This window comes from Schistocerca americana, chromosome 10 (genome assembly GCF_021461395.2).
Source record: "Schistocerca americana isolate TAMUIC-IGC-003095 chromosome 10, iqSchAmer2.1, whole genome shotgun sequence".
Taxonomy (NCBI): domain Eukaryota; kingdom Metazoa; phylum Arthropoda; class Insecta; order Orthoptera; family Acrididae; genus Schistocerca; species Schistocerca americana.
Window position 1 is genome coordinate 124,723,513 of NC_060128.1, and position 288,358 is coordinate 125,011,870.

The 288,358-nt window shown below is 41.1% G+C and overlaps 1 non-coding gene across 1 annotated transcript; it reads left to right on the forward strand.

Moving 5' to 3' along the window:
* The first annotated feature begins 155,847 nt into the window (after window positions 1-155,847).
* Window positions 155,848-155,922, forward strand: Trnat-cgu. The gene has a single exon. It is a non-coding gene; the product is annotated as a tRNA-Thr (tRNA).
* The last annotated feature ends 132,436 nt before the right edge of the window (window positions 155,923-288,358 follow it).

Consider the following 288,358-nt stretch of genomic DNA (forward strand, 5'->3'; position numbering starts at 1 on the left):
TGCGTTTCACGAGAAACCACATATGAACCATTTAAGGTAATGGTTTTTCTTTGTCCTGCATTTTATTGATCGCACAATAAATGTAACCCCATGTAAATATTACTTTGGCCTCTAGACGAGTGATAAAATAAGTCATATGATCATACTGAGTAGCTGATCAAAAATATATTTTCGGCCTTTCTTGAATGTGAAAATATTTTAAATAATAGAGTATTTTGCTTTTAATTTGAGACCATGTTGCCTTCTTTAGGTGAAAGAGCTGAAGTTTATTTGCCGCAGTTCCCCATGTCTGTCACTTGCCAGCATAACTGCCGATCACACGTTAACTATGATCTGCCTTATTTGCACTCACATCTACGTCTGACCTTGAGATTCTCTCCCTCAGCTTCTCCTTCAACTAATGTTTTCCGCAAAGACGCTTGATGTGATGTGCGTCCAACCATTCGTTGTCTTCTACTTATTACGTTCTTTATTAAACATATTTCTTTTCCGATACTCGCAGCACGATGGTTTCTGTCTTGACTCGATCTATGTGTCTGATAAGGTCTACTGTAATACCATTTTTTTAAAATCTTTTCATGTCTACCTTCTCCATGGTCCACCACTGAAATAGGTTTGTTGCTGGAGAATGTACTTTCCGAAAATGATAATGGAATCGTGCAAAGCTTCCTAAGTTCTAAGCTCAAATGGCCATGCATTTACACTTTACATGGCGTTTACCGGTGAACGTAAACCTCAGTGACATACAATGTAGATGTCCAAAGCGTAGTATGAGATACCATCCACCCATGTGCATCAAATAGACCACACCTGTACTGAAGGCAATAAGTAAGCTGTCCTTAATTTCAAGTAGTCAGCTTCGAGGTTTGGGGCACCGCTACACACAGCTCCTTGTCAGTGACAGTCCAAGACCGCTGAAGCTGGAAATTGTTTGACATTGTCGATCATAATTGCGTCCTTCACTGTGGATTGGGAGAGACCAGGTAAGTGCAATCCAATTTTATTTCAATTAATACCTTTGAAAAGGCATTAGATGGGGAACACGAGGGTACAATAGTCTGAAAAAATTAGAGTTTTGGACTGCTGTTTTTGAGCGAGTGAACCAACTGAGCAGTGTCCATAATACTCGCCCTAACAAGCACCCATTACAACTTGGGGATATTCAAGTAGCGGATTCTGGTCCTTTCGTCAAATTTCATCAGTTTATCACATCATCATAAATTTTAAGTAGGAGATACTTTTAAGATCCTGATGACAAAAAGAAAAAGTAGATGAGATCCTTAGCAAGTGCAATTATAAATAAAGAAATAAGAATGCTTAAAGCTCAGGAAACGTTTAGAGGACCATAGTCATTTTTTATTTATTTATTTGTTTATTTATTTTACACGTCTAGTTCCGTAGGACCAAATTGAGGAGCAAATCTCCTAGGTCATGAAAAGTGTCAGTACATGAATTTATAACGTAAAAGTAATAACAGATAAAGTGAAATGTTTATAAACTCAAAAAAGACAAGCTATAAGTTTATGTAAACGCAATCAACAATATTTAATTTTTCAAGAAATTCCGCGCAGAATAGAAGGGATGACCTACGAGGAAACTCTTAAGTTTGGATCTGAAAACGCGTGGATTACCGCTCAGATTTTTGAATTCTTGTGGTAGTTTATTGAAAATGGATGCAGCAGTATGCTGCACACCTTTCTGCACAAGAGTTAAGGAAGTCCGATCCAAATGCAGCTTGGATTTCTGCCGAGTATTAACTGAGAGAAAGCTGCTTATTCATGGTAAAAAGCTGATATTTTTAACAAGGAACAACAGTAAAGAATATGTATTTTGATAGGCTAATATCAAAATACCCAGACAAGTCAACAGGGGTGAAGAGGTTCGCGAACCACTAATTACCCAAACCGCCCGTTTCTGAGCCAGAAATATCCTTTTAGAAAGGGAAGAGTTACCCCAAATATAATACCATACGACATAAGCGAATGAAAATAAGCAAAGTAGACTAATTTTCGTGTCGAACGATCACTTATTTCAGATACCGTTCGAACAGTAAAAATGACAGCATTAAGTCTTTGAACAAGATCCTGAACGTGGGCTTTCCACGACTGTTTACTATCTATCTGAACACCTAGAAATTTGAACTGTTCAGTTTCTCTAATAATAAGCCCATTCTGTGAAATTAAATGGTCGTGTTTTGTTGAACTGTGTGTTAGAAACTTTAAAAACCGAGTTTTACTCTGATTTAGTGTTAATTTATTTTCTACAAGCGATGAACTTAAGTCATGAGCTGCACTATTTGAAACAGTACCAATGTTACACGCAATATCCTTTACTACCAAGCTGGTGGTATCAGCAAATACAAATATTTTAGAATCAGCTGCAATACTAAAGAGCATATCACGTATAGAAATAAGGAAACTGTGCTAGAAAAAGTAACGAAGAGGAAAATAAAACAACTGCTGTAGAAACACAGAAGATCGGAGAAAATCAGTGTTACTGAAGATTTAGAAACGGTACTTTTTATTGCTGTATTGATATTTGAGAGAAATTTTTCGGCCTTATCCAGCCCGCAGAAAGGAGGTATCTTTCGATCTAGTTATAACGAACACTCATATTCATCCGTTTTTAAAAGCAAATGACAATCTCTGTAGAAAGCGTTTGGCTTTTGTTTTGCAGAGGGAACCAACATTGCCAGTCAGAAATCCCATGATTTTTTTCGAGAGCTAAGTTCTAATGATTCGTTATACCGAAGGTGTTTTTATTTTCTCGAACATTAAAAATGAATTCGAAAAAAAAATTAGTTACAGTTGAACCATACTGGTTTTCAGTTTTGAAGTAAATTATTAAAGTATCTCTATGTAGGTCCTTAAATGTAATTCACACAAGACGATTAGCGACTGGTACGTCTGCCGAATTGTTTTCTCTTACAAATCATTGTCCTATTTCGACGGATACGTGGCATCTACAGCAAGGTTTTATGTGATTAGTGGGTTCCCCCATTTAGTTTTTTCAAACATAACTTAATGTTTTCCCCTACGAAAGAGTAAGATTCCTGGCAATCAGTACAGGATACTTATAAGATTTATTGAGTTTACGGGATCACTCTAGGGAGAAATTAAAAAAAAAACAGCTTTCGTATGCGATATTTCGGACAATCACTGCCACAAACACGCACTTAGGTTTTGGATCACTGTTGTTTACTGTTCAGAATGGAATTTCTTAATTTGTTGTTTATCCATTATCTCCCAGTCCACCACAGGCTCTGAAATAAGTAACAAAAATGTCTGCTCTAAATTACTCCGATGCACTTATTAGCACTATAAATTCTTGTTAGTATTACAGGGAGGACTGTCTACTAATGACCGCTGTCAACTGCAGTATAAAGAAGGATAAATGTGACTGAAATGAACATTATACCCCAGATTATGGGCGTAACGTTACAGCTAATGGGCAATGATTAGTTGTTAGCCTTGTGCGTGTGGCGTTCAAGTAGTGTAACATAGCTTCGTAGGGGATGGGCCAGTACTTGGAGTCACGTAGAGCGCCAGATTCACTAGCAAGGAGCACGCAAGACCAACTCCAAAACTTTGCTTACATTCTTGGGTTGCATGGCGAGGTGTAAATTTTGATTAACTTTATCATTCATAATCGTTATGTTCAGAATTTCATATATACCAAATTTAGCGACAATTCGTCCAGTGGCTTTTATGTCAATAAATGAAAACTAAATTATGAAATACTCAGACAGATTCGAGACAGAAAATTCAGACTCGGCTAAAATATGTAAGTATGAAAGCTAGTGGAAATTTAGTATTCAAGTTCATTTTCAACACGACTACTGCATTTTCTGAGAATTTCGTAAGAACTTCCACATTGTGCGTCATGTCGAGGTCACAGTAGCTGGAGAATCACCGTTGATATGTTTGTTTTACTCAGAAACACACAATAAATTTAAAAATTCTTACTAAAATGTTTCGGGGGAAATGTAGGAATACGCAAGTGTATAGTGACCTTATGTCTTATCTAGGAAGACAGGTTAAAGAAATGCAACCCTACAATTATATCATTTATAGATTTGACATTATTGACTGGACTACAAACTTTGAAATTCTGAAGCAAGCAGAGGTAAAATACATCGACGAAATATAACTACCAACTCGTTCAGAAAAAGTCGAAGGGCATGAAAGGCAGCGGTTACTGTGAAGAGCGTGAGGCGGCAGCCTATCCCTGATTATATTTAATCTGTGCATAGAGCAGCCTGTGAAGAAACGAAGGAGAAATTCGGTAGGGTTACTAAAGTTTGGAAGGAGAAAATATTTGATGTTTTTAGTGACATTATACTGCATATCTCCCACAGACGGCAAAGGACTTGGAAGAGTAGTTGAACGGAACGATTCTATCTTGAAAAGAGGTTATAAGGCGAACATCAGCAAAATTGAAACAAGAGTAAGAGAATGCAGTCGAATTAAATCCGACGATGCTGAGGAAATAAGGTTAGGAAATAACACCACAAGTAGTTGATGAGTTTTGGTGTTTAGGCAACAAACTAACTGGTCATTGCCGAAGTAGAGAGGGTATAAAATGCCGGCTGGCAATAAAAAGATAACAACTGCCGAAAAATAGAAATTTGTTAACACAAAATATAAATTTGAATGTTAGAAGAGATTTTCGAAAGGTATCTGTCTGAAGTGCAGCCACGTACGGAAGTGAAGCGTGGAGCATAAACAGTAAAGAGAATAGAAGCTTTAGAAATGTGGTGCTACAGAAGAATGCTGAAGGTTAGATGCGTTTATCTATTAACTGACAAGGAATTAATCGAATTGGGGAAGATGTGGTACGTGTTGACTCAAAGAAGGGCTCTGTTGAAAGAGCACAATGTGGCGGACAACTTGCCAAACTGACTTATCTCATACACGTTCGATAGGTGAAATGCCACACGAAGATAAGGACAGGGGATCAGTGGCACTCGTCGCTCATCGAAGAACACTTGCCCTCTCCGTCCACATGTGGCTGGACATTGTCCTGCTGAAATATGGCTTGTGAAGCTTCTTGAAAGAGGGCCACTATCTCAGCACTTACCTAACGCTGTAAACTGTTGTTTACTGTCTCCATAATGTGCGACCAGTTTCGGTCGCAGAGGAATATCTAATTTTTGTTAACAGCAAGGGTAATTACATGTATACCTCTGCATATCTAAACTTCACTTACAATTATTGTATTTTTGACACTGTGTTCTTTTATGACGCATATATGTAATTCTAGCTGTTATCAATGAACTCTTCTGGATAATACTCTTTGACCGAAACACGTCACATAATAAAGAGTAAATAAAACAGCAGCTTAACGTGTTATTCGATGTCATTTCTTCAGTTTATCAAAGCTATGGAACACAATAAATAAAATATATTTAAATATCAATTATGTTCAAATCACCTCAGTCTCTGAAGGATCGTGATCCTCGTTGTTATGATCTTCGCTCTAAAGCCTAATCTGATGCAACTCCACACGCTACTCTATCCTGTATAAGCATCTTCAATAGAATAACTATTGCAACTTACATCCATCTGAACCTGCACGTAGTGTATTCATCCCTTTATCTCTCTCTCTTTACAACTCCCGACGTTGCTTAACTTCCGTAATCTAACGAGAACCAGTCTATTCAACGAGGCAAGGCCGTTGGAGTTTACAGCTATGTTACTATATTTCGATTTATTTCATTATTCGTTTATTTTTAGGTAACAACGATTTGGAGCGTAAGTTTCGTAAGGTGAGCTAAACTACTGTTTAGTTGTTTTTACAGTTTTTTGATGTCTTATTATCACATATGTGTCGTCTTGGAAATTTACCTCGAAATATGAATCACCTTCGTTAGCGATTTCTTCTAGTTGTTTTAGTCTTAGCATTATTGAAGAGTAAAAGACCAGTAGTATATTTCCTGCTGCGAAGTATTCTACATCAAAGGAACAAGAGGTAAGGCTCTAATTAATTCCCGATTGCTTTCATAAGGAATAAGAATCCAGAGGCCCCAGAATTATGAGATTAGTCCTCCTAGAGGTAGTGTCTCCTTTTTCTTCATCCGACCCAGCTAAACAGCTACTTATGAGGTTATCTAATGTTCAAAGCGAAGTCTTACCCAGGTTGGAAACTGCTGTACATTGATTGACAAGAGATGAAGGACAGTGGTAGCCTTACTCAGGAACTCATTTTATTAGTTTTATGATCCTGAGCCATGTGCTTACGCTGTAACAAGTAGTATAAAGATCGATCAATCACGTGGCAGTGGATGAGAAGTTTACTACAGGCCTGTGGCGACGCTCCCACACAGCCAGACGGCGGAGGATAAGTAGCAAAGTTTTGTATAGGTGAAAAGAGCGAATGAAGATACGTTCTTAGTTTCTTCTCCAGTATATTGGTCTTACATCGGGTATCAAGTGCTCGTTCTTCAGTTTCCTCCGTCCGGTGCCCCTTCATTAATCTGCTGCAGCCTTGCTTAATTTTTAATGTCATCAAACATTTATAGCGTCTTCCTGCTATCACTCGTTTCTCTGCAATCTTTTCTTCGATGACCCTTCGTTGATGACAATCGCTTTGCAATGTATGCCCCACCAGAGACATTTACCTGATTACTCTCTTTTCCGTTAAATAGCTTCACTCTCCTATTCTTATGTTTGATTCTTCAATTCGTCAGTGCATTTCATTTTAGACATTCTTCTTCACAGACGTATATCGGAACTATCCAAGTCGATTTTCCTCTTTCTTTTTTACTATCCATGATTCTTTGACATATTTACACCACACATTAAACGTTTGGAGAATATCTTCCTTAAGTATATCGGAATTATTCTTGCTGTCAGCAAATATTACTTTTCAAAAGCAGGGTAGTCTGTATCGTATTTCATACACATAGCTCCCATTTTCTGTCACTTATATTCTTATGTATCTAAAAGATTATGCTTGTTTGATGATCTTTCCTTCCAACGACATTTTAACGAAACTTTGATTATTACTTCATTTGCTCTCATTCAAGTCACTTTAATTACTTTTACAGCCCTTCCCATCGTATACTACAGTTCTTCCTCTGATTCTGGTTATCAGAATTGACTGGAATAACCATTTGAAGGTCTTGAAAGATGTGGGTGTAGAGTGGATGGGCAGAAGATTAGTTTAAGGAATGGTACACTAGGCAGTACATGAAAATATGAATGAGATGAGATGGTTATTGGAAAAGGTGGTAGACAAGGCTATTTGTCGCTAACGTTTTCAGTATTCAGAGTGTTTCACTACTATAGCTACAAACGAAGCGAGCAAGTAGAGGCCAATGATACACGCAAATTATCCTAGTAAACTTAGGTTCGTAAACCAATGGTTTCACCGATACGATGTATTATCACTGAGTTCATGGAACACATCATAAAAAAGTGCCCAAGGATGTGAACTACAGATATGCCGTCGAGGACAAACACATTACAACAGGCATTCCACGTGGCCACCGTTCGTGTAAAGAAAGACTTCAGCTCGTCTTCTCTTCGATTGCCGGACACGTTCAAAAATCCAGACCGCGTCCGAACTTCAATGCGTTCGTGGTGTTCATCTAGACTTTCAACGGGGTTTGGGGATGCCAAAGCTTTTCAATATCCTCACATAAAAAATCTAACGGTTTCGCGTGGGGAACCTGGGAGCCCATGGCACTGAAAGTCTACGACCGATACAACTGTTGTGGAGACGCTGTTTGCTAGGACTTAGGTATCCGGAATGATGGTCAGCTTGAACAAGGGTAGTTTGTCACTTCGTAATTCACAGCTCCTCACTTGCCGTGTTTCGAAGTAAGTGTAGCATTAAATATTAGCAGTTTTGTTACATAGACATGACTGCATTTGTACTTGCGTCATATCGTAGCAACAATTGGCTTCCGGATTTGCTTTTTTCATTGCTCTTTTCTCGCCCTGTCGTTTGTACCTGCAATCGTCAAATACAGTGCATGTGCTGAAAAACTAACAGAATCGCTACAGAAAGCAAGAGGCATAATATCAGAAGGCGAAAACGTAGAGACAGATACGTGTGAAGATGAACTAGCATACACATGTGTAGGGACTCAAATAAGCTGTACTTTGAAGGTGACCACCACTAGCTGATCTTATTCGATAAGTAAACACATTTGCAGCTCAGTCTGACTCCTTTCACGTCGCACATGGAGCATACCATACACCGGCGGAAGCGCAAGAATACGCCTGTAATTCAGTGCTCTACCACTACCAATGAGCAGATTTCGCTCTCTCTTCTTTTTCCTGGCCTTCATCTCGTACCTTCGCGGAGTCTTACTTGTCGCTACGGCTTCCCCACCCGCCCTCCCTCCCCACCTCTCCATCAACTGTAAGCATATGCTGTTCCAATTAGTTTTCAACTGGAAAAAATTTATCTTTGACAAAAAAAAAATTTATCCAAATTTGCATTTTTGTTTTTTTTTGTGTTTCCAGCTTTTACCTTTAATTGTCTTGGACACACTTTACACGAGTGTTCGTCTGTTAATCCATGATTCCCATTTAGCTAAATGCAATTCATTTTTGCTCTACCTTCCATAACGTCCTGCTGTTGCCATACGTAATACAAAATAATTATTTAATTGATAATTTTGGATAAACAGCGCGTTAGAAAATTCATCACATCGTTTCCAAACACTATGTGGCACTAATAATGCTAAACCTATTTTCGTAACTTGTACCAGTATAATATCGGTACATTACAGGCAACGTTGGCACTTTCTCTTTGGAAATTTCGTACAAACGAATCACAACGAATACAGTTTCAAGACTGTCAGAAAACTAAAGTTGCCTCATATATATTCATTCATCAATAAAGCATTACGTGTAGCTTATAACACCATGTACACAAAATGTCAGATCCAAACAAGAACAAAATCAACGCTGGTTCCAGATGATTTGTTCCTCAACAGACATAACTCATGGCTGACACTATCGCTCCAAGAAGCCCGTAGTTCACATCGACCCCACAATATGTCGGACCGTACAAGAGGTACGAATTTTATAGTAGTGGTACAAGTTAGGAGCCGGTACAATATGGCAACCCTCACCTGTTCTACGAAGTTTGGAAAGTAGCAAACAGGTACTTGCAGAATTGTGAAGATGTGAGACCGGGCGCAAACGGTGCCTGGTTAGCTAGCAGCCTATGAAAAGCAAAGTTCCGGCTAGGACTTACTGCCCGGTTCACCGGCAATAGCGTAACATCTCTCAGTGGTGGTACCGTACGTCTTCCTAAATCCGTTTTGCTGTCAAAAATCTGTGACACAAGGTAACAGTGTCGTAGTGTAAACAATGCGTAAAGTTAGGCCTCAGGAATCACTCTAATGATGCACAATTTGACGACAAAAACATATGCAAAGAACGTCCGCTTCTGTTGCTGCAGGAAAATGTGTACAAACAAATTTGCCTTTAGAGCAAAGAAGCGTAAAAATTCTGAATACTTTGCAGATAATATGCTACTGAAACTACAACATATTTAGCCGAAGGTCCTCCTGCGAGGCCCAAGTTTTAAAATACGTAGCTTCAGGTAAGCAATCTACAAGTACAGCTATATTCTGAAAACAAGTATGAATGCTTTGGTTCTTCACGTTCGATTCCCGAATGCAGCATCGACAGAGTGACTGCTTAAATGCTTCTTTTCACTCTGTAATTCGTTAACCTACCTTCGTCGTCCTTATACAGTGTGTTTCCGTAAGAGCGTGCAAAAATGTAACAGGACATAGAGAATGCTCCACTGAACAATTTGTGATACGAAACCTGAGGTCGGAGAAGCCTGTTTAGGGAGATATGGAAGTAAACTTCTATACTGCTTTGTCTAGCGTTACAATATTCCAACTTATTTACAACTAACATACGTAAGAGGTTACACGTACTGCGCTGTTTATTTGCATGACCATTTCAGCCGGCCGGAGTGGCCGTGCGGTTCTAGGCGCTGCAGCCTGGAGCCGAGCGACCGCTACGGTCGCAGGTTCGAGTCCTGCCTCGGACATGGATGTGTGTGATGTCCTTAGGTTAGTTAGGTTTAATTAGTTCTAAGTTCTAGGCGACTGATGACCTCAGAAGTTAAGTCGCATAGTGCTCAGAGCCATTTGAACCATTTTTGAACCATTTTTTTATTTTCTGCAAGGAAACGAGGCAGACATGATGCAGGTTTTGCTTAGTTTACTTGTCCATAAGGTGGCTCTGTTGTATTGTATTTACATTGTACCATAACGAATGTGCTATGAATCAACGACAGACTCATTCATTACTCAGTGCTATTCAGTGATGTAAAGTACAATATTAAAGAGCAGTAACTGTAGCTGTCTGCGATGTAATTAGAAACACGCCAGGGAGGATTGTTAGGGTGTGTCACAGCCTCGTTAGCCGATATCATGCTTGCGCTGAGGTTGGTGACTGTCAGTTTTAGCACATTTTATAAGGTACAGCACAACTGGTATGTTCATTGTGTCCATGATGGTATTTGCTGTTAACTAATGTAAATATAGAAGTAAACAGTAATGTGATTTTATTTCTATTATCTCCTTAAGGTGGCTTCTCTAACCCCAAGCTCCCTACGTCAAATTATTCGTTCAGTGTAGCATCCTCTATGTCCTGTTAAACTTCTGCATGCTCTTACGGAGACACCCTGTAGAAGGCCATACATAAATAGCGCTCGCAACAGAAAACATGTGTATGCTGTGGTTTTAACTACTCATTTTTTTACAGAAATAAGACTGCAGCCTTCAAAAGATGACACATAGGAATAAAACAAAGTATGGGTAGCAAGAACGAAAAAGATTGTGTTTAGCAGTGGTTTCTTTTTAAAAAAGCTGCAATATATTTAATTAGCAAACGTGAAAATACACAGCAAAATGAGCCTCTTATTTCAGCTACATTATTCTTTACGTTAATACCAAATAAAAATGGCAGATACTTGAGAAAAATGTAATTTTATTCATAGTGCCTGTTCTTTAGACTGCAGTGATTATGTGCAACCATTTTAAGAACACAGATTTCATTTCTAATTTTTTATAATTATCAGTACCACAATGATATTACCAGATGAAACATGTCACTGCGTTTTGTGAATAACCAGAAAACTCCGATTCCTCATGGAATAGAGCTCCCTTCTATAAAACACCTTCAAATATTTGATTACTTTACAAACGAATTAATTGGTTAAACTTTTGATATTAACCATGTAAAACTTTAAAACAGAGAAAACGTTTAGAAAAGCTTTGAAATATTGTTTGCAGTTTGTTGAAATTCACTAAACGCTCCCATCATCAAACACCGGAGACGCATACACTGAGGTAGCAAAAGACATGGGGTAGCGATAACCAGGTACATAAATGGCGGTAGTCGCGCATACACATGATACAAAACGGCGGTGCATTGCGGAGCTGGCATTTGCAGTCAGGTGAAACGTGTCAAAAGGTTTTCGACGGTAACTTACAGACGCTGAACGCAGAATGGAAGTTCGAGCTATACGTTGTTCATCATAAGATTAAACAGATACTATAATTGGTCAATAGTCGTAGTAGACGTACAATGGTGTTGCTACGCTCTTGGAGGTAGGTCCTACTTACGCATTAGATATCTTATCATTAAGTTACTCTAAATGAAACTTTAAGATATTTCAATGTGAAAACGGCCATCAACATTATCAATGTTTATTTTTAATCATGCTTCAGCAATGTAGATTTTACTTAAAATCGTATACAGTCGCAGTCTCTGTTATGTTGTACTCTGATTGTAGTGCTGTTGATCTGCCGCGTGCAAATGGTTGGCGCTGCTCCCTGCCCCGTAGTAAAGACATTGATGAGGGACGTTGAAAAATGGCGAGAAACCGCACGTTATTAATGTTTTACACACCTCTACAGAAAAAAATTGGTGCTGAAATTCTCAGAGGAATAGTATTAACTATAGTCAACTCCTTAAAAAAAAAAAAAAAAAAAAAAAAAAAAAGAAAGAAAGAAAGAAAGATGCTGTGCAAGCTGAGTTGGTAGTGTTGATCAAGGTAATCTAGTAATCCATGTACCGCTGGTTCTAACCCCGCTTGTATCTTTCTTTTTTTCCGTTAAATTTGGAATACCCACATTAGTTCAATGCAAAATTGATTAAATTTATAAGAATTAACACATATGTTATGAGAAACGCACGTCTGCTTGTTCCTTAGTACATAGTGAACGCAAAATTACAGTTTTCGTTGCAAATGTATATTCTGAATTATCGACATCTTATAAAATATAGTTAATGAATGTTAGGTAACACAATAAAATATGACAAATTCAATTTTTAGTACAAAAATAAAAAATGAAATAGCCCTACCTTTTATTTAGACTATGTCCATTAATTTACTTCAGATGTGGTTGCAGACGAACATGAGTGAAGATTGTCGTAGAAAATGGAAAATAACAACTGTCACAGCTTCGAGCACGGCGCTTGGATGGCTTCGTGGATTCTGTTGTTGGTCGACTTGCTATAAATGTTGGGATATGGAAGGAGTTCAGAGATTACCAGACGACTCACTGTAAGTAATGCCTTTAGTGGCTTCAGTACCTAACTATACGGTGAAATCCCTGCAATACGCTTTTGCGGCACTCGTAGCTTGCTCAGAAAAATTACCCGCTGTTTAAGTTAGGAATTTTCTTAACTCTTGTGTTTAAGTACAGTACTATGTTAGCTACGAAAGAGAGCATGGTATGTATTTCAAATGGTTCAAATGGCTCTAAGAACTATGGGACTTAACATCTAAGGTCATCAGTCCCCTAGACTTAGAACTACTTAAACCTAACTAACCTAAGGACATCACACACATCCATGCCCGAGGCAGGATTCGAACCTGCGACCGTAGCAGTCGCGCCGTTAGACTGAAGCGCCTAGAACCTCTCGGCCACATCGGCCGGCCGTATGAATTTCGTCTGGTGCCCTAAGAAGGGAGCGGCATTGCTGCAGTTACGCGAATAATTATTTATTCTCTTCAAAAACTAAATGACAATCGAAAAGGGGCAAGTAAGGATGTTGGCCTATATTATAGCTCAGTTGATGTGTGCGTAACGCACGGCATAAAACGTAGCCTTATTATTATACTTGACTCTAGTCGATGCGGCTTTGTTCCCACCCCACGTAAAACGAAATCCAATGATTTATTACACGGTGTGAAGCTAACATCATGTTTATTATTACTATGAACATAGAATAGCCGGATGGGACAACCCCTTTTTGAAAATTGTTAGGGAATTCAATATTCCACTATCCACATTGCCAAGAGTGTGTCGAGAATACCAAATGTCTGGCATTACCTCTCACCATGGACATCGCAGTGGCCGACGGCCTTCACTGAACGACCGAGAGCAGCGGCGTTTGCGTAGAGTTGTTAGTGCTAACAAACAAGCAACACTGCGTGATACAGCCAGAGAAATCAATCTGGTACGTAGGACTAACGTATTCGTTAGGACAGTGTAGCGAAATTTGTGGTTAATGGGCTATGGCAGCAGACGACCATCGCGGGTGCCTTTGCTAACAGCACGGCGTCGCCTGCAGCGCCTCTCCTGGGCTCGTGGCCACTGGTTCGACCCTAGACGATTGCAAAACCGTCGTCTTATCAGAAGGGTCCGGATTTCAGCTGCTAAGAGCTGGTGGTACGGTGCGAATGTGGCTCATACCCCAAGAAGCCATCGACTCAAGTTGTCAACAAGACACGCTGTAATCTGGTAGTGACTCCGAAATGGTGTTGGTTGTGTTTAGATGGAACTGACCGGGTCCTCTGGTCGACTGAACTATCAGTGACTGGAAATGATTACGTTCGGCGGCTTGGACGCCATTTGCAGCTATTCCATAAGTTGATGTTCCCAAACAACAACGTAATTTTTATGGATGACATTGCTCCACATCACTGGGCCACAACTGAATTTGAAGATCTTTCTGGACAATTCGAGCGAATGATTTGGCCATCCAGATCGCCCGACATGAATCCCACTGAAAATTTACGGGACGTAGTAGAGAGGTCAGTGGTCCACAGAATCCTGCACCGACAACACTTTCGCAATTATGGACGGCAGCCTGGCTGAATATTTCTGCAGGTGACATGAAACAAATCGTTCAGTCCGTGCCAACGTTGAATTGCTGCTCTACATTGAGCAGAACGAGACATTAGGAGGTGTCTCGTGACTTTCGTCACCTCAGCGTTCTCTGGGATATTTGCGCTCCGTTCTGAGAAAGCATCACAATGTTTATGACGTCATATCCCTTGAACTTGGGAATCTTTTGTGTGACGTCTAGTGCGCCGCACTGCTGTTGAAATAGCTCGTTAATATTTTATAAAATTTTAGACTTCATTTACTTATTTTAAAGTTTATTTGTGTTAATATTTGCCGTAAAAATAGCTTATTAGTGGATTTTCATTAATATCAGTCTTTCTTCCTGTGTTATTGACTCGAGTGGTCTATTATTTGTGAGTGTGCTTGCGTAGTTCGTCTAAGCCTCGCGCCTCAGTAGTGTGTTTACATTTTGCGGCGTGCACTGCAGCTGTAGCGGTTATAAAGCTAAGTACTGACAAACTTATTTGTGCTCTGTAATACAGTAATTAAATTTTATAGATTTCAGCGGCGTTGCGTGCCGTTTGTGGCGAAATAACGACTTAATAAACTTTTGTAATCGTTCGCTCCCTGTGTTTTTTAGAGTTTTCAGTGCGTTGAAGTCGTTTAGTAAATTTCGTGACTTAGTTTTCAACTCACGTTTATTATTGTTTCTAATGAAATATTTCAATAAAATTTTCAGTGTTTTAACTTCGCTTAATGTTACAGTGGCCGTCTGAATTTTTTGGTTTTAGCTAATAATTTTGTGAAGTTTTGTTGGTTTTGGTATTGGCTGTGTTGTAGTAGTATTAATACAAGTAGTTGCTTTCTTAGTAGGCGGAGAATTTCGAGACCATTATTGTTAGTTCTTAAATAGTTCTACTGGTGTAACTGAACTTTGGTAACTTAGACGTATAGTTTTTTTTCAGTAACAGTAAAATTTTACCACGAGTGAGACGTGTGGGCTCTGTCGTATGTTTGTGAGTAGTGGATTACGGTGTGGAATTTGCTCAAAGTATTTTCTTTGGGGGGGGGGGGGGGAATTCAGTGGGGAAGCCAGTGGTCATTTTAGTGAGATCCTCTCCTGAGCATGCAGAATCTGTAGTAGAAACAAGTTAACAGAGGAGCAGGAGCGTAAGATCTGTGCCCTTCAGGTGCAGTTTCAATGCTCAAAGGAGGAACTAGATAGGCTGAGGAGTGTGAAGGGTGGTGGGGAATGGGAACTGGCAGTTGGCAAGAAGGTAGCTAGGAAGAGGAGGTATTCAGACAGTTTTACTTTGCATACATGCAATAGATTTGACCAACTGGCAGAGAGGAGCCTCGTGTAGATGTAGGGAACTTGCAGCAGTCCTCAGCAATTAGGAGACCTAGGTAAGTTGCAAAGTCTAGTAGAAAGGTGGTTCTGCTGCTAAGTAGTTGCCACGGAAGAGGTGTGGGCCAGCAGTTGCAGGAAGTGTTGGGGAGTGAGTACCAGGTTACCAGCATTATGAAGCCTAGTGCAGGGTTAGCTCAGCTGACTGAAAGCTTAGGGGAGTTATGTAAGAATTTTACGGAGGAGGATCAGGTAGTGATAGTGGGTAGAGCAGGAAAGTCTCGATACGGATAGGGAATATGATGTCGGTGGTGACTTGGTTAAGATAGCTACTCAAACTGGTGGCACTAATGTGCATTTCGTGCAACCGTTTTAGCGTCATGATCGGCCTCACCTTAATGCGGCTGTTAGGTGCGTTAACGTGGGGCTGGGGAGGGCACTGATAGCAGAGGACATGGATCACATCTCAGTGGTGCCAGTTGGGTCTATCAGTAGATCGGGTTTCACTAGGCATGGCCTGCACCTCAAAAATGGTTCAAATGGCTCTGAGCACTATGGGACTCAACATCTTAGGTCATAAGTCCCCTAGAACTTAGAACTACTTAAACCTAACTAACCTAAGGACATCACACACACCCATGCCCGAGGCAGGATTCGAACCTGCGACCGTAGCAGTCCCGCGGTTCACCTCAACAGGTATGGGAAGGGGAGGCTGGCTAAACTTATAGGTGACAGTTTAGTGGGTGGTGGTGGTGGTGGTGGTGGTGGTGGTGGTGGTGGTGGTGTCACTCATGGAAAGATTCCTGTAATAGTTGGTGTCAGAACTGCACCTTTTTTAGACTGAAGTCAGCTGGTAGGTATACCTACTTAAAGGAAGTCCCTCTAACCAAGGCACTGGATTCGCATTCGGGAGGACGACGGTTCAATCCCGTCTCCAGCCATCCTGATTTAGGTTTTCCGTGATTTCCCCAAATCGTTTCAGGCAAATGCCGGGATGGTTCCTTTGAAAGGGCACGGCCAATTTCCTTCCCAATCCTTCCCTAACCCGAGCTTGCGCTCCGTCCCTAATGACCTCGTTGTCGACGGGACGTTAAACACTAACCACCACCACCATCTAACCAAGGGCTCACCTTCAGAGGATGTAATGTTCCCAAGTAGGGAAGAAATAAGCATATTTCATCAAAATATAAGAGGTATTAGAGATAAATGTTGACTCTGAAATTATTGGTGTAACAGAGCACCAGTTAAATAATTTGATAATTCAGAGGCTTGATTTACCAGGCTACAGATTAGCTGGGTGTTTCTCAAGGAGTTCTTTGCGGGGTGGTGGAGTGGCTCTGTACGTAAAAAAAAAACAGTATTCCATTTGAGTCCATAGACGTATCACGACACTGCACTGAACAGATATTTGAAAGTTGTGCAGCGTTAGTTGAATTTAGTTGTTTATAGATCCCCTAACTCCGACTTCAGAGCATTTCTGCTCAAGCTAGAGAGGGTTCTTCATTCACTTTGTAGGAAGTACCAGAAAGTAGTTATATGTGGTGACTTCAGTATTAATTTTGTGTAAGATTGTGAAGAAAAAGGGTGTTAGTAGATCTCCGAAATTCATTTGATCTGATGCAGACTGTGTTTTTTTTTCAACTAGGGTGCAAGAGAACAGTAGCACAGTCAGAGACAATATTTTTATTCATTCTTAATTACTAGATGGGCATTCTGTTAGTAAAAGCGTGAATGGCCTTTCAGACCATGATGCACAAATTTTAACACCAAAAGGCTTTTGTACTCAAACCAATGTCATATTTAATTAAAAACTATGTAGGAAAGTTAATGCAACAACAATAGTGAGTTTCTTGAACCTTGTCAAGGAACAAGAGTGGCATGCTTTCCATAACACATTTCTCATGCTCTTTGGGCGTTGCTTTCCATTACAACATTCCAAACAGGGTACTATCAGTAATGGGCAGCCTGGTGGCTGACGAGTGGGATAAGTATATCATGTAGAACAAAGCGGGAATTATATCAAAATGTTAGTAGTCACAATCAAGCTACAGTAGCCCATTACAAACAGTATTGCAAGGTGCTTAAAAATGTTATTACGAAGGTAAAGACTATGTGGTATGCATATAGAATAGCTAATTCACAGGATAAAATTAAAACCATATGGTCAGTTGTGAAGGAAGTGTCTGGTCAGGTTGACCCTATAAAATCAGTTCGCAATAAAAATATTTCTGTTACTGATAAATCAGATATATGTATAGTATTTAACAATCATTTTCTGAACATTGCTGGAGATTTAAATGAAAAATTTAGTATCTACAGGAAATCATATAACTTTCTTGGCAAATGCCTTTCCGAGATTGATGTCTGAAATACTCCTCTGTGATACAGACAAGAGGGAGATTGAGTCAACAATTAAATCACTGAAGACTAAGGACTCTCATGATTATGATGGAGTGTCTAGCAGAATATTAAAGTACTGTGCTGCATATGTTAGCCCTGTATTTAGCCATATTTGTAATTTTTCCTTTAGGAATGACCTATTTCTATGCCATCAGTGTTTGCAAAACTTATTGAAAAGGCTGTGTATGTAAGGTTAATTGACTTTTTTATATCATACGATTTGCTATCAAATGTACAGTTCGGCTTTAGAAGTCGTTTAACAACTGAAAATGCTGTATTCTCTTTTCTCTGTGAGGTACTGGATGGGTTAAACAAAAAGTTTCGAACGCTTGGCGTATTTTTTATTTAACTAAGGCATTTGATTGTGTTTATCACAAAATACTGCTCCAGAAGTTGGACCATTACAGAATATGGGGAGTAGCTCACTATTGGTCCACCTCTTACTTTAGCAACAGGCAGCAAAAGGTCATTATTCACAATGTTGATAACGGCTGTGATGTGGGGTCTGAGTGGGGTACTGTCAAGTGGGGGGTGCCCCAGGAACCAGTGTTGGGGCCGCTCCTGTTCCTTATTTATATAAACGATATGCCCTCTATTATTACGGGTAACTCCAAAATATTTCTCTTTGCTGATGACACTAGCTTGGTAGTAAAGAACGTTGTGTGCAACATTGGCTCGGTTTCAAATAGTGCAGTACATGACCTCAGGTCATGGCTTGTAGAAAATAAACTAACGTTAAATCACAGTAAGACTCAGTTTTTACAGTTTCTAACACACAATTCAACAAAACCTGACGTTTTAATTTCACAGAACGGGCATATGATTAGTGAAACTGAACAGTTCAAATTCCTAGGTGTTCAGATAGATAGTAAGCTGTCGTGGAAAGCCCACGTTCAGAATCTTGTTCAAAGACTTAATACTGCCATTTTTAATATTCGAACAGTGTCAAGAGTGAGTGATACTTTGACACGAAAATTAGTCTACTTTGCTTATTTTCATTAGCTAATGACGTATGGTATTATGTTTTGGGGTTACTCTTCCCATTCTACAAGGATGTTTTTGGCTCAGAAACGGGCGGTTCGGGCAATAAGTGGTGTGAGTTAACGAACCTCTTGTCGACCGCTGTTCACGAGTTTGGGTATTCTGGCATTGGCCTCTCAATGTGGATATTTCTTATTGTTGTTTCTTGTTACCAAAATTAGTTTATTCCCAAGAATAAACAGTTTTCACTCGGTTAATACTCGGCAGAAATGAAACCTGCATTTGGATCGGACTTCCTTAATTTTTGTGCAAAACGATGTGCAGTATACTGCTGCATCCATTTTCAATAAGCTGCCACTGGAATTCAAAAATCTTAGCAGTAATTCACGCGCTTTCAAATCGAAACTGAAGAGTTTCCTCATGGGTCACTCCTTCTGTTCTGTCGAGGAGTTCCTTGAAAAATTAAGCTGATTCTTATTGTATTGCCGATAGCGTTCTACTTAAACTTATGGACTGACTTTTTTCATGTTCATGAACATTTATTTTTATTTGTTATTACTTTTATGTTGTAATTTCATGCACTGACACGTTCCATGACCTTGGAGATATGCTCCTCTGTTTGGTCCTACGAAACTTGACCTGTAAAAAAATAAATAAATATATAAATATGTGTCGTAAAATGACAAGTTTGCAGGTACGTTCAGTGGACTATATGTGCATATTATATGCAAAATATGTTGCGAATGCAGTTAGTAGTCAAGAAGTAACAAATATAAACTTTATGCCTGAGGCTTAAGTTTTACATCATGAACAGTGAAAAAAATGCGTTAAACTTTTTATCTTTCAATATTTTGTGGAGGGCTCCAGAGACAAAAATTTTCTTAGAGGTTCGAAATTATATTCAAAATTTGTTGGAATTCGCTAAATACTCTTTCTCAAATAATGGGTGAATATATCACACACTTTCTACTTGTAATACTGGATTTGCTGTGTTGAACCTTTAACACGATATTATACCTATTAATGAGTAGATTATGCCAGCATTTATATTTTTGAAGTCGGTCGTCGTATAAAACATTGAAAATCAAAATTTAGTTGCTTCTGGAAGGCGTTAGGAAGACAAATTACAACAGGAGTCGTGTGGCCGTGTTAGCCATTTCGTAGCGCAGATAATTATCTAATTGAATAATAACACTGCAGCTCTATCCGTCCTTGATTACGAACGCTTATTAACGGGAAGGTAATTGGCAAGACCAGAAGGAAGCTCTGTAGTTAAGCACTACCCCCCTCATTCGCTCGAAATATGTACTGGAGCCATGGGAAACGCAGATCGATGTGAATGGGGTCAGTAATAACCCAGATCCAGCATTACAACAACAAAAATCTCAGAAATTTCGTTTGTTTTAATCGTTTACAGTAATGACAGTAATTCGCGAGGCGTAGTTATGTATTTCTACAAAGACTATAAGTATTCTTCCAAATAAAAAAATTCTAAGAAAAATATATTTGTATGGGATACGTAACCAGTTTGTAGGAATGAGTATATAGCCTAGCTGGCTGAATCGCTGTCTACAGCAGCTATGTGTGAGTGAACCAACAGGGGACTTACAACGTAGACAAAGGTGGGCACTGAGAATGCTGACAGGCTAGTACGACTGTCAAGAGAGTTCAACACAAACGTTGAAAAGTCTTAAACTAACAGACACTCAAGAAAGGCGCTGCACGTCTCGTGAGCAAGGACCGCATGATATGGTAAATAACAGCTCGCTCAAGAAGCAAGCAATGAGCCATTTTTCACACGTTCCATCCGTAACTCGTATGGAAAGGAAACTTAATATTTATTTACTGCTTATTAGCTCGATTAGATTAGGGCCTTAGGGCCCTCTCTCACATCTGACCGGGAACAACACGTACGACAGTTATCAGAAAGCATTACCAATAATACCTAGCACTAATAATTAAATAATTATGGAAAAGAAGATTTAGAATGATACAGATTAGCATAGCACATACCAAGCCATGTTTAGTACTATGACAAGCGGACTGGATAAAGGAAGAGGATAAGATTGAAAGGACAGTGATAACGGCTGTTACGAAAGAACAAAACATAGAGAACGTAGGAAAATAATGTGAAGGAGCTGAACAGATGACAAAGAGCCACACAGACTGTTTGAGAATTGGCTGTTATTACAGGAGGTGGACCATTAGCTGTCTTGTGAAGTTTGAACGGTATTTAATTTATCTGATATTCTGAGGGAGATGTTCCAAAGTCGGGTTCATGATACAGAAAATTGTTCAGTGAACACTGCAGTGTTATGTGACGGTACAGAGAGAATATTTTTTTTTTCTTATGGGACTCAACTTCCGTGGTCATCAGTCCCCTAGAACTTAGAACTAGTTAAACCTAACTAACCTAAGGACATCACACACATCCATGCCCGACGCAGGATTCGAACCTGCGACCGGAGCGGTCGCGCGGTTCCAGACTGTAGCGCCTAGAACCGCACGGCCACCCCGGCCGGCCAGAGAGAATTTTACTTTGTTGAGTACGAGTATGTATGCTTTGCTGTTCAAGTAATAGAGTGAGAGCTGAAGACAAATAAAAAGGAGTGGAAACGTTTTTTATTTCAGTCTTTGATCACAATATCAATTATTTAGACGATGACCGGTTTCAGTCCGTAATGACCATACTCAGATCTACAATATGCACCTAGTGATCGGTGTATCTTTCAACGTAATACAGCAATACGTATCACAGTATACTATCACGCAACCAGGGAAATGTACAGATAAAATATAGTAAAAAGCACCTTTTTTATTCTATGTCCTGAAGCGATAAGGCCATAATGGCATCGTCAAAATATATAATCACCACAGCATCGTCACATAGATCTAAAATAAGGTGTAGAATAGGCCACATCGTCCACAGTCATTATTGAAACTGGCTACTGACATACAGTAGCTACCAGAAATCTGTTTGCCTACATCCTCCCTAGATGTCGCTACTGTGGGCTTAGATGTAGTCATCATTTACGCAAAAAACATAATCTAATAAAAACACATTAGGTAAAATACATGTAGCAGACTTTTAAAATTGGTAACTATCATAGAAACCAATTGCGATACATTAAAAGACGAATACAGTTACCCCTACAAAATTTGTAAAAGGAAATATCTGAAGAGAATAGGTCTGACCCTTTTTATGGTGAATTTACGGTTAACAATTAATATACGTAATACGTTGTCTGTAGCTACCTATAAATTGCCTATGAAAGATAAAATGTCTATATGACTGCTGAAAAAAAGCCAGATCAATGATCAGCGCCCGCCAGGATGTTATATAGGCGCGCACCGATCGTAAGATGCTGTGCTGATCATATTCATATGTTTTGACGATGCCATTATGGCCTTATCACTTCAGCACTGTATTTAATCTGTACATTTCCCAGGTGGCATGATAGTATACTGTGAAGCGTATTGCTTCATTATGTTGAAAGACACACTGCTCACTAGGTGTATATATCTGTATATTGTAGATCTGAGGATGTTCATTACGGACTGAAACCGGTTATCGTCTAAAGAATTGATATTGTGATCAAACACTGGAATAAAAAAAGTTTGACAGTATTGGATCACTGTTGGTATACACGACTATGTCACAGTTGGTGAAAAAGGAGTGCAGTACTGAGAAAACGAGAGAGCAAACACAGACTGTGATAGTCTCTAGGCTTAGCGGCTTGTAGCTGTGGTGGTAGTTCGTAGGCTGGTGTGATATGGTCGAAAAACCCTGCGAAACAGATGTGTCGTACACGTTATTTCATCGCCAGTTGAAGCCTGCGTGAGATTTCGTACGAAACTAATCCAGAAGAATGGCATCACTATAGTCTAGTATTAGGTGTGTTAGCGTCTCTACGCGTTTATTTTTAAGCTCGAAAGGGAATAATTTTTTGTATGCTACAGTAAAAACTATCCTCTGCCAAACACTTCAGTCATTCACGGTGAATAGTTGTTGATACTCAAAACTGGGCTTCTCATATACAAATCCTCTCCATGCATCCACATTCATACTCCGTGTGGTTACGGAGGGAGGGTGTGTATTACAGCAGGCCAGAATAATTTTCCTTCCTTGCTAATCCACTGGCATATACTGCACTGGAAGAACGGCTGTCTCTCTTATCAAACTATGAAACAACACGCATCAGAACTCACACATACACATACACGCATACACGCGCGCTCCCACACACACGTGTCTGAAAAGATTGAAACTTCGTGAGCGCCTATCGAAAACAAATCTGTGAAAGAAACCACTGTCACCAACGTACCTGAGACGTAAAACTGTAGCAAAAACTATGTCTAAGCCACAGCAACGTAGTAGCTTCCAGAATTCATCAATGAGCACGAGAAAACGTAAGTAAACGCTGTTAAGGATGCGTAACACAATCTATAAACACCAAACCACACGATATACTTTTTTCCAAACCGAAACCTCTAGTAATTTTACCGATATCCACATCTCATGTTAAGCATAAAAACCACAATAAAAAACGTTAAGCAGGCAAATGAGAAGCAAGTGCAGCTCAGAACACGTCAACTATAGCAATGGTAAGGGTCTGAAAAGTGAATATGCCTCTACTGAACCTGATACACAGTTTAAAGGTTAAATTATAAACAAAAATCAATTCAGTCGTTGCTCTGACTTACCTGCGTTGTAGATGACACGCTGTATTAATTTAAAATTGTGGCTTATTACTATTGGCAGCCACAGCGCACGCAAAATGTAAACTAAATGGCAAAGTATATGTGTAATTTAAACAACAATAAAAGATGACGTCAACGTGTTTCTAACTGACATAAAATTTGTATGTATACATTTCAGAAACAATAAAAGAACAAACCCACGGGCCACAACTATGGGGAAACAAATTTATCGGTTAAACAAAACGTAATTTGTGTTCTCGCGAGAAGGCGGACCCCCTTCAATTCATTATTGCCTCTATCAGATATGTCTCTTGCTCACTAGAGCAAAGTTCTTGTCCTGTTTGTCCCATTTCAACGCCCACATGCTATTCCTCGTCTTTTTATCCTACGCGATACTCAAAATGTTACCTGTATATTACGTAATTTGGCGCGTTTAATACATAGAGGAGGAAAATCTATAGAATGAGCATTCAGATGCGCATAATGTCTGTCGCCAACGTACATTGCCTCCTGAGTCTCTTGACTTTGTGGTACATAAATATGAAGTCACTCTTTCACCTTTCACATATTTAGATTTGCGACTGTAGCAGCTTCAATTACACCATTACTGTTAGTCATAAATACGTGCGTACAAATAGTTCCAGTATGTGTGATATCATTGTTTCGATCTTAGTACAAAAGGTAGGCAGACATCATTAAACCAAAAGACACTGGAAATATAACGTTTAGTGTTGGCAACAAAACATGCGCAATACGCTATGCTCACTTCATACGCATTCCTACTCTACAGTTCAGTATAGATAAATAATCAATTTAGAATGGATCGAGTATTTAATCTGACTCGCCATTTTATTTAGTACGATGCCGTGTGGCGTAATGGCGCAAATAATTCGCGCAAATCAGTATGTCTATTCTGCATAAGACGCGGCGTCCGTTGGTCCCGATCTGCACAGTCGTCTTCTTTCTGCAGGCAGTTGAATGAGCTGCGGCAGCAGAGATGTTCCTACCTGATACAGAGAGCTAACAGAGGCTCTAATCCGGTAAAGCATAGCAGGCAAAAGACCATAGAGTAGGAATATTTATGGCGTGCGCCTTCTGATGCGCGGAGTCGAATTTTTGTCGCTAACGTACGTCTCCAAAGATCACGTGATTATGATGTAGCGCAAGGTTTGTTCGTAAGAACTCTGAAGATCTTGAATGCCATCACATCGCTAATAGAGAAAGATGTTCAAAAGTATGATTGATTTCGCTAACACGTTTCGCAGGCCTCTTAATACCGTAGTTTATATTCGGTGTCTGGAATGAACCTGGGTAACGCCCTTAAGAGATAACTGCGATGGCATTTTGCTTGTTTGCGACCAATGTTGCAGCTTATGTGCCGCTAATTGTGTTGCTGTGGAAAAAGAAGGAACAGCCACCGACACCTTTTAAGTTTCTTGCTCCACCTGATCGTATTGTTGGCTCCTGTTTTTAGAAATTATACTGCAGCGGCATTGCGAAATGTCTTCCTATTGCGACAAAGTAAGAGTGCCCCGAAAGATATCGAATTTTGACCTATGACAACCAGCAAATTGACTGTTACTCATACTGAAATATTTTTAGGGATGATATTCCCTTTACAACTTCTGGTTGTCATATCATTTGGGTAGCTAAACTATTAATCGTATATGTATACCCTTTCCCCATTGTATCTACAAGGTTGTCACAAACAGTCTGAAAAGCTTGTGAGAGTGTTGCAGATAGGTTGTGCTGAGAAATAGTTGTTAAGAAAAAAATCGATACATAGGGCCGTTTCCGAGTTAATTAGCATTGAAGTTAGCCAATGAGATCGTAGCTCACGTAAATTCAAGCGGTCCGTCAGAGAGCGCGTCGCCAAACGAGACCTTCGTTTGGTTTCCTAAAACCGAACATATCATCCACCCTATGAGAACGACTCACACTATTTGTATCTCGAAGGACACTTGAGTTTGCTCGCGAAACGACCTGACTGATCAACTTCATTGCTGATTAACTTGGAAATGGCGTAGTTTATTGAAATTTTTAGCGATTATTTCTCAGCACAACAAATCTTGTAACACTTTAACAAGCTCTCCAGACTGTCCCTGACCGTCCTCTATATTACTACATGACTATGCAGGGCCGCGCGGAGTGGGTATGCGGTTTGAGGCGTCATGCCACGGACTGCACGGCCCCTCCCGCAGGAGGTTCGAGAACTTCTTTGGGCATGAGTGTGTGTGTTGTTCTGAGTACAAGTTAGTTTAAGTAGTTTGTAAATCTAGGGACCGATGACCTCAGAAGTTTGATCACTTAGGAATTCACACACACATTTTGACTACGCAAGAACCAGGTTACAGGGTGCCTAACTAACGACTTTAGGGCAAGAACCATTTTATTTTCAATATTTCGCGGAATTATCGGCCGCATTTAAAAAGTTGAAAAGCTGTCATAATCTATACATTTAGAGGTATAATCGTGTGTTGCATGTTTAAGACAATAATACAAGCATTACAGTTAGAAATTGTGTCTTGAAGGCTATATTTATCTAGTATTTGAGAATGACAGTACTTACTAATTTCCAACAAGTTTATACAATTTAAAGCCTTGCATGGGGGCTTAATTAAATAATTTTGAAAATACTTTTTTAGTAGCTGTATGTCCGATTACGTAAGTCTCGTAAACGGCTGGCCCTGACTAGTATTATCTACGCTATCTGACTGCAACAAACAATGTAAGAAAATTTTCGTAAACACAGTTAATTAATTAAGTCCCCAGCAACTATAAAAATCTACGAAGCCAACAAGCACAAGAGTAACTGTTCTGTATGTGGGAGTGCGACTCAACGTCCACATCTGGCACGGTTCTTTTCCAACAAGACAAGAATTTTTTAAATACCAACTACGCTGACGTGACAAAAGAAATTTAGAAAAACTGTAATTGCGTAAGAAAACCAGAATTCACTCTAATACAAGAACACAAGCCAGATGCTTTGTTGACTGAACCTGTAGTGATGCATTATTTCAGATACACAATTAATAAGAGAACATTGTAAGTTTTACCTTCATATATATTGACGAAATGCACACAATAACATCTGCTATCTCTCCCATCAAATAACTGCATAAAACATTGAACAACACTCTTTACTACAACATCTCGATCCGACTTCACGACACGACAAGCACTGACTGCTATGAACTCTCAACAACCACTGACTTCTACAATCTCATAACAAGCACTGACTGCTACGATCTCGTAACACGCACTGTGGAGGCGGCTTAATAGTACTCTTTGGCGCACTCTCTGGCGCAGTGGCACAGTGTAGCCACCTTTCAGCCTTAACGAAATTTTTCCTCGCTGACACCCCCACAATATGACGAAAGGTAAAAGTTTATCGTTTACTACATTATCGCTTTTCGTGCAGTCAACCTTCAGCACCAGGCATACTTACTTTCAACTCTGTTCGCAACAGTTTCCAGACGGTGTCCACATATCTACACTGAATATATCTGCAGCTTTAAACAGAGGCGACAAAAGTCATGGCATACCTCCTAAAATCGTGTCGGATCCCCTTCTGCCCGGCGTAGTGCATCATCTAAACGTGGGAGGCTCCTGCAGAAATACGGAAAGGAAGGAAGACTAGGTTTGATGTCCTGTTGACATTAGAAACGGATCACAAGCTGAGATTGTGTCAAGGGTTGGGAAGGAAATCGGTCGTGGAGTTTGAAAAGAACCAACCAGGCATTTCCCTGGAGCGATTTATGGAAATCACGGAAAGCCTAAATCTCCAATGGCAGGATGTGAGTTTGAACCTTCATCCTCCCGAATGCGGGTCCAGTGTGCTAATCACTGCACTACCTCCCTCGGTGGGAATTTTGAGTCATGCTGCGTCTAAGGACGTCCATAAATGCGAAAGTGTTGCCGTCGCAGGAATTTGTGCACGTACTGACCTCTCGTCTATGTCCCATAAAAGTTCGAAGCGATTCATGTCGGGCAACTTGGATGGCCAAATGTTCTTCAACGCAGTCGCGAACAGTTGTGACCATTTTCATCAACAAAAATTCCACCGTTGTTTGTGTACGTGAAGTTCATGAATGGTTGCAGATTGTCTCCAAGTAGTACAACATAACCATTTTCACTCAGTGATCCGTCTCGTTGGACCAGAGAACCAAGTCCATTCCAAGTAAACAGAGCCCACACCGTGATGGAGCCACCGGCAGCTTGCACAGTGGCTTGTTCGTGGAGTCTGCGATGCCGCCGGACACTACCACCATCTCTTACCAGCTGAAATCTGGACTCATCTGACAATGCCACGCGTTTCCATTCGTCTAGGGTCCAACCGACGTGGTCAAGAGCCTGGTCCCGGCGGAGGTTCGAGTCCTCCCTCGGGCCTGGGTGTGTGTGTTTGTCCTTAGGATAATCTAGGTTAAGTAGTGTGTATGCTTAGGGACTGATAGCCTTGGCGGTTAAGTCCCATAAGATTTCACATACATTTGAATTTTTTTGGTCAAGAGCCCAGGATAGGCGCTGCAGGCGATGTCGTGTTATTACAAGATGGGGTAAATAAAAGTGACCCGGGGAACAGAATTCCAAGGTATAAAGAATAAAACAGAGGAAAAGAAATACGGTACTAACCTGCCTACAGCAGATGTTGAAAGGGGCCACCGTTCATCTCTTGGCATTTTTAGGTCCTGGTCAGGAAGTTGCTGAAGGCGGATCGAAGCTGGACAGCTGGAATTGCTGCAGTCTCATCCGAAATGTCCCGCTGCAGTACTTGCAGACTATTAGGGTTGTTGCGATACACCTTAGACTTGAGGGCTCCCCACAAAAAGTAATCGCATACTGACAGGGCAGGTGACCTAGGCTGACAACTCTGGCAGACGTGAAGATCATGTAAATGTGTTCCAACAATCAAGTCCATTCGTATCCATTCGTCCGGGCCACTTTTATTTGCCTCACTCTCTACTAAAGGCAGTAGCATCGGTCGTCTGCTGCCATAGCCCATTAGTGCCTAATTTCGCCGCATTGTCCTAACGCATACATTGATTTATGGGATTATTTCATGAAGTGTTGTTTGTCTGTTAGCACTGTCACCTCTACGAAAACTCACCTGCCTCGAGTGACTGGGTGTTTGTGTTGTCCGCATCATTTCATTATCATTCCTGTACGTGGTGACATTGGACTGAGCAGAGGTTGGGAATTTGTACGGGCGCTGATAGCCGCGCAGTTGAGCGCCCCACAAACCATTCATCATCATCATCATCATCATCATCATCATCATCATCATCACCACCTACGAAAACGCCGCTGCTCTCGGTCGTCAAGTGAAGGCCGTCAGTCACTGCGATGTCCGCAGCGAGAAGTAATGCCTGAGATTTGGTATTCTCGGCACAATCTTGACAATGTGGACGACGGTGTATTGAATTTCCTAGCAATTTCCGAAACGGAATGTCCCATGCGTCTAGGTCCAACTACCATTTCCGGTTCAAAGTCTGTTAATTCCTGTCAGGCGGTCATAACCACTGCGAAAACGTTTAAACATGGACCACCTGAGTGCAAAAGACAGCTCCGCCAACTTGCGTACGCGATACCGCCGTTATCTGTATATGTGGGTGTCGCCGTCTCATGACTTCTGTCACCTGACTGTGCTTTAAAAGTGCGACACAACTCTTACAATAAGAAACTGTATACCTATATTGATTCGCTCAAGTACCCCTACTTAATTCATCCAGTATTTCAGAGCGAGAGTACTTAGCAACATCCAACAAACTTCATCTATTTCAAGGCTTTATTAAACGTTTTCCCGCCGGCACCCCCCACCCCCAACAAAAATGACGAAAGGAAAACTATTTATCTCTTGCTACCTTTTTGCTGTTCGTGAAGTCAAACTTCAGTAACAGGCACGACAATTTAATTTATTTAGTCCTTACTACCAACTCCTTTGGTAACAGTTTGCAGACGGTATCCACGTATACCGCCGAATGTAAGTGCAAAATTATAGTATTGTTGGACACACAGTTCAGGAGATACGACGTCATAAAAATTCACATGTGTGAAAAACCAGCTTTTCTTAAAACGGAGACAAAACTACCCCATCAGGTTTTTGATAATGAGTGTGCTCAGACGACTTCAAAAACGCTTTACACATAATTTCAATGCTTTTTAAAACTTTTTCTCGCTTACAAACCATCAAAATAAGAAGGGAAAACAGTTTACGGCTTACCTCCGTTGTTTATGCAGTACAATTTAGGTATCCAGCATGACGTTTTTGATTTATTCTTTCTTCACTAAGGACTCAATTCGCTACTCATTTTCGTACTGTATCAAAATATACCACTTTTATTTATTTAATAGCATGGCTAGGGCCCCCGTCGGGCAGGCCGTTCGCCGGATGCCGGTCTTTAAATTTGATGCCACTTCGGCGACCTGCAGTCAGTGAGGGTGATAGGATGATGATGACAGCACAACACCCAGTCCCTGGGCGGAGAAAATTCCCCGACCCAGCCTGGAATCGAATCCGGGCCCAGAGGATTGGCAATCCGTCACGCTGACCATTCAGCTAACATATACCACTGGGAAAGATCCAAAAATGCGGAAAACATAGTCCAGGAGAAGAGTTAGCTTTTCTGAAAAATGTTACTAGAAATACACTGACGGGAAAGAAATTGCAACACCAAAAAATAACTAACACAGAGTAACGAAATTTCGGAAATAAATTTGTCTAGGTAACATATTTAAGTGATTAACACTGCAAGATCACAGGTTAAGTAAGTGCGATACAAGCCATTACAAATGCGAAATACTGGTTTATTAACAACCGGTGTAATCGCCAGAATGTAGAATGCGTACAGTTGCCGGACGTCAGTTTGTGGCATGGAGTTCCATGCCTGTTGCACCTGGTCGGTCAATACGGGGATGATTAATACAGTTGTCGTCTGCTGATGTCCCATATGTGCTCGACTCGAGACAGATCTGGTCATCGAGCAGGCCACGGCAACATGTCGACACTCTGTAGAGCGCGCTGAGTTACAACAATGGTATGTGGACGAGCGTTACCCAACTGCAAACGATCACCTGGAAAGCTCTTCATGAAAGGCAGCACAACAGGTCGAATCACGAGACTGACGCACAGATTTGCAGTCAGGGTGCGTGGGATAAGCACGAGAGTGTTGCTGCTGGCATACGAAATCGCAGCACGCAGACAAGTTGCCTGCTGTCAACTGACCTGCTTTGGCCAACACACGGCCATCATTAGCACCGATGGAGAACCAGGTTTCAGCAGAAAACACAATGGAACTCCACCCCACCCTCCAAGGAGGTGGGATTCTCACCGCCCGGGGACTGGGTGTTTGTGTTGTCCTCATCATTTCATCCTCATCACAGTGACTAGATGGGACTGTGTAAAAATTGGACTGCATAAGAATTGGGACCGTCTTCATCACCACCGTCTTCATCACCACCGTCTTCATCACCACCGTCTTCATCACCACCGTCTTCATCACCACCGTCTTCATCACCACCGTCTTCATCACCACCGTCTTCATCACCACCGTCTTCATCACCACCGTCTTCATCACCACCGTCTTCATCACCACCGTCTTCATCACCACCGTCTTCATCACCACCGTCTTCATCACCACCGTCTTCATCACCACCGTCTTCATCACCACCGTCTTCATCACCACCGTCTTCATCACCACCGTCTTCATCACCACCGTCTTCATCACCACCGTCTTCATCACCACCGTCTTCATCACCACCGTCTTCATCACCACCGTCTTCATCACCACCGTCTTCATCACCACCGTCTTCATCACCACCGTCTTCATCACCACCGTCTTCATCACCACCGTCTTCATCACCACCGTCTTCATCACCACCGTCTTCATCACCACCGTCTTCATCACCACCGTCTTCATCACCACCGTCTTCATCACCACCGTCTTCATCACCACCGTCTTCATCACCACCGTCTTCATCACCACCGTCTTCATCACCACCGTCTTCATCACCACCGTCTTCATCACCACCGTCTTCATCACCACCGTCTTCATCACCACCGTCTTCATCACCACCGTCTTCATCACCACCGTCTTCATCACCACCGTCTTCATCACCACCGTCTTCATCACCACCGTCTTCATCACCACCGTCTTCATCACCACCGTCTTCATCACCACCGTCTTCATCACCACCGTCTTCATCACCACCGTCTTCATCACCACCGTCTTCATCACCACCGTCTTCATCACCACCGTCTTCATCACCACCGTCTTCATCACCACCGTCTTCATCACCACCGTCTTCATCACCACCGTCTTCATCACCACCGTCTTCATCACCACCGTCTTCATCACCACCGTCTTCATCACCACCGTCTTCATCACCACCGTCTTCATCACCACCGTCTTCATCACCACCGTCTTCATCACCACCGTCTTCATCACCACCGTCTTCATCACCACCGTCTTCATCACCACCGTCTTCATCACCACCGTCTTCATCACCACCGTCTTCATCACCACCGTCTTCATCACCACCGTCTTCATCACCACCGTCTTCATCACCACCGTCTTCATCACCACCGTCTTCATCACCACCGTCTTCATCACCACCGTCTTCATCACCACCGTCTTCATCACCACCGTCTTCATCACCACCGTCTTCATCACCACCGTCTTCATCACCACCGTCTTCATCACCACCGTCTTCATCACCACCGTCTTCATCACCACCGTCTTCATCACCACCGTCTTCATCACCACCGTCTTCATCACCACCGTCTTCATCACCACCGTCTTCATCACCACCGTCTTCATCACCACCGTCTTCATCACCACCGTCTTCATCACCACCGTCTTCATCACCACCGTCTTCATCACCACCGTCTTCATCACCACCGTCTTCATCACCACCGTCTTCATCACCACCGTCTTCATCACCACCGTCTTCATCACCACCGTCTTCATCACCACCGTCTTCATCACCACCGTCTTCATCACCACCGTCTTCATCACCACCGTCTTCATCACCACCGTCTTCATCACCACCGTCTTCATCACCACCGTCTTCATCACCACCGTCTTCATCACCACCGTCTTCATCACCACCGTCTTCATCACCACCGTCTTCATCACCACCGTCTTCATCACCACCGTCTTCATCACCACCGTCTTCATCACCACCGTCTTCATCACCACCGTCTTCATCACCACCGTCTTCATCACCACCGTCTTCATCACCACCGTCTTCATCACCACCGTCTTCATCACCACCGTCTTCATCACCACCGTCTTCATCACCACCGTCTTCATCACCACCGTCTTCATCACCACCGTCTTCATCACCACCGTCTTCATCACCACCGTCTTCATCACCACCGTCTTCATCACCACCGTCTTCATCACCACCGTCATCATCACCACCATCATCCAAGGAGCTCTCGTCTGACACCACTCATGTTGCAAATGGCGGTGGTTTGGGGTCAGTGGGATTCACGCTACAGAGTGTCTGACTAGGAGCTGTCGTTGAAGTAACCGATTTGTAACAGTTCGTTGTGTCATTGTAGTGCCAACTGCTGCTCAGATCGCTGCTGCAGGTGTAAGACGATGCGCCAGAGCCATGCGCCGAAAACGACGATCTACTCTCTCGGCAGTGCCACAGACCGCCAGAGCCAGGTCTTCTTGCGACCGTACATTCTCGTGACCACCGCTGCCAGTAACCATGTACGGTGGCTACATTCTTGCCAAGCCTTCCTGCATTATCACAGACGGAACATCCAGCTTCTTGGATCCCTATTACACGATCCAGTTCAAGTTCAGTGAGATGCTGATAATAACTCTTTGTCGCCTTACTGACGTTCTTGACTAACATCAAATGCTTCTACGATAATGATCGAAGCAGACGAAATGAATCAAAATTTGTGTTACGGCCGGCACACGAACGTGGGTCTTCTTCCTTCATAGGCAGAAATGCTAACCATTATATTTCTGCCTAGCATGCAAGAAGACCAGTGTTCGAGTCCCGGCCACAGCACAAATTTTAATTCATTTCGTCTGCTTCGATCATTATCGTAGATAACAAAAAGACAAATGTCACAGGGAAACAATTATTAAATGCTTCGTTAACCCGCAACGGCCTTGCCGCAGTGGCTACATCGGTTCCCGTGAGATCACTGAAGTTAAGCGCTGTCGGACGTGTTCGGCACTTGGATGGGTGACCATCCTGGTCGCCATGTGCTCTTGCCATTTTTGGGGTGCACTCAGCCTCGTGATGCCAATTGAGGAGCTACTCGACCGAATAGTAGCGGCTTCGGTCAAGGATACCATCGTAACGACCGGGAGACCGGTGTGCTGACACCGCGCCCCTCCTATCCTCATCCACCACTGAGGATGACACGGCGGTCGAATGGTCCCGATAGGCCACTCGTGGCCTGACGACGGAGTGAGTGCTTCGTTAACCCATGTAGAAATCCCTGGAGGAAACACTACGCTCTTTTCGCAAGGAACTATAGCAGAAACTTAGAGAACCGGCATTAATGTATTAATGTATAATCAGTTTATTGTGTGTTAATTGTGAGAATTATTAATTTTCAAAGAGTCAAAATTCAAGTTTTAAAAGTAAGTGCCACATTGTTATTTACACCAAGTCAATAGCAGTTCCAAGAACAATGTCGTTTCTAACTATTTTGCTCAAGAAGTTATTGTCTCACTCATATTCGATTTAATAAAAATGTATGCTAAGCAACAGTCTTACACAAAAGCTCTGTGCCAACTATACAGTTTAAAGTGCCAACAGAGAGCAAATAAAGGTAAGAAATTTTATTATTTCAGGGATAGCATTCATTAAGCACAGGGACCATTATTTTCATATTGATCAAGTTTTGTTTTATTACCAGGGCCAATTTCAAATCAATAGTGTTGCAACAGATTCAGTTTTTGCTTTACGTAACTTCATGCAGTTTCGGTTTGGTTTAAAGTTGTTGACAGTTTACATTCTCGCAGTCAGAAAAGTTCAGTACAAGGCAAAGTGCATAACCGAGGAGATAAAATGCACGTTCGCATGCCATTTTCAGTCTAACATATATGTTGCAGGTTACTGTCAGTTACGTTACATCGCACGTACGTGTTTCGCTTGGTGACAACTTAATGCAGATCGAAATTCCTTTTGGAGTCTTTTGAAATAACACATTCAGGCATATGCTCTGTCCTCTGTTATTTACTTAGTGAGTGTAGTTAGCAATTTTGCTCTGCGCATTTACTAATGTGTCAATTATTCCTAACAGGTCAACAGCAAATTGCTCTTTATTTCTTGTCTATTTGTTTGTTCTTTGATTGTATCTGTACATCATGCTGCGTAAAACGATTAATAGCATCTTTATTTCTTGTCTATTTGTTTGTTCTTTGATTGTATCTGTACATCATGCTGCGTAAAACGATTAATAGCACTACGCGTAGCTCAGTTATGGACAATGTTGAAAATTGTCCCAGTAACCGTCAACTCACGAGGTGTGGTCTCTCAGACCGCGCGAAAATTATCGAGCTCACTCTCAAAGACCACTGGTGGTGGAATGCTTCTATACTCCCCCTACCCTCCTTAAATTGCCAAGCCTACAATGTTTTCTTGTCGGTTGCGTCATCGCCTTCTGTGTTTGTTATTGACACGTGTTACTGATAGATGTTGGAGTCTCCTAGAACGCGCCACGTGAATTACGTACCCGTTTTCTTCAGTACGGTGCCGTATAGCTCAAAATGTGTTGGCACGAATGTGTGATTTTTAAGTTTCCCGATTTTGATGAAATTATTAGTCTGTCTATGCGGAAGATGTCATTGATACAGATCAAGAATTAAACGAAAAATGCGACGATTTTAGATTCGTCATGATCAGATTACTGCTATCGAACAAGAGAATCAGTCAGAGGAAGAACTTCAGGAAAGTTGTGATGGGGATCTGTCTGTTTCTTCAATGAAATACTTGAAGTGTCTATTAAAACCGAATGTGTTCTGAGTGGTGATAAGAAAAATGTAGTTCCCAGCAATGAGTGTCAATTTGACAAAATTTCTTTTCGTACCTCCATCGGGCGGAATTTTTATACTCAGATTTAAACCCTATAATTTAGTTTTCTTTGGAAATTTATTTGCTGTATAATTTTTCATAATATAAAACTCAGTACTCTAACAGTTTATGTGTACTATTTAAAAGAACCACATAAAATTGTGCTTTTGTGTGATAAATATTAAAATGCTGCAGGCTTTGTTTAGTGCAATAAAATAAACTAGAAGAATTTAAAAAACGCTTAAATAATTATAAAAATAAATGTTATATACCATAAATTAAAAATTTCAAATGATTTTTTGCCTCAAATTTCAGTTTAAACAATGGGGTCCCAGAGACCCCGTGGTATACGTTACAGAAAAGTTTCCTCGCGAGTTGAGGGATAACTGTGTTGCAATGAATGCCAATTCTGACAATACTCCACTGACAGTAGTGCATCACACGACAGTCAATGAAAGTGCATCTTCAATGCCAAACAGTCAAACTACCATGAATTTTGCTTAACCTACAGATATCGCAATTAATCACACAGCTCATTCCACAAATTGGGAAGCCGCTGTTACACATACTTCCCATTTACAAAATGTACACGCTGATCATTTACCTGTAGAATCCAATGAAAATGACGATACCCAAACCTTATCGAACATGGAAAATGCTGACGCAATTGAACAGTTTACGCAAAATACATTAAACACTGATGTTCAGTTGTCGAACAATGCCATTAAGATGACATTTCAATAGATCATGGATAGCAATAAAAAGTCAAGAAACAAGATGAACGTTTCACTCTAATTAGAGATGCGATGAACCAAAAGACACAAAAACTCAGTGACGAATTTAGTAACGTCTCACAAAAGCAAGAGGAACTAACGCACAGTACGGAACAACAAATTAACAATTGTTTTGAGCAACTAGGAACGCGACTTAATGAACGCCTCAGTCAGCACATAGAGACGTGTAATCGATTACAAGGGCACGCTACACTTGCCATCCAAGCGCAAAATGAGACCATTAACCAAAAAAACCAAAAGATCGGACAGATACGCCAAAGTCTCTCCCACGAACAGCATAAATCAGCAAAAATGTTATAGCTCACGTAGAAAAATACAAGACAATTGCTGCAGAACTATTCCGTGATCTTAAAACGGTACAAGACACGAACACCGAACTTTAAAGCGATTTTACAGAGCATAAAACACAAGTAGAAACGCGTTTGAGTCAACAACTCAAAAAACACCAAGCAGACAATACAAACTGCAACTACTAGACTTAAACAATTAGAACGTGATACTGACGCTACCGTAATCAAATCTGACACGCGCAAAATAAATAAGTGTGCAAAGAAACTGCAGAATCAGACCGACGAAAATGACACCAACAAGACATTGCCTTCCCCTTTCCTTCAGTCTGAACAATTTCAGTCTATGAACATAGCTATTAATGAGCTGAACTCACATAGTAGTGCACTGAATCATAGAGTTAACTTTGCAACATGAAATTGCCACTTTATAGATCAGAGATCATACAGTCAAGTACATAGTAATCTCCAATATAATCAGGCAGAACAATTTGACACTACACCAATAAAGCACAATTTTGGCAGATTACAACGTGTGAGAGAATTCGGCGGAGAACATCGTCCGCAAAACACCTTTTTTACCAGTACTCAAGCAACACAAAATTTCCGACACGATCGTTTCGATTATAAGTATTTTTTGTCAGTCGATAAGTTCAATGTATTCCGCAATAGCAAAACAGACCTCCATCCCTCAGACTGAGTACAACAGTTTTCACTGTCATTACCACCTAACCGGCCTACTACCCATAAATTAGAATTCATTTGCAGTTTTTTGGAGAGCGAGCCCGCTACCAGGATGCGCCCCATTGCAAGACAGTGCTATTCATTAGAATTTAAAAACGCTTTTTTGTCAGCTTATTGGTGGGAAAGTACACAATGAGGAATTAAAAATCAGTTTATCAGTTTAGCGTCCTTTGAAAATTCTATCTTCCCGACCGTTAAACAATTTTTTGAACACATGGTTCAACAAAATCAGCTCTTATCGAGTCATATAGTCAATCAGCATTAATACAGCTATACATCTCTGAATTGCGGGCCTCATTAAGAGTCTCCCTGTTAGCTCGACAACAAAAACGTAATAATTTCGTGTACAGTAATCAGACATCGCATTTCAGCCGAAATGTTCCGTATCAGAATAATTACAGCAACAAACAAAGAGCTCACACTCAGAATTTTCAACATAATTATGGCAATAACAGTTTTTTTCCAGAATCACGGACAATTTCAGCAACAACCTCCACTTATTCTGAATGAACCTGACGTACGTTTACACCCACCTCAAAACTCTAATGACCACAATAGCAGAACTGTACAAATTATTGAGATATCACAACAAGCTTCGACATGTGATCAAATTCCGAATACCACATGACTATAGGACAGCACCGTTGGTTTAGCCTGCAACGACGATCAGCTATTAGAACTTCACGAAACAGTATCTGGTAATGTAATCACTTTCTACGACATTAGAGAAACGCTTTTACAAGAATCGAACTAAGAAGACAACTTCACACCCCATCATTGGAGTACAAATAGGTACACACAAGAAACTTCCTGGCAGATCAAAACTGTGTGCCCGACCGAGACTCGAACTCGGGACCTTTGCCTTTCGCGGGCAAGTGCTCTACCAACTGAGCTACCGAAGCACGACTCAGGTCCGGTACTCACAGCTTTACTTCTGCCAGTACCTCGTCTCCTACCTTCCAAACTTTACAGAAGGTCTCCTGCGAACCTTGCAGAACTAGCACTCCTGAAAGAAAGGATATAGCGGAGACATGGCTTAGCCACAGCCTGGGGGATGTTTCCAGAATGAGATTTTCACTCTGCAGCGGAGTGTGCGCTGATATGAAACTTCCTGGCAGGTTCGCAGGAGAGCTTCTGTAAAGTTTGGAAGGTAGGAGACGAGGAACTGGCAGAAGTAAAGCTGTGAGTACCGGACGTGAGTCGTGCTTCGGTAGCTCAGTTGGTAGAGCACTTGCCCGCGAAAGGCAAAGGTCCCGAGTTCAAGTCTCGGTCGGGCACACAGTTTTAATCTGCCAGGAAGTTTCATATCAGCGCACACTCCGCTGCAGAGTGAAAATCTCATTCTGGAAACATCCCCCAGGCTGTGGCTAAGCCATGTCTCCGCTATATCCTTTCTTTCAGGAGTGCTGTCCGCCCCGGTAGCTGAGTGGTCAGCGTGACAGACTGTCAATCCTAAGGGCCCGGGTTCGATTCCCGGCTGGGTCGGAGATTTTCTCCGCTCAGGGACTGGGTGTTGTGTTGTCCTAATCATCATCATTTCATCCCCATCGACGCGCAGGTCGCCGAAGTGGCGTCAAATCGAAAGACCTGCACCAGGCGAACGGTGTACCCGACGGGAGGCCCTAGCCACACGACATTTCATTTTTCAGGAGTGCTAGTTCTGCAAGGTTCGCAGGAGACCTTCTGTAAAGTTTGGAAGGTAGGAGACGAGGTACTGGCAGAAGTAAAGCTGTGAGTACCGCACGTGAGTCGTGCTTCGGTAGCTCAGTTGGTAGAGCACTTGCCCGCGAAAGGCAAAGGTCCCGAGTTCGAGTCTCGGTCGGGCACACAGTTTTAATCTGTCAGGAAGTTTCATATCAGCGCACACTCCGCTGCAGAGTGAAAATATCATTCAGGTACACATAAATTTATTGTTGTGATAGATTCAGTTTCGCCTGTTACTGTGATAAGTGATGCTGCATTTAGTAAGTGTAACTACAATAGTTCGTGTCCGACTTTTCTAGTGAGCAAATCAACAGAACAAGACGCAGTTCCTAGCAAAGGCGTTGACGTAAAACTTCAAACACATTTAGCTTTCTCTCTACATGGTTACACATTTTATTCTGATCTGTGGCTTGTTCCCTTACTCACCACCGACGTAATGTTAGGTATAGACTTTCTTATCGAACATAAAGCTACTTTGGAATTCAAAAACTCGCACCTCATATGAAAATAACCACCAGGTTGCTTTGCAATTTCAGTAAACTTTATCATCTGAGGAACAAACCGTCAATAAAATTGAACGTATTTATGTTACCAAAATTACGCATCTTCATACATACTTTTACACTGACACTTATTTTCATTGCACTAATGTACCAGACAATATGGAATACGACGTTGAAGAAACAATTACCAACAAGCTCAGCGAAAGCCAAGCAACGACTAATGACGAACGGCGACAATTACATGATATCTTACTACAGCATTCACGAGTCATTGATAACATTCCCTGTGCTATGACAGGTTTCTTACATGAATTTCAAGTCAGACCTCACCGTTGTTTTAAATCTAACATTATTCCATGCAATTCATTTATAGAGAACAGGTCAAATAGGAACTTCGAGCCATGCTTGACCAAGGAATTATATAGAACGAGCTATTATTACATAAGTCCACTACACATTGTTATTAGAAAGGATGGATCATTACGCCTTGTTCTCGATTCACGCCAGATCAACGGCATTATGGTAACGGAAAGTGATCGACCAGACTTAAGACGAACTGTTACAGAACTTTCATGGTACATCTGTTTATTCAACACCAGATCTGGTATCCGGTTTTTTGCAGATTGAACTTCACTTCAACTGTAGAAAATACAAGGCATTTCTGTTTTTCCAGTTGCTATTAATTTAGAAAATTACCATTTAGTTTGACATTATCTTCTGGTGCATTCATACGAGATATAAACACAGTAATACCAGCTGAACTGAAAGACAGAATAATAACGTATGTTGATTACATTTTAATTGCGGAAACCACTTGGTATGACCATAACAATACTCTTCAAGCTTTACTTCAGACATTTCTCCAGCAAAGCCTCACAGTTAATCTGAGTTAGTCCCACTTTGGTGAAGACTGTATTAAATTTCTAGGCCATATCATTTCTGCCGAAGGCACGGCGCCTAATCCAGGAAAACTTCAAGAAATTAGAGATATTACGAATCCTACTCCAAGAAAGCTGCTTCGTAGCTTTGTAGGACTGATCAACTTTTTTCGTCGCTTCATTCATGATTCTGCACTGGATACACCGAGATTGTCAATTAACAGGCAGAAACGCTATCTGTACATGGGATGAACATGCTCTTTCCGAATTCTTGAGCCTTAAACATGCAGTCTTGAATGCACCGATACTATCACACCCTGATCGCACGAAGAAATTTTCGATCACGACTGACAGTTCCAACAGCCCTCGGCGTATGCATTTTCCAAGATGGCATCATTGTGATAAAAAGAATTGCATTTGCGAGCCGCATTCTGTCTGATGCAGAACGCCACTATTCGATTACAGATTTGAAAACCTAATCTGTCCTTTGGGCCTTTACTAAATTTAGACACTTCTAGTATGGAAGACGTACCACTGCTTGTACTGACCATTGTGTTATTCAATTTCTGCTTCCCGCAAAATTTTCTGACTACCGCCTTGGACGGTGGAAGTTATATTTACAAGAATTTGACTTTACTGTAATCCACATACCCGGTCCTCACAACTTGGTAGCGCATGCTTTATCCCGTTCTCTTACTAACGGATAACAAGACATTGCTACAATTTTTGCCAAACTAGTTACAGTATTTTGCACATACAGCGAGTTGCGTTTGAAAACCCTACTTCGTCATCTCTTAAAGACATTTCCAAAGAACAGGATAAGGACAGTTCTGGAAATATATTAAGCAGCTGTGGCATGACGAGACCAATTCAACAATCAGACTTCACTACTTAGTACGTAGCAATATTCTCTTTCGACGTACACATCCACACAACGACAATTGGGTCTTATGTACACCTGATGATTAGTCAACAAACTAATTTCGTACACACATTGAAGTTACGCACAGTAGGATTCACGAAAGTCTTTCTTTATTCTCAGAAAGAGTTGTTACTTTGCAAATATGGGAAAACGTATACGACGTGTACTAGCAACGTGCAAACTTTGTCAGCAAGCGAAATCATCGACGACTTCTTATCTCGCTCCCTTATATCTCATTATACCAATTAAATTATGTCACATAGCCACCGTGGATATCTATTGACCAATTCCCACAAGCGAAACAGGATTTTATTACATTTTCGTTACAGCAGAATTCACTTCCAAATTTGTAACATTCTCACCGTTATGTAAGGCTACAGCAAAAAATGTTTCAGCGGCTTTTACAAAACATTTCTTACCGACTGTTGGTCATGTACAAGAAGTTATTTCTGATAATGGACCACAATTCAGATCAGTTACATGGACACGTACTCTGATAGCTAGTAAGATTAAACCTATATACATATCCAGTTACCATGCTTTATGAAACCCGTCTCAAAGCATTATGAAAGAAATTGGTAAGCTTTGTCATCTATACCGTCATAAGAAACACACTGATTGCGATAAATATAGCTCCACATTTCAAGAAATTATTGACTCCATTCCCAATAATCCTACATTGTTATCTCCGTACATGGTATTAAAGGACGTTGAACCGCCGAACAAAATTAAGGAATTAGTAGCTTTTCCTGCTTCATGACAACTACGTCACCATGAAGTAATCGGCACTGCAGTCAACATCATTAAGCGTGCAGCTGAATGAAGAAAGAACAACAGAAACAGGTAAGTCATCTCCGCGAATTTGAAATCGGTCTAAAAGTATTAGAACTTAATCATCTTTCCAACAACGCAAAAAATAGGTGCAACAAGTTTGAGTTGATGTGGAGTAGTCCGTACAGAATAAGACATTTTCCGCATCGATGTTGTTCACGTAGAAACTTTGCGTACGGAAAAGTCACGAGGGAACCATCATATCAGTAATGTAAAACATTTCACTGAATGAAACCATTTTCTTTCCTGATTCAGACGATATTTGATACTACGCTGTCACAGCGTGACGTAATAATTCTTTTTATATTTTTCTCTTGTTTTGCCACTTTTATTTCCACTATGCATTTTTTTTCTGTAGCTTAGTACCATTTCAGGCACTATTATGTTTGTATGTTTAGGTAGAGACAAGACTTCTCATGCTTACTGTGTATCGTCATTACTGTTTACTCATTGTGCTTATTCACTGTTTCAGAACAAGTTGTTACCATGTAAAGTGAAATAAAAAGAAGTAAACAAAGATACATTTTGAAGCGTCGAGGATATGTAATACGTTAATGACAATGAGCGAGACAAGTGTAACAAAGGTCATCCTTTACATAAACTAAATTTTTTCTTGCAGGTTTTACAGATAACGACAAAATAAAATTTAAGGGTAACATCCGTATACTACAGACTCATTCAATGTTTCCACTAATCTATTCTTTATAGCAATATCAAGAATGACATGCACTAACGATTTTTTATGTATGCTAGATGTAAGTTTCAATTTGATAGTTGTAATATTTTATGAAGTGATAATAGTGAAGAAACAATGATGTTCTACTATTGATAATAATGATTATATGTGAATGATGAGGTAAAGAAAACTGATGGCGCATTGTCACACTGTTGTAATGAGAACAATTCCAGCATCATAATTCCCTCATGCTTTACAGGTGCAATGAGCTGTTTCTCTTCACTCAACATTTTTTTCTTTTGTATGCTTTGTAATCTATGAGTATACTATATGATTCTAGTAGTTAAGTCATTCTTATTTCCTTTACGTTTTCATTTCTTTGCTTAAAATAGTCTTGTGATAACACATTTCATCTTGCTCTATTCTGACTGACCAATTTGACAACTATGGACGATAATGACTTTCTTTTGCAGCGAAAGTGCACTTTCCTTTGCATTATTCCCATTTTTCCCAATAGTTATGCGCATTTCTTGCATCTGCTATTATTAATTTATTTTCACTTCTCTGTACGAGATATATTATTTATGTATAGTCAATATTTGCAACAACTATCATTTTCAAATCTCATGTGCTGTAGAGATGTTGTGCTATACTGATCTTCCTTATGGGCTCTCACAGCATATAGACTGATTGTGAACTATGTATTTATCATTTATTTCTGTCAATCTTCATGGACTGTTTACTAAAAAATTACTGCCTGTATACATAAAATTTTCAAGTCTACTTACTGTCACAGCCACTGTTATTCTGAATGTAACCACTACTGTATCGCGGACAGTCACTACCAGAAAATGTATCACTAGCTTACTATTAGAATAGCTCAACTATGAGTCTACCACATTCTCTATGTACCATGCTGTCAAGTACTGAACTGGCTCTGAGCACTCTGGGACTTAACATCTATGGTCATCAGTCCCCCGTTACTGAACTATGAACGCAATAATTACTCACTTGTACTGATGGCGCTGCTATAAATAATGAAGTTATCTGCATAAGTTTAGAATTTTGTATTTACATCCACCTCTGCAAACTTAGGAAATCTTAAAAGCATTTATTGCCTCTTCCCATTTTCTCTTTATGGTATTTTCCTTCTCTACCTTATCCACTGGCATGGTCATGAAACATACAACTGTTCACTTGTCTGCAAAAATATAAATATGTGTTAGCTTACTGATGTCGACGATAATACACAACAAATGAGACCTGTAATGACACCATTCATTGTGCTCACGGCTGTGCAAGGCAGCACTTAATATGTAATTCGATGAGTCGTCATTGGGTACCATATCTACTGCTGCTACCAATGAGTCTGCTCAATGCCAAATCTCACTACTCTGACATACCTAGCGATTTTCAAAAAAATATTCAAGATAATATGACTTACAAATATTATCCTCTGATGAAGAAATATGAACCAATGTTACTTTGTCTATTTGTTTATCTTTATTTACACGTCAAGTTCCGTAGGACCAAACTGAGGAGCAAATCTCCCAGGTCATGGAACGTGTCAGCACGCGAAGTTACAACATAAAAGTAATAACAGATAAAAACAAAATGTTTATGAAATAAAAAAGTCAAACCGTAAGTATAAGTAAATGCAATCAACAATATAACGTAAGAATCAGCTTAAATTTTCAAGGAAGCCCCCTCCATTCAAAACACGACCACAACATAACGCCATCGCCTCCGAATTTTTTACTGTTGGCACTACACACTCCCGTAGATGACGTTCACCGGGAATTCGTCATATCCACACCCTGTCATCAGATCGTCACTTTGTGTACCGTGAGTCATCCCTCCACACAACGTATTTCCACTGCTTAATTGTCCAATGTTAACGCTTCTTACACCAAGCGAGGTGTCGTTTGGCATTTACCTGCGTGATGTGTGGCTTATGAGCAGCCGCTTCACCATGAAATCCAAGTTTTCTCACATGCCGCCTAACTGCCATAGTACTTGCCATGGATCCTGATTGCAGTTTGGAATTCCTGTGTGACGGTCTGGATAGATGTCTGCCTGTCACACGTTACGACCCTCTTCAAGTGTCGGCGGTCTCTGTCAGTCAACGGACGAGGTCGGCCTGTACGCTTTTGTGCTGTACGTGTCCCTCCACGTTTCCACTTCACAATCACTTCAGAAACAGTGGACCTAGAAATGTTTAGGAGTGTGGAAATCTCGTATACACACGTATGACACAAGTGACACACATTCACGTGACCATGTTCGAAGTCCGCGGAGCGCCCCATTCTGCTCTCTCACAATGTCTAATGACTACTGAGGTCGCTGATATGGAGTACCTGGCAGTAGGTGGCAGCACAGTGCACCTAATATGAAAAAGTATGTTTTTGGGGGTGTCGGGATGCTTTTGATCACATAGTATACTGATTGGCGAATATGTTCGTAGCGTTTTTCCATAAGTTTAATAGATTCACATATACACATAACAGCGAACTTGGTTTCCAAAAATATATTCTCCTTCACTGTTTACGAGAGCCTGGCTACGCTGGGGTTAAGTTTTCGATTCTGTGACTGTAGGAATCACGGGTTGTTCGACAGAGAACACAAAGATTAAAATCTGATGGTGCAATATCACAAGATCATTTCAATAGCGGGGGCGGGGAGGGGGGGGGTGCGGAATGACTTCCCAACCCATCTATTTTTGTCAATCTAGCAGAATGCGAGCGGGCGTTATCATGGCGTAGCATCACTTCATTCACTCCTCCTGGTCGTTGTTCTACAACTAAGTCTCCAAGACGTCTCATCTGTTGATAATAAACGTCAGCAATGATGGTTACATCTCGAGGAAGCAATTCGTAGTACACCTCACAGTCGCTTTTCCATCAGATGCATATCATTATTTTTTGTGGATGCGCACAGGTCTTTCTACGGGGAGTCGATGCTTTGTTTGGATTCAACCATTTCTTTCTGTTCCTTAAGTGGGCATACTCATGCAATTTTTCCTCGCCAGTAACGATACAGGGTAGGAATGGTTGGCATTGTTCACGAGCCATGTGATTACGAGCAAGAGGAGATGCATATGTGGCCACCCACTGATTTTTGTGGTTTTGTATCAGAGCATGGGGTACCCGTACACCCGGTTTTTGAACCTTCCGCTTTGTGTGCAAATATCGCACGATGTTGGAATGACCACAGGTCATCATCACTTCTGCCATTTCTCGAGGACAGTGACGTGGTTCGTGGTGGATTAATGCGTTTAAACGATCTTCCTCAAACCCCGTAAGTCTTCCTGAACGTTGATGGTTACTAATGTCGAAACGATCTTCCCTAAAACGAGAAAACCATCGTCTTGCCGTGCTCTGTCCAGTGGCATTACCCTCCATAGACGACGCAAACGTTCCTGGCTGCCCGCTCTGCCGTCACCCCTCAAGAGATCTTAAACAGAAGAATGTGTCGGAAACATTCCAATTTATCCACTTGGCATTCCATTTTCTAGCGCCCACAGCTCCACTCACTGTCTTCAAACGACACAATGACAATATGTACACCTAAACAGCAACAGCGAACTACAAGTAAAAAATGGCAATCGACAAATAAACCCATAGCATCTGGAATCGCGGTTCTAGGCGCGCAGTCCGGAACCGTGCGATTGCTACGGTCGCAGGATCGAATCCTGCCTCGGACATGGATGTGTGTGATGTCCTTAGGTTCGTTAGGTTTAAGTAGTTCTAAGTTCTAGGGGACTGATAACCACAGCAGTTGAGTCCCATAGTGCTCAGAGCCATTTGAACCATTTTGCATCTGGAATACAAACATGCAAAACAAAAACACGATGAACTTGGGCACTAACCTAAAGCAGTTCCACAACTGAAATCAGCATCTTTTATAATGAACCGTTTTTCGACCTAGAAAGCAAGCCAGTTTCATTACAGGCCTCTGATGATGTTCTATTTCAAAGAAACGAAATGCGTTTGGTGATAAAAGCATGTATTTTCTTGTAGTTGCAGAGATAGAATTAAAATAGCTTAAACGATTGTTACATGCTGTTTAAGGTGCAGCTACCAGGCTCTCTGTGGGGGCCTGAACAATAACCGAAGGTGCAATGCTGGAATAAGTGCTACCTTGGACAAACGCGACATCGCCAATAGTCCTCGACGTGGCTGTGGAGCAGTGCAACAACCTTGGAGTGGATTACCCAACAGTGCTCCAGAGGATGATATCCTGGGAAATGGACGGACTCCTGGAAATGACAGCTGAAGGTGTTAACTGGGCATCTGACACTGATATGGGTTTGTGCATGTGGAATGATGTGTCAAATCGGAAATTTCTTTGCAGACTTCGTAATTTTGTTGTGGAATTTGCAATTTGGAACTTTTCGATGTTTGCTCCCCCATACAACAAACAACAGAGAGAAGTCAGTATAGACAGTGTATCTGTCTGTCTGTTCGATAACAGACCCTGTGAAACACGAACTGAGCCTAACTCTTACTCATGCTGCACGTAACCCGTTCGCGGTTGATGAGACACATACGTCTGCAGGTCTGTGCATTGGGATATCTTTACCTTATATCTTTACAGTGATAGCATGTAGCGAGATGCTTTCGAAAACTGCAGAAAAAATATCCGCACAATGGGGGGGGGGGGGATATATAAATGGCAGAGAGCGATGAAATATGGCAGCATGTGTTTATATGAGGGGCGGTGTGCCTGTTTAACGAAAATCGGAGCTAACTATCAACTTTTTCATGCTAAGAATGTCTGAAGTAATTGACTGTATGTCTTATACATCAGAGCCATTTTTTCTAACATTAGTAAGCCCCTCAGTGATTCTGATGGTTTGAATATAATTTGTATGCAGTGGGACGCATATGCCCCAGAAAACTTCATACTGTGTAGAAAACATTGGTATGTGGTATGTCAAAGCCATTTTGAAATGTTATGTTGAAAACTAGTGTTTGATTTTTTTTGTGTTCCTTATTGTCCGGAGAATAAGCGGTTTATGGTAAATAATGGCCACCCTGACGAACTCATTCTAAAATTAAAATTCTGACTCTGAAAATCCTAGGTTCACATGCATACATGGATGTAGTTACATTCGTGGGACACACGTACCCCACTTCACCGATTTTCAAAATCAGTCAGCTTAAAATTTCTTTGGTAGTGATAGTTCATTTTTTTAATCATGCAGGTAAATGGTTTTTGACCTTTTATTTTTCAAACAAGTCCTAAATAAGTTTTAACCATAAAAGGGTTAGGAATAGGTAAACCAGATTAACTGCTCGAATTAAAAATTTATTTACGCACGTTGAAAGCTACTTGTTGAGCGGCTACTTTAAAGTTTTAAATGCCTTTCTTTCGGTAGCTGGCGATCTTGTCTTTGCTGATACTTCGCAGATACTACACAGGTGGTTTGAAAAGTTCTCGGAATGACCACGAGAGATCAGCGCTAGCGCAACGAGTTGTTCGCATGATAGTCATTGGACTGTTGCCTGTAAACACGTGCCACGTCAGTGCTCTTGGGAGAGAGCTGTGGCAGTGACGCGGTTCTGTTGTTGTTCCCGCACAGTGATTTGTGAAGATGGAAAAACTCGAGATTCGAGCAGTGATTAAGTACTTCGTAAAGAAAGGTATGAAAGCAAAGGATATTCATGCCGATTTGAAGAATACACGCCGGCCGGTGTAGCCGAGCGCATCTAGGCCCTTCAGTCTGAAACCGCGCGACCGCTACGGTTTCACGTTCGAATCCTGCCTCGGGCATGGATGTGTGTGATGTCCTCAGGTTTAAGTAGTTCTAAGTCTAGGGGACTGATGACCTCAGATGTTAAATGCCATAATGCTCAGAGCCATTTGAACCATTTGAAGAATGGACTGGGGAACTCTGCTCCTTCATACTCAACTGTTGCCAAGTGGGCAAATGAATTTAAATTTGGTCGGGAGAGCTTAGATGATCATCCACGCAGGGGTCGGACAAGATGTGTCACTACTCCAGAAATCATTGCGAAAGTGCACAAAATGGTCATGGAGAATCACCGATTGAAAATGCGTGAAATTGTTTACGCCTGCCAGATGTCATCTGGAAGGATATATCACATTTTAACAGAAAAATTAGAAATGAAAAAAAATTATCTGCGAGATGGTTGCGGCGACTCTTGACGCTGAATCAAAAACGGATGAGAATGGACATATCAGAACAATGTTTGGCCCGTTGTAGCAGAAACAAAGAAGATTTTTTGCGCCAGTTTGTGATCACAGATGTAATTTGGTTACACTACTTTACCCCAGAGACAAAACAACAGTCAAAGCACTGGAAACATGCTGATTCTCCGCCACCAAAGAAAGGAAAGACAATTCCTTTGGCAGGGGAAAGTCATGGCGTCAGTGTTCTGGGATGCAAAGGGGATTCTGTTTGTAGATTATCTCCCCATTGGGCAAACAATTACTGGAGAATACTATGCTAACCTCCTGCACAAATTGCAACAAAACATACGCGAAAAAATGCCAGGTTTAGCAAGGAAGGAAGTCATCTTCGATCAAGACAATGCGTGGCGTCACAGATACGCCGTCGCCATGCCAAAATTACAAGAACTAAAGTCAGAACTGTTGCCACACCCGCCTTATGTGCCTGATATGGCTCCATCGGACTTCCATCTCTTCCGAGAACTGAAAATTTTTCTTGGTGAACGAAGATTCATTTCAAACGATGAACTGATAGCCAGACTTGACAACGATTTTGCAGGCCTGGAGGAAATTCATTTTCGAGATGGGATCAAGGCCCCGGAATATTGTTGGACCAAGTGCATTAATCTACAAGGAGACTACATTGAAAAATAGAAAACAGTTTCAGTGATGTAAGTGGTTTTTTCCTATTCCGATCCGAGAACTTTTCAGATCACCCTCGTAGTATCGACATACGCAGTAAGTAGATGTTTTGAGCTGTCTCTTTATATGTGGCAGATGTGGTCATTTCTGTCGCTTCCGGAATTTTCTAGGGTACTGATAACCTCAGATGTTTAGTCCCATAGTGCTCAGAGCCATTTTGTTTGTTCATCCATGCACGTCATGTACGTACCTCTTCCAGCAGCTAGGCATTGTAACTGCTCGGTCTTTACTTATATTCGTTTGTGAAATTAGTCATAAATAATCCAAAGATAATTTTAGAAGAACAGTGATGTACTTACTTATAACACTAGAGAGAAAAATGGCCTTTATTGCCCTTCGTTAAAGCTGTCAGCGGCATAGAAATGCGTTCAGTTAGTATAGCTGCAAGAGTAGGACTAAAAATAATGTCTTTATTTATGTTAACACTAATCACGTACACATATTCCGTAAACTGACTTGTTCCACATCATTTCGGTAAAAGAATCATTCAGATGATATACAGAACGTGTAACTAACTAAATAACTGGGGGTTAATAGTTCTAGTACAAACTAGTTGTTCAGTTATCAAATAGAGTAGCCACCTTACAACATTAACAAGAAAACGGGTTTTAAAAGTCATGTTTTGTAGAAAATTTACTGTCTCATTACATGTGTGTTATGAGTAACGCATCTATATAGCAATGCACCTAATCCCTGACGTCGAGGTTAAGGAGAGATGCAAAAGATAAGAGAGATTAAGGTTCGTACGCAGGCATGTACACAGTAGTTCTTCCCTCGCTCTGTTTGCGGGTGGAATAGGAGGAGAAATAATCAGTAGTGGTACATGGTACCCTCCGCCACGCACCGTACGGTGGCTTGCGGTGTACGTATGTAGACTGAGATGTAGAAAAGTTTCTTGCCTTGTCACTGCATGCGATGGATATTTGAGTCGAGTATCTCGCAAAACTTAATTTCGCCGAGTGACTCATAAAACGGCATGTCTTCAGTGGACCAATTAACTCCGAAGCTGGAGAGCAGAGACTTTGTCTGTTTTCAATTACACTCTAAGACAAGAAAGGAAAAAGACCTACGCACCACGAAAGACTTATGCGAATAGGACGGAAATCGCCAGATGTGACGGACATGTACAGACAAGAAAACTATTGACGAAATAAATCTCGGGTGAACAGCCTGGTATGAGTGTGCATAGGACACAATATTTCGGCAATCGACCACGTTGCCATCATCAGGTGCGCTGATGTACATCATTTTTTTATCTATGTATTTATCTATATTTATGTATTGTCTTTATTTTTTGTCTATGTATTTATTTATTTATGTTTCTCGTACCATGACATCGACTCACTCACTCAAATTCTCGTGAACAAGAAGCAAGTTGTTTATTCTATGGGACACGTGTCTTTTCTTCTGCATCTACCGGCCGGTGTGGCCGAGCGGTTCTAGTCACTTCAGTCTGGAACCGCGCGACCGCTACGGCCGCAGTGTTGAATCCTGCCTCGGGCATGGATGTGTGTGGTGTCCTTAGTTTAGTTAGGTTTAAGTAGTTCTAATTCCAGGGGACTGATGACCTCAGAAGTTAAGTACCATAGTTTTCAGAGCCATTTGAACCACTTGAACCTTCTGCATCTTCATATTAGATATGCTGTGGACACACCTGTCATCCAAGACGATAACAGTCATTTTTGCAGGGTTGAATTCTTGCGTGCCTTGTCTGACGAGCACTCAGGGTGTCTGTTGCGCCTCGACTGCCTCGCTACATGAACCGGTATTAACCCCACAGAACACGTCTGGAACCTCTTGCAACCAAGGGTGAAACGTAACTACCAACTTCCCTGCAGTTTCGTAGCTAAGTTGTAATCTAATCTTCAAGTTTTACTCAGATTTCGCATTCCTGAAGAAACCTGTGCACACCCTTCCTTACTGAATAGAGGCGATGACCAAAGGCAGCGTCTGCGTTACACGGTATTAGCGTGACGTCCCCTGAGAGTGACTTATTTTGTCCACTGTTGCGTAACTTTTCTTCGACCGTAACTCTTTGTGTGTGTACTGTACAGTTTAAGAGCGCGAAACGAATTACGGAAAAATTTGACTACTTAAGCCCTCTGTATTGTACAGTGGAATGAACAGTAGTGCGTTCCTTGACGCCACGGTGCACTGTTTTCAGCATCTCAAAAATACTCCAGAATAAAGCCAATGAGATTTACACGCCAAATTAACTACTAAATTTTTTGCCTGAATGGAGAAGAATGACGAAAACAAGCTGAGTAGATAGAAAAAGGTATGAACAGGTCTTAAGAGAAGTGAATAAGAACAGGACGCTGCTAAATTATATAGGAAAAAGAAAATCAAAAATGATAGGGCACATAATGAGACACAAACAGTTCCTAAAGAAAGTATTTGAAGGAAAAGTTTTAGGGAAAACACCAAGAGGCAGGCCAAGAGCAACGTATTTTAATAACATCAAAGATGTGGGGATAAAATCGTATGAAGAATTGAAGAGGATGACAATGGAGAGAGGGACGTGGCTAAATCGACAAGGCGTAGCCTTTAGTTTATGATGATGATGATGATAAATTATTCAAATTACGTGAGTAAAAGTCCACTGCTGATTTATGTAGCTAACGTGTGAATAAATCTCACAATACAAAAAACGTTTCACACTCGGATACATCACACTGTTCACTGAAATGTGATTTGTATGACAACAAAATTACTTTAAGACTGAATGTAAGCTATCTGACCTAATCACTGATTAACTGTGTAATGTCATTGTTCTGTATGAATACCGTAACGGTGCGATCATAGATCTGAACTATTCTTGGACTTACCTCGACAGCCGGCCGGAGTGGCCGAGCGGTTCTAGGCGTTACAATCTGTAGCCGCACGACCGCTACGGTCGCAGGTTCGAATCCTGCCTCGGGCATGGATGTGTGTGATGTCCTTAGGTTAGTTAGGTTTAAGTAGTTCTAAGTTCTAGGGGACTGATGACCTCAGAAGTTAAGTCCCATAGTGCTCAGAGCCATTTGAACCATTTTTTTACTTCGTCACAGTAAAAATTTTTTCTCGGAAGTGGAGTACAGCAAACAGCACTGCAGCGAAACCAAATAAAAAAGCTAAACTAAAAGTTGTATTCAAAAACGTGGGTACGGTCACACGTAATGCGGGTACTAGCAACATAGTATTTCTTGCATGCGAATAATCTGGGATAGTAATGTTCTAAAAACGATTTTTCTAAAACAATTTTATCAGTAAGAATTACTTTATACCTTCACTTTCGATATCATGAACAATATTGATTTCATACAAAAAAAAAAGACTACTTCTAGGAACGATTGTAAACTGATTGTTTATTCAAAAATATACGTTGCTCAAAATATTACCTCCACACAGAGTCATCTCTATTTTTTTAGACAATGTAAACGTTGGGTAGGTGTGGGGGGGGGGGGGGGGGAGAGAACTAACTTGGCTAGCTTGAGCAATCCATGAGGTAAACCAATTCTCAGTACGACAGCTAATTTTACGTCACAGTTCTAACCACGCGTAAGTCTGCAAAGCTGCGGATTTATCTTCAATTAATTCTTCGCAAAACTCTTTTCTAAATACAAAAATACTCTACTCATTGCCTCATTCAGTTATTTCCAGCGGATCTCTACTCAGTATTTTGCAACTCAATTCCACATAAAAATTTCCTGACCATTCAGTTCAACTTCTGCTACCTAATAATGCTCTCTGTGAACGCCCTCGGATATAGACGGTGCAGCAAAACAACCAAAGACCGCGGATTAACGTCGCTTCCTCTCAAATGTGTGCCTATCGATATATATGAAAGTAAGAACAATTCTGTAATAGCCACGATAACATTTACACCTCATAGGTGTCGTCTCGAAACGAAAGTATCGAGACGGCTCGCGTTAGTAAGGAAGTTCCAGTTGTAGCGTATTAGTAATTGACGTGAACTTTTTTGTACTAGGTTTGAGTCTATGTTCTGTAACAAGTTTCACAAAATTCGACTAACGCTAAGGAGAAGGAAATTATCGAATGACACTATTGGCCGGGAGACCCCATCTAGGGTACCAGATTGACTTTTTCACTCCACAGCGGAGTCCGCGCTTATATGAAACTTAGTGGCACATTGAAACTTCAGTGGCGGACCGAGGAGATAGTGCCGAAAGTTTCGCAGTGGAAATGCTGTGAAGTTTGGCAGGTAGGAGACGCCGAGTTGCGCCGGGTTTGGAGGTCCACAGTAAACAGTATGTCCCCCTGTAACAAGAAAAGTAGAACACTTGCCCGCGAAAAGCAAATGTCCCGAGTTCGAGTCTTGGCCCAGCGCACAGTTTTAATTTGCCAGGAACTACCCGTCTGTGGTTGTTTGGCATCCTCGTGCATACCTTTCTATTTGACACCACTTGAAGACTTGAGAGTCTTTGTGATGAAGGTGAAATTAAATGATTAGAGCAACACAAATACCCAGCCCCTGAGCGAAGATAATCTTCGACCTGACCTAGAATAGAACCCGGGATCCTAAGATTTAGAGGCAGCGACGCTAAAAAACAAATTGCTAGTAGCATACAGTGGACGAGTAGCTTACAACAGGTGGCTAAAACGGCGAGGTTTCTGAACAGTCTCCCTTAAAACGACGCGCGGGAGTTCTACCTTGAATACGACCACAACTAACTGAAGGTGCGTATTTTATGTTTGCAGAAATTTGTAGCATAACTTTTTTATGGTAAGGGAACAAATGTATCACATAGAAATTTTTTTTATTTTCTCAAAGGCGAAAGTATGTCTGTCACAAATGGTTCAAATGGTTCTGAGCACTATGGGACTTAACTTCTGAGGTCATCAGTCCCCTAGAACTTAGAACTACTTAAACCTAACTAACCTAAGGACATCACGCACATCCATGCCCGAGGTAGGATTCGAACCAGCGACCGTAGCAGTCGCACGGTTCCAAACTGTAGCGCCTAGAACCACTCGGCCATCCCGGCCAGCTGTCTGTCACACTGAGGGCCCCTCTCAAGGTAACACTTTCACTACAACTATTTTTTTCAATCATTGTTCGCATATGCACTTCTAACTTCGGTCTTAGCCACCTTCAGCTCTGTTATAGCAAACAGAAAAGACAAATTACACATTAACCACTGCATCACAACAGCGTAACCAACCAGAGTTTAGATTAGTATAGCAACTACAAGTAACACAGGTGAAATGTGCAAACATCCCACTTTACTCCACTACTCATATGTCAATTCAAAATGTATCCTTTCATACGTTTATCTGTACACATTTAAAAGTGCTCTATATAGATGGTATTGGCATCATTATAAAATAATTACACATACGCAAGTTAGGTGACGTGCTTCATGTCCAGTAAATTGCATAGCCTATTCATTACTGCTAAAATAAGCTGTTGTTGTTGTTGTGGTCTTCAGTCCTAAGACTGGTTTCATGCAGCTCTCCATGCTACTCTATCCTGTGCAAGCTTCTTCATCTCCCAGTACTTACTGCAACCTACTTCCTTCTGAATCTGCTTAGTGTATTCATCTCTTGGTCTCCCTCTACGATTTTTACCCTCCACGCTGCCCTCCAATACTAAATTGGTGATCCCTTGATGCCTCAGAACATGTCCTACCAACCGATCCCTTCTTCTGGTCAAGTTGTGCCACAAACTTCTCTTCTCCCCAATCCTATTCAATATTCCTCATTATTTATGTGATCTACCCATCTAATCTTCAGCATTCTTCTGTAGCACCACATTTCGAAAGCTTCTATTCTCTTCTTGTCCAAACTATTTATCGTCCATGTTTCACTTCCATACATGGCTACACTCCATACGAATACTTTCAGAAATGACTTCCTGACACTTAAATCAATACTGGATGTTAACAAATTTCTCTTCTTCAGAAACGCTTTCCTTGCCATTGCCAGCCTACATTTTATATCCTCTCTACTTCGACCATCATCAGTTATTTTGCTCCCCAAATAGCAAAACTCCTTTACTACTTTAAGTGTCTAATTTCCTAATCTAATTCCCTCAGCATCACCCGACTTAATTAGACTACATTCCATTATCCTTGTTTTGATTTTGTTGATGTTCATCTTATATCCTCCTTCGAATATAAAATAAGATATTACTTAAAAAATACGAGTGTAAATTGTCTATCTCTGTCTCTTACATGCCAAAATCACCAATTTTTTGAAAATATGAGTTTACCTTCTCTACAGCTTTCTCAAATGCCATGGGCACTTACGTTTTTCATTCCAGGGCGGGCTGTCCATTTACGGGTGCGCAGGGGTGTTCAACGAATTAGCAGACGAGCTTATGGTGGCGTAGATAGGGGATCCCAATTGGAAATAAGGGGAAGTTTAGCATCCCGTCATTCGCCCTACAACCAAAGGCAACTTTCTGAAATTCTTGGTCGGAGCCGAGGGTTTGGAAAATGATTAAAATTTAATTCTCGGACAACATCCTTCGTTGAAGTCAGTCTCCCACCCATAAACTATGAAGTGTGTGTGAATGAGTGACGGTCCGAGAGTGAATGAGTACATCTGTTTCTGATTGGTACAGTGTTGCCATGTCCTGTAAAGTATGTGTGTGCGTTTTTTTTGTGTGTATATATGTGTGAGGCTGAGTGAGTACGTTTTTACTTTGTTGGATAATGGGTTGTTTGGCAGCATGGCATCCGAAGTACTTCAGTCTCCCACCCGTAAACTATGAAGTGTGTGTGAATGAGTGACGGTCCGAGGGTGAATGACTACATCTGATTCTGAAACGGATACAGTGTTGCCATAACCTGTGTGTGTGTGTGTGTGTGTGTGTGTGTGTGTCTGTGTGTGTGTTTGTGTTCGTGTGCATATGAATGAGGCTGAGTGAGTATGTTTGTACTGTGTGGGATAGACTTGGCCACTGTTTCTATGTTTCGATACAGTGTATCGATACGTGGAACTGTTTCAGTGTTTCGGAACGGCTGTGGTTCACTGTTTCGAAACTGGTGTTTCATTCCGCCCCTGTCTCGGATATCCGTACCAGATTCGATCTCGAGCCAGACACAGAAACTGTATCGTTGTTTCAAAATAAGGCTGTTTCAGTCCACCTGTGCTTGGAACGGACTAATTGTTTCGATACAGTGATGTCTCATTCCGCTCTGTGTCGGACGAGATTCGGGCTCGGCACAGGTACTGAAACACAACATACCACTTCGTGAAACACTTTCAAGAGTGTCGAAATCGTTTTGACAAGCGATAGCATGAAGCTTAAGATATCCGAAAATAAAGCTTCGTTTCTAGATGACTGTCGTATTCCGAAATGGCTTAACATTTGCTTTATAAACATAAACCAAACAATAAAACAACGCATACTATTCACATTCAGAATAATAAATATGTGAAAATCATTCAGTTAAATTACACTTTTTTTTATAACATGCGTTTCTCAGTTCAAGTACAGTAATCATATTAAGAAACGCAAGTAAGCCTAGAACATTTTGAATAAAAAAAGGCGTAGAGTGACAGTTATTATACATATACATAAATTTAATGTAGGTATAACTGCAAGCAATCTGTTTGACATATCACTGATAGTGTAATGGTGAACGGGAAGGGCTGGGAAGCATGGTGAATTTATAGTAACGGTTCGAAACACCTTGAAAGACAAAATTTTTTCTGTTATACTTTGTTATTTATTTGAATTATTTGGCATTATTTGTGAGTCTATAGTCACTGTGCCTATTATCCACAATGATTTCCTTTGTGTGCATGGGAATTGGCAGGATGGGTATACTCCCATACTAGCGGAGTGTGGGATTGCATTGTACTATTTCATTTGTTTCGAAACAGTTACGTGTTTCAGTTTGCCCACCTATAGTGTTGGATGGGGGAATTAGCAGGATGCGTATATTCCCATACTAGCGGAATGTGGGAATTGCATTGTACTATTTCATTTGTTTCGAAACAGTTACGTGTATCAGTTTGCCCACCTATAGTGTTGGTTATTGGGTTGCTTGGCAGTAAGGCATGCGAAGTACTTCATCTATTGTCGAATGCTACATTTCGACAGCGAGAAACAGCACTGGAACTGGTCAACACAACTAACGTGAATAACGTCCAGAGCGTATTGCGCAAAATTGTCCATAAAATACTTAAAAAAGAAATCTAGTTATTATATATGAGGATAGTCTATACAATGAGTTTATTCAGTACTCACACTCACTGAAGCAACGCTTCACGAGAGTGTCACAGAACCCCCTCAGAACAGTCAGGGAGTGTTAGGAAGGCTGCCACAGTCCATAATCGGACGACTTCCTGCATGTTTACGGGCAGTGGAGAACACATATGGTCATGTTTTGCGAGTTTCCAAGTTGAGAAAACTGTCAAATAATATTTACTTAGAAAATAAAGAAAAAGAATGCGCTTCCTACACGTAGTTCTATTTGTATTTACTTTTTTCTCTCAATCTGATGAGAGGATCCTCCCATCAAATTTTGTAAAACTGTTCCAGGTCCATGCCGTACATCTTGCAGCGCTTCTCCATTAACAATGTCGTCACAAAACATACGGTAGATGAAGTAGTCATAGTTGGCGTCAGTTTATACGCCTGAAAGAAATTTTTTACTCTTTTTTTATCCTTGCATTAAATGTATTCGCAACTGACAATGTTACCACCATCAGATGTATAACGTAATGACGACAATCACAATTTGTGGCGGATCGGGTCTCGAATGCGGGTTTCCCGTTATCGCGAGTGGTTGCCTTACCATTTGGCTATCCGTCACGGGATATGGAGGTTTGGGTCTGGCCCTGAGTGGTACACGCATAACCAAATGGTAAAGCGACCGCTCGCGGTTAGCGAGAAATCCCAGTTCGAGTCTACGCCCGGGACAAATTTTCATTCTCATTCCACTTCGCAGCTGATGGTTGTCCATATTCGTAATTTCGAATACATTTAGTGCATTTAATAACGGCTGTAGTCGAAGCATTGCGCATGTTCGAAGGAATCTTGCATTGTAATTCGGAATAACACAGGCACTGCAGTATCGTTTCTATCCTTGGGTCCACAGCCACATTAAATTTCTTGAAAGAACACATTACCCCACACCATTTTGGCCTGATGCAGCAACAGTGATTCAGTGTTCCAAAAAACGCAAACCGTCTGTGTTGCAAGTGTTTTATTGTCAACAACACGTTTCGCGCTGTTAGCGCCTTGTCAGATTATTATCAGCAATCTCTACGTATAAAAGACAATCTCCTCACTGGCTGATCCTTATCGCCCAGCCCAAACCGATAAGGCTAGAAACTTGAAATTTAGACAAGGTATGGATCTTACACCGTAAGCGCCGTTTAAGAAGGGATTTTTCAAAATTCCGACCCTAAGGGGGTGAGTTAGGGGATATAGGGTTTTTCTGAAAAATGTCGCAACTGAGGTAACTTTGAAGCTAGACTTACGGAAATTGGTATTTGTTTCCTCGGTCAGAAATAACGAAATACGTGTGTCAGCATTTTTAGGAATTAAACACTATGAGGGTGAAATAGTGAGTTAAAGCTTTTTTTGAAAATATATGATTGTTAAAGAACTACTAAGCTATTTTTAAAGCATCTATGAACACTGGTATTTGACTTTTCGGTTACAAATAAAAAAAAACTTGTTTCAGTGTTTTTGGACACCTAAGGGGTTGAAACAAGGAATAAGTTTTTTTTTGTGAAAATATTATAGTATGAAAATACTTTCAAAGCTACATCTATGAAAACTTAAAGTTGGCTTCTCAGTTAACTGCTTTTGCAAATTCAAACTTTATGGGGATGAAACAGGGGATGAAAGTTTGTATGGAAGTATTTCATTGTGCAAGCGTTGTTGAAGCTAAAACTATGAAAATTTGTATTTGGCCGCTCTGTTAGAAATAAAGTATACACATTTCACTGGTTTTCCGTAATGGGATGAGAAAGGAGGTGACATTTTTCGTGGAAATATTTCGTTGCGAATGCATTTTTAAAGCTAAATCTTTGAAATCTGGTGTTTGGCTTCCCGGTCAGAGATAAAAAAATACGTGTTCGACTCTTTGTGGAAATTAAACCCATAAGGAGGTGAAACAGTCAGTCTGACTCACTGCTCATCAGCGCACAGCCCACCCCTAAGGATTAAACACTGGAACTTTGAAGAGAGCGTGGAACTTATACTGTAATCATCGTTTCAGAAGGGACTGTCCGAAATTCAACTCTTAAGGGCGTGAAACAGGGGATGAAAGGCTTTTTGAAAGTATTTCACTATTGAAGTAATTTTGAAGGTAGATTTTCGAAAATTGGTATTTGGTTTCTCGGTCAGAGATAACGAAATTCGTGTTTCAGCATTTTTGGAAATTCAACCAGTAAGGGGGTAATGTAGTGGGTGAAAGTGGTCCTGAAAATAAATAATTACTAAAGAACTACTAAATGATTTTTAGGGCTACATCCATCACAACTGCTATTTGACTTCTCGGTTACAAATAAAAAAGAAGTGTTTTAGTGTTTATCGTAATTAGACCCGTAAGGAACAGCAAAGGGGGATGCAAATTTTTAAGAAAATATTTCTGTTACATTAAAGTGTGAAGCTGGATTTATGAAAACCGGTATCTCACTTCTTGGTTAGAGATAAAGAAATACTTGTTAGGGGATGAAAATGGCTATGGAAATATCTCCGTAAGAATGCAAAAGTCATGATTAACAAAACCTTTGGACTCCGGCTAGCGGGAATCGCTTTTTGGTCAGTAGTATATTCGGAAAAGACCATTCCTTAACTAGCGTGAAAAGCTTAGAAGGTATTGCAGTTCATGAACAACATAAAACTTCGATTAAGTGAAATCAGAAAAAATCTCTGCAGGCCATACAGTTTACGCGAGCGAAACAGTGGACACTAAGTTAGTAATAACAACCTTTCTACTCAACAGTTTATTCGATTAAAGGGGAAGCTAAGCGAAAGATAAGAAGGTGACTATTCCGGTATATTGATAGTTTTTACTTATGGACCGTCTGACAGCAACTGAATAAAACACAATTTAAGTGCCATACGCGTTTCGCCTCTATTTTCTGCAAGGCATCATCAGTGGCAGGTTGCGTGGACAATTTCTTACATATTACGCTCCTGTTGCATTTTTTGTGTTGTTCTTCTTCTTATGAACGCCAATTGCGTTTTTTTCCACACATTCCACAGCAGTATGAACTGAACGCTTGTTTTAATGCAATGTTTTTGACGGTCCATAAGCAAAAATTATCAATATACCATAATGTTACACGCAACTGAGGAAGACAGGACTACTGAAGTTGAAGGTGACTATTCATTTAGATTGACATTTCGGTTCATCTTAATAGCTGGCATTTCAGTGAAATAGTTACTTTCCATATCATCACTATTGTTGTTGTGGTCTTCAGTCCTGAGACTGGTTTGATGCAGCTCTCCATGCTACTCTATCCTGTGCAAGCTTCTTCATCTCCCAGTAATTACTGCAACCTACATCCTTCTGAATCTGCATAGTGTATTCATCTCTTGGTCTCCCTCTACGATTTTTACCCTCCACGCTGCCCTCCAATACTAAATTGGTGATCCCTTGATGCCTCACAACATGTCCTACCAACCGATCCCTTCTTCTGGTCAAGTGGTGCCACAAGCTCCTCTTCTCCCCAATTATACTCAATACCTTCTCATTAGTTAAGTGATCTACGCATCTAATCTTCAGCATTCTTCTGTAGCACCACATTTCGAAAGCTTCTATTCTCTTCTTGTCTAAGCTATTTATCGTCCACTTTTCACTTCCATACACGGCTACACTTCAAACAAATACTTTCAGAAACGACTTCCTGACACTTAAATCAATACTGGATGTTAACAAATTTTTCTTATTCAGAAACGCTTTCCTTGCCATTGCCACTATACATTTCATATCCTCTCTACTTCGACCATCATCAGTTATTTTGCTCCCCGAATAGCAAAACTCCCTTACTACTTTAAGTGTCTCATTTCCTAATCCAATTCCCTCAGCGTCACCCGACTTAATTCGACTACATTCCATTATCCTCGTTTTGCTTTTGTTGATGTTAATCTTATATCTTCCTTTCAAGACACTGTCCATTCCGTTCAACTGCTCTTCCAAGTCCTTTGCTGTCTCTGACAGAATTACAATGTCATCGGTGAACCTCAAAGTTTTTATTTCTTCTCCATGGATTTTAATACCTACTCCGAAATTTTCTTTTGTTTCCTTTACTGCTTGCTCAATATACAGATTGAATAACATCGGGGAGAGGCTACAACCCTGTCTCACTCCCTTCCCAACCACTGCTTCCCTTTCATGCCCCTCGACTCTTATAACTGCCATCTGGTTTCTGTACAAATTGTAAATAGTCTTTCGCTCTGTATTTTACCCCTGCCACCTTCAGAATTTGAAAGAGAGTATTCCAGTCAACATTGTCAAAAGCTTTCTCTAAGTCAACAAATGCTAGAAATGTAGGTTTGCCTTTCCTTAATCTTTCTTCTAAGATAAGTTGTAGGATCAGTTTTGCCTCACGTGTTCCAACGTTTCTACGGAATCCAAACTGATCTTCCCAGAGGTCGGCTTCTATCAGTTTTTCCATTCGTCTGTAAATAATCCGCGTTAGTATTTTGCAGCTGTGACTTATTAAACTGATAGTTCGGTAATTTTCACATCTGTCAACACCTCCTTTCTTTGGGATTGGAATTATTATATTCTTCTTGAACTCTGAGGGTATTTCGCCTGTCTCATACATCTTGCTCACCAGATGGTAGAGTTTTGTCAGGACTGGATCTCCCAATGCTGTCAGTACTTCTAATGGAATGTTGTCTACACCGGGGGCCTTGTTTCGACTCAGCTCTTTCAGTGCTCTGTCAAACTCTTCACGCAATGTCATATCTCCCATTTCATCTTCATCTACATCCTCTACTGTTTCCATAATATTGTCCTCAAGCACATCACCCTTGTATAGACCCTCTATATACTCCTTCCACCTTTCTGCTTTCCCTTCTTTTCTTAGAACTGGGTTTCCATCAAAGCTCTTGATATTCATGCAAGTGGTTCCCTTTCTCCAAAGGTCTCTTTAATTTTCCTGTAGGCAGTATCTATCTTACCCCTAGTGAGATAAGCCTCTACGTCCTTACATTTGTCCTCTAGCCATCCCTGCTTACCCATTTTGCACTTCCTGTCGATCTCATTTTTGGGACGTTTGTATTCCTTTTTGCCTGCTTCATTTACTGCATCTTTATCATTTCTCCTTTCATCAATTAAATTCAATATTTCTTCTGTTACCCAAGGGTTTCTACTAGCCCTTGTCTTTTTACCTATTTGCTCCTCTGCTGCCTTCACTATTTCATCCCTGAAAGCTACCCATTCTACTTCTACTGTGTTTCTTTCCCCCATTCGTGTCAGGTGTTCCCTTATACTCTCCCTGAAACTCTGTACAACCTCTGGTTTAGTCAGTTTATCCAGGTCCCATCTCCTTAAATTCCCACCTTTTTGCAGTTTCTTCAGTTTTAATCTACAGTTCATAACCAATAGATTGTGGTCAGAGTCCACATCTGCCCCTGGAAATGTCTTACAATTTAAAACCTGGTTCCTAAATCTGTCTTACCATTATATAATCTATCTGATACCTACTAGTATCTCCAGGGTTCTTCCATGTATACAACCTTCTTTCATGATTCTTAAACCAAGTGTTACCTGTGACTAAGGTAAGCTCTGCGCAAAATTCTACCAGGCGGCTTCCTCTTTCATTTCTTAGCCCCAAGCCATATTCACCTACTATGTTTCCTTCTCTCCCTTTTCCTACTCTTGAATTCCAGTCACCCATGACTATTAAATTTTCTTCTCCCTTCACTACCTGAATAATTTCTTTTATCTCATCATACATTTCATCAATTTCTTCGTCATCTGCAGAGCTAGTTGGCACATAAACTTGTACTACTGTGGTAGGCGTGGGGTTCGTGTCTATCTTGGCCACAATAATGCGTTCACTATGCTGTTTGTAGTAGGTTACCCGCACTCCTATTCTTTATTCATTATTAAACCTACTCCTGCATTACCCCTGTTTGATTTTGTATTTATAACCTTGTATTCACCTGACCAGAAGTCTTGTTCCTCCTGACACCGAACTTCACTAATTCCCACTATATCTAACTTTAACCTATCCATTTCCCTTTTTAAATTTTCTAACCTACCTGCCCGATTAAGGGATCTGACATTCCACGCCCCGATCCGTAGAACGCCAGTTTTCTTTCTCCTGATAACAACGCCCTCTTGAGTAGTTCCCGCCCGGAGATCCGAATGGGGGACTATTTTTACCTCCGGAATATTTTACCCAAGAGGACGCCATTATCATTTAACCATACAGTGAAGCTGCATGCCCTCGGGAAAAATTACGTCTATAGTTTCCCCTTGCTTTCAGCCGTTCGCAGTACCAGAACAGCAAGGCCATTTTGGTTAGTGTTACAGGGCCAGATTCGTCAGTCATCCAGACTGTTTGTAACCCCATAGCTCTAATGCTGTACGGATTTATTTTGCTTTCGTTTCATTTAATGTTACATCGTTGAGCTTCTGTAAATATGTTTGATTGAATAGACAACACAAAATTGTTTACTCCTTTCTTTGTTAAAACTTTGATGTCATGATTTGATTCTATGCAATGTAGTGTATCTGTCATTTAAATTATTTGTCCCATTTAGAGGGAACAAAACTTATTGAATGTAATTGTAATTTCTGTGTGAATAATTTTTTGTAGAAATGTCAATATGTGCAAATGTTCTGTTTCATTTAATGTATTTGTTTGCTGTTATGTGAACTGCTGATCCTCACTTAGGGTTCTTAGTTATTCTGTACGTAAAAGTTGTTGTGGTTTCCCTCTGGAACGGAACTGTGTAGCGCGCGCAAATTGTGGTTGGCCTAGGTAGAAAAGGTGGAACCAAGAACCAGTTGGGGACGAGCTACCAAACTGTGCACTGCCATGTAAATGTTGCATATTGTGCTGGTTCCGAGAGAGGCTTTTCCTGCCGCTTTCCAATGCCTCGGATGGATGGATAAATAGCTGGAAATATTCCGGGATTGGTATCGATCATCGCCACCAAGAAATGACAGAGTCCAGCAATTCTGCCTGCGAATCCACCTACCAACATGCAATCGCCAACATATTGCGCAATCACTATTACGGAATACTATAATAATGTACAGTGAAGGATCAGCTTATTGGATGTGTTAGTGTGCTCAAATTTAAGGTAATTTATAACTCAATTTATGTACCTACCTTGATTTTTCTCCTTATCATAACACCCCTCAGGTTCCTCTCCGTTTGAACAAAAGTGATTTCCGAGTGTCCTTACTGAAGGAACATTAAAGCCCAGTGTTTTGTTAATTGATGCCTCTTGAACATAGTAAAAAGAAAGTTAAAGTTAATGTGGCAAGAGAGTGAGTTAAAGTTAATGATGCTTGCTGAAAATAATTTTCCTAGTAAAACTGCTTATTAATGTGTTGTCGCCAACTTCAAATTAAAAGTTCTTAAGACGGAGGCTTATAAAGGTTTGCTTAGTAAATGATCACATTACTGCCTGTTGTAAATCGCAGAAGGTGAGTCAGTATCTTACATATATGTTAATTTTGTCTCTCACTGTAGTAAAAGTGGAAAATTGCAGTTGTGAAGCGTTATATACTCATGTTTGCTAAGTGTTTGTCTCTCTTGTGTATTAGAAGTGCTCATTAATAGTATAACAGGATCCATAGTTTGTCTATTGTGTTAATGCTTGGTAACAAGTAAAGGAAAAACCACTAATTATGAAAACCATAATTTGTTTATCCAAATGATAGTGAGAAGCAACCTGTAAGTTGATTCCAATTAACTTTCATTTTAAATAGTAAAGTATTTAACTGAGAGAGACTTAACCTATATCCAGTTAATGATTCTGTAGTGAATACTAATAATAACGTTATAACGACCATTCAGTTTGTGTAAGCCCTGAAAGTAACAGTGTGTTTCGTTACCTGTTATAATTTTGCAAATAGTTTGTGCTTCAGTTGTTAGCTTCAATCTTAACGTAAACATATGTATGTGCCAGAGTTCACTGCACTCGCGTGTGACAAAGTATAGGTTGTGTTTATCCATTAAAGTTACTAATAACTTTTCTTCTTGAACGAGAATGTTAATCATTCTCTTGCCTACTTAGGCTGGCGACCGTTTTCTTTATCAGTTCAACAGTGCGGATAGGCAAAATTTTGTTTGTTACCGTTCAAATATTTACGTAATTCTGACTTTCATTTCCGATAAGCCACCTCCGTTAGGTACAACACGGTCAACATAACAAAATTCCTCTCAGAGGGTAACACTGCTCTGTTGCTTTATACCATAATTGCTTTAACAAGATAGTTTTACTTCACGACCTGCTTCCAACTTTAAGGTTATGGTATAGCAGTAGCGGACAGAAGTGTTACATGTTGCCCCTGCAACTACTGAAAAAGCTGCTGCCCCTCTTCAGGAACCACACGTTTGTCTGGCCTCTCAACAGATACCCCTCCGTTGTGGCTGCACCTACGGTACGGCTATCTGTATCATTGAGGCACGCAAGCCTCCCCACCAACGGCAAGGTCCATGGTTCATGTATATTCAATTTTTAAGAGTATTGTATTCTGTTCCATCATTTTAATTGGCTCTCTTTAGCACTTACTTTGTTTGAAACCAATTTTACAATCAGCGCCGCCACCCGGCTTGTCCCCAAAGTTTCGCTCTCCAGGCAGTTTACTGTGTGGCCCACTCGCTTGAGCATCTACGTCGTGTAGAGCAGTATATGTTTACCGCCGTGATTCATGACCGTGGACGCTATCCTATCTTGTCTTCGTACTGCATACTGCGACGGTTTGGTGAGTTTCTTTTTGGTTTCTAATCTCGCACTCACACAGATTTAGTTTCTTATTAGGTTGTAGTATCATGCTTTTAACATACAGGTTTTCACTTGCCATTTCAGACGTCCCTGTGTGTATATTTGATGATTGCGGCCCCGCTGAACAAGGCAAGTGAATCGCTTTTCTTCTCACCTTTAGCTTATCCGTCTCATTTATCGATGCTAAACAGTTCCACGAATAAAGTGTTACGTAGCAAGATTTTTATTACTATTTTATATTTAGAGAGGGCGCTGAATTTATACTGTAGGTGCCTCTCAAGAAGAGAGTACATCGAAAAAGTTCCAAGAAAGGCAGCACGTTTTGTATTATCGCGAAATGTGGGAGAGAGTATCACAGTAATGATACAGGATTTGGGATGGACATCATTAAAAGAAAGGCGTTTTTCGTTGCGACGGAATCTTCTCACGAAATTTCCATCACCAACTTTCTCCTCCGAATGCGAAAATATTTTGTTGACACCGACTTACATAGGGAGGAACGATCACCACGATAAAATAAGGGAAATCAGAGCTCGTACGGAAAGATATAGGTGTTCATTCTTCCCGCGCGCTATACGAGATTGGAATAATTGCAGAGTATCGATGTAGATGTAGATGTAGATTCTTCGCAATTCCACTCCTAAGGAGGTGGGTATGAAAGGCATTTTGAAAATATATATCGTTATTAAAGTTTTGAAGCTAGAGTTAAAAAATTGGTATTTGTTTGCTTAGTCAGAAATAAAAAAAGGGGCTTCAACATTCTTGGCAATCATTATCGAACTACTATAGCATTTTTAAAGCTATATATGTTAAAACTGGTATTTAATTTCTCGGTTGGAATAAAAAAATAATTGATCACTGTTTTTGTAAACTGATCCCCTAAGGGGGTGAAACAGGGATGAAGCTTTTTAAGATTACATTGAAAAAATTTTAAAGCTAAATCAATGAAGATTGGTATTTCACTTCTCGGTTAGATGTAAAGAAATATATTTTAGCTGAAAGTTTCTGTGGAAATATCGCCACAAAAACGCAAACGGCGTGATCAACAAAAATATTTAACTCCGGTTATCAGAACTGGTTTTAGATTAGAAATACATTCGGAACAGACTATGCTTCTATGGGCTTAGTTAGCATGAGAAGTTTAGGCGTTGCAAGTTGCGAACAACAAAAAAATTCTATTAAAGAAGAGACACCTTTGCGGACCGTATAGTCTAAGCGACCAAAGCAGCGGGCACTGAGCTAGTCACACATAAACTCAGGATGCGCTAACCGCGCAAAACGAGTTTACTGTTCACCCCCTGTAGCTGAGTGGTCAGCGCGACAGACTGTGAACCCTAAGGGCCCGGGTTAGATTCCCGGCTGGGTCAGAGATTTTCTCCGCTCAGGGACTGGGTGTTGCGTTGTCCTAATCATCATTTCATCCCCATCGACGACACACAAGTCGCCGAAGTGGCGTCAAATCGAAAGACTTGCACCAGGGGAACGGCCTACCCTATGGGAGGCCCTAGCCACACGACGACTAGTAATATTTGCAACAGAGACTGTTTTCTATTTTGTGATTTCTTGAAAGGAGTCACTCTCCTGTCTCGGGCTGTTTTTATCTCCAACCAAACTCTTGAACTAGATAATTTAGCTCCTCTTTGGCATTCTAAAGCAACCTGCAGACAAAAACGCCAGCGACGCGTGTTTTGTTACGTATTGTTAGAGGTAACACATGACTTCATTACTGTTTTTTTTCCGTCCAGGTTGCTTTGATAATGCTCAAGGCTAAATTAGCTAATTCTCAGAGCATTACAGCACGTGTCTGCAAGAAACGTTTTGAAGGAAAGCGACTTCTGGCAATAAATAAACTTTTAATGCCCTCTGCTCCTCGTACACATAGTGAGAACAGTCTATGGCCAGTGTAGTTCAGATTTCCTTTGAAGCAGCTGTGGCTGATGCTCAAGGGCGTGGTAGTTGCTTAAGAGTCCCTCTGAAGAGCGTCAATTGTCATAGAAGTGCCACACCTCTAGCAAAGCGTATGGGAGTGTAGTTGGATATGTACCGTAGGAAAACAAGCACTTATAGACAAAAAACAGCCAGGTGAGAGGAGGACCTGAGCGTTGGGGGTTCATTACAAACTTAATTATGTGTGTAGACATTTCATTCATTCCGTGAATCGAAGATCTCGACCATTTCTGCCTGTTACCAATATTGATACTGGCAACCTATCGGTCCCAGGGATTCAAAGATTTTCGAGAATGCTTCGATGATATTGAAATTAATGTGACATAGTCACGGCAGCAGGTGACCATTATTTAAATGAACAGCAGCTCTCCTTTCCGGCTGACTTGGTCGCAGCGGCAAAACATCAGGCAAGGAATGACATTGTTCGTAAGATGCGTTTCGCAATTTATCCGTCACAAGATATCCAGGCACGATTGCTGCACGTTGATATATGTCTGAATATTTGACATTGACTTGAAACGACATATCCACGTGCAGTAATCGCTCCTGAATACCTGATGATTGATAAATTCGGAAGCGCATCAGATGAACAATGAAGTAATTCTTTGCCTGATGTTTGAATTTTACCACTACGACTCAGACTGCCTGAGTGCAGAACTACTGACAGTTTTAATTTCAAGATCGACGTCGGATAACAAATCACAAAAGAAATATATTTTCGTGTGACACAATTACAGATAAACTATTTTCTGATTTTTCCCTTTACTTGTACTGTGAAATCTTGCTTCTCGTCAAATTTCGTGACTCCAGGCCAACGGCAAGTATCCTATAGCTTGTAAAGAGTGTTTTCTAGTATGTGACATAAACGACCGTGTGTTTTGATTGCGTTGACTTACAAGCTTCAACGTTTCACACTGCCAAGGGAGCGTACACCTCAGTATGTGACACCAATTTGGTCGGTTTTCCGTTCCTGAGGAAAGGGTTTTTAACAGTCGAACATACATACGGGGAACAAAGGCCTCTATACGGGTTTCCGTTTTTACCGACTGAGTTACGCAACCCAAAGGAATGACGCCTCTTTTTAATACCGTCACCGTTAGTGACTGTGCATTAGATCCAGTGTGTTACTACAATCTTTTTGCCTACTGTTCGAAAATATTAGTTTTAGCAGACCCTACTTGATGTAATTCTGCCTACTTTTCGAAAATATTAGTTTTAGCAGACCCTACTTAATGTAATTCAAACAGGGAGGGAGTTAGCAAACAATCTTAGATCGATATGTACTTCATTGCAGATTTAGAGTTCAGCTACAGCGTAGTTATCATCAGTGCTAGAAAATATAAGAAACACAATGGAATCAGGCTCCGATTGGCAGGAAACGGGTTCTATATCGGAGTAATACAGAATTCGAGACTCCATGCAGAGTAACACATGCGACGCAAAATTCTTTCTACGTTATTTTCGGGTCCACTCCTGCTGCACTTCTGCGTGAATTCTGCCATTTCTTGTTTCAGAATTCACCGACTGTGGTTTTCGTCACGGGAAAGCTGTGGGTGTGGTGTCTCATTTCTAAATTCGCTTTATTCGCTGTACCTGTAATGCGACTTAAGGTAGCATAGAGACTTTGTTAATGGTTGACGAGAACTATGGGCTTCCGCCACGTAATTGAGATCGTGGGGTAGATTCCAACCTCGTTTTTGGGTTTGTTTCCTAAACGTTGTGTGTCAATGCTCGTTGTAGTGATAAGATTAACTGATAGTTATCATTACACATACGTGTTGTTCCTGAAACCGATGTGAGTAATAAAGGTTAATTGTAGACATCAGGACGGTGATATGCAGCGGAATATTTTTCCAAAAAGAGCCTTGGTGAACTGATTGAAAGACCAATGACGAAATAAAAATATTCCAACGAAAGGCCAAATCATCTTAAATTGCATTGAGCGGTTGTCGGGAATGTGCACGTAGTACACGCCTTAAATTGTCGAGACAGCTAAGGTAGATGACCTGGTATGTTGTCGAAATAGATAACGAAATCGAATTGGCAGCGTATTGTTTCTTTTAGGTTAGATGCCGACCGCCACGAATTCCTAACTTGAGCCAACCTGCTCATATCAGAGCAACCTTTGCAACAAACGTTCTAATTTTTGTACATGTATTCTAAGCTGTCTTTCTTCACCGTTTTTGCCCTCATTGGTTCCCTCTATACGACTGAAGTTATATCCTGATACATTAACATAAATTTTCCTTGAAAAGTGGATTAAAGTGCAGCACCGCATCCGAATTATTGACTGTGGCCTTTGGCGAATATGCTAAGTGCAATACAAGAGTTTAACTTGAATAAGCAGCCACAGAGGGTGGAGAAGACTTTGAAGACGACGACCGCCCCCGGATGCCCTAGCACATCAGTTACTGACGACAGTGTGCGAGAAGTGCAGAAAATGTCCCTGGCATACGCTCCGTCTCATGCTAACCAGTTGTTCCTGATTTATTGGGCATGACACTTACAGCAGCAAAGCTTGTTCCTAAATCGTCGGATTTCGACCAAAAACGACGTCGCTTACACATCACTTAAGAATTTCCGTATGAAGTTTACAGCCATCCAAAACTTCCAAAGAAGGTTATAACAGGTGTTGCCATGACCTCGAAACAGAGGCCCAATCGTCCCAGCAGAAACTGCCTGATGATCCGAGACCTGAAAAATTTAAGATCAATCACATGTGAAGGTTCTCCTCGCTGTCTTCATCGATTACAACAGAACAGTGCATCATGATTTCCTGTCTTACAGTCGACCGTAGGAATGCCTCCTGTCGCTTCGGCATTAACTTAGGCTATACCGCACCTAGTGCGATCACTGCTTTCTAAAATGTTACGCAGAGCTGCTTCTTTGTTTTCTCGCATGTACAGCTGCGTGTAAAAATTATTACCTTCGGTCTTTCGTTTATTTTCAGTATTAAACCTGATGATGATCATGTAAGAGCCTGAAACCACTCGTGGTTTAAATGCTGGAATATGAAGAGAACCTTGCAACTGCAGCGGTATTTCGAATCTCTGCTAAAATCGTTTTGTTACCAGCAACCGTTTTCACCGGGAATGGCCCGCTGCGACTCCGTTCTACACCTGAGGCAGAAGAGAGCCACGAGTGAACGTCGTTCTGTCGCCACTGAGGAGATAAAAACAGAATCAAATGGCTCTGAGCACTATGGGACTTAACAGCTGAGGTCATCAGTCCCCTAGAACTTAGAACTAACTAAACCTAACTAACCTAAGGACATCACACACATCCATGCCCGAGGCAGGATTCGAACCTGCGACCGTAGCGGTCGCGCGGTTCCAGACTGGGGCGCCTAGAACCGCTCGGCCACCACGGCCGGCAAAACAGAATCGCTGGAGTTCAACACCATAACGGAAACTACGTTGCATAAGTGCTACCATAACTGGAAAAGCGATGGCGAAGTGCGTTATATTTGAGGTAGATTAGTTTGAATGATAGGGTGAGAGGGTGATAGTGTTCATGAATAAAGTTTCTTTAAGAACAACAAAAATTCCCTTCACTTCTTGATCACATCTAACACAACATCCGCGAAAACCCGCATGGAGCTTCTGACATTATCCGGTAATTCCTTTATATGCTCGTATACCGTGAAAAGAAATGACACCTTGAGGTATGTCCGAAGTTCTACATCTATTCTCTGCAAACCACCGTGAGGTGCATGGTAGTGGGGACGTCCCTTTGTAAAAGTTATTAGGATTTCTTACCGTTCGATTCACATACGAAGCGCAGTAAAAATGATTGACTCCTCACGATCCTTACTTGAGCAATACGTGTATAAAATCTCCTTAGAGAATCATTTAATGAAGCTGGTTCTTGAAACCTTAATAGGCTTTCTCAGAATAGTTGACGTCTGTCTTCGTGAGTCTGCCAGTTCAGCTCCTTCAGCACCTCTGTGGCTCCACGGATTAAAGAAACCCGTGACCATTCGTGATGCCCTTCTGTGTATACGTTCAATATCCCCTATTCATCCTCTCTGGTACGGGTCCGATACACTTGAGCAATATTCTAAAACAGGTCTCACGATTGGTTTGTAAGCAATCTCTCTTGTAGGCTGATAGCAGTTCCCCAATATTGTACCAGTAAACCGAAGTCCACCACATGCTTTCCTACGACTGGACCTATGTGATCTTTCCATTTCATATCCCCACAAAGTGCTACAGCCAAGTAGTTGTATGGGTTGGCCGATTCCAACAGTGACTCATTGATATTATAGCCACCGGATACTAAGTTACTTTTGCGTCTGAATATTTCTCTCCTTTGAGAATATCACGTTGTTCTGTTTGATGGTCTGATATTCCGAACGCACGTATGTTTTTCATTCGGCGGCAGTCCAGAACTTCACTGAATGCTTCCGGATGTCGAGGAACACGGAGCTGCCTAGGTGCAAATATTTACTGGTTTCTGGATCTTGTGGATGACCAGAGCGAGTTGGGTTTAGCTCGATCATTGCTTCCGAAACCCATGTTGATTCCTACAGAGATTTTTGGTATCCAGAAAAAACGTGACGTGCGAGGGTGAAACATGTTGCAGAATTCTACAACAGTCAGTCTTCAGATACGTACGCCTATAGTATTTGTGACTGTTCGATGATCCTTCTTGACTTCTCTGCAAGAAGTGTGTGGTGAGCGGTGTTCCCTATCAATACGCTGATGTTCCCTGATAACATGCGAAAGACGCCACCAGTTTCCTATATGAAACCGCCAAAATAGTTCCTATTACATGAAAACTTCGTTTCGGTCGAACCTAGATCACATGTCCCATATTACGTAACCTAAAGTTTAGGATATAATCAAGTATTCTTTCAGATTTTGGCAATGCAAGTAAGGGCTTCGTAAAAGCAGGTAAAATTTACTATATTTGTAGGAATTTTTCCGGCCGGTGTGGCCGAGCGGTTATAGGCGCGTCAGTCTGGAACCGCGCGACCACTACGGTCGCAGGTTCGAATCCTGCCTCGGGCATGGATGTGTGTGATGTCCTTAGGTTAGTTAGGTTTAATTAGTTCTAAGTCTAGGGGAGTGATGACCTCAGATGTCAAGTCCCATAGTGCTCAGAGCCATTTGAACCAATTTTTTTTTTTTTTTTTTGTAGGAATTTTAACTGAATGAAATATTGCTTGCAAATCGAATACAAGGAGAGATCTTGAACTGAATTTTAATATTCATCCATGATAAAAATTCGTGTAGGTGTGTGAGACTTCACAAAGAAAACGGAAATCTCAGACTTGCTTGCTTACGAAGTGCCGCTTCAGAGTCGCGTCGAAATTTTGGTAAATTTAGCCTCTGATAGTTTCCTCGTCAGCAGAAAAATAAAGACTTTGAGATAATCCATGAACAGAAATAACTAGCTTACGAAAACGACCAAATTGCTGTCAGTAAAACTGAGTACTTACATACATTTGTTCAAATTTACAGTGTAATGGGAGAGACCCACACAAGATTGGTTAAACAAATGTGGGATATCATTATCAAACACCTTGTCTTAAACATATGATCTCTAAACAAATTTCCCAGCGGAGTGCTATAAGAGGAAAATATCACGCACAAAGATTGCGGGAGTTTTCCGAATGGTTTATCACGTTCACCAACTTGCAAGGGAACGAAAAAAAGATTTAATACAATCCTTCTCGTCTTTGCACGATCAGGCTCCAATATTAGCTGATTCATGCTTCGTCACAATATCATACACAGACGGTTGAAGTTCCGACTGCAGCTTAGACCGAAGAGAGGTGAATTTATGGTAAAGTCTTATCGTACAATAGCAAACAACTAATCAAATTACTGTACTGCACACATGTAAATAAGTTTTTGAAACTACATAATGCATTTTTATTAATAAGACTGTGTGGGCAAATCCAACAGCTCAGACGTGTTACAGACATACGTGGGCCGTGAAATAAAAATAATTTTAATACGTTTTTATTCATGCATCTTTAGCTGGTTGCTCTGCATTTCGACAGGGGACTCCGTGGTAGCGGCTGGTGATGCCGTCGCAAGTGTGTGGGTGGTGCTCAGATCTCGTTTCTTTAAAAGATGTCGAGCAGACCAGCATATGGACAGAGGGATGGAGATACACGTGCTGTAGTCAGGAGGAATTGCTTCACCGTTAACATAAGCCACATTGAGATTGGTTTGCTTAGGCCTCTTTGCCACGGTTGGTAGCAGCAAATCTCTGCAATTTGAGGTTGTGGAATGTGGGATTACACGTTTAATTGATGTGGACAGTACTGTTGCTATGACATCTGAGTTGCCTGGAGCTTTGTGGAGATTGAAGGAATGTGAAAGAAATTGTGGCGATTCCATCGTTAACAGGTATGTGCATCCCATTTTTCCAGCAGCCATTCAGTGTGTGTGTGTGGGGGGGGGGGGGGGGGAGTGAGAGTGTGTGGGTGTGTATATTAAAAACAGGATAGATCGCTGATCACCATATAGCGGAGATGTAGAGTGGGAGCCACCACAGACACCTAAAGAGGCGATCATTCGGCCAAAAGGCATTCTGAAGGACACACACTTTCTCACACACACTTTCTCACACACACTTTCTCACACACACTTTCTCACACACACTTTCTCACACACACACACTCACTTTCACACTCACACACTCACTTTCACACACACACATACACACACACACACACACACACACACACACACACACACACACATAAACGAGACTGGTATCCCAATTGCCACAGACAGTGCCTGTCTGTAACTCAACACAGCCACTATATGGTAACAATCTGTGCGTTTCATAATATTGTGATTATTCCAGCCTAGATTCCCATTGTTTGACTTTGCATGTACTTAGTTTATTTCTGCTACACTGTGGTCACTGCTCAGCCCCACTTGTGGCTGGAAAGGACATACGTGTTTCGGATAGTCTCATATATTTACTGTCTTCCAGTGACGTCACACACTAACACTACGAGAGTTACATGTCTCTTCATTCTGCCTGGGTTCCCTGCCGGATTTAGACGACAGTCTGCGTGCTTGCACAATTTTACTTATGAGTCCCACAAATTAATGGTATTGTGGGGTTCATGTATCTAAATATCGTGTTACGGCAGTTTGTAGTATTGCCCTGGTTTCCACTATTAAAGCTTACATGTGTACGCCATCTCACTGATTATTAAGAGCCAGATTGATTTTCGTAGCTATAACTTTTTGGAAAATGCTGCATTGCGATAAATATCTCGTTTTGTCCGACCTAGTGCAACAGTACGATGTGGCACTGAGTAAAGTAGTAAATGGTTCAAATGGCTCTGAGCACTATGGGACTTAACATCTATGGTCATCAGTCCCCTAGAACTTAGAACTACTTAAACCTAACTAACCTAAGGACATCACACAACACCCAGCCATCACGAGGCAGAGAAAATCCCTGACCCCGCCGGGAATCGAACCGGGGAACCCGGGCGTGGGAAGCGAGAACGCTACCGCACGACCACGAGATGCGGGCAGTAAAGTAGTAGTTGCAAGTCCCACTGAATACATTTGTACTACAGTAATTCATTCCTTCAATTATCACACAAACAACAAAATGACACATAATAAAATAACTGATCTTCGAACGGTAACTTAACCATAATAGATAAGAACTGAAAAGAGTTTGATAAGATATTTGTATAACTACATGTATGCTATATTAAAATATTAAAGAGCCTATTGCCCTTCGAACAGCAATGTGTCTTCGTTCGCTGGCCCAACAAAGCGTGCACAGTGATTACAAAAGGCAAAAATTCTAGAAACTCTTCGAATAGGTGCACTTATAGAACTATATCACTGACGTAAGTCCGTGGCAAAATTACGTAACACGTTATATGCTTGCGTATTACGTTTTTTGGACTGAAGACATCCGGGAATCAACATAGATTACGGAAATAACTTTCACTCGCGGCTTGGTTCAGTCTGTTAGACCTCGGCATCCGGTAGGCAGCAGAAAATGGCATGCACATTGAAGTAGTGTGCCACACCGCCACGTACTGAACTTAGATTATACAATATAAGGCGGTCTTTGTTATTCGATTGAACACTCGCTGGTAAGAATACCTCAATACTGCTTTTCTGTCAGGGGTAAAACGACGGGATTAGATCAATGGGTATTGCAGACCAAGTCATTTCATCTTTTCGTCGATGCCTGTACACGTTCAAAAGCCCCTGTCGTGTTCCCAATGCAGTGACTACCGTCCACAACGCATTTCCGGAGGTCGACCCTATCAACAGGGTGCAAAAACCAAAGCTGAAACTCTAGACACAAAAAATAGAACGGTTTTAAGTAGGACAACGTCATAGCCAGTGATATTGCCCATCCGCGATCGACATATTTCTTGTCCACGATACATGCTGCGTATTCCACAACAGCGTCATGAAAGTGTGCCGATGCACCAGCATGCATTTACGATATACGCGTCTTTTCACCGTAATGAACACCATACAAACGGTGGCGTTCCTATGACAGCGCGAGGGTTCTCATAGGCTGGAACGAGGAGGAGATAAGTGTTCAACTTCCCGTCGACAGCAAGATCATTAGAGACGGAGCACAAGCTCGGATTAGGGAAGGATGGGGAAGGAAATCGGCCGTGCCCTTTCAAAGGGACCATCTCGGCATTTGCCTGAATCGATTAAGGGAAGACCACGGGAAACCTAAATCAGGATCGCCAGACGCTGGTTTGAACCGTCGTCCTCCCGAATGCGAGTCCAGTGTGCTAACAACTGCACCATCTCGCTCGGTTTATCCTGATCGTTGTGGCTGCTCATAATATCGTCTTCGTCTCTAAATAACACGTGCACATAGGACCGTGCACCATTCTCACATTGCGTTAGGACCCACAGACAGAAGGTAACCGGAGACGGAAAGTCACGTGCGGCCAGGGATTGCACACTTCGTACATGATGTGAGTACAACTGTCCGTGTAATATCCGCCATATGGTGGAGGGCGGAACGAGTTCCGCTGCAGCAATCCCTCTGGTACTTGAACTTGGCAATAGCTCCTCTTCATGTCACGATCCTCCTTCAGTGTCGACACCATTCTTACTCTACGTGCATGTTGCATTTAAATGAAATGGTCTCTCTCAGGCGCCCATGACACCTAGTAAACACTCCGCCGTCTGGCTGCCTTATCTGATGATACACGTAGTTATACTGGGTTACTGCAGAAGTTTAGCGCTCTTCCTTCAATTCAGTAACACAAGATGAACGTAAGAGACATTGTTGATGGGTGATGTCCTTGACTATTTACGACAGTCCACCAACGCTGTAGTAATTGATCGATTCTCCGACTGCAGATACCGCCTAGTTTCGAGCCAACTAACTCGTAGAGCCATGTTCGGAGCGCATTTTTACCCGGAAAGTTTATTGAAAGTTGTTAAATAGAGAGCGGAAAAAGTAAAAATCTGAGGGCAAAAGTTCAACTAAACAAGGTGGGTGTGGAATGATTTGCCAACCCAACTCCAGTATAGAGTCAGGTGTATCAGAATGCGGGTGGGCGTTACCGTGGAGTAGCATCGCTTCACGCATTGTCCCTGGTCGGTGTTTTTGGACTGCGTCTGCAAGACGTCTCAGTTGTTTACGGTCAATGGCAGCAGTGATGGTCAAACCTCGAGGAAGCAATTCGTAGCGCACCACAGTGTCGATATTCGACCAGATGCATAACATCTTTTGTGGATGCGCGCAGGTCTTTGTACGGGGTATTGCTGCTTTGTCAGTGATCATCCGTTCCTTAGTTTTCCTTGTGTTAGCATAAAAACACCACTTCTCGTTACCGGTAACTATAGAGGATGAGAATGGTCGGTTTTGTTCACGACCCAATTGGTGACGAGCAAGCAGAGGTGCACATATGGTGACCTGATTCTTGTCATACTGGCATACAGCATGTGGTACACATACATCCCATATTTGAACCTTCCCCATTGATGCAGATGTCGTAGGATGGTGGAACGATCGCAGTTCATCACTTTTGCCAGTTCTCGAGGATCACTGTGGATTAATGCGCTTAAACGATCAACGAACCCCAAATGTCTTCCTGAATGCGGAGAGTCACTAATGTCAAAACAATCCTCTTTAAAACAAGAAAACAATTCTCTTGCCGTTCTCTGTTCAGTGGCGTTATCCCCCTATACGGCGCAAATGTTTCTGGCTGCCTCAGCTACCGACACCCCTGTACTAAACTCAGATGACTACGTCAGAAACGTTCAGACTTCTCTACATGGCCCTCTACTTCCTAGCATCCACAGCTCCGCTCATTACCCCAGAGTGACGAAGTGATAATTTGTAAACTTAAGTGGCAGCAGTGAACAACAAACAAAAAACGGCAATCGATAAATAAACCCGTACAATGCGGAATAGTGACATGTAATACAAAAATGCAACGAATTTACGGACCAGCCTAAACAATCGTGCAGCCTGCCGTTGAAAAGTTAATGTAGTAAGTTCAAAATGGTTCAAGTGGCACTGAGCACTATGAGACTTAACATCTGAGGTCATCAGTCCCCTAGAACTTAAGAACTGCTTAAACATAACTAACCTAAGGACATCACACACATCCATGCCCGAGGCAGGATTCGAACCTGCGACCGTAGCGGTCGCGCGGTTACAGACTGCAGCGCCTAGAACTGCACCACGGCCGGCTAATATATTGAGTAAAATGGTAATTTGGTTGCTGTGTTAACATTTTGTGCCCTCCTGAATACTATGAAAATTGTTTGTTTAGAACATAGCGACTTCAAACATCTTTGGAATCTGAACACACAAGCGATACATAGTGCCTGGGTTCCTGAGTTTGCGTTATTGAGAAGAGCGCGGGCAAGCGAGTAGGTAACAGACGCAAAGGAATTACAGACATACTTTTGATGACATAGTGTACTTACAACATTCACGCTGAATTGCCATCAGCACGCCTGTATATTACGTGCATGTCAGCCGCTGCTTGATTTAAAAACGTGTGTGGGACCAGGGCAACTACTCCAAATACCACAGGCGCACAGTGCGTTTGCCCTCCACTGTGAGAGCTGTTACATGTAACGCTAGCACGGCCTGAAACACGAGCTATGATTAGTTGCTTCAGGGTAATTCCTCGCTTCACAGCTATGACAGTAGCGTACGTAATTGTCAGCGACGTGCTAGCAGCGTAGTTGCGACATAAATGTTGCCTTAGACGGTAAGACTTCTACAACACTGATGTGAAGGCACTTGTGAATAAGTCGTAAGTGAAAGCCACTGGTTTCTGAGGTTAAGTTTATTAGGATTAATTGCTTGTTTCATTGTCCTCTACACGTCCATTTCATTTGTGCCTATAAATTTACAAATGATCTGCTGGATAAGGTCTGAAGCTCCATGAGAGAGAGACTGTTAGAGCATGATGATGCTCTGTTGAGGTAGTACCAACATTTCCGTTCAGCAACTGGGACCAGTCATAATCCCGAAGTGTCCGGTAGTATCCAACTGGAGCTACTTAAAATAAGATGAGCTCGTAAAAATCCAGGGTGTCCAGACTAGAGGCATAAACAAATTGTAATTACGTAGGAACTCGAGGCTGTGTTGCTGGGTAAGTACGCAGGCGATGATCACACTCAAAGGTGTAATCCTAACCATTTCATGAACACTACTGTCGTATGGCGCATGCGCACAAATGTTTACTGTGCGTAACGAAGTCGTACTACTAATGGAGAACGTCTGGACACCACAGCGTATCTTTCTCTCCAAGTAGACAATAGAGGCGTCTCGATAATATTGATGTCTGGTGACTCTGATGGCCAGGGTACTTGAGACAATTCAGCCTAATACTCACAACACGAGTCCTGAACGGTGCGAAGCGTGTCTGCCGTCTTGGAACACAGAATCACTACTGGGAATCAAATATTATAAATGGTCCCAGTTGCTGAACGGAACTGGTGGTATTACCTCAACAAAACAGCATCCTCTTTTAACAGCCGCACTGTCATGGAGCTTCCGACCTTATCCAGCATATCACCGAGCGAGGTGGCGCATTGGTTAGCACACTGGACTCGCATTCGGGAGGACGACGGTTCAATCCCGTCTCCGGCCATCCAGATTTAGTTTTTCCGTGATTTCCCTAAATCGTTTCAGGCAAATGCCGGGATGGTTCCTTTGAAAGGGCACGGCCGATTTCCTTCCCAATCCTCCCTTAACCCGAGCTTGCGCTCCGTCTCTAATGACCTCGTTGTCGACGGGACGTTAAACACTAACCACCACCACCAGCATATCATTTGTTCATTTATAGGTACAAATGGAATAGGTGTGCAGAGGACAGTGGCATGGACATCATCAGCGAACGTGGTCACGTACTCGTTGACGGTAATGCGACCTTCCAGCATAACAGCGGACTTTTGGAACACCACAGTACGGCTGGCCCAATCAGCAACGAGCCCCACGCCATGTAACGGTCGTGGGAAGTAAATGCGGCGAGAAGTTGGAAACAGTGTGAAACAACTGATCTGACCAAACGACTTTCTTTCATGCCTCCTCAGTCCAGGTTCGGCTTCTGCACCACGTTTCCCTGTTACAGGTATTTACATCACGGGTTAGCACATCCGGAATGCCAACTCACCCTCCATTCCGTGGTTATGGAACTCCCTTACCGTTGTTTTGGTGCTGACAGGGTTCGCCAGTGCGACATCGAATTTTGCAGTGACTTTTGCAGACATCGTCACTGAACTCTGTAACCTCCCCACCGCAATTTTTAAAAGAAAGAAAATATAGCAATACTTAATAGAAATGGGAGCCAAGTGTAACCTTCCCACAAAAATTTTAAAAGAAAATAACGATACTAATTAGAAATGCTGATGGACATGGCTCTATGCGTAACCTGCCCACAATGAAATGTACTGACAATGGCAACAAAAATGTGAAATTCGCAATCTGACTCAAATATAAATCCTTCAAGTGTAACCTCCCCACCGCAATTTTTTTATAAGAAAATAAATATAGCAATACTTAATAGAAATGGGGGCCAAGTGTAACCTCCCCACAAAAATTTTAAAAGAAAATAACGATACTAATTAGAAATGCTGGTGGACATGGCTCTATGCGTAACCTGCCCACAATCAAATGTACTGACAATGGCAACAAATGTGAAATTCGCAATCTGACTCAATTATAAATCCTTCAAAAAATTAAAGTCCATTCAGTGACAAGAAAATTCAATTAAACCGAAATATCGGTCTTTGGCCCTGTGTAAAAACAATCAGAATTAAAGTCTTACCTCAGAATAAATGGATGTCACATATCTGCTCTTGTTGTTGCGCACCACTTGGAGGAACTGCATTGCAAATAATAATATTCTCCTTTTTTTTTGTAATTCTAGTGAAATTTTTCTTCAAAAGGAAGTGGAATGAAATGGGAAGTGCAACGAGATCTTTAGTTCAAAAAAAATTAAACTTTTGAGAAAATGCTTTTGAAATAAAAAATTATTATTGGGAGACTTGTTGGAGAATAATTACAATAAATAAAATTTTTCATTATCTAATGATTATATTAATTAACAGTATACCTTATTCCTCATCTTGACCATTGTTGCCGACCGCCTACATCACACAACCGCACTGGGCTGCTACTACTGACCGACCGCTCTGCATGACAACTACAGACTGAGTACTGCTCTCAACTAGACAGAGCTACAGACTCGCAACGACTGACTGACTGCTACTCTGCATAGCGACAACTAACTCGCAAAGACTACTACTGACTGAGAACCGCTCGCAACACTCGCGCGGTCAAGCGCATACTCTCTGGTCACAGATGCTACAATGCCTCGCCATCGCTGCTGCGTTACATACGTGTTTCATAACCCTCCACTCGGGGGGCAAAAATTTGGCAGCGATGGTGAGTCATTTGGACTTGCCAAGCGCGGCAAAATTTTTCTTTAATTAACAAAATCCTACAACTTACAGAATATTTAAATGTTGTGCACACGCACTAAGTACAAAATATATCAGACAAGGACAAAATGTGAATACTAAACATAGTAGCAAATCAGAAAAAAGTATATACAAACTTTTTGACAGATAAAGTGCACAGGCACTGAAAAAATTCTTTAGCATATGCAGAACAAATAAACAGACTGGCAAGAATAATTAGATGTAGTACATAAAGTAAATGTTGTGCACACGCACTAAGTACAAAATATATCAGACAAAGACAAAATGTGAGTACAAAACATAGTAGCAAATCAGAAAAGTATATACAAATTATTTGACAGATAACAAAGTGCACAGGCACTGAAAAAATTCTTTAGCATATTCAGAACAAATAAACAGACTGGCAAAAAATATTATGTTGACAAGTGTACATGCACTGAAAAATGTCTTTAGCATTTTCACAACAAATAAACATAATGGCAAAAAAAAAATTCATGTCCAAAGTGCACATGCACTGAAAAATGTCTTTAGTATTTTCACAACAAATAAACATAATGGCAAACATCATGTCGACCAGTGACATAAGTGTACTCACACTGGAGTTTAGCGAATCGAAAAATGTATAACCTATGAACATAAATGATGTTACCAAAAAAAAATTTTTTCTTTATGTGACAAGAATCAGGATAGGAAAGGGACGGATTGCATCATGGTTGTAGCACTTTAGATTGCACACAGCTGCTCTGAAAGTCCATATCTTTCCACAGTAGTACAACACCAAGTGACACAACTTGAAGTTCTTTTCCCATCAGAATTTATCAGTGTAGCCAAGACACTGAACTGTCGTAGTAATGTTCCATGTTTTCATTTTGGCAGTACATTAGGTACACCAAACAGTGGGACCATAATAATGTCTTCATCGCTCATGGTGGTGGACAGCATGTCGTGTCAACACCACACTCTTACAAGGCACACCAACGTAGAATTAGTGCAAAACCAAATATGGTGCTCCATGATCACTGGGATAAACAGGACAAATGGACATTGCAGTAATTCAGGGTAGTCAGCTTATGAGGTGAAGGACATCAAGTCACATAATATTGACAATTACAGTCTTCATTGATAGTTCGTGGCATTCATAGCCCAGTTATTGAACATTTCTGTACCAAGTATGTAGTATTACAGAAAAATGTTCATTAATTGTTTTACATAGAATCAGTAGCCTTCTTTTCCTGGTTACAAAATATTATGAAATAATCGCATTCTTTTCAGTTACAGAGTATAATTAAGAATCATTAACCTTCTCCTAATTACAGTTAATTAATCATTTGTCATTCCAATCTATTAAGAATCATTAGCCTTCTTCTAATTACAAAGCATTATTAAACAATCACATTTATTTCCAATTACAAAGTATGAACATTGAAAACAAGAGTTAATTAATGGCATAATTAATAACAATTTCGTTGATTGACATTAATTATTGGCACTCAGTGGCCATCAAGTATTGAATAGAATAAAACATAGTTCATCATTCAGTATTATTCAGATCATTACAAAGTCATTATTAAAAATCAGTTAATTACAGTCAAATCATTAGTAATCACAGGCATTACAATAAACAGTGGCAGTTATTAGCTAGTGACAAAGCATTATTTTGAATATAGTCTCATTAAGAGGTCATTACTCGAGTGACATGCTATTCAGAGTTGATCAGTATTATTCAGAATTATCATAAACTAGTGACATTATGTGGGACTGGCAATACATTTTTTGGTAGCAATGCATTGCGTTGGGATCGATAATTAATTGCTGAGGCATAATACTTTTTGCTTTTGACCTATTGCTGCAAATGAGGATAGGTAACGTCATTCGTCATGAGTCAGCTGTAGCAAGATTATGTAACAAGGCAGTACATGTGATCACATTTATAAATGATAAACACAAATGGGTAAAAATATAAAAATGCAGGTACTAGAACAGGTATAATAAGTAACAGGTTTAGTAAGTGTCATGAAAAACTTCTCCTGGAAAAAATACAAAAACGGATTATTGACCTGAAAGAAGAAACGCACACTATGCTGAAAAGTAGTGAACTTCGAATTAACAAGTAGTGAAATGTGTATAAAATGTGTTCCATAGCTGTCCTTTCCAAAACTTTCCGTCATCCTACTATGCAATGTAACACCTGCTGTCAAAGCAAACCGCAACAAATACTTAAATAACTACGTGGCATAAAGAAAAAAACTTCATTATCCATATCATCATAACTTCACCATTATCATCACCTGTAAAGAAAAACTTCATTATTCATAATACCATTTCCTTCATCATTATTCATCAGTATTCACTATCATCTGCAAAAAATCACTTCATTACTCATTACATAACTATTCCTTATCTCTAGCATATTTCATCACTAAAACTAAGATGTGTAGTTCTCTCTGACAGCCTGCATCAATCACCTTGTATTCTGAAAGAAAAAATTAGTTAAGACTGCTATTCTGTGATGAGTATAGTATAGTCTTGTTAATGCTTGTTAATCCTGATCCCTTTACTCTTCCTCATAAAGTTATTGCATCTCCTTTCGTTTATTCCGTAGGTGAAATTCCCATTTATGTTAAATTTATTTCTTAGAATCATCATTCCTTTCTGAAATTGATGAACAAAGATTAATGTCTTGCATTTAAATCCTATACCCACTAAATAATGACTGGTTTATGGTGACACAATTAACCATACAGCATAACATGACAGAAAACGTAATATGTCCAAGACATTGACAGTGTTCGGATGCGAAAAAATGTACACAGAATAATACAATGCAGTAGCAAAAAAAAATGTGAAACAGTCACGATGTTGAGATGTCATAAGGCAAAAAAAAAAAATGTCAAAGTCGACTGGTGTGTGTTATATCTTAACTATTTCATAGTGCATACAAACAAAACTGGAGTACAGTCATATACACAAAAAAATGGAAAATGTGCACGGTCTGATGTGTAACGACAAGAAAAGCGACCTGCTAACCTTACCTTGCCGGGCACTTGCCAAGAAAAAAAATACGATAATCATCAATAAGTAGTCACATAAATATAATTGCAGAAATAGTCGTAAATGTGTAAATTCATCTGGAAAAATATGCACGGTCTGATGTGTAACGACAAGAAAAGCGACCTGCTAACCTTACCTTGCCGGGCACTTGCCAAGAAAAAAAAATACGATAATCATCAATAATTAGTCAGGTGAATTAATTGCATTAGTAAATGGCATCATAGTGTGTTGAATCATACAGTGGTTTCACTCAATAAACGGTTTAATGTTTGAGATATGGTGATTGCCTTTCGATTTTCTGGTTCTCAAAGTTTCGACGTGTACAACATTGGGGTGAGGGATGCTGCGAATCCGATACGGACCTGCGTATAGAAGTTCAAATTTACTGCACTTACCTTTTAATTTGCTGGATAAGTAGTGTGTACGTACTAATATCTTCTGTCCAACGTGAAAGTCGCGGCGTGTACAAACCTGTTTTTGCTGTCTTCTCCGGCGCTCTGCGGCACGTTTGATGTTGTTCAGCGCAATGTCAATTATTTCGTGGTGTCGTAGGCGACGATTTTTGGGGAATTCTATTAATTCTTTAATTTTGTTCGGTGGTTCAACGTTTTTCAGTATAACAGTCGGAGATAGCATAGTGGATTCATTTGGAATGGAATTAATTACATCTTGGAATGAGAGTATGTGTGTATCCCAATCAATATGTCTTTTGTGGCAGTATATTCTGCACAGCTTACCAATTTCCTTCATTAATCTTTCACAAGGGTTCGAAGAGGCGTGGTACTTGGATATATAGATCGGAGAAATGTTTCTAGCTCGTAACATGCGTGTCCATACACTACTACGAAATTGAGATCCATTATCAGAAATTACTTTCATTACATGCCCTACATGAAATAGAAAATGTTTTACAAATGCTTTCGAAACAGTTTTAGCAGTAGCTTTGCGTAACGGAGTGAAAGTAACAAATTTTGAAGTGAGCTCAACAGCGACAAAAATGTAGCAAAAACCTCTGTTAGTTCTCGGAATCGGACCAAAAATATCTACTGCGGCCATGTGTCTTAATTTCACAGGTATAATGGGATATAAAGGAGGAATATGTGAAGTGGTGTCTGATTTAGCTTTCTGGCAAATTTTACAAGACGCTAAAACTCGTCGTATACGTTTCTCCATGTTGGCAAAATAACAGTTCTGTCTCAGTATAAGAAAACTTTTTCGTGCTCCGTAATGTGCGTAACTTAAATGAGTGTACCAAATTAGTTTGTTAACCAGTTCGTCAGGAATGCATAATAACCAAATGTTGCTGTCAGGATGAGAGCGGCGAAACAGAATGTCATTGCGTACAGTGTAGTGGTTCCTAATCGTAACATTTTTCCTATCTTGCCAAAGGTGTTTAATTTCTTTCCACACATTGTCCTTATTTTGTTCTTGTGCTATGTCCTGTAATGACGATGAAATAAAATTTTCAAATGCAACCTGCTGAATGTACATGACACTGAAATTTGCTTTGCAGAAGTTGGTTGCTACGTCTTGCTGATTGTTACTGAGAGAACGCGATAGTGCGTCTGCTATAACATTTTGCGTACCGGGAATGTGAACTATTGTAAAATTAAATTCCTGTAAATATAGTTTCCATCTGCTTAACCTGTCGTGAGTGAATTTAGCTGAAAGTAAAAATTGTATCGCTCTATGGTCTGTGTAGACGGTGGTATGTCTGCCGTAAAGAAAGTGCCTAAATCTCGTGAAAGCCCATACAACACATAATGTTTCAAGTTCTGTGACGGAATAATTTCGTTCAGCAGGTGACAAAATGCGACTTGCAAATGCGATGTTTTTGATTACAATTGAACCATCTTCTTCAATTTCCTGGAAAATGTGTGCGCCTAAGGCGGTGTTGGAACTGTCGGTAGCAATGGAAAAATTTCTAGTAAGATCTGGGTGCGATAACAGTGGAGCATTCAACAGAGCATGTTTCAAATAACATTCACGTGAGCAAAATTCTGCGTGTCAAAAGTAATGTTTGCGTTACTGTAATATGCAATCTGTGCTGTATCTGGTTAAAATCTATCGTACGTGTTATTATTTACGGGAGAATGTTGTGGCATATCCACTATATGAACTGCTTTGTTATTTCTTACTGATGTGTTACGCTATGGATGACACCTATTGTCTGTTCCATTCATGATTATTTGTTGTTGCTGATCTTGTTACTGCTGAAAGGATCGACTGTTATTAAATGTACGCTGAAAATTGTGCTCGTCATTTATTTTTACGTCTGTCATGATAGTAATTTCTATACGGCGCATTGCGATATGAGTTGAAATGGTGTGTTGTCTGTACGTAGTTATTTCTTTGCTGCCATGCGTTACTATTTGTTGGAGCTGGGACTATACGTGCACGCGGCGAAACATTAAAGTTTGGTTGACCTTGCAGACTGCATTGTTAGTTAGGTATGCTAAGCGGCTTACTTTCATGCTGTTGTGGTGAAAAACATCTATTGTTACAAAAAATATGGTTCCTATTGCTGATAATTTTACACATACTGATGATTACGATTTTATCTGTTAATAAAGTTACGGCGGTAGTTGTCATTACGGGAGTGCCTACTGATAACTATCACATTCGGTAAAAGTTTGTCATATCTGGTTTTCATTACATATTCTTAATCCTACGTAGAGCAATAGTTAAAGAGCAGTTTGGATAGATATAAAGGATAGTAGAAGAAAAGGCAGCAGTGCAGAAAACTAAAGATGAAACAGCACTACTACAGCTCGGGGCCCTATGCTCGCTACGGCACATATTCATTAAAGCGTAATGAATCCCCTGAGGTCATTTACGCACTGCAAATAAATTTTAGCTTTTGTGTTACAGGCAATAGCGGTAAAATTTCAAAGGCAAATTGTTGTATCCGTGCTAATTCAAATTTCTTCATTGCAGGCAATGCTGTTGTAAATACAAAAATAAATTGTCGCATCTGGTTCAAGGCTAGTTTCTGCATTACACGCAATAGCGGTGAATGTACAAAGATAAATTGTCGTATACAGTGCAAATCGTGTACCTGTACGTTGTCATTATTAAATTCTTTACATTTGCTTACAAATGCAAATTGCTCGAAATCTACGTTCTCGTCACTCAGTTTGATAACACGTTCAGGTTTGTGTGTGAATCTGTTCGTCTGTGTCATTTCGGATTTCAAGTTGCGTAGCTTTTCAGATTTTAAGTCGCGTGGCTTTTCGGATTTTAAGTCGCGTAGTTGCTGTAAATTGCTCACATTATACACGCTGCGTGACTCTGACACATGTTCATAAAGTGGCGTCTGTTGTGTATTATTAACAGAAGTGTTTTTCATTTCTGTTACTTCTTGTTGTAAATTTGATAACTTCCTACGTAACGTGTTGTTAGATGAATCGATCTCATTAACTGTCTGCTGTAAATTTTGAAATTCAGGCGTTTGGATAAATGAAACCGGTGCAGTATCGTCTGATTTATTGTCATTAGTATTTTCGATAACATCAATACGACTGGCCAATTCATCACATTTTTCAGTCAGTATTTTAACCTGATCATCGGTTTTAGAATCAGACGCATTAATCTGTTTTTGCAACTTGCGCGTAGTTTCGCTCAGTTTTTTAACATCAGCTTTGATGACATCGCAATCCTGTGTTAGATCTAGTTGTTCGAATCTATCTGTCACTGTTTGAATATTTACTGTGTGTGTATCCGTTTTTGCTTTAAGATCAGAAATTTCATCCCGTAATTCCGCGTTCAATTGTTCTATGGTATTAATTTTGTCGGACACTGTAGTAATATTATTGTCTACATACGTCTTCGCTTTCGCGAATATTTTACGTTTGTCCTCTTGTCTCTGTGCAGTGATTGTTTCCATGACTTGTCGTTTTACTTTGTTTTGATCTTGAATAAATCTGCGGAAACGCGTATCACTGTTCTGTATGTGCTGACTAAAGCGCTCGTTAATCTGAGTGTTCTGCTGTTCGAATTTCGCGTCTATCTTTGCGTCCATAGTGCGCGAAAGTTCTACCGTCATTGCTTTAAACTCGTCCCGTAATTGTGCAGCTTTTTCAGAGCATTGTTTAGCGACTCCCCTAATTTCGTCTCTGAGTGTTTCTGTTGCGGCTGTTTGCATTTCTCTTAATTCTTGCGCAACAGACTTAATTTCTTCGCTATTTTTTTGAGAACAAGCCTCAATTTCCACGCGCAATTGTTCCTTAGTGTCATGGCACTGCGCGGCAACGTCTCTAATTTGTTCACTAAGCTGTCTGTTATCTTCCCTAAGTTGTTTGAAATTTTCACTCTGTTGTTTATTATCTTCCCTAAGTTGTATCAGTATTGCCATAATTGGATCCGAGCCAAAATTACCATTTCTATTATCTGTACTGTTCAATAGTGGATCTGGAATTGTTTCACTTTCTGTAACCATTTGGTCATTCTGAAATTTACAAAAAGGTTTGTCAGTCAAATGTATACTATCAGTCATTGTTTCGGAATTAAATACATCTGTCCTACTTTGTGTGATCTGTTCATTTTCATTAGACAGATTTGACTGTACATTACTTGAATTTTCCAAATCGGGTGTGTTAAGCTCTACAGCGCTCATTACCATAGAGCATTCTGCGTCATCAATTGTCGTCAAGTTAACAGACGAGACAATTGAGTTCGTTTGTTCATCATTAAGGTGAAAGTCATCATTAGTGGTTGGAATGCACTGATTGTTAGTGAACGCAGGATTGTCATCATTACGTTGCGTATCACAATTACTATCGGTCACGTTGTTTAAGTCGGTAATTTCATTCACAATACTTCGCGATACACTATTCACAGTCTTTCGCGGCATTTTTACAATAGTCAAAATTTTTCACAAAACAAATAAGCACAATGCAAAAGCAACACACAAATACAACAAAGCAGCAAATTGCCGTTGACCTGTAGAAAGAAAGTCACAATATTATTAAAAGCGTTGCGCCAAATCCTAATTATCTAAGCAAATAAGAGCAGATATCTGACTGTCGCTCAAAAGACTCTCAACGAAATACGATCCTGGACTGGGTGTCGCCAAGTGTAACCTCCCCACCGCAATTTTTTTATAAGAAAATAAATATAGCAATACTTAATAGAAATGGGGGCCAAGTGTAACCTCCCCACAAAAATTTTAAAAGAAAATAACGATACTAATTAGAAATGCTGGTGGACATGGCTCTATGCGTAACCTGCCCACAATCAAATGTACTGACAATGGCAACAAATGTGAAATTCGCAATCTGACTCAATTATAAATCCTTCAAAAAATTAAAGTCCATTCAGTGACAAGAAAATTCAATTAAACCGAAATATCGGTCTTTGGCCCTGTGTAAAAACAATCAGAATTAAAGTCTTACCTCAGAATAAATGGATGTCACATATCTGCTCTTGTTGTTGCGCACCACTTGGAGGAACTGCATTGCAAATAATAATATTCTCCTTTTTTTTTGTAATTCTAGTGAAATTTTTCTTCAAAAGGAAGTGGAATGAAATGGGAAGTGCAACGAGATCTTTAGTTAAAAAAAAATTAAACTTTTGAGAAAATGCTTTTGAAATAAAAAATTATTATTGGGAGACTTGTTGGAGAATAATTACAATAAATAAAATTTTTCATTATCTAATGATTATATTAATTAACAGTATACCTTATTCCTCATCTTGACCATTGTTGCCGACCGCCTACATCACACAACCGCACTGGGCTGCTACTACTGACCGACCGCTCTGCATGACAACTACAGACTGAGTACTGCTCTCAACTAGACAGAGCTACAGACTCGCAACGACTGACTGACTGCTACTCTGCATAGCGACAACTAACTCGCAAAGACTACTACTGACTGAGAACCGCTCGCAACACTCGCGCGGTCAAGCGCATACTCTCTGGTCACAGATGCTACAATGCCTCGCCATCGCTGCTGCGTTACATACGTGTTTCAACTCTTCAGTTCCCGCCCGTCACGATGATTCAACAGACATTTTCGCCAGCGCTGTGCCTCAGCGAGCGATGTTACTCAGCTTTCCGTTTATGGTGCACACATCTTCGATACGGTGCCTCCTGAAACACAAAACAAGGAAGTTGCGCCGCCCCCCCCCCCCCTCCCCCAACTAGCACATGCAGTTATTTGCCCACGTTCGACTTCATTTAGTTCCCACATGATGCACTCAGTACTACACAGAACGCTTTTATGGTCTCAAGAGACACTTGCATCGTATTGGGAGCATTGCATAGGTGATGGTGGTGGTCAAGAACAAATGAAATAGTACAACCTGAAGGCTTCCCTAACATTCACGTCCAAACACGCATTTCTCGCCCTGTTTCAACGCTTTTGTTCAACGACTGTACACTGAGGTGACAAGTCTCGGGATACCTCCCAACACCACGTCGAACCTCCTTTCACCTGTCATAGTGATGCAAATCGACGTGGCATGAGCGTAAAGCGACGTCGGAAGTCAAGAGCAGAAATATTTAGCCGTGCTACCTATACAGCCCTCTACGATTGCAAAAGTGCTGCCGGAGCTGGATTTTTTTGCACGAACTGACCTCTAGATTCTGTCCCACAGATTTTATGAGAGTTTCATACCAGTCTACCAGCGTGACCATATCATTCACTCAAATTGTCTAGTGTGTTCTTCAGACCAATGACGAACAGTTGTGACCCAGTGACATGGCGCATTCTCATCCATAAAAATCCTTGGTGTTCGGGAACATAAAGTCCGTGAGTAACCATTTAGAATCAATGATCGGTTCAGTTGGACAAGAGGGCCCAGTACGATGTAAACACAGCCCACACCATTATGGAACCATCACCAGCTTGCACAGTGCCTCGACAACTTAGGTCCATGGCTACTGGTGTATGCGCCACACATGAACCTTACCTTCAGCTCTTGCCAACTGAAATCGGGACTCGCCTGACCAGTCCACCATTTCCCAGTCGTGTAGGGTACAACCGATATGGTAACGAGCCCAGGACAGGCGCTGCAGACGATGTAGTTGCTGTTGCCGTCACTCATTGATGCCATTGTCAATTAACGCCATATCTTGCCGCACTGTCCTAACGGCTACATTCGTCGTGCGTCCCACGTTGAATGCCGCTGCTATTTCGCGCGGTGCTGCCTGACCGTCAGCACTGACAACTCGAACGCAAACGCCGCTGCTTTCGGTCGTTAAGTGAAGGCTATTGGCCACTGCGTTGTCCGTGGTGAGAGGTAATGCCCGAAAATTGGTATCCTCGGAATACTCCTGACAGTGTGGCTCTCCTAATACTGAATTCCCTAACGATTTCCTAAATGGAATGTCCCATGCTTCTAGCTGCAAATACCATTACGTGGTCAAAGTCTGTTAGTTCCAGTCGTGCGGCCATAGTCACATGGGAAACATTTTCCCATTTTGCGTGACGTCACAGAAACATCAGAGGACAGACTAAAGGGATGTTTAAAGATACACAAGACTATAGACACCAGTAGTAAGATTCCTGACCCAAACACCGTAAAAGCCACCTGATGCTGAAGACCCACCGAATCGCGTCGTAAGTGAAAGAGTTAAAATGCATTGAATCGTTAAGTCACATTTTCATTCACGTTTTAAGCAGTCTCGGAAACAGGCTCGAATCAAGCATTGTTGCTGCTCGCTGTGCTCAGCCGTATTTGATCGTAATATTAATCTTGCAACAAACAGCCAATCCAAAAACATCAACAAATGTTAAGAGTTCCTTAAGAATGTGGTTTTACTGTTAAGTGATAAACAAAAATACTTACTGGGACGATAATAATGTTTTCACATTAACTTCCGTAAGAGTTCAAAATCTGCACACGACTAAAAATCCAGTAGTCGAAGCGGCGCCCATGACCGCATCTCTCGAAATGCAGTAGTTGCCAAACAGGTACACGCCGGTGTATAAATTATATTCTCTACGATGGTCGTTGTTTATCATGTGATACTCACGGCTGACCATTATCGGCAACAACACAATAATCTTACTTGACTGGAGGCTCAGGTAGAGTCAACAATGGCGAACGGTAAGTAATTATTTACCGATATGGAATATACTTTTCCATTTGTAACAGGTGCCAATGCTCAACACCTTCTGAAAACGGATAGCTTAGACCAGTAAACAATAAATACTGGTGATTTTCAACTGTACGCCCTATGAGATTCCTTCGTCGTATAAAAAACATACTGGAGAAATCACAGAAGGCACGCGAAAAGTTGGACAGCCAGCTCAGAGAAGGAGATAGGAGTTGGTGCAGATAGATACGTCTGTCTACTGTGAAAGAACGCGGTACAAGGGATGCTTTCTTGTTTGTCTTCCACTGTGCACAATCCATGCGCTTGAGTGCTTCGTAGTGTACCTTTCAGTCAGAAGTAACATGACTTCGTGAACGCGCAGTTTAGAAACAATCATCTTGAAGCGTGGTACATTTTTGAAACAAGGAATGTGAAATTAAATTAAGGCTGTTGCAGTATTTACAACACAACGAGCAGAAGTAAAATGACACACTTACTTCACACTTCTGATCGTGTCTGTAATAGCATAATGCCTTTAAATATACGTACAGTTACAGCTGTTGCTCATCCTCTCACACAGTCAACACAATATTTCATCAGACTATTAGTGTTACAACTCTAGAGTCACTGACGGTGCCACAAATCTGAAACACTAAAACAGCCCACACGAAGTTTCGAACTGTACCGACTTTATCAGTACTTTGATGCCAGGACAACTTACCCACGTCCTTAGTATTGCTGGTTTATTGGGGACTCATGTTATTCCTGTTGCTGTTGCGGTATTCATTACGGAGACTGGTTTGGTGCAGCTCTCCATGCTACTATATCCTGTGCAAGCTTCATCATCTCCGAGTAACTATTGCGATATATATCCTTCTGAATCTGTTAACTGTATCATCCTCCTGGTCTCCCTCTACGATTTTTACCATCCACGCTTCCCTCCAATACTAAACTGGTGATCCCTTGACGCCTCAGAACATGTCCTAGCAACCGATTCCTTTTTCTAGTCAGGTTGTGCCACAAATTCATCTACTCCTCAATTCTGTTCAGTACCTCCTCATTAGTTATGTGATCTACCCATCTAATCTTTAGCATTCTTCTGTAGCACCACATTTCGAAAGCTTCTATTCTCTTCTTGTATAAACTATTTATCGTCCATTTTTCACTTCCATACATGGCTACTCTCCATACAAATACTTTCAGAAAAGCCTTCCTGACAGTTAAATCTATACTCCATGTTAACAAATTTTCCTTCTACAGAAGCGCTTTCCTTGCCATTGCCAGTCTACATTTTATAGCCTCTACTTCGACCATCATCAGTTACTTTGCTGCTCAAATAGCGAAACTCATCTACTACTTTGTCTCATTTCCTAACATAATTCCCTGAGTATCACCCGAGTTAATTGGACTAAATTCCAGTATCCTCGTTTTGCTTTTGTTGATGTTCATCTTATACCCTCCTTTCAAGACACTGTCCATTCCGTTCAACTGCTCTTCCAGGTCCTTTGCTGTATCTGACAAATTACAATGTCATCTGCAAACCTCAAAGTTATTTCTTCTCCGTGGATTTTAATTCCTGCTCCAAAAAAATATTTATTTCCTTCCAGCTTGCTCAATAGACAGACTGAATAACATCGGGGATAGGTTACAATCCTGTCTCACTCCCTTCTCAACCACTGCTTCCCTTTCGTACCCCTCGAGTCTTAAAGTTGCCATTTGGTTTCTGTAAAAATTGTAAATATCCTTTCGCTCCCTGTATTTTACCCCTGCCACCTTCAGAATTTAAAAGAGAGTATGCCAGTCAACGTTGTCAAAAGTTTTCTCTAAGTCCACAAATGCTAGAAACGTAGATTTGCCTTTTCTTAATCTGTTTTCTAAGAAAAGTCGTAGGGTCAGTACTGCCTCACGTGTTCCGACATTTCTACGGAATCCAAACTGATCTTCCCCGAGGTAGGTTTCTAGCATTTTTTTCATTCGTCTGTAAAGAATTCGTGTTGTTTTGCTGCCGTTACTTATTAAACTGACAGTTCGATAATTTTCACACCTGTCTATACTTTCGTTATGGTTGGAATAATTATTCTCTTCTTGAAGTCTGAGGGTATTTCGCCTGTCTCTTACATCTTGTTTACTAGATGGTATGGTTTGGTCAGGGCTGGCTCTCCCAAGGCTATCGGTAGTTCTAAAGGAATGTTGTCTGCTCGCGGGGCATTGTTTCGACTTGGGTGTTTCAGTGCTCTGTCAAACTCTTCAGGCACTATCATCTGCGTCCTCTTCCATTTCCATAATACTGTCAAGTACATCGCCCTCGTATAGACCATCTATATACTCCTTCCACATTTCTGCTTTCCCTTCTTTGCTCAGAGTTCATTTTCCATCTGAGGTTCTCTTTTCTCCAAAGGTCTCCTTAATTCTGTAAGATGTATTTATCTTACACCTAGTGAAATATGCCTCTACGTACTTAAGAGTTGTCCTCAAGCCATCCCTGCTTAGCCATGGGGAGTCACAACATAATAATTTGTGGGTTACCAATTAAAACTAAAATAGGGACATATGCGGCCCGAAGTACTGCTGAAAATGTCGGTATTGGCTCTTGAGCATGAGATTTTAAGACGACGAACACGGTCTTACACGTGTGACCAGAACAGCTGTTCGGTAATTTTCTAGACTAGCTGATTGCATGCCCGGTACCCCTTGCGTATCTAGGAGCTGGACTGGCCTGGCCTGTGCTCTGCGTTGTGCACAGCAGCTGTTCCCTGCTGGTGAGTGGTCGCGGGTTTCTTGCCCGTCGGCGCGCTACGCTATCGCGGGACGCGGAAGCGGCGGACCGCAGCGCAATTAGCGCTCTGCGTAATGGCCGCTAATTACAGGGCAGCCACCTGGAGGCTGCGCCGCGCCCCGGGCGCTGAAAACTGGAGGGGGGAAGGGGAGGGGGGGAAGGCGGCGTTGCCGTAGGGCTGGACGAAAGGGAGGGGGGTGTCCCTCTGGCGCCAGACTGACCGGCTCTCCACTCTGCACGGCATTTCGAAACGTCACTAACAAGTCCCTAGACACTAAAAAAGTCAATATACCCAGCTGGCCTTTACGATTGCAACCCCAGGACGAAAATAAAAAATCGCGGAAATTCCACTGATTGCGCAGATACAGTACAAGAGGCATGTTCGAGTGCACAACAGTCCGATTAAAATTACTTGACTCTTGACGTCTGTCATTTGCCGCCGCGGGCTGCCGCTCCGTTACAGGCGACACACAAATACGGCGCTGTTAGTGTGTAACGCGGAGCAACATTGGAAGCGGCCGCCGTGAGGTATGACGGAAATGAGTGACGGTCTGTCTACAGCTCATTTTTAAGAGACCAATGACTTACCTGTCGGAGGCGACGCGTTTTGTAATCGTGAATTTAAACTCGTGTCTTAATGTAGCCACAAACTCGTGATGCGCAGTGTATAAGAGAAAACGGCGGTCAACAGTCGGAGGCAGAACTAAAATGACGACCGGTTTGTTTACAACGGTTAAAAAAATGGTTCCGCTGGCTGTGAGCACTATGGGACTTAACTTCTGAGGTCATCAGTCCCCTAGAACTCAGAACTAGTTAAACCTAACTAACCTAAGGACATCACACACATCCATGCCCGAGGCAGGATTCGAACCTCCGACCGGTGCGGTCGCGCGGCTCCAGACTGAAGCGCCTAGAGCCGCTCGGCCACACTGGCCGGCTGTCATCCTCAGCAAACAGGAGTCACTAGATGTGTACATGGAGCGCCGTGTGGTCAGCATATCACTCTCCTGCCCGTTGACAGTTTGAGACCGGAGCCGCTACTTCTCAAGGAAGTCGCTCCTCTATTTGCCTCACAAGGGCTGAGTGCGCCCCGCCTGCCAGCAGAGCTCGGCAGACCGGATGGTCACCCATCCAAGTGCTAGCCAAGCTCGACAGCGCTTAACTTCGGTGATGTGATGGGAACCGGTGTTACCACTGCGGCAAGACCATTGGCCGGTTTTCATTTGACTTCCCCTCACATATTATATTGCACAAAAGAGCAACTGTATTATCACTGAAACTATGATACATAACTTTGTTTTCGCACTGCAGAACAGAATATCTTAGTTTGTTTCACTGTATGATATACTAAACGAAGCTCACACTCAGTGCTTCTGTCATACTCTTCTTTATTGTTTAAGTTTACAATATTTTCGAGAATTACACTTTTCCTTAATTTGATGCCTCTTGTATTGTGCACGTTCCATCATGTCAAAAAATGGCTCTGAGCACTATGGGACTTGTGAGGTCATCAGTCCCCTAGAACTTAGAACTACTTAAACCTGTCTAACCGAAGTGCATCATACACATCCATGCCCGAGGCAGGATTCGAACCTGTGACAGTAGCAGTCGCGCGGTTCCGGACTGAAGCGCCTAGAACCGCTCGGTCACCGCGGTCGGCTACAATGATTAAAGCTAATCTCAAGGAGGAACCTCAAGACAAAAACATCAATTTGAGCGCTAAAAAGTTAACTGAAATTTCTGTTCTTGATTGGTTATCTAAGAGTCACTCACACTGCGTGCACAAACTGCTGCTTTACCTACCGATCAACAGCGTTTGTTGGCACTTGCGGATTAAAGACGATACTGATAGATTCCAACTGAAAAAAGAATGATAGGAAGAAATCTAAGGGCAAATAACGAAGTCAGTAAGATAGAGAAAATGACGCAGCATATTATTAGAAATACAAATTTCGTTATGTTTCACGAGGGTTGATTTTTCATTATTTGAGTAATTTTTTGAGTAGTCTACATGTACAGTTAACTTACACTGAAATAAAAATTGTAAGCGTGACTGACACGATTCACAGGTAGGAAATTATAATTAAGTAGAAAATGCTCAACAGAACTATAACATTCGTGCAAAATTGAAATACATGTTACAAACAACTAACAGTAACAGTCACAGCGAGCTTCATGCTGGTGGAGACAACGTGAGCTGTGGTCGAAACCCGAGACCTGGCGAGAATACCTGTCCAGCCCTGTCACCGGGCTGCTCCCTCACATAGCTTCCGTTTCGACCCTACAACTTTCTACACTGATGCCGAAAAATCACATTTATCACTCTGATTTCTATTCCAACTGTCAACAATTTCGTTTCACGTAATGTCGTGAGGGACTTTCCTAATGAAAGCCGATCTCTGTGATTATAACTGTGTATGTGGCGCTGCATCGCGTGTAGTGCGGAACGACCAGCAGTATTAGGTTAGGATGTGTGGTGAAATACGATATAAAAGAACCATATCTAAGATTCGGGATCATAACAGAACAAGAAATAAAGCTGGACAATGAGTTGGAAGTGAATTGACAAATTGTTGCGGCGTACGGTCCGGACGTGACGTTGAGCGCTTTGATTTGAGGAAAGCAGCTCCAACGCGTGAAATACCAACTACCAAGTAATTTTAATCAGACCATAGATTTTTATATTTTTTAGAAAAAGTGTATTTGAAAAAAAATATTTGCCAGGTAACACGTAATTATGTACGTAGACTGTTAGTCTATGAATCGAGAATGTCTCCCATTTTTGCCTGTTACCGATATTTCATACTGGCAAGATATCGGTCCCAGGTATTCAAACATTTTCGAGAGCGTTCTAATTTCAGTTATACAGATGTGACAATTTCATGCAGGAGGTAGACGACCGTCGTTATAATAATCGGTAGTTCCCCATTCAGGCTGACTCGCTCTCAATGGTAGAAGTCAGACATCAGGTACAGAATGACTTTATTGCTCGTATGACATGTCTCGAAATTTATCCATTAGCGACGAGCAAGTACTGCACGTAGACACGGCGTTTCATGTTGTCATTTGCAGACTAGTGCGTTAAATTTGACATCGGATAAAATAAATGACAAAAGGAATATTTCTTGGCTGTAATATAATTACAGATTTAAAATTTTCGGATGTTTTTCTTTCGTTGTACTGTGGAACCCTCCATTTCGCCAAATTTCGCGATTCTTGGCGAACGGGAAATACGCTATAGGTTCTGGTGAGTTCGCGAGTATTAAAATATGTGACATAAGTGGCCGTAACTTTTGACTGCCCTCACTTATAAGCTTCAGCCTTTTACGCCGCAAAGGGATAGTACGCCTTATCATGGAATGTAAATTTCAACTTGATAATACTCGTTTCTGACAAAAGGTACTTTTAAAAATTTCAGAGCCACGGTCTACAGTTCTGTGCATTGACACTTTGTGTATTAGCGGCAACAGAAATATTTTTCCTCAATGGAAACCTCATGTAGACAACTGTGAATGTTCGATCTTTTCATAATGCACATGCCACCGTCCCGTTGGGTACCACTGTAGAAACACCGACACGATGTAGTAGTGCACACCAGCTGTGACTGTTAAGCCATACTCCATTGCATAATTGAATATTATTACTGTTATTTTGTGTCGTAATTATTGAATTCACTTTATTGATTACATCAATATTTCGAAATAATTGCTTTTAGTCGATAAAAAAGTCAATGTTCAAAGTATTTATTGAAAAGGGGTACATACATTACTATAGGTTAACTGTCTTGAGCTGATTGCAATCTAATTAAAAAGAATTCCACCATACGCGTTTTATATTTTACAATAGAGAAAGAGTAAAAAAGACAGTTAAGTTTCTTGGACATCACCTTAAAGATTCAAAACAACCAACACACATTTGCCATACACCGACAACAGAAGACAGAATTATACGTGAGACATCACAACACCCCAATTCTCAAAAGCAGGCAGCACTTAGATACAAGCTCCACAGACTTAATCCAGTGCCATTAGGTACAGGCGATTACAAAAAAGAAAAGAATACTATAATACAAATAGCTACAAACAATGGATACAAAGAGAACTCATTAACAAAGCTGAAAAAGAAAATCAAGAAACAGAAAAGAAACAAACACCCAACTGTTACCAACACAAGAGCAAAATCACACACAAACAAATACAGAAAATACAAGAATAGATATAGCACAAAGTGTGAAACAAACAGGTAGTAAATGATGGTACACAATGACATACAGCCACAAATACACACCAATATTTTTAAAAGGGCATAAAAATAGCACACCAAACTAACAACTCAGTTCAGAAATACTTCCTAAAAACAATAGGAAAAACTGAACTGTATCAGAAATCAGGTATCTACCAACTGAAATGCAATACATGTGATGTAAGATGTATAAGTTAAGCCAAGAGGGCATTTGACACCAGATACAAAGAGCATGTAAGAGCATGGAAGTACAGGATAAAATAAATATCGTCTATTTTCAGGAGTTCTGGGAACCGGGGTGATACAAAACTTACTTTGATGTCTATAAATAAGGAACAGCTGAGTGCTTCAACACTACCTTGGGGAACGCCAGAAACCATTTCTATTTTACTCGATGACTTTCCATCAGTTACTACATACTGTGATCTCTGACACGAAATCACAAATACAGCCACATAATTGAGACTATATTCCATAAGCACGCAATTTCACTGCAAGCCGCTTGTGTGGTACAGTGTAGAAATTTAGAAATATGGAATCAATTCGAAATCTCTTGTTAATAACGCGTAACACTTCCTATGAGTAAAGAGCTAGTTGTGTTTCACAAGAACGACGTTTTCTAAATCCATGTTGACTGTATATCAATAGACGGTCCCCATCGAGGTAATTCATAATGGTTCGAGCAAAATATATGCCCCAAAATGCTGCTGCATTCGCCAAACCCAAACCCTCCTCCCCCCTCCCCTGCTGGACTGACACGCGCGTATAGTGTGATTCATCTCACCAAATCACTCGTCCTCAGTTCGTCGATGTCCAGCGGCGTCGATGTTTACACCACCAGGGGCATAGCTTAGAACTAACTACAGAAATGAGTGGCTTATGAGGAGCTGATCGACCTTCATACCCCATTATTTTCAGTTCGAAGGCACACGCTAACTTGATTGCTGATAGCACTTTAAACTCACGAATGATTCCTTCCGTTGACTTCAAGCGATACTGCTTAATCACCCTCCGCAGTACTGTGCGACAGTATGCGTGGTGTGTCTGGTCGTGGTTTCGCGGTCTTTGTTCATTTACGTTTCCACTTCATAATCACATCGCCAACAGTCGGGCAGGTTTACGAGGGTTGAAATGCCTCTGATGGCTTCGTTACTCAGGTGGCATCCAATGGGTAGTCCACATTCGAAGTCACTAAGCTCTCGTCACCGACCAATTCTGGTGTTCCTGTTTCTCCATTGATGACACAATACTTCCGGCCTCCTTTTACACCGGCTGGTCTGTCTGAAGTGACATCTTTTGATCAGATTGTTTCTCTCCTGACACTGGTCAGTTAGTGATTTCGCAGAGGTGTCCGATGCTTTTTATCAGACAGCGCAAGTTTACCTTGGTTTCACTTTCAGCTAACCGCGAAAGGGTTCTTTTAATAACCCGTGGCTCATTTACCTTCATTTTCCTGGTCTATCTGGTATGTCGTTCGAGGCAGCAAGTACACAACTTCGTGGCTGTTGGCCATGTTAGAGTGGGTGCTGTTCAAAGCTGGAGACTTAGCAGTCGGTCCTGCACGATCGTCCGTCGTGTAATTCCGCCTTCAAACAATACCGCAGCTCGTAAACAACACGGAAAAGAAGTTGTTCCATCATCAGGGAGAAGAAGAAATTCCCGCTGTTAGTTGAGTGTCGTCCGTGAGAGCAGCATTCTTCTCCCGGCGAGTATGGCCTTGTACAGCTGCCGGAATTACCCACTTGTACAACTCTTAGCCGTCGCTCCCGCAGATCATGGTGCTGTCCTCACCTTATGATGAATAAACGCCGCAATTATCTGTAGTTAACACAGACATCAATTCTAATACATGATCACACGAGACAATGATAATATATGCCGTTTTTTTGCGGCAACTACGTCAGGTTCTTTACAACCATAGTTCCATCCTCTTTTACACTATTTCGTACATGTAGGAAAACCTTCAGTAGCAGTAACCAAGTAAATACGAAGGTCGTTCAGAAAATAATGCAACCCATTTTTTCTTTGTGAGTTTCGGTTGAAAAATGCAGATGATGATGTGGGACATAGTGGAATACTCCGCTATAGTTTCATGAAGTTCAGGTAGGTGACGGCATTAATCCTAACCTTCAAAACGCCGTCTGTAACGAAGGTGTGTTCCAAGCAGAGAGCTGTTTTTGCGTTTCTTTTGGCGGAAAACAAGAGCGTCACAGGTATTTACAGGCTCTCGGGGAAGGACACTCTCGGTGAACAGAAGCACGTTAAGTTGTTGTGCGAGGCGTCCGTCCTCATCAGAATGAGGTCGCACAAACCTATCGGATATCTCGCGTGCCAGCCGGCCGCACACGGCTTGGACTCCTGCATTGTTGGAACGTGCGGACACTCTCAGTCGAGGTGATCGACGGATCAAATACAGGGTGTACATAAAGTTCGGGAACACTTTCACTTTCAATTATTTATTGCACAAGAACCAAACATTGTACAGATATCATACATATGTCACTTTGAAGAGAAGCCCTGAAAGCTTTTTCATGTATACCTCCACAGCGTAGTGTGGTAATTTGCCGACAGTCGTCGTTAGTGGGAAACACGGCGAGTTCAGGTGCGGTGCGTGCTCTCTGTGTGTTGGAGTTCGACAAAAACGAGTGAACCACACCTGCTCAACGGATGTTTAGAACAAAGTATGGTAAGAAACCACCAATAATGCAGGCCATTTACCACTGGCACAACAAATTCGTTACGACGAGTTGCTTGTGCCCGACAATGAGGAGCGGACGTCCCAGTGTGAGTGAAGTGAATGGGGAGCGCGTACGAGAGACATACATAACGAGTCCAAAGAAATCGGCGCGTCGTGCATCCCGTGAACTCGAAATGGCTCCAATGACAGTGTGGAAAGTCCTGCGACAGAAGCTCTCTATGAAACGATTCAAATTGGAGCTAGTGCAGAAGCTCAATGACGACGGAAAAGACAAGCGTTTTAGGTTTTGTTCTCAGAACAAGTAAATGAGGATGGGGATGGCATAGTAGATTGCTTAATTTTTAGCTACGAAGCCACTTTTCACACTAATTGGAAAGTGAACAGACATAATTGTCGAATCGGGGGTACAAAGCATCCACACGAATGCACTGAATTTGAGCTTGATTCCCCAAAGGTAAATGTTTTTTGTGCCTTGTCACGTCGAAAACTGTACAGGCCAATGTTCTTCGCAGAGAGCACTGTCACTAGATATTCCTGCTTGGACATGTTGCAGCAGTGGCTGATGCCTCAGATACGATCGGACTCTGCATTCATCTTTCAGCAGGATGGAGCTCCACACCTTTTCCATGTCGAAGTTCGTGGGTACCCGAAGCTGCCGTATCGATGGGTCGGCTGTGCTACAGAAAGGGACTCGCGAAATGCCCTCCCCGATCACCAGATCTGACTCCATGTGACTTTTTTCTGTGGGGCTACATTAAAGATCTGATGTGTGTACCGCCTCTGCCACGTTATGCAGCACAGCTCCGGGAGAGAATAAGGGAAGCGACTGCCACAGTCGATGATGCTAGGATGGGTATGGCAAGAATTCGATTACCGTATCGAAGTCTGCCGGGTCACTCATTGCTCGCATATCGAATGTTCGTAAAAAAAAAGAATTTCTCGTCAAAATGCAAAATGTATGACATCTCTACAATGTTTAGTTCTTGTGCAATAAATAATTTAAAGTATTCCCAGACTTATGCACACAATGTACATCGTTGATCCACAGGATGTCTGTGTTGGTACTGCTGACATAGTCCTCCACTAGTTCGGTTACTCAACGTCGTGTGCCTCCTGGCTGCCTCACCGCCTAATAGACCATATAGAGCAATGGAGGACCATAGTGCAGACCTGCTTCCGCGTTATAAGGCTGATCTTGTCAGTTTTTTGTCAAACTTCCCGCTACTAATTTCTTTCTTTTTTCTTGTCAGAAACAATCTGAGACTTCGTGTGGCGCGAGGTGCAATGCACACAAGACAAAATATTTTAAATTTTACAATAAACCATGCACGTGGGTTTCACTTTAAAGAAAATAATCCTTGAGAAATCAGGCTCTGATTATTGAGAAAGATAGCACAAGATAAGAAGACTAACACTTAAAAAATTGTCTCATTACAAAAATTACAATTATACATTTAAATTCGTTGAAAGTCTTCTCCATCAATACAAAGGACAAGAAAGTACTTTAAAGGGGTTCTCATGACTATTATAGTCATGTGGAATACTTTATTATACACATAGTTTCTCCCAGACTCGCAAATAAGACCTCCTTCTCCCAAAAGTCTCAAATGATCGCTACTAAGTCTCAAATAAGCACTGCCGTGCAGGGAAAACAATCAACACGACACGGTATACACGCGGGACTATCCCAGGGAAGCATCCTAGGGCCCCTCCTGTATAACCTCTGCATAAACGATCTCCCAACCACTCACAACACAACGATGGCAATCTACGCGGAAGCCACCCTCGCGCAAGATTGGAAACCATCAAACATTACGTCACGCTTACAGACCGCACTCAGAGTGGCTGAGCCTTGGTTAGAGAAATCGCGTGTTAGAGTCAAACGTTGACTAGTGCGAAGCCGTTCTGTTCACTAGAAGTCGGAAGCAACTGCGCAAACACCGATACTGCAGAAAATAGCTCTACATGCACACCCAATACGTTTCCGCGAGAAAGTCAAATACCTTGCTGTCTGGCTGGACCAGAAATTACTCTGGGCGGACCACATACAACACATGACTAACCGAGCAAGCGCGAGGCTCAAACAGCTCTACCCTATGGTCAAAAGGCGTAGCACACTGAACAGAAGGGTGTCGAGGTCCATGTACATGACACTTTCTGTGGTGTCACCGCCAGACACCACACTTGCTAGGTGGTAGCTTTAAATCGGCCGCGGTCCATTAGTACATGTCGGACCCGCGTGTCGCCACTGTCAGTGATCGCAGACCGAGCGCCACCACACGGCAGGTCTCGAGAGACTTACTAGCACTCGCCCCAGTTGTACGGACAACTTAGCTAGCGATGCAACACTGACGAAGCCTCGTTTATTTGCAGAGAAGATAGTTAGATTAGCCTTCAGCTAAGTCAATGGCTACGACCTAGCAAGGCACCGTAGCAATTGATAGTTATCGTATGAAGCATGTCTCATCAAGAACGATGTATACAAATGATGGATTAAAGTTAAGTATTCCAGCAGCTACGTACTTTTCTTTATAGCATTCATTACGTATCCTGTTTCAGACCTCACGCCATCCTGCGTGAGCTTATAGCGTGCATTTCGGCCTTCCCTAGCTATATAACACTTTCTCGACCCCTGATGACGTACACAGCCCCTGTCTGGGGATACGCTGCACCCACACGCCTGCGCCGTCTGCAGCTCATACAAAAGAAAGTACTCCAAATCATAAGCAATGTTCCACGATACACACGCATCGCGGACCTTCACCGGGAATACCGACTTGACTCTCACGGAGGTAATCCACAAACTCACGACAAGACTATACAGAAACTCCAGACATTCGCAGAACCCGTTTATTCTGAATCTGCGGAACTACAACCACAACCATAGATGGAAACATAAAAGACCAAAAGACATACTTGTAAGGACCTAACATCTATGGCCAAGCACACGCAAAAAAACGGTAAAGGTGAGCCCCTATGAATCAGACGCCATTACTGGATATCCAGCTGGAACACACTTGCCGAATAACTGGCACCGCACAGGGAATCTGTACCGTACACTGCATGCAGACAAGCTCCACACAACCCCCACTCAGTGAGATGATCTATGACCGATCTCCCACTACTATATAACGATACTGATTGTTCCAGGAATGCAGCGGCTGCAGCAAACTCGGATACATCGCCATCGCCTGCCACGGTAATGATGCATGTTACTCATACTAACAAACCCAACTTTGCATGAACTATCGCAGCTAGTAAGCCACTACTGCTCTTACTACCCATCCCACTGTCGCAGAGGTTTTTTTCCCACGGCACGAGCCTTGGCACTTTTTTCCCCTCTGCTCTTCAAATTGCTACCCTCATTCGCGTTTCGTCCACCATCTATCACCTGATGGACCGTGTTAATGCGTAGCCTTACCCAGACTCACGGATAACATCACAGCCCAGCATCCTGTGATCCACCTTCTCGTTCAAAGCGCCGAAGAAGTTCTTCACAACCATCGACACGTCGTTCACTCATTTCAGCAGTCAGCTGCCGTGGCACCCATCTTGCAGACACTTTGTGAAACTGGGGCACATCATGCACAATGTGGTGTGCTGACCCATGACCCATGACCATCAGCAGAGAAGGTTAGGCTGACACTCTTTTGGGAAGAAAAAGTGGTCATTTTGGACCACTGTCACCAGTGCATCATACACATATCTCCTAAAAAGTCATTTGCGGCCTGCAATCAAATCAAAGTGATAACCAACATATTGACGAAGGTGACAGTAGAACTTTTGGTTTGGTCACCACGTTGGTGTGGGCGTGGAGGGGCCCCATGTCTACTAAATGCCCAAGCGCTGCGGAAATGACAAGCACGTCACTGAATGACATTGAAGTATGTTTACAGATTAGTTATGGGTCTGCACACCACATTGTGCATGATGTGCCCCAGTTTCACAAAGTGTCTGCAAGATGGGTGCCACGGCAGCTGACTGCTGAAAAGAGAGAACGACGTGTCGATGCTTGTGAAGAACTTCTTCGGCGATTTGAACGAGAAGGCGATGGCTTCCTTGGAAGAATAGTTACTGTGGACGAAACCTGGGTTCACTTCCATCAACCGAAAACGAAGAGAGCGAGCAAGGAACGGCGCCATTCCTCATCACCAAAACGAAAGAAGTTTCGGACAGAACCATCAGCGGGGAAGTTTAGGCTGACACTCTTTTGGGAAGAAAAAGGGGTCATTTTGGACCACTGTCACCAGTGCATCGTACACGTATGTCCTAAAAATCATTTGTGGCCTGCAATCAAATCAAAGTGATATGGATTGCTGTCAGCAGGTGTCCTTTTGAAACATGACAATGCATGACCCCAAACTGCCCGTACAACAGTTGCATCAATCACAGACGTGCATTTTGAGTGTCTTCCTCATCCACCATTCTCACCAGACCTTGCCCCAAGTGACTTCCATATGTTTGGACCACTCAAAAACGCAATGGGAGGAAAGAAGTTCCGCTCTGATGAAGAGGTACACCACGCGGTGCATGAGTAGTTGCGCGGACTACCAAAAGAATTTTTTTGTAAAGGGATTTATGCACTTTCTAAGCGCTGGACGACTTGCGTTGAGCTTGGGGGAGAAGCTGAACATATTCAAAAGTGATACAGCTTCGTAAGACTTCTGCAGAATAAATAATACTTAAAAAAATATTTAAGATTTTCATTTGACTTACCCTCGTATAATAACACAATTTTGTGGAAACGAATGAAATTCCGGGAGCACGGTACCAGAGGTCACCCAGTAGCGCAGAGAAAGGTGGACCTCTTACGACGTGGGGTCAGCTTGACTGTAGAGCCAAATGTGGCTGGCCCCGCAACGTGAGCCAGTTGAAGCAAAGGGAAAAGTGTGCCAATCAGCGAACAGACCCTGTTCATTGTGGTGGTTCTTCCTCATTACATCAGGGCACGGAGACATCTGGATGACTTCACATGGGAAACAATTATCTGGAAACTGGAAGGAGGACGGACTGTAACCACTGTAGCCAACGTGTTTGGTATTTCTCGCAGCAGTGTTTCATGTGCATGGGGAGCGTTCCGAATCACAGATGCTGCTGCCTGATGAGAAGGACCGTGCCGTTACCAACCTTGGCATTATCTTCCATTGGTTACGTACTTCGTTCTTGAATACAGATGTTGTTGTTGTTGTTGTTGTTGTGGTCTTCAGTCAAGAGACTGGTTTGATGCAGCTCTCCATGCTACTCTATCCTGTGCAAGCTTCTTCATCTCCCAGTACCTACTGCAACCTACATCCTTCTGAATCTGTTTAATGTATTCTTCTCTTGGTCTCCCTACAGTCTTAATAATGGACAGCCTCTCTGCCTTCAGTTGCTTGCAGAGGCATGTCAGTATATTCAGTATATGGTAAACGATCTACTCTTTGTTCAGAGATCAGAGTGTTGAAAGTCCAACAGTATCGACCGGCCGCCGTGTCATCCCCCGCCAGTAGGCGTCATCGCATACGGAGAGGCATGAGGTCAGCACACCGCTCTCCCGGCCGATGTCAGTTTTCGCGACCGGTGCCGCTACTTCTCAGTCCAGGAGCTCCTCAAACGGCCTCACAAGGGCTGACTGCACCCTGCTTACCAACAGCTATCGGCAGACCCGGACGGTCACCCAGCCAGGTGTTAGCTAAGTCTGACAGCGCTTAACTTCGGCTATTTAACGAGAACCGGCGTTACCATTGCGGCAACACCGTTGGCCTTTCTTCAGAGACGCCAAAATTTAATTAAAATTTCTGAAAAAAACTTTTCGTTTATGCAGGGTGATTCACGAAGATAAGCAAATCTCTCAATATGTTACTGTAAAAGTAAAACTAAAGAAAAAAACCTAGCTCCGCAAATGTTAAGTTACGGAGTTACGGCTAGTAAAAGATTTTGCCTGAAATTTAGCACCTTCGCTAATACGAAGCCATCGCAAAACTGTAAGAGGTTCAAGTAAAGCACGCTTCAAATTTTGTTATTAATCTGGTGAATCCAGTAAAACAGGTCCCAGACGTGTATGTGCAATAGTTTTCCAGGACATCCGGAGAAGCAAAGAAGTAATGTTGTAAAATTTTTAATTTATTTACGACTTGGCCCAATTTGTTACAACCACATTTGCCATAAACACAAACCATATCGGCGTTTTCCTCTATCGTAAATTTGAAAAAAAAAATGGTTCAAATGGCTCTGAGCACTATGGGACTTAACATCTGTGGTCATCAGTTCCTTAGAACTTAGAACTACTTCAACCTAACTAACCTAAGGACATCACACACATCCATGCCCGAGGCAGGATTCGAACCTGCGACCGTAGCGGTCACGCGGTTCCAGACTGAAGCGCCTGGAACCGCACGGCCACACCGGCCGGCCTAAATTTGAAAGGGATCCCTATTTCATAAATAATCTGCAAACTAAAACAGTTACTATGTGCTTTCACTTACATACACTGCTATGTTCTTTCATTGAACAATACAGAAAACTAACTCGTTTCAATTTTTGGAAACGACAGAAAAAACTCACTAACGGTTGCCAACAATGACACAAACGTTTCTACATTTTCAATGGAAAGTAAACAAATTTACTTCTATAATCTTTGCTTCTCTGGATTTTCTGGAAAACTATTACAGATACAGGTCTGGGGCATGTTTTATTAGATTCACCAGACCAATAACGACAAAATAAATGGTAATCCTGCTGTACTTTAACCTCGTACAGATTTGCGATGGGTTCAATATTAGGGAAGTTGCTAAATTTCAGAAAAAAATTATTAGCCGTAACTCCATAACTAAACATTTGCGGACCTGTACATATCACATTTTCCTCTTTATTACTACTTGTAGAATAACACATGAAAATATTTGCATACCTTCCTGAATCACCCTCTATAACTGACTGTGTTTATTTGCGCGATTGCACATCATACCAAAATTTTTTCACAAACATTTTTGTATCTCTTGTCGTAAATATATTCTGCTTTCTGTTAAATATATTCTGCTTTCTGTTAAATATATTCTGCTTTCTGTTAAATATATTCTGCTTTCTGTTAAATATATTCTGCTTTCTGTTAAATATATTCTGCCTTCTATTAAAAATATGTGCACATTACGTTCGTTTTATCTACCTGGATCACAAGAGTCTGTCTTTTAGGTGTTAGACACTATCTTCGACGTGTAAGGATAGCCTTTCACTGCGCTAATACAATGAGCCACCACTTTCGATTGTTTTCTTCTTAAGTGCAAGTCTGTAACTGATAAGGAACTGTAATAATTATTATTCGTCTACGTATCTTCACTTGCCTATCGAACACCTCTTCAGTCTAAAATGTTGACCTGTAAGCCTCAAAGACTTTAATGCAGGAATAAAGTTCACATGGCGGTGTCGACTACTTACATGACCACTAAGATAAAATTTGAAGTGAAGCAGTCAAACAAAACTATTTAGCTCATTGTCAATAATGCGTTATTTCAGAGGAAGTGAATGTTTTTCTGTGGTATAACACTTCATAAACATCATTCTAGCACTTCACAATGGAGAAGACTCTCCACTTTGTTTCGTGTAGCAGCAGTTAACAAAAATTATATTGACCATCAAATTCAAAATTGGTTCCATGAATCAGCACCAGATCAAAATAGCTATCGCTCCAATAAACATCGATCAGAGCCATTTTGGAATTGTCTCGTAAGTTATTCAGCTCCAATAACTACAGTCAGTTTCTATGGTAAAATTGCTACGTTGACAGGCAGACGTAGTTTACACACGTTTAGCTAACATTCGATTTATTTTACACATACAGTACTCATACAAATTCAAGACAATATGTATGACTGATACAGTTCTGTACACCACTCAAAAGAATTCGGAGGAAATGAGTATCAACGACCAGTATGTATCTTATGGTGTCATTGCATGGCTTGAGATGTTCGCCTTCAATATAAGCAACAACTAAAGTCATTCGCCGTCTGTTGGCTGTGTTATGCATTAAAGTATGAGGCGATCCGTGAGAAGGAACTGAATCTTCCTCTATCCAGTGATATGCGCAAAGTTTTGACACAGCTGTGCTGCTGATTTTTTTTTAATAGTAACGTGGAGACTACACCAAAAGATAAATCATTTTGTGTGTTGGAATTTCAGCAAAGTCAATCTACTGCTGAACTGCATTCCACTCTAGATTCAGCAAGAAGCCGCCTCTGTATAAGCAGATAGTGTTATTCCTGCTGTGGCCGTCAGTATTTTATTGTGCTAGAAGCTCGGCTTCATGCTGCTTGATACACGTGAAGTAGCATATGTAGCATATGGTACAAAGGTGGAATGAGGTACAAGCAGCATGTAGTACAGTATGTCCCAGTCCAGTGCGGGAGTCCGCCAATTGTACTAAACTTGATTCTGGTGGGTTGGCACATTCGGGTGCTAGGCGCCAAAATTCCTGATTCCCTTATTATTTTCACTACTGGTCATTAAAGTTGCTACACCAAGAAGAAATGCAGATGCTAAACGGGTATTCATTGGACAAATATATTATACTAGAACTGACATATGATTACATTTTAAAGCAATTTGCGTGCATAGATCCTGATAAATCAGTACCCAGAACAACCACCTCTGGCCGTAATAACAGCCTTGATACCCCTGGGCATTGAGTCGAACAGAGCTTGCATGGCCTGTACAGGTATAGCTGTCCATGCAGCTTCAACACGATACCACAGTTCATCAAGAGTAGTGACTGGCGTCTTGTGACGAGCCAGTTGCTCGGCCACCATTGACCAGACGTTTTCAATTGGTGAGAGGTCTGGAGAATGTGCTGGCCAGGGCAGCAGTGGAACATTTTCTGTATACAGGAAGGCCCGTACAGGACCTGCAACATGCGGTCGTACATTATCCTGCTGAAATGTAGGGTTTCGCAGGGATCGAATGAAGGGTAGAGCCACGGGTCGTAACACATCTGAAATATAGCGTCCACTGTTCAAAGTGCCGTCAATGCGGATAAGAGGTGACCGAGACGTGTAACCAATGGCACCCCATACCATCACGCCGGGCGATAAGCCAGTATGGCGATGACGAATACACGCTTCCAATGTGCGTTCACCGCTATGTCGCCAAACACGGATACGACCATCATGATGCTGTAAACAGAACCTGGATTCATCCGAAAAAATGACGTTTTGCCATTCGTGCCCCCAGGTTCGTCGTTGAGTACACCATCGCAGGCGCTCCTTTCTGTGATGCAGCATCATGGGTAAACGCAGCCATGGTCTCCGAGCTGATAGTCCACGCTGGTGCAGACGTCGTCGAACTGTTGGTGCAGATGGTTGTTGTCTTGTAAACGATCCCATCGGTTGACTCAGGGATCGAGACGTGGCTGCACGATCCGTTACAGCCATGCGGATAAGATGCCTGTCATCTCGAGTGCTAGTGATACGAGGCCATTGTGATCCAGCACGGCGTTCCATATTATTCTCCTGAACCCACCGATTCCATATTCTGCTAAGAGTCATTGGATCTCGTCCAACGCGAGCAGAAATGTCGCGATACGATAAACAGTAATCGCGATAGGCTACAATCCGACTATTATCAAAGTCGGAAACGAGATGGTACGCATTTTTCCTCCTTACACGAGGCATCACAACAACGTTTCACCAGGCAACACCGGTCAACTGTCGTTTGTGTATGAGAAATCGGTTGGAAAGTTTCCTCATGTCAGCACGTTGTAGGTGTCGCCACCGGCGCCAACCTTGTTTGAATGCTCTGAAAAGCTAATCATTTGCATATCACAGCATCTTCTTCGTGCCGGTTAAATTTCGCGTCTGTAGCACGTCATCTTCGTGGTGCAGCAATTTTAATGGGTAGCATTGTGTATAGTTTTCACTGTATTTAACCCAGTTTTTAGTATGACAGTCTCTCATGGTTACTATACGAGTCTGTCGTTTTTGTTTATTAAGTCTCACTAGTTTTTTAGAAACATAAGAGCAACCGAAGTGCTTCGGACATCTTTGGAATGCTTTGGGGCGCCTGGGAGACGAGGTACTTCCGCTGCGCTAGTCACTATCTTTCGGGCGATCTGGAGGGACGGACAGTGTGATATTCGCTATTTTTGGCTTCATTAAAACAGCAAATAGTTAACACTTGTTTATAAAGAATGATTAATGTATAATGAGGCGTCGCATAACGACGGTGAAATTTCCTAAATAATGTAATTCGTCGTCTTTGGGCGGCAACATAAACAGAAGAATACGGATAGATATGCGATCCTTCACTGTTTTGTTCGCTAGAGAACAAATGAATCCTTGAACACTAAACACTTGTACTGTTCTTCTTAAGTAAGACGGACGCAGATTTGTGGAAGTCTGATCTAATTTTTACTAAATGTATAAAAACATGTTACGTCTAAGTTTGAGTGAAGTGTAAAGAACTGTTATAACTTACCGTGACGACGCACGGGACAATGGCTATATAAAAGAGCGCTCAATGGACATGAAACGGACGTAAAAATCTACCGTCATTGTAGTACTAAGCTTAAGGTACGATATATGTTTTGGTTATAATAAATATATGTTCTGGAAATATTGAATCAGTTAGCATTGCTCATTCCTATCATCTCCTCACTATTATTTTCATTTCAATTATGCATTTTGCTAAGATTACAAAAAAAATTGTTCAAATGGCTCTGAGCACTATGGGTCTTGACATCTTAGGTCATAAGTCCCCTAGAACTTAGAACTACTTAAACCTAACTAACCTAAGGACAGCACACAACACCCATGCCCGAGGCAGGATTCGAACCTGCGACCGTAGCAGCCTCGCGGTTCCGGACTGCAGCGCCAGAACCGCACGGCCACCGCGGCCGGCGCTAAGATTACAGACACAAAGATCAGCAGTCGAATGTGCGTGTTACATTGACAAAAGAAAACTTTTATCGTCTTCTTACATCAGCTTTAATATTGAATTTCCCTTTTGTGTGATGATACAGTTGTTTTTGCGCCCTTAAGAACTTTCTGGTCCCTTAGAAAATTGTTTTGTCATAACAATAACTTCACAACCGGGTTATGATCGTATCTACGCTCATCAAGCAATTAGAAAGACGATAACGCAATTTCTTAATCAATAGCACGCTAGCTGTGACTGCTTCAAGCCACGCGAAACTGCAAGTAAAGACTATTCACATTTCATAATGCAATATTTTATGACAATGGTCATTCCATGATTCTTACGCCAATTCTTATTGATAACACAGTAAGCGAAATCTCAAATTCCAACTTTTCCATTGAATAACATCACTTTTATTTTGTTACATCACAACACGTAACTCCGTTTGGGGCATTCTGGAGGGACGGACACGTCCCGCTGCAGCAGGCGTTCTCCAGATATGAGTTCCAAAGCACACATAATTTATAAGATCTATGATTGGCATAAAAAATACTTGGAAGAGCATTTGTCGGTCGTGAACCTCTGATGAAAATCTCGAGCGTGTCCGGGACGGGTTCACTCGGAGACCTCGGAAGTCCACACGACGGGCAGCGCAGGAACTCCGTCTTCCTCAAGCAACTGTGCGTTGTGTTTTGAAACTACAGCTGCATATGAAGCCTTGCAAGCTGCACTTGTTGCAGGAACTGCGTCCCGACGACCGTAACAGAAGGTACGATATTGCATTTCATTTCTCCAGGATATGGCAGAGGCCGACTCATCTTTCCGGACGAATCGACCTTCCATCTCTCGGCTAAAGCGTCGTCCTCGAATATGAGAGACAATCACCGAAACTGAATGTGGTTTGTGGCGTTTCTGTTCACGAAGGACCATCCCCTTTTCCGGAGGAAAACTTTGACAGGAATGTCATACCTGGATTTGATGCAAAACCGATCGTTTCCTCCAACTTCACTAAGATATGGTGATTTCATTTTTATGCCTGAGACCGCTACGCCTCAGTTTCACCTTCAGATGCTGCGTTATATTAACAACATCCCATAATGTTGGATTGGAAGAGGTGGGCAAAAAGCTCTTGTTCATATGGTCTCCCAGTTCACTAGACGCCAGAGCTTGGAATTTTTTCTCTGTGGGATACTGAAGACAGATTCTTTGTCACACCTGCGGCAGCTACCCTACAATAGCTGAGAAATTGAACTGTTGAAGCTGGCCACTCAGCAAGACAATGTCCACCCTCACATGGCAACAGTTCCTACCGTTTGTCTTCGCGATTGCCAAACCGTACATCGGCCAGCAAGGTCGCCGGATCCTTCCTCAATTGAGAACGTCCGGAGCATTGTGGGTAGGGCCTCCAGCCAGCTCGAGATTTTGACGATGTAACACGCCAGTTGGACAGAATCTGGCAGCATATCTCACAGGAAGACATCCAACAACTCTGTCAATTAATGCCAGGCCTAGTAAGTGCTCGCATAAGCGCTAGAAGTGAATCAAAACGTTATTGACGTGATCAATTTGTGAAGCTCTTCCTCTTCAATCAATCATTATATGTTTATAAAATTGTAACCATGTGTTTTTCTGTACATGTACGTCACATCTACTGATATCCGTCCCATTTTGTCAATTTACTGGTGGGACGTCGGTTTTTTGTCGTAGTGTTTACTATTATTTTCTTAGTGTTTTCTGCCACATCTAGTTGGATTTTTAGGGTATGTAAAACGATACCACAGATTCTATTTCCACGTCTTTGTAAATGAACGATTTATAATTAACCAATATTTTCGATTTGTTGCTGTTTTATATAAGTGTATAATACATACAGAAAGGGGAAGAACACAGTTAAAGAAAACAAGGTTACAAGTACAACCTGCAATTTTTTCACATCATTACCACCATTCGTTTTTCGTTTTGCCAACGGGAAACAAGAGCGAGCATGCCACGTTCTTATAAAGCTGCAAGAGCTGAAGGTGCTGATAATGGCTACGTAGTCAGTAGCTCGTGGGCCGTAATAGATGGATGTGTTGGGATAGTCCAACCAGAATTTGATAACGAGTTCCATGGCCGCGAAACTTCCGTGGGACCATGCGTTACCTTCTTAAGGGCACAATTTTGTCTTCTTATCTGGCGTCAGTCCCTAAATTCTATCAAGCCATTCAGTGCCCTCTTGTAGCGCTCTGAATTGAAAATAAAATTTCTGCAAGACATCCGAGAGAAACACACCCTACCTGTCCCAGAAGGTTGCACGCTTTGCAATCAAATGACTGTATTTTGAGCTTATTTCTTGAATTTACATTTTCCCACACCATCGAACGTCTTTTGGCTTCCGGTTCGTAGTGATGAGACCGCAGTTCATATCCAGTGGCTTCAGATGTCATCTTACTTTTTCTTTAATACGGAGATAATTAAAATTCTTTGTATGGAAGTAAATATTTAAATTTGTCCCTGGATTCAGTGCATGATTGACCCTGCTGTGTAAATATGTATCGTAAACAAAATAAATTCTTCAGAGAAGTATTACATTCCTCTGAGGATCACGTGAAAGACTCGTGTTTTGTTGCTTTGTTCTGTTTCTGTTCTCGAAGGACCTTCCTTTTTTCAGGAGGAAATTTTGACAGGGACGCATACCTGGACATGCTGCAAAACTGATAGTTTCCTACAACTTCACGAAGGTGTGTGTGTGTGGGGGGGGGGGGGGGGGGAGGGGTGATTTCATTTTTGTGCATGAGACCGCTATGCCTCAGTTTCACCTTTAGGTGCTGCGTTATTTTAATACCATCATCCCATAACGCTGAACTGGAAGAGGTGGGCAACAAGAACTTTGAAGCTGGCGACTCAGTAACAGACCGGTTGATTCGTATGTGGAGCGAAACTGACTCCCGTTTCCCGATTTCTCGAAGGACATAATACTTTAAATCGTTCTCTGTCCACTGACATGCGCAATGTTTTTCTATCTTTTACAGTTTGTAATAAACAACTGAAATCTACCATTAAAAAATTCATCCTACACATTTCATTGTACATAATAAACAATCATCACCAGTATTTGGCGAAATCATACGTTACATGTGGTTGTTGAGAGAGAATCGTTTACGAATGTAAACTGTTATTCTATAGAACCTTCAAAACTTTCACTTAATTGTAAAATTGTCGTGTTTATAGCGTGTGTAAACTGCCGATAAAATTACTGGTTCCTCTGCTTTTACGATGAACGTCAAACCATACGTGTAAATCATCAGTTATAAAATATTGAAAGTGAAACTTCCTCTTTAATAATTTTTTATTAAAGCCTTTTCCCTGACAGAAACGACTCAAACTTAACCATTCATGTATTACCCTAAATATACAAGCCCAACGCAATCTGACTGCTATACATTGACAACATGGCTTCCAGTAATTAACACAAAAGAATGGCCCTGAATTGCAAGAAATCCTAACAATAATACAAAGCCAAAAACTATTAAAGAAATCTGAAATTACCTCTAACTCTGTTAACTGCCTAAACTCATACAAATCACGAATCCCAACAGTGCATTCTTATCTCACAGAAAATCTTCCTATCACGAACTACAGCAAGTAGCAACTACAGCCAGCTAAATAAAAACATTCTAACCACTATAGACTCTAGCTACTAGGAGGCATATGGTTAGCGAAAGAAAGATATTGCTGACTAGGAGACAATGTATTTAGAAAATTTTACCTTATTTATGTGACATCCAGTTCCAAAAATTATATAGCTGTCAATAATTCCATTGCCCAAACATTATCAACCATACATCCTTTACCACACCCTTTCTTGCATCTTTTCTTATACGAAATTTCACCTCATTTTACATTGCGTGTCCTAAAAGCACAGTCTCCACTAAGAAAATCACGTCCATACAGTTCCCTACCCACTCGCTAACTGCTGGTCCGTCCTACCACAGAATCTCTTGCCAAGGGCGCAAAGCGCTGTTAGCGATGTTAATACAGTCCATTGTGCTGCCAACATACAAACAGGCTACTTACAAAAGTATCTAATGTTATATACGAAGTTCTCGAGTTCACCTTGGCATCCATTCCTGGAAATTTATTTGTAGTCCCAAATTTTCCTTTACGTTTTATGAGAATATCAATGAATACAACGTCTTGAGAATTATAAGATTATGGATTAGAATTTGCTTTTATCTATTTTACAATGGTGCTCATTTCTGTAGCTCATATCGTTAAGATAAATGTCTTCTGCACAAAGGCATATCATAGGCTGTGCAAGACCTGTAGCATTAGCTCCGTCAACTACTTCTAAGAACACCTTTCTGACCGTTAGTTTATGTTAGTTATTCTCAATGGACAATGTGCACTAGAAGTTGTGTGCGATGTTTAACATGTGCGGGACTACCTACAAATAAAATTACAATAAAATAAATACTAGCTACATACAGGGGATTTTATACGCCAGCGGGGACAGTTGAAAATCTGTCCTCCGACCTGGACTCGAACCCGGCATCTCCTGCTTACATGGCAGACGCTCTATCCATCTGAGCCACCGACGATAGTACGAATGCCGGGACTTACCTCTGGAACGCCTAGCGTGAGACCTACATTCGCAACTTACTGTCCCGCACTATATTCATAGTGCCCCTGCCCCATTATACTCATTACTCGCGGCTTTACTGCCGATTACCGTAAGAGTTCGGGCAATGTTCGTGCATCCGCACAGAAGATGATCAAATGGCCGGTGAACCTTGAAACGTCCCCTTAGAAAAATTATACATGACTGAGCTGAAACTGACACACAATATTTTTAGCGCAACGCAATCTGACTTTCAATAATCCCTACAAAAGAATGGCCCTGACTAACATTAACCTATACCTTTCACAAATCACTTACCTCACAAAAATCTTCGTTACTCAAGCTACAGCAATACAGCGAGCGCCACTACTGCCAGCTAAATAAAAGATTCAAACTACTGAAGGTAGTAACTACTGATAGGCATAGTTAGCAAATGAAAGATTTTAATAGAGAACAAACAATGTATTTACCTTAATAGTCATCAAATGTCATAATATATATAGCAGTTCATGACATCCAGTCTTACAAATTTCAAAACTCCGCCATTCCTCTCCCCACATCCACCACTGCTGGCGGCTCACCTCCAACTGCGCAATGCTACGCGCTGTTAACATCCAGCTGCCCAACACTACAATAGCAGACAACAATGCAAACGAGCCACAGACTGCACACAGCACAGCCAGTGATTTTTCATACAGAGCGCTACGTGGCGTTACCAATAAAAAAACCTAAACACCCTACTTACAACCTTAACAATATATTTATGAAGATGGTATCCGTTCTTCATCTGTTCATCATGTTTTCATATGTTCTTCATCTGTTCTTCAGATCCTTCTTCATATGTATATCTACAAATGGAGCATAAGAAAACTCGAAGTAAAAGTCCTTCAAAATCTCTCCACTAACTGCATGCAAAAATCGGTTACCAAAATACATTGCAGTAAAGTCAACAAAGCAAAGCAGAGCCTTACCCATCGAAAACATTACATAAAAGTGATATAGTACGAGTAGAAAAGAAAACTCCTAAAAATAGGAATCATTTCAACAAACACGTCGTGTAAAATTTGAATAAAAGGAAATCGTTACTGGTAGCAGAAAAGTTTCTTACAAACAAAGCAAAACACACTCTGTATCACTAGTTCTCAATCTGTATTCACCTGTGCCCCGCTTCAAGAGGAAAAACGATGTCACACCAACAGCAACCTATTTTTCTATAAAAATAATCATTTTCTTCGTAATTTATTTGCCTTATTCTCTATTTCAAAAAGTTCAATTTATAAGGATTTTACGCAGCACCAACCATAATTACGTGAATTAACATGACCAAAACGCGGAAAAAATTTATCACAATTTCAGAAACTATGAACATTCACAATTCGGTAAAAAAGATTAAAACAGCGTTACAAATTTGTTTTTGGGAATAAAGGTTCTCAAGATGTTGTTAAGTCAAAGAAACAGCCACCCGAAGCTCGCTGCTTACATTTAGCTTTGAACGGTATGTTCACATCCGACAAAGCTGAGATGCCAGTCTCGTGTAAATGTGTTGTTGCAGAAGGAATCACGATCTTCATTGTACTTCGGCTCAGCGTTGGGAATTCGTTGCTAACATGTATCCAAAACTCCAACAAAGACACTTCATTAAATTTGCTCTGCCGTTAAGTATTACAAGTGGGCTCAAAAAGTTATTTTACGCCTCTCTTATATTTTTGCATATTGTTCCAGGGGCATTTTTGAATGGATTTTTAATCCAATTAAATTTATCAATATCGTCACTGAAATACTTTCCGAAGTGAACTTTGTGTTAAAGTCTGAAGAAGAAATCAGGCTTTTATCTGAATTGGAAATATCGTATTATCTGTGTCCTCTAAACAGTGACACTTGAGCAAGGAACATACCTACCTTGACACTTCCCATTCGATTTTCCTACAGCTCTAATTTCATTATGGAAACCTCCAAGTTTTCATTGCCATATAGCAGTATTGCCCGGTTGCCTTGGAGTAAAGTGCTAAGAATAATTGTGTGCCAAAAATGTCAGTGACGTGACCCATTTTCAACAGAAAATTTCCATTGCTGAAACAGTCTGCCAGAGGATAATTTTTCTTCTTCAAGAAACAGAATACCTCACTCCTCAGCTCAAACATTTTTTTTAACACTTCACACCTTCAAAACTCTCGAGCATTACTAAAAAGTGCAGTTGAGTGTGCCCAGCACCCATCTCCTCTCACAGTTTATAGATTTTACCTTAATATTGTTTCTGTAAGTGTTTGCAGCACTTCATAGAGGGGTGAGCTAAGTTATCTAGCGGCCAGATCGTCCTGTTGTGTCTTGCACTAAGCCTATAGTTAATCAGGAGCTACGGCCTTAACTTCCGCTTGCAGTCCATGAATTCCGGACACTGAGCTCCAAAGCGCCTATTCCATAATATCCCGTTTTTATTAAAGCAAGTACTGATCATAGCCAAAAAGGCTTTGAGCTGTAGCTCTTTACTGTATCGGCTTACAGAAAACCTATTAGTCCCGAAATTTAAATTCAGAAACGAATTTAACATAGGCAATCAAATGAACATGTTTATCTACAGGGTGTTTATAATTACAGTTAAACTTTCAAGCCGCTGTACAAATCACAACTGGTCATAATGACGTCAAATTGCAATGGAGTATTATCGGGGAAGGGGAAAAACGTATGGCCGAAGGAAAATAAAAAGTTACGAAATGTAGCAATATATGGCACTGTAAGCATCATAATTCAATAGTGGTCGACTACAAATGACAAATGAATCGTACAACAACGCCTAAGGTATACGTTTGACGTGAAACAGTCGGTACTACTCACTGTGCATGGGTGTACAGATGTGATACTATTAGTTACGTAAGCCCTTCCACCACGGCTAGGTCATATCACACAGGATGGGAAAAAATCGGTTTTTAATTGTCCTGAGGCCAAAAACCGCATAAAAAATATCAACCGCCTCGCTTTCTAATAGTCCAAAAAACGCATAAATCAAAATCAAATCGGATTATTAATTTCCGTGTGACTGGCACAAAACATGTTCAATATGCTGTCCACCGTTTTCTGCAACAAGTTGAAATCGAGAAACAGCATGTGCCAAAACTGATCGAAGTGTTTCCGGGATCACGTTCAGAATGTGTTAGGCAATGCGTACCTTCAATGCAGCTAAGTTTACAGTCGGAACACATCTCTTAGGAAGCCCCACTGCCACAATTCACACGGATTAAGATCAGGTGATCGGGACGGCAAGGCAGTAGGCGAATTACGGATGACAATTCTAGCATTTCCCATATGGCGCTCCAGCAGCTGCGTAACTGGACTTGCAATGTGCGGAGGTGCGCCATCTTGCAAAAAATGATCCCATCCACACATGCACGCCGCTGGAGAGATGGAATGACGTCGTTGCGCAAAAGACACTCACGGCGCTTACCAGTGACGGTACAGGTAACAGGACCGGAAGCAACTGTCTCTTCGAAAAACTATAGCCCTATGTGGATTGTCATAAACCCGCACCACACAGCGACCTTTTCAGGATGAAGTGGAACTGGTTGATTTTCATGGGGATTTTCCGTTGCACATATTCGACAATTCTGTGTATTGACATATTCTGTCATATGGAAGTGGGCTTCGTCTGTCCACAAAATCTTCCACGACCAGTTATTGTTCACTTCCAGGCGAGCGAGAAATTCTAAAGCAAAGGTCTCTCTTGCTGGCAGGTCAACACGTGGTTAAGGTTGAATGGATAGCAAAGAAGGATGTTTCGCAGGATTTTACGCACCGTCCTCTTGGGTATGTCCGATGTTCGGGCAATTCTCCGTGCACTACACGTTTGCACACCACCACTCGTCTCCTCCTGGATTGCTCTGGACACTGCTTCCACTGACGTCGAATCAATTCGTTTCCTCCCTATACCAGGTTGCACACCAAACCCATTTTCTCGAATTTCCGAATCATCTTCTGCAGACCCACGGCAGTCATCGGACCAACGACTTTTTTCAAACCCTTCAATGTCCGGAACTTCTGTAGAGCGACGTCTGCGAAGTCATCTTTCTTGTAATACAGTTTTACAAGCAGAGCGCTATCCTGCATTGAGGCAGTCATCGCGAACGCCGCAGATGAGAAACAAGGTAAAGGCGTGTACCCAGCGTGTTTACACCAACTTCAATGGGTCGTGCGCATGACAGGTGTTTTCTTTTGCGTATTCTGACACGTACTGCGCCATCTATTGGCCAAGTTTCACGCTATATTTTTTTTTCTGCCTTAAGTTTTCCCCCTTCTCAGATAATACTCCGTTACCATTTCACATCGTTCTGACCAGTGGTATTCTGTCTACAGCGTTTTGAAAGTTGAACTTTAACTATAATCACCCTGTATATCCAACGCTTCGTCTACACGAAGTGTAAAACATTTGTTAGGAAATTTATCTATTAACTGACCTAGAAAAGAATCAGAAACGTCTAAAGCTCTTTTACGCATTGTCATTAGAGACAGGAATACTTTCCAACCTGTAACACCGAAAATTCAGATAAAATACCTTCTGCACCATCCAAAAATTTCGCCGTTTAATATTCATTGATTATTTGCTCTGTAGTTCCGATTCCGAAGCCGTAAGCTGTGTTACAGAAACTGTATTTAATACGTACTCGATATACCAGTGTATTTAATTTTGAATGTATATATTTGATTGTAATTATAATGAAAATATTGTAAATTGCCGGTTAATAGCCAAGGGAACTTTACTGAAATGTGTCGATAGCCACGCCAGAATGGTAGTAGCTGTGCCGTTGTTTATCTTTGCGTGTAGAGAGTCCCTGTTGCCCTGCGAACAGAGGAACAAGACCAGCCTGAATTACGAAAGAGTGCGGAAGTGATTGTTGGGCTCTCGCGCCAGTACAGACGCGCTGGCTTCGTCAACGTGCGAGTATTGACAGCACGGCAGGAGTGGACAGGCGAAGGAAGCTGCGGTTCCAACTATTGCTTGTCTCATAATTATCTGTGTTCTGGATACAACTCGGGGTTTTTCTCATCGAGCAGCAGCAGCAACAACAACAACAACAACAACAGCTCAGCATTGTCGTCGGCTACATTCTTCGTCCTCCGCCCAGCTACAACATAGTAAGACCGTTAACCGACAAACATAGCAATTTAGAGGCTTTACCACGTTGCATTTCTTTCACATAGTGTGACTAACTTGAATAATAACTTGTAATAGTTAGAACTTGTAGGGCACCTGTGTTGTCATTGTCCTCAAACATAATTACCAAGCAGCGTCCCTTTCCTTTCATGCAATCACATTGTCTCGTAAGAATATGACAATGATTAAATATTTATTGCCAGTTTTTTGTACTTAATACTGACAAATTTGTCAAACTTTCTTCTTCAGCAACTGCTCATTCTTGTATTTGTATAACAGAGGCTACTTAAAGTAATATTTCACTGGCAAAACTAGCAACTAAAGGCACAGTACAAAATAAGAGTGCACAATTTAATTTATCATGTATTTAGCTTAGCGAGTGACTTCTGCTGGCTTGGTATGTATTTTATTATTATTTTAAAAGTAAAACCAATTGATCATTTGCTTAAAGTAAATTCAGTTCAGTTGCAACTTTCCAAGTGTAACGTTCTTTAATATGAATGAAATAATAAACTTTACGATTATGTAAAATGAAGTCTGATCTGTGGAATTGATACAGAACTCTTATAGTCGTGTTGCGTGTTGTAAGTGCAAGTGGTGTGCTTACTGTGTGTTATTCTTAGCAAAACTTTACACGAATGTGTTCGGCAATACAACTCCCAATACCAATAACGAAATACAGTCACTGTAAAATACATTCATCCCCTTACGCATTGAATCCTGTGGCCCTGTTCAAAACTGATAACTTTGGTCCCTGTGCACATAACAAATACATTAAATTATCTTACCTCTAGAGCAGCAACGGAGTAAAGGGATATATTTTGGTCTCTCACAATAAATATGAATGCTACCTACCGGCTCAGAAGTATGAAATGCTGGCCATAATACTTGAAATGCACATGAAATTAATTTGGCTGATAAACGAGAACATTTAAGAAAACTCAACTTCTTTAAAAAATATATTATCTGGACTGGGAGGCGGTACTGATTATGGTGAATTACTAACACTCAGATTTTTTAGCAAAATTGTATTCCAAGTTAAGTTTCTCTTTTCAAACACATCTGACAATTGAAGTTACATTACTCACAACTGATTGACAGACAATGAGATTTAAACAGCAAGTATTGTCTAACTTCATTAATCCAAGATAAATGCAGATCATCAAATTACACATAGCCTTCTTTACAAATCTTAAAAGCTTGCAAAAATGAAATATTTAACTAGCCTCTTCATCAAAATGGTTTACGCACATTCTGGGGCTACTCTGCAATAATAATCAGCCAACTCATCTAAACTAACGCGCTGGCAAAAACAGAAATCATAATTATTTAACACTCTTACCTTATTTCCATGAAGGCTTCCCTGTTCAACAATACTGACATACCTACATTAATCTGACTCTTCGTGGCAGCACACCACAAAGACTGCCTGCTCCATCGTCTTTCGCTCACAGACAGCCACCTACCACTGAGCGCCCAGCTCTCTTACTCCAACACTATAATAATCTCAGACCAGAGATCTTAGGTTCAAATGGTTTAAATGGCTCTGAGCGCTATGGGACTTAACTTTTGAGGTCATCAGTCCCCTAGCACTTAGAACTACTTAAACCTAACTAACCTAAGGACATCACACACATCCATGCCCGAGGCAGGATTCGAACCTGCGACCGTAGCGGTCGCGCGGTTCCAGACTGAAGCGCCTAGAGATCTTAGGCTCTGCGGTCGCACACAGTCAGCGATCCGCACTATCGAGCCTATCAGGGACATTCACTGTTCATAGTAAACTTGTTTCATTTTAATTAATTAATATTCTAATTATTCTGGTGCCACATAAAAGTGCGCCCCAGTACACTGCTTACACAGTCTTTGAGTAATGGAAAGTAAATTGCTTGCCTTTTCTAAATTTAGCATTACGTTACCCTGACGTTACTGAAAGTAATTTTTTACATAACAAATTACATAAGGCAGTCATTTATTTAACCGGTGATTCTATTTAACGTTGCTTTCAAAATTCAGTATTTAAGAATGAGTAACTACAAACTCAGTGCTTTCTAATTCATTTATTTTCTCGCTAACTGTTGCACTGTGGCAACGCGTCACATCCTTCTGTTGCCTCGCCAGTAATTATTTGCTTGAATTTCTTTGCCATTACCTTTCTCAAGATTCTGGAGATTAGTTGCTCTAGCGAGCTGTCCACCATTTAATTACCCCTCTTTTAGCTCATCAGTGTTTTCTTTGTGATATGAGTGATTTTTGTAGCAAGAATTAAGCGGTACCCCTTATCCTACTGTGCGGTTCGTGAGCGGTTGCACTAATCTCCATCCATTTCAAAATTATCATCTAAATTTAGAACAGACTCTTTCTTCAGGAGAGTCTGTTGTACACTTCCCTCCAGCTAACCGGTCTTAGTTTCCTTCGGTAACGATAGCCTTATTCGCTGTAAAATTTCATTAGGCATATGCAGTCAGTCAGTTATACCGCAGGCCAGTAGGCCGATTAGGGAGGGGGAGGTTACAAACTGTTCAGCAAACGAGTCGCCAAACGACGTCGATACTATACCAAACGCTGCTCGTAAAACCAGAGTTCGTGTAACCGTATGTGGTTTCTTGCATTTAACAATCTTACGTGAAATCTGGTAAGTGCCTAAAAGGGCCTTACAAGTCAGATTCGTCTTTCTAACATAGTTCTTCTCGGTAAACGATAAAACATTTAGTTTCTTCACAAAAAGCTTTTGGTTTTGCCATTTATCAAAATATTTGGTTGCAAGATGTGTCTTCAACTAGTTAGGCATCATGCTATCAGCGGCTACAATGGTGAAACAAATTACCACACTGCGGACATTCTTCACTATTCAGTGCAGTTTTCGTGAAGCCTGTCAATAAATAGCTCTCATCATACCTTCTCGATTTCACCTTTGGGATATCTCCGTCTCCTCCTCCGGTTCATGGACCGCTCTTCTCTCCATGTCTGTCAAAAACCAGTGTAAGGTTTTCATAAGTTTTCTGCTGTTACGAATAATTCACCTTTACTGTGCTGGGCAGACACGAATGAGCGCACTGCATGAGTGCTGAATAACATCCTTGACTTCGTGCTTAGTTTTATCTGTGTTTGATTTGTTAGTCAGTCGTGCAGCGCTGAGACACGTGCATTTGAGGCGTAGTAGCGTGCAGTTTAGTTTTTCAGAGAATGAGATGTGTTACTGTGAATCTGGGAAGAGCTCTCTGGAATATTTCGTTTTGGAGATGGTAATTCATTTAATATTTTCTTGTTATTCATGTTCATTGAGAAGCTGTTGGAGGAATTTTAAAGGTATGTTTGTAGTTCCTTTGTAATGAAAGAATTTTGTAACTGTTGGTCTTCCTATGTTGTGCAGTCTTTATGTCAACAAACAGTTTGATTTCTCAAAACCGATTTTCTTTAAAGTATAATGTACCGCCATGAGTCATAGTAAAGTAATGAATTTTTATCGTGTGTACATTGTAGCTTACGCCACACGAAGCAACAGACTGCTACTGACAAAAAGAAATACAGTAGATTATTTAGCTTTAGTTGCTGCATCTGCTGATTTATGTTCGCTCTGGCACAGAAGCGGCATGTTGCGCAAGAGGTAAGTCACGTCTATGTCAGGTCAGATCTCACCGTGCATTCTTGTGAAAACTGTAGTCAGGATTGTCAGGGAAGTACATAAATTTTCAGTGAACAGTGTTGGTAATTTCAAACAGTGTAGCTTCGAGTAGAGCAGCAATTTATTTTTGTGTATATTTTCAGTCTAACATTGCAGTTGATGGTACGTATCTTTCACAATGTTCTTCGGCACTGAGTTTTAGTTACTACATAGTTTTTATTGTGCATGTAATTACTTTCTTTTGGCAGTAAATTATATTCATTTTCTTAATTTCAAATTTTGCATTTTACGAAATTTGAAGTTTGTTTTCACAACACTGTTCACATGCGCAACACAGGGCCAACCAACTGTCAGTATTGCTCAGCAGCTGAATCATCATCATGATCTTGGACAGTTTCCAGCCACTGGCTGGGTCTGTCGGGAACACAAGCCTCTCCATCGTGTTCTGTCTTTCCACCATTCGCCCTCTTCCACCTTCGTCCAGTTCTCTCCTCTTCTCGTCACACATTCCTTCACTCCCTTCACCCATCTATCTCTTGGTCTTCCTCTGGGCCTCTTCCCCTCCAGTTGCAGATCAAACATCCTCTTTGGAATTCTTCCCTCATCCATTCTCTTCATGTGTCCATACCACTGCAGTCTTGATTTTTCTATCCTGTCCTGTACTGGTTCCTCCTTTAGTCTTTCCCTCACATACACATTTCGCAATCTGTCCCGTCTTGTTACACTCAACCTGCTCCTCTGGAACTTCATTTCACTAGCCTGTATTCTACTTTTGTCGCTTTTGTGCATTACCCATGTCTCACTTCCGTATACCAATATGGGGACAAAGTAGGTTCGGTATATAATTCCCTTGGATTTATGTGGCACCTCCTTGCTCCAAATAAGCCCCCTAATGCATTTGTAGAACTGCCCTGCTTTTCTGCACCTTTCATTTATTTCCATTGCGTTTCGCCCCTTACTTTCAATCATGCTTCCCAGGTACTTGAAGTTCTCTACCACTTGTAGTTTTTCCTCTCCACAAGTTATATCCACATTTGGCCTATTCTTCTTCCTTGTTGTGACAATTATTTCACTTTTCTTTGCAGAGAAATGCATATTGTGCTGCCGTTGCCTCCCATACATCTAACTGCTCTTGCATCTCCTTCTCGCAATTTCCCCATAACATCAGGTCATCGGCAAAAAGCACTGCTTTTATTTTATGATCTCCAATTGCATCTGATACTTGCTGTAGGATTTCATCCACAACAATAATAACCAATAAAGGCGAAAGTGCACTTCACTGTCGCAGCCCATTTTCCAGCTTGAACCATGCAGTACGTTCCCTCCCCACTTTCACACAACTCTCACTTCCCTCATACATTTTTCTGACTTTTCGTGTTATCTCTTCATCTATCCCTTTTGCGTCCCAGAGCTTGTCCCTACAGATACTGTCATACGCCTTCTCAATATCTAAAAAGGCCATGATTAAGTCCTTCCCGTACTCATAGTGCCTTTCCTGCAGTTGCCTTACCGCAAATATGAGGTCCGTTGTTGATCTTCCCGGTCTGAAACCATACTGCTCCTCTTGCAGTCTACTTTCAATACTGCTTCTTATTCTCTTCTCCAGGATCTTTTCATAGATTTTTCCACAGTGGCATAGCAGGGTGATTCCTCTGTAGTTCTCACATCTCCTTTTATCCCCTTTCTTGAAGATCGGGACTATAATTCCTTTCTTCCAATCCTCAGGAATTCTGTTCTCCTTCCACACCGCCCTCAGCACTCTGTATAGCCACTGGGTTCCTACTTCTCCTGCTGCTCGTATCATATCCACTGTTACTTCGTCCCAACCTGGTGCCTTGCCCCCTTTCATCCTCTTTATGGCTTCTTGCACTTCATTCCAAGTTAGATCATCAATTTCCCCACTGTTATAATCGTCTGCTGCCTTAGGCTCTCCATCGCTGTTAGTTACCCGCTTGGCGGCATTCAACAGATCTTCAAAGTACTCCTTCCAAATCTTTTTGAGCTCATGCATTTCCTCCACAACTCTTCCATTATTATCCATGATCCTCAGGCACTCGCTTCTGTCGTTCCTCTTATTTCTTACCATGGTGTAGAGTACTTTTTTGTTCCCTTCACTGTCCTCTTCTAACATTCTTGTCCATTTTTCCATCCACTTCTTCTTCTCCGCCCTTACTATGGTCTGTGCCGCTTTCTTGCTTTCCTTATATTTTACCCTAGCTTCCTCTGTTCGGGTCTGGAACCATTCTCTGAAGGCTTTGTTCTTTCGAAGTACTGCCTCTTTACATATGTTGTTCCACCATGGGGTTTCCTTACTTCTCCTCTTTGTGCTAGTTCTTCCGCACACAGTCTCAGCTGCCTCAACTAGAGCCCTCTTAAATTCTCCCCATTCTTCTTCCACTGTTCTCTGATCTTCCTTTGGCAGCTTCTTCCTGATCAGTGTCTGAATGCGTTATCCAAAGTGCATGTTACAGCAGGAGAAAGTTTTCGAAACAAGTATGCATTTCTCTCACAAACCGACAAAATTTTATAGGAAGCTAACACCAGAAACCGCTTCACACTGCAGCCAAGTCTCCTACGCAAAGCCTGAAAGACTGTGAAGGGGATGGCGAAATACACGAGCCAAATCTTGTCCTACGTGCGATAGTTAATGCTACAGTCACTGTGCAGCCGACAACAGGAGGTAAGATGTTGCAGCTCCTGCGTTATTCCGAATAACGATGCGCTGTTCCTTCGGGCATGCGTGCGTATCCAAATTTGCAGGCACTGCGGCGACTACAGCCGTTATGAAATAGGTTAAGTGTATTCACAATTGCGAATACGGGCAGTCATCAGCTGTAGAATGGTATGACGACAAACAAAATTTTTGCCGGACTGGGATTCGAACCCGTATTTCCCACTTACCGCGAACGGTCGGCTTACGTTCTTTCTTTATCTCATTTTGTTCTTTATTTTTCGTTGCAGTTGTTCGAGGCGGACGTCCCACGACATCCGTTCAAGTTCATCGTTAATCCATTCACTCAGTCTTTTACTTACTTACAGAGGGCAGTTAACAATCTGATCGAATACGCTGAGATTCCAGATGCAACCCGTGCGTCTATAACCTGTACTCCTACATCCATTATGTATGTTCTCGTACCAGCGCAGCATTTTACTTGAAAGTCCCTTGCCCCGTTTCGGCGGCTAAATAACATATTGCAGTACCTGTGCTTTTCTGAATTACGATGCAAAGTTACTTCGGACATACCCACTGGACAAGCGACTTGCAAGTAAAATGTCTCCCTCTACAGGAATATACATATTGGATGTACATGTTGTAGACGCTTATTTGTCGGCAGATGGAGGGTAGGATCCGGCTAAGAGTAGTGCGCGGGTAGTCCAATGGTAAGGCGATTGCTCGAGATAAGCGGGAAGTCCGGGTTCGAGACCCGGTCGGGCACAAGGTTCCATGGTCGTCAACCATGGGTGATGGTTGCCTACATTCGCAATTGAGAAGACATTAAGCGGACAACATGGGGTTCCGATTATGGCCAAAGTAGCCCAGCTCGCCCGAAAATTATAGACTGTTCTAAAAAAAAAAAAAAAAAGAAAGAAAGAAAAGAGCGCGGTTTCATTGTGTCACTGTTGTCGACCGCGTCTAGCTTAAGACCGACGTCGGGCGAAATTCAGTACGGATAATGGCATCTTCTTCGTTCGAAATTCTTAGTAACAAACCATTACTAAGAATTTTTTCCAATATACGGCTCACTCTTGCACGCCATTCATGACCCCCACCCCCTCCCGCGCGTCCTGTTCGCGCCACAACACTGAGAACCACTACTCCTCATTGAGGCAGTTCAGAAGAGCAGGGAGACTTGCTGTCTTGCGTTATATTCTTGAAATATGATACCATCAAGACTTCCAGCATAAGGCATAGCCAGTGGTCTTTACACGCCGTAAAGGTAATGTGTGCTGTCCACGTTACCAACTATAGTAACAGGGTTGATTGCGTTGTGCATCCAGTAGCAGACGATACCATAACGCCATGTGCTATGCCTATGCCTACTTCGGTGGCCTTGGAATCGCATGGAACCCCTGATGTCGCTGCGTCTTCCGGCAGTGAGCATCTTACCGGTCAGCCATCACTCCAGGGTGAATGGCGGACAGTGGTGGGCTCGCGCGTGCCTGGCCGAAAGGCGAAGGTGGGATCTGGCCGCGTGGCAGCTGCCTTACCCCTTTCCAACAGGTACGGGGTGCTTCCTAGTGGTGATGACATCGTTTCCGAGCCACCACAGGATGCCTCGCCTGTTGGGCCAGTGGCCGATTCTCCGGCAAGGTCCCGACAGTCACAGAGGGCGGGCCTATTAGTTATAGGGAGCTCCAACGTTAGGCGGGTTATGGAGTCCCTTAGGAAAATAGCGGGTAGGTCGGCGAAGAATGCCAGTGTGCACTCGGTGTGCTTGCCGGGGGGTCTCGTCCGTAATGTGGAGGAGGCCCTTCCGGCAGCTATTGAACGCACTGGGTGTGACCGGCTGCAGATAGTAGCACATGTCGGAACGAATGACGCCTGCCGCTTGGGTTCTGAGGCCATCCTTGGTTCCTTCCGGCGGCTGGCTGATTTGGCGAAGACAACCAGCATCGCACGCGGAGTGCAAGCTGAGCTTAATATCTGCAGCATAGTGCCCAGAGTCGATCGCGGTCCTCTGGTTTGGAGCCGTGTGGAGGGTCTAAACCAGAGGCTCAGACGACTCTGCGACTATAATGGTTGCAAATTCATCGACCTCCGTTATTGGGTGGAGAACTGTAGGGCCCCCCTAGACAGGTCAGGCGTGCACTACACACCGGAAGCAGCTACTAGGGTAGCAGAGTACGTGTGGCGTGCACACGGGGGTTTTTTAGGTTAGAGGGACCCCCCCTTGGGCGAAACGATAAAATACCTGACGGCTTACCAGAGAGGACATTATCATCGTTGATAAAGAACGTCTGTCCTCAGAGACCAAAAACAGGAAAAGTCAACGTAATATTGGTAAACTGCAGGAGTATCCAGGGCAAGGTTCCTGAATTAGTATCTCTTATTGAAGGAAATAGTGCGCATATAGTATTAGGAACGGAAAGTTGGTTAAAACCGGAAGTGAACAGTAACGAAATCCTAGACACAGAATGGAATATATACCGCAAGGATAGGATAAACGCCAATGGTGGAGGAGTATTTATAGCAGTAAAGAATTCAATAATATCCAGTGAAGTTATTAGCGAATGCGAATGTGAAATAATCTGGGTTAAGTTAAGTATCAAAGGTGGGTCAGATATGATAGTCGGATGCTTCTATAGACCACCTGCATCAGCAACCGTAGTAGTTGAGCGCCTCAGAGAGAACCTGCAGAACGTCGTGAAGAAGTTTCGTGATCATACTATTGTAATAGGGGGAGACTTCAATCTACCAGGTATAGAATGGGATAGTCACACAATCAGAACTGGAGCCAAGGACAGAGACTCTTGTGACATTATCCTGACTGCCTTGTCCGAGAATTACTTCGAGCAGATAGTTAGAGAACCAACTCGTGAAGCTAACGTTTTAGACCTCATAGCAACAAATATACCGGAACTTTTCGACTCCGTGAATGTAGAAGAGGGTATCAGTGATCATAAGTCAGTGGTTGCATCAATGACTACAAGTGTAATAAGAAATGCCAAGAAAGGAAGGAAAATATATTTGCTTAACAAGAGTGATAGGGCACAAATCGCAGAATATCTGAGTGACCACCATCAAACGTTCATTTCTGAGGAAGAGGATGTGGAACAAAAATGGAAAAAATTCAGAAACATCGTCCAGTACGCCTTAGATAAGTTCGTACCGACTAAGGTCCAAAGCGAGGGGAAAGATCCACCGTGGTATAACAATCATGTACGAAAGGTACTACGGAAACAAAGAAAGCTTCATCATAGGTTTAAGAGTAGTCGAATCATAGCTGATAAGGAAAAGCTGAACGAAGCGAAAAAGAGCGTAAAGAGAGCAATGAGAGAAGCATTCAACGAATTCGAACATAAAACATTGGCAAACAATCTAAACAAGAACCCTAAAAAGTTTTGGTCATATGTAAAATCGGTAAGCGGATCTAAATCCCCTATTCAGTCACTCGTTGACCACGATGGCACCGAAACAGAGGACGACCGAAGAAAGGCAGAAATACTGAATTCAGTGTTCCGAAACTGTTTCACTGCGGAAAATCGTAACACGGTCCCTGACTTCAGCCGTCGCACGGACGCCAAAATGGAAAATATTGAAATAAACGATATCGGAATTGAAAAACAACTGCTATCACTTAGTAGCGGAAAAGCATCCGGACCAGACGAGATACCCTTAAGATTCTACAGTGATTATGCTAAAGAACTTGCCCCCTTTCTATCAGCAATTTATCGTAGATCGCTGGAAGAACGTAAAGTACCTAGCGACTGGAAGAAAGCGCAGGTCGTTCCCATTTTCAAGAAGGGTCATAAATCAGATGCGAATAATTATAGGCCTATTTCGCTTACGTCAATCTGTTGTAGAATAATGGAACATGTTTTGTGTTCTCGTATTATGACGTTCTTAGATAATACAAATCTCCTTCATCATAACCAACATGGATTCCGCAAACAGAGATCATGTGAAACTCAGCTCGCCCTATTTGCCCAAGAAATTCACAGTGCCGTAGACACTGGCGAGCAGATTGATGCCGTATTCCTGGACTTCAGGAAGGCATTTGATACGGTTCCGCACTTACGTTTAGTGAAAAAAATACGAGCTTACGGAATATCGGACCAGGTTTGTGATTGGATTCAGGATTTCCTAGAAGAAAGAACACAACATGTCATTCTTAACGGTTCAAAATCTGCAGATGTAGAGGTAATTTCGGGAGTACCGCAGGGAAGCGTGATAGGACCTTTATTGTTTACAATATACATAAATGACTTAGTTGACAACATCGGTAGCTCCGTGAGGCTATTTGCAGATGACACGGTTGTCTACAAGAAAGTAGCAACATCAGAAGACTCGTACGTACTCCAGGAGGACCTGCAGAGGATTAATGCATGGTGCGACAGCTGGCAGCTTTCCCTAAACGTAGATAAATGTAATATAATGCGCATACATAGGGGCAGAAATCCATTCCAGTACTATTATGCCATAGGTGGTAAATCATTGGAAGCGGTAACGGCCGTAAAATACTTAGGAGTTACTATCCGGAGCGATCTGAAGTGGAATGATCACATAAAACAAATAGTGGGAAAAGCAGGCGCCAGGTTGAGATTCATAGGAAGAATTCTAAGAAAATGTGACTCATCGACGAAAGAAGTATCTTACAAAACGCTTGTTCGTCCGATTCTTGAGTATTGCTCATCAGTATGGGACCCTTACCAGGTTGGATTAATAGAAGAGATAGACATGATCCAGCGAAAAGCAGCGCGATTCCTCATGGGGACATTTAGCCAGCGCGAGAGCGTTACGGAGATGCTGAACAAGCTCCAGTGGCGGACACTTCAAGAAAGGCGTTACGCAATACGGAGAGGTTTATTATCGAAATTACGAGAGAGCACATTCCGGGAAGAGATGGGCAACATATTACTACCGCCCACATATATCTCGCGTAATGATCACAACGAAAAGATCCGAGAAATTAGAGCAAATACGGAGACTTACAAGCAGTCGTTCTTCCCACTCACAATTCGTGAATGGAACAGGGAAGGGGGGATCAGATAGTGGTACAATAAGTACCCTCCGCCACACACCGTAAGGTGGCTCGCGGAGTATAGATGTAGATGTAGATGTAGATGCTGGGGCTGAAGGGCATTTAAAGGCACATTTGCAGGATGGGCGTGGATGTATTGCAAAAACGTTGGTATAAGTTGAGAATATAAATAAAGAATTACGTAAGATATTAATTAGGATAAGCAGTTGCATCGATTGCGGCGTGCAACGGCTGAAACATTAGAACAATTACGCCGTACAGTTGCCTTGCCGAGAAGACGGCACCCACGTATCTGCCATCGCCCCAGATAATTATTTGGCACACAACCATTACTGTATTTTACTGAGACGCCATCTCACTAGGTGTACTCATAGTAGCACACAGCAACAGAATTAATGTAAGTGTCTACGTAATTTAATTTAACATAGTATTTTGTGAATACAGTGTTAGCCGGCCGGAGTGGCCGTGCGGTTCTAGGCGCTGCAATCTGGAACCGAGCGACCGCTACGGTCGCAGGTTCGAATCCTGCCTCGGGCATGGATGTCTGTGTTGTCCTTAGGTTAGTTAGGTTTAAGTAGTTGTAAGTTCTAGGCGACTGATGACCTCAGAAGTTAAGTCGCATAGTGCTCGGAGCCATTTTGAATACAGTGATATTATTTGGTCTTGTGTTTCATTCATACTGCAAGCTATTCTTCCAGTTAACCGGCGTCTTGGCAAGGCTTAAGTTTCCGTGTTACAAATGGTCCAGCACGAGCCAAAAATTTCGAATTATTCAATCTACGAAGTCTGATAAAGAAATATTTCAGAAAAATCACTCAGGGTCGATCTTACAGTGAACGGACGTCTTACAATGAACGGACGTTACGCAAAAAGCTATTGTCATGTGCCCAAAGATTATATAAACTAATCACATACTACTCACATAAAAAACAGTTTTGCGTCAGCCCAGTTCCCAGAACGCCTGAAGATCGACGTTGACAGACACAGTCCCTTTGACTGTTCAGAGATATCACTAAACCCGCCCAAAGATGTAAACAATCCTGCAAGAACAGCGTCTATTAGACGGAGGGGGGCCGACAGCCGATCAGTTCCAGTCATTCCACCAAGAAGGAGGTACACGGCTCGTGTTGTCTGTCATTCAACCATGCCTATACGGTCAATACCTCGGTTCGATCGCGTCCGCTTGTTACTTTGTGCCAGGAAGGGCTCTCAACAAGGGAAGTGTCCAGGCGTCTCTGAGTGAACCAAAGCGATGTTATTCGGACATGGAGGAAATAGAGAGAGACAGGAACTGTCGATGACCTGCCTCGCTCAGGCCGTGCAAGGCCTACTACTGCAGTGGACGACCGCTACCTACGGATTATGGCTCGGAGGAACCCTGACAGCAACGCCACCATGTTGAATAATGCTTTTCGTACAACCACAGGACGTCGTGTTAGGACTCAAACTGAGCGCAATGGGCTGCATGATGCGCAACTTCACTCCCGACGTCAATGGCGAGGTCCATCTTAGCAATCAAGACACCATGCAGTGCGGTACAGATGGGCACAGAAGACATGCCAAATGGACTGCTCAGAGTTGGGGTCACGTTCTCTTCACCGATAAATGTTGCATATGCTTTCAACCAGACCAACGTCGGAGACGTGTTTGGAGGCAACCCGGTCACGCTGAAAGCGAGTGCAGCACAAGGTGGAGGTGGCATTATGCGGGGCTGACATACCTCGCTGGTGGTCATGGATGGCGCCGTAACGGTTGTACGATACGTGAATGCCCTCCTCCGACCAATAGTGCAACCATATCGGCAGCGTATTGGCGAGACATTCGGCTTCATGGACAATACTCGCGCCCCCATCGTGCACATCTAGTGAGTGACTTCCTTCAGGATAACGACATCGCTCGACTAGAGTGGCCAGCATGTTCTCCAGACATGAACCCTATCGACATGCCTGTGATAGATTGAATAGGGCTGTTTATGGACGACGTGTCCCACCAACCACTCTGAGGGATCGCCGTTGAGGAGTTGGACAATCTGGACCACCTGTGCCTTGATGAACTTGTGGGTAGTATGCAACGACGAATGTAATTACACACCAATGCAAGAGGACGTGCTACTGGGCATTAGAGGTACCTGTGTGTACAGCAATCTGGACCACCACCTCTGGACGTCTCTCTGAATGGTGGTACAAAATGCAATGTGTGTTTTTCCTGAGCAATATAAAGCGTGGAAGTGATGTTTATGTTGATCTCTCTTCCAATATCCTGTACAGGTTCCCGAACTCTCGGAACCGAAGCGATGCACAACGTTATCTATTATTATTTGTCTGTTAGCTGATACTCTCTAATCAGACTGTAAAAAGCCACGATAAATCATAGGCGGCATTCATCCTCCTCTGTCTCCACACAAGCGCACATCCATGATGATGATGTACGCAGAAAGGAACAGTCCTGTGACCAGAGTTGTTGTCTGGCGCACCACTACTGAGCCACTGTGCTGCCGCGTGAAGGGGAGCTTCAATAATGGTCGCCTTGCTGGAAGTCCGTGGTGCTCCATACTACTTCGCACTGTCTATGTGGATATTTGCCCAGCTGCAAACAAACTAATTTCCTGACTCAAGGTACGTGAAGTGGCTGTTAAATCCTGCACGAACAATGTGTCTGTACTCTCTGGCGCTACTTGTGTGGGGCCGCTGAGATTCTGCACGGGGCTGAGCACCGCCTTCTTGAAACTGTTGGCATGACAGTCGTGGTGTTCCGACCAACACAAGCAGTAGTAAACCGTCACCTCGATGGGTCACAATTTGCTGCTATCAAATTTCGGATACATGCTTGAACAGGTATCTCCTTCTTATACGGCCATAACACGAGCTTCTCACAAACAAGATAATTCATATATAGATTCTGAATGACAAATTTACTGCATAATATGGGACTGGAATGGAGAGTCAAGGACAGATGCAGAAATAAATTCTTGCGTGTTCAGAGTTAAGGTTTGTTATGTGACTAAACAATTACGTTTATTCACCTTCACATCATTTATTAGATCAGCTGTTTGTATCATTACTATACACAAGAGAGAAGAAACTGAGAAACATCTTCAGAGGCGTGGCGCAAATTCTTCAAAAGTTGAATGCTGAACGCAGAGCTGACTGAGTTAGAGAAGCACCCATGCTTATAATCTTGTATTTTCGTGAAACAGCAACTTTCTTAATTACAGTGACATTGCAATTGATGCAACATTTTGACACAAGTATACATTCTTCGTATTACTGTTACTAGAATACAGTATTTGTTATTCAGATGTTTTTCAATTTTTCAAGAGAAGGTCTCTATCGTCAGTAACTCACAAACAAATTACATGTGGAGAAAGGAAATCGTTCTTTCAAAAATTGGAAAAAGGTGGTTTCAGTTCAGTTATGTAAAAGTCAATAAAAGTAGCTTTCACCCGCATAGAAATTTTAGGTATGGCAATTTTATCATATTTCTTCAGAAACATTTTTAATAAAGCTACCTAAATACTACAGTTAGGAGATTGTTAATTAAATATTAAAGATTAATGACAAAGAACAGTAATGATATTTCGACAATTTCTGGAACATTCTGATTACACATTAGATATTTAATAGATAGTATTAAACAAATATAAAGTGATATTCGAATCATTATTTCCCTTATTTTAATTATTTTCTGCATTTTAAAGAAAATCCTCTGATAGCGAAGCTTCATTACTAATTTTAGTTTCTTTTTCAATACTGCTCAGAATAAATGCACTGACTAGTTGCACGGCATAGAGAAAGAAAAATACACTTACGTATGATCGCATGTGCCGCAAAATTCAGACGTATGTTATTATCCAGAAATTTTACGAACACTGGTATCTACTGCTACAGTGAAGTAAACTTATCTACTCCGCCTCCTTCCCTCTTCCCCCCCCCCCCCCCCACCCACCCTTTGCCTCTTCCCCATAAACATTTCATTTTTAGTGTGGATGTAGTAAACCTCGGAAACTGTGACCACATCGTTTCTTAGATACCACCCTACTTCAAATCGTTACGTCGTTCAGTTTTATCACCAAATTCCTTGACAGTTTACTTTTCAACAACAGGTAGATAGCTGTACGGGTACGATCAACATTTTTAAGGTGGTGAGAATGTTTTTTCTTACCCAGACGGTAAATTAACTTTCCAACGATGATCCTAAACAGAGCTGCCTCATACTTTCCACCATTCCTTGCCTGATTTGGCGCTTCATTTCGTTTGGCCGTCTGTAAAGACTTTGAGGTCATTTGGACAGCCCGAACGAGTCGTGCGTGCCCGTTCAAACTGCCACATGTTTACTGCTGACTTTGTATAATATATGCAAATGTCGGCGGCAGTTAGCCCTCAACTGCTACGTGGCTCCTTGCCAAACAATTTAGCAAATCGCCTCTGTGACCACCTACTACTGCACTCTCCATGAATCAAAGTTATATTTGCAGGCGCAAATCGTAAACAGACGTTCTTTGTGAAATAGCTACGTTTTACTTTTCTGAAACAGTCAATGATGTCTAGCAAAAACGACTTTTTATGAGTCACCACGTAAGCTTACCTTGCTTGGTGTCATGACAGGTAAGCTCTGTTTATATTGCTGTCTTTATGGTAATATTTTCGTTGGTTCTCTCCTGCCACCCAGCGTTCACAATATCCTTCGCTACTGTGTATGGAGCATCACGTCTGTTCCCGCGAAAAGAACTGGCAAATGTGTATTCGCTGCTACACCGACTTGAAATGTGAAACAACAGAACTGGTTACGTATTTGGTTAACGCGACCTCTTCATGCACAATTGTATTTTGTGTCAAAATTGTATTGCCGCGGGTATTTTTCAGGCCTATGAACGACACTTTCTATGCACGGTGTTTGCCTTTAATACACTATGTGATCATAAGTTTCGGGCCACCCCCAAAAACATACGTTTTTCATATTAGGTGCATTGCGCTACCACCTGCTGCCAGGTGCTCCATGACCTCAGTAGTTATTACACACCGTGAGAGAGCAGAATGGGGTGCTCCGTGGAACTCGAGGATTTCGAACGTGGTCAGTTGATTGGGTGTCACTTGTGTCATACGCCTGTAAGCGAGATGTCCACACTCCTAAACATCCCTAGGTCTACCGCTTCAGCTGTGATACGGAAGTGGAAACTCGAAGGGACAGGTACAGCACAAATCGTACAGGCCAACCTCGTCTGTTGACTGACAGAGACCGCCGACAGGTGGAGGAGTCGTAATGTGTAATAGGCAGATATCTATCCAGGCCATTACACAGGAATTCCAAACTGCACTGGGATCCACTGCAAGTACTATGACAGTTCAGTGGGAGGTGAGAAAACTTGGATATCATGGTCGAGCGGCTGCTCATAAGCCACACATCACGCCGGTAAATGCCAAACGACGGTTCCCTTGGTGTAAGGAGCGTAAACATTGGACGATTGAACAGTGGAAAAACATTGTGTGGAGTGACGAATCACGGTGCAAAATGTGGCGATCCGATGGCAGGGTGTGGGTATAACGAATGCCCGGTGAATGTCATCTGCCAGCGTGTGTAGTGCCAACAGTAAAATTCGGAGGCGGTAGTGTTACGGGGCGGTCGTTTTTTCCACGGAGGAGGCTTGCACCTCTTATTGTTTTGCATGACGTACATTGATGTTTTAAGCACCTACTTGATTCCAACTGTTAAACAACTCGGGGATGGTGACTGCATGTTTCAACAAGATAGAGCAGCTGTTTATAATGCACGACCTGTGGTGGTTACACGACAATAACATCCCTGCAATGGACTGGCCTGCACAGAGTCCTGACCTGAAGCCTTTGGGATATTTTTTGAACGCCAACGTCGTGTCAGGCCCCACCGACCGACATCGATACCTCTCCTCCGTGCAGCACTCCGTGAAGAATGGGCTGCCACTCCCCAATAAACCTTCCAACTAGTGTTACTTAAACATCGATTATTCGGTAGTATCTGCACTATCGTCACTATCGGTAGTCTGGTTTAATTATCGATAGTCCTATTGTTTATAATGTAATTCTTTTTCAATTGGCGCCTGAAAAATTGTCGGTTCCTATTAACTCAATGGTGTTTGGAGTGCAGAGGGGAAAGTAGATTGCACGGAGATAGTTAATCAACAACAAATATAGTGGCGCCTTAGCCAATCTATGTTTTTTATAAACTATGTTGTTAATTGATTGGTCACAATGGGGGAGTGGCGTGAAAGAGGGAATTTTCTTGTTTGTCTTCCAGTGGTGACAACTCATAGTCGTGCGCATGTGGTACCGATCAGATGGTTATGGTAAAAACTACACACGTAAATAAGATGGATTCGTGAATGTGCGTTATACTGATTTTCATCTTCAGGTGTGTGAGCTTGCTTACTTGTGGCAAGGAATACAAATATAAATAAGGCTGCTGTAATTCAACGCAGTTAGTAGAGGAAAAAATTTAAAGATTAGTTAATTGTTTCTGAGTGTACTGTGTAATACATTTTAAAATATACAGTTATTGTCTTTATTAATTAAACATATCTGCTGCTGTCCTCCTTTTGTTTCTGAGTCCTCATTGTGCTTAAAAGTGTCTTAAGTTGTACATTTTAAGTGTAAAATGATTTGAAAACGCAAAACATTGACGCTCCTGCGTCACTTACGTTTTTGCAGAAGCACAAATATCATTCATATATTGGTTGCCCATGTTGTGGTCGATTAGCGAAACTGAATATAGTAAAAGCACAACCTGTCGCTTGTCAAGTTTCTGTATTTGTATGGTGGCTGGACATGATCATTAAAAAATACAGCTGTATCTACATGCTATCTGCATTCACTGCATATTAATAAGTAATTTGGGTGAAATATGAATCGTTCAGTGGATGTGAGACAAACCTAATATCTTCTTGCTAAGAGGTGACTGTGAATGTAGAGGAATGTTTTTGCAAAACTCTACATCCTGTAGATTTCTTAAGCTCTTGCCCATTAATGCTGAAACCCCTTGTTTTAAACTTTAGTAGTGGGTGAATAAGCTCACCATTATTTTTATTTATTTTTTATTTTCTCGAGTTTACATCACTCTGCAACCTGATTACAAAATTTTCTCGAACGTCACGAGGAAGATTTCTGCCTCTAAAGCTTCTAGCTCTACGGAGTATCGTATTAGGTGACCTCAATGTGCCAGCAATGGCTTCTTCGTCACTCTTTTCATTATTTAAACACCAAACAACAATAGGATTATTCATCACACAACTATAGTGCCACAACTGTTGAATCGCTGTCGTTGTCAAAAGACTAAGAGCACAGTAGCGAAGAAATGTTCCGAATGGTGCCGACATGAAACGGTCAGTACTTTTCGCACACCACCGATAGTCTCTGTTGGCTGAGAAAATTCCGCACCTCCAAGATTATTTTGTTCATGTAAGAGGTGCGTAAATCTAGTTTTTGTTATTGTTTTGAAAATGAACTATAAAAATCAGTTATCTGTTTGGAATTTTTTCAAAAAAGTGTGGGTAATAGTAAGTTTGTAAAGTGTATCATCTGCATTAAAGATTATAAACATGATCAAGAAATGGGACTAATTTAAGAGACCACTAGAAAAAAGCAGGGTGAAAAACTAGGAACCCCGAATAATAATAGAAGTGGATGGTGAGGGATCAACTTGTGAGCTAGACCAAGTGCAAGAGGTGCAACCAAAAGAATTGTGAAGATTTGTAAAAATTATTTTAACAGAAGTCAGTGAACTGTGTGCGGCTCATGTTGGTAGGTTGGCATCATGTAATGGGGATAGTGGCGTCTCGTTTGCTTCTTCTGTTTGCTGGCGCCACTACGTTTGCTAGCATTGTCTGTCCGCGAGTGGGAGCAGCAGCTTTTATCGATATCTAGTACCCGTACCATCTTTGGAAGGGTGTGAAGTGTTTTCCGGGTCGGGTGTGTCAGGAGTTCGGTTGGGACGGAGTAGCAGACAGGTCCGGCAGCGCGCGGACATGCCGGGACCGCTGGCGGCAGTCACTGCCAGATCGAGGGGCTGTAGTGGCGAGGGCCACAACCTCGTTGTTCACCGGACCCAGCACGTTGAGTTGAGTGAACATTAACCCAGTAGTGAAACCTCCACTATTTTGTGATCTGCTCGAGGGTTGCCGTGACACGGACAGCAGCAAGTAGAGCGCATCGAATTGGTGGAATCTATTAACTCTCTTCTGTTGCCTGTTATTAGTTTTTGAATTTGGTGTTACTATTTGGTGGAGTGCAACCAGCGGTATTTTACTGCCTAGTGACCGCTAACGATCCAGTTACCTGTCCTGGAGGTTAGCGTATTTTTGCGTACTTTGCCTCGCCTCGCCAATGCTGTCAGGCATGACGTATAGTTCGACAGCCTCCCTGGTTGCGGTGTGGACTGTGGTTTCTTTTGTCTACCTAGGTTGTAGTGGTTCCTTCTGCCTTTCGACGTTTTAACCACTGGATTCTGAAGACGCAGTGCTGTCTGTCACTTCGCCATCGCTTGAATTATTCCATCGTTGTACTCGTTATCATACGTCAGGAGGATTTGGTAATAGGACTGATCGACGTTTAAACTGTCCCTAGTTTGAGGTGCCATGCTATTAGGTGAGCATAACTCTTGGCTGCCTGTCTCACCGCTTATGCAGCTGTAGGGACTTTTCTCAGGTTGATCCTTGGAGCACTGTCTGTGGATCACTCCTTTTTTTATTTGATCTCATTGTGTCAGTTGTTTAAAAATATTTTTTAAAATTATTCCTATTGCTTGTGGCCTTCAGCCGACAAATAGTTTTGAATTCTCTCTTAAGGCCTTCAGCCATCACTGTAGCTTGTGTTGCAGTCAATCTTTTTTTTTTTTTCAAAATGATTGTTTTCAAAAAATTATTTCCTTAAATAAAGTGTATTTGTTTACTGTGCAACCAACGGTAACTGATTAGGCCCCGTCCACGTCTTTTCCTACTTTCCCTAAGTCCCACGTTTCAGTCAGTTGTATGATGACAGTTCAAAAGTAAGTAAAAAAAAAACTTGATTCTGTTTATGTGCAGACGATTGCTATCGATATGCTGCCGTACAGGACTTCAACCATCACGATTAGAAAAAAAATTGTTTGTGCCTTAAACAGCAGACATGAGTTGCGAGATAAAACCACACTTAAATTATTACTAATCTCAAAACTAATGGAAGAGATAAAAAGTTAATTAGAGAAAGCCCTTACAAAATGTAGTTTGTTTAGCGCTACAAGGGACATGTGGAAGAACGAGAGTGATGACATACTGCCATTGACTTGCCGCTTTATTATAGACGATAAATTAGTTTCACCCATATTAAAAGTGAGAAAAACTGCAGGTCATCACAGCGCAGAATCTATGTACATCTAACCAACATTTTTAAAAATATTTCTTTCTTTAACTCGTCAATGGCATGCTGACTTTCGTTTCATTCTTGTGATCGGTACATATCGGTGTAAGTGAAGTCGGTGTAACTCCCCTCCCCCATCCCCACTTCCCCTCACCCCACTTGTTGATAGAAATCTGAAGCCGTCGTGTAATTTTTGTTCTGTTTACGGACACTCCCAACCGTAACCAATCACTGAATAACGAGTTACAACAGGTTTAGTATATTTTCTTATTCATTACTCCAAATAAGCAACACATTTGAACATAGATGCCTCTATAATGCGCTTTCGCCAAACGGTGTGACTTCCACGCCCAAAGTTTTCACTTGAGAGTTAGTGCGATCGTAGACTAACAAGTGAGAAACGAACCAAAATTAATACAGCACAGCAAAATCAGCTGGCAGTGGCGATACAGTTATTGCGTTGCAGTCTTCCCGGTATATAAGCAACTTGCTTTTGAGACCATTTATGTGGAAGTGGTTCCATTGTGTTCGCGAATTGGAACAGAATTAAAACTTTCGGCGCTTGTAAAGCAGCGTCAATAGTAATGCGTATATTTGCCAAAAAATACTAACCATAGCCAGTTGTAAATATAGGCCTTTCTAATCTAACTGGAACTTTCCAGTGGTAATAGAAAACTTTCAGCTGTTGTCTAATAGAATATGTTGTATCGCCACAACAGTGAAGTCGACGAAACGCTATCAGGTTCTGTCAAGTGCAAACATTGAGCGGCTCGGGTATATTATAGTATACGTCGGTTAGACTGGTGAACATGCCAGCACTGCTGTCTCTTGCCGCACCTTCCCTTATCCTTCATTAATACCGCATTGTGCTCCTTATACCGCTCCGTGCGCTTTTCGCTACGAAAGGCGAAACACCGAACAAAACTTCTACAAGCTACACACTTCATGTCGACTGCACTAAGATCACAAGTTCTGCCGATCTCAGCGATGTAGCAGCTGTAGCACTGCAGTAGAGTGACGGCCCTTTTGTTTTGAACTGAGTGTCAGTTGAACTGAGAAAAAACATAATGAGTGAAGAAGCCATCCTTGATCTCTTCAGCGCAGTTTGAATCTTGTTATTTCCATGTGCAATTTACACCGTATTTACTGCAGTTCATCAGCAAACATCCACACCTAAGGTAGCAGCATTGCATAACAGACCAGTAAACACGTCCCCTCTCGTGTCCCTATTCCTAATGAGGACCTTCTTCTTCTTCTTCTCCTCCTCCTCCTCCTCCTCCTCCTCCTCCTTCCTCCTCTTCCTGCTTTCTCCGTGCTTGTAAGACACTGAAGCTCAATATAAAATCGAAAAGTAATGTATTGGCCCAAATTTTATGAGAATTATGTAAGTATTCTTTGAGTTAACAAGACGTTGAAAAAAAGTATTTTTTGACAATACTAAGCAAAATTTTGGATAAACTGGCACGTTGCTTTAATATTACATTTATTTCAGGTCTTCAATCAAGTTCTACTACAACAGAATGTCCGTGCTGTGACAGTAGTAGTGGTTACAATAGCGCTGCAGTTACGAAAAAGCTTCCTAAATCTTAAGGGTTCGACATTCACCCCGTTGTCCCCACTGCATCAAATTAACACAACAAGACCGTTTTAAAGCAGAAACATTTTCCAAAATTTTATTGAACACAATGGCTATTTTGACTTCCTTTCATAATTCTACACTAGTCGGTGACAAACTGCGCAATGTTAAAAAAAAGAGCAAATAAAAAAGAACTGAGACAGATACAAAAGGTGCCGACTCGATCGGGCAGCTCATTCCACACGCTGAAAAGAATTTTGGAAGTACGAAGTGAGGTTGAGATTGCTATCAATGAAAGCTCAGAAGCACTGCCTACCATCACTGATTTCTTAATTACACCTCTTCTACGAGGTAAATGTAAATGTCTTGAGACAAAGGCCTCTCGTCGGGTAGGCCGTTCGCCGGGTGCAAGGTTTTCGATTTGACGCCACTTCGGCGACTTGCGCGTCGATGGGAATGAAATGATGATGATGATTAGGACAACACAACACCCAGTCACTGAGCGGAGAATATCTACGTCCCAGCCGGGAATCGAACCCGGGCCCTTAGGATTGACATTATGTCGCGCTGACCACCGGGGGCGGACTTCTACGAGGCATAGCTGTAAGGTTTTCTGACGTGTAAAACACATTGATTGTTAATATGCTCGTGACATTATTAGATGGTAGGTTTAAAAAACTTGTTTCAGGGCATTTCAAGAGGCAGAGAACGGTGCACAACTACTTCAGAGAGAGTATGCTAGTATCATCGCATCAACTACAAGAATAGTATCTCAAACAAAAGCATCCATGAGCAGTGCTAGTACGTCTACTGTTACATTTAACAGTTCGAAATCGGGTGATCTACTTCTTTTGACCAACTAGCAACTGCCGAACATCGATGTTGTACACCAGTCAGTGATTCCGTAATTGACCTACATCAGTATTTTGAGAAACCTGTAATAGACAAGCATGCTTGTCTATTAGAATATTTTGCAAAATCTAATAGTATGTTTCATGTAATGGCCATTATATTTCTGTGCCCAGCGACTTCAGTTGGTGCAAAGGTGGTTTTCTCCAAAGCAGGATACATAATTACTTAAAAACGCAACAGACTAAAGGAGTAGAACTTAAAGCCTTAGGTGTATCTTTTAAACAACAGAATAAAGGACAAAAATTAAAAAGACCTTGCATTTTTATGTTGGCTCACGCACAGTTCGCCGCCTGTCCTGTTTCATTAGTCTGCCCCGTATAAAAAGTCCGACATCTGGTATGAAGGGTGGCCGCCCAGCCCTACGACGCCTGCACGTGGTCTCACCTTGGTTTTGCCACGTGTTGAAGACTCTCACCGCGGCATTCCTCGAGCACCCGACAAGTCGTGCAATGTCCGAAATGCTCGTGGTGAGCCTCTGGGGCGTCACAATCTGCCCTCGGTCAAACTCAGATAGACGGCGCGTCTTCACCATTCTACACAGGGGCAGCGCTTTCTCTCATACTACATGCATCGTGCGTGTTCCTGACTAGCTATCGCCTAGACAGGTTCACATCGATATAGTAGCTTGGCGGTCATAATGTTCTGGCTGATCATTGTATATGTTGCACCCACAACGTACACAAGATTCTGCACAGTTAAATTGAAACGGCAATTGACGGGAAAGCGAGACTGAAACAATGTTTATTCCGCGTAAGTCACACCGTCTGAAGGATCTGCATTTTAAAGTTTTAAATATGGCTGCTTGGTTCAGTGAAGGTTTCTAAATTAAAATTGAAACAGATGAGCTCTTGGACATAATTATTTTAAGTCTTATTGACCAGGTTTCAACACTTCTAAGAGTCTCTTCATCAGAATTAAAGAATTAAAATGGCCTATACCATAGTTACAAATTTATAGAAAAATACATTTTATATATATATAAGAAGTGGAAGTACTGACAGTAGAAGACAAAGGCAGTATTTACATGTCACATATGAAATAATTAACAGGCCAGAAGAGCTTTAGTCCCAAAATATATAAAAAGGAAATCGTGAAAGCGAGCCACTACGGGCTGCTCGTACCCGTACAGCCACAGGTTGTAACGGACTGATGTCTTTTCCTAAAAATTTGTAACTATGTGAAAGGCCATTTTAATTGTTGAATTCTGATGAAGGCACTCTTAGAAGTGTTGAAACCTGGTCAATAAGACTTAAAACAATTGTGACCGAGGGCTCATTTGTTTCAATTTTAATCTCCATTTTATATGTAATAGAAGGCAATTTGCACTGGGGTTTGCATTATCCGTCATATACACATATTACCAGGGCTTTTTTTCTATAAAAAGTTTGAGGGTACTCCGACATTGGATATAATGCAGCGAAAATTACTTGTAACTGAATCAAGGGATACCACCCGTCTTCTTTTAGCCATTACGTCATCGACATGTCGAGCTAAAAAAAAAAATGGTATCGGACTCTTCAGTTGACTTACAGATCAAATGAAGCAGGCGTTACCAAGAAACACCCAAACATACAACAGAATGTGGCATCGAACACTTCAGTTTACATCACCTCAAATGAAGCATGCGATTCCCATCAACCCCTGGACAATAAAAGGAAATGGTATCGTACACTTCAATTGACCTATAATACACCTCAAATGAAACAGGTCAGTCCAATCAGCCGTCCGACATACAAAACAATACAATGAAATATTACCAAACACATATTTTAGACTTTACCCACCAAAAACTGCACTCGTATCGTTCGTATTGCAATTACCAGCATGAAAAACTGAAATGAAAAATTTACGTCCGTGAAATAAATCTTTGGTACTCTTCCAAGCTCTCAACATCGTAAAAAAATTACTTTGTCGACGAAAAAGCGTACCCCCAGAAAAACAGCACTGCATATTACTAACTTGCAGTCTCCTGATGCGTTTTCGGTCTGTATGTCAGGGCTAGTCTTAAGAACTGCTGTAGAGATTTCGATACAGTCCGCGTTTGTGTACGTATTTATTAACAGTACGCCAGACAAGTTGTCTGACTGTAGATACTTAGTGTTACCCGTACGAAGTCCAGGAACATCGTTAGTGAATAATAAATTACAGCGACGATCTAAGAAATACTGTGAATTGGAATTCCTACAGCCATGTTTCTCTCACTGGCAACAATTGTTTGCCAAGCGTCGGTTCGTGCAATAAAGTACCTATGGTATTCCTTTACTCGTTAGGGAAACTGAAGTAACTGTATAGCGTCGAGTTCTGTATCAAATTAATAATTAATATTTCCGTGAAGTTTCCAATGATTTTATTTAATAATTGTTTACCGGATTTACAAAAAAAAATTTAAAAAAATTATTCAAATGGCTCTGAGCACTACGGGACTTAACTTCAGAGGTCATCAGTCCCCTAGAACTTAGAACTACTTAAACCTAACTAACCTAAGGACATCACAGACATCCATGCCCGAGGTAAATTGTAGCGCCTAGAACCGCTCGGCCACTGCGGCCGGCCCGGATTTATACTTTAAGGGTATACGGAACGCCCTATGCTTACAATGTTAAATTGAGCTAAAAGTTAGGAACATTTTCTCATTTGTTATTTGGACGATACTCTTGATTTTTTCACAGAACGCAGAGATATGTTCTGCTTTTATACTGAATTATTAATTTTGAAAAAATAATGTATAGTTTTTCAGATATTTTATTTTTTGTAAATGTTAAAAAAAGTTATACATTTTAACAAGTATTTTAAAATTTACATCAATTAATACAAAATAATTCCACATATCCTTTCATTCAGATATATTAGAAGGTCTTAAGGAAGAACTACAGAAAATTTCATCTTTCTGCTATAAATAGGCCCTGAGAAAATGTACCTTTTACACAAAAAAACTAAAGTTACGGGAAACTAGCTTCAAAGTTTTTACTTCAGTACAAGCCTGCTCCATAGCTTGTATCATCAGAATCGTCCAACAGCTTCCTCTTGATGGCTCTGCTATGCTGTCTAGCCATCTTTGAATATACTTTTATGGCATTATCTGAAGTCCTGAGCCGTTCCTTGTCCAAACAAAGCATAGATGCGGCAGTTCGTAGTCCTACACAGAGCCCCAACTTCTGCAGAATTTTGTACATTGTTATATTGTCCTGATTGAATGATGAAACAGCATCATAAACGCCAAAGTGAAGTGTGTTTATACCCACAAACACAGTTTTAGGTAGTCAAGGTAGTCTATTCCATATCACATGGTTCACACACTCATTTGGATTTTGAGTCCGGCCATGAAGACATTTCTTTAGTAGACTAATTCCTGCGAGGTCTCGGAATATTGGTTTTATTTCATTCATTATGGCAGGTGGCAGGTGATGAGGGTGATTGTATTGTTTCTTAGTTACCTTGCCTCTATTGTACTTGCACCAACTATCGTCTCCTTTTGGACATAGCCCATGTTGGGGATTCTCATTGTTTGAAGCTGTATGAGAAAACAGAGCCCAGACTGCTCTTCTCATTAATTCTGCATCTGCTGTATTCTGTCTTATTGCTAGACCATAGCACTTCTGAATATCATCTATTGTAGCATCTGTCAGTCTATTTTTCCCATCTAAAGTTTTTCCATCGCTCAATTTCTTGCCTTTCATTCTAGCCTTGAGCCGTCGAAGTTTTGATCCCATCCTTTTCTGAACATGGCCAACACACTCCAGTTTGGAAATTTCCACATCGTTGCCATAGGGTCTCAGTTCCCCAATTTCTTTGAAAGCCTTTGAGTCACCATCTCCAAGATAATTTGTGTATCTAACGTTGTACCATTTTACTGAGCGTTGATAAATACTTCTTACACCAGCAACTTCCATACCACCACTTGACCCATAGTAATTTGCCATGCACTCCTCTTCATGTTTAGTTTTCATTTTCTCCTTGCATCTGCAATGCTTGGAAAGTATTGCCACATCAACTACCTTACCAGTGTCCACACTCGTAGCTGTTACTACACCATTCAGAGATGTGTGGCCTCTCTTCTGCCAGCTTCCATCAAAAGTTATGGACAAGTCTCTGCTATTATTATTTTCAACAACTGCGTCCTCAACAGCATCTTTCATGTTTTCCTGTGCCACATCTACAGCAGAGCCTACTGCAATTATGTGTTTGTTAAATTTTGAAGGTGGAGGAGGGAGGTTAATCACACCACACAACATGGCACCTGCAGCCCTGCCCATTCCTATACACCGTAATCCATAAACCAGTCTAATGTTTATATCGTATAGTTTACCTGTATCTGCAGTAACATGTGAGGAATTGAAGAAAGTAACACTGTGTTTGCAATAACTGCACATCAACTCTAATTCACAAGCAAGTCCTACATGTAAGTTTGTTTTCAATGAAACAACACATTTTCCACATTGTTTGCAGCACACATTCTTCTCCAAAACGTCTGATAATAAAGAGACGTTAATTACCTCATCTTTTGTAGTCCCAGCATTTAGTTTCTTGTATTCTTCTTCAATTCCAGCTAGTTTTCTTCTTGAAGCACTTTCCGGTGTAGTGGCAGCAGCATCACTACCAGTGTTGAGGTTAGTCGCTACTGGGACATTAGATACTGATGAAGATGAATCAGACGAATTTTTAGTACACTTTACTTTCTTGCGCCAATGTACACTCTTTCTAAATACCTTCAGACTAGGTCTTGGCATGTTGAAGGAAAGAAAACTCAATGACTTCTCCACATACGACTTTCACAACAATGACATGGATGTGCTCGCAAAGGAAACAATACAAATGGTGCAGAATCTATTATCAACTGTCTAGCAGTGTAGCCAACAGAAAAGCTAACTCTCTTGTGCTCAATTATATCTCAGGCAAGGCTGTCTGTTTCAGGTATATTTCATGTCTCATATACAAGGTGCGGAACATCGTGTGTCGAAATCATTTTAAAAAATTATTTAAAATAGTTCTATTCATGTCATCCAAATATTTTATACATGGTATTAAACGGGAGAGTCTAAATTTTTCGAAAATGCATTTACCCAAAGATCGATTTTTTCATCGAAAAACTCATTCCGTATACCGTTAAAACAATTCATATAAACAGATTTTATTTTGTACTGTAGACAGGTACCATTCCTTTTTCTGTCTTAAATGAGCTGGTGATAAATTAAGAGTTCAGGGGGGAAAAACTGTAAGTTACACATGCATTTTCGGTTCAAACTGTTGCATCATTTAGATCTCACGTCATTTGGGAACTATAAAATTTGACAAAAAGTTGTCTACTTTAAGCTGCCGTGCAGCAGTGTCGTTTATGAGGCACGTTTGTTGTTCTTTTATCGCACATAGGCTGTTTACGCGCTACCATTAACGGAAGCAGCCCCATAAAACTGTCTTCACTTTAAATTATGGCCGTGACTGCACACTAAGACGCCATCTCCAACTGTACACGTTTGTCCATTTGCGACTGCAGTCGTTGATTGATCACGACTACGCTTTTAATGTCTCATTCTCACTTCTTTCGTTTCAATAATTTTTTTAAACTTTCATCTGCCAAACACCTAACAAAAATTCTACTTTCTGTGAAACGCATGTGCGAGTTACCAGCCTTCTAAAGATGCAGTATGTTCCAGTGTAAACATGCTAAAAGTCTGCAAAATAATCCAAGTCGTGCATAAAGACCATTATAGAGCGTAAATCAGACCTGGTCGTTTACTCCTGACAGTTTTATGCTTTTCGTTACTCTCGTCCATCATGTTCTTATACGATCTAAAGCAGAAAAAAACCAACCCCCTTCCTTCCAGTCTAGCTGTGTTTCAATTTACTCAGTCCGTATATACAGCAATTTACAGTAGTCCGTACAGTGTTCTCTCGTTACACTAATGATTAAATTCTTGCGTCGAACATTGCCACATACTGAAGTAGTCGTTCAGAAATGGGGGAAATATAAAATATGCGATTTATAGCTGCAAAGTTGCGGACTGGTATGTTGCTCCTTGGCGAATGGTGTGCCTCGAAAAGTGAGGACCAATTAACTATGAAAAAACTCGCAAAAATCCACTTCTTTAATCTCTCGTAATATTCACACAAATACACTTCTCTATATTTTTGCACCCTCTCATTATCATTTCGCAACAATTTCAGGTTTGTCTTGGTGCTTTGAAACAACCTTGCTTGAATTAAGAGAAAAATTACGAGACATGGAAATACAAAAGTACCAGGTAAGGTGTTTTGAATCATTATTGTCTTTATAGCATTTGTGTAATTGACTAGACTACTCTCTCCGAAACTGTGAAGGTAGCAGCTCTAAAATACAGGGAGTGAAAAGTTACGAACGACTTCTAGAGACCGCTGCGGTCGCAGGTTCGAATCCTGCCTCAGGCATGGATGTGTGTGATGTCCTTAGGTTAGTTAGGTTTAAGTAGTTCTAAGTTCTAGGGGACTGATGACCTCAGCAGTTAAGTCCCATAGTGCTCAGAGCCATGTGAACCAACTTCTAGAGAAGGCATACTGCGGTTATGAGAGTCGAGAATATGGAAGGGAAGCAGTGGTTGAAGAGGGAGTGAGATTGGGCTGTAGACTATTCCGGATGTTACACTATCTCAACATTATGCAAAAAGTAAAGGAAACCAAGGAGAAATCTGAACTCGCAATTACAGTTCGGGAAGAGTAAATAAAAACTTTTTAATGCCTCCCTCAAAGAAAATTGTAATCTGGTTTCGGAGGACAGAGCGGATCAGGTTATAGTTGTTGAAAAGGGCCAAAATCAGTTACTGTCAGTTGCACAAAACATACAAACTTTATTTTCCTAAAACACCTAATCACACATGCCCTTAAAATCATTCAAAAACAATATGGCTGAAGGCCCAAACACAAGTTATTAAAACTGCCTTAAGGAATACGCACGGTTGAAGGCCTTAGTTACAAAATTTTACATATAAACTCTCCTGAAGGTCACACACTGGAGATAGAACAACTGAGGGCTTAAGGTCTGGATAAGAAGAATTTCAGATACAGTGTAAGTAGGCTGTTTAGGTTTTTATGTTGGTAACGCCACACAGCGCTCTGTATGAAAATCACTGGCTGTGCTTTGTGCAGTCGGTGGCTGGTCGGCATTGTTGGAATGTTCGCTTGTGTAGTGTTGGGCAGTTGGATGTGAACAGCCCGTAGCGTTGCGCAGTGGTGGATGTGGGGAGAGAAATGGCGGAGTTTTGAGAGAGGATGATCTGGACGTGTGTCCATCACAGAGACAGTAAATTTGTAAGACTGGATGTCATGAACTGCTATATATATTATGACTTTTGAACACTATTAACGTAAATACATTGTTTGTTCTCTATCAACATCTTTCATTTGCTAACTATGCCTATCAGTAGTTAGTGACTTCAGTAGTTAGAATCTTTTATTTAGCTGGCAGTATTGGCGCTCGCTGTATTGCAGTAGTTCGAGTAACGAAGATTTTTGTGAAGTAAGTGATTCATGAAAGGTATAGGTTATTGTTAATCAGGGCCATTCTTTTGTAGGGATTATTATAATTCAGATTGCGTTGCGCTAAAAATATTGTGTGTCAGCTTAGTGTTGATCAGAATAAGTAAAGAGAGTAATGTCTGAGTACGTTCGGTTTTGCTCAGCTGTTTGAAAAACAAATAAAGTAAGAGGTTTATCAGCACAGTCATTCATAAATTTTTCTGAGGGGACGTTTCAACAGAAGAAAATTTTGAAAGGTTTTAAAAAGGTGACTTAATTTAAGACAACTGAGGGCCTTATCTTAAAATATTTCGCGTAAACGTCGGCTGAAGGCCACATACTCAACGTAGAACAACCAAAAAATGGTTCAAATGGCTCTGAGTACTATGGGACTTGACATCTGAGTTCATCAGTCCCCTAGAACTTAGAACTACTTAAACCTAACTAACCTAAGGACATCACACACATCCATGCCCGAGGAAGCATTCGAACTAGCGACCATAGCGGTCGCGCGGTTCCAGACTGAAGCACCTAGAACAACTCAAGGATGAAGGCCTGGATAATAATGATTTCCATTGGACTTTTTAAAAAATTTGTTTAAGCAAGAATCTTCAAAGTTTTAATTCAAGACGGCTGAAGGCCTTATCTTAACATTAAAACAAACGGCTGAAGGCCTCACACAATACTTGAGACTGAAAGAAAATCACAATCTAAAACAACCGAACAGTGCTGCTCAGAAGTGCTCCAAGAGTCGGCCTGAGGAGGTAACTCTGACATAAGTTTAGGTGAGACAGGCAACCAAGCGCAGTACTAAATAATCGGATGACAACCCGACCCAGGGATGGCTGAAGGCCTGACCAACAACCAATCAATTCCCTTCCACCCGACCAACAGCACGACAAATCAGCGAGGACGAAGTTCCCAGCAGCACTAAATCTTGAAAATTGAGGCCTAAATACAACCATGACTCAATAACCACTCAAAATACAAAAAACAACACCAAAGGCTGTCGAACTACACGCCGTGCCGGACAGCATCAACATGGCGAGGAATCACACACTGCCAGAAAATTACGCTAACGATCAGGACAGGTAACTGGAGCGTTAACGGCCACAAGGCAGGAGATACCGCTGGTGCACTTCACTAATAAGTATCAACCAATTCAAGAAGTAAAGCTGTGAGTACCGAGCGTGAGTGGTGCTTCGGTAGCTCAGTTGGTAGAGCACTTGCCCGCGTAAGGCAAAGGTCCCGAGTTCGAGTCTCGGTCGGGCACACAGTTTTAATCTGCCAGGAAGTTTCATATCAGCGCACACTCCGCTGCAGAGTGAAAATCTCATTCTGGAACCAATTCAATAGTTAAACACCATACAGGAAGACGGCTGCAAAATTTCGCCGACTGCAACACACCATATGTTGCTGCTTGTGGGAACGGCCCAGAAAGCAACAACCGGCAATGAACGAAGAGATGTCTCAGCAGTTGAGGTTTCATAACAGGTTAGCTGATCACTCAACTTCAGTGTCGAGGTTCGGTGGGCGACAAACTTTGTAGCTCTCGCAGCTAGTGCCTCACAAATCCGACTGCGCATGCACGCCGCCAGCAGACCCGGCCTGTCCGCGTACCGTGGAGACTTCCTCGCTGCTCTGTCCCAACCGACCGACTGCCATACACACCACACACGGAAATATAGCGGTCACACCAAAGGTGGCACAGCACTACTAGTATTGAAACGTCCCCTTAGGAAAATTAATGAATGAATGTCCTTAAACTGACACACAATATTTTTAGCGCAACTTTCAAAAATCCCTACAAAAGAATGGCCCTGACTAACAATAACCTATACCTTTCATGAATCACTTAGCTCACAAAAGTCTTCGTTACTCGAACTACTGCAATACAGCGAGCGCCACTACTGCCAGCTAAATAAAAGATTCTAACTACTGAAGGGACTAACTACTGATAAGCATAGATAGCAAATGAAAGATTTTGATAGAGAACAAACAATGTATTTACCTTAATAGTGTTCAAAAGTCATAACATATATATATATATATATATATATATATATATATATATATCAGTTCATGACATCCAGTCTTACAAATTTACTGTCTCTGATGGACACACGTCCAGACCATCCGCTCTCAAAACTCCGCCATTTCTCTCCCCACATCCACCACTGCTGGCGGCTCACCTCCAACTGCGCAACGCTACGCGCTGTTCACATCCAGCTGCCCAACACTACAATAGCAAACAACAATGCAGACCAGCCACAGGCTGCACACAGCACAGCCAGTGATTTTCATACAGAGCGCTACGTGGCGTTACCAATAAAAAAGCCTAAACAGCCTACTTACAGTATCACTAAGCGCTGCTGATGCCACTGACGGAGGCAAGTCGGCAACTCATTATGGAAGTAACTCAGGGAAAGATAAAACGCCACTCGATTGTGACAAATGCCGAAGAACAAGGCATCAATGCGAGCCGCCCATGGCTCAAAAATAAAATGAATAAAGCGAAATTTTTCAATGTTAATTGTTCGACAGGTGGGACACATCACATTGACGACAGCTGGAGTATGGCAAGGATAAGCCGGACATATAGACTTTTTACATTATGCGTTAAAATGAACCTCCTACTGTGTCAACTGAAATTTCGTTTTCTGCTGAAACTCAGGTGCAGAAGTCGTCGTTGGAGAGCGGTGTTTCTTGGTCACGTGGGACAGTGAAACTATTAAATTGCAATGCAATAAAGGATTTGCATGGCAAAGGTAATGATAATCTGACTTCGTAAAAAGAAAGACTACAGCTTCGAGGCGTGAACGACGTTAATGTACATTCAATAGGGCGCTGACTGTACGCGATTATAACATCACCGAACAGTCCACTCCCAACGGTTCAGTCAGTTGGAACATACAAAGGGGTCGAAGTTACTAGAACAGGATCATATGTCGATAGAAACGAAGAAAACAATGACAGTTCTAATTATTAAGTACATTATAAAAAATGAAATAGATGACCTCTTTCTAAGTATCTCTGTTAGAAAGAGTGAACAAAGAGCAGAAAGCAAGTGAGAATTCAGAGTTACATCGCACGTAGCGTTTTCGAAAACAACTGATTCAAAATTTTTTGCAAAACTTATCATATACGATAGTGATTAACTTTTCAGGTAAATAATTAACTCTTTGTCTTTAAATAACGATGCGTTGCACAATGCATTTGTCAGAGGCAGCAAATTACTCGGAAGAGCTGCTGAACGGAATGGATAATGCCTTGAAAAAGAATTGCAAGATGAACATAAATAACAGTAAAACATGGTTAATGGACGATTGCTCCAATGCGCCAAATCGACTTCAGCCCGAAATAAACGCGAGTCACTTGTTTGTATCGCATCGTCTTACTAGCGATTTTTACGTTCTGTGAGAATGAATCATTTAAGTGGTTTGCCTAGTTTCCTTATATTTTTGTGTTAAAATGTTGTATGTATGTGACACTTGATAGTCCAGGAAAGCTTTATCTTGTCAAGTCAGCGAGTTTGCTACGCCCAGCGGACTGCTTCATGTTTCCTTGTTTGTGTATGAATACCTAAGGGACCAAACTGCTGAGGTCATCGGTCCCTACACTTACAAAATGCTTAAACTAACTTACGCCAAGGACCACACACCCACGCCCGAGGGAGGACTCGAAGATCCGGCGGGAGGGGCCGCGCAGTCCGTGACATGGCGCCTCAAACCACGCGCCCACTCCGCGCGCCAGCCAAGTGCTGAATCGCGGTGTGCGGCAAGGATAACAATTACGATGCAGCTGGCCGCTACGAAAGTTTGCTGGCTGCTGCTAAGAAAAAACACCTGTTGTTAAAGAGAGAATTAGGGTGATATGTTCATTCGTAGGCAGTGATTCTTGGCATGTCCTTCTAGAATGTCAGTTTAGTTTTTAAGACGATCGTCACAGTTGTGAGCCTCGAGTTACATTAGCTCAAGAGTGACGAGATCGGCTCACACGTACTGTACGTGGAATTAGTCTGCAACAGGAATAGAACTCACGTGTGTTCAAAGCAGTTCTATGTCGTTTGGAAAGATACAGGATGTATCAATAAGAACCATCCGATTTAAAAGAACATCATAAGTATTACGTTATTTGAGATGCGAGCGTGAACAACGTACTGTTGGCAAGAGCAGACTCTCGAGTTCTAGGTAGTTCCCGCTAGGTAGCAGCAGTGTGCGCCCATTTCGGTTCTTCTCGTAGTAAAGATGGTGTAGGGACAAAAGGAAGCGTTATGTGTTCTACTTTTTGCGGAGTGCCGTCACTAATAACTGTTTATCGTGACTTTCGTACTAGGTATGGTGTGGATCCTCCTACAGGGCCGGCCGAAGTGGCCGCGCGGTTCTGGCGCTGCAGTCTGGAACCGCGAGACCGCTACGGTCGCAGGTTCGAATCCTGCCTCGGGCATGGAAGTTTGTGATGTCCTTAGGTTAGTTAGGTTTAACTAGTTCTAAGTTCTAGGGGACTAATGACCTCAGCAGTTGAGTCCCATAGTGCTCAGAGCCATTTGAACCATTTGAACCTCCTACAGGGCAGAGCTTTAGACGATGGTGTGAACAATCCCGAGAAACAGGTTGTTTGTGTAAAGGCAAATCGCCGGGCCGTCCCCGAGAGTTTGATACAGACATCGAACGCGGCCGTCGTAGTTTGACAAGGAGTCCACAGAAATCCGTTCGCCGTGCAGCTCGACAGCTCAACATGCCCGCGATCTGGCGCATTTTCGTCCACGTTTACGCATGAAATAGTACAAAATTCAGCTACTGCAAGCTCTTCAGGTGAGAAACTACTTCGTATGGTGTTCTGTAATTTAGTTCTTGGCAAGGAGGAGGATGACAATTTTCTTCCACGCCTAGTGTTTAGTGACGAGGCAACATTCGACTAAAATGGGAACGTGAACCGTTATAATGTGAGGATGTGGGATACGGAACAAGCGCGTGAAGTTCAGCAACAAAATGGACTCTCCAAAGTACAGGGTGATTCAAAAAGAATACCACAACTTTAAAAATGTGTATTTAATGAAAGAAACATAATATAACCTTCTATTATACATCATTACAAAGAGTATATAAAAAGGTTTTTTTTCACTCAAAAAAAGTTCAGAGATGTTCAATATGACCCCCTCCAGACACTCGAGCAATATCAACCCGATACTCCAACTCGTTCCACACTCTCTGTAGCATATCAGGCGTAACAGTTTGGATAGCTGCTGTTATTTCTCGTTTCAAATCATCAATGGTGGCTGGGAGAGGTGGCCGAAACACAATATCCTTAACATACCCCCATAAGAAAAAATCGCAGGGGGTAAGATCAGGGCTTCTTGGAGGCCAGTGATGAAGTGATCTGTCACGGGCTGCCTGACGGCCGATCCATCGCCTCGGGTAGTTGACGTTCAGGTTTCATAACTAACATTTTTCGTAGGACTCTCTATACAGTTGATTGTGGAATTTGCAGCTCTCTGCTAGCTCTGCGAGTCGATTTTCCTGGGCTGCGAACAAATGCTTGCTGGATGCGTGCTACATTTTCATCACTCGTTCTCGGCCGTCCAGAACTTTTCCCTTTGCACAAACATCCATTCTCTGTATACTGTTTATACCAACGTTTAATACACAACCTATCAGGAGGTTTAACACCATACTTCGTTCGAAATGCACGTTGAACTGTCGTCGATTCACTTCTGCCGTACTCAAAAAAATAACATAAAAAGCTTTCTGTTGAGCGGTCGCCATCTTAGCATCAACTGACGTTAACGCCTAGTCAACAGCGCCTCAAGCGAACAAATGTACAACTAAATGAAACTTTATAGCTCCCTTAATTCGCCGACAGATAGTGCTTAGCTCTGCCTTTTGTCGTTGCAGAGTTTTAAATTTCTAAAGTTGTGGTATTCTTTTTGAATCACCCTGTATAACGAGTTTTGTGCAGTTTCACGGAAAAAGGTGTATGGTCAATTTCTCTTTCCTGATAACACTTTTATAGGTAGAACATACCTCGATATGCTTGAGAACGTTCTTTCCCCATAGCTAGACTCATTCGAACGACTTAATTTACCAACGGATGGCGCGCCGCCTGACTAGCATCTGGAAGTGCAGGAATTTTTAAATGGAAGGATTACTGTACAATCTATCGGTCGCACTGGACCAAATGACTCAGCGTTACATTACTGGCCTCCAAGGTCACCGGACGTAACTATTGATTATTTCTTGTGGGGGGTTTATAAAATACTCTGATGTGCCTCCAACAACAACGAGTGAAGTGAGACGTCGCATAACAGCAACTGTGTAAGCTGTAACTCTACATATGCTCGCTGCAGTGTGGGAACAATTTGAATACCGCATCGACATACGTCGTACATCTCAAGGAGGGCATATTGAACACCTATGAAAAGGTATAAAAAGAGCTTTCTGAGATTTACGTTCATCAAAAAACAAAATTCATTGTGTATGTGAGCCGTGGTCGGCTCGCGTTAATGCCGTTTTTTCCTTTTGGGCCTTTTGTCACCATCGACTGGCGTCTTATTGCTCCCTCAGTTACTACCTGAACGAGTTGCTCACTTGCCTCCGTCAGTGGCAGCAGCAGCGTTTATCGATACTGGTACTGCTGTAACTTCTTTGGTGTGGCAGTTATGTTTCCGTGTCATGGTGTGTGCGGCAGTCGGTCGGCTGCGGCGGAGGAGCGAGGAAGTCTCTGCAACGGTGTGGTCAGGCCAGGGCCGTTGGCGGCGTGCACGCGCAGTCGGAGTTGTGTGGCACTGGCTGCGAGAACTGCTCAGTTCGTCGCCCACCGCACCTGCATACTGGAGTTGAGTAATCGGTGAACTTGTCATGAAAGCTCAACCTTTGTCACATCTCTTTGTTGATTGCTGGTTATTGCATCCCGGGCTGTCCCCGCAAGCAGCAACGTGATGGTGTGTTGGAGTCGGCAAATTTTGCAGCCATCTCCCTGTATGGTGTTTAACCTTTGAAATGATTGTTATTTATTAGTAAAGTGCACCAGCGGTATCTTGTGCCTTGTAACCATTAACGTTCCGGTTGCCTGTCCTGGTCGTTAGCGTAGTTTGTGGCAGTGTTTTTTCCTCGCCTTGTTGATGCTGTCCAGCACAGCGTCTAGATCGAGAGCTGTTATCCTTTTCTCTTTGCGTGTTTATTGTGCCTTGACTGTGTTTATACCCCAATTATTAAGACATAATCCTGCTGCGATCCTCACTGGTACTTTGTGTTGTCATACTGTTGGTCGGGTGGAAGGGAATAGATTAGGCGGTTGGTTGGTTCGTCAGCTGTCTGTAGGTCGTGCTTCAACCCGATTGTTTAGTGTTATGCTTGGCTGTCTGTATCACCTAAACTGTGGTTAGAGTCTCCTCCCCAGGCCGACCTATGGAACACTTCTGAGCACCACTGTTTGTTGTTTGTGATTGTCATTTTATTTGGTCACAGGTACTGTGCCAGGCCATCAGCTGTGTATTTGTATGTTTAGTATATGGCCTTCAGTCGAGCTTCATAACAAGTTTAATATTAGGCCTTCAGCCGTGTTTAATTGAAAATTCTTGTTCAAAAAATGGTTCAAATGCCTCTGAGCACTATGGCACTTAACATCTGAGGTCATCAGTCCCCTAAAACTTAGAACTACTTAAACGTAACTGACATCACACACATCCATGCCCGAGGCAGGATTCAAACCTGCGACCGTAGCGGTCGCGCGGTTCCAGGCCGTAGCGCCTAGAACCGCTCGGCCACCCCGACCGGCGAAAATTGTTGTTGCTCTGTATTTAGGCCTTCAGCCGAGTTCTTTTCAGAATCTGTGGCTTTAATATGTAAATTCTTATCTATATGGTTTCTCTTTAATTATCTTAATTCTTGAAACGGCTTGCAGCAGTCTTCTGTAAATGTTTATCTTGAAGTTGTCTTTAATTATTCTTGAGTAATTGCTTGGGCCTTCACCCGACAAAATACTTTAAATTTTCTTAAGATGTTTTAGGTTGTACTGTGTAAAGGCTTACCTTTAAATTCTCTCTTTCATTATGTAAAGAATTTTTTTTTTTTTAATTGGGCTTTCAGCCGACGAATTAACTTGAGTTTTCCTTAATATGGCCTTCAGCCGGAATTTGTAAATGCGTGACTTTTAAGGAATTACCTTAGCTGGTCTGAAATATTGTTCCGGCCTTTAGCCGAGAGGGTATTGTAATTTTACTTAAGGCCTTCAGTCGTTACTCTAAATCCTGGTGTTTTAAAAGCAATCATTTAATCTTATTCTGGAGAAGTTACCTGGGCCCTCAGCCGTGAATTGATCTTAGTTGATTTAAAGAGAAAACTGTGTATTTATTTGAGGAATAAAGTTGTATGTCTTCTTGCTTGTATAACTTACAGTAATTGGCGTTGGCCCCTTTCCACAGCCTGCTCCGCTCTGTCCTGCGAAACCATATTTCAAAATGTTTATTAGTTCCAGAAATATAGACGTACCAAATCAGACTATTCTTTCCGAACCACCCTGTTTTTTGAGATCATCGGTTTGGGTAGAGAATGATTATTTCGCCGATTTTGGTTATGTGTACGCTCGCCAGGTACAGGAAAACCTCCTATTTATTGAAGTGTGAGATTAGTTTCTTCTATTTGTTACAAACGGTGCGTCGTGCTCTCTAATAGCCAAGCTTTTGAAGGTGAACAGTATTCCAATGTTTTTTGAAGATTTACCGTTGGTTGGTGTTTGTGAAGAGACGTGTTGACATGAAGTCGTTTAGTTAGTTTTTGGTTGAGGATTAAAGCACAGCCGAGCGGTTCTAGGCGCTTCAGTTTGGAACCGCACGACCGCTCCGGTTGCAGGTTGGAATCCTGCCTCGGGCATGGATGTGTGTGATGTCCTTAGGTTAGTTAGGTTTAAGTAGTTCTAAGTTCTAGGGGACTGGTGACCTCAGATGTTGAGTCCCATAGTGCTTAGAGCCATTACGATTAAAGCAGGCACTGTGGGATGGTAGCGTTGCACCGCATCATTGTGGATGTACAAAAATGGTTCAAATGGCTCTGAGCACTATGCGACTTAATTTCTAAGGTCATCAGTCGCCTAGAACTTAGAACTAATTAAACCTAACTAACCTAAGGACATCACACACATCCATGCCCGAGGCAGGATTCGAACCTGCGACCGTAGCGGCTACTCGGTTCCAGACTGTAGCGCCCAGAACAGCACGGCCACTCCGGCCGGCCTTTGTGGATGTGTAGGTGAGCGCTGGCACTGAGGAATAGTGACTTAGCAATATTTGGTTAGGATTTATTGTGTGACTTACGTGACTGTCGTAATGTACCGGAAATCTCGTTCCATACAATGAATGTGGAGTGTATATTAAAGAGAAATGTCGTCCTACGTAGTATCTATTTACTGAGAAACAATCGGAACTTTATCGAGAATTTGATAGCTTTTCCCCTCGTCCCTAAACGACAAATCAAGAACCATTTAAAAAGAGAACACGCTAATTTTCTCTGAAAGATACCATCGAGTGCTGTGTTTTTTAGTTTTAAATATTAGTGGGTCGCGAAAATAAACGCCTGAAGTGGTTGAGCTTGCTTTGATTGAAACTTCCTGGCAGATTAAAACTGTGTGCCCGACCGAGACTCGAACTCGGGACCTTTGCCTTTCGCGGGCAAGTGCTCTACCAACTGAGCTACCGAAGCACGACTCACGCCCGGTCTCACAGCTTCACTTCTGCCAGTACCTCGTCTCCTACCTTCCAAACTTTACAGAAGCTCTCCTGCGAACCTTGCAAACTAGCACTCCTGAAAGAAAGGATATTGCGGAGACATGGCTTAGCCACAGCTTGGGGGATGTTTCCAGAATGAGATTTTCACTCTGCAGCGGAGTGTGCGCTGATATGAAATTTTCTGGCAGATTAAAACTGTGTGCCCGACCGAGACTCGAACTCAGGACCTTTTGGTAGAGCACTTGCCCGCGAAAGGCAAAGGTCCCGAGTTCGAGTCTCGGTCGGGCACACAGTTTTAATCTGCCAGGAAGTTTCATATCAGCGCACACTCCGCTGCAGAGTGAAAATCTCATTTTGCTTTGATTATTTAATGTTCATATACTCGCAGTTGCAAAGTGGCGGTGACGTTTAGGGTATTTGTTTCGTTTTTTATTACATTTTTACTCAGTGGTGTTTGGAATAGAGAACCAGCAGCAGAAATGTAGAAGGCTGGCTTCTACCTGTAAATGAATTAATTGCAGGAAATAAAGAAGTAACTGTTCTAAAAAAGAAAAAAGTTAGTACACGACTTGTCTTTTATCCCCAAACTATTACAAGAAAAATAATCAAAGGGTTATTTGAAATCAGATCAATATCTCGAATACATATTATCGTAACAAAGTAAATCTATAGGCCAACAAAGTGAAAGACTAGAATATTCGTAAAAGCATAGTTCAGAGAAATTAGTAATCTAAAGAAAAGGAATAGCATTTTCCTGTTATTAACTTGCAACGAAAAGAAAGATAATTAAACTGGAAACAAAGTTAACGTTTTATTGAAAAGTGATTAATTATAAGTGAAAAGTTATTCTATTTAATTCTGAAAGTTTGATATTGATGATATAGTTTATTACGATAAAATTTCAATACGTTAAAGGATATTGTGGTAGCAAAACGCTACTAGTAGAGGTTATAGTTGACTGATAAAGAAAGACAAATATTATTACGTTGTATATTCGCGTTGTGAACGTATTCTCCAATTTGCGTAAAAATTTATAACGTTCACAGTGATTGCTTGTATTTTTTTTACTGTCGTGTTGCTAGGGCCTCCCATCAGGAGACAGTTCGCCTGGTGCAAGTGTTTCGAGTTGACGTCACTTCGGCTACTTGTGCGTCGATGGGGATGAAATGATGATGATCAGGACAACACAACACCCGGTCCCTGAGCGGAGAAAATCTCCGACCCAGTCGGGAATCGAACCCGAGCACTGACCACCTAGCTACCAGGGGGCGGACTACGCGAAATAGGAGAGAGTTTATCACTCACATGATACAGGATTTGGGGTGGGCATCATTAAAACAAAGGCGTTTTCAGAATGAGATTTTCACTCTGCAGCGGAGTGTGCGCTGATATGAAACTTCCTGACAGATTAAAACTGTGTACCGGACCGAGACTCGAACTCAGCGTTTTTTGCTGCGGCGGAACCTTCTCACGAAATTTTAATCATCAACTCTCTCCCCCAAATGCGAAAATATTTTGTTCACTCAGACCTACATAGGGAGAAACAATCATCATAATAAAGTAAGGGAAATGAGATCTCGGACGGAAAGACATAGGTGTTCGTTTTTTCCGCGTGCTGTTCGAGATTGGAATAATAGAGAATTATTGTGACGATGATTCGATGAACCCTCTGCCAGGCACTAAAGTATGGTTTGCAAAATATCCATGTAGAGCTAGGTCAAATGATTTCTGTTTGCTAGGAAGTCTTGATATCCAATCGCATATCTGTTCAGATATGACGTATGCCCTTATTTTGTTCACTACCTAACGGAGTGGAACTTAATGGAGGGGTCTCTCGAATTTAGAGAATCACAGCATCAACCTGAACGCTGCAGTCTACTGCCCTTTGAATCCGATGGAAGAAGCTGGTTTTCACGCGATAGTTGCTTGCGAAAATCATAGGACCTGTTCAGAATGCACGGAACATGTAATACGCAAGCGCAATACATGTCACTGAGTAGTGGCACAGGAGTTCAGCAGTTAAGTGCAGGATTACAAAACCAAAAGTCTAGCATTCGATCTCCGTCCGGTCCTATAAATTTTATTGTCACTTATCGCCTTTTTCAACTCTGATAATGGATTTTCAATGTGAGAAATGCCGAGCTGCATAGTGATTCGAAGTGCATAGTAAAACGTAGATTCCCTATAACTGGTCGGGGACGGTACTTCAAATGTCGGTGCAAAAAATGGCATGTCGGCGCCAGTAGGATCATGCCTGATAATGCACTGAGATTGTGGTGATTAAATCAACAATCGTTTTGTTGAAATCTTTCCTTCCTTACTTAACTCTCCTAGAAAACGCCTAGGTATACATAGGTGTGTAGATCCGTGAATTAATTTTGTGACCGGTGTTACAGACTTTGTCGGTCTGCGTCTTTTCGTCATGTTCCACAATCCATTGTTTTTCTTACGCTTTTCGACTTAGTGCAACGAGCGATTCTCATAAGTTCTGCTGCACTTCGCATTTCGAACAATATGAGCTGTTTCCCATTTCCGCAGTCACTTACTTCTGTTCCGTCCACTTTCGCTTCCGTCTAACGTGAAACTAGCGTCGTGATTTCATACGGCCGGGTCCACCGGCATTTATCCCAGGCGCCGGCAGTACTGAGCATTAATAAACATGTATAATGCGTAATAGTCGTTGCGTCTATCTGGGTCGGCAATTACGTGGACTCTCATTGTCCTACCGAGATGCCTGTAAAATTAGGTCATAATACGCAATGACTGTTACGAATTATACATGTTTTTTAGTACTCAATACTGCCGGCGCTGGGACAAATGCCCGTGGACCTGGTCGTATGGAATAACGACGCGGTTTTTACATTAGACAGAAGCGAAGGTGAAAGGAACAGAAGTGATCGGAGAAAGGGGAAACAGCTAGGTTTTCTCTATTTACTCCTTATTTTCCTGGATCTTCTGGTCTATGATACGGCTCGTCACGAATTTCTCTCACATGCTAACCTCTTCATCTGTGTCACGTACACAAAATGTTCTCAGTTATTTCTTGTGTATATTCTTCTCTCTGTCTTCCTCTGTAGTTTGTACCCTCTGCGGCTCCCTGATACCACAGAAGTTATTGCTTCGTGCCTAAACACAAGTAATACATTCCATGCCAATATTTCCCATTGATTCCTCCCCATTTTCGATCTCAGTCCACCTAATTTTCAAACCATGTCAAACGCTTCGGTTCTCTTCCTTTCCCGTTTTCGTGCAGCAAACCATTCACTTTCTTACAGTGCTGTGCTAAAAAGGTACTGTTTCAGAACTTTTTCCCTCAAATTAGGGCCGATGTTTGAAAGTTGTAGACTCCTTTTGTCCGGGGAATGCCCCCCTTTGCTCATGTCAGTGTGCTTTTTATGTCCTCTTTGTTTCACCCATCACGTCTTACTCTGAAAGTTGCTGGCAGAATAAAACTGTGTGCCGGACCCATACTAGAACTCGGGGAAGCATCCTCCAGGCTGTGGCTCATCACAATATTCTTTATTCAAGGAGTCCTAGTTCTGCAAGGTTCGCAGGAGAGCTTCTGTGAAGTTTGGAACGTATGAGTTGAGGTACTGGCAGGGTTGGAGCTGTGAGAATGGGTGATGAGTTGTGCTTGGGTAGCTCAGTCGGTAGAGCACTTACCAGCGAAAGGTGAAGGTGCCGAGTTCGAGTCTTGGTCAGTTTTAATCTGCCAGGAAGTTCTATATCAGTGCACACTCCGCTGCAGAGTGAAAATTTGATTCTCCTTGTGTTAGTTTGCCTCGAATGTAGCAGAATTCCTTAAATTCGCCTACTGCGTAGTGCCCAGTTTTGAAGATACGTTTATTGCAAACCTCATTTCTACCACTCTTCATTGCTTTCGTCTTTCTTCCGCTTACTCCCCATCCGTTAATTGTTTATTCCATCCAAGAGGCACTGAAATTCTCAAGTCTCACTTAGAATAGCAATAGAAAAAACGTCGTGTGACGAGGGCCTCCCGTTGGGTAGACCACTCACCTGGCGCAAGTCTTTCGATTTGACGCCACTTCGACGACTTGCGCGTCGATGGGGATGAAATGATGATGATTAGGACGACACAACAGCCAGTCTGTGAGCGGAGAAAATCTCCGACACAGCCGGGAATCGAACCCGGGCCCTTAGGATTGACATTCCGTCGCGATGACCACTTCTTTTTTTAAATCTCATTTTGTTCGTTATAGTTCGTTGCAATTGTTCGTGGCGGACGTCCCCAGACGCCCGTTGAAGTTCGTTATTGATCCATTCACTCAGTTTTTTTTATTACAGAGGGCAACTAACCCTCTGACCGAACACGCTGAGCTACCATGCCGGCATCACTCAGCTACCGGGGACGGACAGAACAACAAAGACGTTTCCCAATCTCACCATTGACATCCTTTCACTCTGAATTTTAATCCCACTCTGAAAGCTTCCTGATATATAGCTCATTTTCACTTAGGTATACAGGGTGAAGTGAAATTCATGCACTCGGCCTTCGCAGTGCGACACCTCGCATGCCAGCAATATAAAAATGTCTCTCCCAAAATTTCGTCTGGCGAGTACATCCGGCAGAAAAAGGACGTTAAAGAGTGACAATCTGGTAACACTGTAACAAAATGCATGGTGACTACCTCTGTCAGCACCTGCTGGTCACAATGTGCAGATGGTGCAGTGTATAAAGTTTTTGGGTTAGCATGCAGGAGGTCGAGGATTCGATCTTGGGTTGAGGCATACATTTGGTGAATGTAGTCCTGGTGGTACGGTATCTGGCATCTTAATCGTCAGCAGCGACTGTAGCGGGTTCTCTAGAAAACATTTACACTTACATACTACAATCGTAGAAATGGAAGACGGGTCAGCTTTGGAAGAAACCCTTTCCACAATGTGGGCGTGAATTTCTTCGCACCACTTCATCTATTACATACGAAACCAGTTTTTTCTTGTACCTTCCTCCAATAGTCTCATAGATTAGTACCAACTGTTGTTCTTGCCTCGTTCAGGTGCATTACATTTCGTTAGGGACTTACGTTACCAGTACGGCTAGCAACGTGCTTTGCCAATAATGTCCAAACTCGGATACCATTTGTATGTGTTATCACCATGGTCCCACTAACTATGCCTTTCAACTTTGAGTCTGGTAACCACATGCTGTTTAGTACGTATCTCGATGCATTATTATTCTATCGATTGGATTGTGGAAACATCACGTCTATTACCGTTAGAGAAGCAGTGTAATCCGAACCCGAACATCTCACAATTAGCGGTGTCGGGATGAGTCACGCAGAACAATATCTGTCAGAAGGGTAATGTGCATTAGGTGGAACAGCGCACAGGACTGACGGCGTTTATACTGTATGCGCTGTCCACCAGACAGGGACTAGTTGCGAGCGGAGTAATGCGCCCGTGACACACTCCAAGGTACATGCGTACACGTATCGAATTTTCTCATTGTAGCTATCTAAATCAGTGTGGCAGACACATGGAATAGACAAACGATATATATGTGCATATGCTTCTGGTCCTTGGTGTATCTGATAACCCGGCTGGTGTTGCCGCTCGTGAACATGCTGCTAGATATCCTCGTCGACGCCATCCATAAAAAAATGTGTTTTGTCATGTGGAGCTGCGCCTTCGGGAGTCAGGTTGTCTACTTCCACCATCGTGTGACAGAGGTCGTCCACGGTCACTCTGTACCCCAACTACTGAGGTAGCTATTCTGGAGGTCATACGCCAAGAACCTCAGCGAAGTACACGTAGCGTAGCAAGGCAGCTGCGTGCCTGGCAAAGCACGGTCGTTAACACACTCCACGAGCATGGGCTGCACCTCCATCATTATGCTTTCACGCAACAAAATAATGGTTCAAATGGCTCTGACCACTATGGGACTCAACATCTTAGGTCATAAGTCCCCTAGAACTTGGAACTACTTAAACCTAACTAACCTAAGGACATCACACACACCCATTCCCGAGGCAGGATTCGAACCTGCGACCGTAGCAGTCCCGCGGTTCCGGACTGCAGCGCCAGAACCGCACGGCCACCGCGGCCGGCTTCACGCAACATCTGCATCCTGCACATCGCCATTAGAGAATGCAATTCTGTGAATGGTTCCAACCAACAACAGGAAGCCAACTATGACTTTGCGAACACAGTAATTTGGTCAGATGGAGCAGCGTTCACTCGTGAGGGTGTCTTCAATATGCACAATGCTCACCATTGGTGTGAGGTTAACCCACACATCACCCACGACCATGGATACCGAGTTCACTTTGGTATCAACGTCTGGGCTGGGATATTGTGTGACAGGTGTTTGGGCCCTTTATGTTGCCTGAACGGCTGATTGCACAAACGTATCATGCATTCCTCTCGAACTACCTGCCTGATACGCCGGAAGATTTTCCACTACATGTTCGGTAAAGGATGATGGTGCACCTCCACAGTCTGGAATTAATGTGCGACAGTATTTGGATACAACATTTCCAGGGATATGACTCGGACGTGGAGGTCCAATTGTATGGCTGCAGCTTTCACCTGACCTAAATCCCCTGGATTTCTTCCTGTGGGGAAACCTGAGGGAGCACGTGTATTCTACTCCGCCGACTAATGTGAAAGAATTGATAGCGCGTGTGCATGCTGCTCTTGTTACTGTGGATGCTCCTTTGGTGCGAAGGGACCAAAGCTTTAAAATCCGGCGAGTTGAGTAATGTTTGAACGTGGAGGGAGGTCGCCTTATGCATTTTTTGTTCTGCGGACAACTTATTCTTTTGCGAAGGTCATGCGGTCATTAATATGGACATTATTATTGCCACTGGTTGCTGATGTGGGACGTCTGAGAGCTCATATTACATGTGGGATAAATAACAATTGTACTGTGCTGTCATATTTAGCATTTAGAAATTAATATTGTTTTTGTAGTTATTCTGTCCTTTGACAAGTCATTTGTTTCAACTGTCAATTTCTTATTTGTCTAATCATGTGTTCTTAGGATACGCGTGACCTAATAAATGATGTATATTACAGAATAAAATGTGAGAATGAAATTAGCATATAAAAAAAACGCCCCAACCCAGGATCGAACCCTCGACCTCCTGCATGCTAACCCAAAACTTCATACACTGCACCAAAAATGTGCTGACAGAGGTAGTCACCATGCCTGTGGTTACGGTGTTGCCAGATAGCCACTGTGTAGCGTCCTTTTTCTGCCGGATGTACTCGCCAGACGAAATTTTGGGAGAGACATTTTTATATCGCTCTCGCGTGAGGAGTAGCGCTGCGGAGGCAGAGTGCGCGAATTTCGCTTCACCCTGTGTATAGGACGGCAGATGCGGTAGACCATATAGCTGTGTTAATTCGAGCGTATCGTTCTTGGTTTCGATTTTTATTTTTTCCCTCCGTTGTTCGTGTTCATACTGTGCATTATTCGTCATTCTCTAAGCTTATACTTGGTTTCCTGAGAATTTCGAAAGTATTTTAACACTTAGGTTGTCGAACGCTTTTTCTGTGTAGGGAAAGAGTATGATTTTGCTTCTACTGTAAAAAGCAACATAAAAATTGTCTTTCTGGTGCCTTTACCTTCCAATGGCCAAACTGGTCTTCATACAATGGACCGTCGATTTTATTCTCCATGGTCTTCAGTGATAGAAGACCGACGGGGGGTGGAATTTCGTCAAATATAAACATCTCCCAAATGACAGTGCACTCCACCAGCTGTTCGAAACGAGACCTTTTGGCATAGACGATGAGTAGCCTCATGTGGCTTTTGATATGCTCGTGCCCTACTTTGTTTGTACCAAAAGTGTGACACGACATATCAAGCCAGGAAAACGTACTCAATGATTTTGCCGTCCAGTGGAGGTATTTGTTGACTTTGAAACTGTAACCTCCCTTTAGAAACATTTATGAATTACGTTATTTGATTTTCAAACAGCTGAGCAAAACTGAAAGTACTCAGACATTTCTCTCTTAAGTTACTCTGATCATCACTGACACACAATATTTTTAGCGCAACGCAATCTGACTTTCAATAATCCCTACAAAAGAATGGCCGTGACTAACAATAACCTATACCTTTCATGAATCTATTACTTCACAAAAATCTTCGTTACTCGAACTACTGCAATGCAGCGAGCGCCAATACTGCCAGCCAAATAAAGGATTCTAACTACTGAAGGCACTAACTACTGATAGGCATAGTTAGCAAATGAAAGATTTTGATAGAGAACAAACAATGTATTTACCTTAATAGTGTTCAAAAGTATTAATGTATATAACAGTTCATGACATCCAGTCTTACAAATTTACTGTCTCTGTCCAGATCGTCCGCTCTCAAAACTCCGCCATCTCTCTCCCGACATTCACCATTGCTGACGGCTCAACCCCCTCTGCGCAACGCTACGCGCTGTTCACATCCAACTGCTCAACACTACAACAGCAAAACTTTCAACAATGCAAACCAGCCACAGACTGCACACAGCACAGTCAGTGATTTTCATACAGAGTGCTACGTGGCGTTACCAACATAAAAACCTAAACAGCCTACTTACAAAGCGTTACTGAGCGTTCTGGGAGCTGTGGTGGGGGGCCGGTGGCTTCTTATGAGTCACAGCGGTATGTTTCTGGATGGTGCGGCTGCTAGACAGGCATTATAAGTCAACCACTGACGAATGTCAGAATGAGGTTTCACTCTGCGGTGTTATGTACTCTCATCTGAGATATACTGGCCGTCGGTAGAGCACTTACTCGCAAAATGTAAAGGTCTTAGGTTCAAGTGACAGTTCGACACACTGTTTCAATCTGCAAGGAAGTTTCAACTGGGGTATGAGTTTCTGCAGAGTATCCTGTGTAGCAAGTGATACGTTCAGCAATTTTGATGGCTACCCCAATTGTCAGCACGTTTACCACTAATCTGATGCTGATTTCGCCGTTTATGAACGTGGCACGGCAACCCCTTGAAATGGTGGCACGAGTAAAGTTTCTGAGGCTTCATGGGTTTAGAGTGGTCCATGTCTACGGCAGTTACAATCTGACTACGATCAACAGAAGTAAAGAGGCATGTTTGGCCCAACTTGTGTTCCTCCCTCACGCCGATGAACAGTGCTAAGTCTCCCGACATCCCAATCAAATGACACCCCGAGTTACTCCATTCACCGTGGCGACACGAGAGCACTCTGTTACTCATTAAAACGACAGCTACATAAAATAGTTCTACGTCTTTCTCTTGTATCAGGTACGCGGCAGAGGTGCATTGCTTGCTATTACCAAGGCGTACCGAAAAGTAATGACTTCTAATTTGTTTCACTATGTTCTCAATATGGGTTGAGGTATTACATGTCATACCTATTATTCGGTCGACCTTCGCACGACGCTGACGCAAGACGTAGCCCTGTGCCGCTAGAGGGCTCGGGATTGTAGCATGTAACACGGCGGCGTGTAACGTAACTACACCATCTGAGCAAAAGTATCCGGAAACCTGGCTGAAAATGACTTGCAAGTTCGTGGCGCCCTCCATCAATAATGCTGGAATTCAATATGGTTCTCGCAGGCATACGTTCAATCAGGTGTGAGAAGGTTTCTTGTGGAATGGCAGCCCATTCTTGAAGGAGTGCTCCACTGAGGACAGGTATCAACGTCGGCCGGTGAGGCTTGGCACGAAGTCGGCGTTCCAAAACATCCCACCGGTGTTCTACGGAAGTCGGGTCACGACTCTGTGCAGGCCAATCCATCACAGGGATGTTATTGATGTGTAACCACTCCGCCACAGGTTGTGGGTTATGAACAGGTGCTCGATCGTGTGAAAGATGCAGTCGCCATCCCCGAATTGTTGTTCTACAGTGGGAAGCAAGAAGGTGCTTAAAACATCCGTGTAGGCCTGTGCTCTGATAGTGCCCCGGAAAACAACAAGGGGTGCAAGAACCCTCCACGTAACGCACTTCCACACCATAACACCACTACAAACGCTGGCAGATGACGTTCACCAGGCATTCCCCATACCCACACCCTGCTTTCGAATAGGCACATTGTGTTCCGTGATTCGTCACTCCACTCAACGTTATTCCACTGTTCTTTGGTCCAACGTTTACGTTCCTTACACCAAGCGAGTCGTCGTTTCGCGTTCACTGGCGTGATGTGTGGCTTAGGAGCAGCCTCTCGACCATGAAGTCCAAGATTTCTCACCTCCCACCTAACTGTCATAGTACTTGAAGTGGATCCTGATGCAGTTCGGAATTCCTGTGTGGAGATCTGCTTAGATGTCTTCCTATTACACGTTCGGACCCTCTTCAACTGTCGGCGGTCTCTGACAGTCAACAGACGAGGTCGGCCTATTGGCTTTTGTGCTATTCATGTACGTTCACCTTTCCACTTCACTATCACATCGGAAACATTGGACCTAGGGATGTTTAGGAGTGTAGAAATCTCGCGTACAGACGTATGACACATGACACCCAATCACCCTACCACGTTTGAGGTCCGTGAATCCCGCGCAGAGCCCTGTTGTACTCTCTCACGATGTCAAATGACTACTGAGGCCGCTTGTATGGAGTACCCGGTTGTAGGTGGCAGCGCAACGCATCTAATATGGACGTATGTTTTTTCTGGTGTCCGGATACTTTTGATCTCATCGGTGCGTGAGAAACAGCATCCTATGGACGAGTTTATAACCACAGAAACGTGCTTCCGATTGAAATTCTCGGAAGGATGAACGCCGTGTACGGTAATGAATGTGTCGACTTCAGTCACGTGCGAGACGGTGTTGATCGTGCTGGTAATGGGGAAAGTTTGTTGCTAACCTCAACGTGTCTGATAAATATGAGGTGACGACCGCGTATGACAAACGGTGAGACTCATCGGAAAATCGGATTGATGAACTCACCAGAGAACATGGTCGGATAACGCAGAGACAGCGTTCAGGTAAGTGAGGCATATCACGAGAGCGGTTATAGGCCATCAATTGCAGAACTGCGGTGCAGAAAATGGTATGCACTGTGAGTGCTTCGAATGCTCACTCCCGACATGAAACAAAGGAGATGGCACATCTGTCAAGAATTTCTTTTGCGTTTTGAGCATAATTCCGTGATACTTCCGTCACAAAAAAGGAAGCTGTGTATGTGGAATCAGGACGGAAAGGCAATGGTAGATTGCATTGTGCATCAGAAAACTATCGTTGTGATTGGATGAAATCACAAGAGCTCTAGTGGGAATGATAATTACTGTCTAGTTCTGAATTAAGAAGTGATTTGAATGTTCCTACAATGGCCGCCTTTGCGCTTGGAACTATTGTTCTTCCTATTGTTATGAGGCCAAGTGTAGAGATTGCTGTAGGAGAGAAGTAATTTGGGTGATTTTTGATTGTGTTAAAATGTAGCACTGCAAGAATAGACGGATTTCGAATAACAAACAGTTCAGGCTGAAGACGTTAAGAAGAGGGATTCAAAGCCGCCCGCAGTGGCCGAGCGGTTGTAGGTGCTTCAGTCCAGAATCGCGCGACTGCTACGGTCACAGGTTCGAATCCTGCCTCGGGCATGGATGTGTGTGATGTCCTTAAGTTAGTTAGGTTTAAGTAGTTCTAAGTTCTAGGAGACTCATGACCTCAGATGTTAAGTCCCAAAGTGCTCAGAACCATTTGAACTATTTTTTGGGGAGCTGATGTGCACCTTGATAATTTTTATTTTGGCTGGAGTCACAGTCACGGTAAATGATTCTGCCGCCATTTGACAGTAATAACATTTATTTGTTATAAGAGTCCTTTTCGACAACGACTTGCATTTCATATCATTCCGATATCTTTTGACATACAAATAAGTTTTGTACTTGAAAATGGCATGAGGTCGAAATATGGATCGTATAACAATAAAATGAAAGTTATTAAAGTCAAATGGCAGCAGCAGGATTCAAAAAATGTGCATCCGATACCTCGCTGATGGCGTGCATTCGCCAATTGCCAAACTAACGCTTTTGTGCGTAATTCAGCTGTTGAAACTTAAGAACTGATTTTTACAAAAGGTTAGTACTAATTAAGGTAACATTTTTAGTTGAATATGATTCTCATTATTCTAAAATTACATCGAGCAACAAAATGGCGAGCCTACATGGATCGAGACAAGAGACGAAGTAAGTACAAAGAAGAATACGAAGTCTGCCTCGATTGTTTCATAATAAAACAATGAATTCTAATACATAGAGAACAATGATATATACGTCACTGCATAACGGTCAAATCTATAACGGTTCCTTAACACTGTAACAGGTGATCAAAGCAGGGTGAACATTTTTGACTCCGAAAACAAGAGAGCATCTATGGAGTTTCGGTACAAAGGATGTCGATGCCAGAAAAGTTCAAGACCACGCCAGCAGCATGTACAGCCACGCTCACAGTGTTCTGGCAAGTGCAAGCTGTGGCGCATTTGGAATTTATGCCTAAGGGCACCACCATACACTCTGTAAGGTACTGAGAGACATTGAGAAAACTGAAAGCACGAATTCGAAGAGTTCCTCCAGACATGGACCACCCTCTGCTTCAGCATAGCGCCAAACCACACACGACCGCTGCGTCTTCTGCAACGATCCGAAGCCTTTGATTCACTGCCATCGATCATTCTCAACACAGTTTCCATTTGGCCCCATTGGGTTTTCATATATTTTCAAAACCTAGAGAAGATCTTCGAGGACTTCACTTTGGTAGTGGTGAAGCGGTCCAAGAAGAGGTGAGGTTGTAGCTCCGTCCACAGCGTCAAACATTCTACAGTGACAGTGTCAACAAACTGGTCTCTCGTTGGGAGAAATGTTTTCGTCGCCAGGGAGTTTGTTATATTTGAAAAGCAAACGAAATTTCACTTACTGTTCGTGTACAGCGTAGTAGCATCAGTGCATTACTAAAACTTCAGTTGATTCAGTGATATACTGAGTGCGAAATTTAGTACAGAAGTGTACCACGTCCGGCAGCAACACCACCTCTCACCCGGTTCGACATCGAGTCGAACAGAGCTTGGACCATAAATGGAAAAACCGGCCGGTTTAGTTCTGGTTCAAAATGGTTCAAATGGCTATGAGTGCTAGAACTTAAAACTACTTAAACATAACTAACCTAAGGACATCACACACATCCAGGCTCGAGGCAGGATTCGAATGTGCGACCGTAGCGGTCGCGCGGTTCCAGACTGAAGCGCCTAGAGCCGCTCGGCCAGTTTAGCTCTGAATAACCGGTATTTTTCGGTCTTTCTTTGGCCTCGATCGTAACACGGTTTTCCATTTTTTTACTAATAACCGGGTAAAAAAAAACCGCATGTGAATTTGTCATTGCAGCAGTGCTAAAATTATTAATTTTGAAATAAATTTTCTTTTTAGGCTCGGATAATGTTCATTCGTAAAGTTTCTGTTGCTTTGAAATATTAGGTTATTATAGAAAATGAGAAAATTTATCAGTGAAGTTCTTATAAAAGCTCAAACAATTAGAAACTAGCAGCAAACACATGACATAAGAATCGTTGCAACATTGTTAAGGCAATAGCGTACCATTTGCTCGGTGGTCTGTTAGGTGGGTCGCCTGCACGTGCAGTGTAAAAGACGGGTCGCAGCCTGCTCTCTATGTCAGTTTCTCATGGTCGTCCTTGGACAACCACCATATTACAGAATGGCAACGCGTCTAGTTTCCAAGTATCTTACTAAGTGCGGTAGCAATATCGCACAACCCTCCATTTTCTTCAAGTGTTTAAACACGGGAGGAGGCACAAGAAATTTACAACATCGTGCAAGGACAAAGCAACTACAGCTTTCCTTGGAAGACAAGGTACGTTTAATTGATACATCCATAAGTTTACTGGCGTGCTATATAAACTTGGAATGTAACCGATTCCTTAACGTCGTGATTGCCTCAAAATGAAATATTGATACCAACAAAAAGTGATGATGCCGGAAGTTATCAACTTGTGACATCTCTCTCTCGCCATCACCCGTTCCATCTCCTTCACCTTCGCCATCTTTGCTCGAAACAACGAGACCGATTTCTGCCACAGCCTCAACCCTACATCGAGATCTCCTACTCTTTCGCCTTCAATCAAATTTCTCAATCTTTATTCGGAGACTGCGTTTTTTACTGGAAATAATAGCAATAAGGAAACGAAAATAGCTCATTTCGGAAACCGATTATTTTGAGGTACGAATTAAAAAACGCAATTCAGTCACAAATAATTACACCTGAAGATAGATCCACGGGAACTGAAATGCATCATGTACTGAATAAAACAAGGAAAATTGTGACTGAAGGAGTTTTTTAATTCATACCTCGAGTGTATTGAGTACAGTCACTTTTGAAGCTGCAAAATATGGATGAAATTAAATTATTTTGAGTTTTTTCAACAGTCAGGTATAGCCGAACACCGGTTGCTTTATAGATAACCGTCGTCCCTAGCTTGGCTGTCTGATAAGGGTACAACTTTCCATGCTGTTTCAAGACTATACCAGAGTATACCGATCATTGTTGTTGGCTCTCATGGTGAGGCGTTTTGAGCGACCGAGACATTTGGGCCACGTGATAGTCCGGGCAGTTTTTGCACATCCTCTGTATCTATGTACTTGGGGACAGCACGGGTAACATGCGAAATTGCGTTATCTTGTTAAAATCGCGGACAGGGCACATCGCAGAAATGTCACAGCAGGACCGACCCCGGAGTGCCAAACTTCACGCGTGCCAGGCGTGCGATCCACGTGTGGGCCAACGAAGGCCCCGGCCGATCTCAGCTTTTCTCGATACTTCCCGGAAGTACCCATAGCAGCTCCTCATTTCGTTGAGTGCTGTGGTGTGACATCTTTCGGCCGGCTCAGCACTCTTCAGTTTCCCAAAATCGTGGTGTCAGTGTTGTTTACCCTTCGTTATTTGGTCTGGTATGGAGTACGTTCACTAGCACAGTGGCTGTTTGCTCAAAAATAGGCAGTCTAGCAGTATATCGTCACTGGCCTTCAAAAACGAATAGGAATCATCGAGGAGAGAGATGAGAATTCTCGGTGCATATTATGCAGTCGCCTAAACTACAGTTACAGCAAATGTGGTATGAAACGTCGTTAAAATAACACTCACGAAGAATTTTGAGATTTAGTTAACAATAAGAGAGGAAAAAGTTGAAACGATCGACAGTCGGGATTCATTGTCTTGTATAGCAAGAAGGACCTTCTGGTGAATCTGTAGGCATGGAGTACGTGACGAATTTGGTGATACGAATATTAAAATTTCTGAAGTCACGTGCGCAGTCCCACTGTCAGTTGCATCAGTTTTCGATGGAACTGAACGGAGAGCATGCACACTTCGTATATTACAAAAAAGTACGTTGGTTAAGTCTATGGGCGTGTCTGGAACGGTTTTCCAATTTAAAACTAGCTGTTCTTGAATTCTTGAAGAGAGGAGAGGTGCAAGGAACGAACATAAGAATACGACCGGTTTCGGTGCTTGTGCCCATCCTCAGGTGTTTATACATTCATGTACGTGTTCATATTGCTGGAGGTCACTGAATACAAAGAAAATTATTTTCTGATGAATAAACAGAGACAAGCGGAATAATTAAGTGGCAAGGCAGCATCTGTCGAAAATTTATTAGTACTCACATAGAGATGAACCATGCTTAATGTAATTACGCTGACGTGATTTGTTTTTTCCACTCAGTTGCACCCACATTATGTCACTGCAAGGTGGGAAACTACATGTTTCTGACTTGATAGGAGCGCACAAAGTCCATTTCCCAAGCTCACTTACGTTAAAGAAAAGTGAGGTTTGATGAACGTGGCCTGAAAAAATTACAAGGATAGTTTCCTGCCAGTCAGCCTTACATTTGTTTTCGAGATGTTTTCGAGACCATTTGCCGTTTCAGTTGAAAGTGTCCCTGTGCATGTCGAGATGTAACTGACTGAACTGTAAGGTATTTCCTGTTTTAGAGACATGTCCCTTAACATTGAAATTATTCAGGAGGTTGTGGCGAAACAAGAGTTATATCGTTGTGGGAGATACAGAGGCTGAAATCAGTTATGTATGGCTCAGTCTAGAAGTCACATGCTCCACGTGGATGGGGGGCAGTATCTGGGGCTTCACACTAGTTATTGCCCGCCATCCATATGGAGCGCGTGTTGATCTCACCGCGGACTTCTAGACTGAGCCACACACAACTGATTTCAGCAAAGTGTACGGGCCTGAGGATGGCGTTGACGCAACGCCGAAACTTGTAGCGAAGTAAATAAAAAAACTTAAGTACAACTGGAGCAAATTCATTTTTAATAAAAAGAGATATTAATCTGTTCGCCTCAGTCAAACGCTTGTGTACACTGTGCCTCAGATGATGTTTAACAGTCAGGTAGCTACCAAATGCGCTTTTGGTAGTAGTAGGAAGTGAACTCTCGAGGACTCTAAATCATCCTAGATTGTTTAGTTTTCATGGAAGTAGCTGTCTGCTCACCACCCGTGATGTTAACAAAACCGCGTGGCAAGTGGCGAGATTATTGACCACTTTCAAGGCGAGCAATTAACTTTGATAATTAGAAGTCTGGGCCATAGACCATTTGGAACTTCCTGTAGAGTTCACCTCTGAACTGTTAATAGTGCTGCTTCCGATAGGACCACAGTTAATACCATCACGAATATTATTGTATTTTGTGCATGTGAAAAAAAAATGGTTCAAATGGCTCTGAGCACTAGGGGACATAACGTCTGAGGTCATCAGTCCCCTAGACTTAGAAGTGCGTAAACCTAAGTAACCTAAGGACATCACACACATCCATGCCCTAGGCAGGATTCGAACCTGCGACCGTAGCGGTCGCGCGGTTCCAGACTGTAGCGCCTAGAACCGCTCGGTCACCTCGGCTGGCGATCTGGCAGGTCACTTTACCGGACTACCTCTACCGATCTCGCGACCATTGAAACCGCGTTTCAGTGCTTCCCTGGCTGTTTTGGAGTAATTGTGCTGGGTGCACATACATTCAGATGGACGTGGGCTACTTGACAGGTAACAATGCATTTGATTTCTGTTCAAGGTAGCTGGGCGGATGACGAACGCTGTTCTGTTGAGCTGTGTAGCCGTCCTTTTTCTTTTGCTCTCTCGCGTTCAGTTTTATCTACGATAGCAAGGAATTTTGAAACCAATAGAGAAGTATATATATTCTTTCTTCTTATGTATGTTTTTAAACCTTAATTGTATACAGAACTATGTGCTTTTTGTTTTCTTCCCCACAATCGATTTAACACAAAAATGATTGTTGTACTTGGGACTTATCGGCTTACCGAGCGAGGTGGCGCAGTGGTTAGCACACTGGACTCGCATTCGGGAGGACGACGGTTAAATCCCGTCTCCCGCCATCCTGATTTAGGTTTTCCGTGATTTCCCTAAATCGTTTCAGGCAAATGCCGGGATGGTTCCTTTGAAAGGGCACGGCCGATTTCCTTCCCCATCCTTCCCTAACCCGAGCTTGCGCTCCGTCTCTAATGACCTCGTTGTCGACGGGATGTTAAACAACACTAACCTAACCTTATCGGCTTATGATTTTAACGCCACTACGGAATCTGGATCATCCAAAACTTTGTAATCCTACTGCTTTTCGGATTAAAACAATGCCAAATACTGTCATTGACTCTTCTATCCTTATAGGTTCAGCAGCTGCTGAGGTCTCTCTCATATACTATATAACAATGAACCCAATCGAGCTACCCAATCATTTTAAGTGATTGCAATTCCCAATGGAAGTTCCGGCGGCAACAACAATATACGTTGCTGAAGGTGAGGGAGAGGGGGTAAGAAGTTAGAGAAGGTGAAGGAGATGGATAGAGAGAGGCAGGAGGAGGAGGCGGAGAGAGAGATGAGAGAGGGAGAGGAGAAAATGAACTAGGAGGAGGAAGAGGAGGAGGAGGAGGAGATTGGGGCGGGGGCCATGGGCGAGGCGAGGGGAGGGGAGGAAAGTCTTCTATAATCAATATGATCCACATTTTACAACTGCGAAGCGCAGCCGGGTTCGCTGAAGCACCCAGGAGACATAGTGGGATTACAATGTATTTGTGACTTCGTCCATTTAAACACCATCGGTTTGTGTGTAATGAATTAGAGTTGCGATTTTCTCTGACAGGTACAACAGGCAACAGAGTGCATTAGGGTTGTTCGTGTTTAATATTGTCACCGGTCCTGATGGGGTATACGGGACTCGTGAACATCGTTAGATGTCGGGTGGTCACTATGAAGGAAACGGAGATACCAGGTACGCATGAGAGACAGCGTTATGAGCACCTGATAGTTTGAAAGACGCCTCATTTTGGGTCTCCATTTGGCTGGCTGGTCGAACTACACTGAATTCGGATTTGGAGATCGTTCTGATGTGATACCTGGCAGTGTAGAGTACAGGCATGTTCGTCGTCAAGGTTCCAGGCGGTCACGTCTGACAACCACGAGGGAGGCTTGTCGAATGTCTTACAATGCTGAGTATGGCTATCCGGCCAGACGGAGGCCCACGGTGCGGCCTCTTTAAAAACTTTCGGGTGCTGATACCGATATCCCGTACGATTACGCAGCATCTTTGGGCCTTGCGCAGTGGTAACAACTGCTGCTGTTCACGCTCTTTAGATTCCCTACGCGGTTTGGTGAAACCACTAAACGCGAACAACACTAACGCAGTTTGTTGGCTGGGCTACTTGTCACAGGTAATGTCAACTGTAATTGATTACATACTCGCCAGTCCTGTGCACTTGGGTGAAGTTACACCGACATCCGGCCATGTCATGTACTTCCCTTTTTTACTGGTAGTGTACTTGCGAAGTATGTTGCAAGTCGCTTAGTGCCCTCATTCTGAAATCCTGGATGAATATAGTCTGGGTAATTCGCACGCCGTGAGTTAAGAGGTTCTAAGACACACTCACACAGCTTCTAATTCTAGTATCTGTCTCGTTATCTTAATCCTCTAATGTAAGATAACAGTTGTTAATGAGGAAACAATGACAGCACTTCAAAATCCCATAACGTATCCTTGGTGGTTAGCATGATAGGAGCTACAGCGCATGGGTATGTACGAAGAATTCTGTCGCAGAAGATAGTGAATGGAGTACGAGAGAAAATCCCTAATACTGGGGCCACACTGCAGACTTCTTAACGAAAATCCGTGGATGCGAATTAAGTTCACAGAGGTGGGAAAATACTTCTTAGGTAATAGAGCCGAGTATGTTGTCCTCGACGGCGAGTGTTCATCAGACACAAGATAACGTCAGGAGGGCGCAAGGGAAGTGTGGCTGGACTGCTGCTACTCTCTGTATACATAGATGTACTGACGGACAGGATGGGCAGCAATTAGCGGCTGTTTGCTGATGACGCTGCGGTGTATGGGACTGTGTTGTCGCCAAGTGACTGTGCGAGGATACAAGATGACTTGGACAGAATTTTCATCGTTGTGCTCCAAATGTAGAGAAACGTAAGTTAGTGCAGATGAGTAGGAAAACAATCCTCTAACGTTCGAACACAGTCATCCTACAGTCTGGAACCGTGCGATCGCTACGGTCGCAGGTTCGAATCCTGCCTCGGGCATGGATGTGTGTGATGTCCTTAGGCTAGTTAGGTTTAGGTTGTTCTAGGTTCTAGAGGACTGATGACCTCAGAAGTAAAGTCCCATAGTGCTCAGAGCCATTTGAACCATTTGAACAGAGTCCCCATGGGAGGCCACGACGCTGAGGTCACAAATTTACTTCAAACTTTGTACGCCTTTAGTAGGCCATTAAAACGTCATAATGTGCAAATAGTAAGGTGCATTTCTCTGGAAATTATAAAGAAATCGCGCGTACATAGGAAAAGAAATCCACTACTGTACAGCTACACTATTGATGACAAACAGCTGGAGACAGCGTCTGTCGTAAAATATCTGGGCGTAACTATCCAGACCGACCTTAAGTGGAATGACCATATAAAACAGATACTGGGAAAAGCAGACACCTGACTCAGATTCATCGGAAAAATCTCAAGGGAATGTGACGCATCCACGAAAGTAGTAGCTTATAAGGTGGTTGTTCGCGCGATTATTGAGTGTTGTTTATCTGTCTTCCCATTTTGAGATGGATAATGCACCCTCATCAGCGAATTGCTGTTGAGCGTGAGGGCCGGACCACATAAGCAACATTCACAGTTTATAACAGCAACACTTTTATTAACATCTCTTTGGCCAACTAAAATTTTATTTTTAAACTTCAAAAAATGGCTCTGAGCACTATGGGACTTAACATCTATGGTCATCAGTCCCCTAGAACTTAGAACTACTTAAACCTAACTAACCTACGGACATCACACAACACCCAGTCATCACGAGGCAGGGAAAATCTCTGACCCCGCCGGGAATCGAACCCGGGAACCCGGGTGCGGGAAGCGAGAACGCTACCGCACGACCACGAGCTGCGGACTTTTAAACTTCAAAATCCTTACTAGCACGGGCAACCGCCCTATTCAAACAACAACATTAATCTTCAACCAAGCCTTAAGTGACTTACGAGTTAGCCGCGCGGTATTAGCCGAGCGGTCATCGGCGCTGCAGTCATGAACTGTGCGGCTGGGCCCGGCGGAGGTTCGAGTCCTCCCTCGGTCATGGGTGCGTGTGTTTGTCCTTAGGATAATTTAGGTTAAGTAGTGTGTAAGCTTAGGGACTGATGGCCTTAGCAGTTAAGTCCCATAAGATTTCACACACATTTTTTGACTTGCAACTTAATTAAATTCTATACACAGTAAAGCTCCCATAAGGAGACTACAATAATGAGATAAACTTTACCCAATAATGGATATCACAAACTTTTTAACACAAAATAAAACACAAACAGCTACGCCCCTTCGTGACATTTTCAACGCCGGCCGGAGTGACCGAGCGGTTCTAGGCCCTTCAGTCCGGAACCGCGCTGCTGCTACGGTCGCAGGTTCGAATCCTGCCTCGGGCATGGATGTGTGTGATGTCCTTGGGCTAGTTAGGCTTAGGTAGTTCTAGGTTCTAGAGGGCTGATTACCTCAGAAGTTAAGTCCCATAGTGCTCAGAGCCATTTGAACCATTAGAACACTGCTGCTACCCGTTCGTGAGTACTGCTAAAGTGCGTCGGATCCGGACTAGGTAGGATTAGAGGGGGACTTTGAAGAAGTTCAGAGGGAGGGCAGCTGCTACATTTGTTACCAGTAGGTCCGATCAGCACCCATGTATTACGGAGATGCTTCGGAAACTCAAATGGTAAATACTGGAGGGAAGATGAGTCCCTATTGGGGGATGTTGAGAACTGACATTTGAGGCTCATTGCAGAACGATTACATCGCAACGGACGTACATTTCACGTAAAGACCAAGGAGATAAGAAAAATTAGGACTCGTACATAGTCAAACAGTCGGTCTTTTTCCCTCGCTCCATTTGTGAACAGAACAGAACAGAAAAGGAAATGACTGATAGTGGTGCAAAGTAACCTCCGCTACGCACCATGCGGTGGCTTGAGGAGTATGCATACAGATAGAGACATGGATTTAGAAGTACCATCTGCCAGTCACTGTGAGGGCTGGAGTGGCCATGTGGTTCTAGGCGCTTCAGTCTGGAACCTCGCGGCTGCTACGGTCGCAGGTTCGAATCCTGCCTCGGGCATGGATGTGTGTGATGTCCTTAGGTTAGTTAGGTTTAATTAGTTCTAAGTTCTAGGCGACTGATGACTTCAGAAGTTAAGTCGCATAGTGCTCAGAGCCATTTGAGCCATTTGAACCATTTTGAACCAGTCACTGTATACTAACTTGCCTACCAGTTGTAAAAAAAGCTTTATTAATCCAATGACCACTTTTACAAGGGCGTCTGACTTGTCTTGGTATTGCAATTTAAGGACAACGAAGTTAGTGTAACTCACATATACAGACTGTTCGATACTTCAAGATGTATAGTTTGAAAAATGTGGGACAAGCAGTCGGCCATAGCTAATAGTAGAAACCACGTTTCCATTAAGTAATTCAGGGAAACTACGGAGAACCTAAACCAGAATGGCTAGATTAAGACTCGAACTTAAAACCTCCTGTAGACGAGACCACTTCGTTTGAAACAGCACTATATCTCTCCGTATATCCCTAGCGCACTACAGTGTTTTGCAAAGAATCGATTTAATAACGTAAAAGGGCTGCTGTTCCCCCTCATTCATTTCTCACTCGTAGTGAATAGACACGCTACACTCTCACTACATACACACATTTTTCATATGGCAACAGTACACACACTACCAGCTGGCGTCAGGTCTATAGAAATCATATTATTTCCATTTGGTGTACCGATAATTCCCATTTGCTAGCCTGAAAACGTATTCATCACTCTTCTATATCTAGAGGAATGCTGAGCTCAGAAAGAGAATTGATATTAGTATTACTTTGCGTAGCTTCGTGAGTAAGCTGTTCCAAAAAACAAAGTAAATAAAAGGAAAACAATAGAAAAAATATAATGTGAAAACGTTATGTGAAATGATAGCTGTTTTTAGAGTTATTATTAGTTACTTGATACACTTTTTACAAAAATTCTCCTCTGTTTTATGTAAGCAATCCTTCATTGTATAGAATGTATGGCTTCTGTTCTGTAATACCGTTTTATCATTTCTTGGTAAATATAAGTTGAGTCTAGATCTTATTCCACGGTCCTGGACAGTGCTATTCGTGCAGTAATTATCACTGTTATTTTTGGTATTTGTTCCTAGTCGGTTATTATTCTTATGACCGTTCTACGTTGTTTGGAAACTATGTTCACATTCTGCACATCTGTTCCCCGGAAAAGAACTCGATAGTTACGAAATGAGTGTACATACGAGCAGAATGCAACTAAAAGACACTGACCTATACACACTCATGACAGAACATTGTGTTTGCAAATATATTACTTTGTGTGTTCCCACTATTTCAACTGATAGTGAGACTCTGTATACATTCCTAGAAATTTTGTTTGTTGCGGAGTCTGGAGAGGTGCCGTCTAAAATTAATATTTCAATATCATTTTCACTCTTCAAACTGAAATTAGTGGCATTTGTTTACTTTAGGTTGAATGGTACTTTATTCAAAAAATGGTTCAAATGGCTCTGAGCACTATGGGACTTAACATCTGTGGTCATCAGTCCCCTAGAACTTAGAACTACTTAAACCTAACTAACCTAAGGACATCACACACATCCATGGCCGAGGCAGGATTCGAACCTGCGACCGTGGCGGTTGCGCGGTTCCAGACTGTAGCGCCTAGAACCGCTCGGCCACTCCGGCCGACTGGTACTTTCATACATATGACCTATCAGTCACTACAAAGGTACTGTTATCAGCAAAGAGAGATTATCGTCTGTAACGAACGCTATTGGGAAAGTCACTGAAGTACAGCAGCAACAGTAATCTTTCAGAAATGACGTTAAAATTCACTATGAAATATATCAACGATGAAGATTCACTCGTAACATTGCTCTCATCAGTGAAAGCGTGGAACAATTGCAGGATACACCGAATGGAATGATCGGTCTGCTGAGTACCGAAAATGGATTCCGAGTAAGCCAGAGAAAGGCGAAAGAAATGAGGAGTAACAGAAATGAGACTACTGAGATGCGTAACATGAAAACTGGTCACTTTGGAGTAGACGAAGTTGGGGAATTTGCTACCTTGGAAGCATAACATCAAATGATGGACGCAGCAAGGATATAAAAAGCAGACTTGCATAGGAAAGGAAGGCATTCCTGGCCATAAAAAGCGTGTTAGTATCACATCAGCCTTGATTTGAGGAAGATACATACTTCTAAGGATGTGTGTCTGGAACACTGCATTGAATAGTAGAGAATTATAGACTATGAAGAAACAGGAGAAGTAGAGAATCTGAGCGTGTGGAATGCGGTAGTGTAGAATGATGGTGAATGCAAGGTGGACAGATAAGGAATGAGCGACCTTGGTGAGGAGAGAAGTATCTGTAAGAAGAAGATGGGACAGGATGATAGGACTTGTATGAAGAAACCAAGGAATAACTACCGTGGTGATGGAGAGGGGTGTAGATGATAAAAACTGTAAGGGAAGGTAGGAGCTGGAATTCAAGCGACAAATTATGGATGAAGTTGGATGCAAGTGCTCCTGTGGTATGAAGAGGTAGACCCAGGAGAATGGTGAGAAGAGTCAAATCAGTCAGAAGAGAAGCGGGTCAAAGAAAAAATAAATAAATTAATGAAATTGGTCCTAGTATGCTACCCTGAGGAAATCCTATATTATTTTATTATTATGTCTGTAGATCATGGTGAAGAGATTTTATGGTAACATTTTAGCCGTATGTACGGCCAAGCTTTTGCAACCTTCCGTAAGCATTCGCGAGAATATTAAATACCGATTGACATACACCTAATAACGGCTGCCGTGCGGGGGTGTGTAGAAGGCGCTCTACCGTAGGAGGTAGCGGACCCTGGCGGCGTTGGTGGGGGCATGCCAGGAGGGCAGCGGAGGGGAGGTACGGCGGGGCAGGGCGGGAACTACACTGTGCGAAGTGTCCTTTAAAAGTTTTACATCAGATGTTTGATGGCCCCTCTTCCAATGTGGCAGGCCCATAACAGACGCGGGGCTTCCCCTCCCACCGCCGCCTTCCCCCACCCCCCGCTGTTCGGGCTCGCGGCCGTTCTTCCCGCCCTCCGTCTCTCTCTCTCCTGCTCTCCCTCTTCCGTCGCTCGTTCCTCGCTCGTTACCGTATTCGTGCCGCCGCTCGCTAGCGCGCGAGCGCGCTTCGCTTTTTCGCCTTTCTTTCTGCACCGCTAAGAGCGCACCGGGCGCGGGAACAGCTCTCTGCAACCCCACAGCGCGGTGGTATTGTTTTGGCACTGCCGTCCGGTTGTGAGGCAGGAGGAGGGAAGAAAAATTGAGGTTCTTACTAACGAGTGCAGATGTTTATCGAGAGTGGTGCGGTGTAGTAGTGTAGTGGTGAAGGAGTAGAGGAGAGTTTGGGCTGTCTGCTGAGATGAACGGCGCGTCGCCAGGGGAAGTTTGTGGGACGAGGCGGTGATGAATGGCGCGACAGACGAGCGGCGATGAGCGCCGGGATATGAGGTTAACGAGGGCGGGGGGGGGGGGGGGGGGGGGAGACCTCCTCGTGCGTAGAAGAGGGACAGGTCTGCGACGGGAGAGCAGGAAGCGAGAGGAGCGGCAGGAGGGACGGAGAGAGGAAGAGGAGAGACAGAGGGCGCAAGCGGGGAGGCTGACAGCTTTTCTTGGGCGCCTGCAGCGGGGTGGGGGAGGGGGGGCAGTTTTAGTACATTTAGTGTATAGCTGCGCGTTTCCGTCGGACGACCGTCTCGTCCCGTCGGCTAGTACACGGGGCACGACGCTCGGGGTTGGTACCGGGAGCTAAGCTCCAGACGCGCCGTCCGCATCCGAAGGATTCTAATTGGCGACGGACTTTGTTTCTCAGGGCGGAGGGGGGCGGGGGAGGGGGGACCGGCTCGGTAAGACCCGGGAGCACACGCACTATAGACTGGAAGAGGCGGGCAGGGCCGTAAAAATGTACGCAATAAAAAAACGGGGAGGTGGGGTTGTGGGAGTCCAGGGAGGCAGAGGAGAAAGGCAGGCGAGGCGGAAGGAAAAACGGCGAGGCTGCGACCTGCCATGGGGCCCTCAGTGCCGCCTCCGGCAGAAACTGTTGCGCCGCGTGCCCGCGCGGCCTCCTCCGCCCCCGGCGCCGCTGCCGCTGCCGCCTCCGCCGCCTCCAGTTCCGCCCCCCTCGGTCGCCGGCGCGCCGCCGCCTGTCACTTGTTCCGGGGTGCAGCCGACCGACGGGTCGCCAATATGGCCGCCGCGACGTCGCGAGGAACCACGCGTTCTGCTCCGCTGCCGCTCTTCCTGCCGGCGGGTTTCGAACCCGGGACCGCGCGCCGCCCGGGGACTGTCGACGCCTCCCGGTTCCGCCCCCGCCGCCCCCGGTGAGTACCCACAGCCGCAGCCGCTCCCCAGCGTTGCGGTGCGGCGCGTTTTGTGTTTGTTTTCCTTTCGCGTCTTCTGCTCGCCGGCTTCAGAGGCCGCATCTACGCTGTCGCTTCCTTTCATGTTGAAAGGGGTCGACTTGGTGACCCACTTTCAACAACACCGTTTGTCGCTGTATCGCTGCTCTTATGGTGTTCATGATTCCACCATTAAAAGGACGAACTGTAGTAGCAAAACGTACCCCGTGCCTGTTACATACACACACACACACACACACACACACACACACACACACACACACGAACTGTGGCTACACAGTTTCGATATTGTTAGCAGACACTGTATCAAAGGATGGATCTCCTACTCCAGACACACACACACACACACACACACACACACACACACACACATTCTGATTATCTCTTCCGTGATTTTCCTAATTCACTTCAAGTAAATGCCGGAATATTTCTATCTACGAGGTGCAAACTTGACCAGCAAGTATATAAGTGGCTGTGCATACGAGCTATGATTTTTCTTATTAATCTATAATGGCATGTCATATCCAGTATACAACGGATGAGTAAAGCCGCTATGATCTCTACTGTTAGTGTACCACAAATTCACAAAATACTTGTCTGTCCAACAGTGGAATACCACTGTGGTACGTGGGATCCATATTTGTTGGACTAACAGCATTGGGATGATTCATTGTCTCATAGGAGAGCATAATAGAAATTAAATTAAATTTGGGGCAATAGGTTCCAGCGGAATCCAGTAAAACCTATTCGGAAAATTTTGAGGAAAGACCTATTTGTGAATCCACAAATATTCCTTTTCCTTAATTAGGCAACTGCAGTTTCGTTTCAACAGAAATATAGCGAAATCTCGAGCATTAGATCTTGGAAGAAAACACACACTATGTAGCGAAATTTGTATGGGTAACTTTGAGGGAACCACTCTAGCGAAATCCATGAACATCCTTTTTTCAGTTTCTTAGGAAACTACAGTTTCATTATCAATTCATGAAGGATTGTGCACGGTCCGAAATATCTTCAATGTTTACCTGTAATTTTCTAATTGTAATGATAAGTTTTCGAGCGTTGGGTCTTCACTTACGAGACATACCCCTCAAATCACTACGTACCAGCCCGTGAAGGTAAAAATGTAAATTACTAAAGCTTTTCGCAGGCTTCATCTGCACGTGGACTAAAAAGAAATCTTAGGATGTGGGACAACAAAATAAGATTCCTCTGACGCTCCCATTATTATGAACTGCTGATAATAGTGTTCGATACACATTCACAGATACAAATGAACTGATTTTTCTCGTACTTCAGTATAGTCTCTCCTGTAGTCGTTAGATGATTGACTGTTCATAATATCAGTAAGTTCTGAAGGGGGGAAGATTTCGGAGCTACAGTTTGGAAAAGAACCTTTCCTTTCTCCAACAGGGAAGAAACTAAGGGAAACCATTTTCGTTCCGTAACAAAAGATATTAACATATGCACAACGAACTTATGTGCAATTTCGCCGCTCAGAAGCGCCTAGCTAAAATCGGCTGCAAGTATTAAAATTTAATGCCCAATAATAACGAGAGCCAGGAAATTTCTTTAAAGCTTCATGGTTGTATCATTCTTTTCGATGCAACACCATATTCGGGTCTCGTATTAATCATGTACTTACCTTCGCTACTGCCTATCAGTCAGATTCTTTGCAGCTCTTACATTATTAGCCGCGTTTTTACAGTAATTTTAGCAGGGAACAATCTCTTGTTACTGTTCTCGAAACAGATTGCAGATGTGGGCTATTGTTAATAATGTCAAATACCAAGTTCATTAGGTTAAGGAGATTTGTCTAGTATCATTTGCAGAGGGTTTGTACCTCTTCGCGTCAGCAGCTGCGAGTTACAGAATCATTTACTAGGGACTGGGATGAGCAACTGCACGGTACGTGATGACAGGCTCCACAGGGCTTAAACGGTTCGCTTACGAGAGCCAGGGATGGAGAAGAAAAAAAGATAAAATGATTAGACGGCGAGAGTGAAAATTAGCAAACGTGCTTCGCTTTCTCCTCCATTCTCGTCTTCCTCCTTGTTCATCGCGCTTCTTTCCACCTCGTCCTTCGCTTCATCCTCTTCCGGCCGCCTGCTCGAGGTCACAATTATCTGTAATTTGGTCTGCCCCCGCTCCCCCCTCCACCCACCCCAATTGCTTCCACCACTCCATCGGCAAATCCTTTACTCTCTTCTCGACCATTCCAACAACTGCGTTATCGATTGCACCACATCGACTTTAGAAACTTCTAGAATGTCACGTTGTACACTCTCGACATAGGTCTACATTCTGCACTTTGCAGTAATTCTCTCTCTCTCTCTCTCTCTCTCTCTCTCTCTCTCTCTCTCTCCCTCTCTCCTTCTCCTCCAGCTAACTCTTCCATTCAGATGCCAGACCAAAAGCACATGTTATTCCGTCACACCTCCGCGGGTTTCCTAACCTAGCTCATTTTGAAAACAAATTACTGCGCTACTTTTTATCTCCACCAGTGTGTGTCTAGCATACTGCTCTGTCTGCTACCCAAACTGATCTCCAATAGTATCTCGAATACTTTCTAGTCAATTTGTTTACGTGTCTACCGACACTTGGCAGTATTTGAAAGCCGATTATCATTCTAGTGATTCCGGTAATTCTCTGACATTCCTCAAGTGAACTCATGGAATTTTATACTAGATTCGAAAGCACAGGTAGTTCCTCTGCAAGACACTTTCTTTAAGCGCAAGTTTGTCACTTACCATGCTTCACACAGACAGCAAAATTGTATGTAGGTGTTAGCTTACAGAAATTTAGATACAGTTTTCTATTTTTCTTCTGTTTTACAGTAGTTCCTTAGAAAACAGCTAATAGAACGACAGAATCATCGCAATATTAATACTTTTGTTGTATACAGCAGACGACAGAACAGAATTAACCAATCCATTGCAGCAATGTTTGTAGAACTATTTTCGACCCTTATGTGGTGAATTAGTACGAAAACTGTAGCAGAATCACGATTGATAATGGAAACATTTTTAAGAATGTCCTATCAAATGCACCTCACTTAGAGACCAACGTATAACAAGATAAATTACTGGAACCGCCCATTACTTTGTTATTTAATACACGAATTAATTTTTTTAGAGTTCTTATATGTATATTCTTCTTTTAACTTATTTAATTTTTGTATTTAGGAGCATAAGATTTTCCTTCTTTGAAGTCCAAGTGTTTTCTGGTACATACGGTAATTAAAAATTTTTCCGCCCATGTCTGTTAAATATAACCCAGAACGTGTAGGATATTTGGGTCCAAGTTTGGTATCTAAGAGATTGCGATTGCAATATTTTGTACCATAACATCGGACTACAAACAGGAAGCTCTCAGGTATCGATTTTATTATAAATCGATTGTTCTGACTTCTTTATTAATATATTGGAGTATTTCCAGAAAATTATGCGATGTTCGTAAGTATAATTTGTTTAAAAATTGTTACCGTTGTACCAGGAATGCGTTATGTCGACTTTCCTCTGAGGAAACTAATTGCGTAGATAGTTACAGAATTTTTACGTGTGGAAAGGAAGTATTAATTATTCTCGTCTCCACCATATCAAATGAAATTAAATGTCGTAAACGAAAAGGGATGATTATATATGTTCTACAATATTGATTCATTTGGAGCCTGACAAATTGTTTTTGTCTGAAAAAAAAAGATAACGTTGTGAGCGACCGTAATTAGCAGAGCTCGGTATTCGAGAGACACGGTTATCTACCCCAAAATCAACATTATATGGCGGAAGCAGAAAATTTTACACTGGAGCATAATAGCAAAACTAACTGTACAGAGAAACGGAATAGTATTTAACAAAGTGCATTACAAGTCAAAGTTATGCTGCTCTTACTGGCTTTCGTGGTGGGTGTTAACCGTAGATCTTTATTAAAGTTCAGAGTTCAATACAGGAGAACGTTAAAGGAACACCAGTTACTGCTTCCTGGAGGATAGAGAGACGTGATGACAAATTCGTTATATTGAATTGCAGATGAGAAACAGTGTTTATAAGTTGAGAGTATGTTCGTTTCCACCTTACATAAGTTGATACTATAACACGTCTGCGTGAACGATCTCGGACGACCAAACAAGTACGCAACAGTAGTCTCCATCTGCTTTCTTCACGTCCTTTCAATGTGTGTAATTCATCTGCCATTTACATTTTCATTTATATGGCTCTATAAAAATCTTACTTGCTTGGTCGGTCTCCTTTGCTTTGCATATCGAAATCATTTACGTATGTTCACTTTTAATTTAATATTCTACGAACTCTCATTTTTTGTTCCTATATGCCATAATCTTTTCGTTAAAGCTTCTTTTAACTTCTCATCCATTTTTCGTGTCCGATATTCTTAAGTCAACTAACGTTTCGAAAATATCTTCACAGTCTGATTCCTGAACTGATCACCCGCTTCAGTTCTTCATAATGCTTTGTCATAATCTAGTCACTGCTCTGTTGTTGCTGCTTTCCTGCGAAGATTTATTCGTTTCTGTTACGGGCTTGACAATGAGTGGCTGAAGGGGCCCGTTGACGTATGTTGATCCTTGTACATACTGTGACAGATCTGTAATAATGATAGTATTGACTAAAAACTGTCGTTAGGCATTCATATTCTACACTTACTTGATGTAATTGTCATAGGTTAGTCACGTATACTTTACAAGTGATAATTTTGTTTGCCATATGAGATAGTTCAGATCTTCCATATTGGTAGATATAATTATTCATAATTTTGTATCAGATTGCCGAATTTAATCCGAAATTAAGCTCCATATTATGTTACGGCGTTTTTGCTAACTCAAGTTGTATAACGGGGCAAGCAGGCACATTGTCAGAAATATGACATAGTAACCAATGTTCTCTTTCTTTCTATTAGACGCACAGAGTTCAGCTTTTATGAAATGGACTAACATAAAGGTAGATTCTAACATTCTGTGCTTTGTTAATACACGTGAACTCAATTTTCGCTTCAAATTAACTGTTGCCAATAAGACATACCGACATTTCGAATCCAATCAGTCCATCTTGAGCTGCTGCGGTGTCTATATAATTCACGTACAGTCTTTCACAAAATATACAGTAGTTTATATTGAAAAAAAGTGCACCTAATTGTAAGAAAGGTATAAAGGAAACAAGTTTCAACCAAGGGTGATATGATTAAGCTGTAGTTTCAGCAAGAAGTGCCACATTTGCTGATACGTCATTTTGTCGATGATACCGCTTAAAATACGGATATTGGCGTATGGACACAGTGGAAGAATGAGCCATAGTTCACGTCCTACCTATGTAGGTACGTCAGTGATCGTATTTGTGAACAATGCAGTACAAATCAAAGCTTTGCACGATTGGGCGGGAAATTCTTGCATTCTTCTGAGACTAATGTATTCTTGCATAGAAGTATCTTGACTGTATTCATTAAAACACCAGTTGAGTTACTTGCACAGCCATGCAAGAATACATTCATTCCATAATGTGTGTGTTTTTATGTTTCTACTGCAATGTCCAGAACTCCAAGTAGTTCGATTGCGGTAAATCTCCACGAGCCGGTGTAACTTTAGATGTTTCCCTCTGTTGTATTTGTCATTTATGGTCCTCAGCTTGCGATCAGTAAAACACTGATCTCTTTCGGCAGTTGCCACTCTCAATTACATTCCTAAATTTGTACAGCATGTCACTGATAACCATCATTCCATGATTCGTGGGTTTTATATTAGATAATTGTATACAAATTTTGTATAATACGGTTCTATTAGTATAAATTTAAGATAATCTAGTGAAAGAAAAGAGGTACGTTCTACAAATACTCCAAAATACGTATACGCGGAGTCAACAAAGAAGGAAATGACATTACGCATGACAAAAAGTCATTCCCCTCGTACCGCATCCAAATTAAGGACGATATGAGAACAAACACAAAATGATAATCAACTACAATCAGATGTTGGTAGGCATAGATATTTCATACCCGCTACTGACTTCTTTAGTAAACATTTCGGTAGCAATCTTCGTATGTTCTGGGAAGATATACTTGCACTTTTCAACAACTAAAACCACGTGTATTCATTATACCTATTAATTTGACAGTACCGCGTCAGTGAAGCTGCTGGAAAGTCATGCAACGTAATATACTATCCGTAATGCGAAACGTTTTACTTTTCTCCTTAAAAATCATCAGTCACTTTGTTAGTAGCTCTCTGCGCGCCGTTATAATTTTAGTTTGTTCCCAACATGTGTTCATGTTGTTCAGTGAGTTTCCATTAAGTATTGTCACTTCAGAAACAATATGATTTCATTCATCACTCGGTATCTTCGCTGCATTCAAAGTTTTATCACAATGCCCCACTGGCCAGCAATCACTCTGATTCTTTTGTTTTATATTGTGTACCTGCCTATATATTTACTATAATACTGTTCAGCTAATACATTTTTCAGGAAAGTTTGAGGGAGAACACATGTACTCTATCCTCTTAAGCCAAAGCGTCTGTACCTGTCCACTAATGAAAATAAAGTTTTTATATTTATTTATTGGTGTTTGGTTTAGAGACCATGTCTCTAGCACCATGTTACGTAATCATTACGAGTGACCATAAAAAGAACTTTGTGCAAATTCCCACAGAACACATAGTAACTGTATACATACCTTTCTCCCACACTATTTCTTTAATTAGTCATTCATATACAAAATTCGGTTAAAATTTCTCCTGGTGTTCCTGAGTTCGGCTTTTATCACCCTTCTTCACCGCCACACTCAGCCATAGGGGTGCTGACGGTTCGTCCAGTGCAGGTAATTTTTTTTACAAATTGCAAGTGGCACGTTGGCTCGGTATGGTAGGAATTGCTTCAAGGGTACAGAGATATGCAAATGCATCATGGTGTTTACATCACCACACCCCCAACCCTAAGGGTGTCAGGTAATCGCGAGTATCACCAACGAGTCTAGAGGTCCTGGAAACTAAGCACTTCATATTAATGTCGATCATGATCGGATGCATTTATACGTCACGGAATCTCACTCCCAATCATACCCCCAAGGATTGTATGGGTAAATTATCCTCACGGTATTTTTAAACAAATAATTATGAATACGAATAATACAAATCATGAAATAGGTAATTAGATTGCAATTGCTAAAGACGTTCCTGAGTTACAGGCCTATGTCAGCCTGTTTCCACCCCCACCCCTAGTGACGGAAAACAAAGATTGACGAATAACCGGCATTTTTCGGTATTTGTCTCTCTTACAGCAAGTATTTCTATTTTTTGCTAATAACCGGGTGTAAAACCGTTACATCAATTTGCCATAGTAGTTGCGCTAAAATTTCTGATTTTTAAATAAAACTTTTTTAGAAAGTGAGATTGATAGGAAGTTTTGTAGCTTCTGAAATACTGGTTTCATCTTGGAATGATACCGATGGCCGGCCGAAGTGGCCGTGCGGTTAAAGGCGCTGCAGTCTGGAACCGCAAGACCGCTACGGTCGCAGGTTCGAATCCTGCCTCTGGCATGGATGTTTGTGATGTCCTTAGGTTAGTTAGGTTTAATTAGTTCTACATTCTAGGGGACTAATGACCTCAGAAGTTGAGTCCCATAGTGCTCAGAGCCATTTGAACCATTTTGATACCGATGAAAGGAGCCAACTTACAGATCATCATATTATAGAACTAGCATTTTTGAATAAATTGGACCATAGGTATTGGCCAATTGATTCATTCATTACTGGAATTTTAACTGTTGTCATATAATTGTTTATGGTGAATGCTGTATTTTGTCTACTACCTAAGTTGCTCGTTTGAATTTTCTGAAAGAGCAGTTTTCGCTTTATTATTAAAAAACTGATGTTTTCGAATTATCCTTAAAATGTAAATATATACATTTGGCTAAAAATGGGTTTTTCTTTCCCGATAATAAAAGAAAAAGGAAGCTACAAGTTTTAGACGAAAGCTTGTTGTTTGTCTGTTATTTGTGTGAAATAATATAACATAAACGAAATTACGCCAACAGAAATAAATTGCAAGCTTCACAATTCATTCGCAGTTCACAATAAAAATACAAAGCAGCTAATGTGCTGTCTGTGTCGACGCAGTATGCCTTTCTCTGCTTGTAACCCTTGGAAACGGCAAACGTAGCGATATACACAGAGGGTTACAACCTCAGTTTTGGCTTTTTGGCAAAGCCTATTCGCTAAGCCCAAACAGAAGTATGATCCCAGATTGCAGCATGCTTTTTCAGCAAAGACTGAAAAAAATTATAATTGCTACGAGAATTCTGGAGAACTTTGTGCAGTATTCAACCATTCATTACCTACCGAGAAAGAGAGCGAACGGTAGACGGGCCAATTTTTCTTTTATTTACCCGCTAATTTCATATTTTCATTCTGTGTGTCTTGGAACGCATAATGCAAAAGTCTGAAAGACTCTTAAAATTTTTCAAGCTTTGTTCGACGTCTATGTTTATTTTTGGAAATAATAGCAACAAAAAATAAAAAATAGGTTATTTTAGAAACCGGTGATTTTTAGCGATTTAAACAGTTACGTTGAATAGGAAATGAAAAGACCGGAAAATCTAAAACCGCGATAACTGCCATCCCTTCTGTCCCCATCCCAGTGGAACGTAAGTGCTCTTTACGCCAACATTGCTTCTCTCCAGACAGTACGTGGTGTGTGTACTAAGCTTGTTTGAAATCTCTCCCGAGGTTTAGGTGAGGATGTGGAGCGTATATACATAAATTTTCATAAACATACACCAGTATAGTTTACACAGTAACATCCCAAAGGCAGAGATATCCCGTGATAGACGGGTAGGGGTATGGAAGGTAAGTTGACTCTGTTCTATGAGCAGAAGTCATCGATGACTCTGAGTTTTTACCTCTTTCTAATATGCGAGGAATGTGGGGATACTAGTGGGAAGGAAGAAAGGAAGGAGAATTAGGTTTCAACGAACCGCCTATGTGAAGTCACTGTAAATGGAGAACAGCCTCTGATAAGGTTACACTGGGAAAGAAAGTTGCCCGTGTCATTGTCACAGGAACCTTGGCGGATTTTTTCTTAAACAGCTTAGGAAATCTGGATGGCCGGGCGAAATTTCGAACCGCCGCTCTCCCGAGTACGTGTCCAATGTCTTACTTCTGGGCCACCTTGCTAGGTGAGAAGCAGGTTTTTGATTTACTTAATCTTCTCCAATTGCTGATCGCGATACCACACTCACTAATGGAATACATGAAATGTTTTCACCGGGACAGGCCAATCTTTTATCTCAAACCTTTCCTCGGTACACAGAAAAAAAAAAAAAAAAAATCTAGACTTGTACGCTTGGACACGGCGCTAACCTATTGCCGTTCACTGTCAGGAACTTGATTTCGGAACAATCTCACTCAAAATATTGGAGGAATTAAATTCCTTTCAAGCTTCAGTTGATAGTTAATGTTCACCTTCTATCACAAAATTTACCTCTTCGATAAACTGGTCTGCAGCTCGCTCTTGTCAACCTCTCCCACTTTTCCTATCCCCCCTTGTCTACAGGGACTTCTACAGAAAGCCTGTTTCTTATTAACAGGCATTCTCGCTGTCATTTTAATCTTCCCCTCTTCCACTAGCCTTTCCCTTTATGACGATGCTAAGTACGGCCCAAAACGTGCTAAACTTATCAATATCATTATTGTTAATTCCATTTGATGTTATTTTTTCTTTATTAGTTTGGCCTGCTGAGGACCACAGGAAATAATTTGTCTTTATTTTTTTCACGCTAATTTTTTCAGTCGTTTTTGATTCTTCTTTCTATGTTGTTCTCACCTTTCTTCTGTCCGTATTGCCCCTGTCTGTTTCTTTATTTTCTCGCGGAAGCCCCTGAAACTTAGACGTATTTTCTTTCTTTCGTGTTTTTTCCTCACTTACTTCCATTTCCGTCAGCCCTACATTAACTTCTTTGATCCCTATCGTTCTGTTTTTGGGTTTTTGTCAAAGACGTTAAAATATTTTTGGTTACTCTTTTTCCTTCTAGCTTTCGTAGCTGCCGTAGTACATAGCTCTTCTCTTCCTCATTGTGTCTAATATTTGTTCTATAATTTTCACAAACTTCATTATAACTTCTTAATTTCCATTTCCCATTGTCATATTTTGGCACAAGATTTTTCAAGACTTTTATCTTTTTGTATTTTTCTATTTGCTGTATTTAAATAAGGCCATTCTGAAGCATAAAGGCATTTGGTGTGATGAGAATGTTATACTGCCACCGTTTTGCAATTGAGGATATAGGTTTCTTGTTAGACAAATTTCTAGTCAACTGAAAGTCATTTATAGTTTCCTTGCCCTTACTGAGGGGACTTCCTTGTCCAAAGCCGCTGTATTATTTCGCCTATGTATTTAAATTCTGTATCCTTTTTTCATTGTCTCATAGCGAGTTTCCGCTTATTTTGGTGTTCTTTTGGCGTCTGCGATGCGTTTTTTTTAAAAGCTTGTAAGTAGGCCTGATGCCTCTTGCCGGAGGTATTATGCATTGTTGCATCTTCTATAGATTCTGCTACGAGGGCGAACCAGTCGAAAAATCTATCAATCAATTATCAGAAAATCCCATTTGTCCCAATTTTTAATTCCTTCTCCTCACGCCCTTCTCCTCCGTTTCCTGATTGCCTTTTCTAATACCCTATTAAAAAGCGGGGAGTAAGATCAATCTCCCTGTTTTACACCAGTTTTCATCTCAAAACGTATAGAGTTATTCGCCTAAAAACTCAGTTTTCCATACTGTTTATGTTAGTGTGTCTTTGATTGCAACTATCTATTGTCAATTCCAAACTCACTGTTGCTATCTGCGTTACAAGTTATAATTGTTTTCGTAATGTTTTCTCATATCTACACAGCTAAAACAGAAGTACGCACAGGAAGTGAAAATGTTTTGTATTATCCTCTTTCGTACATCGTATGTCTGGTCCAATGTAAGAGACGACAATTATGCAATAGCCTGGTCAGGCTGAATAAAAAACGAAGAAACAAATAAATATATGTAACTGTGCTTATTGCGAAGGAGTATGTCGTATTTCTCGTAATCCAAATAATGGAAAATGTCGGGACACTTGATGTTGCCTGAAAACACGGAGGCTGTTTTTCGGTGTTACAGATTTTGGCGCACCGAATGTGCAACGAAAGCAAAGTACGTATTTACGATCCGCCCGAGGAACACTTGTGTGTAGGTATCCAGAATTCGTATTTGTGGCTTTTGGCGATCTTTACGCTACGTAAAGAAATCCACCAGCCAGTGACGCCGTTTCAGAAATATACAGAGAAATCTCGCCCCCCAGTCGTGCTCCCCGTACACTCCGCTTATCCAGAGTCATTAGCAGCCATGAAGTATTAGTAAAACTAATTTTGTTTTAAGAAATTATGTCATTCCGGTGCCACAATTATTAATTTGAACAGAAGGGTTGAACTAGCCAACACCAAATACTGGCTAGACGTGTGATGTGATTCAGTTGTAACATGTGCTGTCATACGTGCACAGGCGGACTTAGTAAGGAATCCAGTCAATACTTGTTTTTATTATTGTTTGTTTTTTGTTTTTTCTCTATGTTAGTATTTAGAATGTAGGTTGTGTTGGCTGACTAACATGTGGCGCGAACCAAGGTCTACATTAATTTGAAATGTGACATTTCGTTTGTGAGTTGAAGTACTCAGCGACCGTAATGTCAAAAAAAAATCTCTTTATTGTGCGTATTGTCGTCGTAATCGTTGAGTCCGTTGACTCGTTTGATGTAGCAATCCATACTAGCCTAGCCTGGGCAAGTACCTTGATCTCTGCATAGCAGCTACAGCCTACAGTAATTTGAAGGTGCTTAATGTATTCAAACTTTGATCTGCCTCTAGAATTTTTACCCTCCACGCCTTCTTCCATTACCAAATAGACGGTTCTTGATGTCCCTGCACGTGTCCCACAAACCTATCCCTTCCTTTTCCCAAGTTGTCATGCATTTCTTTTCGTCCTCATTCACTTCAATAAGTACCTCCTGACCTATCATCTGGTCTAAAAGTCTTACCTTCAGAATTCTTCTCCTCTGATCAGCATATCGCCAACTTTTCACTCCCGTACAAGCCTACACTCCATACAAGTATCTCCAGAAAACACTTCCACTTTATATAAAACTACCTGGTACGCACAGTTGGGCTTGTGTAACAATAGTTTTGTTATGGTCATTGGTGGTGAATAAGTGAGTTATTGTACGTGCAATAGTGTCAGCTGTCCCCACGTGTCCGGCTGGGATGTGCTTCTTCCCCGAACTGCCCCAGTACACGAATACACGACATGGGCAGTCTTGCTGCCGAGCGGTGCATGTAGAGGAACATGGGAACCTACACATTATGCAATGTGTACATTATGCAACAAACTAAATAATTTTTTAACATGGTTCATGTTGAGTGATGCGTACAAGATATATTCCATTCCTTACTTCGCACTCTAAGGGGTCGTTTTTCTTTTACTTACTAACCTCTTCGTTCGCTTGGTCCACACTTACTTCATCATATTTTTTCTCCTCATATAGGAGTATTTTTAAACTTACAAACCGACGGTCCGCAAATGTGGCCCTTCTAATTCTCAGTTTTAAAACTAGGGCTCAACATCTTGCAACGAACGATTCGTGCGGCTGCTTTCAGCTGGTCGTACACAGGAAATGGTTACTACTACAAATCTAAAACGTTTGTAAGTAACTACTGTGCCTAAATATCAAACTGAGAATGTGTGCATTTTCCGAATGTTTGCCAACTATTCCATATATTGAGAATTACGTCGGATTTCCATAAATGTTGTTAGTTAACGTGAAATTTTCTACAGGCAACTGTATACGCTAACACACACAGAAAACAGAATGCTTAATGTTAATATTTCCGAAGTATATGAATTACAACACAGATATTCTTAATGTCCTCATTGTGGACCTCAGGTCTCAATATGTATTTGCTAGCAACGGCTCGGTCTTCGATAATGGAATACTGGAATAAATATTATTTCTGCGTTCTGCAGCACTGCATGTAATATTAAGCGATGAGCAATTATGTCGTCTTCGTAATGGCAGCAAAGCCTCATTATCTGACTGGGAAGACGATGAATTCTCTTTTTTGACTGAAGACGGTCCTGCTGAGCTTGATGAAACTGAGTGTAAGCAATAAAAACGTTAAGGTGTCGTGTCAGTAGGTACAACAAGAGGACGTCCCTGTACGGTGGATACCTCTGGCAGTGAAGAGTTAAATGAGATAGAAAATGTGAAAGAAAAAGACAAGAAGAGCAATGCTGCCATTTTTAATTTCAGAAGTTTGGTCTTACAATAATGGATAAATACCAAAATTGGTTGACGCAAGGAATGCCTCAAAATGAAGGAAATTTGGCTGCAGTTCCAAGCTAAGAGACATGTGCGTAAAATTTATACTGTATTTATGCAGTATTCTGAAAGATAAATGTTTTGAAACTTGTTATAAGACGTAAAGATTTATTTACTGGAAACAGGGAGTTATTACTTACCAGCAGTTACTGTAAGACTATTATTTTCTTTAATTTTCTAAGCAGGTTTAGGGGCATCAACAAAAATCTGTGTTGTAATTCATATACTTCGATAATATTAACATTAAGCATTCTGTTTTCTGTGTGTTTTAGCGTATACAGTTGACTGCAGAAAACAAAAATTTATTTTGCTGAATAAAATGTTTTTACCGAAGGAATAGGAAAGAAAACACAAAGCAAAGCCTACCACGTTTTTACGGTAAGTCTGACGTGATGACTTCACTCAATCATCGAAAATATTTTTCATTTGCACGTCTATCGTAATTGCTTATTAGTTATCTGAAAAATATGACAAAAAATTCCTGTGGTTTTTTTTTTCGACTCTGCAGCCCACTTACTTCCTCGGGGGTTCAAGCTTTTTCTAAAAAGAAATTCGTTGAAATCAATTCAGCGGTTTAGTTGTGAAAACCTAACTGACGAAGCTACTTCCGCGTTGAATAATGTTAATTGGAAATATGGATAAATACGTAGAGAATGGAATAAGCATTACATTCTTGGTGATGAGTGTGGCTGTGCTCGCATGTCAGTAAACTGAAAAAAAAAAAATGTACGTACGGCGGTCTGGAGACCCCATTCAGGATGTTCAGTCACTTGGTGTTAGATTTTTGTTTGACGTCAGTTTGGCGAGTTGCACGTCTCTGATGGTGAGGTAAACACACACACACACACACACACACACACACACACACACACACACACAGCTCCGGGTGGCAAAAATTCGACACTGTGAGGAATCGAACCCAGGGCCCCTTGATTGTGCATCCGCAACACTAACCACAAAGCGAAAACCTGTTGACACGTCAGTTTTTGATATGATGAATGATGGTGATGGTACTAAACTAAAATGTGGCCTTCCTAAAATTATTAAACAGCGAAGAAAGAAAATAAATAATTTGTGATTCGGTGAGCTCAGATTTAATAAGGTATGTACAGTACAGGCAGTAGCGTCAGCTGTCCTCACTCTTTTGCCGGTCACCCACGAGTATGCATTCGCACTTTGTAATCAAATGTTGCGTCACTAAACGTCTCTTGCGTTCCACATTTAAAGGGACGTCTCTTTGTTTTTGTTGTGTACCATCTACATACCGTTATCGTTGTGAGTTTTCAAGCGTCTCAGAAGCTATAAGAGACGTGTGGCGGTCAGCAGCTGAAATAAGAGGGACTTGTTACTGATATTAGTGTGGAAGTATGTATTAAACACGTTGAGGATTGTATGATAATTTTAGTCATTACGTTAAATCTAATTATATAGAATATAGCAAACAATAAATCATTGTCACAAATGCTATGAAGTTCAAAAGTCAAAGACTAAATATATTTCTCCGGAAGTAATTATTGTTCCATATTTAGAGTTATATTCTTCAAATCAATAAAAATCTTGTACTACCTACTTTTACGAGTACCCTATATACTTTCTTAGCGTTCATGCTATTCCTATACTTGATGTAGCCAAAATCGATTCAGCAAATCGCCCAGAGTATTTCATTTTCCGTTCTTCTTGTTCTTCTGGTCCTTTTTACTTGCGCACCAGTTTTTCATCGTTTGCGAGAGTTTAGCTCTTCCTTCTCCGCTCCATTTTGTTCTGGTTCTTTGGGCTTTTGTCTCTGGTTTAACCTCCCATTTTTCTGCCTTTTTTTTTTTTTTGTTCGGGAAGTCTCATCATGTGGCCATAGAGTTTGAGGCGTCTTTTCCTCATGTCTGTCTCTATGTTAGAATATTCTTCAGTTTTGGAGTTTCCTGTAGTCTATATCCATTCTCGATCCATCTTGGTCCCAAGATTTCCCTGATTATTTTTCATTCTTCTTTCTTTAGATTTTCTGTATCAGTTTTCCTGTTTAGTGCCAAGGTTTCGCTGGCATATAACATTGCTGGTTTCATTACTGTTTTGTAATGTCTAATTTGGCACTTACAGATAAGCATTTTTTATTATACGGGTTTTGCACGAATCCTAAACCTTTACGAGCTTTTTGTATTCTTTATGGTTGTGCATATTTCTCAGAAATAATTTCTCCTATATATTTAAAGTGTGATTCTGTGTTAATTTCTCCGTATTTGGTTTGTAATTTGAAAATTTCTAAATTTGTTATTGTAAAAACTGTCTTTTCAAATGATTTCTGCAGGCCAACTTTCTCTGCGCATTGTTTTAGAGTTTCTATCTGTTTTATAGCCATCTCACAAGAATCTGCCATTACTGTGAGCTCGTCTGCAAAGGCTAAGTAGGGGATTCGTAGTTTTTTTTTGCTTAATGAAACTGGTTTCCAGCAATTTTCTTCCTCAAGTTCATTTTCCCACTCTTCCATGACTATCTAGAACTACATTGAACAACAAAGGTGATAACCCGTCATCTTGTTGAACCCCAGTTTTTATCTCGAATGGTTTTGAAAGTTGCCCCATAAATTTCACTTCGGATGTTGTATTTGTTAATGTCGCTGAATGATTTTCTGTATTTTCCGATTCAGTTCTCTTTGCTCAAGAATCCTAAATAGCATGGGTCTGCTGAATGAGTCATAGGCCTTTTTGAAGTCGACAAAGACATACTGTAGGATTGTCTTGCATCTTCCTTATTCTTGTGATAAATTTTAGGTTTAAAATTTGCTCTGGGCATGTATGTTCTTAGTATGGATATTAACAGATTTCTCATTTTCAGAAAGGCTTCTCTTGGTATCGACAGTCTGCATTTTGTATCCTCTGTACTTCGGCCATCTTCAGTTATTTTACTGCCCAAGTATTATAGAAACTTATCTTTACGAAATAAAGCAATAAACTACAAAAAACTGTTGAAGTTGTAATACTAATTTTTTTATTGATGACTATATTCGAGCCCTAAGCTCATCATCAGATGACCCACTAAGGTACACAATATCATCCATTAGGGCTTGAAACTAGTCATCAATAAAGAAAATTAATATTGCAACTTCGATGATTTCTTTTATAATTTATTGCATAACTTCGTAAATAATACAGTTGCTGATGTCACGCCTTCCAGAATCCTGGAAATTAGTAAAGGAGCTCATCCATTACGATCAGTGTCTGATTTCCTAGTCTGACTTCCACAATATGGCCTGATCCAATTCGAAAACATTCCATTACCATTGTTATCGTTCTGTTGACATTCATCTTGCAATCTCTTTTTAAGAGACGTTTTTTCGTATATTGGATTTTTGGTGAGTGGTCTATGAGTGCCGTATAGGTTGGTGCAGTATTTTGACCCCTATGTGAGCGTGTGGTTCCGTCACTAGTGGCCGTATTGTGTACCGTATGTTACAACCCAGTCTCCCTTCCGTTCTTTTGTAGAAACTGTAGATACAGCAGAGTAGCTGTGAAGCAGTAGCGCTTATATTACGCTTTACGTAAGGAGTACGTGCTTAGCAACGTTACGTCCGGGCATGCGAGACGATACAAGGGCATGGTGCTCCCAAGGTATCTGGTAAGCTTCCAAGGCGGGGGATTAATGTCCGCCGTTTTACTGAGCACTTCCACAGTGGCCGATGCTTTACAAGTAGTATTCCTCCCGTAGGAGCGTCGTCGTGTTCTGCTCTTCAATTAGCATATCGTAAACACCTTTCCCGAAGCGATCAACCCTGTTTGGCGAGAAAGAATAGCGGGCACCGGCTAACAGAACACCGAACCCTGCTCTTTGCGTCTTACCATTACAGCAGAGCATCGACTACCCGAATACCGATGATGTGAAACATCGGTTAACCGACAGCTTTCCAATCATCAAACAAAAACTTTAATGGTATCGTGTAACACTGTATTTATCCTCAACATGAAAAAAAACCAACTGCTAATCTTTCACTTAAAATACAAAAAGAGCAAGTTGAACTTTATTCCCACCGACGTAAATTCAGTCATGCAAGCGAGAACTAGTGTGTCATTAAAAGCTTCGAACACCTTACAGAAATGCAATGCTGCGTGCGCTACTGATGAGAGAAGAACATAGAGAAATTGTTAGGCAGATGAACAAAGAAGTTGACAGGAATGATGCTTTGCAAATGGTAGCAGAGGCTTGTGCTACCGCTGTGGTCAGCACTCTGGACTTGCATTCGGGAGGACGATGGTTCAATCCCGCGCTCGGCGTTCCTGATTTATGTTTTCCTTGATTTCCCTAAATCGCTCAAGGGGAATACCGGGTCGGTCCCTGTGAAAGGGCACGACCGACTTCCTTCCCAATCCTACCCTAATCCGATGAGACCGATGACCTCACTGTTTGGTCTCTACCCGCAAACAACCCAAACCCAAGCTTGTGATACAGTCAGAGAATGAGCTGTTTTCTTCACGTAAGTCCATCACATCACCTTCAGAACCACCAAGATCGAAGAATCTTCAGAACTTGGAAAACGTGATCGTGAAAATACTCAGTAGTGTTTGGAATGTGGCGTTACTAAACCTGCTTATCATGCTTTGAGGGACGCTGAGATAATTGCAAGTGTCGTCGACGACTAAGATCCACAAGACGCTGAAGAAGGCACTAGTGACAACAAATGTGTCTGAAAAGGACGATCTACTTTGAAAGCTATTTACTGCCTTGAAGTGGTAAAACGAAAAAAGCCTGTGAAGATGTCCATTCGCAGTCTTCAAAACGTTTCCAGGAGAGGAAAAAATCGTTGGTGGCAGCTTTGACACGAAAACAAATTGTAGAATAATTTTCCTAAGCTTTAGGCCCAGTTGATTGACTACTTTGACTTTTTGGAACTAGGCTATTTAATCAGTTGTTTACATTCGTGAGATGTGTGGTAAAAACATACATGTAAACTTTATGGTTAATTTAGTGTTTCTTTGTTTTATATCTTTATGAACAAGAGTTTAATGTGTTTTCGTAAATGATCGGTTTTTCAAAAAATCTGTTATCCTAATACCCTCATCTTCAGTTGTTTCGGCTGAACGTTACTCTACTGTAAAGAGAAATATAAGAAATTTACGCCCAGGGCTATTTTGTGCAATAACGATTCTCGGAATTTCGAAATAACGGTCAATGCAGTTTATTTCATTGTCAAAGAACCACTGTGTTTCACAGTCTAGTCCAAAAGCGTAGCGAATAGTTAGCTGAACTCCCTGTAGAACAGGCCAGCCAATAAAGACATCAGATTTAGCTGTTATTCGAATAAAAACTCTCTATTTTCGGACCATTTATACAACAGTAGGATAGATCTAGTATTGTGATTTTCATTTTTGAACCAAGTAATTAGTTTGTAATTGAGCGACATATGTCGTCGTGCTGTTATTATTGACACTGCAAAGAGCAAATTAACCGACACTATTTCGTCGACGTGTAGGAAAAGCTTTAGCAGCGACGATAATTACGGAATCAATAATACATGAAAGCGGATGTTCGATTTTGGGTTGTTACACAAAAATAAAGCAAGCTGTTTACATTCTTATCTGGAAACATTTGTACCAAAATGGCTCTGAGCACAATGGGACTTAACATCTGAGGTCAACAGTCCCCTAGAACTTAGAACTACTTAAATCTAACTAACCTATGGACATCACACACATCCGTGGCCGAGGCAGGATTCGAACCTGCGACCGTATCAGTCGCGCGGTTCCGGACTGAAGCGACTAGAACCGCTCGGCCACAACGTCTCTCCGTTTGTACCGTTTCAAAAGTTGTGTAAACTAGGAATTTTTGTTAAAGTTTGACGAAGTAATAATTTTCGTACAACAATGTTAGAAGACCCAATTCCCTCAAATTACGGCTAAACATTTTGAGATAAAGAACGAATTTTTTTTCCACTCTTAAAGCGTACTCAGTGTTCCCAAACGGAATTCACACTTCGACTACTATTTTCTCACATGTTTCCTAAATACATCGTTTGTGGTCACTGTAAGACACTCTTCAGTTGCAACGCATACATCTTGACCATTTTCGCAAAACGTATCTCCATAAGGCACTTGCAGAACTGATACATTTTTTAGAACTTACTGCCAACAAAGCTTTGTAATATTGGTGTCTAACACAGCTTCCTACAGCGTTTCAGTAATCGACTATTCTGTTTTGTACGCGTACAAAATTATAGCAGTTGTTGAAATAGAAATTGGTCTGATCCGAAATTAACTAGCTTGTAGCAGGTGTCTGAAACTCTTGGATGAGACTGGAGAGAACGAAGAGATATCGTGAAGGCTGGAATAGTGCGTCAGCGAAGTTTTCTCAATTACGACTGCTCCAAGATGGTGGTCCTGAACAACATTTCTGCGTCTTCAGCGTGGTACTATTCGTCTTATTAAGAAAATAAAAGAGTCCATAATTCATTGTTATCTCCGCTATTATTATAACGCTAAAAAAAACAAAAAACAACATGGCCATATCGGTAAAACTCCTGGGTTTCCTGTAGTATACCTGACGCGACAAACGTCTGAAAGCGAATATCTTCATATAAGCTTTGACACTGTGCCAACTAGTTCATGAATATTTTGCATACTGTTTTATGAACATGTAAGCTGAATTTACTACCCCAGCTGTCTAGAGCTACGATCGTCTCAAGCCAGTCGCAGTATTACACTGTTGTTGCAAGGTTGATACAAAATCCGGTAAGAACTGTGCATTGCTACAAAATATTACTGTGTTTTCTTCTTTAACGTTTCAGAATTTACGGTGTTGAAGAACCTCGAGTTCCAGCTTCTGGTTGTGTTACTAACTGCAGTATATATCTCATTCGTTGCTGTTAACTTTAGTAAAGTATATAAGTTTCCGTGTTTATTGTCCTACTTCTTTTGGATGTCATTTATGTTTCGTAAGCATTGCAAGATATTGAAACCATGTTTTCGACAGGTAATAATTAGTAAAAGGCCGAGCACTATGTCGTTCCCGGTTTCGTATTTTTATGTGTTTCTTAAAGGAACTAAACATATTTTAAAAAGGGGTGTGGAGGTACCAACGGATATTACAAATTATAGTGCAATTTTGTTGAAAAATGGAGGAAGGAGAAACTGGCAGACATGACGCCTATATCGTGAATGTCCTTAAAAAAAAAAAAAAAAAAAAAAAAAAAAAAAAAAAAAAAAAAAAAACCATACGTCCGTATCTAAATGAAAAGTTTTTCAACTCTGTGAAGGTTTCCGGAGAATGAATTTTTTTTCCCTCAGTTTCCACGAAAGTCTCACTTGATACCCATGGTTTAGAACGACCTTCAGAAATGACTGTTTACAATCGGTTTACATAATACAAAAGTTCGTCGTTGTCGTGCTTCTGTCAAAGAAAATGTTTATAAAATGTCGACCAAAATTGGTGCTCTTTCATACGGCACAGGTGCTGTGCGCAAAACGATTAAAGAGAATCGACATGTGACTTATCCTGAAACGAAGGCAAATTCAGACATGTTGAAGACCGTGGTACATTTGATTTTGCATGACACATTTAGCTATTATAAAAATTTATTCTCGGTGGATTCCAAATAATCTGACCAAAGCTCAAAAACACGACCGTGTCAAGCGGTGTTAACGTAACGCTCAAAAAACTCGACCAGGAAAATGCAAGAACGGGTCACGGAATTCGGATTCATTCGTACGAGCCGTAAACTAAGGGGCTATGATACGTTCTAAAAAAAGCTACCAACTACCAATTTGATGACATTTTTCTTAACATAAGTTTCTGCTTCTTGTCATTATCAGTTACGAAAATATTGTTCATTATAAGAATTGTTAATCAACCTACCCTGTGAAAATAGTACAGTCATCTGATACTGAACAAAATGGTGGAAACTGGTAATGGCAAGAAACAATATCATGTGTTAAAACTTTCATCAGTTTATTTCTTGGTATCAGTTTTATAGTATATAATTCTATATATATTACTATATATAAAACTATATAATACTATATACTCTGTTGATGAAATAACTAAGGAGTAATGAACTCAGTGTGTATTCAAAGATAAACCGAAACGAACCAAATTTGTTCGTTAACGAAGCATTTGGAAGGAAATAGTGGCTTTTTCTTTTGTTTGCACTGAGCTTAACGTGGCCACCGAATCAGAAAAGTCGAAGAAAGTTAACGATGACTGGTACTCAACAATTTTTTGCCACAACTCACCGATTATATCAAGGACAACAATGGAAAACGTTGTACCATTCTTCAGCATGGCAATACATAATGTCACAGAACGCCAAGCAACTGATTAGTTGTCGGATAAAAACTTCGATCGATGTCTCATTGCCTGTATTCGCCTGATCTATCGCATAACGACCTTTTTTATGTCAAACAAAAATGCCTCGACAGCGATTTTCATCCCCTCTAGCAGCTGTTGGATTCTCCGAAAACCGTATTTTTTGGTAACGAACATTAGAGCGGAAAAAAAGTTTCTGGAACTGATTGTAATGCTTGCAAAAGAGTGTAATGTTGAATGCGAATATTTTGAGAAACAATAAAATGATTCGTACAAAACTATATTTTTCCTTGAATGACTTTGTATAAACTTCGAAAGCGGTCTTCGTGGTATTACCCAAACTTGGGGTTGGATAAAAATATGTTAGCCTCAGCGCAGTACAGTAGAAGTACTCCACAAATCCAGCTTCTGGGTATCATCAATGTAATTTGACAGATTTGATGCCTGCTGTCGATTCTAGGCCTCTCATATCGAAGTTCACTTGTTCCGTCACGTCTTGTAACGATGTGCGACGTAAACATCGATAAATCAAAACAGGTATTCAGACCTCACTATTTGTGTTTTAAACAACTCACAGGAGTCACTCATGACTGACACCGGGTCACGTTTACAACTGTCGCCAACCCACACTAAAGGCTAGCTTTCTCATAGATTAATACTGTTGCAAATCTACGCGACACGAGACAACATCGATTCACTTGCCAAGTGACGCTTGGCTCCTACACAAATGTAGTTAAAGACATCCCCTACCCACCATTTTAAGGGATTTCCTGTCACAAAATGAAGTCTAAAAATATTTATAGTAATACAACTAAGCTGGGTGACGGCTAGCTCTCCTTTTATTTGTTGTAGTTGTGGTTTTCAGTCCGAAGACTGGTTTGATACAGCTCTCCATGCTACTCTAACCTGTGCAAGCCTCTTCATCTCCGAGTAACTACTGCAGCATATATCCCTCTGAATCTGCTTATTGTATTCATCTCTTGGTCGCCGTCAGAGATTTTAACCCACACACTTCCCTCTAGTACCAAATTAGTGATCACTTGATGCCTCAGAATGTGTCCTACTAACCGATGTCTTCCTTTGGTCAGGTTGTGCGACAGATTTCTTTACTTCCCGGTTCTATTCAGTATCTGCTCATTAGTTACGTGATCTACCCATCTAATTTTCAGCATCCTTCTGTAGCACCACATTTTGATTTATATTAAAAATTAAAACACTTTTTGTCTCATATTAAATATGTTTGAATATGCATCAATGTTGTAGCAGCCATACTTGAGTCAACCGTTACATCCTGAAAGCATCTCAGAAGGCTACAGTAAGTGCAGTTGTGACTAAAATAACAGTGACTGTTACATGTTGAAGGAATTTTTGAACTCATTCCGAAACTGCCCATAGATTTTGCGAATCCGTAATATTTCCGAAGTTAAGGAGAATTTTATACTGACATTTACATTTCAGAGATACCCACTCAGATAACATGTGGATGAAAGTTGTAAGAGTAAATCATGATATTTTGTGCTCCAATATCTTCTGAATAGAAGTTACTGTCTTTCAATTGAATTTGAAAATCACGCAGCAGCTCCATTTGATCTTATGAGGTGTTGAATTGAACTGGTTGCAATATTCGGAATATCGACTTCTCACAGGAATCCTAAAATGCAGTTTCGAAAAGACTGTATGATTTAAACGGAACAAGCGAGCAGTTAGTAATATTGTGCTGTTACCGCAAGTAAATCTTAAGTATGAGGAATTTAATTGATTTGATATATAACGACTCCAATATTCTGGCTGCCTGCCCTGAGACGCATTCCACCACCTGACCTGACAAGAAATAATAATTATCTTAGGGAATATAAGAAACTCTGCAACAACGAAGCACTGTCAGTTCACTGGGACACACCCGCCGTGCCAATCAACACAGCCCTTTCTGGACATCCCCAGTCAGAAGAACTGAAGACCTGGCGGATATTAGCGTCAGTCTCCACGAAGTTTTGGACGCACAACTCCAGACTTTTCTCCAGGCAAATAACAAGCCACTTGAACTCTTGCTGCCCCCATAGGGCATGGAGTACACTTCACATGTTCCGAACAAAATATAGATGGTGTGACGTGCTATGCAGACGGGGAAATACCACCACCGTACAACACATCTCTGACTTTACAAGGGTGACTGCCAGACACGTTGTGGAAGAGTGCACTGGAAGCCCCTCGCACTTCTTGGACAGTACAACAGATACGATAAAGTACATAAATAATATTTCTGTAAATTTGTCAATCATGTAGATATTGTATTCGTATTTCTAAAGTGATCTGCTATACGATTAATAGTAATTTGATACAAAATTTTGGCTTCGATGATCGATTACAAAGTTATATCACACCCTCGGGAAACACAATCAGCCTCATAAGTTAAATACTAAACACAGCAGTATTACGTCAGAGACGGGAATGATTACCAATCTGCAGCAAGAGGCCCACCAGCGATTTAAAACAGGGCTCATTATGAGACAACAGTTTTTATGAATACGACATCTGTAATGATTTCGGTACCTTCTGTTTTCTTTTTACTTTGAGGAAGTACGACCATGCATTCCTTTCTTCAAAACACACCGTTTCGTCACTTACGGAGTACTTACAGGTAATGTATGTTACTAAAAAAGGTTTGAATTTCTCGCGTAAATAAAGTTATGCTAGCGACTAAAGTCGCATAAACTGTCAAAAAGAAATATTTGTGCTAAGACGCAACAGAAGGTGAAACGTTTGAAGCACTAACACAACAGTACTCTGATCATTGCCAAGGCACGTTGCATGTATACGGTTGTTACGTAGCCACACTACCCGTGTAGTACCACGACAACAGCATATATTCAAAAAGTACCTCGTGTCCGACAATTGTTTTCGTGCGCAAAGCACGGACAACATTGATTTCAATCACAAAAGCACGCGCCGGCTCTGTTCTACCTCCAGGGGAAATCCTAAGACTTGGTTTTACGAGTGGTAGAGGAGACGGTAGTTACATCGGAGAAGAGATTCCCCCGTCGTGTCTCGCCTGACATTTGCGGCCTGGCTACACCCTCGGCAGCTGAATACATTTGTTTGCAACATTGTAACTGATGAAGCTTTCGTGAAGTGGTAGCACTGGGTACAGAAGACCAGATTTACATCTTTTGGCGACGTGTTTTGTGCGCGCTGGTGCATCGGGAGACTCGTACGATGTAAAGTCCGAGAGATTAAGGCTCGCTTCAAGGTACAGCAATTTTTCTCGCTTTCGATTCGTAACTATTTATTTATTTATCTTATGGAAATAATAGCAAACATTGACAAGTACATAAACTTTAATTTTACGTTAATGTCCAGTTATTTACGTATACTTTAGTTTTGCTTTTTGGCACAAATTTTATACACGTTTTTAAATTGCGAAAATTACTAACTTAATATTACTGACTACATTGACTGATATCATTGCAAGTTAAAAAAAGGGCAGCTACATTTAATCATAGTTCAATAACTAACAGCAGAGGGAGTAGCATTAATAAAGTCACTATATGGTCCAGGATACTTCCTCTGAGGACAGTCTCTAACAATATGTTGAACAGTTTGTTCTTGGACCCCACAATCACAGGCTGGAGAATCTCCGAGTCCCCACTTGTACGTCATAGCTTTGCACCTTACGTGGCCATTTCTTATTCTGCTCAGCCTTGTCCACTCAATTCTCCACAGATGAAATCCTGGTAGGCTGGCGGTTGGGTCTTGGATACCTTGATGTGCTATTGTCGCATTTTTAATGTAGAACTTCTTATCGTTCCTTCCATTATGCCACATTCGACAGCGAGATTTTGAGCTGCCTGGGGGAGGGTTGTTAAAGACTGCATGAATTGGGAGGTCTTTTAGATAGTCGGGGTTGTGCAGTTTCCTACATTCTCGATTGATTGCTTCTTGGCGTCGTAATTCAGGTGGTCGGATGTTGCTGATGGTGTACAGCCAGGAGATCGGGGTGAAATTTAATGTGGCCATAATAATCCTCAGCCGGACGTGGTGGCCGAGCGGTTCTAGGCGCTTCAGTCCGGAACCGCGCGACTGCTACGGTCGCAGGTTCGAATCCTGCCTCGGGCATGGGTGTGTGTGATGTCCTTAGGTTAGTTAGGTTTAAGTAGTTCTACGTTCTAGGGGACTGATGACCTCAGATTTTAAGTCCCATAGTGTTCAGAGACATTTGAACCATTTTGAATAATCCTCATTGACTCGTTCAGGTGTGCGTCGAGCTTCCTCGTGTGGGCACTACGTTGCCACATTGGAGCACAGTATTCGGCAATTGGGTACACCAGCGTAAGTACTGTAGTACGTAGAGTTGATACGTCGGTACCCCATGTTGTACCTGTTAGTTTCTTTACTATGTTGTTTCGGGTCTTTAGTTTTTGGCCAGTTTTTTCCTATTGTTTTTTATACGTCAGAGAACGGCATAGTGTGACACCAATGTATTTAGACTGGAAGTTATGTCAAACCTTTTGTTGGCAAAAGCTCACATTCAACCGTATGTTTGCAATTTTGTCGTTTAGATGGAATGCGCAGACTTCTGTCTTTGCTACATTTGTATGGAGTTTCTATGCTTTGTAGTATGTGTTGAGAGTTTCTAAGGCTATGGCAATGTCGTAACTGGAACCGACATACGAGGGATGTATTAAGATTCGAAATACCACCCACCACGAACTATTAAGAGGCTTTTGGAAATTTGTGTTAAGGTCTAATGGGACCAAACTGCTGAGGTCATCGGTCACTAAGCTTACACACTACTTAATCTAACTGATAATGACATACACCCAAGCCCGAAGGAAGATCCGAACCACTGGCGGGTGGGGAGCCGCGCGAACCGTGACAAGGCGCCTAAGACCGCTCGGCTACCCCGCGAAGCTTTGAGACTTTATGACCGGTTAGACGTAGATGTAAAATCTAACACAATTGATAGCATTTTACTCGGAAATGCTACGTTCAGATTTTCTTTTGATGTACGATATAGACAGCGTGTTAAATGTACTCTCTGTGGTAAGAAGCAGACGGAAAAACCGTTTGTACTGCTAGACCCTAAGCATTTCGTTGTTTTTGTTCAAGTGAAGGACACACTACAATAGAGATAGTAATATGCGGCCTGACTATCAGACCAGCTTTGTGATTTGTGTTGAAGAGTTCGTATCAAACAGAAATTTGCAGATACAGAAGTGGCTTTGGATATACTTAGGAGTGTTACAGGGCAATTACTGTTCACAATACATAGAAACGGCCAGTCATAACGTCTGAAATTCCATGACAACAAGCACACAAGATGCCATTGTGTATAGGTATGTCTAGGATCTATAAAATTATGGCAAAATGCAGGAAGACGAGAAGAGTATCATGCTTGATTAAGAATTGGCACTTCAAAACACAGACAGGCATAATATACGGTGCACAAATAGGTGGAAAAACCCTCTATAGTTTGATTACACGACGCCGAATAAAACAGTAGCGTCCATACAAAGCTAACTGTAGAGAAGGCAGAATCCAGACAGAGTCATTGGAAGAATCGTCGGGAAGTGTAATTCATCCAGGAAAGAAGCAGCTTGCGAAACTCTCTTGCCTGAATACTGCTTAGCGGTCTTCGAGCCTTACCTGGTATGACTTATAGGGGAAAGAGAGGAGATCCAAAGAAGAGCTACACATTTCGTCACGGTTGTGTTTAGTAAACGCGAAACCAAGTCGGGGATGCTTATCCAGTTCCAGACACTGCAAGAGATTCCTAGAACGTACGTTGCTGTAAGAGTCAATCAGAATATTGCTATCTACCGAATAAAATTTACCTCCTGAAGAAAACCGAAAGCTAAGATCACGGAAATCCGATCTCGAACGAGGCCTGCCAACAATAGTGCTTCCCGGACATCATGTATGATTGTGTCACGAAATGTGGGGAAGTACCAGTAATACAGAAGTACCCACCACCACACGTCGTAAGGTAGAATGCGCATAATGGGTGAAGATGTAAATACGAATATTGAGAACGGTAGTTGCAGCAAATAGTAACTGTGGTAGCCGAAAGTAAAGTGGCTTCTAAATACAAGGGCATTTTTCTCAAAAAATTGTGATATATAAATCGATTATTAACTTAAACAGTGGCAAACTATTCTCAAAGTCTATGATTTAAATAAAATTCCTTCCTCACTATCACAAGCAAATAATATGTGCAGAACACAAAATTACGTTGTTCGCGGCACTCAAGTTATCTTTAGAAGTATGTGAACAAGAGCTGAAAAATCCGAAACAGTGTAGAAACAGAGGTATATCAATACATCGTAAGTACACTACAACGCCAGGGGAACGAAGATGGCCACAGCATTTACCAGTACTACAGAAAGAAACTTTAATATCAATGCGCATTTGCGTTCAATGTTATTTGTACTGGCACTGTAGCCTCATGATAAGGTCTAACCTCGAAACATGTTGCTAATTAAATAATTGAAGTAGTCAACAGATTCTGTGATTGGTAAATATTTATAAAATCTTTTTGTCTAATGTAAACGGCTCTGTAGAAACACAAAGCCCTGAAAAAAGTCGTGAGAACAATGTGAAACACAGTTATTCTAAAGCTTGCGCCAATTCAGCATATGAACTTTCGAGTACGAGAATGTATTATAGGATGATATTCTCTCGTAATCAGTCATTATCATAAAACGGTACGTTGCGAAACAGCGTGAAAGGGGAATGTTGCGGTACATTTAATGAAGCACGTAAACATTATTGTCATAACGCATTTACTTTGGCATTAAATTTTAAATTTTGCTTAGAAAATTCTGTACAATAAAGCAAAAATTTGTAACGAATGCATTTTAAGTTCATGCGGAACTGCTATATTGTCATTACTGCTTACTAAATATACATTTGGCTTACAAAATCATGACACACTGTCACCAAAATTTTTGCTAGCCCGCTAAAGATGATGATATTTTATCATGTGGCTACTGTACTTAAACCCTACATTAATTACAAAATACTAACTCTAAATTTTAAGATAATAGTGTACTTGCTTCCATTAATAAACTTATATATCCTTTATTGCTTTGTAAATAATAATGCGAATTGTTTAGCCTACTGAAATACGTATGAACCAAGCATAAAAGTTTACCTTCAAAGAATAACAGCCGCTAATATGTTTCATCGATCCATATTGCGTGCTCAGACTTCTAGTAGCAGCTCTTTCGTTCGCAATACCCGGAAGATATTATCTTTCGCTCAGAAACTGAATTGGGTATGGTACCTTCTTGAACCCTATATATAGGCTTCCACACAGTGTAAATTTAAGATAAAATAGCTTACATGGTGAAACAAGTTGGGACTCGCACAAGATGGTCCGTAGTTGAGGAAACATACCTGGGTAACGAAAGGACGGAGTAATTTTTTTATTTTAAAGAGAGCGGATGTATAAAAATCGAAATATATATCGTGGATGTTCCAAGATCTTGTCGGCAGTAGCTCGTCCGTCATATCAAAACGGGGAAACATGCTTACACAAACTGATAGTACCATGAGATTACTTTTCTATTATTATCTGAATTTACTTTTTCAGATTCTCTCTCCAGATGCTGAGATAAAGTATTGCTTTCGTCGCTTCATGATTCATTTCGCAAAATTATCACCAAACAATAAGCAAGTCCTTCACAATGCTCTCGGCTAAGATATATTTCAGTATCGACAGCAGATACACTCTGAGAGTCACAGATAAGTTCTACGTTGTGAAAATATATTGCAATGCTTGCGACTATCTGAACACCCCGTTAGAATTAACACATTGGAGACAATGTGAGGTACTGAGCTGAATGTTTTGAGTCCGGAGAAGACAAAACACTTCTTACGATAACTGGCTGATAATGCTAGCGGCTATCGCTCACTAGAAACACAGTATGTTACGTAATCTTGTGCTGGAGGGCATTACGGTGAAATACAATCAGTAGAACACTCCCAGTCTGACACATCACTTGCTCGAATTTCTGTTTCTTCTGTACTGATGACAATAGGAAAGAAAATTGCTAGTTGCAAATGTCTAATTCTTGCTGCTTAGTAGTTTATGATGTTTTCTTGTTTGAGGAATATCCATATTCCTGTTAATGGAGGCCACATACTAATTACGATGGAGAATAGTAAATTGCAATAAAAAACAACAAGAAGTTAAATATGTTTAAAATAAAGTAATAGCCACCATCATCTGGCACCCAAACTGTTCGTTGTTGTAAATTACATATATCCTGTAACTTCAGCGCAAATAACGCTTGTTAACACTGGTACGTCGATGTCACAAACGTTATTAAATGTGACAGCCACTCATTAATACTAAATGTAATGAAAGTGCGACCACAAAATAGAATTTTAAATCATTTCCACCTTCAGCAGAGAGAGACTCCGAGAACGCGCAGTTCTTTCTCCTTCTAGAATTTCCAAAACTGTAGTTGTTCGACTACGTATCATAGTCTACTCACTATTTATGACCCTGTAATTACAGTTAAAATAAGACATGGATATGATTTTCGTGATTTTTAAAGATCATGCGTCATTGACCTCAGTGCAAAACTCAAAGTAGCTATCCGTCAAATCAGTTTCTCTGAAGTTTCTTTGCACAGCCAAAACACTGAATGGAAGTTGTTTATCGAATCATTCTAGCTTTCTAGTTAATAATGTACACTCTTGATTTCAATGGCAAGGATTACTGTGAAGTTGAGGGGTGGACTAACGAATGTATAATGAAACGTGTTTAGGAAGCTTGGGTCATCTCATTAGCTGCGTTCTCTTTTATTGTCTAATGTGCAGTACAGTCACACAAGTAAGAGAGATGCGACATTGACTAATAGAAAAACATTTTAAAAATTTTGTTCTAAGAACAATCTTAAAGTGGAGGGTCTAGCAGTTTTCTGTAAACGGACATGACTTTTATCGTCACAGCTTTTGGGACTGCTGCAGTATTTTACTTCGACTCAGGCTTTATAAAAACTGTTTTGTGTCTGATGTGTGCGTCGACGGACTTTTTGCACAAAACGTGTATGTAAAAATTTAGCTGCAGCAGTTGTAAAAGATACAATAAACATGTTGTCCATTTAGGCTGCGACTGAGTAAGTAAGACAACAAAATTTAGCAAATAAATACAAACAACAGTTGGAGTACAGATGCCTTAAATCTGCGGAGATAAATTAATGTTGATTACTGACAACTACTGAATCAGTTATGCACTCTCGTCAATGTAATTACACAAAATAATTGAAGTTTAAAAGCAGAGAAGAACAGTATTCGCAAAATCAGCGTTTACTGCTAACAAACATTCTTACAAGTAAACACTTTTGTCTAAATGTGCGGAAGACGTTCACTAAATATTTATGGCAAAACTCTCGCACATTTTAGTACTGATTTTCTGCGATTTTATTAAACTGCAGATTTTCTGGAAATATGAATGACATTTGTTGCAAAAGGGCACATTTACTATAAAGGCTTAAATTTTTGGGTTACATTTTACTGAAAAATTCAAAACAGTTAAGGAATTTACAAGGATTAAGGTTATTTTGTTTCTCCATCTTCAGCAGTACTAATTTGGCATGTCTTTCTAATAGTTTTGGTTGTTATTCAACATCATTTTCTCACATTGTCTCCCTTTTATATGTTTCAGATTTTTAACTCTCGGTGAACACCTAGCATTACTGTCATATGAATAAAAAATATTACTTGTGAGGATATTGTTCAATATCGTGGATTTAATCATACGAAGTATGTACTCCAGATTGTTAAATGAAAGCGGTGGCATTCCTGTTAACATTGGTAACATAAAAATGCGTACCTGGCATATACTAATGAAATGTGTTGATTATTTCGGTAGCAAAATTATGAACCAAAAAGAAAATGACGAGAGTACCTTACACACTAGCTCTCATCAACTGTCTTCATACTTAGACAACACGAAAGATACATTTTCCAAAGCAGTTAGACTAAAACAACCACCTTTTAAGAACATTTCCGAGCAGTATTAAGTATAATACATTCCCAATTTATTACTATACGCGTCGGTAGCTGAGTGCGTACCGTAATAGCTACGAAATTGTGAAGTTTATTGTTCGAAGTTCGTCGCTAACAGCCTTTTACTTTTATTTAAGCTCTACGTTTATTATTACCAAATGGAAATGTTGATTTACAAGCACTTCCTATATTCTTAATAAAGAAACCAAGTTTTATTTTTAATTGCTGGTTGTACGAAAACACGTTGGAATTTGATACTGACATATGAAAAGCGTGTTCATTAATTGAAGGAAAATTACATCAATAACGTGTTCAGTCCCTAGAAATGATGTGTTTTAATTTCTATTTGTTGTTTCGCATTTTTGCACCAAATTTTAATTTATAGTGAATATTAGAATGTTTTTGTGCAGATGTAGGGAAAGTTGGGATAAATGGTAATCCAAAGCGAAAACAAATATTCACCAAATCATGGTTACTGTCGGAAGCTTGCCATTTACAAATTTTGAATCTGCCTATTATAAGGTATCAAACCGAATATTTTTAGTGGTGATGAAAATAATATATAGATTCTATATGCATTTTTATGAAGGCTTGTGTGGTGATCACCTTCCCTTACCTAGAGCGTTAGTGTGGCCATGTGGCCAGTACCATCGCAATAGGATCCCATGTTTTTGTTCTGATACTTGAATATATTTTCTAAGGATCTTGACGCCATAATGTGTGAAACATTACCAAGAGGCTCGAACAGACAGTTTCCAATCGGATATTTGTATTTGGCCAAATATAAGAGACTTTCAGATAATATAAATAATTAATTCAAAATCGTCCCAAATAGGCTGAATGACAGACGACGCCTTCGTATATAACGTGGTTTAGGAGTCAGTGTGATCTGTAGTGTTATGCTTTGTCTGGAAGCAACTTACAATTTTTGGGGTAAGGACCTTGTCCACTTCTTCCGACGACTAGTGTGAACAGTTTCCTCTATCGGCGCATGAATGGTTCACAGATGAAACTGTTCAATCGAGTGAGACAACAAGGAAGTACATCTATGGCCTAAAGATGTTCTTTAAACACTGATGTGGTAAAAAAGGATTACTCTACGTACATGTGAGATTACAAGAATAAAATAAATGGCTTACCTTACATTAGATAACTGAAAATCAGAATTATTAAAAAAAAAAAGAAGGAAGAAGCTTCCTCTGTGAAACTCGCTGACACCAGTGAGGATGTAACTTAGAAACAGTCTGAGCATTGGTCGGTAGGCGGCAGCACTGTTCGGGGCAAAAAATAGAAAGCGAGAACTTTTCCTACACCGATTGCATTAGCCACCGTCCCGTTATTAAAAATAAACAGATATGAAGTGTGTTACAACTGTCAGTTAATATCTGACAACCAATATTTCCATTTGTTAAAGATGGAATTAATATCAATCTAAACAAAGTACGCAACAAGCGAAATTTGAACTAGCGACTAGATTATTATAATACCATTACGCTACACTTTACACACATCGGCGAACAAGTAACCCAACAATGCCATATACTTAATAAAACTCTAAAATGGTTCAGGTTGTTTCTCCTAGAATTGCCTAGTACTGCTTTAGGAGATTGTGACCCACAAAAGCTGTAAGTGTAAGGGCAGTCTAAGTCAATAACGCCCCCTTCTGAGTGGATACGCATCAATTTTTTGAGACACGATAAGTTTTCTGTAGCGTTCGTCAAATCTAGTTCTTGGGTCAGTAGCAGTTCTCAAATTCACCAAATTATTTACTTAAAAAATGGCAATTTCAGACTCTTGAACCGCTACTGCATTTTTTGCAGACGCACGTGGCAAGGATGCAGCTAGATTCGGATGAAGTCCCACTATACCACCGAAACTTCTACTACGGCAAGCGTGTGACACCTGCATTTCCTCGCTCATTTTGACGTAGTGGTTGTGAGTTATTTAATACTTTAACCAAGCTGTGAAGTGCAGTATAACAACGGGAGGCAATTAGACGTCGTGTTTCCGCTACCAGCACTCTGTGAACACCATCTGATAACATCAATTCGCTCTCTGTTCTGTGCCATGTTCTATGACAATACGGAGGCTCGGGAAAGCGGGCGGATGTTTCTGGTACGAGCTAATGTGCTAACGTGTTCACAACTTCGCTGGAGATTTTACCACACCAATGTGGAATAAATAAGAGAAAATGAAACATTACACAAACTTATGCTACAGCTAAATAATTCATAACAAAAAACGAGTATATTGTCGTACAAAACTGTGCACTGCCACACGACAGACATGTTGGTATAGTTTTTATGTAGTCGACGCTTAACGACACGATTTGGAACGGAGCAAAGAACTTTATGCACCCCTTTATGCTATCTCCCCTTCACAATCGCTAAATATTCATAGGCGTATGGGATTTTTATGCCTAAACATGTCACGCCAACGTATAGTGCTGGACATGATTTTCTCAGCGGAACTTACTCGGAGCTTATCGTGAGTGCAACAAAATGAGAAAAAAGAAAATGAACGTCGCAGCAACCGGAGAATTTAATGCAACTGTTTCCAAGCGGCGTAAGATAGGGGTACTGAGTGCTAATTAGAAGCAATTTCCGTCAGGTAAATCAAAACTGTAATGACTCCATCGTGGGCAATTGTTGTTGAAAGTGCTGTTCTGCTGTAATTGATTGATACTTAGTACCAGATCTCGGAGATACTATGTAACATTTCTCTTCCGTTTTACATTTTATATTATGGTGTCTGGGCTGAGCTGCTCTTGTATCAGTATGCGAGACCCTTATCAAACATATTTTAAGGCGAAGATTTTCTTGGAACGTTCTTGTTACAACGGCCCAAGAAAATAATCAAATACAGGGTGTTCTTAAAAGTACGTCGTTCGTACATGAGCACAGAAAATGCTTAACTTCAGTGCGACGTCGACATTCAAAACCATAAAAGCATTATTAGCATTATTTTACTCTCGTAAAAAACTTATACGATTAATGTTTGATCTTCAGAGTGATACAGAAACGTTCATCCAGTAAATAGCGACTCATTCACAATAACGTAAATTCATTCTCACTGGCTGTTTAATGAAATAAACAAATAACTACGGCAGATCCCTAGTCATGAGTTACAAATCCGTGATGTACGAGCAATAACAGTGCATTGTTTATTTTTTGTTATATTTATTTATCCTGTAGGTGTCCAGCTGTTCAGCCCACTACAACGTTATTTAATATGTTTACCGTTTATGCATTAATTTGATGTTTGTAGTGAAGTTTCGATACTTCCCCCCCCCCCTCTCTCTCTCTCTCTCTCTCTCTCTCTCTCTCTCTCTCTCTCTCTCTCTTTCTCTGAAGAAAGTGGTAACGAAATCGTTAAAAATGCTCTTTAAACAGAAGAAACGTTTTTGAACAACGTATATTTTCTTAAATTATTGATGTGGAGACTGAAGTTTCCGTGTGAAACTACAGTTGTATTTTACGGAAATCGTACAAGAATAAAAAATACACTCAAAAATCATGAACAGTTGCTGAAGATAAATGCTTTACTTTTAAATCATATATTTTGAGTAGATGGACTTAAATATTTATTTTTCGCTTGAGACGCTCAAAGTTTTTATGTCTTGTCCAACATTGTTTTATGGTATATTTTTTTCATTTCATTTCATTTATTGTCATACTGTAAAATTTCATCCATCATGCTTAAATACGAAAACAGCTGTTATTTCAAAGATACGCTCTTTTTTATACATCTGTCCCTGTTACACCTGGGCTCTGCAAACGTCCAAATGCTCTGTGACATCGTGACAACTACTGCCATCAGATAATTGACATCTTTACAGATGCTTTTAAATATCACCTGACTCGTAGTACATAGTTTACGAGAAAGAACTGGAGATTGTGTAAAATTCCAAGTAAATAGTATTTTTTCAATACAACAGCCGTTTTAATATCTCATTTCGGTACAGGCCATTTAATGCATTCCCTTAACTCAGCATTTTTATCCATTTATTTTAATGCTATGAATATTTGCAGTTATTCAATTAACGGCATAAAACAGTTTTCCCTGTTATCGGCCGGCCGCGGTGGTCTCGCGGTTCTAGGCGCGCAGTCAGGAACCGTGCGACTGCTACGGTCGCAGGTTCGAATCCTGCCTCGGGCATGGATGTGTGTGATGCCCTTAGGTTAGATAGGTTTAAGTAGTTCTAAGTTCTAGGGGACTGATGACCACAGCATTTGAGTCCCATAGTGCTCAGAGCCATTTGAACCATTTTTGAACCCTGTTATCATCCGTTAAATGAACGTACGTTCATATACTAAATCATAAACAAAAATCTACAATTTTTTTTTATAGATTGACAGTCTTCAGGGCATGAGTTACCACCATGTTTATTTTTAAAATTAAGTTCCCTCGTTATATTACAGCAGATATCAAATACATGTTGTTTCTTTATTTTTACCAAAAAGCAATGCGGCAACGTTGTTAAATAACTGTGTGTGTGTACCAGACAGCTAACGAAATTTTAGGAACTGTTCACATGTATTAGAAAAATGTAAATAGCTTTAGCCGTATATCACTGTGACGAACAAAATATAGAGCGCAAAAAAATCAGTAGACCACGCGCATACTTTTGTATCTCCTGTGGAGCGTACCACTTTTGTTTTGGTAATTAAAAGCATCTGCGGCGTGTATCACACATTCTGCGATGACAAAGCACGGTAGCGTTTCAATTGTTAAAAAATGCAATCGTGGTTCCAAACCCAAAATCAAACGCGGAAAACCAGTTTCGTTGATTTAATTGTGTAGAACACATGTTTTCGGGGACGTTGCCGCATTTTTAGCTCGGATCAGCAGTGCTGCGCTCTTCTATTAGTTGAACGGCCCGAAGAACTGCCACTACCAGCTTTGGATATTTCGCGTACTCGAGTGAGGAGAAGAAAATACGGCAAAGGTAAAACAAACACTGCTCCTTTTTATTTTTCCGTTACTTATAATTACGTGCCATATGTCGTATACAAAAAGTACTCCATCTCAGAGAAGAGATTGAGCCTCATAGTTAAAAGCAGTCAAAATTACCAAAAATGTCGACTAATCGAAATCTCTGCAATGTTTACTCATTATTCATTTTACGTCTTTACCCGCTTTTTTATTTCATTATATTGGAAACTAAAAAAATTATCAAACAAAAATTCGAAATTTTATAGGAAACACTCGTGTAAAAAGCTTAACGCACTGACTTGGATTACGCCATAGTTTAGTCGCCTAGGGAAAAAAAATGTTTCTAATGCGTGCGGATGCTTTTAACTAGTTAATACAACCGATAAAATTATGTGATGGTCTTCAGTTTCAAAAGTACGGAATTATATTCGATAACAGTATTTAGACGTCTACCTTAAATTAAACTTATTTTTGTCGGATCACTTACGAGAATTTTTTTTACTAACAAATCAAAAAAGTAGTTTGTTTAAATTTTGAACATTATAAATCAGGCTTCATGCGGTTCTTTTTTGTTGCGATGTGTGCGATGTCGAGTTAAATGTGGGAATAGATCTTTAAATTATTCTGTATCGCGAGTACTTCGTAACATATCTTTGTTTAATCGTTAAAAAACGTTCAGGCATAAGTGTTCCGACACTGACTTGAATGAGTCTCGAAAACTTTAAACGCCATGTTGTGTTTCTGCTTTTAATGGTAAATGTAACAAGCTTGTTACAGTTAGCCCTTGCTATTGCGTAATAAATATGCAGGTATATTATGAAGATAAATTCAGTAGAGATGGATCGCAGAACACATTTGCTTGTCTGTTTGACTGTATTATGACAGAAACAATGAGAACATTAGTCAGTTACAGTCAACATTAGGACACTTTAATTCTGTGTGATAACCAGCGGTCGAAGTCAACAAACAAATCCGTTGTATCTGGAAACAGAACGAAAGTAAGGACGAAATATTGAGAAGGCTTAAAGCACAAATGTTAGTTACGTGAATGGAACGGTGCTTCCAACAGTGAAAGGAAGATGAAGGCTTAACGTCCCATCGACATCGAGGTCATTAGAGATGGCGCACAAACTCAGAATGTTTCAAGGATGGGGAAGGAAATCGGCCACGATCTATTAAAGGAACCATCCCGGAATTTCCCTGGAGCGATTTAATGAAATCACGAAAACTTAAATCTGCTCTGAAACCGAAACTTGCAATACGTTAGGTGCTAGTATCAGAGAAAAGACCATTTTAATTTCTCAATATTAATTTAAATTTTAATAAGTACAGTGTTCCGTTTAAAAAACTAGTTGTTGCATATTCCCTAGTGACAAAGAAGTTATTGAGGTGGCCAGTACCATTGCAATAGGATTACTATGTTTGTTATTCTAATGTTCCTTAGGCATCTTGATGGCGTATTATTTTAAACAAAACCAAGCGGCCGCTACATCCCATTTGTAATCGGAGTATGGTATTAGACCAAATATAACAGATAAGAGGCACCTCTAAATAATACAAATCAATTAATTTAAAACATTCAGAAAGGGATGGAGTGACAGATGATAGCTTTGCATATAATAGGACCTAGAAGGCAGTCTGATCTGTTGAATTATGCTTGATATTTGGAAGGAACTCCTCCTATTGACGTAAACACCTTGGCCACTTTCCCCGAAGAGTACTACGACCATTTTTCACAATCGGATTTTATGTCGATATTACCGATTCAAAGAGGAAACTATCAAATCGAAAGAAACAACAAAGAGCTAAATTTGCAGGCCAGAAGACGATATTTACCCACTGATATAGTATAAAAGTATTGCTTTCCATATGACTGAGGTAATAAAAATAACATAATTACTTACCTTACATAGCTCTTTAAGCTCATGAAGTAATGAATGCTATCGATAGGGGATATCAAATTGATTATATATTTTTAGATTTCCAGAAGGCTTTCGACACCGTTCCTCACAAGCGCCTTCTAACCAAACTGTGTGCCGATGGAATATCGCCTCAGTTGTACGACTGGATTCGTAATTTCCTGTCAGAAAGGTCACAGTTCGTAGTAATAGACAGAAAGTCACCGCGTAAAACAGAAGCAATATCCGGCGTTCCCCAAGGAAAATCTCAGTAGCCGTCTTAGATTGTTTGCAGGTGATTCTGTCATTTACCGTCTTGTGACGTCATCAGATAACCAAAATGAATTGCTAAATGATTTAGATAAGATATCTGTATGGTGCGAAAAGTGGCAATTGACCCTAAATAAAGAAATCCGCTAAATATCGATTACGCGATAAGTCACACAAATCTGAAGGCTCTAAATTCCACTAAATACTTAGGGATTACAATTACAAATACCCTAAATAGGGACGATCACTCAGATAATGTTGTCGGGTAGAGAAAACCAAAGACTGCGATTCATTGGCAGAACACTTAGAGAAGTTGCGATAGGTCTACTAAAAGGACCGCTAACATCATGCTTGTCCGCCCTATTCTGGAGTAATACTGTGCGGTGTGGAAACCGCATCAGATGGGACTGACAGATGACATCGAAAAAGTACAAAGAATGGCAGCTCGTTTTGTATTATCCCGAGGTAGGGGAGATAATGTCACAGACATGACACGTGAATTGGAGTGGCAATCATTAAAACAGAGCCGTTTTTCGCTGCGCCGGAATCTTCTCATGAAATTTCAACTACCAGTTTTCTCCTCCGATTGAGGAAACATTCCGTTGGCACCCACCTACATAGGGAAAGATGTTCATAACGATAAAATAAAAGAAATGAGGGCTCGAACAGAAAAATATAATTGCTCGTTTTTCCAACACGCCTTTCGACAGTGGAATGGTAGAGCGACAGCTTGAAGGTGGTTCATTGAACCCTCTGCCTGGCACTTTATTGTGAATAGCGTAGTAATCACATAGATGTAGATGTGTTACATCAGACGGTTGAAAATCTGAAGAGTTTTTACTAAAAATAACGGACCAGTCTTGCTTTGTCGAACTCACTGACAACAAAGATGGTGTATATCAGAGTTAGTATGACCATTTCTCGACAGGCAGCAGCACTTTTCAGCACAAAAGGTACGCAATAGACACTTTTAGTGCCTTGCCCCTTTGTCACTTTACCCCACCTTCCCTTATAGTGATCCAGCTAGAGAACAGACCATCTAAAAATTACGTTGCCTATCTGGTCAGCATTCACCACAATGCAGCTTCCCAAACCATTCGCGATACAATAGAATAACTGTTATTGTTGACGTGGTCAAGGCGGAAGACAGACTATCTGTTACGTTAAAATGTGTGGATAAAAATCCTAGATCAGGGTTGGTAAAATTCCTTTGCTGATTACTAGTTTCACCTCAGTGACGAGCCGTCTTAAATGCAGGAAATCGCGTAAAAGAGGTGAAAAACTGTCATAGGTTTTATATTCAAAATTCCATTGTATGATACTTACCAATAAAAATTATTACTTAATTGAGACTATATCAGCCGCCAGGCAGTACACATCGTCATTATCTGTTGAGCTGAATCGCTCTTGTTGTGCTGTAAACACTGAGGAATTTTTGTTGATATTGACAAAAATAGAGACATACTAACTGCATTTGGTAAGCGGTATAAAGCTGTAATCTTACGTAAAGAGGTCGTATTCCATAATTTACGAAGTTAAACATATATGTCTCCATTTCTCATATTGCCACACTTGTGTTTAAATGCAAGGAGATTGACAGAGGTAACTATGATACAGTCCACGTGTGGATGTAAATCTGGCGTACCACTCACGACGACAGCTATAGGAATAAGGAAGTAACTGCATTACGACTGTCAGAGAAGTGGCTGTATATGTAACGTCAGAGCTACACGTAAACGCTGTCAAGTGACGCTACTAATCAACGAAGTTTTACGAAGTCGTGCCTCTATAAAACGTAAAGAACTGTGACGTGACGGACTTCATACTAGATTTGCTCAGTTTCTGTGTAATAACCATGTACTGAAAATGATCTGTTGGTTGAGTAGTAAAATGCCAGTACGTACGGAAAAGGAGGAAATTAATATGGTTACAGTTGAAAGCAATACAGTATTTTAACGTACGATAAGTATGTTCAGTGGCAACTACCGAATGTGCTATGCATGTCTAATTTTTGTCGCGATCTGTAAAAATTGAGTGTGTACACGACTATAAGAAGGGTTTAGCTGAACAAGTTACTATGATGTGCAATGTCTAGTGGAGGATAAAACCGCTCAGTTAAGTAATAATTTTTATTGGTGTGTGTCACAGAGTGGAAGCTTAAATATAAAATGCGTGATATAATTTTTCATCTACATCTACATTTATACTCGGCAAGCCACCCAACGCTTTGTGGCGGAGGGTACTTTACGTGCCACTGTCATTACCTCCCTTTTCTGTTCCAGTCACTTATGGTTCGCGGGAAGAACGACTGTCGGAAAGCCTCCGTGCGCGCTCGAATCTCTCTGATTTTACATTCGTGATCTCCTCGGGAGGTATAAGTATGGGGAAGCAATATATTCGATACCTCATCCAGAAACACGCCCTCTCGAAACCTGGACAGCAAGCTACACCGCGATGCAGAGCGCCTCTCTTGCAGAGTCTGCCACTTGAGTTTATTAAACATCTCCGTAACGCTATCACGGTTACCAAATAACCCGGTGACGAAACGCGCCGCTCTTCTTTGGATCTTTTCTATCTCCTCCGTCAACCCGACCTGGTACGGATCCCACACTGATGAGCAATACTCAAGTATAGGTCGAACGAGTGTTTTGTAAGCCACCTCCTTTGTTGATGGACTACATTTTCTAAGGACTCTCCCAATGAATCTCAACCTGGTACCCGCCTTACCAACAATTAATTTTATATGATCATTCCACTTCAAATCGTTCCGTACGCATACTCCGAGATATTTTACAGAAGCAACTGCTACCAGTGTTTGTTCCGCTATCATATAATTTCACCTCTTTTGCGCAATTTTCTGTATTTTAGATCTGACGAAGATTCGTCAGTGAGCTGAAATTAGTAATTAATAAAGGATTTTTAATGATATTGACCAAGGTTTTTTTATCCACCTATTTTAAAGAGAATAATCCACTACTGTGTACTAGGCACCGTGAGGGGAAGTAGGGAAAGTAGATCAGGTTTCTCGAAATCCGGGGTAACGGTAGGAATAGCGTTCCCACGGGGAGGAGGTCCATCCCTCTAGACCGAAATCGGGGTCAGTTTTTGCCTCTCTCTGGGGATGTGGCACGAACCATGGGGGGTCCGCAAAGAGAGAGCATGGGAGGGCGACGGAGTTTGTAAATCTTGCAGAAGGGGTGGGTTCCGGCGCTTTCTTCCTCTTCCTCTTTCTCTTCCTCTTCTCCAGCGTGTCGCGCCCACCCGTGCGCTTTCGCCGGCCGCTGCTGAAGGCACCCCATCCTCAGCCACGGCGGACAACATTCCCGTGGGCCGTATCTGGGTCACCGCACTGTGTTTTCGTCTCTGCGGCCGCTCCCCATTGTCCTGTCCGCCAGTGACATGCAGATGCGCCCGCCTCTCCAAATATTTCCCTCTGCCCAGTCAAGTTCCCCGCCAGCGCCAGTATACGTCCGGAGTGCCGTTGTGATAAGAGTTTACGTCCGCCTGGCGAAGTGGACTTTACTGAGACTGGTGCAGTAGAGCTTGTTGAATTATGCTGTGGCTGCGTCCCGAGTTTGTGATGCTAGTGCAAGTTTGTGCATGTTGCCGGTACGTTTAAGACATGTTAACACTATGTGTGTGTGTGTGTGTGTGTGTGTGTGTGTGTGTGTGTGCGCACGCTCTTAGAGGAGACGATCATGAAATTGACCGAAAATGTCAATTTTCAATTTATTTTTTATTTATTACTAGAACTCATGGACAATAAGTTCCAAAAGTTTCATTGATGAAATTGAAACGTCCCCTTGGAAAAATTTATGAATGACTGTGCTGATAGACCTCTTACATTATTTGATTTTCAAACAGCTGAGCAAAACTGAACGTACTCAGACATTTCTCTCTTTCCCTATTCTGATCCTCACTAAACTGACACACAATATTTTTAGCGCAATGCAATCTGACTTTCAATAATCCCTACAAAAGAATCGCGCCGACTAACAATAACCTATTTTCATTAATGACTTACCTCACAAAAATCTTCGTTACTCGAACTACTGCAATACAGCGAGCGCCACTACTGCCAGCTGTATAAAAGATTCTAACTACTGAAGGCACTAACTACTGATAGGCATAGTTAGCAAATGAAATATTTTGGTAGAGAACAAACAATGTATTTACCTTAATTGTGTTCAAAAGTCGTAATATATGTATCAGTTCATGATATCCAGTCTTACAAATTTACTGTCTCTGTGATGGACACACGTCCAGATCAGCCGCTCTCAAAACTCCGCCATTTCTCTCCCCACATCCACCAATGCTAGCGACTCACCAACTGCGCAACGCTTTGCGCTGTTAACAGCCAACTGCCCAACAATACAATAGCGAATATTACAACAATGCCAACCAGCTAGAGACTGCACACAGCACAGCCAGTGATTTTCATACAGAGCGCTACGTGGCGTTACCAATATAAAAACCTAAACAGCCTACTTACAAAATCTCATCCGAAGTACCTGAAAAATAATGAAATATGAAACAAGACCTTCGAGGCACGCCCTCTTTTTGAAGCAACACTTTAATACTAGCTCGGTGAACATCGATTCCGTCGGTTTCTTTCAAGTAAACTTTCATAGGATACATCTGTAAGGCTATGATACAAACTATTTGGCTTCATAGATCATCTGTGACTGTTACTCACCTCATTATATATATATATATATATATATATATATATATATATTACCAGCTGCTTTGTTTACGAAGAAGCAGTTTTTGTTTTGGTGACACACTCTTCAATTATATTATGGCTAGGCTATCAGACAGGAACTATTCAGTGTACGTGACATGCGAAGCGCCATGTGGGCTACATATTTCCACACGCTGTCATCTCTTCTACATTAGCCAGTGTAAGTATCTGCAGGCTCAGAGGGATAACAACCCTTGCATTCACAAGGAGAAGTTTCCAAATTGTATCCTGCACGTTGTCAGGTTCGCTCACATCTTTCTGGCCGAGCCTGAACTTCTAAAATGTTTATTCATGGCAAAACGCAGAATCCAATTGAGTCCAGATTCACTCGTGTGGGGACGATGGTCCAAAAACACATTTTGATCTGCTATAATTGTCAGAGTAGCAACTCATGATGCAGTTCTTGTATTCAATGATGGGAACTATGGAGGATGAAAGTATTAGAGAGAATGGGCTTCAAGATAGGAAATTTCGCTCAAGACATCTTCAGAAAAATAGATTTACAGCTCCTCCGCATCTGAAGAGTCAGGTAGGGGGAGAAGGCAGTAAACAAGAAACCAGAAGGGGAACCCCGAAGGTAAAGAGGACCCTGAGTACAAATCTGGGGCCTCCTGAAGAGGTGACACAAAAAACCTTAGGTTCCTGAAAATTATGCTTTTTTTTTTTTAATCTTAAGTGACAGTTTCTCAGAGTCTATGAAGGCTAAAGGTCTGTAATTATTTGCCGGCCGGAGTGGCCCTGCGGCTCTAGGCGCTACAGTCTGGAGCCGCGAGACCGCTACGGTCGCAGGTTCGAATCCTGCCTCGGGTATGGATGTGTGTGATGTCCTTAGGTCAGGTAGGTTTAAGTAGTTCTAAGTTCTAGGGGACTGGTGACCACAGCAGTTATGTCCCATAGTGCTCAGAGCCATTTGAACCATTTGTAATTTTCTATAATTACTTCCATAAACATAATAAATGTTGTCGCAAGAGTAAATTTTGATGTTTTAAGCTCAGATATGGAGCAAGCTTCTTGATATTTCTCATGAATTTTATATTTACAGACTTATAATTAAAAATATTAAAATTCTTCCTTGTGATATATTCAAAACGCCTCACGAGAGAAGCTTACTATATGCAAAGAGATTAAACAGCAAAAATTTTATAGAAATCACATCAATATTTTATTTTAATGTAATCCATTATGGAGTCGAGGTAGCAGTTGTCGTTATACTGGTTATCACTGTTAGCATTCAACCGCGATTCTTATACATATATGTATAAGAATCGCGGTTGAATGCTAACAGTGATAACCACCACATCAATAGTTTTTGAGAAAAAGGTAAAACACATTTTAAAATAAAATGGTAAAATTTCTTAAAAAATGTTACATATAATACAATGAACTCAACAGTAAATGCGTTAATTTCATATAAAATTGTATATTTGGTACCTTTTTTAAATAGTTGGTATTTTCCATGAACGTCATCCATTTATTCTCACTAAATACAAGTTACTTACCAACGACCGTTAAAACGTGAACACAACCACCTTTCACGGTCAAAAGCACTAAAACTAACGCATTTCGAAGAAACAAGTGAAAGGTCATCCACATGAGTACTATTTCGAATACATTATATTTCTATTATACTACAGATCATACAAATCTGAAGACTGGTCAGTAACTAAATCTCAAGGAATTACAGTTGCGAATGACTTCAGTTGCAACGGTCGTATAGGAACCATTGTGAGCAAGGCAAACAGCAGACGGCGTTTTATGGCAGAATACTTATAAGATGCTAAAAAGCTATTAAAGAGACTCTCTACACTAAACCTATTCGTTCTCTGTTAGAGTAGTATTGAGCAATATGGAACCGTTGCCAGACAGGACTACGGACGACATCGAAAGATTTGCAAGAAGTGCAACTCGTTTTTAATCATCACGAAACGAAGAGTGCCGCGGATATGATACACGAGGCGTATCTCATTGCTGCGAGGTCTTTTCCACGAAATTTCAATTACCAACTTTCTCCTCTGTATGCGAAAATACTCTACTGAATCTCCCCTACATAATAAAAGAAAAGAAATCAGAATTAGCACGACAGATTTAAGTGTTCCTTTTTCCCACATGCTATTCGGGAGAGGAACGGTAGAAAATTAGAGTCTAAAAGTAGTTCGATGAACCCTCCGTCAATAAGCGAAGCGTGAATGGCAGGGTAGTAATTTACATGTAGAGCCAAGTCTTCAGCGTATGACTTACTCTACAAGACACAAAAACTATAAAGGTAGATACATAAATAAAAATAATAAAGGAAAAATGGTCACTTCCCATGTGCCCGTGTCCTCGTAACCTGTACTCAAATATCGTTCGACCAGTCGATGAAATAAATTAAAATGAATCGACGTATACAGTTCGTGAATCAAAGCAACTGTTAATCGCATATACGGTCCGTATACCTCCAGGAAAGACGCGCGCGAAATACAAACACCAACAAGCGTGACTGCGCATTTGGTGTGCGTAAACAAGAAATCGAAGATACAACAAAGACTGAAGATGGTGCGCAGTTCTACGGAGATGCCCGGGATGTAAATCTCTTCATGCACAAAACGTCAACAATATTACTATAATTAAAACGGATAGCTAAAAACCGATATTAAAATAGATCTACAAAGTATTGATTGAAAAAAGGCTTTTACTTCTCCTGCAATATTCATTCATTTAATATATTTTCGTTTTTCCCGCCACATTTCGTTATGTGAAACTGTTTCGCACGGGAAGATCAGAAGTTTTCAATTACCCTGCTTGGGAAAAATTTTGCGTTTTTTTTTTTTTTTTTTTTTTTTTTTTTTCCAATTCCGAACAAAATGTGGCGAGCTTCATGGACGTGCATGACTCCATCGGCTCATCGAAATTAAGCCTGTGTTGCTTTTATCTGATCTTGAAGTGCATACCAGTTGGACCGCTGTAATTCGCAGTCCATCTGTTACGCTGAATTTTGTACATAATATTTTCTTCATTTTTATCAACCTCCGACTTTAAATTATTCCTGCTACGTCGTAACGTGTACTTGGTTTTAAATGCGGTTTCAACTTTAATCGGTTTAAATAGGGCAGCTACTTTCTCAGATAAATTACCGGAATGCGGAATCGCGACCGTCTAAAAATTCAGCGTACTTCTTGTTATATTAATTTTTTCACTACGTTTTCATGGGATCCGGTAGCTATGGCTAGCTGCCTTACAATATTCCGCTAAGACATTCTATCCTATTTACTCAACAAGACTTAAAATGCTCTGTCTATAAACCGCTAAAGGCGGAAAGTTTTGGTCCGTTTGGATGACGAAGATAATTTTGTAACAAAATATTCGTTTTTGTAGGCTTCTTGTACACTTTGAAGGAATGTCTACGATTTCGCTATCACTTCATGGTGAATTTAATTGTGAAATCATTAAATTTATTTATAATATGCTTAACCTTTCATTTCCCTCCATCTATCAAAGCAGCGTATCGTCTACGCAGCGCTTACAACACAAGACTTTATTGACAGTATTACAAATTAGTTTCCAAATGATTATTAAAATGTCCGCTCTAGTTTTGGACCCATACGCTGTCTTTTATTCGAGTAACCATTATGGACGAAATCGAAATTACTTACCCATGATTATACTGAGCAATTATCGCCTCTCTATAACATGTGGTATATAGCTCAGAATTCTACAAACCGCATGGCAGAGGTTACTTACCACAAGTCGTGGTTTCTGCCCATCCCCCATTCAGCTCAAGGGTGTTTGTAAACTGGTAAAAATCACTCTAGTACAATAAGGAGAGCCAAAGTATGTACTTTCCTGTCACTTGGAAGTCCTGATCTAAAATGTCGTACCAGGGTCTGTTAATGGCGTGTTCCGTAGATCATTAGCACTACTTGTATCGAAATGAGTAGCGACAGCCAGTTTATGGATAAAGCATACATGAGTGAAAACAAAGGTCTACGTGGTCGTCAGTAATGAGGAAACAAGCTCGGTTTGAGGCAGGATAGGAAAGAAAATAGGGCTTGTTATTTTTAGAGAAAGCATTCCTGAATTTGCCTTAAGCGAGTTAAGGAAACCAAAGACAACCTATACCTGGAGGCTGTACTACCCATGATTTTTTTTGCGTATGTTGTTGCATCGTCACGATTTACAAACTACTCAGTATCACAGAGGCATCAGTGTAATAAAAACGAACTTCTTAGTGTTTCAAATTACACACGTTTCTAATAACACATACTTCTATCTTTTTAAATAAAAATTTATCTATAAAATCGCAGGAGTTGCCAGGAGAAACTATTTGTGTCCAGATTTAATATTTGCAACGCTATCGGCCAGACACTGGGCAAGTGGTCAAACATTTTTGTGGCTATATATACAATGCCTGTCTCAGTCTGTGACAGATACCGTATTTTTGAATTCATGACCGAATCCATTTTTACGCAGATGCAGTTACAGTTCTCAGCTCTTTGCAGAGGCGTCTGCAAGATGAGACTGGGTTGAATATCACGTTTTTTAATCCCTGATAGCTTTTGTTCAATCTCTTCCTCAGTCATGAGGATCGCCAGAAATTAGCTATAAGAAATTAATGAGTGTAAACGTGAAAAATATGTTAAGATAATTATTTGTCTTTACCTAAAACTGGTAGTTATGTGGAAGAAAATTTTACATGAACTCCACTGCGTGAGAATATTAATAAAATGTTCCTTCGGCTTCATATTTTCATTACCTTGGAACAAACTGCTCAGTTCACTGACTCTTGTTCATATGCTGATTGATCGCTGGTGCTGTTTATTGAACAGGTTTAAATTATTTTTTCTCCTTATCAAGGGAGATACGAAATGCTTCTTTATTCTTTTTTGTTTCTGGGTCCCGTGCAGTTCATAGCTGATAACCATGAAGATCAACGATCCGAATGGAATCTATTATCTGTTGTTTTCTTATATTTAAGCTAATGTTGCTATGTATTTTAGCATCTTTTCTCACTGAATGTGGTTTTATCTTGAGCCGGCCAGGGTGGCCGAGCGGTTCTAGACGCTACAGTCTGGAACCGCGCGACCGCTTGGTCGCAGGTTCGAATCCTGCCTCGGGCATGGATGTGTGTGATGTCCTTAGGTTAGTTAGGTTTAAGTAGTTGTAAGTTCTAGGCGACTGATGACCTCAGAAGTTAAGTCGCATAGTGCTCAGAGCCATTTTTTTGGTTTTATCTTGAGAATTTTGGCATTTTATCTTGCAGCTGCGTATACCATTCTTCACTATATCGTAACTTCGTTACCCCACTTAATTGAGTGAAATGAGCATAGTAGATACGGTTTATTTTTAGTTGGTTTTGTTTTCTGCTACCACTTACAAATCGAATGGACAGGCTTGAGCTTCGAAATGTGAAATCTAATGTCAACGTGATAATCTTCTGCCACTTGCCACGTAAGTACTAAGCTGTCTGAAGTGTTTGAAAGAGGAAATATTTCATATGACAGCTGTCGACAATCTTTTATCTGATGTTAGATTTTAATGATTTGTTTCTTTTCTTCTGTAGTAATATGAAATCACACAATATACTGTGAAAGATAGTACACTTAAACACAGTTTGATTAGCAGTTATAAAGCCGTTGAATGCTGTGTCTGTGGGTACTGTACTGAAAATTTGTGCTGAGCGAGAAACGTTATTTGTCTAACAATAAACTTTGTCGCCGTGCACCATACAGCGAGTACAATTATTCATATTACGAGGTAATATGTCATCGTTCTCTCCTTCAATTACATGTGTGTCGTTTTTTTTTCCTCACGAATTTTCGCACGTTCACATGAGCTGCTAGTTTTATACGCTGGTAGCAATACTGCACTACGCAGGCAAAAACAGGTTAAATTATTTCTTTACGAAGGTTCGCGTATCAATAAAAATACGCTCCCAGCATATATCACACAGTCAGCCTGATGGAAAAATAGTATCAGTGTTACCCAGTACACAGGAATACTACGAAGAGAGACGATACCACCATCTAAGTAGCTATAGTGTGACAATCTTTGTAATGATTATATCTTGCATTGACATGATTTTAACGGTGAAAGTACGGTATACGAGAAATTAATTTCACTTTTTTAGTGAAAGCTGTTATTGAGCAAAGATATTATTACTGATACAGGCTAGAGCTGTGGAAATTTATTCTCACTTATTCAGATTATAACCAGTCTGAACTTAATGTAATGAACTTCAAATATTACGCAAATCTGATTGGAACTGTTTCTTGTCGGGTGAAGTCAGTAAATAATTATTTTTCCGAAGTTTAGCATAATGGCTGCCTGTGCGCCATTGTGACAAACGAAAAGTAGATGGTCGAAGGAATCACCCTACCAAATGTTTGTATTGTTTTCTTAACTATTTCACTGGCAGGAGATGAAATGAAGGAACACACAATTACGTTTAATATGTATATTGTGCAAACGCACTTACATAATCCACCTCTGCTAGAAAATACTTTCGTAGCTCTTCGCTTCCAGGACAGAAGTAAAACCATCTTTCTCTAACATCAAAGACATTATCAAGGACTTCTCAGAATTTGGCTGCTCTGGAGTATTATACTATATAGATATAATACAATTACATTTATTTTTCCATACAGAACATTAACTAAATTTCAGCGTTTTTTCTCTTTCTGAAGTTTCACATTTATTTGCAACTGTGGGTAACCGATGTTTTTAGATTAACACGCAGTTTTTCTTTCTTTTTTGCTCATGCACTTCGTTCATGGTACAGACTATCGATAGCAATTTCCCAGGTAACAGTACAGTTCGTTCGCAGAACAAATGTATTCTGCAGAGCTGGACGTCGATGGCAATATGTATCAATATATATTTTACATGTCCTGTTAATCTAAGTGGAACCCATCACTTTTTATTGCCTTACATCAGCGTTGGTTACAGAATGGCCTCTCTATTTGCTTCAGATTGCTCCAACAGTTACGATGAAACAGCTTTTCTTTGAATATAGTGGTCTATTGTGATCATTTGTGAACCGCCAGGGTTAGTCAACCTTTTTTCATACGACGCCCACTTTTGAATGCGAGTTAGAAGTAAAATTTGCTCGCCACCCACTGGTTCTACAGTAACGGTGATTTGTAGGGAAGTAACGTTACTTCATAAAATTTATAAAGTTGAATTAGGGAAAGATAAAGCACATTATAACAATTGCTTTCCAGATACCTTATATAAAAGTTTTACAAAAACCTAAAGAAAATGCTTTTCAAACCGCTACCACCTACCGCCTAGCATGAAAGCAGGACGGTAGGTACCAGGTTGGCTACCACTGATCCACACCATCAGAACAGCTCGCTCTAACTGTCATGCTGCTTGAATATGCACACATAACAACATGATTGGCTAACTTTAGTGCTAATCAAATCGGAAACGACGCAATGTATCGAATATTTTTTTAATAGTTATTTCTCAGCACAACCTACCATGAAACACCCTTAAAAGCTTTTTCAGATTGTTTCCGACTACCCTGTATATTAACTATATTTAGATTAAAGTTCAGTCTTGATCACGTTATGTCTGTTTTAATGAGTAACCGGTTTCGGTTTTTTCTATAAAACCATCATCAGACCTGTGAATAAATTTTAAGAAATACTAGATACCAATTTTTAAATGAATGAAAAAGTCTAATGATGTCAAAATTTTTAACAAAATAAAATAAAATTAGTTATACCCATTGGTCCCTTGGGTTGGTAGGTGGAGCTCTCCTTGCTGCTGTGCAGTCAACTGATGGTTATGAGTGCTGAGCACGAGCTTAAATATGCAGAAGCTCCGCCTACTTCCTGTCACACTACTTCATAACTGCCAATCAGCGTTCATAATATGACGCCATCGTCAAAATATAAAAGTAGGAAATACACTAATAACATAAAATTGATTCATTTAAATATCTGATTAACATATAATAGTTGTGTCTACAACTTATTTCTATTTTGGATAAAAACAGTGAATTACGATGTGTGATAGCTGTGCCCTCTATGGACAACCTTAATATTATTACAGTGCCAGTTACATCAAAGATGTAAAATCCTTGGCGTTGTGGTATATATCGATTCTACCAAGTCGCCTACATCACAATTGCATCTTTGTTGGATGCTGCAGAATCGTCTTGTTTTAACTGTAGTTTTTATGGCAATGTTCTTTATAGCATTAGGTTAGCAGCCAATAGTACGTTCCACATTATGTATATCTGAATAACTGATGAGACTGCTGATGCAGCATATTTTACATACATTACTTTTGCCATGGGTATAACTAATCTTATATTTTTAAAAAACAAAAGAGTAGATGCTTTTATTATAAAATTTCGTCAAAAAGGTCGTAATAATATTTTTCGCGAAAATCTAATTGTTCATTGAGCAGCATTGATGATTTGGTTTTCAAATGAGCATATATCTCGATTTCTTCTAGGATATTCATAAGTAAGCCTTTATTTGCATAATGAAGAACTTGTAAATTCTGTTGTACAGTCCCCTCAGCATGATTATTGAATGTTATATGATGACCAAAAACAGACTTTGTTCGTGAGGTACCTGACGTATGTTCTTTGTACCTTACTGCAAAATTTCGACCTGTTTGGCCGATATATATTTTCTCACAGTCTCTACATTGGATCTTGTATACTCCTGATCTGGTAGATTTTCCATTATCTTTATTTACGGTATGTCTTAATTTTTGTTGTAAGGTATTGTCAGTTGTAAATGCTATTGTTACTCCAGAATTTTTGAATAAGTTAGTGATTCTATCTGATATGTTTCCCATATATGTCATCTTCATATATTTTGGGTTACTTATTAGTGGAGTACTTTGTGATTGTTGTACTTTATTAAAAATGATATCTACCTGTCGTGTGTCAAAAGAGTTGGTTTTTGCAATTTGTTTTAAGATGGTCATTTCCTTTTTGATCTCATTAGCTTCTAGCGGTAATTTTAGTATTCGGTGTATCATAGACTTAAAAAATGCTTTTTTATACTTGTCAGGATGACATGATGTAGCATTAATAATGACATCAGTGGTTGTAGGTTTCCTGTATATGGTAAATAAATGTTTCCCGTTGTTATTAGTTATAGTGAGATCTAGGTAGTTAATAGATTTTCGATTTTCATGTTATTTTCATGTTATTTTTCATGAATTGCGTCTCAATGTGGTTTACGAAAATGTCTGCCACTGTCCCAGCCAAAGAATTTCCCATTGCTAAGCCATCTTTCTGACAATAGATTTTAGTATTAAACGAGAAATAATTGTAATCTAAAGTGCATTCAAGTAGATCTATAAGTTCCATTATTTCGTCTTTAGTCATATTTTTGTATTGCATTAAGTTATCCCTAATTATATTAATTGTCTCAGTAATTGGTATATTTGTATATAAATTTTTAATATCTAATGAGGCAAAATTTGCACTAGTTGGAATGTCTATATTGTGGATTTGTTGCGTTAGTTCATAACTGTTTTTGATACTGAAGTTGCCCTCATATGTATAGAATGCTTTCAAAATTTTATTAAGTTTCATGTTTAGTTTATATGAAGGACTACTTCTGTAATTAACAATAGGTCGTATAGATTTCTCTTTTTTATGCAGTTTAATCTATACGTTATTACTTTATAATGGTTCAAAAGACGAAATTGAGAAACTTGCTATAAAATTAAACTCTATGCATCCAAAGTTACAATTTACAGTTGAACATGAAAATCGAAAATCTATTAACTACCTAGATCTCACTATAACTGATAACAACGGGAAACATTTATTCACCATATACAGGAAACCTACAACCACTGATGTCATTATTAATGCTACATCATGTCATCCTGACAAGTATAAAAAAGCATTTTTTAAGTCTATGATACACCGAATACTAAAATTACCGCTAGAAGCTAATGAGATCAAAAAGGAAATGACCATCTTAAAACAAATTGCAAAAACCAACTCTTTTGACACACGACAGGTAGATATCATTTTTAATAAAGTACAACAATCACAAAGTACTCCACTAATAAGTAACCCAAAATATATGAAGATGACATATATGGGAAACATATCAGATAGAATCACTAACTTATTCAAAAATTCTGGAGTAACAATAGCATTTACAACTGACAATACCTTACAACAAAAATTAAGACATACCGTAAATAAAGATAATGGAAAATCTACCAGATCAGGAGTATACAAGATCCAATGTAGAGACTGTGAGAAAATATATATCGGCCAAACAGGTCGAAATTTTGCAGTAAGGTACAAAGAACATACGTCAGGTACCTCACGAACAAAGTCTGTTTTTGGTCATCATATAACATTCAATAATCATGCTGAGGGGACTGTACAACAGAATTTACAAGTTCTTCATTATGCAAATAAAGGCTTACTTATGAATATCCTAGAAGAAATCGAGATATATGCTCATTTGAAAACCAAATCATCAATGCTGCTCAATGAACAATTAGATTTTCGCGAAAAATATTATTACGACCTTTTTGACGAAATTTTATAATAAAAGCATCTACTCTTTTGTTTTTTAAAAATATAAGATTAGTTATACCCATGGCAAAAGTAATGTATGTAAAATATGCTGCATCAGCAGTCTCATCAGTTATTCAGATATACATAATGTGGAACGTACTATTGGCTGCTAACCTAATGCTATAAAGAACATTGCCATAAAAACTACAGTTAAAACAAGACGATTCTGCAGCATCCAACAAAGATGCAATTGTGATGTAGGCGACTTGGTAGAATCGATATATACCACAACGCCAAGGATTTTACATCTTTGATGTAACTGGCACTGTAATAATATTAAGGTTGTCCATAGAGGGCACAGCTATCACACATCGTAATTCACTGTTTTTATCCAAAATAGAAATAAGTTGTAGACACAACTATTATATGTTAATCAGATATTTAAATGAATCAATTTTATGTTATTAGTGTATTTCCTACTTTTATATTTTGACGATGGCGTCATATTATGAACGCTGATTGGCAGTTATGAAGTAGTGTGACAGGAAGTAGGCGGAGCTTCTGCATATTTAAGCTCGTGCTCAGCACTCATAACCATCAGTTGACTGCACAGCAGCAAGGAGAGCTACACCTACCAACCCAAGGGACCAATGGGTATAACTAATTTTATTTTATTTTGTTAAAAATTTTGACATCATTAGACTTTTTCATTCATTTAAAAATTGGTATCTAGTATTTCTTAAAATTTATTCACAGGTCTGATGATGGTTTTATAGAAAAAACCGAAACCGGTTACTCATTAAAACAGACATAACGTGATCAAGACTGAACTTTAATCTAAATATAACAATTTATTGATCACTGCATTCCAAAAATGTTTACCAAAACTGTATATTAACGACTGTCAAGAATGTTGGGGTATGATGTACTGAACGACACCCCCAGATGCATAAAAATAAATTTGGAAGTACCAAATTCAGTTTGCACCACAGCATTATACAACGACAGAAAGAAATTAAAGATAGATAAGACTAATACAATAACGGAAAGCATAAATCGAAAAAAAACTATTCAGCACCTTTTTCTTATTTTGTTGTTATTCGACAAACGTAGCACATTCTACGATTTTATTTCGAACAAACTGTTACAGATAAAGACACGACTCGTTACAATAACTTTCCTACGTATGTCGGTACGAATTCCTGTCGGTACCGCGCAGAATCGCTATGTGATGTTTAAAATAAAACGGTATAACGAGGAGGATTCATTTTGTCTATTGATGTTCCGTGAATTTCTTTCCGTATTAGAACACGATTTCATATTTCGTCTACTACGAGTGCACGCAAGACGCTCGAACAATAACGCACCTGTGTGTGTTTAGCGAAAGAAGGAGAAAGTTAGAAAAGCGTGTCAAAGAAAGAGTATTGACTACATCTTCATCATATGGAAAGCACATAAAGCATTCGTAATCAACTAATCCGACCATATCAAATTTCAATTTTTTGTGGTCGAAGATACTGATTCAGGAAGAGGGTAAAAATTTTGTACTTCTCCTTTTTTCTGCTCATCCCTCTGCCTTCACAGAGCGAACGTGTTATTAATTTCTTCGAAATTCAAAACTTTTTATGCCTAATTTTTGGCTACCTTTAGTTCTTTTATATTGCAACGAAAGTGAATATGGTCTTCGTGTATGATGTTCAATATAGAAAACGTCTCGCTCTTTTCTGCTTTTTATTTTCAACTGCAAGACCCGTTTCGGTTGCACACCGCCATCTTTAGGTACTCAAATTTTGCTATTAACTTGTGTATTAAACACTCCTTTCAAACACAATGTTTCCGTTGCGTGTGCCAGTGAGGACAGGAAGCGAAATAGCGACTTCAGTTCGATAAACTGTAGAAGAAACAAACTTTTATAACCTTATGGTTACCATGCAATGTAGTCTGTAAGAGAAAGTGTAAAATATAGATTTCGCGATCTAGCTTGACAGACAACCTCAACAGAAACATTGCACTTGACTGAACTACAAAATATATTGTCAATAACGTATGGATTCCTGCAGAGATCTGCGTGGTGTCAAACATTTCGTGTCAGTTTATTACTGAAAAATGAAAAAAAGGCTGATGAAACGGAAAAAGTGCTTAATTTTGCAAATCTTAAATTTTCTTTTCAGGACCCGATACTTTATCTACAGTAAAATACCATTTGTGAAACACTTTGACGCATTTTTTTTAGAGTATATTTGGAATTGTAAATATTGCATATGGTAGAAGATACGTTGGTCGTAATAGATTTTTACATTTCTTTATAATCTAAAAATGAAGACGGCAAAGTTAGAGGGGACGGCAAAATAACACCATCAACAAAAATTTTTATGCTCTTAAAAATCTGTTTTCAGCTGTCATTCATATTTTAACTTCTGGAGCAGGTTTCTTCTGTCAGAATGAAGTTTTTTGGAAAACGTGTATAGATACATGTGTATGCAGATGAAATAGACTACAGTTTCATTTCATACAACGTTTAGAAAATACTTTCACCCGCTTCAGGTTTTCAGTGGGTGTCATCAGCAGTTACAGTATCGTAATTCGTTGGTTATATTGTTAGTAATCTCATCACTGGAAGCATTTCACGCCATTGACTACATCTTTGTAAACCCCTTGAAACGGCCATGTGCTCTCGGCATCCCGGTTTTAGATAGCCAGTTATGAGATAAGACAGGCAAGTAGCGTGTCAAATCAGAAGAGGTATTCGTTATTATTAATGTCGACCACTTGCAGTACGTAGTTAGCTTTTTGTTGAAAAATTTCATCTCTCGACGACTCGTCTACGTACCATCCCTCCCCTCTTCCCCCCCCCCCCCCCCCACCCCCCCAGCCAATTACGGAGAATCATTTATTTTGCTCTAGTCGCTCGTCGCCACATTTTCATCACAGCTTATATTACCTTAGTGTTGTTTTAAGCAGGAATTAATTTCAGTCTAATAAACTTCCTGAAAAGCGAACGCGAATGTTACGCGGCAGCCGTTGTTGAATTTCGTGCGTTTTGTTTTTACTGTACTTTGCGAACGACCAGAATCTTTTGTAAGACAAAATATTGCAATAAAAATTGTATTATACGAATGGCTGTCGACGGGGAATAATTAATCACCGCTGTTTTTCAATTTTCCAAGGTTCTTCAGCTGATACAGTGGATGTACTACTTACACTACATACGAAATACTGTTGTTGTTGTTGTTGTTTTCAGTCCTGAGACTGGTTTGATGAAGCTCTCCATGCTACTCTATCCTGTCCAAGCTTCTTCATCTCCCAGTACCTACTGCAGCCTACATCGTTCTGAATCTGCTTAGTGTATTCATCTCTTGGTCTCCCTCTTCAATTTTTACCCTCCACGTTGCCCTCCAATACTAAATTGGTGATCCCTTGATGCCTCAGAACATCTCCTACTAACCGATCCCTTCTTCTAGTCAAGTTGTGCCACAAGCTCCTCTTCTCCCCAATTCTATTCAATACCTCCTCATTAGTTATGTGATCTACCCATCTAATCTTCAGCATTCTTCTGTAGCACCACATTTCGAATGCTTCTAGTCTCTTCCTGTCCAAACTATTTATCGTCCACGTTTCACTTCCATACATGGCTACACTCCATACAAATACTTTCAGAAACGACTTCCTGACACTTAAATCTACACTCGATGTTAACAAATTTTTCTTCTTCAGAAACGCTTTCCTTGCCATTGCCAGTCTACATTTTATATCCTCTCTACTTAGACCATCGTCAGTTAATTTGCTCCCCAAATAGCAAAACTCCTTTACTACTTTAAGTGTCTCATTTCCTAATCTTTAGTACCGCGTTTAACTAAACGCTCCATTAGACTTACGAGCAGTATCTTATGTAAGCGGTTTAAAGTCCTTATGTGTTACATAGAAATTAACAGATGAATCATTCTTCACAACGCCAATTTATATTCAAATGTGACGAAACTAATGTAGGAAAGGACAACATCTCAGTTACAATCAAGACGCCAGTGGTAGCATGTTTTGGAAATAAATTATTTTCGGGCAGAACCACAACAATCTCAATGACTCTTCAGAGGTGCCTCTGTTAGTATCTGAAGATGGCCGCTGACATGCTGTGTGTGTCTGTTAGTAATCTAGCAAACATTTCCGTAGAACAATGCGGAGAGCCGAAGTTTTACTTTAAGTTCGTTCAAGTTCTATTTACAGTATCATCGTTATACGTTACAGTGTGTAAATTTCTGCGGAATACTGCTTTGTCCTTTCTTCATAATACCTCCGCATGTGACTCAGTTTCTATCAGGAATAATGCGTGTCATTTGATGAGCATTGTTAATATGCATAAGTACTCAGCGAAAATTTAATAGAAAGATATAAAAATTTTTCAAAATAACCCTGTAGTGAATTAGGGAATACACTACTGCATATTTTATTGTATTGGCATTACTAGGCAGAATAATGCACGACATTTCAGGCAAATTGAATTTGAACATCGTAAGAAAATCGTCGTGTAACGAAACTTCGGAACAGGACTTTTCGATCTGGGTTAGACATTCCTCCTGTATTAGGCGTGACATACACCAACATTGCTTTGAAAATTCTCGAGTTTGATTTATAGCTTCGTATTCTACTGTTGTAAATTAGCACCGTGGAGACAGAATCTTAGATCAGAACCAAATCAATGTTCTGGGAACACAGTAAAACAAAAGATTCGTTGAATGCCGCGATCGTTCCCAATTAAGTTATTTGGAGAATTTCTCCGACTGTAAAGCAAATGTATAACTTGTAACCAGCATTCCTCGCAAATACGGCGTCCTATATAGTAAGGAAATTATGGTTATACAGCATTCCAGTTACGTTGATGCCTTACTATTTTTATCTGCTAATAATTCGAAAATGGTTTGGTCATTTGCAGGAGAAGAGCCATATTGCTTGATGTACATCACAAAGGGTTATTAACCCAATTTTTTGCACATGATCCTTAAAAACGCCCATAATAAAACATATTGTACAGAAGTAAAGACCCAAAAAATAATTTTTATCGTTTGTAACAGAATGTCATATATTTAGTGTAGAGGTAAAATACAAAAAGAGTTTGTAGAAAAAATGGTAGTCGAGGAAAGAAGTTTACAGAGTCTTCTAAAGTTAGGAAGGCACCCTTCAGTGCTACGGTAACCATGAATATTTACGGCACTAACAGGGTAAAATTTCTTGGGCAGTTCAGGAGTAGAATATACAAAACATGATTGATCTAGTAGCTAAGTAGAGACGGAAAGTTTAGTAAGAGACAGGGAAAGACGGTTACCGTCAGTCGAAACCTGAACCACTACCGCTGTTAAACTGTTAACGAACTACCTTTTAGGCCTAACTGAAATGTTCGCAGACCACCAGGTAATGAACGTATTAGTTAAGAAAGTACGGAAGTTTCCAAGACATGTCTAACTAAAATAAAATCGAAAAGAAAATAACCTTAAATGAAGTAAAACTACAGAATATATATTTCCAACTTTACATCTTACGAGAGGTTTTCTGTTAAATATGGCTGGCAAAGGTTCAATCTCTATTTCTTAATCTCCAGTTACTTTCATATACAGATAACCTAATTGCTACAGCTGTGCCAGACTGCCCAACATATGCTTTTACACAGTGCGTCCATGTTTTAATTTCTGTTAAGAAAAACGGAAAGATGACACACTTAGAAATTTTGGAAATCAACAAACATATAAACAGAATGGCAGCATAGTATTAAGTGCCTCAGCTCAGTTTCCTTTATCCGCTCCGTTAAATTAAGTTTTAGTTACAAATCATACATTAAAATTTTTTTAATTCAACTTTGTATTTCATCCGTTGTTAAATGTATCTCCACATAAAAAAACAATCAGCGTGGCCTTAGAAATGTAATACTTCCCATCCGCAAACACTCCACATGTCATCATTTATGTATCTTCTGTATAAATAATATCTGTGTAATGGTCACGTCATTTTTTTCTGTTCTTGTGACGTGCAGTTCTTACCAGACAGTGTCCTAAGAAGACGAAAGCCGGTTCGTGACCAGACATATTATTTCAGAAAATTATGAAGTATGTATACAAAAATTTTTAATTAAGTTCATTCCTTCATGTGACTGCATGGCGAGGCGTGGTATATCAATAGTCAGGCAGCTGTCTACAGCGGTAACAAATAATTTTTACGTGCCGATAATGTTTTGTGGATTAACCGTTGTTGTTCGTTCTATGCGAAGGATTTGACTTAGCTGCAGTTGGCCGGTATCGCTCGAGATGTGTTGGCTTGTGTCAAGGCGCATTGTTCAATACATCAGCGTTTGGATAGCATGTGTTTTATTGTGAAAATTTTTCTTGCAGGTCGTGGTAGACAGACATTGTGCAGTTTCAGTTATTAGTACTCGTGTAACAAACGATGCAATAAACAGGAAACTTTTAACCCGTAATTTACTGTTCTAACTACTAGCCTTCATTTTCGCCATCATCGACTAATCGTTTCGCGGTACTTCCAAAGTTTTTATAATAAGTTCGAAGAACTGGAGACTTAGACGATCAGTAGTTAAGGAACGAATATGGTAGGGTTGAAATTGGACAGTAGTAGTAGCTCAGTGTGATACTTCCATTTCGGTGGGAGTGTTAGTGTATCAATGGCTTGAGAAACGTAATGCGAAATATTTTTTTCCGTTTTTTTGCGAATAGGTGGCTTAGGAGGATGGTAAATCGACACCTTTTGCAAATGAGATAAGATTGGGCTAAAAGGAAGGCCAATGAGTGAGCGTTCTTACGTCATTATCCGTTGTTTTGTCCTTCCCTCCTCTTGGTTGAAACCCAATATCTGTGTAGCTTTCCTTACTGAATCTCGGTACTCTAAATTCGGCAATCCTAATTCTTCAAAGTCTTTTACTGTTTTCATCAATTGGATTCTGTTATTTTGTTTCTTAAAAGCATATGAATCTGAAAGGTTAACCTCTTCGAGTACATTCTTACTATGTCCCAAGAGCTGGACTGTTAGCATAGGGAATGTAACCATTTTAGGGATATGCCTCTAGATTTCTGCGTCGCGTTTTCAGTGGCGCAGCTCACTTGTGTTCTTGATCCCAAGATTTTTCTAATTTCACGTCCTTTTACTTAAAACTGCTCCTTAAATGTTTTGTATCGGATTATCCACAGTATGTAGATCGTTTCTGCTTTGGTCACCGCTGTATGATGTCAGATTTTACATTTCCAGGAAGACTTTTTTGATGTCCCTTCTTTTCTGTGATCGGGTGTGGTACTAGTAATCGTAGCAGTAGCTTGCCTCAGAATAGGATACAACACCGTCATGACACCCTTCCCAGTGGAATCAGAACGTGCATGAAGGACAGAGGGGATGCAACGCTATACTTGCCATTGAGCTCGCACTGTCATGTTATTTGTAAGTCCGACTCCATTTTGTAATCAGTGAAATAGCATCACGTACCCTCTAAACACGGGAAGTTTCAGTTCGTTTCGTCCTCACATTCTGGATGCTGCAGTTGTTTTCCTCGGGCTGTATGAATAATTTCGTTGTATATACCATGACCTTTTTCTTGTTACCAATAAAATTACGAATTACGTCATCAGTGAACACCCGTAGTGTCTTGTCAGTGCGTAGCAAGCATTGTTTTACAGTTACATACCGTTCTTACATGCAATACCCTTTTAGCAATGGAATAAATTTTTGGTGTGCAGTAGGCAAATATACAAACGTCAACGCAGTCCTCAAACTACAGAAAAGAGCCATTAGAATAATAACTAAAATTGGTAGCCAGTACCCTGTAACGATTTGTTTAAACAGCTGGAGGCCCTAACTGCACCACTAAACCGACCAAGCAATATTCGTGATCATTATAAAAGAGCGATACTGTCGTACATTTAAACAATAATAAATAAACAAAAATTACCGTCATTTACCAAGAGAGGTTAAAGAGCCAACTGAATTCCAAATATCAAAAAAGTTAAAGGAACTGTACCTGTTAAATAATTCATTATGGAAAGTCAACTTATATTTAGATGACACAGAACACAGAATTGAAACAAATTTGCTTTTATTAATAAACAACTATTGTTATACAGTAAACGGACATGGAGTAAAGAGTATTACTAGTGTACTGTGTGCAATAGCTAGTCAGTGTAAGTACGTCTAAACAGACTCTGTTCATAACAAATTGAAATTAACAACACGACATGTTAATCTAATAATATTCCTGTACACATGAGTTAGTTAACTGATGAGAAATTATTTCCTTTCGTCAATTATGATAACATTCCTACATCATTCCGTAATTTATCCGTGATGAAACATGTAAATAACGAAACAATGAAGAACACCTGGTTGGGGAAAGAAGAGAACATTACGGTAAGAATATTGAGGAAATATAAAATTACAAATAAAAAACGCATATATGTTACACCCAGTTTTCGGGGTAATTCCATAGCGATACACAAAATGCGCTTCATTGTTACTTCTGTTCAGATATCACACACACAAACGCATTTAAAAAAAAGTTAAAATACCTTCAGTTTCAGGCTGTGACACATTCATGAATGCTAATCAGCCTCATTCATTCATTCACACGAGTGCTTTTATAGTTCTCGCACGAGTTCACTACATCACTTAAGATGCCAAGAGTGTCGATCTGAAATCGGCCCCACAGCTCGTAAACCCAGGGGGCTCTGGTGACTGTAGGCGGATTAAAAATAAAAGCAACAGGATGCGTTTAACTACAATAATATGGAGAATGGATTATATCTGTGGCAGCCCTCTAGCTGGCAACTCTTTGAGGAGTGGCTGTTTATCAGACTCAGATATAACCTCCGGGGCATGCGCAAAGTTCTGTCTTCCACAAGCAGGGCACTTCTATCCACTTCAGCGTCCTCAGAGCTGTAGTTGTCTGAGTTTATGCCGCGAGCTATAGTGGAAACGAAATAAACACGACATACGGAACTGCGTTGATACTAGGATACCATCACTGTTCTCTAGAGGTTCTTTTGGGTGGTTTTTAGAAAAGCATTGCTGCCTAGTGCAGTCTGTTCATTGAGGATATTGTGAGATGATACACACGGGTACAAAACATCTAACATGCCAAGTCTGAAATAATGAACAGAATTTTCTGGCGCGTAGATATTTAGTCTACGTGTATCTGCTGGAGAGTAGAGAATAACATCTTGCTCGACATCAAAATTCGGAAGTATAAGATAACGGAAGAAGTCAGGGAGTGTTACTAGGACCGATATAAGCAGTAAAATTACACACCATAGTCGATGCAAAGCGCATATCAGGATTTATTACAAAAACACTCGCTACCACAAATGTTCTATTTAGTATACTTTCTTGTTTCTTGCCATTATATACCTCGAACTTTAATTCATCATCATCACATGGGTGCATTACGAACTCCAAATTAACTGTTCAGGGTTTCGTGTGAAACTATTTTAACTGTTACATATTCAAAAAAGAGAGGATGATAAAATAAATTGGAAATTGCATAACATCGGTATAGCACAGGTACTTTCAGTGAACGTAACCCGATTACATTGAAAGCTTGAATTTTCGTTGTTTTCCAGGTAACAGGGAATGTTATTATGATAAATATATCACGGTGTTATAAACACAATCTCGAAAACACATAATAAAAGGTGAGTCTCGTTTACATTGAACACTCTGGTTTCACATTAATTTCACGTGTTCTTCTTGAATTGACAGGTTACAAAGACGCTGCAAAACAAGGATGTGCATCGTTTACATGAGCTGACAGTGATGAGATTAACATCGATATGTTTTTAGCATGCGGCTGGTCCCGGCGGAGGTTCGAGTCCTCCCTCGGGCATGGGTGTGTGTGTTTGTTCTTAGCATAATTTAGGTTAAGTAGTGTGTAAGCTTAGGGACTGATGACCTTAGCAGTTAAGTCCCATAACATTTCACACACATTTGAACATTTGTTTTCAGCAACAACAAATAAATAGTGTACTTGGCAGCTAAAAATAATTAAACGTAGTGAAATAATGTTTATTTTATTTTGCTTATAATAATGGGTTCTATACTTAACATACCGTTATACATTGAATTTAACAGAAACAAGTGAGACATCGTGTTAACAGTTGGAGGAATTTATTCTAGTGTGACATAAGAGAGGGCCTTTGGCAGTTTTTTAGAGAAGTATTGTTACCCACTTCACGTTCACTCAGTATTACGGGACGTGATACGCATTTATTTGTAAATAATTCTATTTCTTCAACCATATCCATAATAATGCTCTTGTGTGCATAGTGAAAGATCTGTTACCGAACTGCACTGAGTTGATCATTAAATCTTTTGTCCAAGATCATGCCTTTCTGGCCAATACAGTATTTCGGAAAAGATTCACATTCTAGTTAGTATAAATGATGTTTATTTTGAGGATGGTGGTTAAGTACCTATACCATGAATAGCCTGATGTTACAGCTTATTGTTTCCGAGGAGATTGTCTACCCTGTAGGAGAGGCTGCCTAACAATTACTGGCGAAGTAGCTAAGTATTGCTTTTATTGAGCGTATTCCAAATATGCCTTCGCAATTACTAAAAAATGCGCATTTATTTCACCATACGTCATTCGGTTTGTTAATTTGAGACATACTCAGTGGCGTGGAATGAAAAAAATGTACGATTTCGGTTTGTTTCTATATATATTCCTGCGTTTGGAACTAATGTTTTTGGCATAATTTCACTTTGGCATGTAGCACTATGTAATTACTTGATGCAAAACACAACAAAATTCTCACCACTAATATTTATGTACGTTCCACTTGCTGAAACGTACATCTACTTGTTTTCCGTGTATACTGCTACAATAAAAAGTGAAATCTGACCAAAAACATCATTACCAAACACTGGAATGGCAGCGAATTGAGCATACAGACAACACTTCCAGATACAAATGTAAATCAGACAAAATTGCTGTCGTGAAAATAGTACTTCCTTATCTTCTGAAACGAACTGTTTTCAGATCCGGAAGCAAACGAAATTTGTAAAAAAATTTCTACCTCACCACTGACCATGTTTTAAAGCAATAAAAAGTCACCTATTATTAAATAAGCATTTTTAGTAGTTCCAAAACTGGGTTTGGAATAGCCTCCTTTTAATAACCGTAAAGCACATATATACAATATGATGACACAGATGAAAAAGATACTAGAATGGTATTTCATTTAGTTTCTTCACATTACGTATTAATCATTTAAAGCCTATGTGCGAGTTTTTAATTTATTTTTCATTTATAGCAGTGACTCAGAATGCCGCATACGCCTCAGGCGGTTGCCGCAACGGTGCATGACAACAGCTATGTGATGTAAGTTAACAGTAGAAAGTTTGGTTATGAAAAAGGAATCCATAGAACAGCGACTGCGAAGAGTTCAGTCAATCATCAAAATGAAATATAATTTGCAAAATAGAAATTATGAGGTGGCACAGAACAACAAAGACACAGGTGCTACTAAATAAGAACGAGTGCGGTTTTGTGTCTCGTTAAGAAATGCAGTCTTTCACCAACTATACAACGGATAGTCCCCATTTTTTACCTTCCGCTAACTTCCGTGTCTCTGCTAGTAATAAAGTTTCCTAACTGCCCGCCGATTTCACAGTAACGGAGATGTGTGAAGTAGGGAAGTAATGTTACGTAATAACATTTATAAACAGAGTTTGAGCAAGTTAAAGTATATAATAATAATAATAATTACCTAGTAAGAAATGCTACCGAAAATGTCTTTAAACCGCTCTCACCTCGCGCCCGCTGTAAGCACTGGTCTACACAATTTTGCCTGAATGTAAGTATAAAACAAAACCAGCAGCTACAGTGTGAAAATGGCCACTAATACGAATGTTGAAGGTATTTTATTTTTTCAATGATCTATTTACAATTTGTAGATGTGTTCAGAAAGTATTTGTTAATGTGAATAGAAAAATACAGAATCTATAGTTACAGAAATTTAAAATCAGACAGCACACATTGGCGACCGACGGATAAACGTCGTTTGCCCAAACGAAGATAATATGAAGTTTTTTATTTTAAATATTACATTCAGAAACAATGAGTTTGCCATTCGCCATTAACAAAAGTAATAAAACAAACAAAAAATTATAAAAGTGAAATGTCAGTGTCTAATACAGGATACCTCATTTATCTTGAACAGCCCAGTTAAATCTTTTTTCCAAAGCAAAATGAAAATTTATCAAGTGCTGTTTAGGTACCAGGAAGACACTAACCGTCGTCATTGTCTTCCTCGTAGCTTTATTCGTTACGAAGATATGAAGAGCAGTACGTCCTCTGTACATAGCTTCTTTTTAAATTTATTTGTGAAGTAATTCGCTTCCATAAACCATCACCCATTCAAAAACGTGTCCAGTGTACCATTCAGGTAAAAATAACGTAATTAAAAACTTAACAAAATATTCACTTTGACTCTCCTGCACAAACACAATAAAAACAATAAAAATGTACACTGGTTATTTAATCAACCTCCTTTAGCTAAAAGTTTGTGCGAGTACAACGTACGCCGACGAAGAGAACGTAGATGTGCTACTCATCTACAGAGAACGCAAGTCAGAAGAACAGTGATTGCAATAACGTTGCTTGTTTACAATAGCGGTAGGCCTACACGTAGTAGCCGGCCGGAGTGGCCGTGCGGTTCTGGGCGCTACAGTCTGGAACCGAGCGACCGCTACGGGCATGGATGTGTGTGATGTCCTTAGGTTAGTTAGGTTTAATTAGTTCTAAGTTCTAGGCGACTGATGACCTCAGACGTTAAGTCGCATAGTGCTCAGAGCCATTTGAACCATTTTTGAACCTACAAGTAGTATAGTACAATAGTACTTTAAAATATTCTGTTGTGGACAATAGAGAGTCAACGTCGGTTTTGTGTTACGTTTTTAATAACGTCATTTGTAAGGGAACTGTATAGTGTGATAGGTTTTCCAGCAGTTCATGAGGAAAGAAAATGGATTACCAAATAAAAATACAGGGTTCGATTTAAAAATACTTACTACTGTTCGTATCTCTGTAAGGGACAATGTTAAAAGAAAGGCAGTCATGTTAATGATCCAAAGGACATAGGTATTAAACTTCCTGGCGGATTAAAACTGTGTGCCGGACCGAGACTCGAACTCGGGACCTTTGCCCTTCGCGGGCAAGTGCTCTGAGTGCTGTGAGGACGGGGCGTGAGTCGAGCTCGGGTAGCTCAGTTGGCAGAGCACTTGCCCGCGAAAGGCAAAGGTCCCGAGTTCGAGTCTCGGTCCGGCACACAGTTTTAATCTGCCAGGAAGCTTCATATCAGCGCACACTCCGCTGTAGAGTGAAAATTTCATTCTAGACATAGGTAATAGCTGCTAGCTAGCATTGAAATAAATGAATGTGAAAAGTTAGAATTCGTGCCAGACTGGGAATCAAACACGGATTTATAAATCCTCTCAAACGGTCGCTTTGAGCGCTTCTTTTTTTACCCTGCTTTTTCATTCTGATCGCTATCGTTCCCGGCATTTGGTCTTGGCGGACGTCACATGTCACCAAGTCGAACGTGGAAACACGTTATATGGTCCGACGAATCAACGTTTTCGTTATTTCCAAAATCGGGACAGGTTTACGCCTGAAGCACGCCAAAAGAAGCCTATAATCCCGATTGTTTAGTTCCAACTGTTAACTATGGAGGTGGAAATGTGATGGTGTGGGCAGGTGTATTATGGTACTCTGCTGGTTTCAACACTACTCTCAAAGGCCGTGTTCCAGCCAACGATTATGGGAACATTTTAGGTGATCAGGTGCACCCCATGATTCAACTGTTGTTACCCAACAATGATGCCATATTTCAGGACGAGAATGCACCCATTCACACAGCCAGGACAGCACAATCGTGGATGAGGACTTGAACATTGTCGAAACCTTGTCGGGGGTATTGGAGCGCAGTCTCCGGAGCAGATATCCACTTCCCTCGTCATCACAGGAGTTAGAAGAGGTTCTGATCGAAGAGTTCCATAAGATTCCACTGGAGGCTATACAATCATTACATGCCAGTGTTCCAAGAAGAAACGCAGCTTTATCAGGGGAAAATAGGGGTCAAACCCCTTGTTAATAAACCATTTCCCGTATGTACGAAGGAACATTGCATCGTAATTCGAAATAACACAGACACCACAGCGTCGTATTGCAAGTAGCATTTCGTAAGTGCTTCAAATATTGAAAAACGCTCTTGCACGTAATGTATTTTATCGTATGGCAAGTGTTTGGAGAGGGACAGAATTAGCATCGAAGCTCAAACAAAGATTTTATTTCAGAAAAATACTAATCTCCGTTCATTTTTTATCGAACTTCTATGTACGTTAAGTGTTGTACGACAGTAGGAAGTTTCCTCTGGCCACTTCGGTCACGATAAGACAACTGACAATGGTACAGATATGCCCCGCAGAACATCTTTCATCTCGGGAATGTTTACTATCCGCACGCGCCGAGTCCAACACGTGGGTACCAGTGCGTTGCGCAACGAACGACCTTGGTACAACAACTGTGCAGTCCGGGTCGCGGTGAATCCTCAGCTCACTCCCATACTTGTGGCTTTATAATGCTCCTCGCCGCCGTTTCACAGCGAACCGTCCTTGGTTGTGAATCAGTTACTCCCGAAGACATTCGCCGTTTTAAAGTTGTCGTAATCGCTGCTTAATCAACACGTCATCTTCATTGGTGAAAAAACATATACCTTTCTTCAGACAAGCGTGTGATCGCGTAACCATCGCTACTAAATTATCTTGACGGTGTTTCTGGAGAAGTCTGAGTTCTTGCGAAGTTCTGTCTATTGCGACAGAGTGTGTGAAATGAAGAGTTTCCAGAATGAAATTTTCACTCTGCAGCGCAGTGTGCGCTGATATGAAACTTCCTGGCAGATTAAAACTGTGTGCCCGACCGAGACTCGAACTCGGGACCTTTGCCTTTCGTGGGCAAGTCCTCTACCATCTGAGCTACCGAAGCACGACTCACGCACGGTACTCACAGCTTTATTTCTGCCAGTATATCGTCTCCTACCTTCCAAACTTTACAGAAGCTCTCCTGCGAACCTTGCAGAACTAGCACTCCTGAAAGAAAGGATACTGCGGAGACATGGCTTAACCACAGCCTGGGGCATGTTTCCAGAATGAGACTTTCACTCTGCAGCGGAGTGTGCGCTGATATGAAACTTCCTGGCAGATTAAAACTGTGTGCCCGACCGAGACTCGAACTCGGGACCTTTGCCTTTCGCGGGCAAGTGCTCTACCTGCGAGCAGGAGAGCTTCTGTAAAGTTTGGAAGGTAGGCGACGAGATACTGGCAGAAGTAAAGCTGTGAATACCGTGCGTGAGTCGCGCTTCGGTAGCTCAAATGAAGAGTTGTTAGAAAGAAACAACAACAGTTTAACATTCCGCTAACGATGAAATCATTGGAGACGATTACGGTCAGCATTGCCACTTATCTAGAGCAATTTAGGGAAAAAGCAGGAAATAAAAATATCGGGCAGGGATTTGGTTACGAGTCCACCCTCCATCCAGAACACGTTTGCATTGTCATTACATTGCAGCATCTCACTAGATGACATTATCTGGAGGAATCTACATCATAACTTCCTATCATCCAATGATGAGGTCATGTTGTACATTATAGTAAACAAAAAATAGTAAACAACAAAACATTCACAACATACACCACAGCACAGCTTTGACATGCAAAACATGTGATCTCGTCGATACGTTAAGTCACAGATTCAGGTGCGGAACCGCATCTGAGATCTGGTCTGATACTCTAAGGAGGCTAGCGCTCATAGATCGCACAACCCCAAATTGCACCAACATAAAGGAAACGACAAGGCTGCTAAAGCTACGATACCCACGATCTAAAAACAATTTGGACGATCGGACTCAGGGCTACTCACACAATTCACAATCAGTCAGCGATTGTTAGTCATACGCTCAATTAGAACATGAAACGATAAATTTCCATGAAAACTATGTGGAATTGTTTGGCAGTTGGCTGAACACAGTCACAAAATGAGCAAGAAGAAGAAGAAGAAGAAGAAAGAGAGGAGGAGGAGGAGGAGGAGGAGGAGGAGGGAAATAAAGATTGCTGTAACAGTGGTCGAACAACATTTAAATGTTCCAAAGGATAGAGCTTTTATTCACATGATGGAAGAAACCACAGATGCATCACAAGGCAAAGTTAGTGTTACACTGCTGAATGCTAATTTTGTCTTGAAGTATCACTGTACATAATGGTCTGTTAAGTTACTAGGTAAAGGTTAGTGTGTCATACACATTACGTTGCCACTGTATTAGGAGGGCGACATTAAAGCAGTAAAATCAGTGATGGCATAAAAAAAACTGTTAAAGATGTCGGGAGGCGAATAGCTTTGGTTGGTTGCTGGATTCTGGGAGGCGACCAAACAACGAGGTCATCGGTCCAATTTGATTAGTGATGGATGGGGAAGAAAATTGGCCGTCCCCTTTCAAAGAAACCATCCCGTATTTGCATGAAGAGATTTAGGGAAATGATGGAAGACATAAATCAGGATGACCGGAGGCGTGTTGGACCCGTTGTCCTCCCGAAGGCGAGCTCCGTGTTCTAACCACTGCGCCACCTTGCTCGGTTTAGCTTCAGCACTACCATACTAATACAAAAACTTTTGTGGAAATGCTGCGAAGTCATAAACATCAGAACTGTTAACTAAATGAGGTTTTTCCTTTATTCAACAGCGTTACCAGGCCATCAGATGAATGTTACGAAAATAAGGTAACCTGTCACGTATTTTCCAAGATTATCCGTTACGTTTGTGTCACAACACGGTTTATATTATAGCTGTTACGAAATGAAAACACAAAGAAAATGCAAAGATGTACATATTGTAGCAAGTGAAAATTCCTGCTGCAAAAAATATCTGTAATTGTAAATACGACTCCAGAAAACATCCTGTGTCCACAGAAAAATGGCAGGGGTGTATCTTGTAACACTTTTTTACACATTCATCTCCATTCGTCTCTGTAAAAGAAGTGTCATGTATTTCCTCATTGCATTTTCTAAAAATAGCGTTTACTTTTTCTACCCTGCACTCTTTTCCTAAAATTACAAAAACTACCCGAAAAGTGAGATTTTTGCGAACGTGAACAGATGTTCCAAGGTACAGCGTGTACCTAAGGAACGCATATTCTATTGATATTGAAAAGTATTATAATGGAGCAAATCTTGTCAATACTGTCTTTGTCTGCGTATCTGTTATATTACTACCATACTACCTATCAATAATCAGTAAGTGAAAGCCAATTAAGAAGTATTACGAAGAGCCAGCTACAAGTTAAAAATGTTCTGAAAAAGAAGAAGTTGAAAACTAATAACTTCGCATTTTGTAGACAGGTAAAATTGTTAGGATATTAAAGAAGCATAGTTCACTAGCAAATATCTCATATTCCATGGTAAGATTTTCTTCCGCTTCGTGGTACAAGACAATGGATGACCGAGAAGTATGACTTAATGGGCGAGAAGTATGACTTAATGGCCGAGACGTTATATAATAGTTTTAAAATTAATAGAATGTTATACACCACAAAATTCTGTAACTGAAGGATTAACAGCAGCTTCCAAATAGCTGTAAAATAGTGTACATTACTCGAAAGGGCAGAACTAATGATATTTGTCCACCCGAGTGGCCATGGGGGAAGGAGCGCCGGTCCCTGGTACGAATCCGCCCGGCGGATTTGTGTCGAGGTCCGGTGAGCCGGCCAGTCTGTGGATGGTTTTTAGGCGGTTTTCCATCTGCCTCGGCAAATGCAGGCTGGTTCCCCTTATTCCACCTCAGCTACACTATGTCGGCGATTGCTGCGCAAACAAGTTCTCCACGTACGCGTACAGCACCATTACTCTACCACGCAAAAACATAGGGGTTACACTCGTCTGGTGTGAGACGTTCCCTGGCGGGGGTCCATCGGGGGCCGAACCGCACAATAACCCTGGGTTTGGTGTGGGGCGGCGGAGGAGTGAAGTGGACTGCGGTAGTCGTCGTGGGGTTGCGGACCACTGCGGCTGCGTCGGGGACGAAGCCTCTCTGCCATTTCTGGGTCCCCGGTTAACATAACATAACATAATGATATTTACAACTGCGACACCAAAACCAATTCATGTCTCACAAAAAAAGGAAAATGCCGTAGAGTGTTTATGGCGGTCTGTAGTGTGCATTCCTTCGTGTGATTCTAAAATCGGTTTCTGTATAGGAACATGTGTTGCTAGGTACTCAGTCCCCCAGGTATAGCAGTCACCCATGCTGCAGATTGCTCAAAGACGTGTAAGTAAAACTCACTCGTCTCTTGTTAATTAAAATAATTCCACTTGATGATGTGGTATAATGTTTCACAAAGAGTGGTGAATGGTCAGGAAAAATGACATGGTATAGTTACATCTGAATTTGACCAGGTAAGCCCTGCTGAAAGAAACAATGTCTAAGGCAGACACACAATGTCGTGAACTGTTAGAAACATTGGTTTTATTGCTACACTACTGTTCTTTAGGTACGACCGCGAAACACATCATCCGCCAAAAAGGTAATATTTGTCGTGAAAGTACAAGCAACACGTTTAGATAACATTAAGAGTAAATGTAGTCAAATTCATTGGAAAATTTGTGTTCATTTCACATAAAATAACTTCATACATAGTACTGTCACCCATGTAGTACGTCAGGAGGCAGATACCAAGTAGCCGGCCGCGGTAGGCGAGCGGTTCTAGGCGCTTCAGTCGGGAACCTCGCGAGTGCTATGGTCGCTGGTTCGAATCCTACTTTGGGCATGGATATACGTGATGTCTTTAGGTTAGGTAGGTTTAAGTAGTTCTTAGTTCTAGGCTAGTGATGACCTCAGATGTTAAGTCCCGTAGTGCTCAGAGCCATTTTAACCATTTTTGATGCCAAGCCTTTCGCTACTACCTGAAATTATGTCGGGAATTTTGAGGTTTTCAAAACAAAATTGTTTGGGTGCCGCGGATGACAACTGTAGGGTCCTGCTACGTAGAAAAAAATGGCACTGCAGGTCATTACTCCTGGCTGTTGTTCCGAATGGCGGGCGACAGTCAGGTCCGGACTGGCGCCCGTCATACTGCCGGAGGACCAGGAGTGAGGGTCTGGGCTGCCTTCCCATTTGATAGCAGGAGTCCTTTGGTTACCATCATGGCACACTTACAGCATAGCGGTAAGTCGATGTTATACTACACCCAGTTTTGTGCTCTTTCAAGGCAAGCTATTCTTAGCTTACACTTAAGCAATATAACGCCAGCCCGCACACGGTGAGAGTTTCTACAGCTTGTCTTTGTACTTCCCAAACCCCACCTTGGCCAGCAAGGTCCTCAGATCTCTCCCCAATTGAGAACCTTTGCGGCATTATGGGCAGGACCCTCCAATCAGCTCGGGATTTTGACGATCTGTCACCCGAATTGGACAGAATTTGACACGGTATCCCTCACGAGGACATCCAGCAAATCTATCAATCAGTTCCAAACCGAACAATTGCTCGCATAAGGCCAAGAGGTGGACCAACGCGTTATTAACCTGCTCAATTTGTGAGGCTGTTTGTTTTGAATAGATGATAAATTTTCTCTGAAATAGTAATCATTTCTGTACACGTACGTCACATCTACGGATTCCAGTCCCAGTCGGATGATGCCTTTGTTGTGCGTCTTTTTTTTTGTCTCAGTGTATCTGGCTTTGCTTTACAGCGTAAATTCTAGTACAAATCACTGTGATGTGCCCCCCATAGACGCAAAACATGAGTTACAACTGCACCTGTCTATTGCCTCTCCAGACTAGGAGTCGTGTAGCAGTTGAGCGCTGGACGTAGCGCTCTCACCAGTAGCACCAGCAAATACGCATCGTATCACGAGTATCACTTTGCTGCGATACACTCTATAATCAGTCTTAAATTGATCCACAAATGAACACGGACTTCTGTTTAAAAAACGACGAGGTAGCATCTAAGTGGCACCCAAGTAGCATGGTAGATGTCATGGTGATGGGCTGCGCTTAAACGCGTAAAAAAATAAACAATAACAACAAACGGACAAAATAAAATGGGCAAAGAAAAAGGCGTGTTCAGTGCTCACATAATTGTCGGATGCCTTCTGCGTGACTTCACATTGCTACTTCGCCAGCATTTCTTCCCTGAGATCCATGGGACCGCCACATCGCAGTTGACAATGTTTGGTTAACTATAATTCTTTCACAGTAGAGGAGCCACTCACTGATTCTTTTATCTATCAACAGAATGTTACCTAGTACGTGAGAGCAGACGATTTTTAACGCTATGATTCCCCGCACGTGTCCAGTTACACGACAAGGTTTGCCCTTCCACGGACCGTAGAGTGGGCAGCGGTCACGGGCCATCAGCGGGTGCCTCCCACGCACGGGTGCCCGGCGCCCCAGTTAACGACTTGGACTCTTGTCAGGATGGCGGCCGCTTTGAGCGACCGCGCTTAGCCAGTGACCAGATGACAGGGCAAGAGACGGGCGTGTGAGCGAGGCCGTCCCGTCTCCCAGTGGCGGCGAACGCACCCGCGTTCGGCACTGGACTGATGGCAGAGCTGATGGCTTCGCGAGCCGTTCCAGGGGGAAGATCTCTGTGGGCAGCCGCACCTGCTGGACACGGCGTGGGAGACAAGGACACACAGCCCGACCATGTGAGGTACAGGAATAGACACTTACCTGCCTACTGTGTCAGCATCCACACCTACTCCTCTTCTGACAAGGGAACCTCCCCATCGCACCCCCCTCAGATTTAGTTATAAGCTGGCACAGTGGATAGGCCTTGAAAAACTGAACACAGATCAATTGAGAAAACAGGAAGAAGTTGTGTGGAACTGTGAAAAAATAAGCAAAATATACAAACTGAGTAGTTCATGGGAAGATAGGTAACATCAAGGACATTGGAAACGCAGGAGCGCCGTGGTCTCGTGGTAACGCGAGCAGCTGCGGAACGAAAGGTCCTTGGTTCAAATCTTCCATCGAGCGTAAAGTTTAATTTTTTATTTTCAGTTTATGTGACAAACTCTTATGTTTTCATCACTTTTTGGGAGTGATTATCACATTCACAAGAAAACCTAAATCGGGCAAGTTAGAAGAATCTTTTTACCCATTCGCCAAGTGTGCAAGTTAGGTGGGTCAACAACATATTCCCGTCATGTGACGCACATGCCGTCACCAGTGTCGTATAGAATATATCAGATGTGTTTTCCTGTGGAGGAATCGGTTGACCTATGACCTTGCGATCAAATCTTGTCGGTTCCCATTGGAGAGGCACGTCCATTCGTCTACTAATCGCACGGTTTTGCGTGAACAGATACGTCAATGAACGAACGGACAGATAGTAACTATGCAAAAATAAAGAAAGTAAAATTTTCACTTGAGGGAAGACTTGAACCAAGGACCTCTCCTTCTGCAGCTGCTCACGCTACCACGAGACCACGGCGCTCCTGAGTTGACAGTGTCCATGATGTTGCATATGTCGCCCATGAACTACTCAGTTTGTATATTTTGCTTATTTTTTCACAGTTCCACACAACTTCTTCCTGTTTTCTCAATTCATCTGGGTTCAGTTTATCAAGGCCTATCCACTGTGCCAACTTATAACTAAATCTGAGGGGGGTGCGATGGGGAGGTTCCCTTGTGAGGGAAGAGAGCTGTTCCACTTCGCCAACTTCATGTTTTCGTTACAGGTCAGTTATAGGACTGCGTTTACACCACTAAGCTACTTTCTCTTTTTCTCCATTACTCTCTTACCTTCATTCACGTACACGTTTATATACACCATCAGCTGATTTATAAACCTTATTGAAGATAATGATTTATTGAAATCCTTGAAAACGGTTTCGGTATATCGAAATATACCTTCATCAGAAGCAAAAATACACCTGAACAGGGGGACACCTTCATTAGCAAAAAACGTAGCAACGTAACTGAGATAAAAGATAAAATAAACACTTACAGCTTTAAGTACCATGAAAATTACCAAAGTATTACAAGCACAAAAACTTTTAGTCACTTGCTAAAATCACATCCCACAGTGGATGGGCATAAAACAATCGTGCCAAAGGCGTCGTCAGTAGATAAAATTATAGTATCACCTCCATCTGTGCAGCATATTTATGAAGAGATGGTCGATGGGAACACGGCATACTATCAGTACTTAGCCCGTCAACTAGCGTGAAGAGGGTGTGGAAGCACTAAGGCAGACAGTTTCAGCGAGAGAGGGCACTTGTGGTATGCGCGAGACACTCGCGCACATTAAAAACCCGGGATACGTACTCAGGCGCGTCAAAATTTTTACTACTGACGACGCCTTTCGTACGATTGTTTTATGCACCTCCACTGCACGATGTGATTTTAGTGACTAAAAGTTTCTGTGCTTGTCATACTTTGGTAATTTTCATAGTAATTAAAGCTATAAGTGTTAGTTTTTCCTTTTATCTCAGTTACGTTGCTAAGTTTTTTGCTAATGAAGGTGTCCCCCTGTTCAAGTGTATTTTTGCTTCCGATGAAGGTATATTTAGATATATCGAAATCGTTGTCAAGGATTTCAATTAATCTTTATCCTGCAACTGTCTGGCTGTTATCATTTACCGCGAACATTTTCAATAGTTGCTGCTTAAGCCATGTTTAAAATTTTGACATATTCAGATCTGTTACTTGTTTCCGTCTATATGGACCATCTTCCGAATCTGGACAGAATGACATTTTAGTTTTTCTTTCCTGATATATTAAATATAGTTGTCTTGATACCAGCTTAACCTTTCTCGCTCGAACCCACACGGTCACACGTGTTCGCTTCTTATTTTATTTGGCGGACTGTGTCTTAGACCTTGCTTCCGGCCGAATTTCAATGATTTGTGCTCTATCAGCGCTGTGAATTTCTCTTCCTGACGCTACCAATCGGCGCCACTAGATCACAGTCCATGTTACTGGGTCTTCTGCAGACGAAAAGCACCAGGCCGGCAACAGGTCACTGCAACGTAATTACTTTACACCGAATTGTTTTGGGAATTGCTGGTTACGGTTGTTTCGAAAGGTGTGTAGAGGGACGTGCCGTAAACCAGCCTCCCCTATCCCCCTAAAGTGGAGACCCTGTACTCTTGGCTCTGCATTCTCGTGAATACTAGTGACATAAAGTGTGCATAATGGTTTAGGTTTCTACCACTCTATAGCAGACTCAACAACTCAACCACACTACGTCTTAATATTCAGCTCGCCGTTACATGTTTTGAGAATGGAAGAGCCTTTACAATGTACTATATTCATTATTTGTACTAGACACCGGGAAGCGAGGCTTGGAGCCAGTATGTGTTACTGATAGTAACGGTTAAGGATCATGTTTATCACTAAATCCTTTTCATTTAGAGGTTTGTTCAAAGATTTATACTGTTGACAAAATGTAGGCAGTAGCTGCGTAAACTGGACCCCATTCAGTTGCTTAAATCGCATCCCTTCATAACACAATTTTATTCTCTTGGAACACTATTCCCGATGCGAAGAGGTAATGGGGAAGGTTGATCAAAGTAAGCGGAGTCCTTCTAAAATGATTAAAGCTATTTATGCAGCTTAGAAAAGAGAAGATGCGTTGGATGAAGGCCACTAAATAATTTAATGTTGCAGAAACAACTTTTGCGAGGATGTCCAACGTAAAGTGCGATAGACTTGAAAAACAAAGAAGACAAGACCTACAGTTTTGAGTAAAGGTCTTGAAGACAGCTAATTTATTAATGTCTTGCTGCGATGTTTTTCATTTTTTCTTTGGAGAATGGCCATAATATTGGCAGAGAGAGATGACATTGCACACCATTTCGAATTCGACATTGCTGGGGAAAGGTGGGTTAGCCTTTTTCGTAAAGCCACCATATCAAGCTGTCAGAAAGAAGGCCTACACGAATACAGAGAAATACTAGAATTTTTTGGAAGATTGTTGATTATGTCTACTTTGAAATTAGATTGTGTTTTCTCTGATTTAATACCCATTTCCAAATGTATTCTTTGCTGTTCTGATGCTTTTTAGAGGTGATCAGATTTGGCAATTTTTTTTTGCAAACTCGATAAGAGTAAGTTTTTGAAAAAATATTTTCACAATTTTTAATAAATTTTCTACGAGCGAAATGTACATGATTTCATTTTATGCTCGCTCTATCTTTGTTTTTTGTACGTATTTTTAATGGGAAACCTGTGATGCACATTAGCTTCATTATATTCAGGTCTCACAGAAAACCAGTTTCTTCCTCTGTTATAGGATTTTGATTTGAGTGTCTTTTTGGCTGTGTTTTTTGCACTTCGCAGATTTTTCAGTGGTCAGTTCCTGGTTTCTGTACGGAAAGCGCTGCCGTGGAAAGGGGCTGTGAAAAATAACGTTATTAATCCTCTTAATTTTTCGCAATACCTGTCAGAGGCTCTTCTGGTTTTTACAAACAGAAAGATGATATCAAAAGAGTATGGTCATTGTTATAAAATAGTTCGGCTCTTCAAATTGGGCAGAAATGCACAAAACCCATTCAAAACGAGGTCTGGACAAGCTATACGATAAGTCTGATCACTGTTCCACAGTGTCAGCACGACCATGTCAGTGTGAGCGCAGCAATATCACAACCAAAACAAAGTACATAAAGTGCAACTGGTGCTTCTGTTTGGCGAAGGAAAAGAATTGCTTCAAATTTGGACACACAAAGTAAAGATATCTACACCATGTCTTTGTTCTAGAGAAGTTAAAAAGTTTGTTGTGATCCACATTATACCAGTTGTAAAGTATTTAACATTTTGATAGCATTTCTATCAAATAGAAGTAAAATAGGTACTAGCTTTTATGCATTAATGCGACTTTTGGTCCAGTGTCACAAGGTGGTCTATAGAGACAACAACTAGCAGAAGATTCCAATGTAGGTCATACAGCAACTGTTGGCTTGTACAAATGTGTCCTCAGTTGTGGACCACCAACTTTTAAAATACTTCTCCATCTGATTGCTGTCTTCTTCCTGTCTTCTGTTTTCTGTATTTTACGAACTGTTTTGTCCTGGAAAGTTTCCGACCACTTTGTTCTATACTTCCTACATTTTCTTACTTCAATTTCTTCATTATTTATGGCATTTTCTTAAAGAACATCATGCGCTTTCATATTCCAGTTTGGTATATACCTAATTTTTTTCAACATACAGTATAATTTTTCTTGTGAGCCTGCTAGGACTTTTCCTATCGACGTGCTCGTACTACACTAGTCGTCATTCCCTAATTATTTCTGTTTTTTTTCACCTGATTGTAGATTGAAAAAATCTGTCCCTGTGAAAGAGCTAACTGAGTTAACAGTAAATTAGTAAAAAACCAAGAAAAGATCAAGTGGTGATGTGGAGAGCTGTGGTGCCCTCGTCCAAAACTGATTCCTCCTGATGGAAGTGATGCTGCACACGCAGAAGACCACGTTTTACGCTCGGATCACCATAAAATTTTATTTATTTGGTCACAAACTTTTCCGTGATCATCCTCAGACAACAAACGGGAAAGTACTCCACTGGTGCGCAAGTTAGTTCTGAGGCAACTAAACCAAAAATGTATAAACCCAAAAACTTGGTAGGGATTTGAAAATTATTTCCGTAATTCTTTTTCGCATGTCCAGATAAATACATACACGCCTGTTACTTATAAATTTTTAGTTAGTATACTCCATATGGTTGTATCCATTGGTAGATGGTTATGGTTTCATTATCTCGAAGCTGTAAAACATAGTCTCTCATTTGTACACTGGACTCGCATTCGGGAGAACGACGTTTCAATCCCGCGTCCGGCCAACCTGATTTAGGTTTTCCGTGATTTCCCTAAATCGCTCCAGGCAAATGCCGGGATGGTTCCTTTGAAGGGGCACGGACGACGTCCTTCCCCGTTCTTCCCTAATCCGATGAGACCGATGACCTCACTGTTTGGTATCCTCCCCCAAACAACCCAACCCAACCCCTTTCATTTGGAGACGGAATGATTTTACTTCTTGTGCATGCAGTTTGATGTGTTTCACCGAACATATATTCAATATATATTGCATGATGGAAGGACGCTGTCAGGTTCTGCGATAACGTTGTTAGTATGATGTAACAAAAGTCAATGGCTGTCGTCCGATGAATTTTCGTTGGAAATCAGTCACGGCTGTGTAATGTGGAAAACGAACTATTTAACCTCCCAAGGATAATCACCTCAGATATGCTACAATATTGTACCTTCATCGCAGTGTCCGTTCATAACATTTCCTCACTCTGTTCTTCTTTATTCTCCTTTTTTATGTGTATCACAGTAGTTGGCTGTACAAATAATACTGCGAACTACTTCACAGCAGAGCTGTGTATTGCTATCGAGTGTTCTGTGGATGATGAATTATTATTATTATTATTATTATTTGTAACAGGGGTTCGAAAGGTTACCGTGCTTGCTGTTCATAGAGAAATAAATGAGGAGGGAGGGGGGGGGGGGGGGGGAAGAGCGTGTGTGTGTGTGTGTGTGTGTGTGTGTGTGTGTGTGTGTGTGTGTGTGTGTGTGTGTGTGTGTGTGTGTGTGTGTGTGAGAGAGAGAGAGAGGGGGGGGGGGATATTCTTGACTTCCACTGCTGTTCAGATGTAGGGTTCTTGTAATTAAAGACATTCTCCACTATTCCAGAGAAGAGCAAAAGAACATTTTTAAATTTATAACAGGGGCAGTTGCCGTATTGTATATCAGTAATTAGTCTAATGTTATCCTCACGATCCTAATTATTTGAATCTAGCGACTTGATATAAATGCCAGTCAGTTTTCTTGCTTGTAGATCCTCAACCAGAATAAATGTTCTCAAAGACAGCAGTTGTTGCATAACTGTCTTATTTTGTAACGTCGTTTTATTTGTTGTTACGGGCAGTTTCGAACATTAAGTCATAAGCAACCAGCTAAGTAACTTTCTATTATTTCTTTAAAAAATTAGAATTAACAAACAATAGTGTGGTGGAGGACATCATTTGTTTCAGTTCATAGTTAATGCAAGTTCATTACCACAGTGTTGTTCCATAACTTCGTATGAATTTTAAATATTTGTTAAAGTTTACCTTTAGTTTCATGGTATGTTTTTTAAGTATGTGATACTGACTTAAAGCTCAAAGGAATAAAAGAGCAATACATAATTAGCTGTGAAACAGCATTATTTTTCACTAATATAAGAAATATTGACGAGGTTTTTCAATACAGGTGCCACCCGTCTTTCATTTACGAATTATTCAAAGCATACGTCAGTATAAGCTCACAATCTCGTATCCTCGATCTGTTCTGCACTCACATCCAATACTCGCATTGAGAAATTATATCTTCCATTGCTGACATTACAATAAATGGTAAGACATGGAACGCACAATTTAATAGCAACTGCACACATGTTTTTAACTTGTTGTACGTATATTCAGAAGTCTATATTTTTGCCATTTGTAATTTTTTTAACTTTTTACTTCACTTCGATTTCTTCTACGGTGCGGCTGAGAAACTACTTTTGTCTCCCAGACATTTTGTTTTCATAGGTACGCAGGAATTAAAGCTGTCCCGTCTTAATACGGTCACATCGTAATAGTTAATAATCTGGAAACAGCTACAGTCGATGCCTTTTCTGAGTATGTAATATTGCTGTGTATTTCTTGAACTAGCCGGATTAGGGAAATACACGTTTTCTTTTACAAACCTACTCAGAGTGGCATGCATACTTCATCAAAAAGTCTATGTCTCTACTGGGGGACAATGAGCTGAACTTACATCACGGAATCAATCGTCCACATCATTTCCTGAATGAATACACACCACGTATGTTGTTCCAACTTAGAGAATCAAACCACTTTCATAGTTTCATTAAGTACACGAACTTCTGTTGTGCTTGGAAGCGACACGGTATATACAAGGACTACGCTTTCACACAAAGACTATTGCCCTCTTAACGTTGACCAGTACCGCGGCATCTGACGATCAAAAAAATAAGAGTTTTTTTATATTCAGCATCGTTCTTGCGATAAGTCTATTTTCTTTCTTTCTTTCTTTTTTTTTTTTTTTTTACTTTGCCTATCACAGAACAGTAACAACTGCGCTTTCTCATATTCTTTGAAACGGGCAAGTCAACATATGTAATTCCGTACCAAATTCACTGCAAACATTAATATTAAGTAGTTTCTTGAATGAATGTCTCATTCCGTAAGCGAATTTATGACACGAAACACAATTGTGAATAACAATAAAAAAACTAACTGTTCAAATTATCATAAAAATTACAATACAAAAGTCAAGAATGACGAGGTGTTTCATTAAGCCGCGTAGCTGTGTGAAACTGCTTTATTCGCAACTACGGTTTCGCGTCAGTACACATACATCTTCAGGTTTATCTGTCAAAAATACAATTTTTTTAAAAGGTAGAACTACAGAACCATAGTATTGAGATTCAACAACAAACAAAGACCAGTACCCACAATATTATATTTCTATAATGTAAGTGGGCAATTACGGAGTCCCATCTTCCGGGAAATTATCCACGTTAGAAGTCAAACCAGAATGGTGGGTTGTCATATTAAAACTGAGTACACCCAAAAAATGCTTGTAAAATTTTACAAGCATCTTCTGGGTGTACTCACTTTTATTATGCAAACCACAGTTATGATTTGACCTTTAACAGGGATAACTTCCCGAAAGCTGGGAATCTGTAGTTGCCGACTTACATTATGGAAATTAACGATTGTGAGTACTCGTCATGGTTTCTTGTTGAATGTCAACACTACAGTTCTGTGTTTCTGCCATGTAAAAAATTTCACACAGTGATTCGTATTTTTGACAGATACACCTGAAGAAGCGTCAGTATTGACGTAAATCTGATATTTGTGAATATAGCACCTTCACACAGCTATGAAGATTTTGGACACGCCTCACCATTCCTGACTTTTGAATAGTTGTAATTTTTATGATAATTTGAACAGTTACCGAGTACTGAACGCGTTTATTCTTATTCATAACATCTCTTAGCTATCGCTGCGTACCCCACAAAATTGTCTGGAAAAACAGTTAAATTTTCATTGGTGTTAAACACGAATTTTTTGCTGTTTAATTCAAATCGAATATGTACATGTGTAGCACTTAGTCATAAATGTCAATGAAACATTTTAAATAATGCGTGTTGGCGAAGTCCTCATTAGTGTAAATTTTGCAAACGATGTAAGGAGCACTACCCACCCTGTCTGAACTTATAAACAAATGTCCATCACAAGAAGCTTACCCAGTCAGTCTTGTCAAGTTCATGAATACTATTGCAATTGATTTGTTAAAGATTTTAAGCACAAAGTTCAAACGTTCGTCACACGTTTCATGAAACACGGAAACATCATTGTAAAACGATTTTCAGAAAAAGAACCCATCTATTATGGAACAAAAATCCTTCTCATCTGAAAATATATATTCTTTCGTTATTTTTGCAAATTAAAAAAGAACTTGAACTACAATTCATAATTAATTTCGGACCTGGAGATTCATGTGAATCTCGATATCTATCTTGGACAGCGTTAGACTTTTTGGTATAACAGCAACTTGAAGCCTGTTTCACTTTGGTCGAAAACTTTTTCATGAAATGAGGCTGAGGAATGTAATGTTCTGTACCTTCACAGCACTGGTTTCAATATTTTCTTATATGCAAGAGTGACATGAAGAAATAGTGAGATGAAAAATTAGAGAAATTACGTATAGGCTACCACGTTTCAAATCTCAGAACTGTGACAAGAAACAGCAACATAACTATCCGCTCTGTTATCTGAGATACCTAGGCCTAAATGTTTTGCTGCGTCTGAAGCGATAAAAATATAATTTTTCTGAACTTTTGGAAAACTTAGTGTTCGACAGCAGAACACCTTTCAAAACTTTGTCGGTTAATTTTGTGTTCGGTGTTGCAAGATCAAAACGAAAACCTTCACCTAGAAATTGCTTGAGACCACTAGTTTTAGTACCAGAAGCGATATTCTTAACGAGCTCAGCTGCATTTCAAAAACGGATGATCATCTCTGTTCAAAGATTACTTAAACGAGCTGTTTTCAGTTGTGTTGCAAGGCAATACAATCACACACACATCATTATAGTCAAAGAAATCACTCTCACACAATCGTGCAACGGACCTAATTACGATCTACAACACGTTCAGGTGAGTACTTACGTTGTCATGAATTTACTTTATTAGTATATTTGCAGTAAAACGTGTTTTCTTTTGCTAGTACGAGTACTGCTAGATACGTTCAGTCATCAGTCACTTGAGTACATTTAAGACACCGTTAGGACTACTGTTTCATGTCTTCTCTGAGGATAATCAGATTGGTGGTTTCGCTGATCCAATCGTAGTTACTGAGTTGCTGGTTAGCGTATTCATAGGCCGTATTCAAAAATGATGAAACAAAAGGTATTCAGTGGTATCTGCTTGTTTTCAAGTGATCATGCATCACACATTTTGTTCCTTATGCGATGGGAATGGACGACAACTAATTTACACAGTTGACCGCCTCCACCGCTCTAAAATCAATTGTTACCTCGATCACTGAAGACAACGGACAAAATACTTGCTGTAGTGCCTTTCGTTGGTAAAAATCACATGTGTTTCGTCTGCCTAAGATTAAAGGTTGCAGTTTAAAAATAGCGAATTCCCAATTGGCTCTATTTTAATCAACATTTATTGTTATTAGTAAACTTCGGCACTGAAATAACCCGCAAGAACAGAATAACATCGACGATCGCCCTAAAATTAAATGAAGCTTGTCTCTCGCACTTTATCTGCAGAGCCGGCGCTGGCGCGGTCTAATTTTGTTTGTTTGGCGCCGCGCGGGCTGAGTGAACAGAGATTCGAGGTTAGTTTTGTCCGCGTCGTCTGGCAAACACACCGTTGCCTGGTCCCCGGCGCACAGACAGGTCGACTGAGCGTGACCGAGGTTCGGACTGCCGACGGACCAATCGCTGCATTCCGTTCTTCCCCACTCCTCTCCCCACCCTGTGTCGTCACACAAACTCTATCTGAGAGCGGCGGCGGGGCGTGTCCAGCCGTTGCCGCTATTGGCCGAAGATCACGTGACCAGCATGGCCGCCGCTCGGGCGCCGAGGTGGGGGTAAGAAGTTGGCCGCTTTGGAAACTTCCCTATTCTGTAGACAGGCGTAAATGGCTCTATTTGGGATTTTCTGAAAGTGATTCTTTTCTCCTTCTCTCTCCCACTCCTCTCACCGTCTATACTTCTCCTCACAGCTCCATACATATATTCCTGCGATGCACAAAAACACGCGCGAAATGCAGAAATGCGAAGGAAACTTTGTGGCACAAGATTTCTTTTCGGACGGTGGTAGTTTAGCTTTCCTTTCTTTCCCCGCCTCGGGGCAATCCGTAACGTTTTCTTGTCGACTGGCGAAGGAAACTATTTCCATTCGCTCTCCTTTTACGGTGAGCTCAAGGCGAAATGCAGCCAATTTGAATGCGTGGCGTCTCATAAGATATTCTCCGACAGAGAGAAATACAGGATTTATATCTCTGACTTGATTCCATTGTTCGGGCGACTTCTGCAGCCTTATATGCTGCCCGGCTCTTGACCCGAGCTCGGCATTTATGCATGCGAAATTCAACGGGCGCTTCCGCTGCGGTTTTGCCATTCAGATGTGGACCTCAAATAAATCTCGCACGTAAAAGACATAATGTTTGCTTTAGGGCGAAATGGAGACTGTCTTTTTTCTTCAGGCAGTGTCTATATGCTACGGCTTCCTCCTATATACTCAACGTTTACTTACTTAAAAGTAATCCATTTTCATTCCTGGCCGAATAAGATTCAGCAGCGAAATAAAATTATATGAAAGCCCCCGATATTTTAGAATGGACTCTGTCCTGGTAAATAACAATTGTCTAGTTGCAAGGAGGACTCCGGCCGTGAGGATTCCAGACAAACTTGAATATGTTCGTAGACAGTTAATCCATTACGGGAATCGAGAATCTCGAAAAATTTTTCCTAGTATCGACGTTGATACTGGTAAAATCTCGGTCCCAGGGACTGCAACATTTTCCAGAATATCTCAGTTCAAATAATGTAAATGTGACATAAAGTAATGCAGGAGGCACGCGACCATTATTATAAAAGTCAGTGGTTCTCCATTCAGGCTTTGGGTCGCATTGGTAAACGTCAAACAACAGGCAAAGAATAACATTATTGCTCGTATGACGCGTTTCGGAATTTATGTCAGCTGATACTCAGGAGCAATTACTAAAGGTATATATGGCGCCTCTATGTGAAAAAAATATTCGCGTCATATGAGCACTAAAGTCATTCCTTGCCGGATGTTTCAACAAAGCGACCCATTTGACCTGAACGTAGCAATACTAACTCTTTTCAAGTTTGACGCCGCTTAACGAATTACAAATATTTTGAAGTGTGATACAATTACAAATAAACATTTTTCGTAATTTTTCCTTCACTTGTACTGTGAAACCTTACTTCTTGCAAATTTTATCATCGTAGGTCAATGGTAAGTAACCTCTGGGTTTTGATGAGTGAGTTCGAGAGTATCAGAATATGTGACATTCTTAGCCGCATCTTTAGACTGCATTGACTTAGAAGCTTGAATTTTTTACACCGCCAAGGCACCGTCGGTTTTAGTATAAGATATAAATTACATCTTTATACGTCGAGCCGTTCCTCAGGAAACGAGGTCTTAACAGCCGGACGGAAGAGAGAGTGTCAGATAAGAAATAAAAAAAAAATGTTTCTCATGTGATATAATTACAAATTTACAGCTTTTGGTTACTTTTCTTTTGTTTTACTGCTAAACGTTACTTCTTGCCAAATTTAATGATTCTAGGCCAACGGAAAGTACCCTATAGGTTTTGATGAGTGGGTTTACCAGGAACAAAATATGTAACATAAATAGCCGTATGTTTTGACTGTATTGACTTAGAAGCCTGAAATTTTTTACACCGCCAAGGTACCATATATCTCAGTACGTGACGTAAATTTCTACTTCATATGCCCACCTGTTCCTGAGAAAGAAGTTTTTAACAGTCTGGCAGAAAGATCGATAGACAGACTGGCGGACAACAAGGCAGTCCTACGTTTTGTTTTTACCGGCTGAGGCAATGAACAATAAAAACGTGAGATGTAAAACTGTTAGTTTACTATCATCTCTTGAATCCCATTCGTGTTCCGATGTTAACAGGCCTTTGCAAGGGAATGTGAAAGAAAATAACTAAACAGCAAAGTTCTTGTATCATTTAGGTTTACCAAATAAATTATCAAGACAATAACAACAAAAGAGATCTAATTCTTGGCACTGAAGACAAATTACGAACTTCCTTTTGTACATCACAGTCAGGATATTTTGTACAGAATGGATTCTGTTGTCGTAGCTATAAGATTTCTCGGCTCTGCTTTTAAATGTTTAAAACTGATCAAAGTACAAGAAACATGTGGAATACCTATGGTGTTCTGTACCACATTTGCGGTGGAATTAGCCACTCCTTCATCCATAGTACAGGGTGCTTAGAAAGGAATGTAAGGTTTTAAGGCTCTGTAGTATTTACTATATTCAACTTAGATTCTAGATAACGCATCAAATAAAAGAACGATTCAAACAGCTCTGTCTGTGTACCTGTGCGCATAGGAAAGAGTATGGAACGACCAAGAGTGACTAAAGAACATGTTGAACGAGTGACAGTCTTCCACACGTAGCCCCAAGAAACCATTTCGGAAGGCAAGTCGTGAATTAGTACTTCAGCACACTGCAATCGCATCCGGGAGATCGAAGGTTGAAACTCGCGTTCTGTCATCCTGATTTAGGTTTTCCGTGATTTACCTAAATAATTTAACGCAAATGGCGGGATGATTCCTTTGAAAGGGCACGTCCGACTTTCTTCCCCATCCTTCCTTAATCCGATGGAACCGATTACTTCGCTGTTTGGTCCCCTCCCAAGAAGGAAAATAGGAGTAATCCGCTGAATTACAGGCCCATATCACTAACATCGATTTGCTGTAGGTTTCTGGAACATATACCATGTTCGAACGTTATGAATTACCTCGAAGAAAACGATTTATTAACACATAGTCAGCACGGATTCAGAAAATGTCACTCGACGTTTGTGTCGAGAGTTTTGAGTAGACGCTTACAACCACGCACCTACCGTCTGTAGTTGTTACAAGCTCTAAGGCCTACAGACTACGGTTTGCATGCCAACTACGCTGCATGACGAAAATGATTTTCTCGATCGTGTCTTCTTCAGTGATGAATCGACATTTCATCTCAGTGACACAGCTAAGTACGCGATTGGTTAAACGACGACGTATCCCAATGCTGGACTGGCCGCAAGTAGCAGGATGACGCAGCTTGTTTTGCGTGACGTCCACGTTCACACGCGATCTGACGCCATATAGCTTTTACCTTTGGTGGTTCATAGAAGATCGTTTAGATTGTTCTTATTCTACACGTCTAGTTCTGTATGGCCAAACTGAGGAGCAAATCTCAAAGGTCATGGAACGTGTCAGTACATAAAATTACAACATAAAAGTAATACCAGATAAAATAAAATATTTATGAACCCAAAAAAGGCAAAAGTGCATGTTAACACAATCAAAAATATAACATAGAAATCAGCTTAAATTTTAAAATAACTCCTCGACAGAGTATAAGGTGTGATCCGTGAGGAAACTCCAGTTTCATTTTGGATTACTGCTACGATTTTTTAATTTTTTTGGTGGCTTATTGAAAATGGATGCAGCTGTATACTCCACGACTTTCTGCACAAGAGTCAAGGAATTACGATCTAAGTGCAGACTGGATATCTGCCTAGTGTTAACTATACGAAAGCTGCTAATTCTTGGGAATAACTTGATCCCGTTAACAAGAAACGACAGTAAAGAATACACATATATTGAGAGGCCAACGTCAGGCTAATGAACAGGGGTCGACTAGAAGTTCACGAACTTAAGCTAATTATTGCTGCTTCTGAGCCAAAAAGATCCTTTGAGAATGGGAAGAATTACCCCAAAATATAATACCATACGTCACAAGCGAATGAAAATAAGCAGACTACTTTTCGTGTCGAGCTATCACTTACTTCAGATACCACTCGGATAGTAAAAACGCCATCATTAAGTATTTGAACAAGATCCTGAACGTGGGCTTTCCACTGCAGTTTACTACTTATCTGAAACCTAGAAATTTGAACTGTTCAGTTCCTCTAATCGTATGCCCATTCTGTGAAACTTAAACGTCGGAATTCGTTGAATTGTGTGTTAGAAAGTGTAAAAACTGAGTCTTACTGTGATTTAGCGTTAGTTTATTCTCCACAAGCCGCGAACTTAACGTCTTGGACTGCACTATTTGAAACACTACCAGTGTTGCGCATAACATCCTTTACTACCAAGCTAGTGTCAACAGAAATATTTTACAATCACTTGCAATACTAGAGGGCATATCATTTATATAAATAAGGAACCGGTGTGGCAGAGCACTGACCCCTGGTGCACTCCTCAAATACGGTGCCGCACTCCGACCCCACAGCACAGCCATTCTCTACACTGTTGCTGTCTGTTATTAAACTAAGAGGTGAACCAATTGTGAGCTACTCCCTGTATTCCATAATGATACAACTTCTGGAGCAATATTTTGTGATAAACACACTCAAACGCCTTAGTTAAATAAAGAAAAGATGCCTAGCGTTCGAAACATTTTCTTTAATCCAAGCAATACCTTAAGAAGAAAAGAGAATATAGCATGTACATTAGATAGGAAATCATGTGAAATAAAATGGTTAATTATCCTTACATACACAGCCTTTCCAATAACTTTAGCAGAAACTGATGACATAGAAATAGGCGTAAAATTGTCTACATTATCACTTTCTCTCTTTTCGTAAACCGGATTTCCTACATTGAACTTTAATCGTTCATGAATCTGACCATTCTTAGAGAAAAAATTAGAAATATGGCTAAGTACAGGACTAACATATGCAGCACAGTATTTTAAGATTCCGCTCGGTAGTCCTTCATACCCATGAAAGCTCTTATTCTTCAGTGATTAAATTATTTACTCAATCCCCCCTTGTCAAAAAATGGTTCAAATGGCTCTCAGCACTATGGGACTTAATATCTGAGGTCATCAGTCCCCTACCTAAACCTAACTAACCTAAGGACATCACACACATCCATGTTCGAGGCAGGATTCGAACCTGCGACCGTAGCAGTCGCGCGATTCAGGACTGAAGCGCCTAGAACCGCTCGGCCACCACGGCCGGCCCCCCCTTGTCAGTTTCACAGAGGAGTATTTCAGACATCACTCTCGGAAAGGTATTTGTCAAAAGAGTTATATCATTCTCCTTAGAACGCAAGTTCTTATGTAATTCACCAGCAATGCTCAGAAACAGGTTGCTAAATACTGTACATATCTGACTTACCAGCAACGGGAAACATTTTTACTACGAACAGACTTCATATCGTCAATCTTGTGTATGTGTCTTCGCTACCAGCTGATTTACCCGATTTTAAAAACAGCATTTTTGCAACAATTACTCCAGACACTCTGCTCAAGGTTCTGGAAGACTCGTCTATTGACTCAACGGGTGTCGAATGGTAATCACATTGTGGAATTAACAAAAACAATTTGAGTTGCGCCTTTATTTGAATGTAATATGTGCCACAAAGCCTTAAAAGCAGTGTATTTATTTTGAAAAGCCCTGTATATCGTAGAAAGCAGAGGAGGGCAAAAAGCTCGTGTCCAGTATTCATTTGCTGTATACTCCTAGAACATTTTATGAGCTCAGATGTAGGGGCACATATTAACTAACATGGATTCCGAAAACATCGACTGTGTAAAACCAATCTCGTGCTTATCTTCGCTAACATTCTGAAAACCATGCATCAATGTAGTCAGGTAGGTGATGTATGAAATACCTTTCGTCTTAGTGACACACCTACACCGACTGCATTGAGAATGTCTTGGTAGGGAGTGCACAGCATGTTGTCTTGGACGGAGAGTCATAGACAGGTGTAAAAGTGCAATCGGGTGTGCCCCAGGGAACTATGTTAAGACGATTGCTTTTTCGTGTTGTAAGTTACAAAACGGCTCTGAGCACTATGGGACTTAACATCTATGGTCATCAGTCCCCTGGAACTTAGAACTACTTAAACCTAACTAACCTAAGGACAGCACACAACACCCAGCCATCACGAGGCAGAGAAAATCCCTGACCTCACCGGGAATCAAACCCGGGAACCCGGGCGTGTGAAGCGAGAACGCTACCGCACGACCACGAGATGCGGGCTGTAAGTTACATTAATGACTTTGCAGACAGTATTAATAGCAACCTCAGACATTCCGCAGTTGATGCGATCATCTGTAAGAAAATACTGTCCGAAAAACGTTGTAGAAATGTTCGGTCAGATCTTGGTAAGATTCCAGAGTGGTTCCAAGACAGATAATTCCCTTTAAAATTTCAGAAATATTACATTGTGCACTTGAAAAACGGCAAAACCTAGTATCCTACGACCAAAATATCAGTGTGTCACGGATGATGACGTTTGGTTTGTGGGGCGCTCAACTTATCAGCGCCCGTACAAAGTTCCAATATTGTCACAGTCCATTTTTTTTTCAACAGCCCAGTCTAGCCACTCTTACGAATGATGAGGATGATAATGAAATGATGAAGACAACACAAACACCCAGTCCCCGGGCGGGAAAAGTCCCCAACCCGGCCGGGAATAGAATTCGGGACCCCGTGAACCAGAGGCAGCAGCGTTAGCCACTAGACCACGAGTTGCGGACGTGTCACGGATGGAATCGGTCAACTGGCACAAATAAGTGGATGTAACAGTTTGTGGGGTTATGAAACGGAACCATCAGACATGCTCAGTCGTAGATGCAGCAGAGAGCAAACTCCGGTTCATTGGTGGAATAATAGGAAAATATAATCAATCTACAAAGGACATTGCTCACAAAATCATTAGCGTGAGCCATCCAAGGATACTCTTTCAGTGTGTGGGACCTGTATTAAACAGGACTCCGATATATGAAGGGTCACAGATCTGTTTGACTTGTGGGAGGCGCCGAGAAAATTGATCTGGTAAACGCTTGGAAATAGACGAAAACTATCTCGTGGACGACTACCTACAACGTTTCAAGAACCGATATTAAGTGATGAATCTAGGAATATACTATAAATACCTATTGATCACTCCCGTAGGGATCTGGAATCAAAATTACACACTTTACAGTGCAATCGGAGGTAAGGATTCATTATGCCGCACTCCTAACGTGTAATAAACGGGAAGCAGTGCTAATAACTGATATAGTTGATTGCAGACTATGAATGTAGATGTATTTTGTTAGCACATAAGTTCGTATCGTTCTTGTTTCGCTTGTTGGTACCCCGATTGATAAAGGTTTATTTATCGATGGTCATTTTTTATTTGTTTTTATTTATTCTTTATTCTTCATAATTTCAGCATATTATCTGACGGATTCGGGAGGACGACGGTTCAATCCCGCGTCCTACCATTCTGATTTAGGTTTTCCGTGATTTCCCTAAATCGCTCCAGGCAAATGCCGGGATGGTTCCTTTGAAAGGGCACGGCCGACTACCTTCCTCGTCCTTCCCTAATCCGATGAGACAGATGACCTCATAGTGTGGTCTCTTACCCCAAAACAACCCAAACGCCAAATTATCTGAAAAACCAAAATAGGCCGTACAGATCACATTCCCTTCGATAGTAACAAATTTATGTCTTAACTATTTATTTATGATACTTAATACTTCAACTGCTACTACTACAAAACTACAATAAAATCCCAAACCAGTTACTCAACTACTAATACTATTATAAGCCCTACGGAACCTGTTCTCTGTTCATTTGTTTTGGTGCATTTAACTTGTACGTGGTTGTTTTCACTAGTGGATATGCCCTCATACTACCACGGTGAACAGCCATAGTCACTGGATTCGTTTGGCGTCGAGCAGCACGTAAGCACCGTTTCCACTCTAGCAAACAATTCCACACATCACTGTTCACTGCTACATCTTGAAGTCCGCTCTTTCATGATAACTTGCATCAGCCCATTCACTCTGCGGACGCCCATCTCAGTTACTTTCTTTACATCTGCATAGTACGTTGCCTAGCCTGGATGGCAGTATGCTGATTTATGGCTGAATGCGTAGTGAAGTCTTCCTTGGCCTTCCTAGATACTGCGCCGGTTCCTTAGTACTGCGTGGGGAACCGATATCCTTAATACAGGATGTCCATTACCCGCTCCATCTTCATTGAGCGTGCAGTCCCACGATGTGTGTTCTGGTGTGCCCACGCTGCCGCAGGCGCAGCTGTCATTCACCTGCTCTTTGATTTTGTACAGATACGTAGGATACGGACCATGGTCAGTCAGGTAATGTGTTAGTCCACTCGACGGGTAAAGAAATCTCATTTTTAAGTCACCCTAATATTAGGGACAAATTCGTAAGTTCTCCTGTCCGTGCCTCAAGTGTCCCATTCATTTTGCCGAAGTCGTAACACGTGTTCTTTCATTGCCTTTTTCGAACAGGCCTCAGTTACCAGCATTCTTCATATTTTTATTCGATTCCTTTCTTTCACCAGTAAACGGCTCCCACTTTCGTAATTTGCAAGTCCGGTGGGCATATTTTAGAATTACTAACAAGGCATCATTTTGGATAGTGCCGTAGCACCCGTTAATCTCAGTACCACTCCTCGTTGGGCTCTCTCACCAATGAGGCTGACATCGCTAGCTGCACTCTATGAGCCCAAAAGCTCGCACCGTATCCTACGACTGATGCTAATATAGATTGGTGGTATACTCTGGCTGTTTTCAAGGAACGCCGCAATTTCCTATTTGCAACGGTTATAATTTGATTAACCACGTTCGTACTACTTCTGTCCCCTCCCTCTGTATGGAGTGCGAAGTAAGGACGTTCGTCCGGATATACCACTAGATATCTCGTTACTACGCTTGTCCTAATCGTTAGAATATTTAATTTTTATTTTAGGGTTTCTTTTTAGGCTTACTTCCAGCAGAAGGCACGTTGTTTTGTGAGGTGCTAGTGACAACGCTTGGAAACCAGCACTCAAGTTCGTGGAACGCCGCATTACGTTTGTCTCCTATAATTCTTCTGGAGTCATCACTTACAACGAACAGCGCGCCGTCTGCAAATGCCACCAGTCCGCTTATGTTACCGCTGTCATGGAACTTCGGTAGTTACCGGTTTCAATAATTGTTGTAGTCTTCAGTCCAGAGACTGGTTTGATGCAGCTCTCCATGTTACTCTATTCTGTGCAAGCTTCTCCATCTCCCAGTACTTACTGCAACCTACATCCTTCTGAACCTGTTTAGTGTGTTCATCTCTTGGTCTCCCTCTACGATTTTTACCCTCCACGCTGCCCTCCAATAGTTAATTGGTGATCCCTTGATGCCTCAGAACATGTCCTTCCAACCGATCCCTTCTTTTTGTCAAGTTGTGCCACAAATTTATCTTCTCCACAATTCTGTTCAATACCTCCTCATTAGTTATCTCAGCTACCCATCTAATCTTCAGCATTCTTCTGTAGCACCACATTTCGAAAGTTTCTATTCTCTTCTTGTCCAAACTATTTATCGTCCATGTTTCACTTCCATACACGGCTACACTCCAAACAAATACTTTCAGAAACGACTTCCTGACACTTACATCTATACTCGATGTTAACAAATTTCTCTTCTTCAGACACACTTTCCTTCCCATTGCCAGTCTATATTTGATATCCTCTCTACGTCGACCATCATCAGTTATTTTGCTCCCCAAATAGCAAAACTCATTTACTACTTTAAGAGCCTCATTTCCTAATCTAATTCCGTCAGCATCACCCGATTTAATTCGAATACATTCCATTACCCTCGTTTTGCTTTTGTTGATGTTCATCTTATATCCTCCTTTCAAGACACTGTCCATTCCGTTCAACTGCTCTTCCAAGTCCTTTGCCGTCTCTGACAGAATTACAATGTCATCGGCGAACCTCAAAGTTTTTATTTCTTCTCCATGGATTTTAATACCTACTCCGAATATTTCTTTTGTTTCCTTCACTGCTTGCTCAATATACAGATTGAATAATAACGGGGAGAGACTACAACCCTGTCTCACTCCCTTCCCAACCACTGCTTCCCTTTCATGTCCCTCAACTCTTATAACTGCCACCTGGTTTCTGTACAAATTGTAAATAGCCTTTCGCTCCATGTATTTTACCCATGCCACCTTCAGAATTTGAAAGAGTTTTCCAGTCAACATTGTCAAAAGCTTTCTCTAAGTCTACAAATGCTAGAAACGTAGGTTCACTATTGCCTCACGTGTTCCAACATTTCGTACAGAATCCGAACTGATCTTCCCCGAGGTAGGCTTCTAGCAGTTTTTCCATTCGTCTGTACAGAATTTGTGTTAGTATTTAGCAGCAGTGGCTTATTAAACTGATAGTTACGTAATTTTCATATCTGTCAACACCTGCTTTCTTTGGGATTGAAATTATTATATTCTTCTTGAATTCTGAGGGTATTTCGCCTGTCTCATACATCTTTCTCACCAGATGGTAGAGTTTTGTCAGGGCTGTCTTTCCAAAAGCTATCAGTAGTTCTATTCGAATGTTGTCTACTCCCGGAGCCTTGTTTCGACTTAGTTCTTTCAATGCTGGTTTCAGTACTACTTCCCAAAAATCTGGACAACACACTGATCCGTGTGGACAGCCTTTCGGTAATGTCTTCGTTATTTTCTTGACCAGCCATATCAGAAAAGCACGTCGCCCCTGGCAATAATCTATCAAGCAGTTGTACAGCGCTTCTGGACATTCCAAATCTCAAAGGCGACCCGAGTAAGACGGTCACCACAGGTTATCGAAAGCGCCAGCAATATCGATCATCATCGCTAGAGCTTACGTAGAATGAGTATCCGTCGCTAACAAAACGGCCTTATTAAATGCGTTCTCAGTTGGTTGCCTGATCTAAACTCGTACTGGCGAAGGCTCAGCAGTAGTCTATGATCTTGTAGTCTTTTTCCCTAATAGTTTTCCAAATATCTTGTCGAGGACATTCAAAAGACAAACTGGTCTATAGGATTTGGATATCATTGGATCCTTATCTTGACCTTTAGCAATTATTACTACTTCGGCGTTCTTCCACTGTGCAAGGACCCTTCCTTGCCTAGACGCTCGTTGTACAGTTTGGGTAAGTAACCATCTAATTGGTCACATAGGGCTTGTATTACTTCGACAGCGACCCCGTATGGTCCTTGGAATTTTTTTTCTTTTTCATTCTTAAAATTATTTGATTACATCTACATCTGCGCCTACATACGTATTTCGCATACCGCCATAAGGAGCGTGGCGGAGGGTACCCTGTACCAGTACTTGTCATTTCCCCTCCTGTTCCACTAGCAAATAGACCGAGGGAAAAACGACGGTTCTTACGACTCCGCATGAGTCCCGATTTGTCGTCTTTTATCTTCGTGGTCGCTGCGCGCCATGTATGCGGCCGACAGCAGAATCGATCGGCAGTCAGCTTCAAATGCCGATTCTCTAAATTTTCTCAATAAGGTTTCTCGAAAAGAGCGCCGCCTTCCAGCAAAGAACTGTCGTTTGAGTTTTCAAAGCATCTCCGTAACACTTACGTTTTGTTCTAACTTGCCGGTAACAGATGTAATAGCTCTCCTCTGAATTTCTTCGAAGCCTTCCTTCAATCAGACTCCTTACGGATCCCAAACACCCGATCAGTACTCAAGAATAGGTCGCTCCAGCGTCCTGTATCCGGCCTCCTTCACAGGTGAGCCACTCTTTCCTAAAATTCTTACAATAAACTGAAGTCGATCATTTTCTTTCCTTACCACAGTTCTCACATGTTCGTTCCACCTCATATCGCTGTGCAACGTTACGTCCAGATTTTTGAACGACTCGACTGTATCAAGCTGGACACTAGTAATACTGTGTCCGAACATCAGAGGTTTGTTCTTCCTACTCTCCGCATTAACTTACATTTTTCCATATTTAGGGCTAGCTGCCATTAGTGGTACCAACTGGAAATTTTGTGTAAGTGTATTGTGTCTTCCTACAGTCACTCATCTTCGACAGTTACCGCACACCACGGCATCATCACCCACCCTGTACATCAAATCATTTATGTATATAGGGAACAGCAGTGGTCCTGTCACACTTCCCTGGGAAACTCCTGACGATATGCTTGTCTTTGATGAACACTCGACATCCAGGAAAACATAGAGGGTTCTGTTACTTAAGAAGTTGTAACGGTAACACCACCGCATTAAACGATAATCGATGTAACGTTATAGCTCTGCGAGGAATTTTTGAAACTTGTGACCGTGAGATAACATGATGGAAACAGAGCAGTCAAACTGGGATTCGTTTCCGAAATACAACAGCGGAGTATAAACAGTTGTAAACGGTGTGTCAGGAACAGACGTTCTCCCAGCACAAAAGCAAGTTGTAACATTACATACTAAAACAGGTCGACAATGTAATCAGGCATTCTTGTGTCAAGAAAAATGATAAAGCAGAAGGCAGTGCTAAGGCTAACCTAACCTAACCTTCCTTGATATACACACACACACACACACACACACACACACACACACACACACACACACACACACACACTAAACTCTTTCCCCATATATGTTCACACTGCAACACAGTAACCCAACCTTGCATATAAATGTGCTACTAACTAGTAAGTCAGATAGGCAAATCACCAATGAGATTGTAAACAGCAACATATGCCCCTCGACAGCACATACCATACATGAACTCGGTGCAACAGTTCATAAAACCAGAGACAGACACACATGAAACTGGTAGCAATACTGAACAGTGAAAAGCTTGAAATAATTATGAATTTAAATTAGGGGGTCT